General features: G+C 44.2%; 1 protein-coding gene across 5 annotated transcripts; it reads right to left on the reverse strand.

Annotated features, from left to right (window-relative positions):
• Positions 1 to 13,086: 13,086 nt before the first annotated feature.
• On the reverse strand, positions 13,087 to 208,284 carry GLI2 (GLI family zinc finger 2). 5 transcript variants are annotated; one of them, XM_054830594.1, is made up of 14 exons: positions 208,121 to 208,284; positions 157,211 to 157,373; positions 82,215 to 82,320; positions 55,027 to 55,229; positions 53,170 to 53,361; positions 42,506 to 42,707; positions 39,970 to 40,183; positions 38,233 to 38,346; positions 34,671 to 34,802; positions 30,880 to 31,029; positions 27,584 to 27,748; positions 22,836 to 23,117; positions 19,396 to 19,732; positions 13,087 to 18,333 (listed from the first exon to the last, which is right to left on the reverse strand). In XM_054830594.1, exons 2-14 carry the CDS (start codon positions 157,341 to 157,343, stop codon positions 15,977 to 15,979), a joined length of 4,587 nt encoding a protein of 1,528 aa, XP_054686569.1. In that variant the 5' UTR covers positions 157,344 to 157,373; positions 208,121 to 208,284; the 3' UTR covers positions 13,087 to 15,976. The 5 variants fall into 5 exon arrangements, with proteins under 5 accessions (XP_054686569.1, XP_054686568.1, XP_054686572.1 ...); XM_054830593.1 differs by having other exon boundaries at positions 82,215 to 82,323; XM_054830597.1 differs by lacking the exon at positions 53,170 to 53,361 and having other exon boundaries at positions 82,215 to 82,323.
• Positions 208,285 to 288,358: the final 80,074 nt, after the last annotated feature.

The raw sequence follows: 288,358 nt of genomic DNA on the forward strand, positions 1-288,358 counted from the left end.
CCCTGCATTCCCACAGGTCAAGGGCAGGGTGAATATTTGAAGGTGGATGTTTCCTAATGCGCAGTTGTTGGTAACCTAAAGCAGGTTTATGACAGAGCCAAGATCAAGCATTAATGCAATAGACTGGTAATTCAATCACTTTATAGAAGTTGATCTGTCCTTTTTATTACAATTATTGTCAGCCCGGGTGTTTCGTTCCATCACTGAAAATAAACATCATTTATCATACTTGTAAAGATTAGCCCCTGACAGCTCCAGCTCTGCTTTGCATAAATGTGTATTAATGTCGGCTCTGTCTGAAGTGGAGGGAGAAGTCTATATTTCACAAGAATGATTAGACAGTGTCACCACTGCTTTAAGTAATGTCTTATCATGACGGATAATCAAACTGTGAAAAAAACAACAAAAAAAAAGGCAATTTATTGCATATGCATTTTTTGCTTTATTGGGCTGAGAAATAGCAATAGTTTTGCTGCTGCAATACTGAGGTTTGTAATGTCCAGGCTCTGGGCTGGTGATGCTTCTCTGGGTTTCAGGAGATACGTGGCGTTGCAGCTTGTTGGCGGACCTGGGACTTTCACCTCCCTGCGAGGCTGCCTCAGTCTTCCCATCGAAGACCCAGCAGTCTACACCTTTGCCAGACTTTTAACGGTCTGCCTCAGGCTGAATTTGATTTGGAAAGTTTCAGCTAAAACGACGTCGTCATTTCTGAGAGGGAGATTAAGGGAAAATATGATGCCCAGGTTAAAATATTTTTACAGACATTTTCCAGAGAAGTTCTAGGGCTCCCGGACCTTGGAGCAAGACTTCAACAGTTGGCATGAGCCTACCCTCAGGTCAGGGTTGTGCTTTTGCTGCTCCCATCAAAATGCACCCACATTAATCACAGGGGTAAAAAATATCTGTTTGTCAGTGTGTACTTTAGAGATGTCAGAGCTCAGCAGCCAAACTCTGCATCGCCATGAGCTCAGTGAGTGCTCCAACCCCCACCCAAACGTGCATGTACCGTCTCCCCAGCTGGACTAAGCCTGCATCCCTGGGGTCTGGGGGTAAATAGGACTTTTCTTGCAATTCTGCTGGTGGCAGTGTGTTCAAGGTTTCAGCTGACAGCAGGGACTCTGTTTCAGGGGCTGTGTGTCTTTGCAGTCAGCATGGAGGCCATCTGCCCGGCATCCAGAAGGATGAAGAATAACTGAAGACATGAGCTGAAGTCTTGCTCTTTGCCAGCTGAGCCAGAGCAATATGCCGTGAATGTTCCCTTGTTTGCTGGACTGTGCATTCGCTGGGAGAGAAATGCACATGGACACCGATGTCCATCACACCCCGACTGTCAGCTACCTGCTCTGGTGCAGAGAGACAACTCTGCGACTTTCATGCAAGAACTTCAGAGCTGAAGGACAGTCCTTCTCATCAGTATCAGGTTTGGTATTGGGTCTAGTTTCACCAGTTTTAGAAATTGCAGAAATGAAACCAAACCCCATGTGCCATTTTTGGTGAGCTGGAGAAGTACAGTACTACACTGAAACCGTTTGTGATTTCTGGACACTGCATCTGGTTTTGTGAAAGCCCCAGGTTGTGGAGTAGGGGTGCCTGTGTGAGAGGATCTGCTTTCATTGTTACTGGGTTTTAAAAGTTATTTCCAATGGTTATGCCTTCGGGCGGGATGGGGGGGCGAGACGGGAACGGACGACAGAAAAAACACCCAACAACTTGGAGGCATGTGTCTTTAAAAGCAAATGTCAACTAAAACATTTGATTTATAATCTTATCATTTCTAAGCCAGCCACCTTATTTTGGAAGGCTTGTGATTGAGACCAGTGTTAATTGAAGATGACGCCCACTGTGGAGGTATCTCATTGACTCAGATCCTAAAGGAGCAATAATACATCAAATATCATATATGAAAATAAATAAACCTCTTCCCTGCATAACTAAGAGCTACTTCTGCTATTAAAACTACAGCATTAAAAGCACTGGAACTGTACTGAGTGCTTACATTGCTATTTTCTCCTTTTCTTTTTTGAATGTCAGTCCCAGTTTATTCCCTTGCAGGTTATAGGTACCACAAGTTTCACCTCCTCTGCTCTGGTTTGTTGCTGGTGGTGAGGCACAAAACATCGTGGTGCAACCTCCCCTTTGCCAAAGAACCTGAAACTGAAACTTCACTCTGGAATAAAATTGAAGAAAGCCAAAAAGCCAAGTGTCTGCCTCAAAGCAGCCTGAATGAAGGAGCCAGTTGTCAGTGGTGGAGGGCAGGAGTGGCTGAGAATGGCGTTGGGACCATTAGCCATCGAACCAATGCTGATTTTAGCCAGTGGTATTAGCAACTGGCACTTTTTGAAGTGCTAAAAGCTTTGGACACAGATTACCATGCGCATATTTCAATTTCCCTTAAATCCAGGGAGATTTCCTCTTAGAGCACTCCCTCTCTGTCTCTTTTTTTTTTTTTTTTTTTTTTTATTCAGCTAGATTGTGCTTGATGGGGACCGTTAACTGAATACAGCATATTATATATTACTTCAATAAATCACCGACAGCTGAAGCATTCAATATCATGCAGAGCAGTAATCAGGGGAAGTCTTAATCACACTTTAAATGGTTTGGATTTATGCTCTGCTTTCCACGGGCTCCTGTCACTGCTGGAAAGGCGCGGAGGCATGGCTCCGTGGTGGCCCGCCAGGACCTGGTCCAGCCCGGTGCCAGGGGCTGGGAGCACAGCCAGGGCGCAGGGTTTGTGCCAGGGGTGCAGTGCTCGGAGATACTTGTACCTATGCAACGGCCTCTTTAGACTGCCTGAGGATTTTGGGGTAAAAAGGCGTCACTCTGGCAGTGTAAACAGCTGTTCTTATTGCGTCGATGTTGCACAGATGTGTGGCAAGTCCTGGCTTTGTTTTGACTGAAAAAATGTATTTTAACATAGAATTTTGTTTTTAAAGAAATCAACAGATAAGAGCAAACCCAGCTGCTGTAATCCTTGTTTTTTGCTGCTCTGACCTTTTGCATTTGGTCTGGGAGATTAAAAACGCCTCCTGGATTTTTGTTGGGGAGTGGGAGAAGCGGAGAGGGAGGGCTGACTTAAAAAAAAAAACCCCAAACAAACCACAAGAACCTTAAATACAATTTTTAAACAAATTGATTTATGATTGATGATCTGACCTACCAAGACTTCCCATGAAAGTAAAACTTTCCAGGCAGGGGCCACGGGCGCGAGGTGCGTGTGGGTCTCGCAGAGGCGGGTGCCAAGTGTCAGCCCACCAGCGGCCGCCGGCAGAGGATGGGAACCTTCCTCCCCAGCACCGTCACGCGCCCGACCTTCACCTTCCCCTTGCAATGATACGCAGATGTGCATGATGTCATCTCTCCCTGCCGCGGGGAGAAAAAGAGGAGAAATCGTAGCAGAAAACAATAGCCCTTTTTGGGGGGGGAGTTAACCGTTTTGGTTAACTCCACGCTCTGGAGCGCGGCAGCGCCCGGCGGCGCGGCCACCGGGCATCGCCACTTGCCGGGGACGTCTGGCAGGGCGGCGGGGAGGTTAACGGGCTCATTAACGGCATCTGGCTCGGAGAGCCCTGCGCGGGCTGCGGCCGGCTCTTCCAGCTCAGAAATACTTTGCGGGCCCCTTCAGCTGGAGAGCACGAGCCTCCCTCCCCGCGTTAAAAGTAGCCACACCGCCTGCGCCATAAATTACTGCTCTGGCAGTGGAAATTTGAACAGGACCCAAGCGGAGCTGACATGCAGCAGCTGAGACCGTTAAACAATAGTCCTACACAGAGGAAACTCTCCCATAATGGTGGATTTAAGTTCCAAGGAGCTTTGGTGTCTGACTGTTGGGTTCGTCCCCTCCACCCCGCCCCGTTTTGTTTTTCATTCAATTCCATGTTGTTCGTGTCTCTTAATAGGGCATCTTTCATTATCATTATCCCTAATAGTGGTTTATTGTATTAGTTACAGTTAATTTAAATGTTACCAAAGCATTGAAAACAGATTGCAGATGTTTTGAAACAGATGTTACTTTAATGTTAAAACAAAATCATGAATATTTATGGATCATTATTGCCTGGGTTGAATTAAACTCTTTAAATAGTAATGTATGGGCTTAACATCTTTTGGAGGAAATGCTCCAAAAAAAAGGTGAATGGAAAACCACTGTCATATAAAGATGTGTAAATCATTTATTCTGGCTATACTGAGTTTTCCTTTATGAACAGTCAGAATTTATTACTGTTATATTACAAAACCAGGTACTGTACTTGTTCTATAACTGCAGTTAACCTAAGACAAATTTTTTAGCTCAGAAACACCTTTCCTGCTCTTTATTTCTTAGAGAAGGGGCCCACCAGCTCCCTGCAAGCAAAGCTAAAGCCATAGGAATATTTTGAGGTGGAGTCATCAGTAGTAAAGCAAAATAAGGTGAAGATGATTGGTGTCAGTCTTTCCTACAGAAACACAGAGGGTTTGTAAATGTCACAGGGGGCTGTCTCTGTTTGAGTCATATTTCTTTATGGAGATGAAGTTAGTCTTTAAGGCATCAGCTCAAAATGGCCTTTCATTCATTACAAAGTTATTTAGTTACGGGTAGGTAACTCTAAATGACATTTCTACATCTTGCACTTTATTAGTTGATCCTAGCTGCTAAATGACATGGAGAGATCAGCAGACTATGGCAGGAGAGTTCAGCGTGTTTTGGCCAATTTTGAATGGGGTCCAACCTTTTGGAGTTGAAAATTTGCTGCTGAGATTAAGAGCTTGTGCACCTCCCTCTAGGAGAGCTTGGTGGGGGGAGAACAGACCAAAGAAGAAACAAGAAAGTAAGAAAAGATGGTGAAAAATTAAAAATAAGACAACTATAAACACAAGGATGATTCCCTGCTCCCCAAAGAGACAATCTGGTGCCTTAGATGAGTTGTCTCCTGTTTAGGAGAGGAACAGCCCGACCATTGGCTCGTCAGCACTGACTCCATGGATGGGCTGGGATGGAAACACTGGTGGCAAGGGGACAGGCTGCCATGCAGCCACCACTCACCTTACTGCACTTAGCTCATGTCCACTGGGAAGATGTGCTCTAACCTGCAGCATTGAGCCTTTCTCTTTTGGTTTTTTTTTTCTCCTCCAAATTTACTAATTTGGAGGAGAGCCTGAGTCCTCCTGAAGCTGGCAAAGCTCCTTGTCTACAGGCACAAAACCCCAGAGCAGATGGGCACACATTTTGGCTAACCGCAGTGGCAGTTGTTGAGCATTAGGGTCTGTAATCTCATCCAGGAACATCTGAACAGCCACCTTCGTGCCTCCCTGGGCCGAGGGGAGCAAGCATCACCCACACTGCCTGGGCTGATGTCGCTCGCTGCCACCACAGTGCGCAGCAGGGTTTTGCCACAAGGACTCAGGACCTGCATTTTCAGGAAAGGACAGCAGTAACTGTGCTTTCGGCTCCTACAGTGTGATCTAGGTATAGGGGTCACAGGAAAAGTGCTGAAAAGCTGCACACTGCATTTTGCTACTGATCCGAGCGGTGGCATATAGCTGCCACGGCTGCTGGGTTACTTTGCTGGCTGAGGCATGGCCAGGTTGCTGGGCTTGGTTGCATTGAGGTCTGTGGGGCTCTACCAACTGACTGCGTTGAGGCACCTGGCCACAGAGCCCTCGCACCAAGTCTCATGGAAATGTTACAATTTGTTTCGGTTTCCAGAAATCAGCCAAAAACGTTTTCTATTGCAATCTCAGCTCTTGATTTTAAAAGCTGTACTGAGAAATGGCATACAACCAACTGAAGAGATGTTCCTTCAACAGCTTGGATTTGAACTTCCATCACTTTCATGTCCCGAGGATCACGGAAAGCCTGGTACAGTACATTACATTCAGTAGACTGCCAGAAAGAGAGTTCATTTAGTTTGATGACAGATTAATACTGATTCACAAATTAATTTTGTCTCTTTGTATATCAAGGGTGTCCGCAACTTATTTAATTTGTAATAAATATAATTATAGAAATGAATGAGCTATCAAGATTTTTAAAGTATGATCCATCAATGTTGGCATGACTTGTAATCCTGGTCATTATAAATAAAATGGGTCTTTTGCAATATGGAATGCAATTTTCCCTGTAGTTTGTCTCATTATTTTCTGACATGTGGGTTAATATTAAATTACAATGCCTTAATTTTCAAATCAGGGCTCAATTTGTAAATAAGAGGTTAATAAATAACCCTTCCAGCTGGAGGCCTTATTGTAACTTCATTAAAATAAACTTTTAAATGAGATATTTGCTTCTTGGTTGAAGCAACGATGGTACTAGCATTGTCTCATCGTGTACATTGCAAAACAACAAAAGCAGCTCGCACGGCTGCCAGAAAACCCTATGCAAAGAGTCGTTGTACCTCCAATATTTTCATACGGTCTTTCAGATGTCCCACATAACTGGGTTTTACCCTGACTTGTTCCATCTCCTGCTCCCTGACATATGGAGCACACACTGAGCTGTCCTTCATTGTATGTCACCTTGAGCACACTGTGAAGGCTGCAGGAGGTTGGAGCTTGCTGTCACGTGTTGCGCTGTGCGTCTTAGTGGTCTGTCAGCTGTCCGTCCGGCCTTGGTGATACAGCTTGTCATTTCTGAGTCACTGCCCTCAGATCTAGTCCTTCTTCTTGGTCTACTTTCTGCTACACTTCATGCGATGGTCATGAGTGTGTCTCCCATCACGACTTTCAGTGAAAAAATAAAAAAGTCTTTTCTTGATAGGTGCCACACTGTTGTTCACAGAAATTTCATGTTCTGAGCTGTAGGGCTGGATTTCCTCAGTTCGCACAGATGGAAGGAAAGCTCTGACTTCTCCACTGAAGGCACCTCCAACTGGCATTGTTTGGGCCTGAACCTAAATTAAGTCGGTTTGGGCTTTTCCCGTTCCTGGTTGGCCAGCTTGGACAAAGGCTATTTCCCTTGTAGCTGAAAGGAAAGCAATGTTATATGCAATTTTATATAAAAAAACCCCAAAGCCAAAACACCACCTCCAAGATACAGTAGGACAACTCAAAAAACCCCAACCTGCTCTTCAATGAAGCAGCAGGTTGCTCTACGAGACAAAAGTTAAACTAAGGCAGCTTTTAAGAACAAATAGTCATTTGAAACAGCAAATTTTCAAGCCTGAGCACTGGAGAAACCATTTTCAAGAGAGACCAGCACGTGCATGTCACTTTGACCAGATCAGCCCCACATCTCTCAACGCTGGTCCCTAACGAGCAGCCTCGCTCCTGCATCGCAGCCGGGAGTTGCAAATATCGGCAGCGACTGCCCTGCCGGGCCCGTGAAAGCAGCCCACACCACTGGCAGTGGCACTGGTCCACCAGTACACCCATCCTTGTACTCACCTTCGTCCTTCATAATGCTGTTAAAATACGGTCTTTCCACATTTCAGCTGTTTTCCCATCCTTCACACAGCCAAAGCACTCTCCTTGGGTCCTCACATGCGACAGGACAGTCCTGTGATAATATAGCTAATGAGACAAATTATGCTGCCTCACTTGCTCTATTTATGTTAGAGGAAAATCTTTGTTTTTTGGCATGATACCTAGTTTGTTTCATTTGAGGATTTCTTTTTTTCTGAGTAGTTTTCATTCAATCTAATAGAGAGCACTGATGTGTGTACACAAGAGCCAGTTCACAAGTGCAACCCCCTGATGGTTCTGCAGTTATTTTTATTCAAGAAACAGCACTGTCTTTTTTTAGTAGTAGTAAAGGTGTTTGAAATATCTTAAAATAAATAAACCTCTCCTCCATCCATGGGGTTTATTCTGAGGAGAGAAAAAATCCCCTTTGTTCACCGGTTGTGCTCCCCAATGAACCATCTCTGAGCCCTGCCGAATCTGCTGAAACATCTGTGGACCAGCGCTTTGCCTGAAGTACCTTGTGTCAGCACTGAAATGAGGGCTGGGAAAGATGTTTTACCTTAGCTAATCTAATTGCAACACAGTACAATACTTTGCATTTTAAACAACACTAGCAATGTGGATTTTCCTGTTGTAAGGAGGGATGATGCTAATCTAAAAGGCCCTCGGCCCCTGACTTGATTCTACACCTTCATCTTTTGTGAGATCTGCTCAAGCCCAACTTCTCACAAGTGGAAGAACTTCGTTGGAAGAGCAGGGGTGGAAAACAGCTCCTTGTGGGCCCCTTGGAGACATGACTTCTTCTGGTACTGATTCACCCTTGATGAAGCCAGCCCAGCTCTCTGCATACTAATTTTTTTTTTTAAACGTATATGACAGTTAAAATATTAATGAAAAATGTACTGATAATATTTTAGCTGAAAATCCTTTTGATGTCACTTTTAGAAGACTACTTGGGAAGTCATGTCTCAGCCCCATGCTCTTCTAAATTCAGAATTTAGATTTGGAAGGTTTTTAGGCTAAACTTGTTAATGCATTATTAATATGTGTCGAATTTTGGGAAGGCTTTTTGAATGGGATCAGATTTTAAATTTCCCTTCTAATTTGGGCAATTACAGACCATTTTTTTTTGGAAGTGTTCAGTGGCCAAAAAGCTGGCTCTCATCTCTAAGAAAAGCCTTCTCAACTATTTTGGTGCCATTGGTGCTTTCAACATCTGGACCACTGCTGATCTGTTCAAAATGCTCCCAAGTACTTCCAGTTAGTGATGGAAATGCTGGGATCTATTTTTTTTTTTTTTCCAATTAAGTAGAAACCTCCACCTGGCTCAGCCCCAGTTTCTATTCCCTGAAAACATTCTTCATATTCACTGACAAATCTCCTGACATTGCTAAGACAAGCGATCATTTCCTGAGAGCTCCTCAAGCAAGGTGAGACCTGTTCAGTTCTTAGATGGCTGCTAACGAGGGAAATTCACTGGCCTGCAGGAAGCGATTAGGATCACCATCTGGAGCACCTTCCTCAGTCGGTGCTGGTGTTACATGGGTGCAGCCTCTTGGACTGCAGAGCAAAACCCGTTTTCTCACCCCTCCTTAAGATCTACCAGATACGGTAATGCCGCCCACTTTCTGTGTGCCTGGAGTGATGTTTAATCCTCTGTGCATTTCATGCAGCGCTATCGAATTCACTTATCGTCATTATTGATGAGTGACACGGAGGTTAAATGATTCGCACCAAGACATTTTGTTCAAAAAAAAAAAAAAAAATTAACACATCGCTTTGCAGTCAGTTGAGACACTTTGTTCAGATGCCAGTCAGATGGGTAAGTGCAGCAGGCAGGTACCTTCTCAGAGGGCTGCTTTGCCAGCTGGGAAATGGGGCCAATAAAGGCACCTGGAGATTACCAGGTTTTTGCTATACAATAACAATAGGCAGAAAGGGAGAAGCAGGTTTGTTTTCTGCAGCTTGCCTGAGCCGCAGAGGCTGGGAGCGCCTTTGCTCCGAGGTCTGCAGCCAAGGGCGGGATGCTGGCATTGCCAAAGGGTGGGGCAGCCCACCTACAGACTCGGGGCCTCGTGCTGCTTCGCCTTTCCAAGCTCGCTGCGAGTCAGTCCCAGATGTGTTCCTTGGTCGCTGTCACTGCCACGGTCGTTTCCACCCGAGCGGGTGGCTGAAGCCCTCCAAACGCCCCAGAGCCGCTGTGCCACGGGTCACACTGCCTTTTTGGGTGATGGCTGCTTGCATGACTGGTCAACCGAGTAGTGGGCAAAAGAGGTAACAGAGCTAAAGCGGGTGCTTTTGTTCCCAAAAGCCCTGTGTGTGAAACTCTACAGATCTAAAACCTGTCTTCAAAAATAGATCTCTCTTACACCCACAAATGGGCATAAACTTCACTTCTTCGTTTTGCTTTTGTCATGGCTGGTAAGTCCTCACGGCCCCCAAAATTTTACAGGTGGGTGACACACTGAGAGACACAAAGACATGAAGAAAATTTGTCCAGACTTTTTCTTCCTTCCCTGTTGCTCTCCTCATTTCATTTGATCTATTTTAACCACTACCGCTGCAGTGTAGCACGAACCTTGGTGCTTTGCCCAACATCCAGCTGTGAAATGTGTGCTCTTCTTCTGCATGATTCCCTCTGCAGGTGTCAGGAAAGCTGTTCCTCATGCTCCTGAGTCAAAAAATGCAACCGTCTGTCCGTCAAACCCTGGCAAAGAGGATGTTTGTATAGGCAGAGCACTCTGGGGCCCTTCCCAAAGAGGAACAGAAAAGGCAGGGAGAGAGGGGGTATTTGTGAAGGTTGTCTTTATCTGTAGACTTTCTGTAAATGGAGAGAAAGTGAGAAAGAGAGAGAAAGGGAGAAAGGGAAAGGGAAAGAGCGGCTCCTTTAGAAGGCATTCAGAACATCACACCAAGCTTCTGCTTTGACTCCTTCCTTAAACATCCTTTCTGTATGGTGACTAGCCTGGGCTGTACTGAATAAGAGTTAAGACTAGCCAGAGCAACCTAGACCAAAGATTTACGTAGCACCTTGCTTCCCGGTGCAGAAGCTGCCTTTCAGGGTGTGCTGCCACGCCTGCTGCTCCTTGCCGATACCACCCTACAAATGATGGTAAAGGCGTGATGGCAAAATAGCCTCTGATGGACAGATGTTAACAGCCACAGAGTTTGCTTTTCGGTAAGCCATTGATACTTAGAGACTTCCAGCAAGTGCACTGTAGTTGAGTGCAGCAGCTCTTTCAAAGTTGACAGCAGGCAGGCCACCGTGCCCCCTACATATCTGCCTGACAGGCCAGTGCAGGGAAAATGGAAATAGGGAGGGGAGGGGACCTGTGTAATGAATCAGACGTGCTAGTGCAATTGGTGGAAGCTACAGTAGTCACAAACCTTCGGCATTTGTGAAAGCATCACTTTGTTCTTTTTTAATTTTATTTTTATTTTTACAGCAAACATATTTAATATAGCCATTTCAAATTTTACATGAAGCATAAATCATGGAGAAATAAGTATATTGGCCACAACATAGGTTGTTTTGTAGCTTCTAAATTTCTTAAGTGTTAGGTCATTTTACTTACAAGTTAAATAGCTGTCTGCAAGAGACCCTGGTTGGTCATAAATTGTCCTTCCAATAATATAAAACACACCATTTATTTACAACACGTATGCTCTTCCAAGTAGATCCAACAGCTCGTAAAGAACAAGAGCTCCTATGTCATCCCTACTGAGACCACTGCAATAAAGAGCCGTTGGAATGACTCCGTACTCAGTAAGTGCAATCAGGTCCAGCAGCAGTAGCTTTTATGGACTTTTTCTCCCCTCCAGGAAAACCTGAGATATTAGTGCAATATTAAAGAGCTGTGATGGTTTTACCCGGAGTGGGATCTTACTCCTCCTATGTCCCCACTGGTTTTGGGAGTGGAGTGAGGTAACACTCACCGAAGAGGGTCAGAATCAGCCTTGTTAGGACGGTTCGTTTTCATCAGGGATATGATTGATTAAAAAGAAGGTTAATTGAATATTATGAAACTGCCACAGTAGTATAAACTCCAAGCTCTGCCTTATAAACAACATTTGTTGCAGAAGGTTATTGCCTGCTTACAATTGGAGCAATGAGCCATTCGATCCCTGTTTGTTCCAGGATGGCTAAGCAGTAAAAATGCACATGCTGGTACATGACCTTGGGTGGGCTCCCAGGAAATGTTAGCCCAGTTTAAGTAATAAATATGTTCTTACACAGATGCCCTGATCGAACTCTAAAGTGAAATACCAGCTAAAAGCGGCATTTGATCTAGATTAGAAACCCACTTTAAGTGTTTGAGGTAGAAAAGCAGCAGAAGCTGATCTGAGTCTCCAAAGCCTTTTGTCAATAGAAAAGCACTGAACAATTTCCTTTTAATAATATTACTGCATTTTTTTTTTAACGTGATTTCTGTAGTTCTTGGACAGTACAGAGGGGTGTGATATTTATCCAATGGATTTGCGGACTAACAGGATCATTAACACATTAATCAGCATCTTGTTCACTGGCTCAACCTCAGACTGTGCTGAGAGTGACTAGATTGGTGCAAGAGATTCACAGGAGCGTGGGATTCATCTCACGCTACCATAGTAGGTATCTAATCTAAGCTGGCTACATGGTGTCTCTCTGTAATCAATGAGGAGAGTGACAGATATCTTCCAGAGGAAATTCCACCCTGTCCTACGTGTCTAAAACAGGAAAGATTAACTCTGTCTTGGGATATGCCAATCTCTTGCCACAGACTATGAGGGAACCCAGATAGTAGGGTGAGGATTTGTCCCAAACTTACCTGATTCTATCAATCAACTCAGCAGGGATCCTGTGTGGAGGAAAATGAGGACATCCCCTTCAGTTGCTTCTGCATGATGCTGCTGGTTCATTTGCACCAAGCGCCATGGCTGATTCACTGGCCAGCTGCTTGGCTCAATAGCTGACTTTATTCCAAACTCATCACTGTGCCCATAAGGATCACCTATGAACAGCTTCCCCACCCTCCCTTAAAGCTCTAGCCCTGTCCACAGCAATCCACCTCTACAAATCAAGTTGAAAATCAGTCTCTTGAGTGGCTGAACTAACTCTTGCTGCAGTGAAATGAAATGTTTCTCATCAATGGGCTGTACCACCCTCTAACTGGATCACGACCGATGTATCTGCTGCTCATCCTATCGTTGCTTCCCATCAGGTACATTTCTCCTTTCTTCAAACTCAATATTCAACTAGTCACTGTCATGGCCCATCACAGCTCTGCTGATCTGTCCTATTTCTGTCTCCTTTTGGACACTGACAAAGATGGTCAACAAGACATTTTGCCGTGAATTGTCCGATTCCAAATATGTCCAGCCCTCACTTTCAGCCCTTCTCCTGTGCTGCTCCTGCTGCACTGTCATCCTCCTTCACCTCTGTCAACAGGCCAATGAAAGCCACCCGGGCAGCATGGCTGTGCTTGCAGCAGCACCCTGGCCTCGCTGTCTCTCTTTCTGCCACCTCCATCCCATCGTTGACTGGAAGCTCTTCAAGGCAAGACCACTGCACATCCAGCAGTGACTCACACACCAGGCCCATCCAGCTCCTCATCAGCTCTTCCTAAGGACCACCAGAGTCCAGCTGACTGTGTTGATGTGGCAATGACAGACTGAGACCAACCACCATTACCAATAAAAAGCAATAACAACAGGCACAAGAAATTACGAAAAAAATTACTTTTTAATGTACAAAACGTTTATATACAGGTTCAGCATGTTACCTCCGTTCTTATGATGTAGAAAACAGCTAAAAATGTTCTTAAGATATAAATTTGACAGAACAATTCACCTACAGTACTTTTAGTAATGATGTCTTCTATACATAATATATACAGTGCTGGAATGGTTATTATAATACTTTTTCAGTAAATGAAGGAAGACCACCACTGGAAAGTCTGAGAAATCTCAAGTCATTGGAGATTTGGTTTTGCTTTTGTATCTGATTTTTGCTACTGAAGATATCTGTGAAGAGGGACTCAGTAGCCACCGTCGCCCTACACAGCTGTTGAAAAAAATCAGATTAGCAGTTGAAGGACACACGAAAGCCCGATCCATCTCAGCACAAGGGATGCCCAGTTGTACTCCAAGCGTCCAGGACAACATACAACGTCCTAAAATATGTACTGCCCTCTTTTCATAAATGCAAAGGCAAGGGCAAGGTCAGTAACTGCAGGAGAATATATACAGCGGACTATAAAACAATCCCTTTAAACACAACTTTCACAGGAGACACAAATAAACAGCCAGGCACCTTGCTTTGCTTTCCTGTCCTCATGCACCCTGGACATCAGCAGGAGACGTCCAGTGAAGACAGGAGATCCTCAGTGAAGAGCATCCTGTGCACATCCTCTGCATCTGGGGTGAGGATGGGCGAGATTGCAGGAGGCTGAGCGGCACCTCCCTGCACCAGCCGTACCCAGGGCTACCTGGCAGCAGGGCTGTCCCAACCCACCGCTGCCAAGCACAGCTGCTGGAATATCTGGTAGCCCAAAGTTTGCCTAAAGGTAACATGTGGCATTTTCATGCCAGCCCCTGGTCACGCTGGGAACAGTGAGCCTGACATCAGTTTGTGCAAAAGGAAAGCAGGGGCACCACAAAGCGCCTTTATAGAGCTGCCCCTCTACCGTGCAGGGCAGAGACGCAAGTGAGAACATCACATCGATATGGGGGGGAGAGGGGAGAGATGGGAAGGAGAGAGTGAAGCTCTGAAGAAGCTTGTCTGGTCAAACTGTGAGAACCTGGGGCAGATGTCACACTCGTCCCCTGCCCTTCAGCATACTGGGTACAAAGTGTCTGATGCTATGAGAGCAGGATGGGGAGAGCTGTCCTTATCCAACGCAGTCAGAAGTTAAGCAAGGCCTCCTGCCCAAGTATGTGCACCCCACCACTTCTACGCTTTTGTCTAGTGACAGTAAAAATAAATAATGCAACTACGATTGACTTCAGTGCCAGGTGGGACTGGTCTGGAAACAGCTGATTGTTATTACAAGCAGTTATATTTTGGTGGAGGATTTGGCTTTGGGAGGCCCTGCTCCTCCCATCTCATCCCCAAGGATATTTCCAAGAGATTCTCACTGACCAAGCTACTATTTTGACTCACATACCTGGTTTGAGACTATCCAGATGTTTGCCTATGCCGTAGACTGCAGGTGCAGCGCTGAACTGAACCAGGCTGGGTACAAAGAGTAGCTATATACTGTAGCACAAAGCACTAGCCAAACTAACACCCTGGGTTGTCCACGGTGTATTTTCTGGATACAGCAGCTCTTTTCATGCTGACCAAAGCTGTGGGACATGTTAATGCAGCACTGGGTACATGCCAACAAGTCTCCTTGCAGGTTAGGGTGTATTAGCTCATGCTTGGCCTCACATCAGTGCAGCCGCACGCCTGTTGTGTGCACGGAGCTCAGGCAGAGCCCCGCATGGAGTATATTACACAGACGAACCCTGGCCAGATAAACCAGCTCCCAGAATGCTGCCACAGTACAGACCAGGCTGAAACGATCATAAAAGTCTCTCCATCACCATCACTTTTGTATGTAAGCACCTTAGCATGGAAAACCCAACCGAAAGCGAAGTCGTTGCAAAGCCGCACAGGGATATGGTAATGCGCGCTTCAGAAACCTGACATTAAAGATGCATGCGGGGCCCCTGCAGAAAGTCATTGCGCTCAGAGGGCACAAAGTTATGTGTGTGTGTCAGTCTGCACGCCGGAGCCTTCCTGCCACGGGGGATTATTTCCCAGTGATTGCTGTTCCCAGGCCTCTGCTCCACTCTGCACATGATATAAACCACGTTGTAAACACATCTGATCAAAGTGTGCATTCATCTTTTATGTGTCTCATCAATGTGTCTTTCCAATGTTTTCTCAGAAACACCGCTATGTTTTTATAAATGTACATTTTATATACGCTTCTGGCAATACACTATATTTGATTTTTAAAGGAAGAGAGGCCTTGGCTACTTAACACGAAAGCATGGTAAGGCACTTTGCTGAGAAGCCGTTTGGAATCAACGCTCTTTGCAAGGTACAAAGGTACTTACGGTATAAAACAATACTGCTGGCAGAGGGCTTGTTTGGAGACGTAACTGTACCCTACTCTCATCAGAGCAGAATACATAGTATGGCTTTTGTTCTGATCAAAACCGCATCCTCCCGTTTCTTTCTGGGGTGGGTTGAAAATGGAATTTTTTTGTGAATGTAACTAACAGAAAATGATGGGGAGTGCTATTTACAGGGCTGCTGGGGAGGGAGGGTTTTATCTCTAACCACGCTCATGCAGTCTCCTAGCTTGGTGGTGATACTGTTCAGTGCTCTGGGAAACCAAGCCAAAAAATACTAGAGGTGCACCCTCATGGTGCTGAACTGCCTGGATATAGTTTACATAATTCTGTACAGAGACTTTTTTAAAATTTTCATTTTGAATCCCTTTAATGTATTTAATACTTATAAAAAAAATCTACTCTATTGAAACATATTGTTTTTGAAAAGCACATTCATAAAACTGCTTCATGCAGAGCCCCTTGGATAGCGCTAAGGCCTTGTGCTTTACTGTTATGACATCATGTTTAGAAATTTACTCTCTTCCGCCAGCGTGGTTAGCATGGAGCTCATATCGCCTATTGCCATATTGCTTATTCCCGCGGGTATGGTGGGCAGTGTCAGAGAGTTTCGTGGAGTTGTCAGGCGAGAGGAGTTCTGGGAGAGGTTCTGCAGGATGCTGGGGCTCAGGGTTCCTGACATCAGGCTTGAATGGTCCCCATCATCCATGATGGCATCAAAATCTATCTGCGGCGGCTCAAGACCTTGCGAGTCCACTGTGCTGGACACCTGGTTCGCACCCGGGGAAGGCAGAGCGGCCGGCTTGCTGTTCAGCGCACACTGCTGCTGTCTGACCCGGCAGTCCGCATGATTATCAAAGCTGCTGTTCTGTTCGTACATGTGGATTTGACCGTAATAGTACATCAAATTATTTTCCCTCGTGCCATCCGCACACTGCTGGGCCGGTGCTGGCAACATGTCGCTGGTTCTTTTATGCGTGGCCTCTGCTGCCTCCTGGCCCGGGCTGATGGTGTTTGTAGGGTGAGGAGTTCTCATGTAGCCCAGCTGCTGGACAGTGCGGAGGCCTCGGGGTCTGCTGGCTGGGCTCGGCTCGGGTGGAGGACGAGGCTGGACCATGCCAGCTGGATATGCCTGTGCGGCTGAGCCCATCATGCTCTGCTGAGGCTCAAAGCTGGGCTGGTTGGAGGTCATGATGGGCTGATGAAAGGCCTCCTGACCCATGGGGAAGTTCAGGTGGGTCGGCTGAGATGAGTAGTTCTGCTGACTTGGTTCATGCATGACTTGGCCCAGCATTGCGCGCTCACTGTTGCTGCCGACCATTAAAGAAGGGTCGGTCACCATGTCCATTTGCTGAGGGTGAAGGTGCGGTCCAGACTTTGCTGCTATGTTGCTACAAGAAGGAGAGATCTGATTTGGGTTGCCACTGATCGCACTGGGGCTCAGCATGTGATGAGGTTGGTTATACCCTGTGTGCAAGCCCAGATCGGGGTTCATACTGGGGCCTAGGCTCATTGGCTGCTGCCGCAGCTGCATACAGTTTAGCCTCTGCCCATCCATGCCCACATTTCTTTGCATAAAGCTCTGCTGTGTTACGTTCATGCTGTTCTCTGGCAGTTGCATCTGCTGCTGGTTGTAGTTCTGGTACTGACCAAAGTTCTGCTTCTGCTGGACCACCGCTAAGTTCCCTTGTGAAAACTGCTGCTTTGACTGATTGGACATTATATCAACCGTACCCGAGCTGACTTCGTTCCACTGGACAGGCATGTTATTTTTATTCATGTCTGAGGAAGCATCAAAGCTCATGGGACACTCTGCCATCATGGGTCCCAAGTGGCTCATACTTGCCTCAGCCACTGCCATCCTACGCTGGCCGGGCAAGGCTGGAGGCTGCAGCTTCCCGCTTCCCTGGAAACCCTGCATCTCGTTGCTGTACCCCATGGAAGTGCTCTCAGCCGCCATCCCATTGCTCTGGGATTTGATGTACTGTACCACGTCGTCTGGCAGCATAATGTCATCGTCTCCAACGGGTGCCTCTGCCTCCCCAGACATGGCTTCCATGGCGATGTTTTCGCTGATGCTTAGCGGCCGGGGTGAGTAGGTGTGCCGGGGGAGGCTTCCATCTGAGCGCCCGTAATTCTGGAGGCCGAAATTCCTCCTGTCTGTGGGGTGTGGAGGATGGAAGGGGTTCATGCTGTTGGTGCTGTTGAAGCGGTGAACTCGCGGGAGGGCCTGGGGGTCGCCGGCAGGTCTCCTCACCGGGTCACTCGCCCGCCTCGTGCAGTTGCCCGGCACCTCATGGGGAAACGCTGCAGCTGATGGGTAGCCATAGGTGTTACCATCACTGCAACGCCTGGGGCCCGGTGGGAGTCGGATGGAGGGCAAGGTGGGGTCTGGTCCATCCATAAGTGATATCCTGTTCTTCAGGGTCATCCTTTCCATATTCGGCAGGGGAGTCGGAGGAGGGCCCCCTGTGGCAGCAGCATACTTGGCTTTCAGCCTGTAGTGCTGAGCTGGCGTGAGGTTCAGCAGACCCGGCATCCCGCTGCACTGGCTCGCCTCGCTCGACCGACGGGAGGCGTCCGTCGAAATTGGGTCATAGGAGTCGGCAGAGCTTGTGTTATTGGGACGGTGCCCGAGCTGCGAAGCCTCACTGGAACGGCGGCTGGAGAAGTACGGGGAGATCCCTGATGATCTGCGGCTGACGGTGTAGGCGGAGCTGATGGTGCTTGTTGTACTATCACGGCGCTCGTTGAGTTGGTTCAGCATCGTAACCTCATTGACAGACAGCTCCATTATTCTGGGATTAGGCAGCACAGCAGAAGAACCACCACTATTTTCTAGAATAGAGCCTGAGAGAAAAGTTGTAGGGAAGGAAAAGGTTTAGTTAGCTGAGAAATTCCACTTGGTAGTGGTTTTGGTGCCTGAATACAGACACACAAAGTCACCCCCAAATATTTTACAGGAATGATAGTGAATTTCATTTGCTGTCAGTGAATTCAAAGCTTCATCTCCAGCTCTGTGTCCATGCACAAAGAGCAAGAACACTGGGGAGAGAAGACAAGAAGTCCTTATTGCAGAGTCGTTGCAATGTGCACCCCACTGATGCTCAGCTGCTGAGGAAGTGCCTCCACATGGGCTTCTCTTAGCAGGAAAAAAGTAGGACTGGTGTGAACAGTGCCACGGGGACAGCATATAGCTACAATCACAGCTGCTCACTGGGACAGATGCACAGCAGCCAGGGATAGGAGGCTGAGAGCCCAAAAGTTGACACTCAAAGGCTCTTCCCAGAGTAAACCAAGAAGCTCCAATACATTAAGCCCTGAGGTTTACTACAACCCGGGCCCTATGACCTGGGACATCTTGGCAAAGTTAGAGGAGCACCGAAGGGATCATAAAGATGCTTTTATCAGGAATCCCCAGCCAGCGGGAAACTAGCATATGAAGCTGTAGGCAATAGCCACGAGCTCTTCAAGTGACAAAAGGCCTGTCAGAGCAAGATCAGGGACAGAGGGCTTGTCTGGATTACTGCTGTGCTCCAGCAGTCTCCCAGGAGGCACATTAGCTCTTGGGGACCTGTTACTGCTAGAACAAACCCAAGCAGTCTTGCAGCTGCCACTGTGGCAGTGAGGACAGCCGTGGCTGGGTCCTGGGCAAGCCCAGAATCAAGAAGGACACCAACACCTCTGCCTCCCCTCATAGCTCTGCAGCGCTGAGCATCTGCGTTTCTGTTGCACATCACCAGATGGCTGTGTTTACACCCAAGCTCTCCATTTTACCTGACATCTCTATCCAGCAAGGGCTGACTCAGAGGCAGTAAGATATGATCCTCCTCCAGGGCAGACTCTTGGTTATGAAACCAGAGTCAAACTCTGGAGGGTTCCTACAGGACATGGCCCAGGCCCAGGGCTTACCGTTTCCAGAGATGGGAGGCAGCTTGGTGTTTCTGGCTTGTGGAGCTGGGCTCACCCATGAGCAGGAATCTTTAACTGTCTTGAGTTTCTCTTTCTTGAGCTGTTCAAGTCGTTGCATCGTCGTCATGTGTTTCCTTAGCTGCAGGCTGACTGTCGAATTACCAGATGAGACCGTTGAGTCCACAACAGGAGCGTTGTCATCCAACGCCGTCAGATCTCCCAGACTTCCCCCGCTGTGCATGTTCATTTCTACTCCACTGTCATTGTTGTTGGTGCTGCCAAGGGGTGACGGCTCACTGCTGCATGACGACTGGCCACCAGGACTGGACTGACACATCTTGGGGAAGGAAAAGAGGAGGAGTTGGGCAGGTGGAAACACGGATGGGAAGAAACCAGGAGCCCCACATCCCCAGCAGGCTCCACATGTTTGGCCCTATCCCAGGCTCTCCCCTCTCTTCCCTGGTGCAGGATCTCAGCTCTACCAGAGGGCAGGGGCACCTTCCTTGGGGGATGAGGGCAGGGCAGCACCCCACAGCTGGAAAAACTATGGTGGGTTCAACTGGAGGATGAAGAGAAACCAAATGCTGTTCCTCCAAAAGATTAAGGACAGATGCTTCTCGAAGAAAAGCAGCATATTACCTGATTGTGCAAGGTATATTGCAGCAAGCACTGGCTTATCTAACATAGGATCAAGGCCTAAGTATTTCAGACACAACATATTTCTGTCTTTAAAATACTCTAACGTATAATTAGGTTAGCTGACAAACTGCCCCGCCAGATAAAAACCTGGTTCACTGTTTGCGAACTCCCACTTGCAGATAAGGCAGATAAGAACCATAAATATTTATTTTATTTACATTAGGAATTGCATTTCACATTGAGCAGTTTATTTGCAGCAGACACTAAATGGTCTGAACTTGCGCTGAGGTAGCTGTTGCTGCTACCAGGCAGGATGCCACTCCACTCGAGGCCCATGCTCCAGCAAGAAATGGGAGTGCTGAAAAGGCAACGTACTTTGCCCCAGGCCAACGTGGGAGTGCAGGGTGATGCAGTGGTTTACTTTGCTCCTTAGCAGCCCTCGTGGGCAGGGCTGACTGGCTCTGAATGGCCTCATAGCCCTGCAGTTGGGATGATAGAGATTGCAATCCCAGGATTTAACGGCAAGTTGTGATGCTGGAAGAAAGGCGCTAAAGGGAATCCTCGGGCACTGTGTCCTCCCCCTTTCTGCACTCAAGCAAATATCCCCTGTCCCTCCCCATCGTTCCAATGCTTCCGTCTCCACCCCACAGGGGTTGGCTGGAGACAGGAGGTCTGCAGAAGACCGTGCTTTATACAGCTATTTTAATACAAAGGATTTCTTTGCTCACCTTAGTACCGACTGTCCTTAGGAAGGTAGAGCAAGGAAAGGTAAGTGGGAATAAAGAACAGGTTGTTAGGACAAAGACAGCATTAACAGAAAGGACCATGTTAGTAAAAGGAGGAAGAGGGGAGTGCAGAATACAACACAAATTGCCAGCATCACCCTCTCTTCTGTACCCTGTCTTCCCTGCGTTCCCTTTTTGGGGGCCCAGATAGGAGAGACTTCCCACCCATCTCCATGGGTTTGGGATGACACCCAAAGATCAAAACAAGGGGCCTCAGAATGATGGGAACCAGTGAAGCATCTGACCCCTGCCACCACCCTGACCTTAACCAGGAAACAGGAGTTGGACATGGGCCCATCAGGTCAGATGCCGCCTGTTAGACATGCACAAGTGAAGTACGCAGCACTGGACGGGGAGAGCAGAGAGGAACATCCAACCCATGGCCCTGCCGCCAGCGAGACGGCTTGGCTGCAACCCTGGGAGAGCACAGCCCTAGGAAAACAACCCCACACCTTTGGGAGAAGTGGGGTGGGGAGCTTTGATTGTGTCCGTGTTTTCATAGGAAAAAAAAAAAAACACATGGAGAAAGAGTATTGGACAGAGGTCATTCTGTCCAGTGGTTCTCACACTCACTTTTTGTAACCCAATACAGAACCTCATCACAGTAAAACTGTTCCTTTAGTCAATTAGAGACACTTTGGATGTGAAAATACTCAATTCCTTCCTAACCGAAACATGCTGCTCATTAGTAATTTGTCCAACAACACATCCCTTAACCTTTTTCAGAAAATCTTTGTAGCTCCAGGGCATGTTGTTCATAGGAATAACAATCTTTTATTCTGGATTCAAATCAAGAAAATATATATTTTGGAGCTCAAAGTCCTTTCAGCTCTAGTGAGAAGTCTGGGGACTATGTGAATACCCTTCTTTGCAGGTCAAGGTCTTCTCTGCTGCATCCATCCCATACCCTGCCCCTCTCTGAGATGATGCAACAGACCAGAAATTTGGGTATGAAGGTGAAGAGAAACATCAAAAGTCAAAAATGACCCATATGTTGTAATGCTCCATCTCCTCCACCAGCAGTGGTATGCTGAGGAGCAGGTGGGCTCCCTGCATGGGGTGGGAGAGGCTTGAATGTGTTTGGACCCCTCTCCATACACACCTTGTTAGCATCATCGGCCACACTACTGCCTACTGTGGAGCTACTGTAACGGCCAGAAGGCTGATAAATGGTCTTTGCTTCAGCTGGTGGCCACTCATGGGGCTGTAAAGCATGATCACAGGATGACTGCAAACCCATTCGCTGTGCTCCCATGTTTATTCCTGGTTTCACTCCCCTGCCCCATTGTCCCACTACAATTTCCTGTGGCATCTGGGGGTCATGTATTGAACTCGTGTACTCCTGAGCAATCTGCTCTATCTGACCTTGCTTGAGCAGGGAGGTTGGACTAGATGATCTCAAGAGGTCCCTGCCAACCCCAGAGATTCTGTGCTTCTGTGTATGGTGAACAGGACCAATAAATTGGACTTGCTTTAAGATACCCAACAAAAATAAAACAACTACTTTTATCCCCACTGGATTCATCAGGCAGCCTACAACAGAGTTGTGCCAGTAAAACTTCTGTACAGCAGCAGCCTGGAATGAAAAACAGTGAATGGTGCATGGAGGAGGAGAAAAGGGACTGCTTAAGCCAGGACTTCTGCTCCAAGAAGCATTCATCAATCTGTGCCCTATGGTCATTGCTCGGTTTAAATTGGTGAGGTAGGTGAAGCTCATTTGACCACAACACTCTGAGTTTTACCCACGTTCACAGCACAGGGAGGCCAAGCTCAACAGTGGGCATCACGTGGCCCCCATGACTACTAGGGCGGGAATTTGTGATGCTGGGTAGGAAGGTGCAAAATGTACTGGACTGTGCCCTGACCTGCAGTTTCATCTCTGGGCTTGAACTCTAGGGTGTTGGCAGGTGAAGGGCAACTGCCCGGAGAGGTAAATGGCATGCAAATGCTTCACGCCCCCATTGCGTCGGAGAAATTAGGGGCCACGTCATTTCTGCCAAGAGCAACTGCTCTTACCACAGAATTCTCCGTTTTTATCGTTTTGACTTGTAAGCAATCCTCCATGCTCCTCGTGGTGCTGTTGGCCTCAGGGCTCTCCTCTGAAACCTTGCTGCTCTGCTTGGCGCTTGCCTCATTGTCCCCATTTTCCTTGAGTGGCGGTGGCCTCGGGTGAACATCGTTGCGCTGCTTCTTCGTGACGTGAGCATCAGGCCCGTGCACCGTCTTGACGTGTTTCCTGAGGGAACTAGGGTCTGTGTACCGCTTCGTGCAGCCAGGGATTTTACAGACGTAGGGTTTCTGTCAATACAAGCAAATCTTGGGTTATATTTAGAACAAGCCCAAATATTCCAGGTACAGTATATGGGCCAAGAAAATACAATGAACATAGTGGCTGGCAGCAGCAAAATGTGGAGCATCTGCTCCACAGGATACTGTGAGACCAAGATCTCTAAGATGTGATATATGGGCTGCTGCTGATCCACACAGATCCGGCCAGTCATTCAATGTTGGCTAAACTCCTTGTTTTCAGTTTCTGGATTAAAAGACAACTAAGAATTCATGAAATACTTTCCTAATATTACTTTTCCATGTATGTATTTGCTCGGGTGGCCACAGGAATGTTTCCTGATTATGGATGGGAGGGAGGTGATGTAGGGGACTGGCCATAACAAATTCTCTCTGCTAAGGTGGGGTCTACACTGAGAAAATGTCTGAGACCTTCTGGTTGATGGAATTCCAGTGAAACCAAGCCAGACTGGATTCACCCTACCCAATCTATCTCACCACTCCAGCACCTGTCACCTCGAAATCTGTTATTGTGCAAAACAAACCACAGGCATGCAATGTTTTTTTCAGACGATAGCACTCTAGTCCTGAATTCATGAATCATTGATTGCCACAGGAAAACAAGGCTGAAGCCATACTTCTGAAAAGAGAAGTCAGCAATCAGATACTTTTCTTCTTTTAACTTTTTTTGTATTGAGTTTCCAATTCCAAAGTGTATTAGAGCTGCAGTTGTTTGAGCTGGTGCTGCTGCGCTGGAAGCTCTGAATTCATCACAAGTTCCGCTTTCAGCCTCACAGCTACTCTAAGTATTTTTCTGCCAACGCACTGGAATAGATCCATGAAAAAAACCAGATAGATGTTTGAAGGCTACCCAAAATGACCATTCCTATTCTTTTTTTTTATCTGTTTCGTAATTTTGTCCAGAAGCTTAAGTGAAAAAATACAAAGGAGCATATATTCTTTGCAGAAAGCAGCATCATCACATGAAAAACACTGAAAGTCTGTTTTTTATTCAAAAGCATGCTTCCTGACTGATCTTGGCACATCACTTGAACAAACTAAATCCTCGTAACACACCACTGAGGGTAAATATTTAATATATTTTAAAGCTGGGTAAACCAAGGCACAAAAAGTAAAATAGTTTGTTTATAAATCTCATGCAACCTTTTGGATGAGGCATTATAGAAATATTATTGCTTCTATTAAAACCTATTCTAAAGAACAGAACCCCCACCACACATGCTAAAAACCCTTACATAAAACAGTTCAAAGATTTTTTACAAAGACCCTTCAGGCCCAATAGTTCTGATTTTTCAGACACTAGTAATCAGGGTAACATCATCACTGTTGCTTGGAGGCAGACACCCCATCTAACGAGGTACAACCATCCTCTTCATCACGCCATACCTCCTGCAACTGAACTGTGCACAACTGCTGTTTTGTTGGCATGCCTTCATATACCCCCCGGGTCACCCTGATCCTGATATCTAATGCAGTGTATGCCCTGGTGAAGCCAACAGTTTAGATATCTCAGATGCCGCCCTCCTACTCCCATACATATTCAGCATGATACTCCTTAGAGTGGGAGAAATGGAGAAGTCCCCAGGCACTCAGCAGAACTGAATTTCTGCATTTTACCCTTGTTTAGCTTGAATTGGAGAAAATGCCACTCCGAGCCTTTGGCTGGCTGTGAACTCATGCCACTCTTGTACATGCACTGGAGAGTGGTCACAGGATGAAAGCTTTTTTCCCGGGAGTAACTTTGAAGGTATCCCCTGAAGGGATTCAAATAATCACTGAAAGTTTAAAATGAAATAGTGCACATGACATTTCAACAATCAAACAGAATCCAGTGTGGTAATATATCCCCAGCCTTGAACTTCAGCATGTTTGGACCATACACCTACGTCCTGTCACACAATGATGGAGACAAACACAGGGAACCTGGAAGTCCCTCCTTAGAGGAGACATGGGTGACTAACTCTGAAACTGCGGTGTATCCCAAGTAAACACTGCAAGCAGAGGAAAATATTTAGTAGGTATCTAGGAACCACAATAGAGTTACCAATATGGGAAATATTCATAGCCACAAACTCCTGCTTTGCATCCATGTGGTTTTGTGAGCCAAGGTCTCAGTGCAGTTTGCTAACCTACTGGTCATGGCCACAGCTGGTTGCAGGACCCTCACCTGGGCCTGCTGCCCAATGCAGTGAGCTTTGCCATGAGGGATGTCATCTGTTGCAAAGGATCATGTTATATGTTCCTCAAAAAGACTATGTCAAATATATGGCCCAGAGAGCTATTATATGCAACCTACAGATCTCCCACAAGTCTTGGGGTATGCCTGTGTTGCATTAAGAAGGGTTTAATAACAGTTCAGGAGTGAGCATCATCACAAAATGTAAGATCTTACAGTGCCATGTAGTTCCCATGGTAAGGCTCAGCTGGTCTGGTACAAATCCTCCACTAGTGGCTATGCTGTTTCTGTCCCTGAGAAGGCTTTGGCATCCTCCAGGGGAAGCAACAGCAGAGGATAAAATCCCTATCTGTTATCCGAGTCTTTAATTCATCTTGTTGGATGCAGCCTGTGCCAAGCGTCAGCATATTAGATCAGGGTCCACCATAGACAAGGAGTTGGATGCTCCTGCCCTACAGCCTCACCTTCTCGCACAATGGGACCCCAAAGGAGCAGACCTTCAAGTGTGTCCAAGCTCTGCTCAGATGAAGTGGAGAGTCATCCCAGATCCAGTGCAGCTCCTGATCTGGGTCACTTAGGAAACTGAACCCATCAAAGAAATGACATTTAATAATACAGACAAAGCCAAAATTCCACATGTAGGAACATGGGACACCAGCTGGCCCACAGAAGGGAAAAATCTGGCCTGCCTAGGAAGGAACCTGGAAAAGCTCTAGGGATCCAAGCTCAAGTGATCTACAGGCAGAAAGTAGCTCACATACTGCTTCAGTGTGCACAAACTGGGCAGAGTGAGTCTGTACTCAGCACTGAAAGTTGTACCAGCAGTTGTGATCCATCCACATCAGAATCCTTAGGGATGGAAGAGAGATGAAAAATTGATTTAAGGACAGGAAAAAATGCTGCAGTAATGGGAATCTTCAGTGGCTCAATTGTCTTATTTAGCTTATGAGAAAGAAGATAGAGAGTGACTTAACACTGTAATGTTATGAGGTGGAAATAGCAACAATGAAAGGGACACTGGATCCAGCACTGGAGGAAGGCAGAGAAGCATTCAGGGCTGGAAAACAAGCAATTTCTAGTAACCGAAATGTGAGATTAAATTGCGACTGCCTACCTTTCAGGGAAAGAAGTTTTAACAAAGAGCAAATGATCTTTTAGTCAAACACCAGTTACTGGGAAAGCAGGCTGCTGAGCAGACGAGAGGTTGCATGTTCCCTCCTGGCCTCAAGGCTGGTGTAGCCTTAAACCAACCCCAAACTACCCAGTGCCAATATGGATATGGGTTAATTTTAACCTGTGTCCTGCTGGGGAAGTGGCTCACTGGTGAAGGACAAGCCTGATGTTTGGGTTCATACCCAAACCAATTTAAACAACACTGGGATCCAGGTCATTAATCGGGTCCATCTCAGCATCACACAGCACGGAAGGGCATCCTAGCCTTTGAGTCCTTAGTCTGACTCCAACAGAATCTCTGAAACCTACAGAGTTTTGGTTATTGCTGGCTGATACTATGCCAGAGACAGAAATACTCCAAACACGCCCTTTGTAGACACAGCATCACTTTAAAAAGCTGTCATCCGTGGCAATTGTGTTCCATTCTCCAATAGTCTATATTTAACTGTTGCAAATTAGGCTACAGACTGAATTCTTCATGGCTGCAAACACTATTAGAACTTTGGAGTGTTGTTTTTTCTTCCTCTGTCAGCTAATTAGTGGTAATATAAATTTCAATCGTCGGCCGTGGTTGATTGCAACAGACCATCACATGCATTACAATAAAGGCAATTTCCTCTGCTTCCCAACTACTAATAGTGGATCTTAATTAGCCAAGGTTAACAAAGCATTGCATTGTGCTCTATCATTGTACATCAAACGATGGAGGGAGTATTATTTCCAGAGCGTCAGGATCCAGAGTAGCTGTTATACTACTGCAAGTCTGCTCCACAGTAATATTAAACACCACATGCACAACTGTACAATCCTATTTGTGCTATTAAAAATTATAAATTTGGAAAATGCTTGCTTTAATTTCCAAAGCCGATTAAAAAGTTTGCATACTTTAACATCTGTTTATGATTTCAAACATGGCTTTCATAAATATAAAGCTAATGTGGTTTGGCTCTCCAGCAAAATAAATCCCATTAAAAAATAAGAAAAACCTCTCATTACAGTAGGTTTCTTTTTACATGAGTCCAGCGTGTAAAGTGTATGTTTATTGTCAGCAAAATTAAAAAAAAAAAAAAAAAAATCCTCCGTTGAGCTGCGGTGAGCCCAGGCTTACCTCATTGGAATGCGTTCTGTTCTGGTGCTTGGCTCTGTCCGAGGCATTGGAAAAGGCTTTATTGCAGCCTTCGTGTTCACAGACATAGGGTTTTTCTCCAGTGTGGGACCTCAGGTGTGTCTTTAAGTTCTCCAGGCGGGAATAGGCTTTGGAGCAACCCTCAAACTAAAATAAAAAAACACAAGAAGAGTGATTAATTAACCAGAAAAATTCACGTTTCCCCCTGCCTGAACCCTTCTCATCTGTTTCTCATTCTTCCTTTTTTTCTTCCCTTTAAAGGGCTTGTGTTTTACGGAACAACATCCACTTTGTTGGGAGAATTCGCTTCCCTAGGCATGCTGAGAGTTTCAGCAGTGACTCATATTTAAGGTGCTGCTCCTTGTCGGGTACACACCTGACATTTCAACAAGAGACTCTTTTTTCCAGGGGGGCTGAACACCCCTCCGCTCCGCACAGGGCTCTCTTAGCCCCTCCTGCCATCCCTCTGCAGCTAACCCACTCAGAAACAGAGGCCCTCTCCTTCCTACCCAGAGAACTGATGGCTTCTTGACAGTTTGACCAGCCTTGCAACTTCGCTAGCACCAGTGCTGGAAAGGCCAGACCGTTCTCTAACACACAAGCAGAAATCTAGCAAGCTTTGAAGTTTCCCAAATTACAGCTTGGGTCTACTCTCGGAGGATGCTGTGGTCAGGCCGTCTGACATTACCAGTTTTAAAAACAAGACTCTCAATCTTGAAGACAGATGGATTTTTGGATGACCAAACAGGCCAGAAACCTTCCTCCTGGAAGGAAACCAGCTGCCCACACAACGAGAAGGAGCAGCTTGGTAGACATGGTGAGGCTTTGGGTAATGTAAGTCCCGCCTCCCTCCACTCTGGCTGGGCTGGAGGCTTCTCCCTGCACCTGCCCTGTCTGCAGCATGGGAGGATTTCACCTCAAACCAAGAAGGCTGCCTTAAATGCTCTTTGATGAAACGAGTGGGAACTTACAAGCACTGGAAGAGGTTTTAAGAAATGCAAGGCTCCCTTCCAAATTCTAGCTAAATGCTGCACTTGCTGTTCAGCTGGGAGTGTTGAAAAGCCCATGCTGTACTTCCTACGCACTTTAAATTTCAACAAGCAGCCCCTCCTGTTGTAAAGTATGCAAGCCACAAGGTGTTGAATTTTAGTCAGATCATTTAAACATGTCTACAAGTTCAGTCCAGATGTGACAGGACTTCACATTGCTATGTTTGAGTCTTGACCAGTGAAGAAACTGGTGTCATATCAGAACAGGTCATGTCACAGCTCAGCGTCTGATTTCCCCATGGGCAGCTGAGTGGTCCTACGTGTCCAGAGATCCGGCCCTTTTGGGCAGAGGCCAAAGGCAGCTGCATGCAATAGCAACGGTACCTGTCTCCTTGTGTTCCACGGGCCCGGGACTGACCTGCACTGCTAAGGAGTGAGGCAAACATGCAACCCATGAAACCCATGAAGCACGGAGGCACAGGCTGATCCCGTATAACTTTGTTGTGCTGGAAAATAAGTAGGGTTACTTAGGGTTCCCTTTAAGGTCTGGAATGGGGGTGGTGGATGTAAGGCAAACTTGCTCTGCCCCCTTAAGATACCCAGATCTCTTCAAGGACAGTAGGAGCATCCTTCAAGAGCTCATTCCTTCTGCAGCTTTGCTGGGGTGGGATGAATCCAGTTCCCCTTCTTCAGACAACTTTCATTAGCCCATTTGGCCCATAGAACATGCCGTAGCCTTGAAGTAGCACAGTATATCCCTTTCTTCTCTTGCCCTGTGCAAACAGTCCTTTACAACTCAAGTTGCTTACGGTTACTGAAATACACCATTCCACTTGCTAGAAAACAAAGGAAACTCAGCACAAGACAACTCATGTGCCCATTCTGGTTTTGTGGGATATTGACACAAAAAATGCAGTTAGTATGACCAAAAGTACTGAGGCTCCATTTTGAAGTCAGAGCTTCTCAGCAAAGCAGCCTGTGCATGTTCAAAGCAGTTGTTCCCACTCTTATGCGTGGATTTGATCATGTCAGTGGGAGTTCTCGCTGTCATCTGTTGAAATAACCCTTGACCAAATCCCAGGCTGCTATTGGGCTCATCTGTAACTTTATGTACACCACAAACTTCTTGTCTGAAAAAAAATTGCGCTTTGAAAACATCACTGCCAGACTTGGACAAGGAATGCTTTGCCAAAGAAGGGCACTGTCTGCAGAGCTGCCGTGTATCCCAGGCAATTGGGAACCGGTGAAGCTCCAGTTCAGGGAGAGCTGCTGTGACATATCACGCATGGAGGGACTGCAGTCCTCCAGCAGGCAGAGGATGACTTGAGACTCAAAATCACACAGCCTTGCCATTGCTCCAGTGCGACACAACCGAGGCTTGAAAGAGGCAGGACCGAGCAGCTTTTTCCTGCTCCATTACAGCACTGAAGAGGATGCAGTCCCTGCTGCTTTTTGTCTTTGGAGTCTCTCTACCTGCAAGGGCAGGGCTAGCCTTTCCCTTGCTGCTCGCTTTGTAGCACACTGACAATCAATACGCTTTGATACTTTTAAGGAAGATTGGTAAAGTGCTAGAACTGGGCAAAGTGCTTTAGAAGATTAAAACAAAGGACATGGCCCCATGCCCCAGGGAGCTTATGTTCTAAATTAAATGAACACAGGGCTGGAAGATTGATAAAGGAGTTATACAGCAAGCAAATCATACATATCCTAATATTTGTAAGCAGGAGCTGGGGCAGAGCCAGGGAGGGAGCAGGGCTGGAAGTGACTAATGGAGCAGAAGAGGAGGAAGATATGGGAGGAGGGCTCAGACATCTGCCGAGCAGAAAGACAGACTCATCACCGAGACTCTGGGGAGAGAAACAGTGTAATGCTGACAGCAGAGGAGGTATGAAAAACTGGCAGGAGGAGAAGGCAGGAAGGAAGGCATCCTTCTTGGATATAAGCAACTAAACTGGCTGTTTTTCCACCTATGTTTACTTGTCCTGAGTCACTCTGGATCTCTGTGGTAGAGCTGTACTCAGTTTCCCCAAGGAAATGCAGTTTTGCTCACTAACACCTTGACCACCCTCCTCCTTGACCATGTGCCCTGTCCCCAGGGTGTAACCTGCAATATATAACCTATAACCCAGTCACAGAGAGCCGGACTGGCCCTGAGCTGGGTGCCAACGGGAACCCTGGGAGAGCCCTGCTTGAAGTCGTGCCTCTATCTGCACACACATTTGTGTTACCGCCAAAGTCCAAGGCCCTGCTTGCCAAGCCGAGACGCACCGTGCGCCCCTGCCAGCTCACCGTGCACTTGTGTGGCTTCTCTCCGGTGTGTCTTCGCATGTGCACCACCAGCATGTACTGAGCCTTGAAGGGCTTCTGCTCCCGCGTGCAGTCCTGCCAGCGGCAGACAAACTCCTTCTTCTCCCCATGGATATGATCGTTGTTGATATGCTGGTAGGAGAGAAGGGAGAAGCAGGTCACTCCTGGAAGAGCTGATGCCAGCAAAGCACACACAGTCCTCCGAAAGCCAGCTGTTCCCTCCCAGTGCTTGTGGTCAGGCATTGCACCTGGGTCCCAGGTGCAGAGATAACACCAGGGACACAGGACCCAGCTCTGTGGTCTCATGTGTCCTGCAGGAGAAGGCGCGCAGCACCCAGCACACCGGGCGTTGGGTCCAAAGCAGCTATAAATGGGATGTTTGCAAAAGCAATGGGGACCCACGGGGGTGAGGAGCCTTCCCAGTGTCTCTCAGGCTGCCTTATGCCACCACTGGGGAGGATGACAAAGTCATTTTTGTCTCTGCTGAACCCTCCTGTGCTGCATTTACGCAGCTGGGAACCCTCTCCTGGAGTGCTGCTGAAGGATGGAGGAGAGGAGGAGACAAGCCTTGGTTGGTCTCAATGATCTTAAAGGTCTTTTTCCAACCTCAATGATTCTATGATTCTAAGCCTGCTTGCGCACCAGCCCATACGCTGGCCCTAAGACATCCACCTGCTGTCCAGCGCTGGCGGCTGGCAGGAAATGACAGCATCCATGAGCTATGCGCCAAGGAAAGCTCAGCGGCCTCAATTACTGCTAATTACTCGGGTTTATGAAACCTTGTGCTGGGGTGTTGAAAAGCCAGACCGAGAACAGTGCCTTCATCCACCCTGGGAGGAAGATGAGGGTCGCTTTTTCCCAGCCCAGGGCAGATGAAGCCCTGCCGAAAATAAACAGAGCCGGAGACCAGCCCATCAGCAGCACTGTTCCTGCGGTGGCCTTGTCTCTCTGAATGGGGTCTCACTGCCAAAAATAATGCCTGTCCTCGCTCCTGTGTTTTCAGCAGACATTCACTGACAGGAAATCCTAAAATAAACCACTTTGGGCTTGGGTTTTGTTATTTTTTTTTGCATTGAGACTATTTTCCAGCCCCCGCCTTCGTCCCCCCGGCCAAGGCCAGGCACACATGTTGTGGCTCGGGATGAGACTTTCTCGGGGTGGTGAGGCAGCACAAGGACACAAAAATGCATTAAAACAGAATCACTGACCTTCACGGTCCCAGCTGAATCTAGACCCAGTGTTTTGGGTGCCATGGCCCAATCCTGGGGGCAGGGACCTGCTGCTTGGGGCACCAGGACTACCCAGGGCTAGGATGAGGTGCGTGGTACCTCAGCTGGTTCCTCGGGCGCCACAGGTAAACATTGAGAGCCAAAGCTGCGTGCCAGGAGTGTCGAGGGAGGCTGGGTTTGGGAGATGTTTCATATGTGTTTGGAGCTCAGCTGCCCACGGTTCTGGTTTTATAACATGGCAGCAGTGTGAGATTTTAGCCTCAGATGGTGGAAATCTGGTGAATCCCCGAGGACACCCAAGGACACGCAAAACCACGTCCAGACTAGACCGGGAAGATACGTCTCCTGCCTCTGTTTGTGTGGGAGTCTGACTTGCAACCAAGACTATGCACGGCAGTGCGCAGGCTCACCCGTTTGGTCCAGCTTGGGCCAGAGGAAGACATATTTATGGGAAGGGGACTGTAGCCCTTGCTTCAGGCTTATTAATTCATTGTTTGGGCAACATCTGCTTCCCATCACACAGTGAAGGAGCAGTTGCACAACTCACCACACTTCAGTCGTAGGTCCACAGCCCCCACCTGGCTGGAGGCTTTGCTTGGGCTTCTCTCAAATTGAGTGTAACCTTTGAGGCTGGGAGCAGCAGTGGTGCTTGGAAAAATATGTTCTCACTCCTGCTGCTCCCCGTTGACATGGACTTCTCCCACAAGCACATTGCCCACTGTGTATGGAGAACAGACCCTGCACCGCCCAGGTACTTTAGTCTGCACACAAACTAGAGTTTTTCCATGCATGGTGGGATGCCATCTTCTCAGAAGTTGGCCCACGACATCTGTATTTCATTTGCATGTGTATTTTGGGCATCTCAAATCCACAACCCCATGTTGCTAGTAATCATAGTACAGAAGCCTCTGTCTTTATAACCTTCCAAATTTAGGAAAATCTTGGGACATTCCGTCAAATATTTTTCTTTGGGTTTTCTCTGGAAATAAATTGTGCTGAGCTGCCTAGACTTGCCCTGCATTTTGCTCTGGGCAGAGTTAAAGAGTTTTTCTTGCGTCTGAGAGGGAAACACACAAATACTGCTGGACAAATGTGAGCCCAGCCCATCTGACAGGGCTGCTGTGGTTTAACCCCAGAAAGGCAACGTCCCATGGCATGCAATGTGCAACCCATTAAGCACCTTATCACTCATTTGGCCCTGAAAACCACTTCCAAATCTGTCTGTACTCAAGGACTTGTTGCACCTGAACCACTGACTTCTGGCAGAAGCAGGCATGTACTAGTCTTAGATGGAGGAAGAGCACATGCCCAAAATTATCATTTAGAGTGTGGTCCCTCCAGGCTGAGATAATGTTTGTGTGCAGAGCTTGGGGAAACAGACACTGACACCTACTTGGTGGCATCTAAACATGACTAAAATGAAGATATATAAAAAGGGGTTAGAGCAGATATGAGCCCTCAGGAAAAGGGCTACATGTGAGTTGCACATGAGTGGTCCCTGGCAGGCTTGGAGCCTGGCCGAGGCAAGCAGCAAAAGGCTGAAGGGAAAGGAGAAGATAGCAGGTCCTGTTGCAAAATTTGCTCAATCCAACATTTTGCTGCAAGCAGGAGGGTTTCTGGGGCTGGTGAATTCCCAGCAGCTCTGGGCTGGCTTCAAACAAATGGGACTCGCATCACAGACCCAAAATGAGGACTGGGAGGGTGCTGGGCTGGGGACAGGATGTGGCTCAGACACAGATCATGTCTGATTTCATAGGCACTCATTCCAAGTTTGAGAGATTTGTTGACCCCAGAAGCCAAAGGAAACCAAACTGTGGATTCCCAGGTGAAGCAAAACACACAAAAGGTTCTTGGAATTAATTAGAACTGAAAATCTGATTAATGACTTGGTTTGGGGATCCTTCAGAGAGCAGTTTTGACACCGGTTTAGGGACATCACTGTGATTACGGAAGCCCTATTTCCCAATTTTTAAAAAATCAACCCACTTTCTCTATTTCGGGCCCTGATGGAGACACTGGAGCATGTCTCAAAACTCCAGAAGTGCTCTATTTTTGTGGAAGGGATGAGCTGAGCAGGTCAACAGCCCCTAAGTGATATGGCTCCACAGCACCATAAAAGGCTTTTGTGGCCTGGACAAGGACTGAGGACAGTATGGACCTGGCCCATAGCTGGTGTAGGTGTGTGGGGAGGCTCAGTGAATATGGCCAGGGAAGAGGGAAAGGCTCAGCCCCCTTCCCCATTTTTTGATCAGGTCCTCTGCACGGAGCCTTCTGTCACTGGGTCATGCACGAGGGAGACTGAAACTGCAGCCTCAGCAGCTGAGAAGAGAGCAACATCAAATAATCTATGAGAGGCTTCCTGCAGCTAAACTCCTTGGGGAGCAGTGACCTGCTTTGGCAGTGTTTATACATCGTATCTCTGATTTGCACCTTTAGTAGCTCCCAGAGTGAGCTCTGGCTGTACAGCAGCTAGTGATAAAAAATGAGGACAAGTGCACAGAAACCCAAATTTATCGCTGGGGTTTCCTCCCAACCATTACTCACATGGACGAGCTGCTCTTGAGTGTCATATTCCTTTGTGCACCCTTCCCAGTGACAGTTCGTCTCATAAATAACCTCAGGCTCCTGTTTACATTCATCCTTATCTAGATCTTCTTTCAGGTCTGTCAGATGCTCCTGCAACACACAACGGTGCATTGTATAAGGTGAACTTCTTTCATCTGAATTCCTTCGTCACTCATAGATTACAGGGCAGGTATCAACTGATCACAAAACTCTGCTCATTATGGCAACATAACATCCTTGATTACTGTGAAATGAGTTACAGAGTTTTGGTAGAAATGGATCAGAGTTAATGACAAGACATGAAACACCCCGAAGCCATGGTCACAGCGGTGCCTGGCTCCAGCCAGGTCGTGGGCAGTCCCAGGAAAGGCTGGAGAAAGGAAAAGGCTGGCTTTTCACCTTTGGTTGTGTTCTTTGCTGGACCAAAACTTCTGATCTGGGGGTAGTGGGGGAATATGAGCATGACAAAACCACAGAGCAGTCAGAGCCTAGTGGTTACCACGCTTACCCATGGGTTGAGGAGGGGGGTTCCATTTTTCTGCATCTTTCAATAGATGAGAAAATTATACCCAATCCTTATGTAAAGATTTACGCCTGCAGGGTGCTCCACAGGGACAAAGTGGTGAGCCCTCAAAGCACTCCTCTGAGACAGGGAAATTTGGGAAGCTTGAGCAAGACCCAGCGATGAATGGTTTGCAGAGCAGAGCTCCAGGGGCTCTGGACTCATAAATGAGTTACTTTAATGCTGGGCACACTGTGAGCCCTCTCCTTAACTTCTCTGTCTAGCCAGCTCTGCAGTGTTAAATGAAGCACAGAAGATTTTCTTATAGCTGCCGTGAGGATTAAAGCATCAGCACCTACACAATAGCGTAATATACAACATAATTAGTACAATTCAGAGCTAAGGACAACTGTTGGCTCTGCGTGTGTCAGACACTTGCAGTACAGACAAGGCAATCAGCAGTCAATAGTGGCTTGGGAATTTAGCAATACAAAACCCTGCAGATTTTGACATTCCCATTCCTCCCAATTACTCCTACTGCCCAGCACAGAGCATCCCGCCTCCAGGGCAGCTTCAGACAGGAGAGTCTGGGGTGACTGACCACATCAGATGCCGTTCCTCATGATCTGATGCTCCAGTTGGCCCCGTAAGTGTGTAGACACAGCCAGACCCGTCTCAAACTGCCTCTGACTTGCCCAAAACCTATCTGGCTGCCATCTCCTTCCCCACCAACACCTTCCCAACGCCTACTGAGGGGCTGCAATGATTAATGACTTAATGGCATTATATGGCTTGGAAAGTGAGATGTACTGTACATAAGTTCAACAATTTTCATTAACTGGCTCATGACATACATGCCAGCTGTGACTTTTCAATTCAAAACTTTAGATATGGAGAGGAAGAGATCTGTTTTAATTAGCTCTTAATTTAAAAAAAAAAAAAATTGTAAGGTGGCTCTTGGGAGAGGAGACTCGTAATTTACAGAAAGACTTCTGGAGATTCAAACTATATCAGAGCCCAGAGCAACAGTCTGAGAAAGTTCAAATAGCAGCTTCTTTTTCCTGCAACTCCTATTTGGTTGAGCTGTGAACATTATTTTTGTTGAAACGTTTCTCTCCATGCAAAATGTTTTCTCTGGAAAAGTAAAATTTTCTAATAAATCTTATTTTGCCAAAATTTTTATACTTTCTGTTGGAAAAATGGAATTGAAACCATTTTAATTTGTTCAAGAGGATTGACTTGTTTCATTTCTGGCTAGTTCAATTTTAATCTGAATCTGTACTGGAGCTATTGTGGTATCGTAAGAGCACAGTAACTCAGGTCTCTCATGCCTGGTGCTCCACTGTGTCTCACAAATCTTGTCTGGATGCATTTTTTACAGCACAAGCCATCATGGGAGATACTGTCTCGCCAAGGATTTTAAACACCCAAACCACAACTCACATGAGGCGTTTCCAGTACAGCATTTCCAAAACAAAACACACACATGCATGCTTTTTTTGGGATGGCTGAGCTTCATACTCTGCAAAAAATGTATCAGTCAATAATTAACTGACCATAACTCAACTTTTCAGCACAGTCTCCTGCAGAACAGGAATCTCCAAATTTAACAAGTTGCTGTCGCTCAGACCAACTGAAGAGGAGACACCCACTACGTTCAGTCTTATAACCTGTTCTCCTTGCCAAGAATGGGCTGTCTCTTACAAGGTACTTTCCAGTAATTTCCCAGTCAACACTGAAACACTGCAAGACGTGAAGTCTACATTCCCCTTGGGGTATTACTTCACAGATCTCCTCATTAGGAACTATTAGACGACCAGTGTGCATTTTCCTTCTCTTAATTTCAGCTTGCCATTCTAATCAAGCCTCCTTGCACCACTTTAAATCATTCTCCCCCTTCTTTCAGTGCTTATTTCACATAACGCTGAGTGGATGAAACCCTGGGGCAGGGCTGAGCCAGGCTGATGCTACCCAAACACTCCCTGCTGTTGGGCACACACCTCAGATTGGAGCAGAGAAAGGAGGATGACAGTCATCGAGCAAGCAGCTGTCTGTCCCACAGCTCTTCTGCTACAGATGCTCTGAGAAAGCTGGTGATGGCTTTCAAATCTTTCTTCATTTGCCACAAGAAATAAACACATGGACCTACTAGCCTGGGTGGTGCCCAGATTGTTTTTTTGAGGCATGTGCTTTTGCAGCAGCGTGTAGATGCACTCCTAAACTCAAAGCTCCAGAGATATGCCTCTTTGCCCTAATCGTGCTGACTACAGCATGTTTATCTTTCCCTGATATGCTATCTTCATCAATTTTACCAGCCCCCTGATGACTGCACACGTTGCTGTCCCCATGCATCATGCTGAGACCTGCTCCTGAACTAGGGCAGAAGGAGAAATTTGTCATCAACTCTTCCATTCAGTTGACAATAACACAGCCTAATATTTCATGAAAATGAAGTGCCCGGAGCACTTCTGATAGTTTACAGTTGTGATAAAGGATGGTCAGATGGATACTGTCAGCCATTAAACAGTTTGCAATCACAGAGCTCTGGAAAGAAAGTAAAGGCCTTTGGGCCCTTCTTGGTGTCAAATGTTGTGTCACCAGTGTAAAGGATGTTTCTAGGAGCAATTCCTTGCTGAATCAAGAATTCGTCCTTTTTTTTTCAAGCTTTCTACCTACATGCAAGATTCCCTCGTAATCTATGTTTGCTCTGAGACACCAATGCTGCTTGCTTTGCAGCACAGAAAACTCAGACAGCATTTTTAAAGTTATCACGCTTGAAATATTCCTTGCCTCCTTTTCTATCCAAGCACAGCAACAGCAAGCTGAGTCCCAAGCACCTATCGAATGCTTCACTCAGTCGCTGCAGCTCTGCCCTGTACCTTGCTGGGTTTCCTGCTGCAAGAGACACCTGCCTGCCTGGCAGACTTTGATGCCTTGCTCCCAGCTGCAGCAAAAGGTGCCAAGAGTATCATTCTCAAGGACAAGACCCAGCAGCTTGCTGCCTTGGCCCCACAACACATCTCGCACCAAGAAGGTTACCTGTGTGGTTGGGGACGCTGGGGGCAAGCCCTCGACTTCAGTCTTGACTTTGCTGCGCTTGTTAATTACTGGATTGACTGTGCTGCTCACGGCCGACTCGCTGTTCTGCTTGCTCTAGGGAAGAAAACCAGGTGAGATATGGCACTGGGGTTTGGGATGGAAGACTGACTGCAGCCCACCTCTTCATTAAAAGTTAACTAAAAAATCAGTCAAGGTTGAACTTTAGGAGTGGCCAGGGACAACGGGGTATCAGCCTGCTGACCTGGGTTTCACATGAAAAGTACATGAAAGCTCTGCAAAGCAGAGATGGAAGAAAGGGAAGAGTCAAGGACAGTGTCAGCTTCTGCAGGCTCACCAGTGAGCTTGGCCTTGCTGCTGCTGCTCCGTTTCAGAGTGATCCAGTCCCTGTCAAAGCCATCAAAACCTTATGCAACCCCCACCCAAGCCACAAATTTATTTCTCAATGCAATGAAATGATTTGTTGAGAAAATGAATTCCTGGGGGGAGCGGGGGGCTCTGGTTACATGCGAGGGCTCTGGCGTGCTGGGTGAATGAAAGGCTATGTGTATATTTTGCTAAGCTCTTAAAAAATGAGAATAACTTTAGGAGAAAAAAACATGCCATTGTATGTGCATAAAATTGGAACACTAACATTTTAAATACACTCTTGCTAATTGCTCAAGATTGGTCCTGCAAGTTATTAAACAGAGGCATAAGTCCTGCCAGCCACATTATTTTGGTAGCCAGTTTGTGAGAAGAAAACAAAACCAATCAATCAAATAACCTTCAATAACAAACAGAGTTTGCAGTGCAGCAGCCATGAGAAACCCTAAAACAATAAACTACTCTGAAAAGTTCAGTATGATACAACTAAAACAACAATTTGAAATGGGTGTGAAATGAGGTGAAATAAGTCTTTGGGGAGAAAATCAACTGCAATTTAAACTTCCAAGGAATGAAAATGGGAAGGAAAAATTATTAAAAATGTGCTAGACATATTCACTAAACCTGTGCCTGTGGAGGGCTTGTGCACACATGCATGCACCTGTGTGAACTCACAGGTATTTGCAAGGATGCATTTGAGGTGTGGGATTTCATACACATCATGGCATTCCTAATTTTCAAAATCTGGCCCCTGGTTTGGCAACTCTTAACAGTAAAAATCAACAGCAAGGATATCCTGAGAGAGAAAGCTACTGAAAAAGAAGGAACAATAAGTAAAACTGCTAGAGGTCCTAGGTAGGATGCATTTATTTGTTAAAGAGGAAAGCAATAAGAAGTTTTAAGACTATTGGCATGGTTCACATCAGTAAAAAAAGGAAGGGGGGATTAGTGAAGGAACTGATGAAGCTTGGTTCACAGTGCTTGGGTGCTTATCTGGCAAAGCACTCCAGCATGTGCTGAGTTCCCTCTGTTTCAATAGCATATACGATGTGTTCAAGGAGATTTGCTGCCTGAGATGACCCTACATATCATGTTCAATGCTTTGATGGATCAAAGCCTTTGGTTCCTGCATGGGTAGGTACATTTGTGTGCAAGGGTGCAAAATTCGTCTGTGACCAGTCCAGAAATGCTTTGCCAGGAGGAAGAAAAAGCAACATAAAGGGTGAGCATGAGTAAAAAGAGAGTGGGTAAAACTCCCACAGCCACTATGAAGAGTAGCACTCATCCCATGGAGAACGTGCCTCCATTTCCCCATGTACCATGTGTGGCGAGGGCCAGGATGGCCATCCCTACCTGGCTGGAGTCAGAGATGCAGTTGCTGTTGCTGCTGATCTGTGCTGGCGGGGGGTTAACGGAGATGACCGCCATGTGCTGCCGTGGGGGGAAGGTCGGGGATGGCTGGATCAGGGGAGGAGTGTGTCCAAAGGCTGAGCTCAGGCCCCTCTGCTGGGTCAGGATCTGCTGGTACGTCACAGGGTTAATGGGGTGGGGGAAGCTGAACGCCGGGCTGCAGCAATAGGAGGAGGAAAAATTATGAGGAGTTATTTTAAACAATATTTATCACATTGGCTAGTGACTGATTCAAGTTTGGCTTCCTGGAGACTCCAGGAGACAGGCTGCAATGCCTCAGCTAGACGCCTTCAATGCCATGATAAGCCTGACAGCCTGCTTTACTGCAAAGACAGGATTTGTCTTGTGTGTGCCTCAGCAAACTTGTGAATCATTTCGACCCACGTATGAGATTGATTGTAATTTCTTTGCTTCCTATGTTTAAAAAACAGCCAAAGCCCTTGGCAGGGAGTGCAGGAGAGGACGGGACTTGGATGCATCTGGCTTTGCAGCCCCCAAGGCTCCTGGGTTTTCCCAGGCTGACCTATTCTGCAGACTCGCAACCTTGGGGTTATGCTACCCTGGATATAAAAAACCAGCATCACCTGGCTCACCTGGCACAGATCACAGCGGGGATGAATAACTATCCATTTAACATAGTCCAAAACCATGCAATCTACTCTGCATTCAAGTGAGGGGAGTGCTGGCTCAGGGGACTGCTGAAGTATGTCACCCTTCATATGTAGGTCACTGGTTCAGCTCCAATCTAGGTCAGTGGTGACCAGAAACACCACTGGTCCTGGCTGCTTGGGTGATAACTGGAGGCAACAGGTCCCAGCCAGGATGCAGCAGTCGACAGCATTAAAAACAAAGTGCTGCTTCTGGAAACAAGGGGTTCGCTCCCAGGGGTGAGTCCCCTTGGCAGGAACGGGGAAGCACAGGAGCTGCTCTGCTCCCGGTACTCTAGGCAGGTGATGCACAAACCATAGACTCTAAGCCCCAAAACTGATTATTTGACACCTTTAAAAGATGGCTGTCTTGAACCTTTACACTCACAGTATTTTCTCTCACATCACTAAAACTGCCCACGGTGTGAGTGCTCAGAGAACGGGGCCATAATTAGCAAAACGCTTCATTTCCAATTTTGCTTTTAGAGAAAATACTTATTGCTGGTGACCATACAATTAGTATTTCTGTTCCAAACCAGTTAATGACAACTTGACCAAAAGAATAAGGGCAAAAATCACTACAGTGTAAAAGAGCTCGGGGAGTTCAATATGTGCTGCAGCAAATGAGGTGTGATGGCAGGCTGCTGCACAGCTTTGTTATGTTACAGCAAAGTCCAAAAATGACTTTCTGAAGCGCTACTAGGATCTGGGTCTGATAGGGTGAGAACGGATTTCATTTCTGCCACCAAGACATTGTTAAAATGATAACAAAAAAGTCTTTTTGTCCCAAATTGCTGACAGTTATCCCGTTAAATATGTAACCCATTTAACAATTCCTGACATTTAAGATACACCTTTAGAACACCACGAAGAGTGTCAAATTCAGTATTATTACTTGATTATTCCCTCGGAGGCCAACAACTGACCATTAGGTAGGACTCTGCACTCTACAGATTTGTTGAAAATACCAGATGCTACCCTGAAAAGCTTAAAATCCGAGTATAAGATGAGATGCTACAGGTATACCCAGTTAATGACAACCGGTGAAAAGACTAGAAGAATATGATTACCAAACAAGGAGTTGCAATTTGTTTAAGTTAGCATTATGTTTGATTTTACAGTCAATTTCTAAATGATGCTGCTGGATAAAGTAACTGATAAAACTAATGTTACAGTTACTAATGGCAATGTCTCTGTTTTCCCTGCAAGTTTTAGGAGAGCATGATCTTTATAAACCCTTGCTTTGCAACATCAGTGTTAATTAGATCTAACATTTTTAACAGTTAAGTAATAAAAAGAATAATAACATTGTGAAACTTGGGTGAAGCAATCACGACAGGAATTGACAACTGTGAGCTGCCTAGTGTAAGTGCTTTTTAATTAACATTTGAGCAAAACTTAGATTTGTTTAAAATATGTTTTTAGAATTAGGCTCTTCAATCCACCCAGGCAACTTGTTTTTTTAAAGAATGTGGACCAATAATATTTTGGGGCAATCTCTTAAATCGGAGGGTTTCTTAACCAGTCCAACTGCTCACAATGAACATTTTGTTAGACGAATTTATTCTCTGTTTCTACTTGCATGATCATACTGTAATTACTGGAAACTTGGTAACCAATAACCCCAATTCAGCAACCCCCCCACCCCACGTATGCCACGAAGTACCATTCCACGTGCAAAACCAGATGGGGACTTTGATTTAATACGCTACACAGTCCCCGTGTACTAAAGCAGAGGTTGCGAGGAAGGGAAGGTCTCCCTCACTGGAGGGTCACCGCTTCTTTCGGGGGGGTGGTTACGCAGCTGAACGGAGCCGGTCTCAGAGCTTTACCTGATTGTCCCAGCAGATAAATGGCCATAGGAGCCACTTGCAGCTGAACTGCTTCTGGAGTTGTTGATATATGCCACGAGAGAGTTTGGGGAGGTCCTGATCATTGTCTGGAGGTCAATGCTGGCGTCAGACAGCGGGGAGATAGACAGGGCTCGTTTTCGGCTTAATCTCGGAGTCACCCGTGGGCTTGAAAACCGGGACACTGTAGGAAAGATAGACTTTGTCAGACAAAACCAGCAGGCTGCTCCCTTCCTGCGGGACTGGGAGGCGCTGAGACCTGCTGCACTCGTGACTGCTGTGGGATGTTCAGGAGCTGGGAGCAGTGCAGGGACCAGCTACACGTTGATGGGAGGTTTCCTCTCTGCTGGGCACTGAATGACAGGGGTCAGGCAGCACCGCAAATGCTCGCTTGCTTCGCCCTCCTCCTCGGAAAAACAGAAGCCTGTCCATCACCCCCTTTCATCGGCACTAAATTAACTTAAAATTAAAAGGGAAAATGCCCTACAAGGTTTCTGTGAGCGCAGCTGCCCCCGCTGACTCAGTGGCAGGAGCAGTGGGGCCAGAAGAGCCGCACATCAGAGCTGGGGCGACCCTTGGAAATGGTGTGTGTGCTTGTGTGTGGAGGGAGCGGAAACCAAACGAGCACAAGCACAGTGCTGACCATCCAATTAACGAAGGAGGCGAGGCTCCAGGAGCCCCGAAAGTAAATTAAGAGTTTTAAGAAAACCAACTTGGCAGCTCAGGCACAAAGTTCAAGCTCTCCCCCTCCAAGGGGACCTGCCAGCGCCTGGACCCTATTAGCAATTGTCAATCATTCAGGCATGAAGTCATTTCCAGCCCTGCCAGTCCCGTTTGTGGATCTGCAATACAAGGCAAGTTACTACTGTACAAATTCAGCCTCCCCCAGCGTTTCGGCACTGCTAACTGGAACGAATGACTCAGTCCAGACGAAACTCTGCCCAGGCCTGAGCCACCTGCAAATCTCCGAGGTGGCATGGATGGAGGCTGGGGATGGGCCATATCGCAACATTCCCCAATACCAGGGTACCGGATCCAAAGCCTGGTCAAGCCCTAGTCCTGCCTGGAATGGCTCACCCCTCCACAGCAATGAGAGAAGTGTTCAGGTAAGGAGCTGCCTATTTAAAAAGAAAAAAAAAAAGATTTATAAGGACAAAATATGCCACTTGGCCATGGGGTCTGGCTGTTAATCCTCATCATCCACCCAGGGATGCTCCAGCTCCTTCCCTCAATGAGTGCAGCACTGTATTACTACCTGGCTTTTCCAGCAGTGGTCTCCCCAGAAAGCTTGCTGTGGGTATATCTTATTAAACACTGTGAATAAAACGGTAACTTGCCCAGACAGACAATATGAGCTATTTTCCTCTACTTGGCTGGAGGGACTGATTTTGGTTGCGTATCACCAAATACAAGCCTGGAACTATGCAAGAGGATAAACTTTCTGTCCTGATGACAGTGCTGGTATGTGAGCGGGTGAATGGGATGTACAAGGAGGTAAAATATATCCTGACAGCGTGACCAAATAGTTCCTCGATTGATGTTGACTCGCAAAAGTTTGTGTCAACATTTCCCTGAGACGAGTGGCTGGGTTGCAGTCTCCCAGTCTCCACATGACTCACCCGAGTACCTAAGTGGCTCTGTCATTTCCATGTCTGGGTGCTGTGTAATCAATGGGGTTTAGTACCATCATCCCCTTATTACCCACAATGTCCCTCGTTGCACAAGATAAATGACTTGCCCAAGGTCCCACTGGAAGTCCAAGGCTAAGTTGGTACTTGAACCAAGCACTCTTGTGCCTTTTGTCCTATACCTAAGAAGCGTCAAGAATTGCTAGGTGCAATACTGACAATATTTGGAATTTCTCCTAAAAATCAGGTGGTTGTACATCTGCTGCTGAACATATTCTTCTTATAGTATTTTGTATAACCACATTTTGCAGCCCCACAGGGCAGGGACAAGCTTGAAAACATGACTTAAGGATCAGGTAGTAAACAGAAAGAACACACAGGTCTGTAAAATTCACCTCCTGAATGTTAAAGCTGTCCCATGATTTGGAGGGACTAGACTCAAACTTTCCTAATGCTTGCGGCTGGCAGTTTCCAGCCCTGTTCTGCCGTGGTGAGTGGCGCTTCCCTCGGGAGGTGGAAAAGGAGCAGCCGGTTTGCAGAGGCACTGTGCATGCAAAACCAAAATGAGCAAACCAGCTCCCCTCAGCAAAGACTGGCCTTGCCTGAAGGCTGGAGTAGAGCATTCCCAAACTTCACACTTGGTTCATGAAATTTGGGCCCTGCCAGAGCCTTGGACTGAGCAACATGAGGTTTGTGTGGGTCTAGATCATAATGGTCAAAACTGTGCTCTGTCTACAACATATTAATGTGTTGATTTGAACTAATTAAACTTTTTTTTTCGCTTTTTCTTTTTTTTCTTCTGACTATATGGCATTGTGATTCAATACATGGTCCATGACCTGGGAAGACCTGGGTGCTGTTCCCAGTCCTCCCCAGACAGATCTCCTTGAGCAAGGTGCTGCTTCTTTCTGTGTCCCTGTTTCCCAGTGCCATCTATTTAGATGAGCTCCATTAGACGGGGTTTGAGTTTTATTCTGCATGTATTGCACCCAGTGCAATGGAGCTCCATCTCAGCTGAGCTGTCAGTGCTTCTGTCCTACAAATAATACGCAACTTTCCAGATATAGATATTGTTTTCTGCATTTGCATTCCCACAGTCTCCTCCTCCTCTAACAGAAGGAAGCAGGCCAGATTTGACAGTCATATTTATCTCTGTTACTCCCACACCTCAAGGGAGATCTGTTTATTAATGTGCCACTTCCCTTGATAAATTACTAAATAGAAAGAAAAGCCTTGTACTCATTTCTCGCTGTTCCTTCCCATGATTTATGTCCACAGTGCTGGTTCAGCCATTGGTCGCCATTAATTTGCAAAGGGAAGAAGTCCTGATGTCCAACAGAAACCTGGGTTTTCGCAGTGCATCCAACGCGGGCACCCCTCCCCACTGCACACAGGTACGTCATTTTTTCCCCGTGTAAATCTCTGCTGGAAGCTGTCAGATTCACAAGCTGGCTTGGGACTTCTCCAGCCTAAACCCAGTAATACACATTGCGTTACTGTCCACTCTAATTTAGATCTCGCGAGTACCGTGGGCTATCTGAAATGTCTGATAGCCGATCCAATAGGTTGGGCTGATGCTTTACACAAAAGACTCTTAGGTCTCGGGCTTCCAGGGGAAGCTGTGCCCTAAAATCCTGCTATGGATGAACAATTCCTCTCTTCTCAATGACAGCCTGCCCAAGGTGCCCGGGAAGGAATGCGTCTGGGAAATGGAAAAGGAGTTTAACCACATGAAGAAGTGCTCACTAGTGCATTTAGGAAGAGGGAATCTTTTCAAAATTATTATTCAAAAGCAGATTAGCAGCACTGGGATCACTCTTAATAATAAAATTGGCCCAACCTAGTCCCCCGATCTGAGGACACTGAGCATGAATGCTGAACGATAGCAGGCAGCAGCAAAGATAAGCTGTATACGTAGGCAGGGTGTTCAGCACGGCCTGACTGACAGCCACTTGAATACGTAAGCAAAATCCCCTGTTGCCTGAGGCCCAGTGATGTTTCAAAGGAAAAAACCACACACAACTACTTCAGCAGTGACTGTGCCCAGAGAAGTAAATGATGGTGGGATCCATTTTTCAGACACAGAGCCGGAGAGCCTCGGGAGGATTTATCACTAGCACTCCCCCTCTCATCTCCCCTTCAAAAATGCTGACTTATCAAAATGAACAGGGTTAGTTTTAAGACTTTTTTGATTGGAAAATATGTTAGGGGAAGAGTTTCTAAACTGTTAGACTACCCCTTTCAACACTCTTGAAAGAAAAAAAATTGGTATTTTTATGTGGTTGTTCTAAAAGATGTTTTGTTGACAAACATGAAGTCAACATGGGTTAAAATGAATTTGAAAAGGTCACAAATTGAAATAATTTTAAAATTAATTCCACTCTTCTACCAGAGTTTCAATTTTAAAAATTAATTTCTCTGTGCCTCTCTACCTCAGATGGACACCTTTTTTACCTTCAGTTTCTTTCCCTTGAATACTTCTGAGAAATGGGAAAACTCTTTCTCACCCAGATCCAGAAAGAAGTGATGGGCCAAAGCCCACAAGCAAAACAAGAAACAGGACAACTGGATGAGGTACTCCGTGTCATTGCCTCCTCTGGTGTTCAATAATATTTCCAGCCAAGTACATTTACAGCATGTCCAGGATGGGTGTTCTTTGGTGGTGGCTCTTCCCATATCAATTTGCTCTGCAAAATTCATATTTATAGGATAAATATGAATTTAAAAGCTGATCTAGAGGCATACCTATTTAAGCTATCTCATCTTTATTTTCAAACTAATTCTTTCCCACTTGGAAAACCTGCTATGCTTATGTGCCCGGTTTTTGGACATACTAACAGCTTGGGTTTTATTTATGTGGTATATATTAAAAGAATCAGCTCTGAATAGAAGAAACTTGATATTTTTTTGGTTTTGTTTTTGCAAAAGCTAAACATACCTGCTTAGAATTCAAAACTCTTTCAGATTTCAAGCAACAACAAAAATATCCTTTGGCTTGAAGAAAGACAGGAAATTTTAAGCCAAAAGACTGTCCCCATCTCCTTACAATCTCAGAATTAGGAGGAGATTAAAATGGAGACATGAAGTGGTGAACGGAAGGGTGCAGTAAAAGTTGAGCCCAAAGCTCTGGGCATTGGTGATAGTGGATGGCAGTTCATGAAGGTCAATAAAAAATTTACCATAGGTGTTTGCCCCCTGCTCCTTCTTCTTACAGAAAGTCAATTCCAGAAACGTTTTATGGTGTTTTAACTGGAGCACACCGGCCCTTCCATACCATTTCATACACAGACCTAGATACACTGGCAGTCACAGGCTCAGCTCTACATGGTAGAGAATTAGTATAACCCACATATTTTAAAAAACATTTTAAAACTGCCTGGAATAACTTTTCAATAGAAAAAGCTTGACTTTACAGCTACATTATCTTTGCAGGGTAAATGTAAATGCCACAGCTCACAACTGAAAGCCATTTCTCTCCTGGAGGGGTTTAAATATCCCATTTCTAAACTAGCAAGAATTCAAGGCTGAATTTTTAAGTGACACTGGCCACGTCTGCCAAATGTCCCAGCCCGGTCCTTCAACCAGCCTAGAACTGGGAGGAAAGTCCAAATTTCTTGGTAAAAAGGTAGAAGTTTCCTCAGCAGTTTCCTACAGGTTCACATCCACGGGTTGCTCAGAAACTGGGATTTTCTTCCCCAATTTAGATTTATCCACAACAGGCCAGCGATGAGCCAGATGCTCAGCCTCTCATTTTCACTTGTGTCAGCTCGTGGTCTGACTCCCGCGGCTGCTCCCTGCGCTGCTGTGCTAGATCAGGATCAGACCCGCGGGGCTCGTGTGGGAGGCGGGAACAGAGGTTCCTGCTCCGACCACTCGCCGTGGCTGCGGTCCATCAGAGGGACATTAGAAGAGATGGTTTTCCTGGAGGGAGGTTTCAGAGCTACATACTGCATTAGAAATAGTGGCAGCAAAGCCCTCCTGAAAAGAAACGCCAGGCACTCAGTGGGAGTTCCTTCAGGGCAAGGAAATCTCAGGCATCTCTTTACGGACAAGCGACTGCACAGGGACATGGGGGGAATCTGCTTCCAAATGGCTGATCCCGTAAGGCACGTGGGCTGGTCCCCCCTCCTCACCGAGCCACGGCCGGAGCCACGGCTTCCCCTGCATCCCATGGCCAAGCCTCGGGATAAATACAGCGTTATCAAAATGGTCCCTCTTCCTGGCTGCTCATCAAGAAAACTCCACCAACGCACACAGAAATATCCCCCTCCTCCCATCATCAGATTAAAACCAAGGACAGCAAAAAACCACAGGATGATCCCTTAATCAATAACCAACTGCAATAAACTACAAACACTCTTTGCATAACCAGTTCCTTATTCCCCTCTCCTCTTTTGCAGCGGCAACACACAGCTTACTTAGACTGCAGCAGATGCTGGACATTTGTTCTGGCACCAGATGCTGTCCTGGGACCTTTCTTTCTTCCCTACCCGGCCCGATCAGCTTTGCAGTTCAAGGAATACTAATGCTTCCCTCAAATCCTCGCTGAAAGACAAGGCTGCATTCTTCTACTCCCAATCCACAAGGTAACTGTTAAGAGGACCCAACTTGCATATGTAAATTGAATTCTTTAGAAACCAGAGTGCAGCGGATTCCAGACAGAGTGCTTATGGGATGCTCTGGGACTTCTCCTCTCTTCTGCACATATTTTTCTGGGGAGGAAAACAGCATTGCTGGCTAGAAATGGGTGGGAAATCGTTTCCCATTCTCTGAACCTTTTCTGAGATTTCAGCAAGTTTCCATTCTGTGCTGGGACAAAGAAAACAACAACAACAAAAAAAGATCTTTCAGAGTTTTTAAGGAAGAGACTACAGGGCGCGCCGTCTGCCCAGAGTAGCCAACAGCTGGCTCTTTTGGGGAAGTCATCTGCATATCCAGCCTGCAAATCCAGAGCTGCTGGTCCCTCAAGCCCCAGACAAGGCACTTCTTTCCTAGGATGCCGTGAAGCTGGGCTCTCTCTGTCCACCCTGATGGAGCAGTTGCTTGGCATAAACCTGCTGGAGGAGAGTCCTGAGCTCACCTCTCACAGACACATGCCTGCTGACTGCAGTAACCACTGGGCTGTGCTGCCAGCCCTGCTCCTTACCCCAATGGCTATTAAATCATTTACTTGAAGTAAAAAGATTCCAACAACACTGGCTGAGAGAAGCCAGTGAAGCTGAATCACTGTTTGACTTGGGGGAATAAAGTCCTGCTTGATGATTTGCCCACATTCCAGGCAACTGCGCCAGCCGCTAGCAGGTTGGCTCTCCTGGGCTGAACAAAGCCTTTTCCCAGTTAAACTGCTGGTCATGATCAAGACACTCGTGACTGGCATGCACCAGGCAGCAAGAGACAGGGCAGGGATCCCCCCTCTAGCTCCACAACTGGATGAAATGCCCTGACAGCACTGCAGGGTCATCCCTGCTGTTGGTAACTGTAAGGTTGCACAAACACATCTATGCAGCCCTCCTGACCTGAGTGACCACCTCTGTGCAGCGCCGCTTGGATGTAAGTTGAATTCAAGACCTTTTTCCCCCAACCCCTGACTCAGTATGGACAACCCACTCACACTTTCGACACTGTGCAAATAGAAATGATGGATTTAAAGGTGATCTCTGCTTCCCACCCTGGCCATGAGAGTCCTCATTCTGAAGACTGGGGTCTTGTTCCCCGAGCTGCCACTGCTCTGATCACTGCTCATATGATCTCCTTTCTCTTTGGGGTTTCCAGTGATGAAACAGCTTTGCTTTGTACAGTACTTTGAGATCTTCTGATGTACAGGGCTATAACAGTACAAGCATTGAGTCAGTCTGGATACGCTCCTTTTGGGAGCAAACGGTACCTCCTGAAGGGCTGATGGTAATCACAGGAACCCTTGTGCTTAGGAAAAAAAAAATGTTGGATGCACTAAACATGCTCAGAAAGTTGTAGTCATCTCCAGGCTCATCTGTGCTCCCCACAAGTCTTTACTGCCCCAGTGATGCTCTTGTGTAACCACTCTGTCACCTGGAATAATCCACCACATGGCATCCACTTCTAGAATAGAAATGCAAAAGATTGTTTTGATCTGGTGAATAGATCCTGTAAATTAGTCTCAAAAGTGTCCCACCACCAATCTTATGACATTGGAAAGCAATTAACTTTTGATTTGAAAGTGTAGGCTTTCCAGAAAATGGATTTAAGCCTGGATTCAAACTCCACTCTTGGATTTAGAGTCCCTGTTTGAATGACAGAATGTAACAGGACAGCTAACTGAAGGGTTATTTGGTCTCCACTGGCACTGGTCTGAAGACCCCAGCAGTCTGGTGCATAAAACTTATATTTGGTCTATTTTAGTGGTTTAACTACTTCTAGCTGCACAGTGAAAACCGTGCTAAAGAGATGCAGCTCTGGGGCACCATGGCTCAGTCACCACTGAAACACTCAGCAGACCTGACACAATGTCGGTTCCAACAAGCTCCAGCCGACATTGATGCCCTAGACCCTAGACACCTGGTGGGATGAAAAAACACTAACAAACACGGAGGCATCAAGAAATTCTCCAAGAAATGCAATTACAGCAACCAGAAGGGCCCAGGTATGTGTCTGTGGAAGAACTACCATACCCAGTGTCTAGGGCTCCCATGGACCTGCAGATATTTGGAGGTGATGTGACACTGCATAGGCCAGTTTTAATCTATGCTTATCTGCTTCTTTTTCTTTTGCAGGTGCCAGTGTTATCACAGATGTGTGATGGTGCTGCATGTGGTTTGACAGCAGCTACCTGCATTTTCAGCAAACTAATTCTTGTAAAGTTCTTATGTTCTGGGGCTCTCTGGGAAGAAAAGGGCTCTCTCAATAAAAGATGCTGTGAGGTGGTGACTCATTGAGGTTTTATGCATGCTACTGATATTCTTGTCTCAGAAAAGCACCATAAGAGGATGCTTTATTAAATTAACTGTTCAACTATTTACTTAGTCCCTGCTGATTTAAATTTTTGAAATAACTTTCTAAAAAGAGAGGGAGAGTGGTTCCTCAGCCAGTGTTTCAGAGCCATCCATTTTAGCCTCCGCCTTGATAATGCACAATTCTCTATTCTCTCCAGCTGGTGGATAAACCCGAACGTGTAGACCAGAGACTGGCTGCTGCTCCTTTTTAGATTTTTAAAAAGTAGCCTTCTGGTGTCTCATGTCATATCCTCATGACGTTTGAAAGTTTCATCTCACTCAGAGCATGTGAAGGCCCAGAAAAGGCTTTCCAGGTACTCATCAACAAAGCTTTACCAAAAGATCAAAATAAATGCTCAGCGAGTTCTGGCTTTCCAGTGAATAATGGTTATGAGCTCGGCTGCATGAAACCAGGACCTTTGATATGTGATTTACTCTAGAGCTGTTTTCAGGAGAAGGCAAGCAGCAAGAGAATCTTCTGCCACAGGGAATATCTCAGATGACTTCAGATAAAGACTAATCTTCAGCAAACCAGAGGATGAGTATCTTGGTGTGCCAGGAGTCAGTCTGTGCTAGCATGAAAACAGTTGTGTTTGCTTCCCTTACTGGCTGTTTATCTGGCACTTCAGTGAGGCACCGCTGGTCAGAGATGGACTAATAAGGCGGCAAGGAGGAAGGAGTCTTGTTCACGAGCCCGAGGAGAAATTGGCAGGGCTGGTTTGCACCCATCTGCTATAACCACAAACATTAACCCTTTGGATGGAAGACAGAGCAGTCTTACTGACCAGCTGCTTTGTAGCAGAGAAGCTCAGAATATATTTTGGGTGTTAAAGGCAGGATGGTACCAAGGAGCATGTGCTCTCCTTTTCAGACTAGGATCCAGGTTCCTGATCAATCTAGGAACTGGCAGCAGAAAATGACTATTCAGGTAAAACTTCCGCAGCAGCTGCAGACGAGAAATTGTTTTTTCATTAGAAATATCTATAAGCCCCTATCACTGAACAGCCAGAGCAGCTTTTATCATTCTAAACCAGTCACTTTATGAAGCAGCAAGACTGCAAAGTCTTTCATCTTAAAAGCTCGACAACAGAAACTTTGAAGCGGTAATGAAATGATGCAGATCTCCACTCCAAAAATTATAATGGTCCACAGGCAAATCTGAAGGCAGCCCAGGAAACAGGAGCCGGTATCTGAAAGTCGAGCCGAGACTTCTCTTTCTTGCAGCAGAAATAATCCCCAAACGTCCCTCTGTAATATCTGCGCAACTCCAGTTCTTACAAGACGTGGCATGAAGTGAAAGGAAAGAAATTTCTAACGGCTCTAAAAATCACTTGGACCTCAGATACGTTTCCACACAGATTTTACCCATCTCACCAGGGCAGCGCTCAGGCCACGGGAGTGACTCAGCACTGCAGCACCTAACATGATTTTATTTCTTCTTCATTTAGCCAGGAGCCAGAACTCTCTGGGCTTATAATGCCTGATACTAGCATAAATACCACATTCCTGCAATTTTTTTCTCCCGCAAAGTACTAACATATCGTCTCCACCGTGGCTCCCCGTTAACATATTTTTTCTCCTTGGGGACCTGAGAGGTCCCAACCAAGATGAGGAGTCCATCGTGCCAAGCATGGCTATGCATGGAAACGGCCAGCCTTTGTCCCAGACACCAAATAGGCTAAATTCAGGGGCAGACAGGGTGGGATGGGGAGCTGGAGCTGGAGCTTGTCCACAGGGACAGTATGGTCACCCGTGCCCAAGACAGCAGGACGGCAGCAACGCCCTGTCTGCTGGACCAGCCCATCCCCTACCCATGCCGCAGCCATGCCATCCCCCCCCAAAGAGGCCGCAACGTATGTATTTCAAATTATGTATCTGTTATATGTATATATGGAACAAGGCGACCTTTTAAGCCAAAAATTATAGTTCAGCACCGGTGGGTTTTGGCAGGGCAGAGGGACCATCTACAGCAACCTCCACCTGGAGGATAGCCCCATCCATCTGTCCCAAAATTTCAGCTGTGCCACGGAGGACCCCGACCACTACTCACCATCGACGGGGCTGAGGTAATCGTGGAGATGGGCTGTGCTGGCTGCTCCCCCACTCTGCATCAGGAGGTCCCCATAGGGGTTTGGGTGGCCGGCCATCAGCGTCATTTGGTGGTAGTAGTCGGCGGGGTTGGCTCCTGGTGGTGGCGGGGGCAGCCCAAAGAGACCTCGCTCCTTCAGGTGCTCGTGAGCCACTGCCGGAGCCGCGGGCGAGGAGAAAAACATGGGGAGAAGGTTCCCACCGCAACGTTAGACCTCGGCGCTGACGTTGGCGTCCCCGTCTCCCCCCCGCGCCCCCCGTCAGCCCCGGCCGCACGGCTCTGCGTAGGGCTCTCGTGACGTGTGCTTGGGCGTGCTTCTGCGGACAAAAGAAGCTAAGCTGGGGCCTCTGCATTCCTCCATTTCCGCAAATTTATAAACAATCTCTCGTTCCCCCTTCTAATAATCCTCCCGTTCGGACGCAGCCGGCACCCCAGGGAGGGGGGAGAGGGCCCAGCCCGCCGGCAGCAGTAACCCTGTCAGCATTAACATCCCTGCCTATTAGGAAGGAAAGACAAATGCAGCCCAGTTCCCGATAGCAGTGCGAGGAAATTAAAGCCAAGGTCTAATGCATAGAGCTAGGTTTAGTGTCTGGCAGCATAAAACCATTTTGGCTGCCAAAGCCAATTACGCTCACTTTCTCCCAGCTGTAATTTTTCAAACCTGCCTCCCCACCCGCTTGCCCCATTAACTTATTTACCACAGCCTTACAAAAAAAAAAAAAAAGGAAAAGAAAAAGAGAAAGAAAAGCAACCCAAAACACAATGTCTTTTTCTCATAGCAAATAATGAAACTGGCTTTGGAAGGGGAGGATGAGGCAGAACACACGCATGTCAGCCATCAGACCTCTCCGTGGCGGGTGGCTGGGAGTTCGGATGACGTTTTAGGGGAGGGAAGAAGACGCATGCATCTCCCCATCACCCTAGCAATGTTTTTTTTAGCCACAGAAGATGGTTTTACGCTGCCAGACACTAAGTTGGGGGCCTTGTGGCTCTCTGGTCCACTTTGCTTTGTGGCAGGGAAGGGCCCTTTGCCCCTGCAGCATCTCGGGAGCCAAGAGATGCTGGGAACTACCAAGCGTGCAGAGACTGGGTCCCCAGACCCCGGCTGCTCCCTGGGCACTGAGCCAGCTGCCTGCAGTTGTGTAATGAAGCACTTCTAATGAAGTCAGTCATGACTTGCACCTCCCCAAATGAAAGCAGTCGTGGATTTTCCCCTTTCCCTGTTTGGCCGTTTTTGTCCCTGGCTCCCCAACACCGGGGTCTGCCGGGACTTGGAGAGCATCAACACCCAGTGCCAGCTCACTGCACATCCTTGCCTTCTCCCAAAAGCTGCTGCGGGGCAGTTCAGGAGTAAGGAGGAAGAAAGTATGGCCTCTCTCCTTCACATGGGAGCCATCGTGCACCGAGACACAAAGCCAACAGGGGATAACCCAGCCGACATTGACTCATCTCTGCAACATCAGTCCCAGCCAGGCCAGGCAGCCAGAGCGACTGTGACCCTCTTTGGGGGAAGCAGGGCTCCCGGTAGAGACATAAGCTTGTAAGAGAGCCGAGAACGCTGCAGAAAGGAACGTACTTTAAGCAAAATATTTATAATATGATCCAGCGGTAATAGCTATTCTCACGCTCTGCTTTCTCAGCGCAATGATGCAAAACAAATGTGTAGTTAAAGGGGGGAAAAAAAAAGAAAAAGAGACAGCTCTACCACTTCAGAGAGCAGCTGCGGAGCCTTTGCAGCTGTAAATCCCCGTGTTTTAGGGAATTTCAGTGCTGGTGAGCTACAAAAATCACTGCAATACCAGTAGCACAGCGTCTTACCGTCGGCGGGGCTGAGGCCCCTGGCAGCGGAGATGACGGAGAGCGTGGGGCTGCCGTGGACAGAGCGGAGGTAGTGCTCCATGTGGGGTGCCACGTAGGGGTGCGGCGGGCTGAAGGGTGACTCGCCGGGCCCGGCTGGGTGCGGAGACAGGCGGATGAGGGAGATGTCAGAGATGACGGGGCTGCCGCTCAGGGGAGGAGGCCTGGGAAGGAAACAGAGACACGCTGTCACTCACAGCCACCCGCGGTGGGCACGGCCGCCTGACACTCTTCTGCCTCCCACCCCACTGCCTTCACCCGCAGGGGAGGAGTTTGAGCACATGGTGGGAAAAGCCTCCCTTCTTGGCATACGTGGAGCCTGAAGCCCATGCAAGCTTCCTGCGGACCTGCACCCGCATTGCACTGAGCATATATTGGTGGAAGGTGGCTCACCCCAGCTGGGCTGCTGTGGAAAGAGGCATGAGCTGCTTCAGGCAGTGCCTGCGCTTGCAGGTTGCGTGGAGCATACCCCGTGCCACAGATTTCACCCCATCTCCTTGCACGGGGAGGCTGGCTACAAGAAGACATTGGAGGCAAACCTGGGACTGGCAAGCTCCTCACTGCCCCTGGGTATCCAGACACCTAGTGCTGCCGTGTGCAGACAAAGCCCCAGACAGGGCTGCCTGTGAACGGATGTAAATGGTGCAAGGAGATCTTGAGGTGAGCCATGCTTTGCTCGGCCCAGCACGCGTGGCTCAGCCAGCGCCGGTGGAGCAGCCCTCCCCGCCTGCGTCCATCACAGCTTGCACAAACCTCCTTGACAGGTCAGCGGTACGGTTCAGAGGGCAAAAGTTCATGAGAGGTTTTATTGCATGCTTTCTGGGGGCCACCTCTGTTAAATCCCTCAGATCTTCCTCAGGCCAAGTGTTACCTGAGAAAGAAGTCAATAAATGCTGAGGGATTCAGCAGGTAACAGAAAAAAAAGTCATAGACATGTTTCAGCACTTGAGCAGTATTTGCAGGGTGAGCAAGGATGGAAGAGAAAGTGCACGGACATCTCCCAAACACGTCTCCCACTGTACCCTCCAGCCTCTCAGACAAACCATAAAGGGTGCAAGGAGGGGAGAAAAAGTTACACGCCCTGACCTGAGAAGCAGAAAATCTGAGCTAGACTCCAAAAGAGGCAGAGCTGTCATTAGGAAAAATGAAAGAGAAAAATCTGCTTTGCATTAGCTGTCTCTGTACTCACAGGCTGCTGGAGGAGGAGCTGGTGTGGAGACACAGGTCACAGCAGGGACAGTGTTCATCCCTGGCTGGGTGCTCTGGCAAAGCTGAGGGAGATGGATGTGCACCCCATGGGGCAGCACCCCGGGCAGGGGAGACCACAGGCATTTGGGATTTCGGGGGTCAGGGATCTGGGACGTGGGCTGAGCTAAGGGACGGTATTACAAAGGTCCTTCCCTAAGAATATCCAAACATGCCATTAGTGAGTGCATGTAAGATCTGTCTCTCCATGCATAGGCAACCACAAACACGAGGGTCTGAGCAGTTTAGACATGCCACCTGCACCTCAGGATCTCGGTCCCACCCTGCCTTATCAACAGTTCAGGTGCATTTTAATTTATTTGTAATACTTACATATCAACAAAACCACACAGAAATGTAATATAAGCTTTGCAGACTTATTCAGCAGTTTACGAGCATGTTTGTCTTTGTTTGATCTTCTGCGTGTTTCTCTGTCTTTCTGATAAATTAGTAAACCTTGTGGCTTTTTGAACACTTTCTGCTGATGGGTAGTAAATTAAATGCCTTTTAAAATATTTATAGTTCAAAGTACTTTCCTGTAGCAATACACTCTGTGGCTCACCGGTGTGAAATACAAGGCAGTGAAAAACCTATCAGATATAAAGGACTTGCAGAGATGCACAGCCACTGACACACGCGCGCTCATTGGACCCAGACCAGGGTTTCACTAGAGGAACACCCACCAGCATCGAGCCTGTTTTCTTTTACGGCGCTGAAAGACAAACTTATGATGGCATGGCTATTTCAGACCTCATAACCTCCCCACCTGCATCGCCATGGCTTTTCGTTACCACAATTATGGGGCGACCAAAGTCTCTCTCCGAGTCACTCTCCGGTGCCTCTTGCCATGACATCAGCCTCATCGGAGGCAAGCTTGGGAAAGCTGCAGCCGAGGCCGCCGGGGCTGGTTTCTGTCGAGGCTGCTAATAAAGGCGGCCAAGCACGGAGCCGACCAATTTATTTCTACCGGGGAGGAGGGAGAAGTGAATCAAAGTCTCTGTTCCAGATTTAGTTTCAATTCATTTCTAATAATCTCCACCGCCTCATCTGGAAAAAATGAAAGAGGATTAAAAAAAATGATGTCATTAAGAAAACATCTGACTAATTTTTCTTCTGACGAAGACTTAATATAAGTGAGGGGGGATGTAAATTAAAAGCAGCCCCAATCTTCCCTGGGCCACAGAGCCTGCCTTAATACATAAGCCATGAAAGAAGTTTTCTTACATATACAATAAGTTCCCTCTTTCATCAGTACTCACAGCTTCTCCCAAAAGGGTTGTGAACTTCTTTGATGCAGGCTTGAAACTATGTATTACCAGGTTTACGAGCCTTCGGAGCCTCCGCTGATCAAACTGTGAGGCCAACATCTAAAATGTGTATAACAATATGAAGGGTTTGCTGTTCATTTTCTCTGTGCTAAATTGGGCAGAAATACTGGAGTCCCTCAGAACAGGGAAACTCCACCCTGGCCAAAAAGGTAACACTGGGAAAAAGATCAAGAATTCACCCAAAATGCATGCAGCTGGAGACCCGGGCGGTGTTTCAACACGAGGCTGAGCGCGTGCGCAAAGACCGGGCTGGAGAGCAGGCTTCTCCTTACGGCTCTGCTTCAAGCCTCTCCTTGCCGCATCTCTCCATCTGCGGGCTAGGACAGCCATACCGCCGGCCAGGTCCGGCTCCTGTAAGCCGTCCCAGGCAGGGATCACGTCTCACCGTTGGACACCTGCACTTCTAGTAAAGCACCATCCCACGTTACAACACGTCCCAAAATAACGTGGTTTCCAGTAGCTGCCTACCAGGAATGGCTCACTCGGCTGGAGGGATCCTCTGCTCCTAACTCCCCAAAAGTTTGATTTTTCCCCTTTTTTCCCAGTTTCGCCACTGGCATTACTTCTTATCTAATCCCCAAGCCCCAGACTGTGCCATCACATCAGCAATCTGGAAATACACAACGAGAGGCAGCCACAGCCTCACAGGTCTGCTCCTAGATTGGCCAAGGGACAGCAACTAGCTGCTGCTTTTTAGAGGCAGTGGTTTAAATGGGGGAGACATGAAGCGATGCTGGGGGAATGTTCTGCCCCCATGCCCAGCTCACCTCCCAGGCAAGCGGGACTCCCCATCCCCATGCTCCAAACCCCACAATCTCCAGCTTGCTGCGGTGAACCAGCCTGTGCAATGGTGCCACGGTGCCAGAGCTGGGATTCTCGGTGTGTCTGTAGAGCTCCCTGCCCAGACCTCTACTGTCCATACATCATCCCCTGCTCCCTTCCTGGATCCCACAGATGGCATGAGGAAAAACCTGCAGCACCTGGGGAAGAGCTCCCGGATCTGCCGAAGCCAACACTGTAAAAATCTCGCTGTCTGCAGCGAGACGAGGGATTTCACCTGACCACGTATATTTCTGAAGAAACCGGGATTCTGATTTTCAAATAGGCTAAGGGAATTGGGTGTCCAAACGCCATTAGATTTAACGGGAGCCAGAGGCCTGTTTTCCCTGTGGCTCCGGCGAGAAGCCCAGGCTCTATAATTAATGCTCAGGACTTGTAGAGCAATTTGCATCTCTGACAAAGCACGGGAGCCCGGATTCCTTTCCTCCCCCACTCAGGAGAAGGTCTCCCTTCCCTGGTCTCTAACAGAGGGACACACATTACCTGACACCATCTAAGGGCTGCGGGGGTCTCATGGTGATGCCGGGGGCACGCACGCTGCTGAAGGCTTTACAGAGCAGGTCTTTACTGGTGCGGTGGATAAACGTCCTTGGAGAGCAGAAATCCTACCACTATCTACGTGGCCCCAGCTGTCTGCAGAGCAAGGCTATGGGGCAGTGGGTACACACAGCAGCAGAGGAGCACGACCAGCACAAGGAGATCTACCAGCATCTGAGATGTAACACACTGCCAGTGGGACACTAAGAGATTTTTGGTGGTTTCCCAGGGGCTGGTCACTCCTTGACTGTTCTTCATTGGGGAAGAGAGATCTGCTTAATTTTCCTGCTGCCTGGGTTCTGCTGAAAGGAGTGCTGGCTTGTCCAAAGCTCCACAGTCTCGTCCCAAAGACTGGGGGAAGGAGCTGGTAGTTTTCCTTTGGAAAGCAAGGCAAAAAATTCAGCTCATGGTTTTCAGTGGGGTGGACCACAGCGTCCCTCCGTGTGCCTTGGAGCCTGGCAGGCACTTGCCACCGATGCCGCTGCTCACAGGAGGTGTGCATGTGCTGTGCTCAGTGCATCGCAGCTGGACACAGCACTGAGAAAGGATCCTCATGGTCCCATGGCAGAGGAGCAGCAGCATCTCTGAGGAGCTGGCTGGGATCCTGGGAAGGGAAACCCCTCAGGGACTGGCAAAACCAGTGCTGGCTGCTATGAACAGGGCCTTGGGGTGACTTTTTCTCATTCAGCTCTCTCCCTGCGGTCATGCACCAGCAATCCCAAAATCCTGTGTGGTGGACATGCGGCACCAATCTCCCCACTGCTGCTTGCAGGTTTGGAGCTTCTGCAAGGGGAACCCAGCAATGAATGTGACAGTTAAAGAAGTTGTGCATTTCTGAAATAATCTCCATCAGTTAAATAAAACCCAGAAAAATGAGGACAATTAACCAGCACTAATGTCCCATGACTAGTCTAAATTAATACTTACGTGCCAAATATATTCATTCAGCAGAAAACAAAGGGCTGAATACTTTTCCATATGCTTAATGGAATATGGACACTTGCAGGCAATTGTTTGGCTGTACAATAAAAAAAACACAACTGCATAGCTGCTACACAGAGATGGAAACTAGGAACAGAGCTGCTCATGGGGAGGGGTATCATAGCCTGGTAGAGTTTTGCTATAAGAAAAAAGCTTTTAAAGCCAACAATCCCCTTTAAACCCCACAAAAAATTCCTTGCTTTTGTTTTAAATAAAACTTCCTGGCCTGGTTTTTGCAAGTCCTGTGTACCCAGAACACCACCCAAAGTCTGCACGAGATGGAGGAGAGCCATACAGATGCCCGAAAAAGGGACTGCACTCGTGGCAGACGCTCTACATATGGGATGCCAGAGCTGTATCCAGCAGGAAACCTAAAATGCCCCAGGATTCATGCTAAACGATTCAGTCTAAACAGCTCTCGCCAGTCCCTCAACTTCACCTCTGTTTATTTCTGATTTAAAGTCCCTTACAACAGGAAGGGCAAGAGGTCGCGACACTTGTCCAGTACCCTCTGAATTAAACCCCACAAGGTCCCTCAAACCAAGGTACCTATCAGAGGTCAAACCTGGGCCACAACTATCGAATTCACATGGCATTTGATCGTTCACAAAGCTTTCCCCCCTTCCCATTTCCTTGGCTGGGAGAGCGGAGGATGCGCCAGGAGGAACGGCATGGAGCTGCCTTGCAGCCGCCTCTCCTCCCCAGCCACTGCCAGGGAGTGCGGGGCAATCCCAGTAATGACAGGGAATCGCTCACGCTTCCCAGCTCTCCCGGCACTGCAACAAGTTGATAATTATCCAGTAAAGTGACCCAATGCTCAAATATAGGGCTATCAACTTGAAGATGCCAGCTTATGTACCCTTCTAGGAAGAGACTGGGAGGGGGACCCAAGAGACATCACTGCTAATTCCCAGCCATCCCCTGCCAGGATGCTCAGCACAACTAATTTTATTTCTTTTTCCTGTATTTTCTCAGCTCTAAAATGGAGTTAATAATATCTTCTTTCTTTTTCCATACCCACAAAGATGAATATTATAGAAAATCAGAGCTACCTTTGCTAATTCAGCAGTTAATGCACTCACTTATAAGAAGCTGTGAAACGGACAAAAATTGCTAAAGCTTGTCTGCAGATATTTAATGGGCATGCTTCGAGCAGTTCCCGTTTTGTCCTTTCCCCTCAAAAATGGCTTTGAGGCATGGAAAGCATGAAAAATAAAAAAGATATTTTAACAGTGAGGGCAAGTTCCCATTAGATGGGTTTATGGAGGGAAGTGGTAAATTCAGTGCTGCTGCAAGACTTTATGGCAAAACTAGATGTTTTTCTAAAAGATGGGCTTTAAGTGTACTGCAAGGTTTGGAGTTTTAATAGTAGGAAAGAGTAATTTCTCCCACTGTAGAAATTAAAGGGGGGAATCCTATGGCCAGTGTTGCAGATGTCAGATGACATAACTGCGGTAATTCCTTCAGGCCTTAACAGACACAAATCTCTGAATATAAAATCCCTTATTTGTGGATTTGTGGTTCGGGCACTGCTTTGAGAAGGATTTAAGTAGACACTATGAAAAATCCCACCATGCATCCATTGACAATGGTAGTTGTCTAAATACCTTTAAAAATCATGCCTTAAAGTCTAATCTTGTACCACTGAAGTCAAAGGAAACTCTGCCACTGATGCCAGGAGCAACAAGAACAGCCTCCAACTCATCGATTCCTCTGTTTTCCATCTGCACCATGGAAATAGTATCGTAATCTAAGGTGGGTGCCATTTCTTAGCAGAATTTTTTTTCCATCCCTTGGGAAAACATATTCAAGACTTAAAGCAGCTTCTAGTGTATGAGGTCAATTTAATATATTTGCTCCAGGTGAGAAAAAGGATTTTTTTGTTTCCAAATTAAAAAAAAGCTAAACATCTTTCATTTTTCCTTTCAAAAGACCATTCCATTTTCAAACATATCTGACTTCAATCCTAAGTTTAAAATATCTAAACCCAAGAACAAATGGAACAAAAGATTTAATTTCACCCAATACAAGAGTATTATTATTTTTTATCAATGAAATCAAAAGTATTTTGGTTTAGAGCTTGAAACTTCTTTTTTCCATCTAAGATCCACCAGAAGTTAACAACATTGGCAGCATCATTTGGAAGAAGAGAATCTGTGAGCCTAAATACAGGAATAGGCCTTCAAGTCAGAAACTTTCCTAACTACATGTGGTTTCTTACTGCATTTATGCCACGTTTACCACAATGCAGATCTCATTTTGGCTGACACTTGTAGGCACAACTGCAACACAATAACAACAACAATATCAATATTTGCTTTTAAAATGGAAGAAAAATGCAAATTTTTAACAAGTAAGGTTGCCCTCCATTATACAACACACAAAGAAGCAAGACATCAAAGGTAGAAATTAGAGTTGATACGGGACCTTCAAACCCAAATCAAATTAGTGTCTTGAGGAGAGATCTTTGATTTAAGCTTAATAGTGGTGATTTTTTCTTGGGTTGTTTTATACTTAATCAGCCACGCAGCCCACTGTGCAGACATATGTTCCCAAAGCACATCAAAGCAAGTAAACATTCTGTTTCAGATCCTAATATCCTTTTTTATCCAATTATCTTACTTACATGATCTTTTAATTTAAGTTCTGAAAGCCCACCTTTTCACACAAGCTTTTCTTTAGCGATGGCGGTAGAAGGATGACCAGCTCAGTTCTTGTGAGATACCCGCCAAAAAAACCCCACAACGAATAAATCAAAGCGCAGCAGATGAGTCTCTAAGATAGTTTCTTGAGAGATTAATGATGAAAGCCTTCAGAGAAGCAGCATATTTTAAGAAGGGGAACTTCAAGGAAGGAAGCGGAGGGGGAGAGAGGGAAGGAGAGTGAGAGAAAAGGCATGAAAGAAAGCATGGATAAAAGTGCAAGAGCCAATGAAAGCGGTTGAGCAACAGACCAAAGGAGCAACGCAAACCTGGAGGCATGTGAACTTCAGGTTGAAACCACCAGACATGAGAACTTGTAGTGTAGTACTTGACCGGTAGTCACAAAATTTGAGAGCTGGGGTGTCGAAATGCTGCGGGCTCAGGGCAGGGTGGGGATGAGGGATGGGCAGCGACATTGCAGATGGAGGTGGGGGGGCGAGCAAGGTGGGAAGCAGTGGGGAATGAGGTGGGAAAGGCGTGGACACAGACCAGATCCTGGTAGAGCTGAGTAGGAAGCTGAGGGAGATCTGAGAGGATTCTGCACTGGTGAGGTCATGTGGGAAATGGGTGTTGGAAAGATGTGTCGGATGCGACACAGCCGTTTCCCTGCATCCGATTGATTTCCCTTGGGACACATGTTGAGGATATTAGCACTTTTGAGCGAGTACTTTGCTTGTAGCTGTGAAGGCACTGGGCTTGGGAAAACAAATGGGAAGTGTATGTGTGTGGGGAGGAAATCTGAATTTTTGATCCCTGCCTACTGTCTTCTTGCCACGCTACGTTTGGGTGGGGGCTTTTCACCCTTAAAAGAAAATAACGTTCAAGTGCTACAGAGAGGTTTAACATTTAAAAGACTATTCCTACAGTACTTCTGAAAAGTCCCTTTCCACGTTATGCCAGCACTAACCCAATGTGGAGAGGGTAAGTCAGTGGCAGCAACGCCACAGCTGTGGAGCTCATGGAAGAGTAGGGCAAACCATAGAAAATGCTTGTTCATTCATTACACTTTAAATCTGCCTTGGCTCTATACCTGTCATATCCCAGAAAAGCGAAAAAGGACCATTCCTCTTCATCATGACTGTAATACAATCAACTGGCTGCAGCATTACTCTAACCAACGTTAACTAACAGAGTCTATGTCTGACATCTATAATTTCATGTTAACAAATTAGGTAGACTCCTGCATTTCCTGGTACCTTGAATGCCCAAGAAGCTCATAACTTTTCTTTATATGCAAAATGTCAGGGAAAGGGCAAACAATGTTATGCCAGAAGACCATAGCCAAATCACTTGGTTGGAATGTGTTGTAAATCATGGGGTGAATGGAAAATGAATCTTTGTTCCAGTACAGCGACTTCCAGCTTTAATGTTGCTGCTAATATGCTCCTTTTCTATTGGGAATGCCCTCTTCCCATAATCCAAGGTCCTTAAATCCTATAACTAAGCAAGACACCATGGAAAGGAAACCTACACCCAACTAACTATAAAAAGCCTGAAATGTCCTACTTCTCTTTTCTGGAGTACAGGGGAAACCTATCACGTTCAGGCTTTAGAAAGATGTTGTGCTTGCTCTGCGCGGCAGTAAGCCGTTGTAACCAACTGGAAGCAACCAGAAAACCACGGGGAATAAAAAGAAATGGGAACAGGTACAGCACAGATCTCTACAAAGCCAGACACAGCAGTCAGAGGAGCTCTGTGTGTCGAGGTGACTGTGATAGCCACACAGAAACACATCTCACTCACGCACGCACGCACACCCCAGACACGCTGCTGGCGTGCTGCCTGCGTACCTGCCTCTGGTGCATCACAGCACAAAGAAGTAAAAGATACGCATTCCTATAATAGCAAAGCTTTTGGTCGGGGCTCCCTGGGTTTTCTGCAGGAATTAATTTTACTGGCATTTGACACATTTTAAACAGCAACAGCACTCACAGTAACCTCCAAAGGGAAATATTCCTGAACAATATATAATAAATACATTGATTTCTAATAATAACCATCTGCCCTAAATCTTCTTGCTGACAGGTTTAGTTGGACCAAAGGCCCTTTTCACGTCTACTTCATGACAGTTCCCATCACTACATAAAGACTTTGAAGTGCCCTAACGTGCAGTAAAATGCGAGATAACCTACCAAACTGTCAATATTTCTTCACTTCTAAAAGGAAATGCTAATGGCACTCAAAGAGCTCAAGATGTAATGTAAGATCTGATCCAGCAGGCTGGCTGATCTAACCTTCCTTTCCTTTGCTACGAGTATGCTGAAAAGCAAGCAATTATATGGTGAAGAGCAGAACTAGGTAAAAGTTTTTCACTGATATGACTGCAGGAAGAAAAGCCTTTTTATTCCAAACAAGCTTTCTCTTGGAAATGTCTGGAGTTTTCTGTATAAAATAAGACAATCAACAATAAGTTAGCTATTCCATTTGAACTTCCATTCTTTAATTTTGTCTTTTCTATCACTTTTTTTTTTTTTTGCATCATTAGAAAGAAAATGAACCGGAATGAAACATGCATGTTTTTAAAATCTGGACAACATTCAGCTGGGAGTTAATTTTCTGTAGGGAAAGGATGAACACAAATAATTCAGAGAAAGCTGAATGTCTCTACAATTGACTGTGATAAACAACCGGTGTTTCTCTACCAGCTCTAGCCTGCAGCATAAGACTCAGAGAGGCTCTATAGCAGGAGAAACTAAATGCAATAAATGGAAGCCCAGTCCTCTGGTAAAACCCCAGTACTGCTTGCTGAACTGCACAACTCCAACAGACTTCAAAGGAACCAGAATGCTCCCCTCCACCCCCCAAATCATCAGTTCCTGGATGAGGTGTTTTATATCTTGTCATCCACGTATCACCTGAGAAGCCTTCCTTCCAAACCCCTTTTGCTCCCAGATCCATTGGTGTCCTTTTCTACAGCTGCTCTCCTGTTTTTCCAGTTTTCCAATGACACAGAAAAATATAACATATTTATCAAGGAAGGAATAGGGGTCTGATGTTCCCCAGCTGTTTACTGCTGAAAGTTTACACCGGTGCTCTTCAACCTGTGGTTTGCAAAACCCGTGGGAATCACAAAAAACTCCTTCAGGTGCTATGAAAGATAGGAAAAAACCCCTGCAAGCCTCTTGTTATTTGGGCTAAATTCACCATACCATGTTTGACAACCCTGCTGAAAAGTTTTTAGGAAGGCCACAGACCGTAATAGCTTTTAAACCCCTCATTGACCCTATGCTTCCCAAAATCAATAACAATCACATATGAGACATTCTCAGAGTAATGACCAACCACTGCCCCAACCCAGCCAACACCCACCAACATCAGCTAGTGCCAGAGCACACACATGTGATTTAGGCATCTCTGCTACACCGGTGCAGAGGTAACCCCGTCTCCCATGTCAGCAGCGCCGTATACCTATGGTGACACCTCCCTCCCACCACCATGCCAAGGGAGACCTGTGGGCCTCATCTTTCATTCCCTTATCTCACGCAGCTATTCCTTATGCAGACACATTTCTGTATACAAATCCCATTATACTTGACCCTCGGTTCACCCTGTTTCCATTACAACGCTGTAGACTCAACCAGACTTGCTCCAGTGCCAACTCTGTGCTGTCATTCCTTGCGCAGAGTGGTAATAAAGAAATCACTGTTTTAAGCTGACAAAGAACAGATTTCTTACTAAGTAAACACTGATGTTTTGGTAGGGAAATTAAGTTATAAAATTGTGTCTACAAAGGGAGACCATACAGATGGAGTTTGTTAAGAGACAGCAATACAGTCAACAGTGGTTAATTCAATTGCCTGCTACTTATCAGATTTTTTTTAAAAAGGCTTATCCAGCTGTTGTAAATGCAAATGCAGAAAAACGTTTCAAAGAGTCATCGTCGTCTTAGCTGGAGCGTGATGCACACAGGCACGTGGCCTTTCGAGGCTGAAGAGCCCACCCTTGCACATCTGCCGTGCTTGTGTCGGGGTCCAGCAGGTCTGGCACTCGCCAGCCTGGCAGGAGAGGACAGCTGAGCACAGCACAGCTCGTCACCGTACCACCACCCTCAAGTGACCTCTGTCCTCACGGCTGCGCCATGGCCTCGCTTCCCCTGGCCACCGCTCTTGCCTGCTTTTCTGCCTGCATGGTGCCCCACACCAATTTTAGATGTCCCAAACCTTCCTTCGGCTCAGGTAAAAGCAGGTCACTAAGCTTAGCTGGGTAAAGCTAGGAAATTCAGTATCTCCAGTCCTCATCTGAGCCTTAAATGACCCCGACCCAACCTTAGATGTCCCTTCTAATTCCCAAAAGCAGCAGGTTGATGTCAAGTCGCTGAAGCCATTTCTCTCCTAAACACAGCAATGGCAAAGGCACAGCCACCCTGTACCCTCCCCTTTCCAGGGAATCACAGCTGGGCTTGGGGTGCTGCCTGAAAAATGGGGGAGCGTTTACAGCATCAGTGCTGGCAAAGGCCTCCAGACACCCTCCTCATGCTAACAGTTCTGGTGACAGTCCATACTGCTGGACCGGGAGCAGAAGCAGGAGGTTCCTCATCACTCCACAAACCTCAAAAAACACCCTTTTTGCATCTCACCAAACACCAGCCTGTGGTCCAGTTATGGCATCTAAATGAAAAGAGGGATGAGACCTCCATCCCCCTTTCTACTCACTCTGCCAAGCCCTCCAACCATGCACAGCAAAGGAAGAGGTGGCTGCTGTATTTGCATGGCCAACTGCAGGTGCTCAACTCACCCGCTATAGCCATCGCCTTCCACGCCACCAGCCAAAGTCTGTCTGAGATGATACCCTAGGTAGTCTGAATATAACCCCAATGAAAGCAGGTATGTTTGGGGACACTTTAAAATGACCAGTTGTGGTTGGGGGTTTTTTGTTTGGTTGGTTGGGTTTTTTTAATTTTATCAGGAACGATAGAGAAAATGATTTATTACTTGCATAGGATAAAGTTCACTATGGGATTCAGTGTGTAGCATGATGTAAAGTCTCAGGCAAGCCAAAAGGTGTTAACATTGTGTGCCCTTTAAATGATGCACTTAGTAAAACAAGATGTGCTTAGGTTGGAACTACATAAATACACTCATTTTATTAATATAAGGTAAAAATCTAAAAAAGAGATATTGCTGAGTAATTAAGTCACCAAGTATTGGTTCTATTTAAAATTCAAGAGAAGGGATATTAAACATACTCAAATTTTAATGAAAACATTTGCAGTGGCTTTAATAATTCAGCACAAAATTTTATTTAAACATTTCTCTCCAGTTTTGGAGAAGGCAAACACAGGACCATTGTATGATGGTCTGGGGATGAGAAAACAGAACTGCTCAGGTGCAGTGGATTGTGTTACCTCTTTAGACAACACAGTGACAAACAAACCAACCCTGGAAATCAAAGTTATGCTGAAATCCCAGCAGCGAGGTTTTCCACGTGGTAGCAGCTTTTGAAAGCCCCATCAGTCATCTTTTTGCACCTTAAGTATCTTAAGTCGATTTCAGTGGGGTGTAAGCCCCTCCATGCATTCTTTGTGGGAGCAGGCTGCTGATGGGATTTTGATGTCTAAATACTTCTGGCTCGGAGTTTACTTTGAAAATAGGACTTTAGGTCCTGCACTTTGCATGTTTGGGGTTCTTTTTTAGTTGTATCTGCTGCTTGATATGTTAAAATAAGCAAAGGACATAACAGGTGAAAATAAAGTGGATTTTAAAAATCTTTTACAGTTTAAATAATCTATAGTGTTATTAATAACCAAGGAAATTCAACTATCTAGAACTGAACTTCTAATATTAACAATTCCCTTTATGCACGTCACATTACAGTGCAAGTTTTAAAGCTGTTCATAATGTAATGGCAAAATAATTACTCTTACCCAGCACTGCAGTACACATTTGGTACTCATGAATGCTGTAAGGATTAATACAACCATTCACGCCTGCTATAAAAGAGCTTCTACCCAATAAAAAAGGGAACAAGAACGCACAGGTCATTTTCTAAGCTCAGTCATAGAGTATCTGAGGGACAGAGCAAGTGCAAGAAGAGTTGTAAGGACCTATGGGTAGGAGATAAACTTTTAATTACACAAGTCCCACTTGAAAGCTCTCATTCTGCTGTTCAACGAAGCAGGACAAAAGTCTGACCAGCCAAAAAGGAACAACAAATGCAGTTCATGCTATTGTACCCATGGATTTTTACTGGCATATCTGTCAAGCTTTTGTGACACTCCCAATGATGCCAGATTCCCTGGCTGCACCATCTCTATCTTCTACCTTTAGCCTTCAAGAACAGCTTCTAAAAGTCTCCAGTTTCATTTTAATTGAAGATTTGCTCCTGGACTCCAGAGGCTCTTTCATTTGAAACTCAAATGCAATCAGGGGGAGTGCAGACCACAATGCATTCAAGGAGATTATCTTTCAGCCTAGCTTTCACCCACTGAGGATGATAACAGGAGGAGGAGATTAGATTGAGACCTTGCACTGGTAAGTAAGGAAGACTGCACACACACAACACACGTATACACAAATTCTTATTGCACTGGAAGTTCATAGATCGTAGCAATTTTGCTGGTGAACGTGTGAACCACAAAATTGCCCAGCCTGGGAGAAAAGCCACCAATGAACACAGAGCTGGTAGGGTTGGGTTTATGAAAGGCAAAGCAATGAAATCAATCACAGCAACCAGAGACTGGATAAAGGCCAGTTTGGCAATGTAGTCATAAACCAAATGAAGGGACAGGAAACCACTGCATCTAGTGCAAGATTTTGGGAGGAAGCACGATCTGCTCTTCAGCACAAGGCACCTCGAGGAATTTTCTGTCCCTCAGTTTGTGCCATTTACTCAGAGTCACCCAGGGAAAGGTCACTCACCCAATATGCTGCACCATCGTGACATACCTGAAACAATGTGACATCTGCACACAAACCAAGCCCAAGAAGTCTCTGGTCACCATCCGTCCTTATCAGAAACCATCATATAATTCACCAGAAATGCAAACCCTGCTCTGCAGAGATTAAGTGTGGAGAAATCAGGCTGATAGGATACTGAGGTCCATCAGCACATCAGGACCTGAAGGGAAAGAAGCTACAGCTCACAGTGCTCCTACCTTCTTCACATTTGGCAGAAACCAGCTCTTAAAAAACCAAACAAACAAACAACCCTTTGAAGAGTTTCTTATTCTTGCGGTAACACTCATCTCGGCACTGACAGGATTCAAACCAGATGCGGTCGAGGGAAGTCTGGAGTCATACCAGCTTTAGATCTCACATGCCAAGAGAGGTCAAGACCTAGCCAAGCCTTGAATAGATGACTTGCAAAGAAAAACCCAGGACACGGAGGAAGTGGTATTGGTGGGAGAGTGCCTTTCCCTCTGACTCATTAGGCAACACTGTGTGATGGTGCTCTGGTGAGGAATATGGACCGGCCGTCATTCCTGTCTGCTAAAGCCCAGAAGTCCAGTGTATTTGTCCTCGGTAAAGGTCCTCTGGGACTTTAAAAAGACATGGGTTGTAAAATATCTAACCTGGCTCAACTCCATTTTAGTCTCTTACATTCTGGTCAACTCATTGCTGTCTGCCCTCAGGGAGGGTTTGAACTTTCCTGACCTAACCTGAAAATTGGTTTGGTTATGTGTGCGTGTGTGTACAATTTCTTTTGCAAAGATGGCTAGACATTTACTTGGAGTTTGGAAGTCTTCCATTTTTACAAGTGAATAAAGTGGTTTGGGGTCTTCTGACACTGATTTCACTATGATAATTTCTCTGTTTAGAGACTTCTACTGGAAATAATATGCAAACAGGTAATAACTAAGTGTATTGGATAAAACTTTGCAGATACCTCACTTTTTATCAGTTCCTGGCATTACTTCTTACAGAGAAACAGTTGGCCTGGAGAACTAGGAAAAAAGGGAAAAAGCTAGAAATAACTTTTATATGATTTCTCCCTTGGGAACTGACTGCAAAATCCTTCCCACTGGTCTACAGATAATAGAGTTATTCACCCTGACCTGGTCCCTACCATATTCTAACTCTCATGCTATCTCCTGACCCCCCACAAGATGTCATCACAGAATGGGTGCCTTGATCAGGGTAAAACAGCAGCAAAGACCTCATTTCGGTTCCTTCCAAAGAACTGAAAAACTCATTGGCTCCTTGAGGGTCTTTTCAAACAAGCAGGACCACCACACTGTCTGACCTGAGCAGTGATCAGTTACTTGAAGCAGCACCTCAAACACTGTCAATTCCTTGAAAACTTGCTCTTTCTAGGACGCAAACACCAGGACATTTTGTCCGCATGGTACCATTGCAGCTAGGCTCCTCCGAGTTGGCCTGTTTGACAGCAGTTCTGGGATCTCTGTGATGGTGCTGGACCCACAGCAACGCTATGCGGAAGTAACCACAGAGCTCTAGTCCCTCTTCATTAGGCATTGACTTCTACTTTGCCAAAATATCTAAAGGAACATAACTGAAGTAAAGCCCTTCACGAGAATACCAGCAAATAATCCATTACCGTTACAGGTCTGAAGTCAACTGCCAAGTCCATATTGGCACCAGAAAAATCTCTAATATAAACTAATTTTACAGCAGGAATACACAAGTGGGATTTGGTAAAGATTTCTATTTTATGGCATCTTCAGAAGAACGCCTCTCTCCAGGACAGTATGTGAATATGCATTTAAGTTCCTCTAAAGTCAATGGACCTAAGCAGGCATTTCTAGTTAAGCATATACTTGGGTGTTTTTCTGAATAGGGAGAGACTTAAAAACAGTTCTGTAGCCTAGATCACTTTCTGTATGTCCCTCTGCCTCATCAGCTCATAATTTCTTTTCAAATATCTTCTACAGATATCTCTTCTCCTTCTTTGCTAATCCCCATTAGATTGATCTTCCTTTCATTTGCTGATTTGATGACTGAATGCGTTAATTCCTTCACCACTCTATCTTTCTACACCCTGCTTTTTTGTCATCTACAATGCAGTTTTCTCCTGTAAAATACCGTACTGCACTTGAGTTGGGATGAAAGACAGCATATGAAATCAAGTGTTTTATCTCACAGTGAAGACAAATAGTCTCAAGCAAGAATATGCATGTAAGAACATCGCCCTAATGCAGCTGTAAGCTTGAAACTTTCCTATTTTTAATGTATTAACCACACTCTGGTAGTCTTTCCTCTACCAGTGGTAATTTGGGATGTGTGGTTACTCTGTGGGATCTTAAGAAGCTTTCAGATGAAGCATTCAATCAGCAGGTACCACGTCCTGAAGCTGGTTTGCAAATCACAAGCCAGTTAAGTAGCTCCAGAACCGAGCTAGGAAAGCCTCTCATGAAGGGGCAAAAAGAGGAATAAGACAAATTCTTCTCCAGGATGCTTTTACAGAATCGAAAGGAAAATATTTCAAAGGCCCTTATAGGATTTAGGAACGCACATTTATTTCTCAAAGCGACTTAAACTCAAAAAGCTCAGTGTGACTGCATTTCATACAGTCTGGACATATTCTTTCAGGCATGGTTGACTGCACCCAGGTGCTGTCATAAGTGACCTGGGTACATGTGTGCGAGGTAGGGAGAGGTGTAAGAGGGAGATAAAATGAGTTGTGGCAGGAAGAAATACCTCTGCTGTGAGGAGGCTCCACCTGTACCAAAGAAACATTGAAACACCGCTGCACTCGTAGAAAGGGCAGGAGATGGTGGTGGAGCCTAACTCTCACATTTTATCTAATAGCAGGCGCTCAGCAGAGGAGAGATCACGGTACAGGTCCTGCTGCTGCCCAAGGGGTGGAAAAGGATGGCTCCTACCTCCCAGGATCCCGCCATGTTTTAAGCATCAGTTTTAAAAAAATCATCTAAAGGCTCACAATCTCCTGGTTTCACTATCACCACGATCAATTATATCAAAACCCAAACCCTGTACATGCCAATAAAGTGAGTACAGGGAATGCAGTAAACTTGCTCTTGAAGTGGAGTCTGGCCAACTGATGTCAACTAAGCCTTGAATGTGTTTTTTCCATAGCACATCCTCCCATGAGATCTGCTATGAGCATGCTCCTACAACAGAGGAGACAGCGCAGAAAACATCCCCATCGGTCCTACGGGAGCTGTATGACCTGGATGTGTACGCTGGACTCAAAGCACACACAAGCCACCTCATTAACATGTTTGTGTTTCTTAATTCCATTTCAGTCATCTTCTTAATTTTTAGGTACTTAACTCCTTTACTAGGGCTGGCTTTGGGGTCCTGAGTTTCAATGAAGGCTGGGGGAGTTAGACATTAACTAGGATCCAGCATGTTTGAAAATCCCACTGTGCATTTGCATCACCAGCTCTTCACAAGCCAGCCCTAAGGGTCGACACTATTTTGAAACCCACAACACCCATTTTCAAAATAATATTATTAGCCAGACCCAATACAGTGGGATTTATGATCTGAAATCATACAGGCACTTTTTAAAATTTGACCCTTGAGTAATGCTCTAAACTTTAGCTCTGTTAGTTGTCTATTTAATATCAACAGTGAAACATAAAAGAACAGGCATGAAAAGCCTCCAAGGCAGAAAATTTTTGTAAAATCACAAATTCTCAATATGGTCTGGCACACGGGAGAAAAATGTACATACGTGGTTTAGTGTCAAAGCCAGGGATCTAGAAAGCCCGCTTAAACGCACGCGTTCCCGCAGGAGCGCTCTGCAGATCTGAGATTTGCCAGAGTAACAGCACCCAGTTCTGCCCTTTGGTTTGTGCAGATGTGTGTGCACGGCATTAGCTGCAGGCAGGGTATCCGGATCCGCAGTTCTGCCAAGTAGGGTCCTTTTTTTATTAGTATTATTTTTTTTTTCCTTTCCCCCCAGCCATCTGGGTGGTCCGAGAATCAGACCCGAAATACCTAGGATCCCTTGAACCACATGTTCTAATCCCAGCAGAGTTGACTCAGTCCTTCATCCTTCCAGGGTAAATTGACTTCTCTGCTCTTTATTGCGTGGGGGGAACTTTTGGATGAGATTTTAAAATTTCCGCTCTGTATGGACATTAAAAATCCTACATTTTTCTTCCAGTATCACAAGCCAGCATTCCTGCCATTAGTTTTTATCTCTCAGCACCTTGTGTTATTTGTTTCCCATGGCCGCTGGTAGCTGGGAACCCAGATTAACCAGCACCTGAAAAGTGATGTGCCGCAGGCTTCATTTCACAAGCCAATGGGATGGATGGGTTTTGTCCATTTATCTCCACACACACTGGAAGGATTTCAGAGAAACTACAGTGAAAATGAGGAGGCTGAGCAGATTGATATTTGAGTATATGCTGCAGGCTGCAGCCTGGCCAGTTCATTAGTGCAGGGAGGAAGGATATGACAACATGCAGCAAGTATCTGGAGGGACGTGTTACACAAGGAGGTGTGCTAGGAGCAGAACAGTGAAATTTAGGGAGAGGAAAAAAAGGAGGGTAGACTAGGAAAGTGAACTGCATGGAGGGCTTTTTATACTGAGAAAGGATCTGCTACAGGATAGCGTATAAGTTCAACCAGGAGATAAAGGGGGAACCCGCACACCCTGTGCTGTACAGGAGAAAGGGCTACACAGGAGCAAAACACCGCAACAGGTCTCATCATCTCTGGTCCTCAAGACTGTAAGAAGCTGGTGAGAGGTGAAACACCATCTAGAGAGGGGATTTATTTAGGATTAAGAAAAAAGAAGAGGCCAGGAGGGGCAGTGCTCCACATTTAGCCAAGAGAAAACTTGAGAAACAAATTCATAACACTGGAGTTTAAAAGGGCAGGAGATTGGCACTGAACATTTATCCATTTTCACAGGATGCTGAAAGCAATGGAGAATGGGCAATGCCATTGAGATAGCTTCTGAATGACCCGCACACTCTGTTTAGAAACTCTTTAGAAAGCAGCAGGAGAATAGAGTTCAAATAAATTTCTCCTAAAGCACAAGCTTAACAGCGGATAAGGTGGAAGCATGAAGTCACTTTTAATCTACTATAAAGTGAGGTAAGCAAAGGGATTATCACTTAAGACTTGCTGACATGAAGCTCTGAGAATGACATTTAAAAGCAATGGTGGATTACAGAGTGACATCATATTAAACGAACACATGCCAGAGGTTTACATAAAAGACCTCAGAGATCAGGCTCTTGTTCTCAATACTAAAACCTCCTAGCTGTTTTTACACTTCTGGCAGTGATTAGGCTAAATTAGAGCTGCAGTTTTTCATTCAGTAAGTTGTGGTGTCACAGCACCAGCAACTCGGTGGCCCAGATCTTTACTAAGTGCTAATGGGCACGACTCCATCTGAGCTCACTAAGGCCACTCACTCCAGTGCGATGCCGCCGGCATTCAGCAACTGAAGATCCAACCCAAATATTTCTAAATCCAATCTGTGTCTTACCACATAGTTTAGTGACTCTGAAACCATGCGCCTTCAGGTCCCTATGGACTTCAGTTTTGAGTTTTTCAAAATATTCTGAAGGCTATTCAACTAAACATACCTGATGAAACTGTCCTCAATTTAAGGAACAGCACAGATGTGCAAATCTCTTTCATAATGGAAAATGCTTGAAAATTGCTAACAACATCCAAAAGAGAAAGCTGTGGGTTTTGCGTTTGTTTGGTTGGGGTTTTTTAACGTAGAATAGTTTATCAGATTGGAAAAACCTACAGAAACATTCGAGCCCTGATGAGTGTTTTGGATTATGTCTGCCCCATTTTCAGAAGACTTGATCAGCCTGTCCTCCTGCCGAGGCCAGATGATGTTACACATGTACCGTCTCAGTCTCTGCACAGGTAGGTAGCGCTGTGTACTTCTCCCCTGCAGCCTCAAAACTGGCCACAGGCCCCTTCTGGGGAGCAGGACGAGTCACAGACCACCTGACTTTTCTTAGCTCTTGAAACATCACGAGGGTGAGTATTACTGTAACAGCATTTTAGAGATGGGAAAACTAAAGCACAGATGGAATTAAAGTAAATTTTTCAGCTCCCAAAACAGGATAGCAGCAGCCCAGTATTTAATCTGTGGTCTCCTGGAGATGGATCAAGCGACCATCAAGTATTAATCCTGGTAGTTTTACAGTGAGATCGGTATTGATAGTCCCCCAAATCACCTCCTCTAGGTTACCAAAGAGCCACCTAAAAGCAACGCACTCCTGCTAATTACAGACCAGGGAGAGGTTTGAACCAGCCTTCTGGAGGGGACCATTGCAAACTCACACATTCTTATTTTCTTAAATAAATAAAAGAAGCATGTGGGAAAGAAGGGGACCGAATAAATTGGATGTGGGAGCCCCCAAACCTGTTTCCCAAAAGAGCAATGTATCTATTTGGTGAAAGTCGTAAAACTTTGCAAAACACATAAGAAGGCCTCTCTGAGCAGCTGTTTGCTTTGACTCCGGAGGGAGCTCGCTCTATCTCCAAAGCAGCACAGTACCATCAATCACGACCTGCCAAAGATTTTCTACTCCGGTAGCAAAGTAAATATGAAAACACACACGTTTTATTGGCGTGTACGTTCTGTGGCTGAACGAAGTGGCGTCCTTGCTGCAGGAACGACCATTACCTGGGGTCCCATCCTAAACCGCCTGACGGGATGAAAGCTGCAGCCTCATGGGAGCCGTGTCCCGCGGAGGTTAACCGAAGGCACTTTATGCACGCCCGATAATGCACAAAGGCAGCTCCACGAGCGTGCGATGCAACCAGCTCCCCTCCGCCATCGGCTGCGGTCATGAATCCCCCTGGGTGGAGGGGATGACCGAGAGGCCCCGGCCGAAAACGGAGAGCACTGACAGGGAAGCTCGGCTGAAGCGCGGTCAGGGCCAGGGGCGCACTCGGAAACTTTCACTGCAAAACTCTAACAACCTGCAAAGCTCTAACAACCCTTCACTGGGAGTGTTGGAAGTGAGACTTTTCAAGCGATTTCTATCCGGCAAAATTGAGGGGGTTTTTGTGTGTGTTTTTAAAAAATAGGAACAGCAAAAGGCACATCTGCAACAATACCAAATTCACCTCTAAAGAAAGAGACACTGGTGTTTCTCAAAGCACAGTTATAAGATGATGATGATTATTTTTTGTATGGCTGAACAACATATTTTCCCTTAACCCCACTTGGCCTCTCTTGGCTGAATCTCACAGAAACAACAAAGGAAAGAGCAAACCAGCCTGAAACAGATATCCAACACGGAAAATCTTGGGTTCAACATTACATTTGGCAAATTTGTAAACACTTGAGACTTAGCCTTTTTATGATAAAAAGTTTAACAGTCACCTTGCCCGCCTGTGAATTACCCTGCCTAAACAGCTCGGGAACATTGGAACTGGTCCTGAAAAGGTATTCTGTAATTTTTAACATAGTAAAAAGAAAACAAACTTCAACGAGGAGGGGTAATAGGATCAGATAAAGAAAAAAAGTGTAGGCTGAATATCAGGGAAAATCTGTAATATATTAAGATCTCAGGGAAATGGAGGAAGATCCATGATTAAACCAGATAAAATACTTACCAGAGGGAAATTAAGGGCAACTCCACATTATCATGGAGATGGAGTCTTCCCTATGTTTAGGTCTTTGGGGCAATTCAGTCCTCCTGAAAAGCGTGGAATTTGTAACTATCAGCGCAGGTTTGGTTTTGGTTTTTTTTTACTATTTTTATGTGTGGACAGAAGAACAACAACAATATTTTGCTAATAAATAATGTCAGAACTGCATCCTGAAACACCACCAGAATGTCGGTAGAAAAACAAGGCTGCTTTTGTTTGTTACACTGCGTAATGCCTGGTGGGTTTTAACCACAGTTTAGGAGCTACTGTTAAAAAGCTTCTTGCTGAGTCAAGCCTAGGCATGCTGTTTACAAGGGTTAGCCCTGAAGGCTCTTGCATTGGCAGGGACTTTTAAGCTGAGCTAAGGAGTTTTTAGTTATTTTTGTTGTGCTTTAAAAAAAAAAAAAAAGTTGAGAGTAGCTAAGCACACCTAAAAGTGGGGAGTGGAAGGGAGCTATCGGTAATCACCTGCCGTCTCTGCCAGCAGCTTTCCTCTGTAGCCAAGGACTCGATCTTGCAAAGCTGATGCTGAGTCCCCTTAGTTTAAAGCAGAGGGAGTTATTGCAGAGACCAGGCCCCAGTGGAGTAAGCTTTTGTGAAGCAGCTCACTAAAATATGAAATATCCCCTTTGTTAGAAAAGGACCTTCTCTAACTTACGATGTGAGTTTGGTTCAGCTTTGAACCTTCTGAAAAACCCTGGCTGACGAGTTTTGCTCCGGTAATGCTGATCTACGTTCTGCCTACAACCAATGGCGCAGAGTGAAATTCTGACAAATCGATAAAAGCTGCATGCAGGAAATGCATATAACACTCACCGTTGCTCTTCCACAGAGCCTGGGCTATCCTGTGCTGTGGGAGAGGTGAGGATCCCAGGGAAAAAAACAGTATACGGCTGTGTAATTTAGTGCATTATGTATATGTACAATATATATTACATATATGTAATTAATGCATTTAATACAAAATGAGTCAGAATCCACAAATTTATTTTCCTGTCATTTCTTAGGTTTTGATTGCTGTATTTTGCAACCTTAATATTAAACAATGTTGCTTTGTGGAAGTGGTACCTCATAAAATTTATACATACCAATACAATTTCCTTTATTCATTCTGCTCTAACCCTACAGTCCTGGAAGAGACTTCATCCCATACTCAGTTTTACTCCATTCTGCATCACATCCTTTCTAAGTGTCCACTGGGCTCCAGTCCTGCCTTTTCCCCCATCCTCCATATAACCACAAGCTCACAAGTATCAGAATCCAGGACGATGCCTTGAATCCACAATATTCCTGTTGGTTTTCACTGTAGAGAGCTCAAAGATCATCTGAATGAGATACACTTTATTTTTCTAGACTAGCCAAGCAGGCACCATGATTCTGCCAAATTGTTCTTAAAGCCAAAAAAAGATGTCCAAAAAGGAAAGAGTAGTGTTATCATCAAATAAGTAAAATCAACGGAGGTTGCACAGAAAAGTGAGTTGTCCTAATGACTGGAGAAACACTATTTTACCCCCCCCAAAAAATAAACCTCTGGAAGTATATTTCAAGGCAATACCAACATGACCTGCTTCTGGACAACAAATAAATTCTCAGTGATTTGGAAGAAGACTCTAGCCCTGAAAATTATTCGTCATGCTGTTTAACAAGGAAATGACTGATAAAGACTGACAACAGTGAGCAGAAACGCAGCAAATCTTTCAGGCTCCCGTGTAGGCATGTGGATCTTTTATTACTTGAGTTTTCCATATTCCCAAGAATTTTCTCAAGAAAAGGGTCCCACAGGTGGTCCTGCTCAAGACAGCCTTGCAGATGAATTCCTTCCAGTTAGGGTAAAACAATGTATGCTCTCATTAGGCCAAATGCAAACAGTGATGAAGGGGAATGCACTGCCATGTCGCATCGAGCAATCAGGAAACAAACCTTTGAAATAATGCACCAGGCAGATAATAAGACCCCATAGTTAGCAGCAAATGAGACTACACTTAATTTGCTGTGCAATGTTCATGTAATTAGACAAATTTGGTACCGGCAAGACAGCAGACAGCTAGAATATGGGCTTGATGAATTGGGGGCTCTCTGTCAGGCACTGATCAGATTAATCATAAAGCCAAAACTCAGTGACACAATTTTTCTTCCAAACATTTACCATAATTTTCCAGAGTGAAAATATACCTTTTTTTTTTTTTTGAGTTATTTACTTTAAACAGAAGGATGGATTTCTGCACCACAAGGACGGAGTTCCAATTTCTAGAGGCTTGACCGTGCCCGCAGAATCCACCCAGACTACTGAACAAGAGATGCGCAACCTCTATGCATGCTCTAGCCCAGCTCCACCACCATGTTCTGGGTGATTTCATGTTGGACATCCTCCAGCGAGGAGGGTGAGCACCATGTTATAATCTCCAGAGCAGAGATGGGAGGAGAAAAGAGGAAGGAAAAAGAGAAGTAGAACAAAAAGTAGAGGAAAGTGCAGGAGATGAGGTTAAGATGTTTGCAGATAAAATTGCAGGAGAAAAAATGGTTGAGAGACGAACTCCACAGCTGGTGAGAATTTTCCAAGTGTGGTTGTGCCATAGTCCAGGGCACTTGGAAAAGAGCCAAACAGAAGTGGCATTCCCTTGACACAAAAAATCCCCACAGACAAGAAGTACTTTGCTGCTCAGCTTTGGTGCTTCACCAGCCACTGAGGCAACCTTCAGAGCAATGCCCAGGTAGTAAGACTGATGTCATCAAATGTTTCAAGGAAAACTATGTTTTCTCTTCTAAGACCAACAACCAAATTTTCTCTCCAGTACCTCACAAGTTGTTTTTGTGAGAGGCGCTGTGGGGAACATGAAGGATCCCAAAGAAGAAAGGCAATAGGTATTTACCAACAACTCTACCCAAATACTAAGCAGGACACTCTTGGTCCCCTGACAGACAAATGTGGTCACTGCTAATACAGTGGATTATTAATACTGGCGCAGATGAACTGAAACCTGATCTGTCAGCATTGTACATTTGGCCAGGCTTGATCAGTTGGACAACCCCAATATGACAAATAAAATATATATTGTAATATATATATGATACGTAATAAAATATATAAAAATATAAATAATACATAAAATAAAATATGATAAATAAAATATAATAAGCTCAATAGCTTCTGTCACTGGGCATTACGGTTCACAGGTACATGGCACCAGCTGGCGAGATCTCAGTTGCCTTCTGGAGAAGACCCTGCTCGCCTTCCGGAGAAGACCCTGCTCCATGACCCCACTGAAGAAGCTGCCGCAGAGGCAGCGCGCCCTATCCCGCCCGCGAGGAGTGAAGGGGAGCACGCAAATAACCTGGTGCCAAACATCTGAGCATCCTCTCTTCTAACCACTGTTTTGAATATTACCCCTTTCAGAAGTCAGTATGTGCTTTATTAGCCAGAGCTCTGGCTTATTAACTATCTCCCAGTACATTTTTTTTTATTAATCTGTCTTTCTTTTTTTCTACAATTTTTGCATGTATTTTCACGCAAGACCGGAACTATTTCATTCAGTGCCCCCAGCCCCCCAGTTCCCATGTTAGCAACTTGCTCTGTCTTTTCCCCTTTGCACGCAGCGTGGAAGGAGCTGCTCTGCCCCTTTAAACATCCAGTCAAACTGACTGCCAGCCAAAAAGACAACGACTTGTCTTCTGGTAGGATCTAGGGGAATGCCCTATCATTTTTTCCCGCAGCATTTTGGAAGTGGAATAAAGCCCTGGTAGCTGTGGGACTCCACAGATCTGGCTGCCGCCGTCTGCGCTGCTTGCCCCCCGGGGGCTGTTCCCCCGCTCACACCTCTCCAGAAAAAGCACAGTTCTACAAACAGTCCCTGCAAAGCCAGGTGAGCGCTGACCCCCGACAGACAGCAAGGCTGCAGCATGGCTACGGAGTCAACAGAGGGATCAAATGAGAGTTTTTTAAGTGATGACCCCTATTTGTTCTTCCCTTGCACTTCCTGAAAAACGTTCCCAGCCTTTACGGGTTCCCCTACACCGAGTGCCCTGGGACCTGTTCCTCAGCTGACAGCTGAGCCCTGTGTTACGGCCGGGAGTTAAGGGATTTCGGGGTGGCTGTGGGACCACCAACCCCATCAGGCTGCTCCTCATCTCCCACGGGGATGGTGTGTTTCAGGGATGAAGAGAAACTCTCCTATCCACACAGTCACTACAGCCTTTGCTCACATCTCTGCTGGCTCCTTTTTCCGTGCCCTGGTCGAAGCTTACAGGAGGTGAACCTGGATCTCTCTGTAAACATGTCCTCCAAGGCATCAAGGACTATTGAGCTGTCATGTCCTGGATGAGGAGATCGACTGAGATCCCCCTTCCCAGAGTACAGCCCCCGAATGGTGCCTGTGCTCGCTGGCCAGCCATCAGCTGCCCTAAGGAGGGTGACTCTCACAAGGAGGTCACCACTGAGACCCAGGGTCCTGCCCCTCCAGAGCAGACATGGACACCCGCGTGAAGTCCTGCCTCTTTGCCGCATTTTAGAAAACATCACCCAGCCTGTCTAGGTCATCGTCCGGTGAAATCGAAGTGCATTACAGTATTCCTGGCAGCCTTTCCCCGCCGTCCCCCCAAACAATGGGCAGGGAGGAATGGTACGCGAGGTCTCCAAATGGAGGGAGCAGCACTGGGTCTTCACCAAGATGGTGCCAGAAACGACCCAGGCGCAGTGTGACATGAGAAACACCACAGGCGCAAAAACACAAGTCAAGCCTGTCCCCGGGACCTCAGCCGGATAACGACACAGAAGCCCTGCACTCCCATCCAGCTGCTATACGGCACTTCTATAGGTTTAATGGAGCTGTAGAGCACTCCTGCCAGGCAGGTCAGGATTGCCACTGGACGGGGACAGCGGGGCAGGGGGTGGCCAGCGGGGCCAGCCTGCCAGGAGGGCAGCGAGTCCCTGGGACCTTAGCAGCGGGATTCAGCGTACCGCGGGTAGCCAACATTTTAGCAAGGCATGGGAGCGGAGGTGCGAGACTTACCCGTGGATAGCGTGGATAGAGTGAGGTTCGTAATGGTATCGTCCTTCCTGGTGGCGCATGTCAATTGGCAAAGGAGCGTGGAAGGCCGGAAAAATGTGCTGCGGCACTGCTGAGGGGAATAGAAGAAGAAAAAAAAAAGGGACTTCAAAAACTTTTCCTTTCCTTTTAAAACAATTTCAAAGGCACTAAATCTCCATGAATTTCAGAGCAAGAGCAGTGCAAGACAAGGGGTCTTCATGATATCAGCGCTATCATACACCAGAGAAGTGGAATGAATAAATAATCAAAGTCATGCGGAGAAATCCTACATCTTCGACATAAAAGATCTCCAACAGGGTTTTTGACAAAGACAAGCAGCTAAGCGCTCTTTGAACTTGAGGAGATTATAGGAAGCACCAAGGAAAACTAGACTTGCAACGCAAATCAGACTCAACAGAGCCTGGCGGGATCCAGACCTGCGTCGTCCCTCATGCCTGGAGTGGCAGCAAACACCTTTCCTGAAGGTCTGTACATACAGGTTGGAAATATTTACCTAAAAATGTAACAGCGAGAGCAGCACTAATGCAGACCATCTAGGCAGTCAGAAGAGGCTCAAAAGTGCCTACTGCCAGGTTCTGAAAGAGGAGCCCAAATTGCTCTCACTTGTAATCACTTGAGGCCCTATTTTTTATTCATTTGAGAAGCTTGTTTCATCTTTGATGGAAAGATAAAGTGGTCTCAAAAGGCAGAGAACACCTACATTGACTTATTAAATCTACAGGTTTTAATATTTATTATTGACCCCAAAAGTTAACGGTGAGAATATTTGAGTGAGTAGAGCTGATGGAAAATTCATTAGGTTATTTCTCCACACCACCCCGACAATGCTGCCTGGGCCTTTCCTGCTAAAATTACAGAAGCTAAAGAAATACAATTAGCAGAGCCTCGATAACGATACCATACAATCACCCTCTAATAGGGCTCATCGCATCTGTAATGATGCTGCTTTCTAGATTTGTACCAGCAATCGGCTTAAAGATAAAAGGCTCATCTTGCTCTGCCTTTACAAACAGTCAGAAGTTCCTCATTAAAGATTACTTAATATTGTCACAGGTCTTCCCATTCCCTCTGCGGCTTCTTGGCCTTTCTGTCTAACTGATGACTAAAAGCAAAACAACACCAAACTCCTAACTGAACATTTCAAAACCCAGTCTGCACTAAGTATTTCACTGTGACTTGCCTCCGCGACAGGTAGCATCTCTCTGTAGAGTGGAGAAGCACCATCCAAAACCAAAGTGTCAAAGCTTGGGCCAAGTCTCTCGCTGATGCTCAGCAAACTCCAGTAAACGCCAGACTGTTTTCTATGAAAGACTTAAAAATTCAGCCTTTCGCATCTGTGACTCCAGCTGCAACAGAGCTACGCCGACTCCGTCCGGTGAGGCTGTGCTCCTTTTGGGTCCGTCGCGCAAAGCCTGCATGAAATCCCCGTATATGTCTTTCCTGGCATATCAGCAAGAGGATCTGAGGCTCCTACTCCCATTGCAACGCACAATCCCCAAGCACAGCGCGGCACAGGCACGTCAGCCGGGCTGCCGGGAGAGGTGAGAGACTACACAAAAACAACCTTCCTGCCAACTCTGCTGAAAGGCATTAAGCTAAGGTAGTCGGGGTGGAAAGTATTTAAGGCTCCACAGCAGACTCGCTCTCCGTGCTCCAGTGAAGGGCTGGCACCGCACACAACCTGATACACTGGGAGCATTTTAGCAGCTCGCCTAATGTCAGGACACAGTAGGGTAACTGTTAACCGCCTTCCCCCCTTCTGCTCCCCTCCCCTCCTCTCCCAAAAGCAGCTCGGGGAGAGAATAAACTTGCATCCTTTAGGATTTGCTTTGGCAGGAAGAAGATTCACCCTTCAACCATCCTGGGTAGGGATGATCTGTTACATAAGGACACTTGTAAGGAGTCTTCATTTTAAGAGGCAGCCAGTGTTTTTCCAGGTCAGAAACGCAGCAGAGTTCAGCCGTCACGCCCCGTGCCCTGCTCACGCAGCACCATACAGCCTCTGGTCTCCACAAACCACGCTCAGCCCAAACCACTGCCAGAGCTGGCAGGCACCAAGATCAGCGGCCCTCCTCCCTGGGGACACTGCTACAGCCACGACCCACGGCTGCCCTAGGGACCAGAGTGGGGCAAGGAGGTTTTATATCACCACGCACCAAGCACAGTCACAAAATCAACTATCCCTGCACAGACATCTGATGCCAGACAACACAAACATCTCTTCCAGCCTGAGCCCCTACGCTGGGCTTCCTGCAGTGCTCACCCCATATTTATGCCACACAAAGAAACCCAACTCTTCCGTGGTCCTGAGGCCAACCTAAACAGCCCAGCCAGCACCCCGTAGGTGAAATTTTGCAATCTCCCAAAACAGGGTGGCCACCCTGCCTGTAACGGGCAGGTCCAGGGCTGGGTGAGCCCCCAAACTGCACAGAAGTGCGAGTTGACGTGGGCCGAAACTGTGCTGGGCATCGTGGTAATGTTTTAATAGTATGGAGAGTCATATACTAATCCTTGGGCCCATTCCCTGGACCAGTTTAATTCACTAATAATGATGAAATCATTAAGAACAACAGGTCAATCTGAATCTCTTAAAACCCAGGCCAGTTATGTTTTATTTTGTAACTGTGAATTTCTAAATGATTGATTGCTGAGGTAATATTGGAAAATTTGTGCTAAAAGAGTCTTTCCCTGTCACTCAGGAGAGCTGGGGAAAAGAAAACACAGGGTGTTTGCTGCCTGGCCTCCTTTCCTAGCTATCTGTTGGTTTAAAAATGACATCTGAAGAGAATTTCTCTCTCCTCACACCTCTGATTATTAATGGGAGAAAAATTTCCGTGAACTTCCTCCCTCCCACTGGCACCACTGGTTTGGTTTTAGCATTTCAAACTATTTGGGCCGTGGGAGGGTCAGCAATGCCCCTGCCTCAGGTGCCTGTTTCACGGTGCCACTATCATTTCCAACCCTGCCACGTCCTCTGTGCTTTGCTGCTGCTGAGGGCAAGGGGAAGGGTTGTTTTTTGGTGATGTCCCTTTGTAACATCCCATTTCAGGGCTCCCCCTCTGCTCCCGTGCCTGGGAGCACCAGCCAAGCCTACGGGCTCCGGTGGCTGGTGCTGTTCCGTTTTATTCTCTTCCAGGTGCCTGGTCAGAAATAATGAATGGTTTTATAGGCAATCAACTACCAATTCATAAACGTCAACCCAGCTCTGCTTCGTGTTCCCACCCCTCCCAAAGAGGACAGCGAGCTGGCAGCAGGACAGCAACACATGCCGTTAACAAAGATGGATGTTTTACACATACGAGTTAAAAAGACAATTATATTCAATTACTTCAAGTAAGTCATGGTGATGTATTCCTGAATAGCCATGGGAAGGGCAATATGATGATTAGGGCAATGAATTTGCCAACTTTAATCTAATCAAGGCAATCTTTTGTTTAGCATTATCTGCTTTGCGGTGGCAGAGGATTTACCAAACCCAAGCGATCTTTGCAGATTTAACCCCAAACCTGCCCAATTAGTGCTAACGATGATTGTTTTACACAGAAGAAGGAAGATTTTAGCAGGAGGCCTGGGGAAAGCTTGGAAAAAGTTGGGCCACACCAAGCCGTGTGGTACGATACGCTGGGGCGCGAAGGCACGACATGGCACCTCCAAAAGTCCCCTACCACTAGAACAACAGATAAACATTTTCTCTGGCTCCCACGGAAGGAAGAGAAAACCAAAGAACAAATCAAGGCAGCACCCAAGGGGTAGGGACAATGGGAAAACAGGGTGTTTCCTACAGAAATAACATGGCTCTTCAATAAGCCTGTGGCACGCAGCTCCCGGCATGAAGCACGGCAGCAGAGCAGCAAGGCGCAATGGGACGGCCCCACCTTCCACCCAGCCGCTGCTCGTGCAGGAATGCGTCTGCTCCGCCGCGCCGTTTGATAAGGGGAAAGACGCTGCTACCTGTCCCCACTTGTCGGAGCTGATTTTCTGGCCAAGGTTTATGAGCAAGACATGGACCTCCCACTGCTATATTCTCATCCTTGTCTATTCAAAGGCCAGCCAACCCTCTGGCTTCAAAGAGAAAAGATATGAAGCAGAAACGCAGGTTTAAAGGGGATGTCCCTTTGCCGAAAATCCCAGGAATCAGGGAGGGAGGCATCAGAAACAGGCATTTTTTGAGGATGATGCAGGCTTTTGATTATCTCCGCAGATAAACCTGTGCTTCAAGAGAAACGCAGACTGCACGCATGGGTTTGTATAGTGAGCAAAGGAGCCGCCGTTTTGACATCATTCACAGCAGCACTTCTGTTTGAGCCCAAAAAGGAGAATTAGTAAGGGTCAAATAAGCTTTTTCTATTCCAGATACTTCAGCCTACACACGTGATCGCTTAAAGAAAGGAAAAAAAAAAGCAGTGGAAGAAAAGAAATCAGACCCCACGCCACTCAATTGGGTTTCAAATGCAGTTCACTTTGACAAAAATAACTCTGAAAGCCCTTCCCCTTCCAAGAGGCTCAAACTAGTGGGAAGAAGTGGAAACAGGCAGTGGCCCCCAACGACAGGAATGGGCACAGATGGAAAAAGCCCAAACTGCTGCACTTGCAATCATGTTCCCAAACCGGCACGCACTTAAAGGAAGTCTATTCCCACTTGCAACTGGGGTGCTGCAGCAAGACTAACTGGGAAGACACCTGAAGAAGCCCCACACACATCCTTTGTACCCTCCAATATGCACAAGGCTCCCATCACTTTATCTAAAGCACATGCGTGCTGCACAGGCCACCAGGTGAGCTAAAAAAATGTGGTTTTCCTACAGATGTCCAACAGTCTCCTGTGGGAACAAGCACTCCTGGCTGTGAGCAGGCTCCCTTGCCACCAGAAATAGAGCACAACCATTTTGTGATCAACGGGGAAAGTCATTTGTTGAGAAAAAAAGTAAAAGCTTGCTGTCTGGATAATGCAGTACGTGTAATGCTTTCTCCAACAAATTCACAAAAAAATCCATAAAAAATTAACATTTTATAAAAGAGGAAAAACAAATGCTGACTTCTTGAGATCCCTTTTGGCTTGATTTCCTATGGTTTTAATGATGCATGGGTCACAGCTTTCATAAAGGGATCACAAGCTACCTTGCAAAGACTAACAAAGCTTTACCTCTCCTTAGGAAGAGAAGCAAACATGCCTCTGAAACACGGCTCTTTTTTTACTCAAAGGGGGCTGAAACGGGGTAATGTAAAATAACTTGCCCAAATCTACGCAGTCAAACAAGTGCCGCTTCCCCAGCAAACCTCAATCGCAGCAAGCAGAAACTGCAGCTTTATCTTGAAAAGCCTTCGGAGCCCCGGGGGATTGGATTGATTTGGATTAGTGGGAGAAAAACTTCTCCAGACAACAGCTCACGCAGTCCTGTCACTGCAGTGTCATTAGCAGCTGTGCACAAGCAGCTGACACAGAACAAACATGGGAAGGTGATGTCCCAGAAGGTGCTGGTTAATGTCCACGAGTGCTTTCGCAGCAGTGGCGCTGTGCTGTCACGGGCCGCATCCCTGTTACTGGAGGTGGTGGGACGCTGCCTGGTGCGACGCGGCAGCTTGCAACAGTTTCTGCTTTTTTTTTTTTTTCCCCCCAGGTCCAGCTTCTTTGAAAAGGATAATAGGAAAATAAGTGCTGCCTACATTAGACGTCACATGGAAACCTCTAAGACATGAGAGGAGGCACTTGCTAGCTTTCCCTGTCTCCAGAGCAAAAGCCCTTCTCACTGTCACATCTTCTCCTGGATGTCCAAATCTCACTCTCTTCTCAAGGGCAAGGTTAAAGACACAACAAACACGAAGTGTCCTTCACTCAGTCATCACCTAGAGAAGCCCACAGCATCAAGCAAGAATTAAATTGGAGGCAGCACTCATTTCTTGTTAGGCTTTTTAAAGTCCCAATTTTACTTATCCACAGCGTACATTTTAAAGGAACATGTTCTGGCATCCAACAACCATGGTGGCAAACGTCAGGTTTGCTTTGAAACAGCAAAGAGGGTCTCATGCTTTTCTCCCCAGCCTCCTGGCAGTGATTTTCCTCACATTAGAGCTTGCCTGGGCTCGGTGGGCTCCAGAGCATCCCCGGACAGTCAGGCATGCTCGGCGTGCGAGCAGGGGAGGCAAACTGGCCCCGGGCGACTGAGTGTGTGTGTGGCTACTTGACTCCCTTTGATAGTCCCTCCTGGGTGTTTCAGTGTTGTATTTGGATGGCCGCCCCTCCAGCAAAGTGCTGCGGGGCTGTAGGTGTCGGCAAGGGAGATGTTTTTGTGTTTGTGTGACGTCCCCAGAATAATGATCTCGCTGTTTAAGTGAGTTGAGCGAATGAATGAGCACAAGAAAAACATCTTCGCTGAAAGCGCAGCCAAAGTTAATGCACCATTAATAATGGCCCGGGTGAATTATTGGAAGAGATAATAGGCCCGGGGTCAGGGAAGGTCTGAGACAAAGAACAGGGAAAATTGGGTCACAGAAACATGACAGAGCAGATCACGCTGGTGTGCCTCTGGGATTCTCCTCGGATGAAGTCATGTACCACCATGCAGAATATTAAGGGCTTTGCTGGGAAAGCCATTCCCAGAACCACCGCTCAGATCGATACAGGGAGCAGGGGGGGCAGGCACAGAAGCCTACAGTAGCCTCCTCTTAGCCCCCCACGAGCCCTCGTTCGAGAGCTTCACTTTAATGTTGTTTAGATACTTTGCAAAATACACCAACTACACACCTACCTCGAAAAGGGATAATTATGTGGTTGCTAATTACACCGATCTGCATATTTTCTAAGCAGAGAGAGGTGTCTGGGGGAGCATCTGCCATTCCTGAACGGCAGCACTGTGCACTTCACAAAAAGCCATCTCAGGTGCTTCAGCAGCCTCTGCTTTTCTGTCTCCAAAATTGCAGTGGACCGGCCATGAAGCCACAATCTCCACCTCCTGCCCTGCCAGCTGCCTGACTTCACGACACTAAATTACTGACTAACCTCGCTTTGTCAGAATTTCCCCTCTTTAAAATGGAGATAATAATACCTCCCTACCTCAGAGGTTTGGTTAATGTTTATACAGCACTTTAAAAATGATGTGGTAATTAAGTGCTCAGTATTATTATATCAACGTGTATAATAATTCCAGCAGACAGCACTATAAACAGGGCTGCACCAGGCGTGCTTTTCTTTTGTTTGGCTTGTTAGCATTTGGTTTGGTTTTCATACAGCATACTTCAATTATTATTTGTTAATTATTACGTTGTTTTATTACCTGCTCAGTGGCTTTGACAAAAATAAAAAAGGAACTACACAGGTAAAAGAATAGTAAATATTCATTCTGGCCTGCTACGAACATTATAGCAAGGATAAATGGGAGGCAGGCTCCCACCAGCTCGCCTACGGGAGACCCCTCTCCCGCCCCGAGTATTACAGACCATTTTGAAACAGATCCAGGCAGTTGTTTCTATCCAGAGGGACGCAGAACCAGCTTTCTCTTCTTCTAATATACATAATGAAGAAAGATAGTGGTAGCCCTGATTTACAAAACTTTTTTTTTTTCAGACAACATGTGTCAGGATGCTGGAGAAGACAACGTGCTTAGTTTAACTGTGGGTCAGGTGCAACAAGCCAAGCTTCCAATTCAGGTAAGTGATAAAGAGCACACAACTAACTTCTGTTGGAGAAATGGCTCAGGTAATCGTAAATACCATCCAGAAGCACTGGAAGGAGAAGGGGTCTTGCTGGAATGCAGGTATGTGAAGGGTAAACAAGAAATAATAAAAAATACGTTGCCCTTCAGCTATAAAATCACCAAACAAAGCCTCAAAACAAGCATCATTGTACTGACATCATAAAGCATCTGCAGGACAGTCAGCGTGACTTTACACTCAGAGAAACCGAGGTGCAGTGAGGAGCAGAGGACACTGCCAAGGCTTGCCTCTTCTCAAGCAGTACTGCTGGAGCCCCCTGCACGCACCCCACCACCGCGGAAAGACCCGGAGCCGTTTGCTTCCCTGCCAGCCAGCAGCAAGACTGCGTGGCCCTGTGGAGACACAGACTTCGGATGCCCATATGGATGCGGTGCTCACTTTACACAGAATAAAGCCCATTCCTGGGTTTTCCTGCATAATAAAAGCCGTGATAAAAGCTGTAAGACACAGCAAACCTCTCCATCACACACTGCAAATGCAAGGCTGCCTCTCTCCAGCATCCCAGAGGAAACCTCCTTGGGACCCATCACAACAACCATCCATCCTCCTGGAGACGGCCCAGATCTTCTTACAAAGTTTATTCTACTGCTTCAGCTCAGGTGGGAGAACAAAGAAAAAGACTTTTGAAGATGCTGAGGGCTGCCATTACACAGCCCCCACCTAGGACAAGGGCACTGCTGGCACACGGCAGGCAGAAATGTCCTGGTGGCCACGCAGCCAGGGAACATGTTTCAGCCCAGCCACCATTTTTGCATTCAGCATCGCTGCTGAGCTGCAGGCTGCGTCCAAAACCAGGGCAGGCAGGCAGGCATCTGTGGAGCGAGCTGGCTCTTGCAGCTGGGACCGGGGCAAGATTAGATCAGCGAGCTCCCCCTGCGGCCCCGTGGCCAACTTGAGGCAAGACCAAAGGAATTTGCCCATAAATTTCCTCCCTACCCCAAGAAGGAGGTGGTGTGCTTAAATGAACTCAGACCCTAATGGAAGTAGGATATTCCTGTTCATCTCGATGTTTAACCCGTCCTTGAAGCTCCTGGCAGCTCTCTTCAGCTCGCTCCCCTGCACTGCCTAACCTTTGTTAAGGCCATTAAACCTGTCAGTCTTTTCCTGGGCAAAAGAGCTGGAACAATTACAGTGAGGCTGAAAATGGCCTTTTCCCTCTACATGGAAAATTTAGATTAAAGATGTAAGAGTTCATTGACATTTTCTACAAGAACATAGAATTGTCGTTAAGAAATCAAACCCTGAAATACCTTAGCTGCTACCTACCATCTCCGAAACGCTGCATGAGGGTCTTTCTGCCTTGGCCACCAAAGGGCTGGGGACAGCCATCTTGGTGGGGACAGCCCAGCTGCTGCCAGCAGGGACGTGAGGATGCCAGAAAACCATGCAGCGCAGTCCCATGCAGGAGCTGGCTTTGCAGCACGCTTCAGGTGTGACCAAAAATGGGGCACTTTGCTTGTTGGTGAGAAAACAGTAATTTTCTGAAGCCTGTGGACAACACACACGGAAAGTTCTGGCTTTGCTCTTGTAAAAGAGGTTGTGCCCAAATCTTTCAGAAACTTCAAAATGGTGTTGGGAGGATGAATGTATTCATGTCTATAGAAGTATTTTCAGCCATTCAGGTGGGCATCTGCGAATAAAGGTGATGCATTATTTAGTATTCTACAAGAATTCCTGGGGTCTTCAGGTTACTGATACGTGGTAGCCTTCAAGGGACAAATCATTATTTTTTTATATCTTTGGGAAGGGTAAATAACATGAAAGCAGAGCTCTCCTGCAGCCAGAGGGAACCCCACGAGCACAAGGAAGTCCTGCAGCAGGGTGCCTGAACACCGAAGCTCTGATGGCTTTCCAAAGAGCAATAATTAGAAAAGTCTCTTGATCAGCCTTGCTGCCACCAGCCGTCACCTTCAGTCCTAAATAGCCTGAGTTCAGGGAAGGTTTAAGGCAGAACAGCAGAACAGTTTTCCGTCAGAAAACATTTTCCAGGAACCTGCAGCTGCTGTCAAAAGCAGCACAGAAGAGATCAAGATGGTTTATGATCTATTATATTTTAGACTACAAGAAGAACGTAGAAGTGATGAACTTGAAATGCCTTGACTTTATTACAACAATAGCTGCCAACATGGGAAGTTTCTGAAGGAGATTGCTGAGAATTTTTGCTTCCTGGGAAATTAAAAAAAAAAAAAATTTGCCTTTTTCTGCTAAGTAAGCATTGGATTCAAAATGAAATTTGAAACATCAGCAGCGTGATGGCACGTGGCAACCCGCTCCACTCACACGCCGCTGCTGGAGAAGTCGCCCAGGTTTCGGTCTCTGAGCCGAGGGCTGCTGTCCAGACAATGTCCCCTCTGCTTCAGTAGCCAGAAGCATCCCAGCCTTATCACTAGACCCTATGCTGGCACGGCGAGCCTGCTGAAATGTAAGCCATCAAGGCTGGGATGGAGGTGGACAACAGGATGCAAATCCCATCTGGGATGTGCCAGTCCATCACACCTGATCAGGAGTTTCTACCTCCACGCTGAGGATTTCCAGAGTGAGACCTTCCCACTGGTGCCAGCTTCTTATTTGATGGACAAGGAGCTGTGACTACCGAACAGCAGAAAACAAACCCAAAAGGCCTGATGCAGCTTATTAATTCCACAGGTCTTGAGCTGCAAATGTTGAGAGTCTTCAAAATCACTTAATTGCCAGGCTGTCAGGCCAAGATGTATTTCGAGGACGCTGCCAATCTGACAGTTATTAACAAACAAAGAGGCCACAAGCCCCGACTGCACCGAGATCCTTGTAACTTCTACTCATGTGCCGCCTCCCAACAGGAAGTACTTAATAAGAATAATAATATCCCGAAAGGCCAACCTACGGCAGTGCAATTAAAAGGCTTTTCTGTCTCACTTTGAGGGGGGAAAAAAAATGAGGGGGAAATTAAAATCAGACAGGAAATTCCACTAGAACAAGCTGGCTTATGTCCTAATAACACAGGATTGTGCCAACTCCTCCAGAAAGTAGAGAAGGGAAAGGAAAAAAAAAGGGGAGGGGGGAGAAAAAGAAAAGAAAAAAAGAGAAAGAGAAAAGCAGCCCTCTAAACTGACTCAGATCTGAGGCTACATTGTGGTTCAGCTGTGGCTGCAATTCTAAAGGGAGAAAGGCAGCACAAGCGAATAAAAGGCAGTTTGCTTTTCAAGCAAGTTGCTGTTATATAATGTAACTCTTGTATGAAAGCGCGGTCACCGCCGCTTTGTCGAGAAAAGACACAGCCCGGTAAGCTCGAAGGGCCAGATGGATCTTGGGGCTTGTTCTCCCAACAGCTGCTGCCAGAGAATGGAAAGAAGAAAAAGAACAACAACAACAACAAAAAAAAATCCCAACCAGCGAGGAAGAAATCCCGGCGCGCGAGGGGCAGGCAGGGAGGTGGAAGCAGAGCAGATGGTGGTTCAGCTTGTGCCTGCCTGGACGGGCAGTAGGAGAAAAATCAGTATGTCAAAAAGATCTATGCAAACTTTCGGATCCCTCCAGGAAGACACGTTCATGGAAGAAAAAATGCCTACAGGCTTAAGGGGAGAAGTTTTCTCCAACTTGTTATCATTCTGCTTCCTGGGAAGCCAGTAGCATCCTGGATTCAGCAACTGCCTGCACCTCCAGCTGATGCAGCAATTTCCAAAAAAAAAAAAACCAACCCAGGCCAAGAGGATTTGCCATTGACTGATCTGGGACCACGCCAATGAATGGCAAACTCTTTCATTCCCCCGTGTATTTCACATTAAAGCTCATTTCACAGTGGGAGCCATGTCGCTTGAAGCGGCTGGTGAAAAGGGACTGTGAGAACCTCAGCCGACCACTGAGTGCCTGGAGTATTCCCCAATATCACCTGCCTTTCTCCCGCCGTCCTCAATACCCGGCTGTGACAGACCCCCCCAAGTCCTCAAGATTTTGCTTTTTCTGGGTACCCCAAAGAAAAGAAATACATTTAATGCACGTGCAAATGAGGTCCTGCCAGTGGTCCTGCCTCCTGCAGCAGGGACCCTGGGGAGCAGAGAACCAGAGCACGAGTCCACAGGCAGCTGAACGTGCTGCTCCATGTGGCTCAGCTGCTCCTGGAGCTTGATTTTACATCTGAGTAAACTTTTCCTTGGCTCTCAAAAGTGCAACTGCTTCAGATCGCCTACAATACAAGGCTAAATTGTAATTTGCCGTTAGATAGAGGAATTATGGGAGAAGGCACTAATTGGCATTTATGACCAGGAGGCAGCAGGAGCACCAGAGGACACTGATGCCCTCGGTTGAATCCAACACAACCAAGCCAAGGATCTCCGCTGGTGAGATGTGGAGGGATGGGCAAGTTCAGCAGCCTCAGACTAGAGACAATGAGACTGCTTAAACACCAAAGGGCAAAACTAGTGAATGAAAAAGAAGGGAGAGCCCATCAGCTGTCACACGGTGCTCTCTGCATGACACTTCTCATCTGGTAGCAAGTCTAGCGGAGCCCTGACCGTGCGCCTTCCACTCATGCAAATAAAAGCTTATAGAGGAGCATCATCCCAAGCTGCATCCCTAGGAACAGGTCTACAGATGGGGATGTCTTTTAGCATTCAAATCGACCCTGCCTCACACCCCCAGCCACGCATTCACACCCCTCCCCGGAGGTGGCACTGGCACTCATGCAATCACACACCGAGCCAGCTCAGGGAGTTCATCCAGTTGAAAACTAATCACCTAAAATTTTATTGCATGGGGCTTTGGCTGGATTGACTCCCTGAACCAGTTTACCATGAGATCGCTGGTACACAAAAGAGCAAAAAAGGCCCTCAGGCTGCGGTGCAGCAACCACTTCCAGCCCAGGCTGCCACCAAAAGCAGAAGTCCTGACCTCCCTCGGCCCCCCATCCTCATGTTGCGCCACTCTCCATTATGGTAGCCAGGCTGGTTTTGTGTGGCTGCAGGGCTGGCTGGACTGAGGAGTGCATCCCACTGGAGGATAACTTTCCCCTTCCCAAGGGCAGGTGCTCAGCTGGGTGAGCTTCATGCTCACAGCCCAGCTTCTCAGGTGCTGTTCCTGGGGTGCATGACTGCTTCTAGCATTGGCCAAACTATGCGTATGAAGCAGCTGGGGCTGACCGTCCTTTACAATCTAAATACATTTCCCCAAATCCATCAGGTAGTGCACCAGGAGCTATCGGCACAAGGAGTCGGCACAACTTGCAGGAGCTGGAAAGGTGCCTTGCAGAAGAAAAACTCCCAAGCAGATGCTCAAATCCTATGAAAGCACAGGTGCCAGTGCCAACAAGAAAGGGCACGCCAGCCCGCCCTGAGCACAGACCTACCTGAACGGTCTCCCCCGCCGCAGGGCTACCTGCTGCCATCACGGGGACATCCATACCCCCTCGTGCTACAAAGACTTTCTCAATCTTTCAGGACAAGGCTGCGCTTCAAATGCAGCGCTGGCATTTCTAGCCTCTCCAATCCAAACCACAGGAGCGAGTTTGCTTTCTTTATGCATATGCTCCTCCAGGCACTAAAACAAACTGAAATCAAACTGTTCCTATAGGCAATGGCTTGAAAAATTTCCCCTCCGTATGAAAGGTCTGTTTATATTATTTGTAAAATTGAACAAATCGAGTCTGGAAAAACCCCATACAGAGTCTGCTGTGTGTTTTGACCAAACTTCTTTCTGGAAATGGAAGCAAAGATATCTGCTTTCTACTAGAGTCATGATAAAATTGCAGGGCTGGGTGATTTTTTCTTGCACTTATACCCAGGTGATAAGCATCTCGGTAGCCTTCAAAGAAGAATTTTGGGAGCTTTCATGCTTCAGGACATCAGTCCCCAAAGCACTCCTAGTCCATAAAGACTAAGAGGATACTGCACAAGCTGGCTTTTAACCAAGCATAAGGCAGCCTGCTGCTCTTAACTAAGCAGAAGGTCTGACGAGGAAAGGGGTGAGGAAGTTATCTGTTTTACCCAGCTGTGGTTTCGGTGCAGGCTAATAACTCCCATGTATCATCCTGCCGTGGTATGAAAATTTTCCGCCTGGTGTTAAAAATGGTCCCAGTGCAGTTTGCAGTGGATTCTCCGGGCAGCTCATGCAAAGTGTTGGTTGTTAGCATGCTGCTTGTGTAATGAGGGTGCTTAAGACTGTAAGGGGTCTCTGGAAGGTCCTGAAGAGTGATTGCAGTTCAGGAGACTCACCCACCTGGCAACATGCTGATTTATGGCCTGCTCGGTTAATAGCCCTGCTTAACACAGGAGTTTGTCGAGATTAAGTAATTGCCTGAAACAAAAAGTTTATTATCTTTAAGTCTCTGCTGATGAATGACTGGGTGTTGGAAGAATCATGTGAAAGATCATCTGTGATTCCCTCCCACTTTAAGGGAAAAAAAAAAGAAAAATAATAAGGTTTTAAAAGACAAGTTTTTCTAGAAGGAGTTTGAAAGCTCACAACGAACACTGAAACACAGTTGCAGACAGTTACAAGCAGGAGGTTTCACATATCGGGTAAATAATAAATAGCTCAAGTAATAACACAGTTCTGTGATGCATTTTCCCCCAAGAACAGCAAGATATTTTGTAAACATTAATTAATACCACCCCTTGAGAGATAACTGATCCTGTCACACAATAATGAGATTAGGAATAAATCAAGATGGAAAGCCTGCTTCGTTTCCATACATCACATAGTGGCCTTTCCCATCCTAGAAAAATCTGGAAATTTTCCAGCCTAGAAAACACTGCAGATAACTGTAAAGCTAAAAGATGCCGCATGCTAAATTCTTCTACAATTATTACTCATCTCTATTTCCAGATGCTTCAGCAAGGTTAATCAGCTTGATTAAGGTCACACACTTATGCTTCCTCATGAAACCAAGATCCAAAGTGCACCAGAGCACAAGGCTTTGCGACTCGCCTCGGTCCACCCGCACCCCGAGACAAGACACCTGCCTGCTGAGCATCCCTTGCAGTGGGGCTCGTGCTAGGAGACGACACGATGCAAAGCTCTCCTCCTTTGTCCCGTTTCCTCTTCGCCCTCGAATTTGCTCAGAGTTGGCACATGAGCACAAGAGTGTGGACGTGAGGGAAACAGGACTGACAAGAAACCCCCGTCTCTATTGCAACCGCTAAGTAACATTCCCACAGCCCCAGATGTCAAACCCACTGTCCCTCCTCACATCACTTTGAGGCCTTCCTGCAATAAAATGGGACTTGGCTCCAGCTTTTCCTAGCGCTTCTCATATTACCTTTTAATCCAAATACATATGGTTCAGGGAACAATGACAGACTTGCATGAAAGGATGTACACCAAGAGAATGCAAACCCTGGAAAAAAAAGGATGAGATCTGCAAGACTCCCTCAGCCCCAAACATGTGCGCCCCCCCCGCCCCCCGCAACTCCCCAGCATATTAATCAAAAGCCCGATGAGATTCCTTTTGAAATCCCCCAAAAGATTTCCACAGACTTCAGTGGTGTTTGGATCAGGCTGCAAACTCAGAATAAATCATAAACTGGCTACATCTGCCAAGTTTATATCTTTCTTTTCCAGGTTTCAGAACAAATCCATTTTACTGCTGGGAAAAAGCAGAATGAAATAACTGACAAGAGTTCAAATATCCTGTATCACTCCCCATATTAATTCAGCCAGTCAATCTATCCCATAACTTTGGGAAGTGAAGCAGATTACTTTGGCCAGATCAAAGCACAAAAACTGTGCTGTTTCATTTATGTGCATTTTATTATTTAAGACAACCTGTGCAAACTCCTTTCTCTCGGGTTAAAACTGACAACTTGGGGGACTAAAGCACAGTCTTAACCTAAGCTAAAACAAACCAAATGACATCTGCATTGAGACAATCTAATGATCACCCCTCTCCCCCCCAACAATTTTGAAGAGGCGCTCTCATTAAAACTATCTAAATTTCAAGAATGCACGGAAAGAAAGGACTTCAAAATGTGGCACCAGTCAAAAGAGTTTTGTGACAGCCAGAGTATTTTTAATGTCACAAGGGACTCTGAAACGGGTCCCGTAACCTCATGTTTTGCATAAATTAGGGTGGTTTTATTAATTTGTGGCTAATGCATTGCCTTTTTTTTTTTTTAACTCTACCACTGAGAGCAAATTCCCCACATGTAAAAGACCACGTTTAACTCCCAAGTTGGGTGATTCTGCAGCATGTCCCCTATTAGCATCCGTCCTCAGCGAGCAGAAAAAGGAGCTGTTCCCCCTCTCTCAGTTCAGGCCCTTGCTGATGTATGCTGATAGCTTCAAGCTAACTTGAGAGATTGGCAAGGCGGGGAGCCTCCTATGGCAAACAGCTTCAGATATCATTTAGGGGGTTATTCATTCCTTCACCATCTGCTGAAAGCAATGTTAACGCTGGCTTGGAGCTGGAAAGCCACTGCATAACAGATATAGCATCATATTGGACTTTTCTCTCATTTTCACTGTTGGTCTGGCATAAAATCAACCATTGCAATGCAGCAACACCTGCAGAGCAGCACAAGACAGGAAAAACAGCCAGACATCCTGGTAGGAGAGGCTTGGGGAAGACCCTTGGATTTGCTTTGACCCACTGCTTGGGTCTCATTGTGCCATTTCAGGATGGGATCTACACAACCGCTCGTGTACTGGGCCCCCAAACTAGGGCAGCAGCAGAAATGGGCGTATTAACTTCTTCAGAAATGCAGTGCTGGCAGATCAAAACATCTGTGAACACTGTGTTTTACTGACAACACGCTTCTAACTTTGAAACAGGTACTGCTATCAGGCTATTAGTACAAGCACTTTACTTTGAAGTATGTACAGTAATCCTTGCAATTTTACTCCTGGCTCTGGTATTCATTTGGCTCTGGTTACTTCTATAATTTATCTTCCCTCTGCAAAATTCAGACTGTAATATGCCCATCCAGAGTGGTAGGGGTATAAGCACTCTCATTCTGTGCTCCCCTTTTATCACACATGATATTTTCAATAAGAAACTTTAAAGGGGGAAAAAAAAAAGGTTTTCAATCCTGGTGATGTTAGATCTCAGTTTTTCCCACGAGAAAATCACTTAGCACTTCTCTGACTTCAGGTGACTCATTGCTGTTACCCTGCTGAGGCTCCCATACTCCCTTTGCGATGCTTAACCCAGGCACGTAACTCGCCCTGGTGCGGTAGGCGTGCTGGCATTTGCTAATAGGCTTCCTGGGCTGTCACCTGGATGTGATGGGTGAGACAAAAGATTATGCGATGATTTCTGTTTACAGAGCAGTTATGATAAGCTGACATTTGCCTCTAGCTGTTGGGTTTGATAACTCAAATATGACCTACATGAGTGCCAGTGACACTCTTGCTGAGAGTCATTTTAGAGGAACTTTACCACATACCCTCCTGAAAAATTACAAGTGAATTTCTAATGCGTGTGAATGAGGTCGTATTGACAGCTGAGGAAACTGCAGTGCCTTAATCTCCACACTCACATCATCACATGTCACATCACCCACGCCACCTTGCTGGCAGCGGTTGATGCTCTCATGGAGGCTCACGTTCCTGCACCCCGGTCCGAGGATGATTTCCTTTGCCTGGCCCCACAACAGCAGGTATCGGTATAAAGTGGACATGTTCCTAGGGCAGGGCATCCACTGCTGGGAAGTGCCATCGGCATCCCCAGCTGAGCAGCAGAGCTCCAGCGGCAGATTCCTTTGAACATCTGAATGAGCATTTTCCCATTACCAACCCCGATTTCACAACTCTTCACTCATAGGCAAACACACCTGTGTGTGCTTAAAAGGAGAAGGGAGCTCGATCAGGGACCAGAGAGACAAAGAAGCCACGTTGCAAGGAGTGTGACTGTGTTCCTCAAGGACCGAGAGTGCCAGGTAGGCACCAGCACCTCAAAACATCGCTGGGGCTGCTGAGGAAGAGGAAGGAAAGAAAGGGCCTGGACGAACTCATGCCAGCACGGTGCTGGTTGTGAAAGCCATGACTGGCTGAGCAGATGACACATCTAGCCACCCTGGTGGGTTCACAGGACCCTATCACATTTCTCCAGGAATCAGCTGGTACCACCGATCCTGCCATGTTCACTTACTAAAAGATGGGGGAGAAGAAGAGGGGGAAGAAAAAGAGCAGGGGGCAGCTCAGATGTGAAGGAAGTGGAAGACAGGCTATTGCAGATACCTTTCTAAATTATTAATTGAACTACAATGGCCACAAATGACTATGGCTATGTTTAATTATTCACACACTTCCCTATGAGATTTTCAGTTATTCGGCTGGCCAGCAAACGAGTTTGTGGCCACGATTTTCCTGATTACTGGGTTTTCTCCATTTCTCAGGATGCATTCTTCTCTTAGTTTCCCTTGATTTTGTCTCATCTAGTATCAACACAAGCCACATCCATAGCCCAAAAGAGTTGCCAAACACAGCTTTGCCAGTACATATAAGTGCTAATTATTATTACTAAACTGTTGTGACCATGGCTCCCAGCTGAGACAGGACCTCTGTAGTATAATCTAATTCACAGGCACCCCTGTCACCTCTCCTGGCAAACACCGTGGGGTTGACATACCACTGAGAAATGCAGGCAGACTGGTTAATACACTTTCCTCTGACTCAAATGACTATGTGATCATATGAAAGAAATCTGTTAATAGCGGGGCAAATAAGGGACATTAATTGCTTCGTTGTCAAACAATGCTTTGTTGTCAAATCAACATTCACATTCAACTACATGATGTTGCTTTTATCAGCATCCGGTCCCAAGAAAACCTTAATTTATTAGTTGTAAGTCCAGTTTTGCTACACTTACTTATGTCTGGTAATACCGTAGTTTGCAAGCAGTTCCACTGCATTAACGGAGCTCCAGCTGGGGCTGGATGGCAGATTTGGGCTTTGCAAAACTGCTCTCAATTCAGGAAAGTGACAGTGGCATCCTTGTGTCCACCACAGCACAGTTATCCCTCTCTTTTCATAGCCTGGACTTTTAAGTGACGTAACGCAAGCGCCCCAGCCAGGTCATGCACAGGCGTCAGAAAGGCAGGGCCAGGTCTCCATCCGCCCGCGTCACGCACGTCACCCATGTTCCAGCTCTCCAGCCAGGGTTTTCCAGGAGGAAAGGGCAGTTCTGCTGCCCACACCGAGATACCCGAGACTGGACCCTGTGTGTCTGGGAGTATATGTGTGCCGCCAAGAGGGCAGAAGAACAGGGAGATGATCTGCATTGGGAAACATCAGGACTGCTCCCTCAGCATGCGAAGTAAAGTTCTGCGACTTTGACTCCCAGTGGAAACAAAAAGCCCGTTTTTATCACCTCACCTCATCCTGGGTCTACAGAGAAGTGAAAGGCAAACACAGCGACTGCTAATATCTTTAGCCACATTTATGGAAACCTTTTGACACCAAGGCTATTTTTATTAGCTAAGTGCACTATGCCTGTATCAGAATGCAAGTTTTATTGCTTACAGTTCAGCCTTGCAAAAAGCCTTTTCCAATCACTGTCTGTGGCAATGATAAGCCTTAACGACACTGGGAGAGGTTACGGTACCTCCTAGCACAGCCTGGCACTTAGAGCAGCTACAGACATCCCACGCATTGCTAACCTCCACTCCTCTGCAGAGTTCTCCATGCACCAGCGCTGCGTTTTCAAACACCCGGCTTGGCCAGGTAGTTGAAAGTGTACACGGAAAACAGGAATGAAACGCAGGTCTACGGTTTTGTTTGGCTTTCCAAACCAGCACAATTTTACAGCAGGTTTTACTACTTAGAAGGAGGCAGTACATTTGGTGTCCTCCTTCTACCCCCCACCTCCTGACGGGCAGAAGCAACACCCAGCAATACCCAAGGACCTCCAAGCAGCCCCACCAGGTCAGACAAGGCTCATGGTGTGCCATCTCCTGCAATGGCCATATCCCAGAGAAGACCCCAAGGCCAGAAGACACGTGCCATAATACTCCAGAGTATTCCACCCAAGCAACTTCTCACCTCAGGTCCTGGGGCAGAGATGTGCCTTTGTATTTAATAACCTTTGAGAGGTTTCCCTTCCAAGCTGTGCCTCAGTTTCCCCAGTAGAGAAATAGAGAAAAAGTTGCCCTTAGTTTTACAAAAATATTTTAGCAACTATAACAATGCTTGCAAATGGTTTCAAAAAGGGTATGTAAACCCCTTAATTTTAAAATTTTCTTTTAATTACACAGGATTCCCTACCTGCCTATTTTTTTTTCCTGGAACTGCTGTCTCTTTCAAACCAGTAAACTGCATCCCAAGTGAATAACAGTAGTTTAGAGTGATACAATCTTAGTGCGTAACACCCTCAGTGCATCGCATGCCACACCAATGTTGAGAAACCAGGGACTTGAACAGATGCAGTCAGACCGCTCGCAGTGGGAGTTCAGAAACAAATAATTCAACCTTTCATCACTCTCTAATCCCAGGAAAGATATCAAGGTTAAACTACTAAGAAAAATACAGGGAGTGTTAAGCAACATGGATTTCAATTTGGAAAGGCTTAATTAGCCTGCTAACTGTGGTCACCCATTTCAAGAATTTGAACTTACTGTAATTTCTCCCTTTACAAGATGCACGACCCAAGTGGGTGCATTCGCCATCTGCAGCCGCGGCATGGGTTTGGTGTCAGCCGCTCGCTCTATAATTGGCCCTTTATTGTGAGTTACCACGAAAGGCTCCAGGCAGTCCCCACAGACCTTGCCCTTGATCTGGGTTAAGATACTTTGACCCGTGATCCTTTATAATAAATGATATCCCCCCAGTTAAAGAATGCTGCCTTCAACAATATGGGCCTGCCCTCAGGAAGTGGGAAAGGAATTTTCCTGTAAAGGCAGATTAAGGAAATTCCACGCAAATTTCATGCGTTTTGAATAATCTTCTGAACCGTGACAAACCAGCTTCCCCTTGCAGGGATCCTGCTCCAAATCATTGCAGTCTGAAGACAAATTTAGCTGTCGCTTTCTTGGCAGCAAAGCGTGCTGTTTTTCTTGGACTTGGCACTCTGGGCTGAGCATGGTGCTCGGTGTGGCTCATCCCTCAGGCTCATCTGTCCAGCCCTGGCACTGCCTGGGCACTGCTACACTCATGCGCAAGGATGGTTGTAGTTTAAAGCTTACACGCAACCCAATATCACCCATTGAGTTGGGATGAGCTCCTGTGCAGGGATAAAAGAGGATTGATACTCCAAGCATACTCCCCATGCTTGGCCCAGCAGGTAAAGATGCAGCAGTAAAACCATCCCTCCTGGTACTGGCTTTCTTCCTCTGTTTTTGGTAGCCAGTGCTATTTTGGGTCGGGGACGGGTTCGTGCTCAGCAGCTGCATGACCTGCACTGGTGGTGCCTGGCTGGGAGGAAGCCACTCACCGTCTGTCCTCTACCAGGCACCCTCCTCTGGGGCAGCTCTGAACATCCTGCTTTCAATATTTTCCTTTTGCTTCATTTCTGGCCTCTCTGACATCTCCCTAAACACAATGACGATGAGTGTCCCATTTTTCCACCTCTGGGCCCCTCTCCAGCTCCTTTCTTCAGGAATTCCCAGCTCTGAGAGTGTCTGCACTTGCCAGTCCCCCCATCGAAACCTTTCTCCATCTCTTAGGCACATCACCACTGCTCTTGGGCACGGCTCCACCACCCTCAGGCACCCCAAAGCATTCCCCCTCCCAGATGTGCACCATCCCTCCCAACACCTTCCCCTGTGGGTCAAGGCTGCACCTCCCCCAGCACTTCTGAGGCTCACGCCCTGGGTTTTGAACCTTCAGCCAAAGTCCTCACCAAGGCATGGTCATCTCACATCCTTCTGCTAACCAGGGTCAAACCAGGAAGCGGCAAAGGAACGTCATCAACTTTAAAAATTTTAGTTTCCTAAAGAAAATGGTGCATTTAAAGGGGCATAGTTGTGTTAGCTGGACACAAGCATTTTTTCCCTGAGTAGTGTGTGGTGCTAGGGAATCCCATGGGACCATAAGAATTTTAAAGCATTACATATTTTTTAATAGATATATATGTAATACAAAATATAAAAATTTTCACTATTCCTCCATCAGCTTATATCAAAATATTTTCCTGTGCCTCATGAAAACATCAGATGAGGAAACTTTTAGTTAAAAAGAAAAAAAAAAAAGTCTTAGGAGTCTTTTACATGCAGCAATGTTAATGAGATTTTGGCCACAAGGAGCGAAGGCATAGGAGAACAGTGTTTTAGTGTATATGTCAGCCCTCGTGTATGCTTTCAGTAGAGGAAGCAAATAAAATATTTTACCGGGCTCCTGAAATGGTATGATGTTAGGACAAACTCCTGCACAGCTTTACTTACTGGAAAATAAAAAAATGCAAGCAATTATCAATTGTTATGACTAAACTAGGTGATATTCAAAAGTAATGCTGTGTTCCTAGCAATCAACATCACAATAAAGAACAGAGGCACAGCTGTTCTGAAAAGGATGGCACTTCCTCACTGCGAGTAAATCATTTATGATTTTGAGATCTTCTCTTAAATGAAAAAGTTTTGAAAAAACGTGTTGCAGTTAACAGCAAAGCAACCAACAGCACACTAGCAGCCTGACGTAAAGTCTATTGAAATCAATGGGAGTCCTTCCGCCGACTTCATCGGGGTTTGGATCAAATCCTCCAGGAGAATAAGCTATTCTGCAATATCCATTATTACGGACCGCTTTGTCCTGGTAATTAGATGCCGGGTGAGCACAGCGCGATTGTTTAAGGCACTGATCATTCACCCATGGAGACCCGTGTTCAGAGCCCGGGTAGGTCGAACTCAAAGAGGGGCTGCAGATTCCCACTGGCGCCCGCCGGCGTTCCCAGCCCCGCCGCCGCCAGGTAGACGGGACGGGCAAAGGCGAGAGAAGGCAGAGGTCGGGCTGAGCTGGTAGAGATGTGCCGAGCGCCTGCCCAAATATCCCTGGCTCTCCTCCATTTTCCCCATGAACCGTCACGCACGCAAAATATTTTCAGGGGAAAAGCAGATAGCCAGCAGGTCGTGGGTCTGCACAAAGCACCTCTGTACGGTCCCAGGCATTTCGCGCAGCGCGCTGAGCGTCATCAGTGTTACTGACTACGCAGGGAACACGTCTCTGTGTTTGCATCTTGTTTCTAAAGTAAAACATACTGCTCCTTGGAGGATATGTCTGAGGGAGGGACTGCAAGTCCCCTGCAACCAAAATACAAACAGAAAGGGCAAGCCATGCAGAAAGGACTCCCACCATGAAGTTATATATTTGGCTCACTATGAATACAGGACTACATACCATTAGCAGCCTACAGAAAAGACAGTATAGCCTGAATTCTCAGAGGAGACCAACAATCACCAGTACGTAACCAGAGGGGTCCATTTTCTAAGATGTGTCCTCCACCTATCGGCAAAAAAATCCAAAACCAAACCAAAACACACCCCAAAAAACCAAACAACCCAAGAACCCCAAAGGTACCCTATCTTAGCTGGTAGGAACCCACCAAAAACCAAGCAGCATCCAGCCACTCAGTCCTTTCCAAACTCACAGATAGGAGCTGTTTATCTTGCAATAAGGCAACAATGAGGCAACAATCACAATACTTTGAACTTTGTAGGTCTCTACATAAAGGGTCTCCCTATAAAGACAATGCAGAAAAAAAGAGGAAAGATGAGGAGGTCAGATTGGGTGGTCCAGCTCTCCTGCTGGAGAGAGGCTTTTTCTCTCCTTTAACTGTTGAGGAGACCTGTGGAGACCCGTTTCCTACTTCAGGCATGTAAAAGCAAGGAGCCTCGGGTCTGGCAGACTGAGCTCTGCTCCTGTGACGAGGCTCAATGCAGACAGTGAGCAGATCTACGCCTGTCGGTTTGCAAAAGAACAACCAAAGGAGGTTCAGCAAGCTGTGGCTGAGATGAAGACAGTTCACAGTCTCTTCCCATACAAGACCTGCAAGCCACCAAATAACACTGAGGAGACGCAGGCTAAGACGATAAAAGATGTTCCCTTGCGCAGTGCAAAGCTAAGCTGTGGCACTCCTTGCTGTGGGATGGTGCTTGCACTAGACAGATATGCCATTTCATAAAATGACTGCAAGTTCATGGAAGAAAAATCCAGCAATGCCACCTGCAATTCAGACAGTCCTTGAACTGGAAAATTTGCAAGGTTGTGAGAATGCTGCTGGGAAGCGGTGCAGTGTGCTTGCTCCCTTCTTGCACACCTGCCCTACCGTTGGGTGCTTGCCCCTGTCTGAAGATGGACCCAGGGGTAGACAGACCTTGACCTCAACCTAAGCTGTGGCCGCTGCTCTTGGTCTGGGAGCTGGCTCTTTGGCACCAGCAGCAAGAGGCTCTGCTTCCATCCTTGATCCTTGGCAAAGCTGATGGTCTCAGAAGCGCCCCCGGCTCAGACGTAAAGCAGTTATCATGCACCATGCTCCAGCTATAGCACCTGGTTATCTCTGCTGTGGCTGGGCCTCGAAAGCCTGGGATACGAAGTCTGGCCTCCACCGCTCCCTGTCTCAGATGTCACAGGATTTACAAAGAGACGGTAGAAGCAGCCTACAAGAATAATTAAATCAACTGAATTAACTGAATGTGTTTGGATGAGCTTTGGTCACGTCAGCGTGAAAATCCCCCCGCCAGCAGCAGACTAGCACAGATCTGACGGGGGGAAACGTGGAGGCTGGTGTCGAGCGGCGCTGCGGAAGTGAGCCCCGTGCAGCCGAAAATGCGGCCTTCCTCCCTACGCCACTCCGACATCTTAGAGATCTGCAAAAGCTATTTGCAGTGAGAGGCTTTCTTGTAAAACATAAATGAATACCAGCTGCCCAGGCAGACTCAGAGTGCAGCCTCCCTCCCTGGACGGGCTGCGATCCCCGGGGAAGCCAGCCGGGCCGGCGGGACGTGCGTTGTCTGATCGTCCGTCTGGGGGAGACATGCGGGGAGCGGCGGTGAAAAGGCAGCAGTGTTTTCCTCCCGAGGTGTCAGTTGGTAAGCAAACTAAGTGCTTTTTGCCCTCAGAGGAGAAAAAAAAATAGGTAGCTTTTTATCATCCCTGATTTTTTAAAAATACACCTCTTTTTAACCTGAAAACAAATCCCATTTTATTTTACCCAAGAAGGAAGGCTGAGTCTCCCTCACTGGCCCAGAGATCCACCTCGGATGTGCCCGTCCATCGCTCCTCTTCAAGCACAAGCGCATTCCTGCCCCGATGCCGGGCTCCGGCAGGGTCTGCCTCTGCATATCCCAGGGCTCCCACTGGCTTGCTGTGCCCCGTCCTTTTTTTTTTTTTTTAAATTTACCTTGGAAATAATATTTCCTGGCAACATATTAATGCCCTTTTCAATGCTCAAAAGAAAATCCAAATAGCAGCACAGACCAGAAGCCAACTGCCTGAGCAATGAGAGCGGAACCTGCTTTGTACCTGAATATTTATAACTTGCTAATACTGTAATTAATATTTAGTTTGAGTTTACCTATGTGTTTTATCTGTTTAAATACTGACTTGGCCTTCAGCACTATAAAACATCAGGGACTCTGGTCAGTGCTTCACTCTTTTTGCACTGACACAACAGACCTGACTTTGATTTGTGGTTTTTTTCACTGCGTATGGACAAATACAAACACACAAGAGACAACACTGTTCGCTCCTGCTGCTCTTCAAGACTTTCACAATTACAGTACGGAGGGACACCAGGCTTTCCCAGCTTCCAACTGGGAATGAACAAGGTCCATCCACGTCAAGGACAGCACCCCAGACCCCAGCAGCTCCGGACACTGGGGTGACGCGGCCACGCAAGTGCATCGTGGTGACGCTGCAAGGGCAATGCTGAGGTGCTGGTTTTAAGAATTTGCCTGCTGGGAGTTTTAACCTCCAAAAGTATTTGCAGGTGCAAACAGCAGCACGGAGCCCTCTACCACCCATGTCGTGACAGAGCTGGATCCTGACAGCACCTGAAAGGTGGGTAGGAAGTGGGGCAGGACTGGGGCAGCTCTGAATGGTTGGCTGGGATCACCAGCCACAAGCTAACCCGAGCGAGTGTTGCTCTGGGCAGAGCATGGCAGTGTGTAGCTTGGAGCTGCTTACGATCCCAAGGTGCAGCTGACAGCGGAGCCGGCAGCCCCGGGGGAGGCAGGAGGCAGGCAGCGAGTGCCCAGCTGGGACGGCAGGTTGCAAGCCCCAGAGGAGCTGCAGGGCTGGGAGCCACTTCCATCCCCTTGTGGCAGAGACCCCTGCAACTCGTCTCACTTGTGCCCTCAAACCATGGTGAACTTGAGGCATCAGGAATGCTAATCGCTGCTCAGCTGAACATTTCCCTGTAATAACCTTTAATGACTCTGTAATTACTCTTTAAACCATTGACTTTGCAATCATTTTTTAATTCCCCTTTGCCACATCTCTCCCTGTGCTACCAAGCTGGAAGGTTGAACTGTAAGTGAATATTAGCCCGCTAAGGCAAGGGTTGTACCATTACAACCACACTTAATGCAGGGGCTTTGAAAGAGTTGGGAGGGCAGGGGGAGGGGAGAGAGGAAACAAAAAGCACAGCAAGATTTTCCCCAAATTGGTTTCCCTCAAAACAAAGCCCTACCACTTTGCTAAGCTGCTTTAGGGAACATTTGGAAAAAGCAAGGATCCCTCAGCGACTTGCTCCGCTAACTCTTCAAATAGAGAGACTCCCGCGCTGCAAGCACTGACTTTCAGCTGAAACAAATATTAGAAACTATATAGTGATAATTCAGGGAGAAGGCAAGTCCCTCAGTGAATGAACCCGACTGAATCTGCCCCGTTGGAAACCAGTATTTCACTGGAGAGAGGATACAGAAGCAGTAAAAGAAACTTGAGTGTCCAAGACTCAGCATGAAGCCAGCACAAAGCAGGCAGGGACGGGCAGTTTCTTTTCAAGCCTTCGCCCCCAGGAACAATGGCCCTATTGCAACCACCCTTTGCTTTTCTTCCCGTGATTAACATGCAGCCCATGGAGGAAGAATGGGAATTTATTCTGCAGTTGAGATTCCAGAGGTGCTATCGGGTCAGGTGGCTAATCGTTAAATCAAGCTGCTGTCATCTTCATTCAGGTCCTGTCACCCGGGGCCACGTTATTACTTGGGTTTATGCAAAATAAACAGCTTTGCTAAACATTCCTCTAAAAGAGGGTCAAATAAAGAAGGGAAGGAGGAGATACACCACCGGCATCAAGTAGATCCCACGTTCCCTCCTACCCCCGCTCCCGCTCTGTCCTGGACTGATTAGATGGGGATAGGGGAAGGAAGGGTTTCTTCGAGTTTTTAGGCTTTTGTTTTTATCAGCAGGCCATTTTTCTCTTTTCTAATTCCACTCAAGGCTCCTTAGTGAGTACTGTTAACTTATTCTTGTCTGGGTCTGGCTAATTCAGTTTCTTTCTTGAACTACATAGACTTACAATTCTGCATTTTCTATAGGTGAACTCAGCCATAAGAAATCTCTTATAACTCCTCCATAAAAGACAATCTCTCAGAGGTTTCCTTCAAGACACATATAGAGATGCTTAACACAAGGCACTCAGAAGGAATGTTAATTGTGGTAGTGCGCACACACATTTTTGGATCAATGGGTTATTCGGAAATCCTGGGCTTGCTGCTCCAACAGGTAGCTGAGAAGAGAAGGTCTGCTGAAGTGTTCCCAGGCACCTACGGGCCAAGGTCCTTGTGAGGGAGCCAATTGCTGACTAGTATGTTGTGTCAGAGGCAAAACAGGGTGGGATTTTGCAGCAAGAAGAGAAACGGTGTCTCCTGCCTCCCTCACATCACTTTACTTCCAGTTTGGTTTCAAAGACCCTGTTTTCAAGGATATCCAGCTGCATGGATCCAAATACTGGCTCGTCCCAGTCCCTCCCACCACAGAGCACCACAGTCAAGGACTCTTTGCAGAGACCGTCCCAGTGCCACGCTCATGTGATGCAAAGGACTGGCCATCCTGCATGGCAGCCTGACGTCCCAAAACCGGCCAGACACAATGTATGACTCTGATTGCCAGACAGGAGAAATACAGTCCTAGGTACAGGAGCAGAACGATACCCATTTAAAGCAAGGCTGTCTGCTGTTCCAGTTTCTCCAGACTGGCAGCAATAAAAAAAATTAAAAATAAAAAAAACCTCAAACAAAACAAACAAACAAAAATCCCTCTGTCATGATTAACGTTCATCTGCTTTGAAAAAAACTTTTTAAAATATGTTTTTGTTCTCTGTGGCTTGTCGATCCCAGGCAAAAAGTCAAAACTGGGATTAAAACCGAAAGGCTGTAGCCAGGAGACTGTCACTTCTGGTTTCTCTTCCCTCAAGGATTAAAAAGTTACTTTCAATTAATGTTGTTTCAAGATGTCAAGCCTGGCGCGGCTGCCCCAAAGGCTGGTGAGTAAGGTGAGCACGCTGAGGCTCTCCCCACACCTCTCACAATCTGCCTTTTGTGGCACACGCTCCCCCCGCCCCGAACCGGCATACATCAGCCATCCCCGGGGCGCGATGCTGCCCGTGAAGCCGGGGCAGCGATGCCCACGTGCACCCGTGGCGGGTCTGGCTTGGGCGGGTAAACGCAGGTAAACTCCAGCTTTGAAATGGACTCGCTCGGCCCCAGGCTCCCGAGCACAAGTTGAGCTCCGGCATCTATTGCAAAAATATTTTCACTGCCTGAGCTCCCTGGGGGGAGATATTGATCCTTCCCGAGCACTGAAAGCCTGTTTCATGTATGAAGATATCCCCTCCTAGCCCAAACATCAAAACATCTAAGCGTGAGTCCAGCTTTGCAGAATTATGCCGGGTTATTCCTGGACTGTACACAAATTGGATGCTAAACACACACCGGGGTGTATGACTAACACATGTCGCTTCCTTCCTGCATGCTCTGGCAGGGAGTTCAATTGAAACAGGACTGTCTGAAAAATCCTGCCCCGAAAGGTCAGACACAGAGAGTGTCTCGGTCCTTCTGGAGTTTCACAGAGAATCTGGTATGAGGGAAAATTACGGCAAGCAAAAACTGAAGCAGAAATTTGACCACAGCCCTGACCTCTGATTGAAAATGCCTCATTGCTAGTTCAACCACAGGCAGACAGACATGATTTAATCCAACTTTTTCACTCCTCTTGCTGCATGGAGCTCGCTCGCTCTTTTGCTGCTCCTCGGGGGTATAAAACATTTTTTATCCACCCACGATAGCCAAGGTACATACGCCACAACCACCAACTATGAATTTATTCAAGGTGTGCTTAGAACTTGGCAGGCCTAATAAAATGCGAAACAGTTTAAGATGCCCTGGAACATTTTTAAATCACATGTCCGAGGAATCATATATCTGTATAGGCATTTGGGGAAGGGGACGACGCCAAATGTGCTGGGGAGCTCCCTAAACAAAGACTCGAGTGAAGTAGAAAGACCGGGACGAGGCTCCCCACTCCCCAAAAGGACAATGAGACCCAAATCTTGAATTGCACTTTCTGCCGCTAAGCAAAAACTCAGTGCATCGAGGATGGAGAGGTCCTGCTGCCCGTTCTGCAGGCAGCCTGCCCACAGCCATGGAAGGAGCTGGGAGCTCTGCCCTGCCACAGCCGGGCCAGCACCTCCCCGACATGCAGGGCCACGGGGTGTTGAGTGGAACGCAAAAACCCTGGCGTGTCTGAGCCCAGATGCCTTCATCCCTCCTCTAAGGCACACAAAGAGCACTGCTAGTGCTTCACAGATAAAAACGTGAATAATCTGGTCACCTTTCACCTTTGCATAACCTTCCCGGCTCAGAGATCGACAGCGAGAGCTGTCGGAGCAGCCAATTTCCCATCCTCCGCCGGCGGGAAGCAAAAGGTCTGAATCTCACCAAGTGCTCAGGAGAGGCAGGAATTAAAGTCAGACAGTGAGAGGAAGGCTGAGAGGTACCAGTGTGAGATTCAGGTGGCCCAAGAACAGAAGAGATTTGAGTTCTCTGTGAATAAAGGCCAGTGCAAAGTTTTTGCCATTAAAAACTTTCGCAATATTACATTTTTGCTCTATTTTGCAGGGCTTGTAGATCAATGGGAATAAGCTGTATAAATTGTCTCCCATATAAGCCCGTCCATTTGCAAGCAACTGACAGTAAGCAGTCAGAAAGCAAATGATTACAATTAAAGCAAGCAAGCAAGCATACACCTTCATTGTTCTGAGACAGGTGGCACAAGAGAACTTACCTCTGTGCATAGTATGGAAAGAAATGTTCACCAGCTTGGGATCATCTCACTCCACTGAACAGGAGGATTGGAGCCATGTGACCACGGTTAAAAAAAAAAAACAGGATAGAGAGAGGAGAAAAAAAAAGAAACAAGAGAGAGAGAGCACGCACGATCCCATTCATCTATAGATTGTTGAGGTCGACATAATGAGTTCTGCAAACTGGACCAAGCAGCTCTGCAAGGCATTATTGCTAGTAAATAAATCACTTAGCAGGAGAAGAAAATGCATGTATAAATCTTCTGTGCTGGTAGCAGACATGTTTCACTAGCAGCTACCTCCTGAATAACATGCCAAGAAAGCCAATAGAGAGAGTTTGTGAATGCATGTCCAAAGCTTCTTAGCAAACTGTCATATTGATCTAGCACAGCCTAAGGAAGCCTAAGAAGACTCAAGGAGTTCGGGCAAATGCTTGTATTAGTGTTCCCTTCCTCTTAAGAGTTTGCTGAGACGGCACTTCAGTGTTTCCCAAGTAGTGCACCTCCGACCCTGGCAATCCATCAAGTGAATGCAAATTGCGGACCAGACAAAACCAGGCAAACAGCAATGCTGCTTAATAATAATGTACTCCCAAAGAGAAGGACTTCCTCTACAATGATTGCTGTGTACACATTTAAACTAAACACCCAAACTTCTTATTAGCCTCATCATGATTTGTGTTTTTGTTCCCTTTGAAATGCTCCAAAGTAAATGGTACAAGTTTACTCAAGGCTAACCTCAAACAGTAGGCTTTCTGAACTGTGCAAACGAACAAAAGTTGGGCTATATATAGATGGCCCACGTTTATTATAAGTCTCTTTTGAAAACCAACACCCAGCAAAGTAGAGCTAAGGAGCATGTTTAAAAAGAAAATAATCTTGGTAATCACCACTCTCTTCGCATTTGGCCTGACTGGCCCTAATTTGGTGGGGATTGTCCAGGACAAAGCCATGGGGCAGCTTCCCTAAAGGTCCATCTCCAGCCATGTAATTAGTGGGAGTCAGCTCAAGTCAGAGGAGTTTTTTCTTCTGATCTGTACAAGGTGTTTCTGCTGCCAATATTGTTTCTCAGAGCATTTCACACTTGAGGGAATTAAAAAAAAGAAGAAAAAAAGAAAAAGAGCTCTGGAGTGCTTATTTATTCATTGCATGTTAAACACTGAAAGTGGTCCCAAGAGCATGGGGTATCCCAAAATATCACAGATCCAGGGCTGGCCTTCTGTGAAAGCACTTTTGATGCAGCTCTTAAGAAATGTGGTTATCACAGAGTGTTTGTTTTAAATTCCTGTTAATGGATCGGGCAGACCTACATTGAGAAACTCACTAAAGTATATTTAACACTGTTAATTTAGCTCAAGAATTAATGACTATATTCTAATGAGCTTTCCATGCGTTGCTTTTCATTTGGATTTGCAAAATCCCTTCTGTTCAATGGAAGTTTTCCTATCTGTTGTAACGGGAACATTCCCAAAGTATCTGAGTGCTTAGGTTTGGCTTGACTTGGACTATCGCTACTGCATTTTTTAGCTTAGAAAAGAAAAACATTGCCACACACATGCTCAGATTTGTCACGGGTTCACGGGAAATGTGAATACACAGAAGGAGAACAGAGCGTGTGCTGGCTGACACAGACTGGCAGTAGTGCCCCTTGTTGGAGGGGATCAAAATCACTTTTCCATGGAGTCGGGCCAAACCCACCTATGAGTCATTGCCTTCAAAGACCCATTGCAAAATGTCTGTAGAAGTCCTCTGAGGCTACTGAGGCTGGAGGTTGCAATAGCAAGTTGCCTCTTGCAAAAAAACCCACACATACTCCCAAAATGCATTAAAAATCAATCAGTAGATCAATTAATGAGCAAACAAACAGAGTCTGGTTTCACTCCCCATATTCTCAGCCATTTGGAGCTTGTTCTGGAGCACTTTGGAAATCTTCAGTGATGAGCACTGATACTACAGTACATTCAGTTGCCTGTAAAGTGGTGCCTGCTGGCACCTAAACACATGAACATACAAAAACATCGACTCCGATACAGAGCAAGAGTAACACACTGCAGCCCCACCACTGTCTGTGGTGTTAGACAAAAACACAGCGATGTACTGCACTGATGCCTGTGTTTAAGGACAGCCTAGGTATGATTGCCCCATCCTGATCACTTGGTCACACAAACTCACTGTAAGCATCACTGGAGCCAGACATCATAACATTACTGCAGGAGTACTGCCAGAGCCAAGAAAAAAACCAGAAATTTGGCTTCGTAAGACGATTAGAGCTGATTCCTAAGCAGCTGGGCCAAAAGCATCAGAGCTAATTATGAAATAACAGGACTTTGCCCAAGCAGATCCTGATGGTGGGTTTCAACATCATTTCTGCTCGTCTTTCCATCACGAATAGTGAAATCGGCAACTGATTGGTGATTTTGAGAAACAAACATTAGGCCAGGAATAAACTACGACCAGACTGGCCATCATCCCTGAAGCACACAACAGAGCAGAAGAAGGAACAGCAATGGCCTTGCAATTGGCCCATACTTCTGTCAACCCCAACGTCACGGAGCTTCCTTGGGATGCGGCCACCAGTCTGGTCTGTTCCGGAAACCACCCCAGCACATGAGCTGGACCTGTGCTAGTGAGCACATTATTATATTCTGAGTGGGAATGGGCCAGCATTTTTCTGGCCTTGACTTAATGGGTGTAAATGTGTTTACATGTCACTGCTGCTGCTAATGTGTCTGAATACCACAGTTCCCAAGCAGGAAGCCATTGATGACTGGGTGTGTGCAAAATATAAAATAGCCTGTTTATGGCACACCACTCAGTATTACTAGGAGCACAGCATCCAAATTGTCTGGGAGAGTGCCTTTGAGGCAAGCCACACTCCAAATCTGTACCTTCTTCAGAGCAGGTTGAAAAGGGTGTAACAGAGCCTCACCACACTCATGGAAATATTTTAAGAGCATTTTAAGAGATTTTGAAATTCCAATTTGAGACTCTGTCTGTACTGTTTTCAGACAGCTAGTGTCTCATGCTATTGAAACATTCAGCATACCTGTTTCAGGCCAGACAGCCTACAATCACAGACTCATAGAATGGTTTGTGTTGGAAGAGACCTTTAAATATCATCTAATCCAACACCCTTGCCATAGGCAGGGACATCTTTCACTAGATCAGGTTGCTCAAAGCCCTGTCCAACCTGACTTTGAACACTTCCAACAATGGGGCATCCACAACTTCTCCGGGAAACCATGTCAAGGTCCCTCTGGATGGCATCCCATCGCTCAGGTGTGTCAACCACACCACTTAGCTTGGTGTTGTCTGCAAACTTGCTAAGGGTGCGCTCAATCCCACTATGTCATTGATGAACATCCTCCAAGTAGGGACCCTTGAGGTACACCACTCAAGGGTAATAATAATAACAGGTCTGTTCATTTTGTTGATGTTCTTCACCGAAAAGCCTCTATTGCAGAACTGCCACGGGCATCCATCAATGCCCCATCCTGGAACAGTCATTTTGGACTGGGAGGTATCCAATAAACTGGTACTTCATTTTCAGTTCTCTTTTTGACTGAAGTAGTCACAGAACCACCAAAGCAGCTCAAAACTGAGTCTCTAACATGGCTATTGAACAAATTCCCTTTTTGTTCTCATTCCAGGATCCAAAGGTGATGCTGGCTCATGGACTGTACTTATTATTTCTTCACTTTATTAAGAGCTGAGATAGCAGGGATACCTGTATCTGATGCAAGCTCATGCCTCCTTCAGAAGCCACAGTTGACAGTGCTCATGGACCATGCAGGACCCACCACAGTAGCTCATGTGGTGAAGGTGGAAAGTGCAGGTTTGATCAAAACAGGGACAAAGGCCAAGGATGTGATTTGCATTTGAGAGTTTGTCCCTGCTTACCTTGGGCCCCTTGGAAAAGCTCTGTCTGAACAATTAAACATTCTGTACTTGAAGAGACTTCACAAGTCTTCTGTGAGGGAGATTAAAATGTTTGCACAAATTACAAATTTAATTCCATCTCTTCTCACATCTCGAAGTTTTAATTTTTGCAAACACTCTAACACATGGCTGCGCTTAAGACTCACACAAATTAGATCTACAATACAAATTACAGTGCATTCTTTAAGAGTTAGTCTCTTCTTCAATACAAACAAACTAGCTGTTCTGTAACTAAGAGACAATCTCCTCCTTTTTCTCTCTCCCTTTTGTTTTGTTTTAGGTCGCTGCCTAGAAGTAATGCCTGTGCAGAACTACCACAACATTTTCCTATACATCAGAGAAACCAAAGTCATAAACTGAATTCAAACCAAGGAAATAAACAAACAAAAAAGAACCACCAAAGGGAAATGAAACAACATTAATATTATTATTTTTTTATTTGGGTTTCAGAAGAGGCACTGAGTTTGGGAAGGACAGGACCTTAGCATGGCATACTGAACTTAGTAAAAGAAGCTGGGGCATGAGAGCTAAGACCGTGCAACAGGGCCATAACAACCCAGGGAAGAGTAAAAAGTCCTTCTGCTGAGTGATTTACCTGTCCGCATGGGCATTTCCACACCAGCACCAAGCTGCAGCACCTTCCAGGTCTGAGCCACCAACTGACCCCACATGGGTGCACACAGACATAAGCGAAACCATAGCCAAATTAATATCCTCACTGCTACCAATTATGATCATATTTACTAAGATGTTTCTTCAGTTGACCCCAAGGGAACCACCACTGTACTCGATGCTTTGCCATTTCTGCAGTGGGTCCCACTGAGCAGAACCTGGACTGGGCAGTCCCCTTTCTGGGTGCTTTGCTGGGGCTTTGGGGGCTGAAGGTACCTGGCCACCAACAGTGGCTTTGCTATAAGCAACAGAGGCCATCTGGCTTCCCGGGCTCCCCAGGGAAATGCCTGAGAGTGAGGGCAATGGCATGGTCACTTAACAAGCAAAGATGAGTTGGGCGGCTGCTCCAAAGGACCCACCTTCCCCAAAACTCTGCACTCTAATTCTGGAGCAAGAGGTGGTGAATAAAACTGCGGTGTTCAGCACTGGAGATTTGCCCCAAAGACTACTGAAACCCTTAGCGGTGCAAGAAATGGGATGGGGTCTTTGGAAACTCAGCTAATGCAAAAGTTCCGTTTATATTATGACTATATGAACAATGACCGAGCATCAGGAGTTACAGCTGAGTAAGGATTTCTGGGCTTGTCCCAGAGCTGCTAATCACTATAGAAAAAAATCCCACTTCATGTATGCAAATTGTAGCTTACAAGAGCACATAACTCTCATTATACCTTTCAACACACACGCTGTGTATTTCTGCCAGCACCTGATGCTATGTTAAAGTGCATTCGGTTGCAAACTATCACTCTCTGGACCCCTACTACATAGCACGAATAGGCAAAGCATGTAATTAGGGTCAAATTTCTATCTGATGGCCACTGAAAATATTTTGTTTGTTTTGGAAGGGGGGCTGGGGGGGAAGAGTTCAGTTCAAAAACAATGTTTATTTTGAGCAGCCTGGGCGGAACTGCAAAGCATTTCAAGAGTAAAGAATATTTTCTTTGTTAAAATCTTTAAGCAAGCCTCGTAGCAGTGAACTGATGATAGGGTAACATTCCTCATTGCTAATTATAAGCAATGTATTAAATTTCATTCAATAGTAAAGTAGCATAGAAACACAATGAAAAAGCTACTGCACAGCTAAAATACCCCAAGTTGTTAATGAAAAGTAGCTGAAATAACATACTGGTTTGGCCAAATCTGTGAACATAAAAGATGCATTCATATCAGTGGCGCATGGAAAAAAAAAAAGATGACGACAATACTATTTCTGTGGAATACTAAACGATTAAAGGCAATAAAGATTTCTGTACAGCTGGGAGAAACTTCTCATGCTCTCAGTTCCTACAAAGCGTACCGCATGAGCTCTGATAAAGAGTGTCTATACAAGGAAAAAAAAGTCCCTGACAGCAGATTCTCCTAAGAACGTATATACACGAACTCTTGTGATCAGAAAGCCCCTAAATATACATCACTAGTTCAGCTAAATCAAACAACTGGCTCAATCTCTGGGCTAAAAGTTACCTTTATTGTCATTTAAAAAGCACAGCAATTTGTAACGAGAAAATACTGATCTCTGAGAGGTGAATGCAAACAAAGATTAAGAGGCAGCCCTGGCCTCTGGAAACCCAGGAGCTCAGGGGGATGTTTGGGGGATACGTTTTTCAGAGCAAAGTACAAAGACACTGCCGCTCATCTCACCCACAAATCGGTCTCTGAATAAATGTTGCTGGGTTGTCTCGGAGGCATGCTGATTTCTAGCTACTGCTTAACGGGACTACTTGTTACTACTCAACAGGAATACTTATAACACAGTTTTACCCCTTGAGACTTGAACTATTGAAGTTTAGATAGATTTCAAGATTTAGTTTTTCATGTTCTTTGTCCTTAGTATGCCACTCCAGATTGGTACCCGTAATCCATTGATACAGTAGTCACTAACATGCAAATAAAATTATTTCTGCCAAACTGAGACAGCTTTCTGGATGATTGTATATTAATAATAAAAAGTTGCATTCATGTGCAGCAATAGGACTGTACTCCACAATTGCTTAAAACTCTCAAATTCTCAGTAAGAAAATTCTTTTTCTTCTTTTTGTCTGATGGAGAAATAGCAATAATGTTTTTTCCTCTCCAAATTCATCTGAAAGGTCTTTCCAGCTTGCCTTGGTAACTGGGAACCCAATCCAAATTGTTCCCAATGCTCCTGTAGATCTAATATCACGTTGCACGTAGGTCCTAGTCCAATGCTCACTGAAGTCAACAGCTATAAACCAATATACTAACAGCTTTCCAAGGCACTGCTAAAGCATCTAAGCACAAAGCTGTATCCTGTGGCCAAATGAGGAGCTAAATTTAGGACTCCCAGCACTTCCCAGTCATTCTGTTCTCATCACCAAGCAACTCCAGATCTTATATAGGAAAACTGTAAAAAGCGACCCCTTTTTGTAATAAGGAAGGGCAAAGATGCCACTGCAGCAGAGCAGGAATATCAGGAACAGCGAGGAACTGGCACGCAGGGAGTGGCTGCAGCAAAGCGCCAGGGTGGGCACTGCCAAGCATCGGCTGATCATGCTCAGCAGGAAAGCACAGGTGAAATGAGGGGGTTCCACAGCGCAAGAGGAGCAGACTGCTTGTATGGCCCGTCCCACGCAGACCAAAGGCTAGCAAGAATCTCCCATGCTGGAGATCACAACCTGGTCCAGCTGCAGCAGCAGCCCAGGCTGTCCCACCATACCTTCAGCATCCCTGGTTCCTCTCACCAAACATAACCATCCTGACTCTTCAATGTGAACCGCTATGAGCATGCAACCCTGGTGTTATTTTCCAGCACTGCCATACCTTCTCAGTCTGTCAGCTACACCAGCTGCAGTCCACTCCCAGCAAAGAGGGAACAAAAGTATTGATATAACCCCATCAGAAGTGGATGTGCATTAATTGTAAAGTGATAGCTACTTTACTGGAGCTTGGATTAGCGAGGTTACAACATGCCTAATTACACAGTGAGCTCCAGCATGTGTAAACATGGCTCCCAAAAGTTTAATGCCAGATTTTCTTAGTCTCTTACATGAATTTGGGATGTTTTTTCCTCTGCAGCTGCCAAAATGCTAGCTGTTGACAAACTAGTCGAAATGCTACCAAAGCATCTTTCATGAGCTGACTGCGTACATCTGAACAGATACATACCTCATTAATGTGCTATATTTCAAGCTAGAGAAAACAATGCATGTCAAGAGACTATAAACCACAAGTACAAATGATCCAGGTCACCTATGATGAATACAACCAGTGTTACATGAAACATGACACCTGGGCTCCCTCTCCTTGGAAAAAAAAAAAAAAAAAAAAAGGAAAAGTAGAACAGAAGAGATGCAGGAGGAGTTCCACCTTCTTATCTGTTCCTTTTTCCTGAAAGCTGATGGAGTCAAGGAGACTTTTCAGAATTTTTTTCCTTACAGTTTTGTACACAGGATGCTTCCCCTCCTACCAGACACCACCTGTCCTGCAGGAACATCAAAAGAAACAGAGTTTGAATCCAGATTAGCCTCTAAATCCAGGATTAGGCTGATGGCTAAAATAGAGAAATGGGCTCGATTTGGGAAGCAGATGATCTGAGCAAGGGTCTCTTGCCTAGTTGTCCAGTTTTGCATTCTTGTGAGATGAAATTATGTGAAAAGAGATTTTTCTGGTGAGAGTCTGGTTTCCCCCACACCAGAAACTCACTAGCTTGACCTGGGGCAGAGCTCCCTCCTCTCCTTCCCCAACACAGCGACCCCAGCTTTGGTGAGTTGCTGAAACCAAAACATTTGACTAATGCTGCCGACTTAAAGTTCAGTGGTTAATTTAAGCCCCTTGTTGAAGCAGAGGTCGGGTAGGATTCAGTTCTGTGTGCTTTGCTTGATTTGGTACACTTTTCTGAATAAAGGAGCAATTTATAATTTCGATAAGTTTCCAGCCTATAAGTACATCCAGAAAGGTGCAAGTGAAAAAACCCCCAGTTCATAAATTACTATTATAGAAGGAATATACGACAAGCAATGCTCTCTGTATATTCATTAGCCCATGCCTACTTTGGAAACTAAATCTTGAGAGATTTTATAATTCATGCCTTCATGCTCATCAAAACCTTTTTTATAGCAATCACTTTTGTGACAGATTCCCCCCTCCCTTCATTTGAAGTAAGCAGAGTTATGGAACAGTCACACTACAAAAATACCTGCAAAGTAGCAGCTGCCCAGGAAAAGGCCTAGATATAATATGACTGCTGATTTTTGAACTGCTATGCATGCTGTGTATGCCTGGAAACATAACAAATGTGCACGGCTTGGCTTGTAGCACCTAATTTGCAATAATATTGAAGTCCCCCACAATAACTCATTTACTCTTATAATAAATATATAAAAAAAGACAAATTGCTACATTGAACATGCATTTTCTTCACTGCAAGTAGCTGCTACCCCAGGGAGAAAGCCCTGTGCTGCTAACTAATAGTAAATCCTTTGGAAAATCATGTGTCATAATGATGGACAACCAGGGAAAGGGTATTAAATAGATTTAGAGGTTAGATACTCTAACAAGAACAAAAGAGGCCTTTTGCAAGCGAGTACCAATCAGAGCTGGCTCATTGGTATGATTAGCACCAAGTCCAAAGAAAGTTTCCATTACGAGACAAGACAGGAGGGAGAATTTAACCCAAAACCTTTCTAGGAAGATCAGTTTGGGATAGGTCAAGTCCCCAAAAGATCACGTAACTTTTTGGTTCTCAGGAGACTTTAGGAGACATCACGGTCTCTTCAAACTACATTTAGGCAGGGGTGATTTTCCTCCATCTTTTCTTTCATCTATTGGCATATCATTACCCAAAGCACATCTGAGCCAGAATGTATTATGATTATATGATCCCAACAAAAAAATATGGATGGTCTGAAAACAGATCTGATGGACAGAAAAGAGGAAAGGTGCATTATCTAGAAGCTGTGGGGATACAAGATAACAACATTACTTTGCTTCACCTTTAGAAAACTACTCATATGCATAAATTTATCCACCAGGGTAATTTTTTGGCAGGAGTGAGATCTAAATACCAGTCTTCTGTGGAATTGTACAAAAGGGAATGATCATGGCCAGATCTAAACTTCAGATCCAGCCAGGATTTTGGCCTGAAAGGATTTCCACCAGCACTTTCTAATTAGATTTCACACACTGGGGGGTGTGGGAGCCTTAATTCATCATAAATGTCTCGAGTTTATTTCATACAGAAGCAAGGAACAGCCCAATCTTGACAGGAACAAAGGGAGACAATCTTTTAATTTGTATTTTTGTGGACTCCCCGGTATCTTTAATATCTGCAGAACACCCAGCTGTTCCCTGACTGGCTCCAAGTTTCTTCCTCCAGAACATTTTCTATTGTTTCTGATACATCAGCCCATAGTGATTTATCGCTATTTTGCGATCATTATCAGTTTACTATTTTAACCAATACACCATAAATCAAGAAGAAGAATGTTAGGTGGGACTTCATAGTGTAGCTTTCATTCATTACCTGCAAAGATTATAGCCATTTCATAAAAACCAATATCAGAGAAAGAAGCTTATTGGCAAGGACCAGTGAAATTCATTTCATGCTTCAAAAGTTTGTGATTGGTCTGGTAAGAAAAAACTCTCAATTGTTGGAAATAATTTTTTCTTTTAAACCAGCAAACGCCCAAGACTGAGCTATGTCAATTGTATGCTGCACTTTCTACTCAAATACAATGGAGACTATTCCATATCTGTCCTTGTAAAACCCACTGTGCTTACTATTCATGAACTGCTGGAGAGAGATACATAAAACGCAGGTCTCCAATACATTACGCTTGATGCTCCAGAGAGCTGTGGCACTCTGAAACCAGACTCCGGCAAAGTCAGCTGAACGCTTGGCGTGATGCTTCACGCTCACATGGAGGATAGTCATAAGGGGAATGACATAAGGACTATCCTATTTGGAAGTCGACTCAAGATCAAAACCAAAAACCTCCCCCACGTGATTTTGTGGAGAAAACTGAATGAACTGGGCCAAATTCACTTCATTGGAATTTGTCATTCCTGGATGTCTGCTGTCCTGCTTAGTTCTGGGCTTCTCTCTACACTGCTGAGAAACTTCTCTGGCTAGTCCAAGCCTACTTTTAGGTACCTCCTCTCTCCGCTCATTTCTGACTGGATCTCAGAACACAATGAGTGTTATAAATCACTGTCCAGTGTCCTGACATAATGGCCTGTTAGCAATGTCTACTCTCTACCTCGTGTCTACCTTGTTTGTCCCGGTCAGAAGACTCTTTTCTAGTTTTTTTTTAATTTTCCATGAGTTCTACTGCTTGGATAAATCTATCTTTAGTAATCACAGGGTCTTGAAATCTAGCAGTTATCCTCTCAGTCATCTCTGTTGGAGAAGTATCAGTGGGACTGTGAGTCCCACCAGGGAACTATCGGGGTGCTCTGTTCGACTGACAGCAACCTCCCTCCCTCCTGCACTGTGCCCAGGAAGCAGTGGGCTCAGCTGGAAGGAGGAGCACTGGCCCAGGACTGTTCCTCATACATGGTGTGTACAACACTGCTTCGCTTTGGGGAGGAAGGCAGGGTAGCTGTGTGGACCTGAGCAGTGCAGTTAAACTGGCCTGCAGGGCCAGAGAATATGTACTGACCTGATTTCTTCACCTCTATAAATGCAACCAGAGAGAGTAAAGATAGGGTTCATCTTTCGTATGTGTAACTTTTTGTTAGTTCCCCTGCGCCTGTGGAAAGAGTCTTCCAAAAGCCATTTTCCCAACCATTTCACAAGTCGTCCTTCAGATGAGATGAAGAACCCTGTGGATGTGCATCTCCAATTATGCCAGTGGCTTAACCGGTTTAGCATAGACCATGTATCGTGCTTTAGGTCGGGTCAAATTAACACGTCATATCAAGTGACATAACTAACTGTCAGATGACTAACCCAGCAGGACAGATGGTGGAGGTGGCTGGGACTGAGCCTTGGCCTTCCAAAATCCAGAGCTGAGCTCCTGCCCGGACTAGCGTTCTTCTCCCAGAAGAAGGAGCCTAGGTCCACAGCTGCATTTGTGTGTGGAAAGGCCCAGGAGGAGCTTGGTCTCTTGGTGGACATTTCACAGCATGAGCAGAAGGTCAGGGAGCAGGAGACCTGCTCCCCAGCCCAACCCCGAATGCCATCTGACTCTGAGCCCCTCTGCAAGGGGGTCTCCCTCGCTCCCTTGCAGTACAGATGTACTGGGAGGTCTCATTAGTTGCATGTCGAGGAAGCGCTTGGAGAACTGACACGCACAACTTTTAAAGTTCCCTTCCTATTTTCTTCTTTTCCAAAGAGAATAGACTCAGCCGCCTCCTCCTTAGCCTCCTCTCCGCATCCAGACTCTCAGGAGTGTGCATCAAACTTGGTTTGCACAGAAAGCACAAACAAACACTGCTAATTTACACTTTAAGAGGCAGAAGAGAAACCTTTCCCTTCGACTTACCATTTGTTACTCAAATGCCTTTCACCCTGTCACAGTTACTGGGAGAAAGCTGCTGAACTGGAGCCGTAGAGCTCCTGCACAAGGCTTCTTGAAGTCGCGTATGGACTGAACATCAAGTGGACGGCTGTGCACAAAGGTGTGGTTATCATGAATCATTTATTACCCCAGCTAAAGCTTTAGGAACAACATTCACTAATGTAAAAGATAACTTGACTCTGGGAATACTGCTGTCACGCTGGCTGCATATTTTACAAGGGGAAAAGATTCCTTTAGGTCTGTTTGTTGCATTAACCCTTTCAAGCCTGCACTTTTACTGCAAGGACAGTTTGATCTTTTATTTTTCTTGCAAGCAGAGAATAACAAACAGCACCCCGAGTTTTTATTTAAGTTTCTACATAGTACACCCAACCATTTGAAAAGACTTGGAGGCCTGAAAAAATGTTGGAAAAGCAAGCTCTCACCGAAGACAGGAGCAGCATATCTTTATTTCAGTGTGTACCCAGTTGTGCAGCTACCTTTAAAACATTTAAACCACACTGCACGATTATAAATAACAATACTGGAAAACAGCATGTTCTGTCCTCTGCAGATCACCAGAACATAACCTCAGCCAGAATTTATCTAAGGGCAAGTGTAAATGCAAAGCAGGAAAAATTTCCCTTATTCAACAAGATCTATTAAATTAACGATTCTCTAAGACACTCAAGAATATTTCCTTAATCGCTCCCAGTGGTGGTTTGATGCAGAGAAGAAACTTGTGCACCAGTCAGTGCACCAGCATGGCACAGGGGTACATACCACACCTTCCCAGTGGGAGACCACTGCCAAACGCACAGAATTTACGCTTTTCTGTGTACAAAGAGCAGCCAGATAACTCCAATCTGAATGACCTTCGCTTTAGATTTAGAACACAAGAGACAACTCCAACTGCATGTCTCTCTCTGACAGTCTGCGCCGAGATTAATGCTGAATGGTTACCTATCTCTGTAAAGTGCAAAGAGCTTACAAATTTAAACACATAATAAAAACAATGCACAGGCAAGCTAAATGATGTCCATTCTGCCTCTAGCTGCAACTTGGTGACTCTCCAAAAGGCCAGATTATTGTCACAGATGCTTCCAAAAGCTGGGATATTTACTTGCACTTCCTTGGCCCATAGAAATAGCACAAAAAGTGTGAGAGAGGGGCCCCTCTCGCAGCTTTTCAGGGCTTCTTCTAGCGATAGGCAGAAACACAGAAGCACCAAAAATAGAATTCATTAAATTCATGCAAGAAGAGCCTGGGCTGGGCTTTTTAAACTGGCTTAAATACTCTTTAACCTGGGCTTAAATACTCTTTCAGTATTTAATCCTGTTTTCTAACATTCAACAGCTCTTACCATCCAAATTCCTCCCGCCCCCGAGGAAGCATCTCGCTGGAGGCACGTGTGGTCAGCGAGGGAGAGGCATGCTGCGGGCATACCGCCGGTGCCGCCAGAGCCGGGAGCTGCTGGCGAGGGGGCAGTGGCCACAGCGGATAACGCTGCCTCTGCCCGCACCCACCAAGAGGGGGTTCCTGTCGTGGCACGGTTGGGGGATCCTCAAAGTGTCAGTGTCCGCTTCTGCTTGAAGATATTAGGTTCGCCATGGGCAAGAAGGTGACCTGCCCTCAACCTCCCCAGTACTTGACACACCCCCTTCTGAACACAAACAGGTTTTTCTGACCACATGACTTTTTATAAATATATATATTAATTTTTTTTACATATATATGTGTGTATCTATATATACACATATCATACATATGTATGATTCATGCCACCAGCATGTAAGGAAGGACTGAAAGACACACAGGTGTTTGCTTCTGTTGGCGAGAACATGATTTTCTCCACCACACCAATCTCCCTCCTCAAACAGAAACTTTGGAAATCTTTTTCTCAGCCACCAACCTGCCAGTCAGCCAGACCCTAAGGGACAGTCCCCTAGAAACCTCTCTGCAGTGCCTAATTGTTGAGCATCATTTCTACTTGTCATACGGTGAAACCCACGGGCTTGGGCAGTGGGAAGCTGGAGCTGCACGCTAACTCAGCTGCCCCGAAGCACACTGGCAAGCAACACTGGAAAGCCAGTTTGCTTACGACTAAGCAGGAGAAGACCCACGGTGGAGGTACTTCTTCATTGGCAGAGTCCCTCCCCTCCCCCTGCAGCCACACCGAGCTCATTCCACACATCTATAATGAATCAGGCTTCAACTCATTAATAAAAAATGACAAGCCATCGTCTCATTGAATCTTCTACACTGGAATGGCATGCAGATAAAACCCCCAACTCTCTCTCCTCAATTCCTCTGTGGCCCAGCAGCTAATGAGACTACGAGATGGACAGGACAAAGTGAGCTGCAATTGCACAGAACTTAACTTGCAAGAAAAGGGGAAATAACCTTTTCATTACAGTCATGAGACTTTAATTTTAATGTCTTTTCTTTTTCTTTCTTTTTTTTTTTTTTCTCTCTATACTAACAAAAAGGTAGGATCAGAGGCCTTGGTGAGGCCACCACCCAGGTCATTGAGTTGTAGGACTGTCACGAGACACAAAGGAGTTGAGCTTTGCCATAGTAATGAGCTGTTCAGTGCTTCAGAGCCCAAGCAAACACGATTCAGAAGTGCAAGATCTGTAGGTGTTAGCAAAAATCAAATACTAGGTAGTTAAGATAAAATAAACAACCAAATGAGATTCGCAGACACCAAACTCTCCCCGGGGAGTTTGCTGGTCACTGTGAGTCACAGACATTCAAATCATGCATCCTAACCTCCTTTCCATCTCCCGCATCTCTGACCCACTGCTACAATGCTCACAAAGCCACGAATCAAGCGTTCTGTTTCCAAGCAAGATGAGAAGTAATAAAGAGGGATCAACAAAAGGAAATGGTAAAAACAAATTGCATTGTCTACTTGATATTAATAACTGCATCCAGCCACATCCTTATTTAATAATCTTGAGTTATACAGTGGTGGAAATACAAATTACAGATCACAATTGCATATATACAGCACCAACTTTATTCTGTATAGCATCCTTCATAGTAACTACAGCCCAAAACGTTTTACACAATTAGAGGGATAAATAACAACAGAGAGGGAGAGAGGAGGAAAGCACCAGTCCCGCAGCACTGGGAAGGGAAAGCTTCCAGCTGAGACGTGGAAGGGGACAGGAGACAAACGGGGAAGGTCAGCGGTCTGATCAGCAACGGGGGTACACAGGAGGTGACCCATGGAGACAGCATGGGCAGCCGGGGAATGCCACAAAGGCGATGTGATACGTCCCTGCATCAACCCCCCATTTCTAACGCCTGACCCTGAGCTGCTGCTTTCCCCTTCTGTCTAACTTTGTTTTTAATCCCGTTAATTCGCACATGATGGAGACCTCTGTTACAGTGCTGTAGGTCTGTGGTTCAAACCCCACGGGTGGTTGCAAAGGAAACAGAAATATTCTTGGGCATAGTGGAATTGGGGTTTTGTATTAAGAAAACAAAGAAATTTCACTTTGTAAAATGAGGAAAAAAAATGTTTTGTCTTCCTAGACAAATGAGACGATCGATTCAAGAGCTCCAAAAGAAATGCAAAAGTTTGGGCTGCTCAGACTATCTTGCATATATTAATACAGACTTTAATTACAAAATCAAACATCATTTTTGTCCCCAGAGCCTTTGTCTCAACCTTAAGGGAATAGCTTCAGACTAGGGCAGACATCTGAGAAAGTAAATAAGGAAAGACAGTCATTAGAATGATACAGGCAGGAGGTGCAGTGCCGCACAAGCCATCAGAAGTAAAATATAGCCAAGTACTGGTGGGCGGCTGGGATTTTTAGCTCTAGGGTGATATATAACATTAGATCATAGTTATTTGTAATGTGATAGTGCTATCTGAAGCTCCAGTAAAAACCATCTCTGCCCCACTCTTTGCATGCAATGTGAGGAGATGACCCTGGTCCAAAGAGTCTGTATTCTCAGCAGATGATAAAATAAAACCAGGGGACAGGGTGGAGTAAAATCATGATAATGCTGAGATAATCAGAAATGGCGCTAAAAAGCTACAGTTAAAACATGCCAGCTGCTCCCTCATTCCCAAGACCCTGGATATGAGCTTAGCGACGCTACTGCTTGTTCGGTCCAGGCCAAATATATGGATGATTCAACAGGAAGGCCAGAAACTGTCAGCATCCCAAACATCTTCGGCCAGCCCACCCCTACAGTGGGAATAATGAAGTCAGTTTTACAAACAAAAGTTGTGCATCTGCCAGTTCTGATTGCAGATTGCACATTCCTGCACCACAACCAGACAACGGAAAAAAAAGAGCATCATGTTGTCCTGGGGTCAAGTAGTCTTTTCTCTCTTTCCCTTGTGTGCTGTAGACAGAGTGAAATTATATTTGCTTTCTGGAAAATATTTATTTGTTTGAATACAAAAAACAAAAAAGCCCAGACCCTTCACATTTAAATAAAAAAATTGCTAAGAATTAAGATCATGTCTTCAGGGGATTTTTTTTTTTTTTGACTGTGAAGACTTATGTTTTTTGAGTGTGCAAAAATGCTGAGTTGACAGTGTGAACTGCCCAAGAAACTCCCTGTGGAATTCTCCCTCCCAATAAATAAAACAATTTAAGGAGTATGAGCTTTCCCACAAAGCAGAAGGATGTCTTCAAAACAGAGAGGTTAGGCACTTAAAATGCATGCCAAATTACAATCCCATTTTAATTTTACACATACACACACCAGGGTGTCCTTGCACAGACATTTAAAAAACAGGGGCCATAAACCAGTATTGTACACCACACACGGGCCAGCCTGGCTTCTACATAGCTTTACTAGTTTTTTCTTCATCTGCAATTACTATTTGCAGCCAAAGTGATATCAGTAAATAAATGTCCCCTGAATTATGCGTTAATGAACAACTACCCTTGGGCAAGCAGCTGTGGATGAGTTCCTAACCTCAGAGCCCAGGACCAGCACGCGCCTCCCCAAACCCAGGGGATGAACCAAGGTTTAACGTCAAAGAGATGGATATTGGTGTCCAGGACCCAAATCACACAGGCTACCTAGGTTACAAGCAACTCCCATTAAAAATAGATTACATATGCTCTTTTGTATATAAAAATACACTGACTTTTGGCTGAAATAAGTTATGTCCACAGAATTGCAAATCCACTGCAGCTATAGGTGGTTTAAGTTTTGGGGCGCTCTGCAACGTAAGGAAACGTCACTCCCATTGCACAGAGATGAAAATAGGAACACAAAGGGAGGGAGTTTCTGAAGCACTATGTGCTAATTTAACTTGCACTTCGTTTCTTTCCTCCCCTCAGTGTTACTCAGGACTTTTACTGTCATTTTTTTCAAATAGCAAAAGAGTTGAGCCACTGCCATGTGCTTTAAGAAAATCCCAGCCCTAATGACTTGTTCAAAACAACTGGATTACTTTGTGACAGACCATACCTCTGGAGTCCTAGTCCAGTGCTCAAATAAATAAATAAGCAAACAAACAAACAAACAGACTCACTTTTCTCTAAGCCTGAGTGGTTTGTGCCGTTCCTGCAGCTGAGCGGGGCAGTGCAGGAAGCCCATGCCGCTGCGAGCACGGGGATGCAGGCAGGGCTGCTCCACCACCGCTGGAGCACAACGTCCATCCCCAGGAGCTGTGCTCTACCCCACACGTACCAACGATGAGGTTGAAGAGCCACTCACATGCAGATGACACCAGGAGCGATGGCTGCACCGAAGCCTGTGATGGGGAAAGGACCACACAAAGCCAAGGGAGAAAGGAGGAACCACGGATCAGCCGGGGAGGACCTTCTCTGGGATTGCTCATCTCCACCGAGCTCTGCTCCCCTGTGCCAGCAGAGGTAGGAGCGATGTCCAGGGGATGCCGCAGAGCTCGGCAGTGTCCAACGCCACCATCAAACGCAGCATCGAGGTTTCTGGGGAGCACTGAAATGGCACGCAGCTCACTGCCTGGCCCCGTCGGGGCTGGAGCTCAGAGAAGCCCAGCAGAGGCTGTAAGTAGCTGAAATACCGTCCATCCGGCTGCCCGGGCTTACTGGCTTGGAGTTGTTTATCACTTTTGCTTTGACAATTACAAATGACGGCACACATCAAAGAAGCGCCAAAAGTTGCATGAGGATTGGGGAGGCACAGAAGGAACCCTTCCACGCATGGGGCAGCAGTCCTGCAGTGTGGCAGACGTGCAGCGGAGAAAGGAGAGAAGTGTGTCCACAGCCAACTAATCTTTTTCAGGCAAGTTCCCCCCCACCTCAAATCTTCCACTAGTGACACAAGGAGGGGGGTAGGTGGGGGAAGCAAGCAAAAAACCAGAGCTGCATTTTGTACACAGACTTCCCAGGTTTCAGCCTCTCAGACTCGCTTATTTTACAAAATCAAGTTATCTGAATCTTAATGTGTTGTACAGCAGGAATTCAAAGCCCCTTCTTTACCCACTAAACTTGATCTGAGGCTCAACTTGACAATGTTGATAAATACGTTGCGCTGCATTATTCATGCCCCTTCCCTCGCCTTCCTCCTGCCCTTGCCTGGCAAGCGGCAGCCGCCGCTGGTGCAAAGTTGTGAGCAGGGAGCAGAGAGACTTGCCCTGTATAAATACCTGCAATAAATAAAAGATAAACAAGATACGCCGCGCGGTGACATCTGCCGCTTCTCCTCCTCCTCCTCGTGCTGGGCTCTCAGCACGGCAGCCACTCGAGGGGGGGTCTGGGGAAGGGGCTTGCAGGCTCTGCAGCTGGAAGCCACCATGCTGGGGGTTTGGCTGCAGCTGTATTAAATAAACCACTTGGATAAGGATAGAAAACACTCCAGTGCTAAAAACATCTGAGAGCTGAAGTTCTGCTGATGAGCGTCAGGAGATCAGTGGTTTACAATGTGAGCAACATTCCTTCAGCTACTCATCATCATCGTAATCATCATTATAAATCTTGGCAACCAGCAAAAAACATCCATTGTTTCTACCCCTCATTTTTTTCCCCTCCAGATCTGCAGACTTAGTGACGAGGATATTTTGTTGTGGTTGAATCCTCAGTGGTTTATCCAGGCTACGTAGGGGACCACCTCTGATGAAGACACTTTGCTGCAGCAGTACAATATGAGCAATCATGCTTAGTGGCCAAATAGGGATAACCAGCAACTTTGGTTTCTTCTCATCCACACTGTCAAAGGGGCTGAAACTCAAGAGTTTCCAGGTTCTTCCTCTGATACCACAACCTTAACCTCTCTGAGCTTCAGTTTGCTCATTTGTACACCACCACCAGCATGCCCCAAACAGGGTTTGTGTGGTTTCAGTAAAGCTTCTGTACTCAGCTGTGCAGAAATACTATCTCATCTAAGGCCTTTCCACTACAACATACACCTTGCTCCATCAGGCAAAGCCATTAAGTCCCAAAGAAAATTAGAATCAAGTCACATGTACACTTTCCCTGCATCTAGTCAGGGACCCACAGAGATTTCAGGCTACTTAAAGAAGAATAAAGCATGAAACAGTATCTATTCACACACACAGTTTCTGCAGGGAGAAACGTTAGTAATGGTGAGCAGTACTGTCCTGCCACAACCGAGTCATCACAACGTCTGACCCTTGAGTCTGCGAAGCTGAGATGATGCCACGTTACTGGTAAATAAGGCAACATCCCAAGAGTCACACAGAAAATACATGCTGTGCTGGCAGGTCGCAACGCTCGGGATACTTTCAGACTTGCGGAGCAGTTATGGGAAAGGCCTACAAAAGCAAAGGTATCTCTGAAAGCTGCAGCAAAGCAGAACCCTTAGTGCAATCTAGGAAGCAGCAAAAGCCTCGAGAACAGCACTGTCCCACCGAAAGGACATTCCGATGTTCACTTCCCCCAAATCATACATTGCTGCTGCACAACGGTTTGGAAGAAGCCAAAGGAAAAGGACTCCAGGAGTGACAGGACATCCCTGTAGTGACTTTCAACAGCTTAAAGATTCCCTCTACCATGTCTGTTATGTTCTTGTAACTAATACTCCATGCAGCTGCCAGTTTGATCCTTATTAAAACGAACTGTGTGTGTTCATTTCTCGTAGGAACACTGGTGTCTGAATTCTGGGAACCAACTGAGATTTGGGAGGCTCTGTGGCTTGGGGCAAAGAGCTTTTTTTCTTTTTTTTTTTAAAGAGCTTTGCCAAGTCAGGACTGTGAATGGTTTTCCCCACTTATAGCCTCCAGACCTTTATTATGCTTGGGCTGCAACATATACCCAGCTCCACCTCTGCCAGACCAAAGCTGCTACTTTGCCTCTGAGTCACAGCAGGCAGAAATGCGTATCCTCTGCTCCATACCTGGCCTGGGATAAACTTTCCTTCAGTTCAGAGGCTCGTGATAGGCAAAGGAGGAGATACAAGACTTCTGAAGCCAGGCAGAGCAGCTGGTCTGCTTGCTCCGTACGCTCTCTGGTGTGCACTGTGGTCCCAGAGCACTGCAAACCATGAAATTGGGGATGTCCTGGGCTAATGGCCCGCTGTCTGCACCACTGATGGCTGTTTGCTCTCCAACCCCTTGGTGCAAATGCACTGCTTTCATCCTTTGCTAAGATGGGCTGCGCATTGGTATGGATAGCTGCGAGGCAGCCAGGGTGAGCTGCCTTTGGTTCAGGTAGCAAGCTAAAGCGTGGTAGTTTGGCCTCAGAACAGGCTAATTCTGCACAGGTCTGGAGAGGGTTTTGCAATCTGGGCTGCCAAGGTTCAGCTGCTGCTGCTATCTGAACAACAGGTTTAAAAGCTAAACTCAGGGAAATGGGTTACCTGGTGGTTGCTGTGACATTAGATTTTTCCTTTCGGCTCATGTTCTTCTGGCCCAGTTTTTGCCTGAAGCTCTGGTTTCTCTAGTCATAAAGTGTAGTTGGAGCTGTGGTATCTGTCACCCACAGTGGGTGCCAGAGCCCTCGCCGGGACGGCGCAAGCGGAAGGGATGTGTCTGTACTGCGGAGCCCTGACCGAGACTTGCTTCATTCCAGCGGTGCTGGGATCTCTGGGTGCTTGGCTCCAGGCCATCCCCTTATTAAATACAATTACAAACGGGTGCTTTTACCACCAGATGAAGTTTGTACTTGTTAGATCAGGAAAAAAAATATACTTATTGGAATACATTTCTCCTGATCTGACATGTACGAACATTATCCATGCACCCAAACACACGCACTCATACATATATTAGCCTACAGTAGATACTGCCTTCCCCAATGTTCAGACCCTGAAACCTGAGGATTTCCTCCTCAAGTCATGTTTTACTTGGTCTAACAAACCGTGGAGATAATCAGTTGCAATAAATACATCCTGCAGAGCCTGGAGAAGGGAAGGTGACACATTCAAGTATCAGGTATTTGTCAATATACTCCTCAGAGCTGGCTGTGAAACCAGCAGCATGTGTCATCCCTAAGGCACTTCTGGCCAGCCTTGGATGCTCTTCTCTCTGCAAAACATCATCCCATACTGCGAACACTCCTGCTAAATCAATACAGGTATTCAGAGAGTAATTAGTCAGTGCAAGGGGATCTGAGTGTCCTCCTTTATAAACACTAGCTAATTAATTTTCATGGTGTCCCTACGGAGACAGGCAAATATGATGACCATTATCTAAAATATATTACAAGTACATTACTATTATTAAACCTAGAGCCCGAAAAAGAATGGGAAAAGCCCCACCAAGGAGATATACATCAACATTAGACTACCCCTACAGTTTAAATATTCAGCTAACAAAATTCACAGACGAACATTTACTTTACTGGTGCCAAAAATAACCTTAAACTCTGTACCAGAAATTCTCACACTCTGTTAATGTACATTAATTTTCTTTGCAGTCCTTGGCATCCTTCTGTCCTTCCCCTCCCCTTGAGCACTTCTTGTGGAAGGGGACTGGTAGCATACTGGAACACCCCTTGAAATACTTTGAAAGCCTGTTGTGGTGCTTACCAGGCTCCCTCTATGCAATGTAAAAGCCACATAAAACAGAGCAGCAGTACCTCTGCGGCAAGGCTTGGCATATCTCTGTGTATTGAATCAACATAATTATTTAGAATCCATCTCCCCCCATGTAATTTCTTTATCCTGCTATTGTGTTGCAAAGAATGGAAACCATGAAGAGCTGATCATCCACGCACCCTCCTCTCCTGAGTTGTTTTTTTGAAGTTAAAAAATTTCTGGTGGTGACAGAGGCAGTTTGAAAATTGGAAACTGTGAGCCTTGGAAAAAGCACAGTCAGAAGCAAAGGCGGCTGTTCAAATGCCACACTGTCTAAAGCTCAACTGGAAATCGAGACGGTCAGCCGTAATGCACCACTCACTACCTCTTGCAACCGTAAGAGGTTTTAACGTGTGGCTCCTCAGAGGAACCCTTTGCCATAAGAAATGTGTGAACAAGAATTCAGGAAAAGTCATAAAAGACTTGAGCATCTGTATGGATAACAACATTGACAAACAATAAATAACGAAGTTAAAGGATGAGCTTGTGAAGGAGAGAGAAGTTTAAATACTCCACTGCCTCTGAGGCAAGGTCTTGTGCATCTCTTTTCTTAGGGACGTAGCTCAGTATAGCAGGTTGAACTGCTGAACCATAATTTCCTAAGCCTTAGAAGAACGCGGAAAATGAGGAAATTACATCCTGTGAAAAGTGAGGAGTTTTATCATGGGGAGAAGCCTATGAGGAAATCACTGTTCAAAACACTAAATAAAAGCAGAGATCTCACACTGGCAACTGTAAAAGCGCCTTCACAGCCTCCAATCATTCTCTCATAATCAGTGAACAGAGGACTGACTCTTATCAAAACAAATTTGTTATTCGTTAAGAAATGTACCTGAATAGAATAATTGGCAAGTTGCAAGTTTGTAATTACAACAAAAATCTCCTCTGGGGCAAATCAACTGGATTTTTCATAGTACAAATACCGTACGTGTGTAAATGTCAACCATCTAGGTATATTCTGTGTATCAAGAGCCATGTACATACATGGTGAACTCTTTGCAAGACAAGTTTCTATGCAGCCATTTAATGCAAATGGTTACTATGCAATCTCCCAGGGAAATCAAATGAATATAATAAAAATAGTTTCACATGTGCATAATATGGCATACAGATGCTCCTTATACAACATAAAGAGCTGTTACAGTATAACTCATCTACGATGATAATCGCTTCTTTCTTAAGGTCTGGAACCCCGAGCAGAAGTGCACATGTAATTGCACGCCCGCTTTTGCATATGCAACTGCTGTCGCTGCAAGCATATATTAAGTATGTATATTGCTACATAAAAACCTAGTCATTTATAGACGTGAATTTCTCTCAAACTCTTTCCAGCTTCTCCTTGACTATCTGACTGGACTTCTGGCTTGGTACTAACAGAGGTCCCTTTTATTCTCTCAATTTATTTACTGCATTCCCAGTACGTAAGGAGGAAACACCCATACTTAACTGCAAGCAACTCTACAAAATTGCAAATGTGAAGAGCAAAATCAGCCATAACCTTATAGCATTTATTTTTCACATTGACATCCCCAATCAACCCAACTCTTGTGCTCAAACTCAACTGTAAGCACATGTTTAAATATCACTGAACTCAGATGATACAGATCAGGGGGAGGCTTTACCCCCCATCTCTGCGCTGCCTGGGCTGCGCTGGCATTGCAGCCGTGAGAGGTGCTGGGCACCAGGAACGGGGCTACGGTCGTCTCTTCCAGTTAGCCCACAAACAAGGAAGCTCCAGTTTCAATTCAAATGTGTGGTGTCAAACTGTCTGGGCAGCCTCCAAGGGATGAAATGGGGCAATCTTTGGAAAAAATGGGGCTGGTAAAGAAGAAAACAAACCCAACCTCGAGGAACCCTACGAACGGCCGAAACGTTTGCCCATGACAAACTGATGAAACATTCTGCCCCCATTTTAAGGCTGAAATAGACTTTCAGACTGGTTCTTCTTCTGGCTTGTTAGCTCCTCTTAGTCCTAACAGGAGACATCAACTATGCCTACAGCATGGAGCGGGACAGGCGGTCAGCACGCACACACAGCTTTAACAAAATATTGATGGTGTCCCCCCCCCAAAAAAAAAGCAGAATCCATCCCTCTATCATTGGCATAGTGCAGAAGGCATGTAGAATACTGCATATTTAATGGCACTTTTAAAAACCACCTATTGGATGTGCTGTCTAAAAAAGAAAGGAGAAGAACAAAGCTGCCCATGCCTTTTATGTAATGGAATGCCGAGGAATGGTGTTAAACAAAATTTGCTGATACATCCTTGCCAAAACTGCAATAATGATAAATCCACTGTAAAGGATAAAAGGTTTATTTGCAGGGGAGAAACGAAGGGATCTGTGCTCCAAATTCCACTGGAAGCTTTTGAAATCCCACCCTTAAATAGCACAGTCAGGTGCCAAACTTCACGAATCTGCTAGTAACCACTTGCAAAACTACCTGAGAATCAAACCAGCAACGTTTTGCTACCCATGGGTATTGATTGTAACCATATGCAATTAACACAAATAAGAAGAATAAGAAAAACAAAGATTACATGAATTTTTAGTTATTCTTTTCTCACCCCCCTCCCTTCACCAGTGTTGTAGGAACATAAAGACCTCAAAACTTTCTAATGTTTGTTTTCAGGAAGTTTCTGCAAGGTCAGGATGTCCTTCCAGCATTCACCACGTCTGAAATCTCATGGAAGCAGGTTCCCTTGATGATTTTTTTCTAACAACTATATTGGTAGATGGACTTGTGAGTCCTTGGTTTTCTTCATGGATTTGCCAAAATAAGCTTTAACAAAGAGCAGCTTTTCTGCTTCCCCCTTTTATTTATGTGCAGAACATGAATACTTCTCTACCTCAAAGGACTTGATTTTCTAAATCACTTTGAAATCCTCAAAAGCTACTATAAAACCAGTTATCTTGACTGAGATCGGGACAGGAAAAAGGGTATAGAAGGAACCCTACCGTGTGAGTTTGATAGGACCATGTGTGTGACCTCCATAGTCCTGCACGGGATTTAGTGTCTCAGGGCATCAGTCTCAAAGAAGTCAGCGTGGCTGCCTGTCAGCAGCACTAAATTGTCTGGTTTTGATTTTTTTTTTAAAGTAACAATAGAAAGTGAAAAAAATTAATCACAGCAAAACAATCAGATTAAAAATCATTTGCAACTACAGAAATAATATTTTAACAACTGGGGAATAAGGGAAACCCACTTTGTAGCTTAACCGGATCAGTTCCATCTGTTATTTTAAGGGGTGAAGCCTGAACTGAGAAATCTGTGTCACACAGAGGCCGGCAGGTTTGTGAACTCTATCGGGAGCTGCTTAACAGTTGGTCTTAATCGTTTTCCAAGGCACAAATCCGAGATCAAGATGAATCTGTTTCCCACATTGTTTCCTCCCAACAGGGTTGGATTTCAGATTTGCCTGGATTAGAGTAAAGCCACCGGAATTCCCCACCTGGACATTAAGAAGGTTGGCGGCCTTGATTTCAAAGGCAAGTGGTATGCAGTAATTCCAGCCTGGCCCCATGGGACTACAACTTTCATTTCTAATCAGTGAATTGTCTTTGCTTTGTGCAAAACATTTTTTTTTAAGAGAAGAAGGGAGATTTTATTACATCTTCCCCTTTATTCTATCATTTTCTTTCTGAGCCGACATATTTTTAGCCTAAATACTAATGAATTAAAAGCAGAATCATTAGTTCACCTTTTCCAGAGAAATTAATAACAGGCTTGAGATTTTTAAATCCCATACTGTTCTTCTGCCTCACCCTGAATTTGCTCATATGTTACTTTTTCACATAATTGGCTTGGACTCGGTGTCTGTGCTGAGCTGTGCTGTAGTCTCACTACATGTTGCAATGGCAGTGACCAGGACCTGAACCATCTGCACCTCTATCCTACAAGTGCATTTACCCAAAGGTACAGACCTGTTTCAGCTCAAGAGTTGGAGAGGAAGAAGGTCTGAGCTTCTCAAAAGCCTCCTTGGCTAAAGGGAAGAATTGGGTCCCTTCCGTGGGTTTTCTCAGCTCGCTCACAGGGGTCCTGGTACCATTCCCCTCACACCCTGCTCTACCCTCCTGAAGTCCTGTACACAGACAGATGCACCGGCCAAAAAACAAACAAACAAACAAAAAAGCTAAAAAAAGAAAAAAGTGAGCAGGAAAACATCATTTTTCCTGTGCAGTCTGTGCTGGGTTGGGGAATGGGTTTTAGCTGCAGGAGGAGTCCTTCTGCTGGTATAAACTGTACTCTCCACTGGAGTAGTTTGTTGACGCAGATGAGGCTGGAGAGACCTCTCTGAGATAACACAAATGCCAAGCTCTGACTAACAGGAGATTTTCTTTCAGCAGTCCTCCCACGAGAGAAGGGGGGGTTGCACCAAACCAACAGTACCAAAATTGTGCTTCTGCCACCACCTACAGGGACCAGCAGGACCCCCTGATGTGAGTGTGTCCCATGGGAGATGAGGACATGGTCTGGAAGGGTCTTAGTGTTTGTCTTGGCAAACTCCAGCCCATCTCAATGTTTTATCTGTTGAGTTCCAGCTTCCATTAGCTCCCCAAGAGGGTTTATCCTGCCAAAGATTTTCCTGTTCCCTGTTCCAGGCAGTCAGGTTCAACTCATTTTAATAGACTTCATAGGAAGAGCTTTGATTTTGACCCCTGTGAAGAAGTACTTCTGATGAGAGAAACAGAAACAAAGGCAACAACAGCATTTGCATCACCCGCGTGGCTGGGAGGAGTATTCAAACATTATCGACTTGAATCTGGAGGACTGAGATGGTTACACAAGTCATCTCAAATTAGCCTGGATAGCCCAGATAAAAGCTTTTCATTCCCTTCTGCCAAAAGGCAGGTGCCGCTGCCTTACTGACAGGCAAAGGGAGCATGGCTTGGGATGGCTGATGGAGTTACCTCTTACAGCTGCCCCTGCTTTGCCTTGAATCAGGTTATCCATTATCAATCCACTCCTGGGGCTCAGCAATTTACAACAGGCATTTAAGCCATCACCCGTCTCCATCTGCCCTAACCATCACTCTCTCAAGTGCAGCACTTGAGGACGCTGATGACAGACAAACTGCTCCAGCAGTTGCACAGCGGTGCAAAGCGAGCAACCAGCCATGGCCCGCTCATCTTCTGCCCCAAGCCACCCCACCAGAGCTTTCATTTACCTTAACCATTGGGAAGGGCAGAGAGAGAAAAAGTTTAAAAACATGGGCGATTCCTCCACATCTTCTCTCCATTTGCGATGTTACAATGTAAGGTTGGCCTCTTGCAGGGCAAGAAGCAATTCCCGAAACTATCATGAGAAAACGGCTATTTCCCTTGCTTGGCTGCAATATAGCAGTCCTGTTTCATATCAATGGGGGCAATGAGACCTTAAACAAAATGCAGGACTGGATATTGTTACATACCAGTGGAATATTGCAATTTGAAGAAAATCTCACATTCACAGAAAAGAAAAAATAAAAGAACCACCACGTCCCTGGATTTAGAACAATAACCCAAAACAAAAGCCACCGACCCCTCTTCCAGACAAGTTGGGGGTTCGCCTCACCAGACACAACCCTATGTGAAGTGCCACACAACAGGATAGTGAACCAAAGTGCTAAATATACAATCAAAATCATTTCACAATCAATAAAAAAATTCTTTACAACCTCCACATGATGATGTTTGAAGGCTTTGTAAGAACACATTTTTATCTATCTGACAGCATGTGTTTTCAATACAGACATATTTGGGCCTGCACATTGCTATTTTAGTGCTAACATTTACAACTTATTTGCTGAAGGCAGTTTTTAAAGACATTTTGTCAGCGGCCAAGTCCAGCTCCCATTGAAGTTAACTGGAAGACTCCCACTGACCTCAATAGGAAACGGCTCAGACAGTCAGGGCTGGATTCAAGGCTAAAACTCACTGAAATGCCACAAGTTGAGGACGCAGCTCTTAAAGCAAAATGGGTAAGCCCAGGAGAACACCACTATAAGAAATAACTGGGGGATATCCATTAATAAATATATTAGGATGTGGTGCCATGTAATTTCTTCCCTGGCTGTGCCAGTGTAACAGATTTCCACCCCGTGCCGCAGCTTACCACCAGCTTTTGCCCATGTTATGCTTTGTGGGGCTGTGCACTACTGCTTGTGCTCACTGAACCTGAATGTGAAAAAAAATTAAAAGCAATAAAAAAAATGCAGAGAAGGAAGGTTGTTGTCAGCAATCCAGAGTGATCTTGCTGAAATTACAAGAATTATTCAGACTCTGAAAGTCAAGCATAGACAAAATCACCTGGAGAGTCCCAGCTTTACTCTCCTTTCATATAATTATTTTCCCCTAGTTCACCACAACTAAGAAAACTTTGTTTAATAGCTTCCAATATTGCTACTGTAACTGTACTTCCTTCATTTGTCTGGAGAAAGAGCTTGAAAAAATTCCTTGCAGACAGCTTTTTTTCCTCTTTTTCTTGTTATAAAGTCTACACATGCTACAAGGGCACAAGGGATGGAAAAAGTATTTAATTAGTATTTCCAGAAATATCCTCGCCTAACCCATAATGAGGTCATGCCAGATCATAATCCTCCTCAAATACAAGAGACAAAGTGATTTCCTTTCATACAACATCCTTTTTTGGGTGCAGCATCGACAGCTTTTCTGTGGTTTCAAAGGAAAAATAAAATCGAGTCTGTCTGAGCGGGGGAAGTCCAGAAACGCCTAATACATCTTCCTGTGAGATGAATTCTTCAGTGAAGACATGGGTGAGATTTAATACAACCAAGAAGCTTTCTTTTAAAGGAAATAGAAGGGAAAAAGCCCAACAAACCAAAACCACAGCTCCAATCTCCATGAGCCCAACTGAAGTCCTTTGAACTGTCTGCTCAAATAGTATTTCTCCTAAATTGTGCAGGGGTGTGGCTGGGCTACCCACCTCTATTTGCCGTTCCTCCCACCTGCAGGAACCTAACCTGACTCCTGGGTGGACCCTGGAAAACACGGAGTGCTGCAGATACCACCAGCCTAGTGGCCCAGCAGTCAGCCAGATCAGCGCTGGTGTTGGCAGGGCTTGGCTTGCACCAAAGAGGTAATGGCAGCAGATACAGAGGTCCTGAGACCAACCTCTTTTGCAAGGTCACCCCTTCTCCCTTAGTGTTTCCAGCAGCTGGAGCACTGCTGGGTTTTGAAGACTCTCCAAAAAAAGAGACCGTCCCTCGTGTGGTCCCTCCTGGGTATGGGGTAGGGAGGAGCAGAGGCCCTGAAGCTCAGGAAACACTGAGGCCACGTAGCTGTTCTCCTTACAACACACTTCACGGGCTTTCATTTATTTCTCCCTGCAATAAGCCCAATAGCTTGTACACAGCAAAAATACTAACTTGGAGAAAAGCTTCCAATCTCATCTTGATGAGGACATCAAGAGGTTGAAACCTCACCAGTTCCCATAGTGGCTTACCCCAATAATTATTCAACTCTACTGCTACTTTCAAGCAGGGAGCAAAGCTCGGGTGGATGCCCGGTTAGGCTTGCAGCTGGCAATGGTTCATCAGCTTTTCCCCACTGGAATAAGGGGCCAGAGAGTACAAACCATTTCCTCTCCTTTAATACCTTAGAATTGAAATAAATCAAAAAGAGGACATTATGTGCTGTATTTGCCCTCTTCTGCAAACACAACCATGTGTTATTTCACTATAGAAATCACCAGGCAAAGCTGATTTACTGACCAGTCGCAGAAAGCCAGTGGTTCTCCACTCCTCCCTCCCATCCCCCAAAGTTTATTGTTGGGTTCTTGGAACATCAAGTACAGACTGTGAAATAATTTAATGGTGGGGGGGATTTTTCACCCTCCTTCTCTATCCCAATATGACTAAATTTATTGATTTTGGATTGCTGTAAATTATAATGTAATTATCCTGCTGCACAAGCAGCTTCCCATTCCAGAAATTAAAAAGCAATTCAGGTAAATGATCTTTAGCTATCATGGTGCATCCCTGCAGAACTCATTAAGTTGGGGGATTAGACAGCACACCAAAACTCTTACAGGGCGGGTGACATTGAAAACTATCATGCCTGAAAGTACAGAACTTCCTTGGGAAGATACCAGGGGCAAAGCTGCTGGTGTGGCATATTTTTTTTTTTATTTCCTGACAACTTTGAAATGCCATCAAATTGCACATCTCCCAGGATTTCTAATGCTCATTTATGGACCCCTCTTTAAAAATAAACACCCTTCCTTTGAGACAAGAATGCCATTAAGTGGGAAAATTTAAGAGATGGACAACATCACACCACCATCCATAGAATCTCATTATTTGATCCTCTTGGATCTCAGGTGGAAAAGCAGCTCATGCAAGCTGGAGTCAGCAAGTACTTTCTGAGGTGGGAAACAGCCAAGTGGCACTGAAGAAAGCTCATACCAGATTTCTAGCCAGCTAAGGTTAATTTTCCAGCTTTCCCTAAAGAAAGCTCTATCTGGTGGGATCTCTAAAAGATTAATCACTGACTGATTGTAGTCACAGAAGATCTTGCTGTACATACCAGTACAATCGTTCTCAATCCCTCTGTCTTGCCCAAAGATTAAGTTTTGCCTCCCTGAAGTTGCCCGCTCCCAATTCAATCAGTTAAGGCATTTTCCACTTGCTGTCGTATGCTGTTGTTAGGCTGCAAAGCGGCCATCATCAGGCTTCACACCGAAGGAGGCTACAGTCTTGGCAGATGAAAGGATACGTGCGCGCGTAGTTTGCACATCATTAAGTTCGTAAAATGCTTTGAGGATGAAATGTGCTACATAAATATAACAGGTTATTAAATTTCTTGGTGCCATTTCCTTCATCTAAGTCCGCAGTGGTCTTCGATGGATGGTGCCTAAACCTGCTACTGCTGCTAGCTTCCCAGTTTTGGGTTGGTTTTTTTTTTTTTTTTTCTTTTTTGCCCTTGCCCCAGGAGATGTGATGTTTCTCCCGCAGCCAATGAGTCTTTCACACCTTCTGGCTGGCCCTGCACAGCTGCTGCGCAGACGCGGGGCGTCCCTCAGCTCTTGGGCTGCACGTGTGCAGCTGCTCCGCTCGCTTCCTGTGAAAGTGGTGGCTGCTGGACTTGAAAGATCCCTCTTGCTCCCACCACTCTCCCTAATACAGCCCTTAATTAATACTGAAGGCAGCTACCATTTCCGAGCAGGACAGTGCAGATCCTCAGGATATTAGCCAAACCCCACAGAGATTTATAAACTTGTCAGTGTGGCCAGGGTACTCGGAAAAGAAGCCAAAACCTTCAGTTTAAAAATCTCCTACGCCATCATAAATTTCAACTTTATCTGCAAGTTCTTCTCATTGTGGAAGTGCACTAGTTCTGTTATTTCACTTCTAGTAAGTACCATGTCCTAATTTGGACATTTTTGCAGCATTCAGCTAAATTCTGAAGATACATGACATACCCCAGTAGTCTTTTCTCCCATTAAAAACAATCTATTAAATCAGAGTCTTGTGAAAGCGCAAATCATAATATCTGGACCCTGTTTCTAGCAGAGGGCTCAGCAATCCCTCTCCCCGTCTTGCCATCACGCGGTGCCACGATTACACAAGGTGCTGCGGCAAGAGCATGGGACATCAGTGCAAATCTCCGTTCTTTTTTGGGACGCATGCATACTTTTCAAATTTCCTAAAAGGAGAGATTATTTGGTTTTGGCCAAGCATCTGAAACCACTCGCAGGCCACACACAAGTTACCGAGTAAGCAGACGACATCCTCTTCTCAAACCCTCATGGACACAAACAGATTTTGAAAACATGTACTTCAACCACCTCAGCAAATTGTTTCCCCGGTATGCTGGTGCTGGGAGCCCAGCGGCTGCCCTCCCTCCTCCTCCCGCCCTGCTCACTGCTTACAGCAACGAGGACGTTAGTGCTGGGCTGAACCCGCTCCAGTTCTTTTATATAGATTTAGACCATATAATTTGATCGTGACCACAGGCAGTTTTATTGCCCTGATTTATATGGAGCCTTGCAGGGGTTATTATTTTTTTTTTCCCTTCCCTTTTTTTTGGTAAGAAAGCAAGATTCATAGAAGTCCCTTCCCCGCTCCAGCCTGAGGACAAGCTGTGGGACCTCCAGGGCTTCCCACAAGGGCTGCGGCAGGCCTGGATGCCACCATCCCTCTCCCCTCGCCGTGGTCTCAGAGGGGTACACGCACACTGCAGGACCTGGCTGGAGCTTTTCCTCCAGCACAAACCCTCCCCATGGCCCTCACTGTGTCACAGCACGGGGCTTGTCCTGCCTGAGAGGATGGTCCAAGTGATGTGTCTGGGGCAAGTGATGTTGCTGCTCCCCTTACCCACCAGTGTGATAACCTGATGGAAACCTCAGCATCTCTCCCTCTCTTGCCAGCTAACCTTCCTGAAAATCTCTCGGGAAAGTCAGCAAAGGGCTTCTTTGACCAAGCCATCACTTTTACAATCCAAATAGCAGGCGATGAAAATCCAGGCAGCTCTGCCATGGAGCTAAGGGAGATGTGGCTGTTGGGCCAGGCACGTTGCTACCAGCCATCTACATTCCCAGGGCACACTAAACCTGGGATCTGTATTAGTATTCTCCAGCAGGCATCTGGCAGATATTAAATACCAGCCTCCCCGGAGAACTTGTTACCTCCTCATGCTTGACTGGGTGAATATAAGCAAGAGCCATGCTTGTATCTGCTACCTGAAGAGGCTAGATGAAGCCTATCTGAAACATGCCAATACCCCGTATCTGTCATTACCATACCAATTTCCTGAATGAAAATCCTGTCTGTCTTTCATTTAATCTGTCCTCTGTCTCATTATGTGACCAGAACATGCTGTACTAACTACAAAGACAGGTCAGTATGTGACTCAAAACCTAATTTATCTTACTTACCTAAAGGATTACTGCCTGGATGAGCATCGTGTTTTGGAATAACAATAACAAAGTCCACCAACAGTCCTGCCCTGTCATTGGCATGTGGAGAGCTAATTTTGCACTGGGCCATGGGCTTAGAGAAAAGGTTCATCAGAAATCCAGTTGTCTCAACTTGGTAACTTCATCTTCACAACAAACATGGACTTTTTTCTAGCTTCTCTACCTTTTGTCTTTTTCTGCACCCAGACAGTTCCTTCTTATGTTTCCATGACCATGTAACTCTTCTGCTCAAATTCTTCACGACTTTTCTCTTTGCTATCAAGTTCTCTTGAGAACCCACAAAATGGTGTCTTTTGGCTCAAACCCTGTTACAGTCTTGCTCCTCACATCTCTGGATAACAGGACTTCCGATCCCTCTACACAACTCAACCTTCCTCCCACACCTCTGGCCCAGGCTACCTCTGTTGCTCTGTAAATCATCTTATCTGAGTGTAAGACTTTTGACCATAATCCACCATGGTCACCATAAAGGACTCTAAACTTCTGTCTACTGGCACCTTGTGTCTTACCCTATCTAGTAATAATTTTGCAAAACTTTGAAGCAGAAGTCACATCCTCCCTAGTTATGGGTTCACACAGCACTGTTCAAATACTGCTGACACCACCTTTTGCCTCACTTAGGAGCGTAACAATTGTATAGAAAAAGTATTTCAAAATTACCTGCAGAACCGTTACCAGAAAACTCACAAATGACATGAGCCACCACCCACTTCATGTGCACCCAGAGGCAGATCAGGAATGCTGGGCTTGCACATTTGCACCCTTTGTGAGCACCTGGAGAAACGTCATCCCTCCTTTGTGGTATCTACAACCATGGCATTCAAGGGCCAATTCCCTCTTCTGTTCTTGTGCCTTCATCAGCTGACATACCCTTCAAATTCCTACTGTGTCTAAGCATGGTTCAGGCCACCAGCCCCGTACCTCACAAAACACGAGGTTAAGTGAACCAAATTCAGGAGGACACTTCTATTCTGCCCTCAGAACTTAAATACTGGAAGGTTTTGAAGTTGGAAAACAATAGTTTTTCATTTGGGTCACAGAAAGGAAGAATAAACTAAAACCATCTTTACAAGAGACATTGCAGATACGGGCAGTGAGGAAAGGCCCTTTGGGCTGATACTTAGAGAAGCTCATTTCTATCCCTGCTCAAGTGCTACAGAGGTTAAAGACCTGCTACAACCTGCCATAAAAGGCAAAACCCACATTAATAGGAAATGTGTTCCCCTCCCCCATACCAAATGTATTTTTTATGAGTAAACATTTCTGTATTAAGACTTACTGTCTTCAAAGATCCCTTTTATGTCCCAAAGGTAACCATTTAAGTGATCTTATAACAGCCGTTACTTATCTTTACAATGGGCAATGCACATGAACTCAGTGTCTCAGACTTCCATTTTGCTATATATTTTTTAGTAACCACATATAAATCCAGCCTGTTTCAAGTGTCAGTGACTCTATGTGGCCAAAAGATAGCCTTGGATCTTATTTCAGCTGCTAAGACATTGTTTTGAGTGAAATTAAAAGAAGCACAGAGATTTTCAAAACTCTTCTTCCCAACCCTTTTAGCTTGCTTACAGAAGTGATACAGCATGCACAGAGCTCAGAAAAAGAAATGCAATGTTTTCCACATATTCAGCCATCTCATATCTATTTTAAGAGTCACTGCTCCAGCATTTGAAATACAGGACCGTGCAGTAAAGATGTTTTAAGGATGTCTTTGTAACAGCACACGAAGGTTCCTACAGAGTTTTCTGAAGGAAAAAAATTGCGCCATAGTATTGCCAGTTCCTCTGCAGCTGATTACAGTATTAGAGTGTGCACGTGCAGAGAAGGCTAACAGGAAAGAAAGCTGAAACAAAGGTTTTCTCTAAAGCTGTCATCCCTTGTCAGTGATTTTCTTCTCCTTCCATCACCTGGTCCCCAGAACAACACCTTTCCTAAGAGTATAATTACAAAGAACTTTGCAAAAACCACTGTCTATTTCTTGGGTCAGGGTGAAACCCTGAAGCTCTGCATGGTTTTTGTAAATTCATCCAGGTTTGTCCAAAAACTCTGTCCAGGTACTTGAACTTCAGCAAGTTTGATGAACCTCACCCGTAGATTATGTACATAGGAAACCCTCTTAAACTGGGAAAATTCATTTTCTCTTGTTTCAGCACAAAAGATTTACACAGCTATTAACAACATGATGTTCTCCAACTGAGTGTGCCAGGTAAGATCACCTGAAAAACTTTCTTACTCCAGAGCACAGCGTGACCCCTTGGAAAACAGTCAATCTCTATGCATCCCCAAACAGTCCTTCCACTATAGATATTGAAAATACCTTCGCTATAAGAACTTAACCTTACCTTCTCTAACCCTGCAAATCTGTTTTATTGGCCCCTTTTGACAGCAGCAGGTTGACACCTCAGACATATGAACAAGGTCACCCTTGTAACGCAGCGCCCAGGGGCAGCAGCACCCTCTTGCAGGCGGTGGGGAGGGGGGAACGGCAACCTCTATACGGTCTGACCCGTTAAGTGCTTCAGTATGACCAATGCCATAAACATGCTAACCAGATGCTGATGGATGGGCCTCGAGGCCCAAAGAACAACACAAGATCATTATATAAATGGAGGAGAGAAGGAAAGTCAAGCAGCTTTCCCAAAATCATGAAGGAAGTTTGGGGCTGGATCAGGAACTGAAACTAATTTTCTCCAGGCTCAGTTCTGTGCCCTCACCGTAGGGAGCCACCAAAAAATTGGGTATCTTCTCACAAGCAGCCTCTGGGAGTCGGGTCAGCTTCCCGCAACACATAATAATTCCTCTCGTTAAAATGGGACGTGCAAACCAATGCCTAAAGTCCTCACCTTTGAGCTTCTCTGTTTTTACTTTAAAGTGTGGCTGTAAATGCCTCAGAAAGCACATCACTAGCTCTACCTGTGAACTGATATGAACAAGGTTTAGCTTAAGCTCAAGCCTCACGAAGAAGGCACTTGCATGCATTCACACAGGACACTGATTTTCACACCAGCCAGCATGCAGAAGAGGATGCTGCTTAGCTCCCCCCATCAATGCTGGCCCACCCCACAAAGAACAGCCATAAACCAAGGTGACCCCCAGATAGAAAAACAGAGCAGAGAAAGATCGTTTTCCCCCCTCACAAACAGAGGAAAAAAAAAAAAAAAAGGAAAAAAATCACTTGGGTAAAATCTAAACATTTCTCTACACTTTGGACCCAGGGTCAGGAGTGCTGAGCACTTACCAGGCTAGTCTCAGAGCATCTTGTTAGGTGCAGAAGTATCTCCATTTTCTTTAAACGATTAAACTATTGTTGAAGCAACACACATGGGGCCATGGGCTTACAGGAAGATACCTCCTCTATTGGATGGTTTTCAGGAATGCTCAGACACCAATCATTTATATCAATACAAATGAAGTCATCAAAACATCTACTTTAACTGTTTACTTAAGGATGCATCTGTTGCAAGCTGCGTTTTGTTTGAAAATCTGTCAGAGTCAGGAGCTGATCCATGTAAGAGAAGAGAACAGCTTTCTGGCCAAAATGGCACCATTCAATCCCTGCAAATGTTGCCGTATTTTAAAAATCAGATATTAGCAGCAGTAAATATAAATATTTTGCTTGCAATACTCCTGTTCTTATTTACAATTTACTTACAATTGGAAGCATTTTCAATGAAATAGTCTTAAAAATATCTGGGATTCCAGAAGGAAAGAGGTATGAAAAAAGAAAAAGAGAAAAACCCCATGGAGCTCTCTAACAAACTGCAGAAAAGGCAAAATTTATTTCAGACAAGTTTGTGTGAAATCTTTTTCATTTGTGTTCTTGTAGGATTGTACTCAATGTTTGGGGGTTTTTAAATTTATTTTCATTTTGGATTCAGTCAACCTATAAGCTCAAACTTTTGCTCAATTATTTTCAGCAAGGTTTGCCTGATTTCAACCCAACACCGCTATGGGAGTCACAGAACACCCAGCGTAGGTCACTTCCAAACACATGTAAACTCACGAGTTTAACATAATCCTAAACCAGTTAGCATGAAGAGACTATAGCCACTTAATTCCTTCAAGAGGAAGGAACACCACCTATGAACTTCCAAAGTCACAGAGATAACCAATTCTTGACATCTCTCTGAAACCACTGAGCCCATTACAGCTACTTTGACCTCGGAAAATCCTCTGTCCACAGAATGGGACCAATGACATCTCCCTGTTTTACCAAGATCTTAATGTGTGGAGAGAAGCACAAGAGGCTGAAGTATTTGGGCACTATTACCCTACCAAGGTAAGAGAACCCCCCAGAATCCACCAGACAGCACAATTCATGTTCTCTAATTAAAAAATTAATAATTCTTTAATTATCTTTAATAAATGTTCTCTAATTAAAAAAATAATAAAAATATAATGCATCAGAACGGGCTGTGTCCTCCCAGGCCTCTGCACCTTGTTCATCGCCACATAAAACCATGAAAATAGACCTTCTAGTCTCATGGGGGGCAGTTTAGGGAGGAGACATGCAATGCCAACTCCTCCTTTCACTCTGAGGTGTATGGATGTCTTCTCAAGGCCACGCAGAAATTCTTTAGGACGTGCTGGTAATACAAGCCCCGTTTCTTGGTGCTGGTATTGGATGCACAGCATTTCTAAGAACATTTTTCTCTGCCACTCATCTGACCCTGGGAGCAGTCCCACTGCTCCGCACAGGCAGCCGTGGAATGCTCTGCCAAACCCTATCAATTATTTAGCGTCAAAAGGAAGACTTAATCTGTGTGATAAAAGAATGGATTTTATCTAAGGCTTGTTCCCCTTAAAGTGATTTACACAACTGGCCTCTCTAGTTGCTTCCCTTAACATAATTATTTACTTTTGCATTAATAGCTTTCCTCCACTTGGGTTATTTTTAGGAGCCTTTTGTAGCCTTTACAGTTTACTAGGATTTTTCCTTGTCTTTTTAGTGGGGATTTTAAATTGCCCATCTCTCTGAACAGGCTGTTAAAACACTAGTTTTGTCAATGCTGGTGTAAAGCGGGAGCAGGTCTGGGAAGCGGCTTCACCGGCTGTGTTGACACTTGGGTGTTGAGTTTGCCTCCATCTGGAGGAGCCGTGGGGTGAGATTTCAGTTCAGAGCTGGCAGTCAGGGCTCTCAGACTGCTCATCAGGCTACGGACTGATGAACACAAATGAAGGGCTTTAAAGAATTAATCTAGTCCCACCTTGGTTCCTTGCTTTAACCCCACTCTGCAATTTTGGCTAAGTCAAGAAGACTGGGATTTGTCCACCTAACATTAGCCACCTCAAATCAGGCATGAAGCCCCAAAGGGAACAAAGCAGACATCTCCACAACGTGATTTACTCCACCCTAATGCAAAGGGATACCAAACGAGACACCTAACATTTAGGCAGCCAACCTCAGACAAAACAAGTCTCATTCCTTGTCCCCCATGATCATGACAGGCTCAAATGCCATGGTTAATGGATGGTGTTGGGAAAACTAATTTACAAAACCTGTGCAAATTCTCAGACGCTCAGGCGAAAAGCTGCCAAAGATACTAAAAATTCAGACTATGGGGATATGGGGACATGCTGGCAGTACAGACAGTCCAAGAAAGCATCATGATAAATATAATCCGTTATCACCACCTTGACTATAAATGACCAACCCACAAATAGGTAAGTTCAGCATCAGTTAAAAAGGTTATATTTAGGTATGGTCTGAGAGGCACTTTACTGAAGTCTAAACTGGATCCATGGAAAAGAAGATACATCAGTATTTGCCAGAATAAGCTTTTGGAGCTTACAAAATAATAGAAAAGTGGAAGCTGTTATTATTACAACTATTATTAATGATAATAATAGCACACTTAGAAAATACAAAGGTCTTTCAGGTGGTACTTAATGGTGGGGATCATCAGCGCCTGAACCAGCCTGTGAAGAATATCTTTTTTCATTTTAAACCCCGAAAAGCTTTTCAAGTTGGTGTGCAATCCTGCAATGTGGTTAGGGATGAGATTAAATTAGTCTGTCTTCAAAGTACCTCGGCCTCTGTAATGGGCTGAAATAGTAGGAACTTTTGGTATGACAGTTTGGGAGAACTATATACAGTTAGTGAATGCTGGTTGATTTTATGAATTATAGAATCATTTAGGTTGGAAAAGACCCTTAAGACCATCAGGTCCAACTGTAAAGTTGCTGCATTATCAAATGCTTTGGTGATAACGGACTCTAGCATCTCCTGTAAGGGCTATGCAAGTGAACCACAAAGTCTGTAAACATTAATGGTTATGCACTCTGAGGTTGCACCTTTGCCCACAGGGCTGGCTACCACACAGAGAAACCCAGTACAGGGGCTCAGGAAAGGGGCTTCCCCCATGAGGAAAAACCCCTAAGTGTCCAAGAAGTCGGACTCCAATCACTTGATTAAGCAAAGGGTTACCTGACAAAGATGTATTGCTGACTGTTTCGAAGAAGAGACTAGAGAGACTCAGCATAGCAAGCCATGGATAGAGGAGAAAGGGCAGGCAGAAGAAAAGATGTGCCTTTCTGGCAATCTTAACTACTAAAATTCTGTCACATGCAGCTGACGAAATAAACCTGCTGCTCCCAGAGTGCGCTCCACCATGCCCGCATACCAGATACTGCTCACTGAACATAGAAATGGTGCGGCATGCCTTTAACTTCATCCGTCTCTACAGGGATCCTTGTAAACTATCCCAAAGAGCAGGTGTCAGGCGACCAGCATGACTCAAAGCTGGCAGCTAGTCACAAGCCTTGATATCCCGGGACTGAGGAACAGCCTCAGCATTGCACCAGTCTGCGCATCTGAGACATCTGGCTGCCCAAAGGGACACAAGTGAGTACACGAGAGAGACCTGTAGGCAATCTGGCCAGCCAGAAGGGCCATGGTAGCAAAGAAATCCATTTTAAGACCCAACAGAATTACTTCTGTTTAAAACCGACGGAAATGTTCAGGGAAGAAATAAGACTCTTGATTGCTATCGCTCTTAACGGCAGTGTTGCACTGAAGCCCTACCCAAGGTGGGGGCCACTGAGCTATATGCAGTAGACACACGATAGAGACAGTGGCTGTCAGGAGAATTTCACAGTCTAAATTATGGGATTTTCCCATCATTCAGTTTTAACCACTTGCCCCCTTCCCTCCTGGAGCCAACCCAGGCTTTTCTGTTAACTGCGTATCTCAACCTTTTAAGTTGTATACAGCAAAGCAATACAGGGCAGGGAAGCTAAGAACGTGCTTGTACTGGTTATATTCCTTTTCCTGGAAAATGTGAACTACTGAATGAAAAACATTCTTTGGAGAAGATCCCTGCCCCATTGGGGCTGTTCTCCTTCTGATTTGTCTGAGTCTCAGGCCACACAAACTATATATTTTTTCAGTGTGCTGAGGTCTGCTGGGATGCTGGCATTTCCTCCTCCTCATTTACATGGTCTTCCCATAATCCAGCACTGAGACAAGCTGAACTGCACAAGGATTCCCTGCCAACGCCACTTGGGGCTTGCTTACAGAAGACCTCTGGAGAGCGATGGGAGGTGCTCCCTGCCCTTCTCCTCTGCCTATGAAAGGGCTGAGTGTGCTACTTCTGCAGCACTGAGCGTTCCCGCCAGCCCATAAATCAAGTGACCAAGCTCCATCCCAATCTCTGATCTGCTGCAGAAAAGCCCCACACTCTGCCCTTACAGCACACGCAGGGCGAAGAGCTGTATTTCATCAACTGAAACCTTAATATCAGAGGAGCGTCGTTACCTCCTAGAAAAAAAGTGTAGCCAGAGCCTTACTGGTTCTGCAGCTTGGTTTCCCCATGTTTACACCAAATGACTTGTTGAACTTCATTATATACAAAGTATTTCCATAGATCAGAGGCAGGGAGACCTGTGCAGCTAACATAAAATAAATTACCACCTCGTGATAAATGGTTCTATTAGCAATCCAGATTGTTAAACTCAGATACAACAGGATGAAGGGAGCACTGCCCCATTCATTCTCCCTGCGGCAGATACCGAGTTGTAAATAGGTTATTTTGTGTGTAAATAACACATTAAAACTCAGCATTAGCCGTGTCTTTTGATAGAGAGGAAATTGTTCCAAATAAATAATCTCGGACAGGAATGTAAAATAAGCCAGATTTAATAGTGCATGCCTGCTGCAGCCGTGTTAAACATGACTAAAATGATAAACCCCAGAATATACTAATAGTAAACTATGCTCTGACATCAAAGTAATGAGGCTGTATTTTTACCCAGCTTTAGAAATGCTAAAATTAGTCTTGACAGAGCCAGACATCAGAAAAATGTTTCAAACATAAACACCATCAATTTGGGAACTTGGTGTTTGTGTCATGTGGAGGGTGGGGTGGAGAGGGAAAGGTGCATTCTGGGCCTTGTTAAAGTCAGGCAGTTAGCATTTAGGAGAATTTGTATTTAATTTTTATTACAAGATGAGAAACCCATCTTCCTAAATATCTCTGCCTTTGAAAGAGTGGCCCATTTAAATTTCTCCTCCAGCCACGTGCCTGGGCTTCCTTGTGCTGCTGATACGGGGGATGTTGCAGTGCTAACCTGGAGGACACAACCCAGTCTCACGTGATGCTCTGCTCCCAAGTCTCCTACCCTATGCCGCAACGTGCACTTCTGCGCTCAGCAAAAGGGTTTTCTAAACATGAAGTGTTATGGGTTGCCCTTCCAGAAGTGGAAGCACTGAAAATGAGAGGCTTTTCTGCAGATCTGACTTGTCTATAGCTCCTATGTGCTGTGATTAAAACCAGTTTCCATCTCTGTCACACAAACACATGTGCACCTACTGAAACAAGAAAGAGGAGCTTTCACTCCTTGGCCAGCATGATTTATGGAAAAATAGAAAATTAGGAGAGACTTCTCTGATGTCATTTCTGTGAGGCCAATTTCTGAACATCTGATCAATGAATTACTATAAAAAAAATGTCACAGAAGATCTCTAAAATGGCAGCTATAGTAGACTAAAGACATGAGATGGAGATTGTTAGTACAAAAGGACTCTTCTCCACTGACAACATCAACAATACCGATCTCTTTTCCTACAGCCATAGTTTAATTTATTCAAGGCTGGAAATATTTGGGACAAATATCCAAAGCGAGGGAACTAGAAATGGAGACTGGACATATTAGTACCTTATCATAATACAGTCTAAATAATAATATAATAAAATAGCTATTCTTCAATTGTTTAATATTCAGTTTATTGCTTCAATTACCTTAATTATAAATAAAACCTTATGAATCTATTCATTTCTACAAGGGAAAAAGAAAACCTTATGATCTGAGAAACATGCTATGCTGGCACTCCATCTGTGTGACTCCGTAGAATAAAGGAAAAGAAATGTGTTGCAAATTACGTTTGTGTGGCTCTGGAGAGCAGCTTGGTGATCTGCAGCACTAGCTGAGCCTTGCTGCCACTTTCTCACATGCTAGTACAAAGAGTAAAACCTCTACAATAAATAAAATCAAGAGTTTGTCTTGGATGAGAATAAAGACTTGTTCGTATGGCCCCAAAGCAGGGTGGGGAGCTCAGAGGCCCTCCCTCCCTTTAAAGCTGTTCCCCTCCTCAAGCTGAACATCGTAATTAACCTCCATGCTTCGTTTGCTTTCTTCTGTAAGAATATGAGCATAAATATGTACATTTCTGGCCTGTTATGAGTAATTACACTAGTTTAGTGAAGCAAATATGTTCTATTAGCATGAATACCACGTAAGTACAGTCTTATCACTACCCAGCCTTTTTGTTATCATCTGCTAAATCACACCTTGCAATTAACTGATGTTATAAGACGACTTTGTATTAATTTTTGTGCTTATAAGCACTGCACTGCTCCCTTTCAGGAGCATGTATTATGTCAAGCCAGGATTCAAAGGAAAGCCCTCTGAACAACAAGAGCACGTGCATCACCTGCAGAGTCCCGGGGCTGGCATCTGATCGCACCCTACTTCACTGCTAGCCATTTTAGGACATTTATGAGCACTTCTTTTCACAGCATGACATAGATTTCGCTCTTTACATCTCATTACACAATGCTTTCATCATGATTCTCCTGACATCTTCAAACAATCCTCCACGTCTCCACTTCCACTTAATAAAAGGAGAAATATTGAGCCTGTAAATCATTCTTTCCAAAGGTGAGAGCACGCTGCTAACGGGACATATAATACTGGGTACTTAAAATCCAGTCAAGGCTCTGGGGGTGCCAAATGGGCCATGGACACTCCACCTCAGGGGCATCCTCATTTCCATCGCATCTTTGGAAATGCTGTGACTGCTTCCTCAGTGGAGTCACTCCCAAGGCAAATGCCGAGCGGAGAGAAGGTGTTTATTCATAACGGCACATCTGTGGGTTTTGAATTTTAACACATTTGGACTTTGTTGGTGCCAATCAGCCCTTTGGATCTGCTAGAGATGATGCCTCAAAAGGGCTGCCCCCGTGGTCCCTACAGCCTGTGCTTCTTCAACAGGGACCAAAATCTGCTGGGGGCTCGCAAATTTCTGCACGTTGCTGCCTCGGCTTCTCCTCTATTTCTGCCACCTGGCAAGCCTTCCTTTCTGCCACTTTGTGTAGTGCTCACAAGAAAGGTGGCTCAGACCCATTCAGCAGCATGAAATTGCGTTACCTTCCAAACAACTCTGTGTAAAAGATTTTCTAGTTGTTTTTAAGAAAAACTTTCCTTTGGCTAAGAAAAGCTAACAAAGCTTATCAAACACAGTAACTAATCTGATAGATTATAATCTAGCAGCTGCTACCTTATTCTGTACATCTGAACCTTCCCGGGTCCATGTGGAAATGAAAACTGAGTAACAAAGGTGTTGAAAAGGAAGGATAGATAAAGCAGATTTAAGCAATTTGGGCTGTGAACTATCTTCAAAACTCAGCCAACAGAAAACACAAGCTCTCCAGCCAAGCTGTGTAAGAAATGGAGGAGCCCACAGAGGAGTTGTGCTGCTCTCCTGGGGTGATGAGAAACCACCCTGCAGTGAAGGAAGGGGAGGGGAAGGGTTCATTTTGAGGTAGGCTCTGGCTAGCAATAAGGTATATTTTAAAGAATGAAAAAAATGCTGCCTGCAAAGTTTACACAGCTGGGATGTCTCTTGTCACATCTGAACTGGCGCAGCCCCTTCTAAGTTTGTCTCCTTACGCCCTGTCCAGAAAGGACGCCCAGTCCCCAGCACAGGCAGCGTGGTGCCTCCCCGGTGGGCATGGCCTTGCCCACAGCTGGAGCCACCATGAAGGGCCCTGGCACCAGTTTGGAGATCCACCAGCACATATGTGCCGGAGAGGGACGTGTTTTCTGGGGCTGTATTCTGCCTGCCTTAGGTGGCAAGAGGAGGCAGGAGCAATGTGTCCATACATCCCCCTCCACACCGGTGTGGCACCTACCAAAACCGACCCCATATCCGCAGGTGTCCACGAGAGCTTCCCAATTGACTTCAACACCAGCAGGAACAAAACCTTGCCAAAACCACTGACAGAAAAAGAAATCAGGACCTGAGCTATTTCTGACATTAACAGGAACAGCGCAAGTAGGGGCGTTTCTTTGTGAACCTTCTTGCGTTGGGGCTGGACAATCCCAAATTCCTCCCTAACCGTGAAATCCCAGCAGCAATGACTGAAAACGGTGCAGTCTGTTTAGGTCATTAGGAGGATCACAGCCGGCGCGACACCCCCCTCCCTGACCGTGACAACAAGGTGCTCCCCAGCCCCAGCCAGCCTCGCCAGCCACATTTTAACTCCTCCCTGGAAGAGCGGCAGGCACTGTGCTGCCTACGCCATGCAGCACCCGTCAGCTGGTGGCAAGCAGTGATGGGATGCCTCAACTCTCTGACGGCCACCTCTCACCACCCATCCTCTCCCTCACCCCAGCCCAGTTCGCTGGGAGCTGCGGTGACTCGTCACGGTGCAGTGACGTTTGGACGTCACACAGCGACACAGCTTCCCGCTCCTGTGACCTCTGATGGCCGAGAACCCCAATAAACTCAGCATGTTCACAGGAGGACAGATGCTACCGTACTTATTAAATTCTTACAGTCTAATGAAAAACACCCCTGCTGCTTTCAAATTGTGGAAAACATAAAGTACCTCCTTGTGCCACTGCTGCTCCTGTAGCTGCTAAAGGAGTGGGTTTCTTCCCCGTCTCCGTAAAGCCATTCCCCTCCAGAACTGCACCTTTCCCTTCTTTTTTTCCACCAGCAGTTGAAGCAGAGGTTTCCATCTTAGACGTGCATCTTCCAGCTCAGCAACCCTACAGGACATAAAACAAAACCAGATTCTGGTCACCACTCACAAAACGGGCAAAATCAGCTCCACAAGGAAGTGACCAATGGTTTGGCAGAGCTCAAAAGTCAATAGTGAGCAGCAAAGATTTCCTGGGTTTCTAACTCTAGCAACACAGCCAGTACAGCAGCCCCAGGCAAAAAGGGCACAAGCCTACAAAAGGATGGGTATTCTCACATCCCACTGGCTTCAGGCAGTTGAAGACCTAAAAGGATCAGGACCAAAATAGATTTTTTCCCCCACTTAAACTTGGGCTACAGGTCCAAAGGGCTTTCCAGGATTAAAAGACAAATGAGAGACAAAAATTTAGGATCTATAACACCAATTTGTCCATCCTATACATGACCTAGCTCATCATAATAAAAAGCTGAGTCAGCTAAAAACTTCCAATAAAAGTCCAGATAAAAATACATTTAAGGTGTTTTGGTTTTTTTTTCCCTTTTCCCCAGTTGGTGCTTATTCTGTGCACTGGTTCTGAACCAGTGCCCTGACCAGAACATTTCAACAGTGCTTACGGATAAACCACAGCAGGTCTGCCAGTGCCCGTCCAGCTCTCACTGGTGAAGACTAACATCCACCAACTCCTCTCTCTCCCAAGCAAGTTCTTATATCCTGACCAGTCGCATCTGAAAATCAGCTACAGCTTTACCCCCATTACAAATGGTCGAATAAGCACCAGTGAAAGCTCCACAAACCAAAAAGATACCAAAGCACAAATAACCTGTTTTTTTTAAACTTAGGTCCATGAAAAATAACAACTCCTGAACTTTGTTGTTGTTTGTTCTGCACAATTCAAACTTGACTGGTCTCCCAAAAGCAAACATAGGGGTATCCCAAATTTAATGCAAAAATAGGGCTCCTCTTAGATGAGGAGGCATGCTTCATTTCTGACTGCAAATACTTTTGTTCACCCCGTTTTAACTTGTTTTATTTCAAATGTCTCCATGTGACTCCTGTTTTCACAAAACCCACAGAGATACCTGGCACTACCAGCCCTAGGCTGGTCTTGGGAAAACCCACTGCTAATTCCTCCTTTCCTTCCTAATTTTAATGCAGATCTGCAATTTTTCACATGCAAATTTTCAGATGCAAATTTTTCAGCTCCTGAGATATTCTGGAGCACACTGGCTGTTTACCTTACTGGAATTAATAGGATCAGCCAAAAAATGTCTGGGAAACTAGAAAACCTTTTTGTGCGTGCAGGTAGTTTTGCTGTCATTGTGCCAGCTCAAAATTCCCTCCCTTCGCTCTGGAGGATTAACTGACTCCTGAACATTTTGGATTAAAAAATTAACTCTCCTAAAAACTCTAGAGCACACAAAGATTTCGGGAACTCCCATGTACCATCTGTAACTTTTACCCTTTAGTTGTTCATGACCCTGGGGTAAGCACTTCATTTTGTGACGGGCTTTTTCCCCCTCGCTATTTTGCTGGTTTTCAAGTAGTTTTTGTGCTGTAACTCCACATCAGACAAGCAGGGAAGTGAAGACCCTCTGTCCCCGCTACACGATGAGGTCCATGGCTCAGCGTAGCCGGCACGTGGCCCGAGACTCCCTCTCACCCGCTGTTGGAGGCCCTCCACATGGCACCATTGTTTGAGACAGGCTGTCCTAAACCACCTCCTCCTCTGAGCTACTTTAAAATTTTCCTATAAATATAAAGCCATCCTTGCTGGCACCCCAGAGCAACCTGGCATATGGTGGATGTGGTCTTCCAGCATTGTCACCGCTGCCTGGGCTCCATCAGGATGGTGGCCCACCAAGCAACTGTGTGCTGCAGCCTCAGCAGCTTATCCTGGGAGCCTCCAGGCACAGCTGGCATTAATGGGACAACTAAGTGATGGATCTTCGGTCATGATTTGCAGCTGTAAACAGCAAAGCTTGCATTGGAAATGACAGGACCCACAATTACAGGCTTTACTGATGACACAAGGCTCCAGTGAATACTGAGGTGGCCCCTCGAGGTCCTGCCCCGGCATGTGCTGGGCTTGATGGCAAACATGGGATGGGCTTCGGGGGGGCCAGGACTTTACAGCGGTTTAATCCAGAAATCAGGTTGGGTTACAGACCGCGTATGAAATAAATACGCTCCAACTGGAGGAGTATTTGACCTAGGTCTGACAGCCTAGGCTTCTGTTCATTAAGCAAATAAACTTCAGAGGCTATATTACTAGCCCCCCCACCTGTTTCTTCTTAGTCCCTCCTTTCAAGGCTTTGCACTTTTGTTTGAAACCAGACGCTCGCCCTCGCACCGTCCCAGCCTCCTCCCTCCGCAGTCACCCTGACCCTCAGGGCAGCCTCAGGCTGAGGGACCTCCCTTGGGGCCTGCAGAGCACAGCAGCCAGGGAGGGAAGGAAGAAACTAGTGATAGAAATTGTTATCCTGTGAAACATGCAGGTTAGAGCCTTGCTTTTTTTCCAGAGAAGTGCCTGAAATGAGATCTCTAAATCTCTGTCACGGACACCTCAGTTGGGACCCAGTTTTTCAGATGTGTCATTTATCCAACCGGAATTTGACAAGAGAGCAGGCCCGTATTTGAAAGTCTGGCCTTTGTAGCTCTATGTTCTTTTTTCAGATGAATTATGAATTAAAAACAAAATAAAACAAAAAAAAAATCAAGTGTTTCTAATAAATGGTTGTATTAAACAGGTAAATCCTTCTCAAATACTGGATTAGGAAAAAAAAAAAAGAATGCAACTACTCTAATATTACAGGAATTAGGGTAATAAGCCTATAATTATTTTTCCTTTGTAAAGGTGCTTGGGGCAGAGCAGGCTGGATGCAAGGCTCCAAGCTTTTCCTCAAGTCAGCAGCAATTAAAAGTTATTCTCCTTCCACAGTCACCCACAACCAGAGATGAGCATCCCAGCCCAGGAGGATGCTTGTGTCCTCCTCGGCTGGATCCTGCCCTGCTCAGCACCTCTACCCACAGACCGGGACGGAGACCAGGGAGCAAAGGAGCACCAACGCTGATTTCGTACCCCATCTCCTGAGGTTTCACAGACCTGCTGTGCTTTGGTGCAGTGTGTGACCAGGACACAGCGCTGGGGCTCTGGAGATTTAGGTTCCCATCTTGGCTCTGCTACAGTCTCCTCTGTGTCCCTGGGCAAAAAGCTTAACCTCTCTCGCAGCCAGTTTCCAGAGCTGTAAAATAGGAAATAGTACTTTGCCCTATTTGCAAAGTGCTTTGAGATCCTTGGAGGCACAAGGCTATGGAAGTATTTTTATTACCAGTATAAGAAGACATATTGATGGAGGCAGTCAATCCACACCATCCAAGAGCACAACATTCATTTTTTAAGCAATACATACTTTGCTTTCTGTTCAATGCTAAACTTTTTCCGCTGCTCTGTGCCACACAGAATTTATAAATTCAATGACAGATTAATCTTAGCAGCAAGCCATTTGGCATGAAAAAGGGTTTCACAGGGAGCCTGCTTTTTCCTGTAAAGAGCATGCATTTAAGAGTGACTATACGGAGAAAGACCCTGTGCACTTATTCAAGCACAAGTCTCTGCCCTCCATCATTACTCAGAATTAGAAACCCAGAATGGATTACTCAGATTGTTCCTAAGGTTTGTAGCTTTCTCTGCAGGAGGAGGGTTGGGTAATTGATTTTGACACTAATACCAGCACTATTCATATGCCCTGTAATATAATTCTGCCGCGACACTAAAAAGGCAGCCATCTGAGATCTGAACAAGGAAAGTGCTATATGATTTGCCCTAGACAACCCCAGCTATTTTAACAGCTGTGTTGTATATTAAAAGGGAGAAATCCCAACAGAATTAAAAACAACAAAGTCACATTTGCCTTTGAGGGAAAACAAGAAGCCGTAAACTTTCCTAATAAAACAATCCCTCCCGCTAAGTGCTCGAGGAATGGTCGAAAGTGCTGTCGCAAAGCGCCTGTCTCCTTTGGAGGGCATCAGTCTGAGTGGGACTTCCAGCAAACTTGGGATTAAACAGATACTCATCAGCCATAACCCCCATGCACCCTTTTCTTGAAAAGATGTTATTTCCTGCTTCAGGATTTTTCTTTCATCAGGAACCCCCCTTCTCCTCCCCTAGACAGAGCAGAAAACATAGATTTCTGCACCCCAAGATTTTCTGTGAAACTTGAATCACCAATTTTGGCCACCTCTCCTCAAAGACTAAGTAGCAGTGTGGGAGTGAGCCTCTCTGGCAGAGGTGACACAGGTCCAATCCTCCAGAAGCCACTGCAGTCACTGAATGCCACCTTCATACCTGGCATCCCCGCGGGGCAGCAGGAAGGGATTCCCAAAGGAGGTCTCCAGCAGCCATTCTGCTTCTGTCAATATTTTGTGCTTTCTCAGACCAATGCCCATCCTATCCTTCATTTTAAGTGCATCTCTACTGGAGCCCCTCACGCATGGCGACATGATGGAGGCATACTGGTTGCTGACACCAGCACCACCTCCACCACAGCAGGGCCAGGATGAAGCCCCACTGCTGCCAGCTCCTGGCATGACCAACAGGAGCTGGGATAACCAAGGGAAGCCTTGGCACAGCTCTCACCAGGTTTTGTCCTCACATACCCACAGGGAGATACTTTATCAATTCTGCCATATTGCCCCCCACATAGGTGCAATACCACATTTTGGTAGCTTTTCCTGGCATGCTGTTTTAGTCAAGATAAACAAAGAAATACTCCAACCATCTCTTCTTTTGCAGTGGACTGTGTCATACAGCTAAAGCCTTCTGAGTGTGAAATTCAGTGTGAGCCAACTGTTTTGAACATTGGCTTAATACAGTGGCTGCTCTGATCCTTTTCAGTCTCCCAGGGTTTGAGCCAAATTATGTTCTCAATTACACGGAAGTAGCAGCAGTTAACCCGGTGAAGTCATAGGCTCTATACCACAGCAAAACTTGACCCTTCTATTTTCTTTTATATCAGCAACAGCTTCAAATTACTAAAGAAAGTTTTTTCTGTACACATGCCGCTACTAAATATTGGACCTATCCAAATACACTGTCTGTTGCTGAAGGACCTACAGGTGTTTACAGAATATCAATCTCAGGTAAAAGCAGCATAAATATCAATTCAAAACTAATCACTTTTGGGGTCCTCCTGACATGCTTTCCCATCTTGACATTTTTTAGGAATGGTCTGCTTGGACCAATCCTACAGGGTTGATTACACATGGAAATTAGAGCTGTATGCCGGGCTGTGCGTGTGTAGAGCAGTAGCTGCCTGTCTGGAGGCCCCTGCTGCCCCTTCCAAGCTTGAGATAGCTTCTGTGGTGGGTCCGTACCAGCTTCTGGAAGATGTTATGGGGAGGGAGAGGACAGGAAGCAGAGATGACCCCATGGTGACAGAAGTGGTGGTAGGAGGGCACAGAGCTCAGGGCTTCTTCCATTTTTCTACCTCCTTCCCCAACTCCTGCTTAGAGGAGAGCAACACCGAGCTGCTGAAGGGAGGGAGGAGGGAGCTGTGCTGGCTTTCAGCAAAGAGGATAGAAAGACACACGAGTTCTGCCCACCCACCCCCAAATGCAGGGCTGAAATTGCTAAGAAAGCTGGGCATTTATTAGGGTTCAACAAACAGTTCCAGCCCATGGCAAAAGCTGCATCACTCAAAAAAATGAGGGGGGGGGGGGAGAGAAGAAAAAAAAAAAAAAAAAAAAAAAAGAGACAAAAAAACCCAGGAGAGCTGGCAACACTGCAATAGTTATACAGGTTCTGGAATGTACAAAGGCTGAAATCAGAGACTTAGCATCTCTTTTGAACTTCAAAAACAACAAGTCTCTTCAAATCACTCTGTTAATTGGCTTTAAATTAGAGTTCTAAGTTTAATGAACAAATCTTTCGCGTACGGCATGAAACGGATATGCTTCTAGATTAACTTCCTGATCAACACCATCTGCTATTTCCATATGGCAATAGCAAACCAAAAGCATGAGGAAGAAGCCACTGTTGCCTTAATACGAGGGGTCAAAGTGCACCCAGGACTGCCTGGTGCTTGGCAGCATTTCTCTGTAATGTGATAACTTCAGAACATCACCTCCAACCAGCTTTAGAAGATCTGGGAATATTCCAGGTGCCAATGGGCACAACTCTGCCCAGGGAGGTAAAAAAAGAAGGGAAAGCATGGAAGAATGCATGATGGGAAGGAGGCATGAGGGAAGGACAGATGTTTGTGAGGATGATTGGTTGGATGTGGAAAGACCAGGGGGTTCCTGAAATGGGAGAAGAGCCTGGAAGACAGAGAAGAAATAAGGGAAAAGGATGACTTTAGAGACTAGCATAGGTAAGACATTACTGAAGAATATGAGTGAATGGAAGCACAGGCATAAGGCAGGCAATAGCAAATCCTGTGGAGAGAGAAAAGAGCAGCACGGAAAGGAGAAAGAAAGAGGCTGCAGGCAGACCTGGTACCATGAGAGATGGGAGCTATATAGTTGCGCTGTGGCAGGGGAGGGCACGGCATGACATCTAGCATCGCAGGGAGGCATGGCACAGAGACAGAAGACATTCAGGAAACTTGTAAGGAAGTAAAATGGAGAAATGCAAGGGTCTAGAGTCTCTGATGGAAGAAATATCCCCTGCAAACACTCCGAGGAATGCAACTCTCCAGCATGTTCTATCACCCTTTGTAGATAGAGTACCTAGACACAAGGATGCAATTCACTGCTTCATGTGGTGCCAGACACGTGAAGAGAAGCAACGTCAGATACAACTCAGAAAGAGTCACAAGCACTGTCTCTCCTTACATTGACCACAGTGGCCTTCTACTTATATCAAACAAGGCCAGTGGACTTAGTAGTGATCAGAAATTATCACCATCTCAAACATCTACAAGTATTCAGCAACCTGCTCCAGAACTAGCGTGCACCAGCTGGATGCTCCTTGGAGACCTTCCCAGCAGAGACCAGACACTAATGGGCCCTGGAGAGCAAGGGTGCAATGCTGGTGTCTGCACAGGGGTACCCAGCACCCTGGGACCCCTTGTCCTGGGCAAGGCTGACAGATGGGACACAGGACCTACGGGAAACAGGCATCCTTCAGGAATGTCAACCAGAGGCCAGGCTATCTTAGGACACTCTATGACACCAGATGACAACACTGAGGCCACTGGAAATATAAATGGGTTTTCCCTTTCTAAAGCCATTTACTTTCTGGGTTGTGGTTATTGGAAAGGAGATGATATTGAATAAAGGAACTCACATTTCACCCGTTCTTTAGGTTTAGCCTGCTGTTCATATTTTTCACAAACACTAATGTCACTTTAATGTTGCTGCTTCCTTACAAATAAGGCCAATTTATAAAATACCAAATAAATTTGAATCGTTTGCCCACTTCAAGTATATTTTCAAGTTGCCAGCCTTAGAGCCTTGAACAGAAATTATCTTTCAGATGCTGGGTTATAAACAATTACAATACATCATCAAAACATATAAGCAAACATAAAAGCTCAGAGGCAGACAGATTCGGCATTGGTTCATGCTGAGACATGCAGGCTGGGGTACATGACTTTCCCTCCTCTCTCTCAGAAGTTATCTTTGTTTCTTACTTTGGAAGAACTGAGAAGATGGAGGAGTGGGGGCTGGAGGGAAGAGCCTTTTGTGGTGGAACAGGAAAACAAAGTCATGCTTGTACTTTTACAAAGCCAATCCTACATGTCTTATCATGAGAAAATTTTTACTATGCGAATTCCAACATGCAAAAAACCGTCAAGATAATAGAGACTCCTGCGTTCAGACTCCGTGTTAACATGCTGCAAAAATATGGAAGGATGCCACCAGGTAAACAAAAAATGCTCACAAGTGATGCATCACCATTATAACTGGTCCATGAATCTTCACTTGGCTTTTTTTGTTTGTTTGGGTTTGTTTTTGTTTTAAGGAGAGAGAACTTTGGCAAAAGAGTTATCTAAGTTTATTTTTTTTATGTAAATCCAAATAAGTTTTTAACTTCCTGTTATAGAATTTTCTGGTTTTTTTCCAAAGAGGAAAGAAAAAAAGACAAATATTACCTGTATGTGTTCACATGTATCTAATGAAAAAGTATTGTTTTCATTTTAGGAAACCTCTTCACAACAGGATAGAAAAAGAAAAAAAAATAAAGAAACCCAAAAAACCCCTTCATCAAGTCTTCGTGCTCCAACAAGAGCAGAAACTGTTAATAACTAACGTCAGATAAAACATCTGTGGCGCTTGGCAGATACACCAGGGTGGATAACAACTGAACACAGACTGTATTAAGACCAGGGTGGAGGACCAGCAGTTAAACTGTTTACAACAAAATTAGACTGTAATTCCAAATCAGTAATAATTAACCTATTGATTTTTCAGCAGGTTTATGAGTAAAAGTTATTAAGAAAGTAAATTGTGCGTACTACAAGTGGAGCAGAAATGCTGTTTCTGAACAGAGATGTTCATGCAGGTTCCACGGGGCAGGTGAGGGTGGACAGATTTGGATAGGGGGAAAAGAGCTGCCTTGAAATGAGATTTGAGAGAGCTTTTGAGAAGGTGGAAGTGAATGCTTTGCTGGCTGGTGGTGACTGAAGGAGAATCCTCACAGGGTTTCACTTCCGTGCTGCAGTAGTTTGGGCACTTTCAACTCTCATGAATGAAACCCCAAATACAAACCACATGCAGTGAAGTTTAATGGGTTTGCTTTATGTAGGGGTGGGATGAGTAATGTTGTCTTGTAGTGACTAGTCCATCCAGATGACATTGAACAGGCTCCAAAGCTTGGATAAGAAAATCCTCATTTGTCTCAAGGAAGGAAAACCTTTATTTTCAGCAATGAAAGATAAAGGACTGCATCCTTGCAAAAATCCTTGTAGCAACTGGGTTCTTGCAGAACATGTTTCATTACAAAGTTTTGGTTTATTTTTAAACATTCCAGTTCACTTCATCAGCCTATTGAATCCTCCCTCTGGAGGCACACGTGTAAGTATGTAGAAGAGAGAAGCCTGGGAAGGAAACAAGAATGTAATTAAAAACAAAAAAGCAACACTTCAATTGGCTCGTTTTCCTCTGCTGAACACATACACCACACAAGCTGCTATTCCACACTGGGTAGAAACACATATTGTCCTTATAAGACTACAGTTGCCAGCTGAAGGCAGGACACAGACCACATAAAATGGTTGGCAGTTCATAAACCGGAGAATGGAGAAAAATTCCTCCAGATGGGAATGGGAGAAGAGTTTCTGACAGGATCATAGAGTATTTGGGGTTGGAAGGGACCTGTGGAGGTCATTGGGTCCAGCCTCATGCTCACAAGTAACAGGGAGTGAATCACTGGCATTTGCAAGTCCCAAAACTGTTGAAATATCTGACAGTTGATGTAGTAGGAGAGGACAGAGCTATGTGGGACATACCCATGAAGCACAACGCAGCCTACTCTGCAAGGACACCAAGCACACCAGCAGAGAAAGAGTCAAGAATGACCAAGAGTCCTTGCAAGGAACTTTATGTGAGGGAGAATGAAATTAATATTCTGAACAGTGCTTATTTCTGTGAGCTGTGACTCAAGTTACAGGGCTATATATGATTCTAAAAATTAATGGTTAAGTAAGCAGTGCAAGGCAGAGCTCCTCAGTTTTCAGCAGCGCAGGTCTTCTACAGAGAAAAGAGACTGTGCGACGTGGCTGGCTGTCATTTCAGTGGAAGGGAATAAGTCTTTCAGGAGACAGGCTAAAGTATTCAGGAGGGTATTTAGCTAATGACAAAAGACAAGGGTGAAAATGAGCACTCATTTAGCCAGAAATCAAGACGTCAAGATTAAAATTAATCAAGGTACCAAGGGACTCAAAGAGAAGAGATTCCTTAATTGTGTAGACTCTAACGCTGTGAACCTGAGTAATAAACAAGAAATGGAATAGCTCATTTAATACACAAATTAGTCCTGACCAGTATTACTGAATCTGGTGGAAACATTCATATGATTGGAGAGCTACAATCATTTTGCGTATCAGTGACTGCAAACAAATACAATTGTGAAGTTTGTCAGTGACAAATGACTGCAGACACAGTAAATAAAGATGATTGCTTTGTACCAGTGACCTGCTCTCTATCCGTAGATGGGCTAGATACAAAGATTATGTATTTTAAAGCAACTACATACAAGGCCTCACATCTGGAAAACAATTAAAATGAAGGCTGTGTTTTGAGAAACACTGACTAGAGACAACTTGAAGTTTATGGTGGGCAAACAGTGGCTGACAAGCTCTATGGAGGTTGCCGGTATCCAAACAACTAAAGCAAAATGTGTTTGTCTAAGCAGACTTTGGGAGGTTATAAAGCCTCTCTGTCTAACCCTGGATTGACTGTTAATGGAATGCTACACCCAGCTGTGGTGTCCGCAATTCAAGTGGAAAGAAGAAAATTGCAAAGGCTCCAGTGCTATCCATGAGAAACATGAGAGAGCTCAAAAGAGAGGTCCTTGCAGGATGACTTGGTCAGTAATACTAATACATGTATAATCAACAAAAATTTGATAAGAGATGTTTTTTGACCCAGAGGTAACAGACTTTACAAGAATCTATGGCTAAACCAATTACAGTTACCTAATACCAATTACAAAGACTAAGAGCTAGAAGTTAAACTAGAGAAATTCAGATTAGAAACAAGGCTCCCAGTTTCAACAGAGAAGAGCACTGGATTGAGGCTGGTGACAGACACGCTAGCACTGCAGAGCTGACATTTTGTTCAGCTATTTTTCCAAAAGATCTGCTGTAGTCTAGGACTCATCACTGGACATGGATGATTTTAAGTACAGGAAAGTCCTCTGATGGTGTTATAGAAAAAGTCAGACTAGATCAGCATCTTGATCCTCTGCGATCTTACGCAACTATACATCAGTGTGTTATAAACGGTTGATTTACCATACCTTCACAGATCAAAACATCTGCATTTATAATGATGGAATCTTACCATGCCGGCCTCTGCTGATAAGCAAAACTAACTTCTACCTTCCAACTTCTCTATTTTTTTCTTTTGTGATAAGGACTTAGTAAGACTCAAGTAATAAACATCTCCCAGAACACTGATAAACTCTGAGGTGTTTATGTCCTGCCAATGGCAATGTTGCCGACTATACATTCCTTTACTATGCAGTTATGTCTACCGCACTACAAGTATTTTGATGACTGAGACAGATATAAAACTGTTCACCAACGGAGTATCATGCAATTTTTACTTGGTAGCTTACAAGGACTGACTAGGTTTCTTGGTCTGGCAAGTAGCTGCCATCATCAAAAAGGAAAGAAATAACATTGTAGTTTAATTCATTCTCTTATAAAAGTTACGAAAAAACCCCCTCCCTTCTCAACACCAGCAGTGGTGTCTCCACAGCCTACAGAAGACTGGAAACAGGAGGAGGTCCGATCCTCTGCTGCCCTGCAGTATGTTTCACATACTAAACGAGCGAGGCTCACAGGTCAGCACATCTCATGTTCACAAAACTTACTGGAACAAAACCCAGGCTAGTAGTAAACCTTTAGCAAATGTCAGCAGGTTGCTATGGCTCAGAGGAATGGTTTAGGAACCACGTTGTGTGCATGCAACCGGGCAGTTGAACCAAGTGAAGCAAAAGAACTGTGTTTGGTGGTAACCAGGCCAGGGGCTGAGCACTGGAAACTGTATTCACTCTTGCTGGGTGCCCACAGCTATTCAGAGGCTATACCAGACTTTGGGGCACAGTGACTGCTGTGGCCACTAGTCAATGCACCAAAAAAAAAAAAAAGTTTTTTACTATTTCATTACATAAGACTCAAATAATTAAGTCTAGTCTGAGAAGACCCTGTAAATACTTCCTCCTTGTTTGCTTTTGTTCCTTGATACTATCTAATTTAAAACAAAATGCAAAGGATTAATATAAATCCTTCAGGAGAGAAGCCTTTAAGAGGAGCATGCGTATACACACACGCATATATATAGCTTTTTAGTACTGCTAGTAACAGTTACTACTTATTTACCTTGTAGTTATTGTACATTATTTCTGTTGTATATTAATTCGTATAATTATATTCTATCTCTGTATCTTTTTTTTTTTGCACACAAGGTTGTTGAGTTCTTCCCAGAGAAAACAGTCAAAACAAGATAAGGCTTTTACCTCCCGTCTACCACTTCTTCTCTGCTCCTAGAGTTTCATCTGCTCTTCTCTAATTGCCTCACTCCTCCACAACTCTCTTCTAAACTATGTCACAGCCACTTTTCTTACTCTCCTTGCCTTTTCTCTCTTTTTTTCTGCTCCTTCTCCTCACAAACCCTGGTCTGCCTCTCTCTGAAAACAAAATCCCACTTGTGCCTGTAACTCTCCATCTTCCTCCTCATTCACAGCTAAGCTGTATCCAATCTTCTGTATCCAGTTGCCTCTGGGATTTCTCTCTACTAAACCTTTCCTACATTTTACTCACAGATCGACCTAGTTCAGACCCAATTCCCTCCAACCACACAGAAACCTCAGTCTGCCTCTCAAACATCGTCTCACAGCAGGCTGGCCATGGTTAGAAGGTGGCAAAGGATGCCAAATGCTGTAGAAGTGGAGATCATCTTGTTTGTTACTCAAGTCTGAAACCTGGGGTGGTCCTCAGGTTCCTCCAACCTCACTGTAAGATTTTGCCTCTGGGCCACCTCTGACTCCGGCTTCTTCCTTCAGCACAATGTCTCAGAGCTTGGCGCTTCCTTGAGCTTCCTGCCACTCACCTACACATCTAAACTCAAAACACCAGCCTCTAAGCCATTCATTTTCATTTACAGCAAGTTCCTTTACATTGTCTCTAATGAGTACAAAGCTGATTTCACAGCCATTCAGAATGTGGGAGCAAAGAGCATTTTCCTAGCTTGTCACTTTGTTCCTGTCACTTTGCTTTACATCCTTTGATGGCATGCTCTTTTGTTTTGCCTCAACCATTGTCTCCTCTTTCAAAGCCCTTCAAAGCCTACCACACTGTGCTTTCAATCTCATTGGCTTCAGGGAGACTTCAGTAAATGCGTATGCACTTTCTTCAATCAGGGCCTAAATATGTGTTCTTTGAGTCGGTTTGGTCATACAGACCAGAAATATGCGTCCACTCCCAGTCTCATTCATAACTAGTTTTCACCAACGAAACTGTTGACTTGGACTGCCTTCTGCTCTATTACAGGTCTCCAAGTTGAGAATCAGATCCACTCGGAAAAATCAGGATCCATTGTTCTGATTTTAGGAGAAATACTAGGGTTCTTCAGTTAACTGTCTCTGCACTGTATTTTTCCTCAAGTAAGGGAATAATCATTTGTGTAACTCATTTATCATAACTCACTTGTCCCTCTCAAAGAAAGAGCATATTTCTTCTATCTCCTTGCTCTCTGCATAACACACAGTGTCAGGGCATCTCAACATTCAAAATTATACACTAGAAATACTGAAACACCTCTTCAAGTATTCATCCTAATTGCTGTCATAACCTAGCACTTGAATGAAAAGCAAGTTAGGTGTTTCTCTACTGAAGAAATTAAACGTTATCTCCCATCTCTACAGTCATCCATTTGAGCCCAAACTTTCATAGAACTGAAGGCACAGGGATAGAGGACATGTCACCAGCTATAGATGTCCACACAATTTCTTGTCTTTAAGCCGTGTCCACAGTTACCCAACAGTTGGTACCACTTTGTCCCTTTGGGCTTTTCCCAGCCTTTCATGCATTACAAGCGAGACAGCTCAACACACTTTCTATTTTGGAGCCAGTATCTCCACTGCAAACTCAGATTTTCACAGATTTATTGCTAACTTATAAAATGTTTACTAGAAAAACAGTTAGAAAAAAAAATGTATCTTTTGAAAACAAAAAATGTTGGCCATCCCCAAATCATTAGTGGCATACTGAAAAAACATTAGATGTCTTCCCTTAGCACTCTTGTAACCGAAGATCAGACTTCATTCACGTGGAAAATATCCAGGCAAATGCCTTCAGAGAAACAGACCTGAAACATGCATAGGGTATGCTTTTCATCACTGCACCCCACTGAGATTTTTAAAGCAGAGGACTAGTAGCTGTGAACATTCATTAATGTTTAATTAAGCCTTCCCTTTTGCTGGCCAGTGCAATGATGCAAAACAGACCCAAAGCCACGTGGCTCCTGCCTTGTCTTTTGGGTGGGACCTGGACACGACCACTCATACCGTGAGCCTTGGAGAACACTCTTCCAGCTTTTACCAGACCTGCGGCCTTTCGGGTTACAGCCCTACAGCTACACAAGTGCACTGGCAGCTAAAGGCAGATTGCAGGGCCATGAGAATCAGCAATCAAAGGAATGAACCGTCAGGAGCTCCAGCACCATATGCAAATCACAGTGCGTGCGAGACCTCAAAGCAAACAACATCATGTGTAAATAACTGCAGGGAAAACACACAGAGGAAGAGGTCTATTTGTTAGAGGAATAAATGATTCCTGTCTCATCAGGTGCAATGGAGCAGCCCTCAGCTCCCAGCACAGGCCCACCGGGGAGAAAGGGGGCTGCACACACTGTTGTCCCACCCCGCTGTTCTACCAAGACATGGTGTCCTTGCCAAGAATCGTGACTGTATTACCGATAAGCGCAAAAATCTGTATATAATTAACTGCAGTACCTGCTTAGGAGGAGAGTAGAATAAGCAACAACCTACTGAGAGAAGAGAGAAAATAAAGGTGCAAAAAGTTTCCATCACTTCTAAAAACCCCCAGATGCAGTTTCCTGAAGTACCTAACCCTGCCACTTGGCAACAGTGCACAAGAAACCAAATAGACACCAAAATAGAACTAGTTATAGCCCAGCCTGTTTTGCTGTTGTCAAAGTTGAGGGGAAAATAAAGTGAAGTAACAATGAAAAGAGGTTTTTTTAATTTTTTGCTTTCATGAAAGTACATGAGGATAGACAGATGACCAGTCAGATAGCCTTTCATTCAAATCCACCCTAACACACAGTGAAATGAACTTTTTTGCTATATATTCACCATAAAAGGAACCAAAATGACTAGCTTCACGAAGACACCAAAATTTATGTGAGGTGAATAGAATATGATAGTCCCATATATACAAGAAGAGACTTTCACTATACACCCATTTAACGCATTTAATCAAATTTCCTTTGGCCGAGACACTCTGATTGCCCTGTTGATCAGCCCTCTAGACCCACACCACTTAACCTGCTCCGATCACAGCAGCACACGGCACAATTGCTTATCCTGCCATCCTTGGAATATTTCTCTGTTGTGCTTTCTTGGAAGGGGGTTGCACCATCCAACTAATTCTGCTCTACACTATCAGTACTAAACCCCAGTGTCCTTAATAAATGCAAACACACACTTTTCCAGAGCACTGTTCCCACAGCAGCTTAACTTTGCACTGATACATGATAGTGACAACCAGAAAGGTGCAGAGGTTTCTAAAGAGCTACTCTATGCTAGCAGACAAAGTATGCACAACCAGGTACTTGCAGTCACTTTTCTCATCTAGTTTAGACTTTTTTTGGTCTCAGGTCCTCAGAGGGATCAAGAAGCCTTACCTGTCCCTCCCTCCCACATTTATTTCTCTGACCCACAAAATCCCTCCACTGTAGCTTCCAGCTTTAACTTTCACCTTAGGCAGGATCCTTGCTGAGAAGGGCGGGGGGGCGGGAAGCCTTCTGATTCTCCAGTCCTTCCTAAAGCTTGCAGATCTGCCAGCAAATCCCTGAGTCTGATGCATCTCACCTTTGATAGCCGGCTCCTTTGTTCTGCAGAAGGAGCATCACTGTTGTACACCCCCACAGGAGAAGCTGGAAAAATTCCGCTCACAGCTGTCCCAAGAAGTTTCTACCTGTTTGGTGAACATTTGAAGTTCGGTGGTTGACGATTTGCTTCTCTGCAAACACTAAGTCATGCCATGATGCAGCAATTACGTATTCTCCTACAGACAGACTCCCCAAATTGTCACAGCACTGCCTAAGGTCTGTCACACCGCAACAGACAAATGTTCCCACTCATCTGACACCCTGTCTGACAGCAGCCAGTGATGGATTCTTCAGACTAAAATACAAAAAGGTCATTTTCATTGCCTGGTATTAGAGCAAGGTAGCAGAGGGCAAGGAATCCGGCAAGCTGGGGCAGCAGATGATCTCTTTCTGTTATACAAGGTGAAGTGAGAAACTGGGGAGGAATCTCTGTCCCAAGGCATGAGCTTGTTTGTTCATAGGCGGAAAGTATTAGAGATCCTCAGATCAAAGATGATACAGAAGCACAAATTATTATCATTAGGGCTTCTCTAGATTTGAATGCTGTTACCAGAAACACTATTACTTTTTCATAGAAACATCTCAATCTTTCTTGCAACTTGCAGAGCTACATGCTATTTTACTAAATGCACCATAAACACACTTTCACTTCTCAAGTTAATCACAATTGCCTTACAGGAGATTAACACCATAAAGCACTTTCACAGCTGACGTGTCTTTAAAAAAAAAAATCCCAGAGTTAAACTTGTATAAATAATGTAAGTGACATGGAATATAATTATTAAATGTTGTCATTTTGGAAGAAAATTAATTAGCAATAGCTGTAGCTGTCTTGTGTCTATTTAAGCAGTGTGCATCTCAATTAAAATTTAATTGCAACAGATTCAGTCACAGCAGGGAAAAGTGATGGAAATGAAAAGCAGCCTGATCCTATATTGGAGTCTACAAGAGAAAGCGTAGTAGAAACCAGAGGGGAAGGGGAGGAGAGAGGCAGGAAGGTAAGAAAGCAAATTCAGAGAACCATGCTGCTGCGCAGTCAGGGTGCTGAGCTCCAGTGGGTGCTGTTTGTTCACAAAGCAGCTGACTGGTGTCAGACACCAGCACAAACAAAAGCAATAGTTCTTCCAACAGCAGCTGGTTTTGCTTCATATCACAGTAGATGTGCTCACATACCCACCGTGGTATGAGAGACAGCATCATTCCCCACGTTCCTGTGCCCTTTGCTTTCACTGACTCCTCAAAGTCATCCTGGAGAACCCCTAAAATCCTGAGCAGGACCAAAAGGGGCCTTCCTTAAGGAACAACTGGAAAGATCTTGAAGACAAAGTCCTTCTGAAACTCAGAAGTCACTAGAGTTACAAAGATTTATTTTGAAGAAGAATAATCCCCTCCAGGTGACTTTGAGAAGCAGCTGGGGTCCTATATGGCTTTGGATATCTTCCCTAACAGAGCCAAAGTGTGACTCGAGTATTGTCATCATTCACGTGTGGAGGATCTTGGATGTCTGTGACAAGATGTTTCAAAGAAATTATACAGCCAGGAGGAGTTAGGAACCTAACCCATCTCTGCACATACAAGGTGTTCCAGAGCGTCCCTAAGAACTACAGCAGCCAATTCACTGCACTCTTTTGAAAATACTGACCTATGTCTTAACTATAGTATTGAAAACACAGCTTTTCTTCCATCATTCATTTCTCAAGATTCAAATTATCTACAACCTGCTTACTTGAATGAATAATTCACATCTCAGACAAAAAGGGGGGAAAAAAATCAAGTATTGCTGTAGGTATGTAGGATGCAAATTACATTGAAAAGAAAAAAAAAAGGTGCAGAATCCTGAGTTCATTTATGACAAGCAAATAAAACAGGAACCAAAAATGAAATGTTCTGCCCTTAAAACTTGGACTAATTAGAAAATACTTGCTGAATATAACATCATTGAACTACATATATATTCTTGAAATACTTCTGTTAGGACTTATTCAGCTTCCAAATGAGACGAATATATTCTCTCCAAATTCCCAGGGCACATTCTTGTCAACCTGAAAATCAAGTTATATTGTTTCTGACTGACATCATAATTATAATGTAAATTTACAGTACTTGATCATTTTGTTGATGATGCTAAAGTCATAGCAGAACTCAACTTCTTCTCCTACCAGTACGCGGCTCTGCCCAGTCATAAAAAAATGTTGCTTTCTGCTGTCAAAAATAAGGATAGCAACCTGAAATGGTATGTTCATATTAAGTACAGAGATGGCGATGACGATAACAATAGTAGTAATAATAACAGTACTGTCACAGTTTTATAATGCTACTAACGTATAGGTATGATATAGCCATGATGAAATCAAGACATTTCATTAAAAAAAGTACAAGTCTGATCTGGTTTTAGCTTGAACACAGCCAATCTAACTGCTGTTTGGTTATCACAGGTTTAGATTAAACATGAAAATAGGTGTGCACGCATGATTTAGTATAAGAGTCCACAGTTATAACTCTGATGGAGCCGAACCCTCCCTGGTTTGGGTATACACAGGTTACGGGCCTCAGATTAGAACAGAATCAGAGAGTCGTTATAGCTTGGGAGGCTGGGGCTGGACGTTCAGAGAAGTGTTTTCTCTAGGAGGGCCATGCGGTGTTGGAACAGGCCACTCCAAGACGCTCCGGCATCTCCACTCTTGGAGGTTTCAAGACTCTGTTAGACAAGCCATGGCTAGCTTGATCTGATGACAGTCCCCACTGGGGCTGGAGGCTCAACTAGAGCCCCCCCGAAATTTCTAGGATTCTGTGATTCTACACATGTGGAGCTGAGAAATCTCAACACTCTGGAAGATCATTGAGTTAACTAAGGACCCGCTGCTGCTGCTTGAAATGTTCAACGTCAACCAGTTTCAGGTTGCCTATTCCAAAGGCCACTGTCACCAAATTAAAGGGAAGCTGCCACGCTTACCACCACATATTTTTGTTAAAAACAATCTCAGCTACCCATGAAGTAATGCGAGAGAACCTGCAAAGGTGCAACTGATGATAAACAAGCTGAAACATGAATTCCAAATATTACTTCCTTCTTTAAAAAGAAAACAAAAACCCCCAAAATATTTCACTGGAGAAATGTTTAACTTTCCAACAAGAAAGCAACTTCTCTCCTTCTAAATAACAATCCAAATCTGGAAAAAACCCCACAGCCTAATTTACAAAAGTCTGCAATATTTTTTTTTTAAAAGGTTATCAGATGTTTTCTATCTCAGCATAACTAAAGCCCAAAGAAGACACAGCCTGTTCACTGGAACATACCCTGATCTCACAGTTCTAACGCATAAAGCACGTGCCTCTCTGTGTACAGCACTCGTATACAATTTTATGTAAGCTTCCTGAATATTTTCAAATACACTGAATAGCAGGGTGTAATTTTTTAAATCCCTGTTCAGTTTTCTGCATATTAATATATAATTACATGCAGGCTTTCCTCTGTCTATTTTTGTCTGCTACTAAGTGGGACTTGAGGCAATTCTTGTTTCAAACGTTTTTCAGCTCACTGTAAAGCTAAACGCGTATAAACTTCAGATCCTGAATCAGACCGCTGAGCGTACCTTTCATCACGTTGCATTATTTGGTCTTCATTTAGCTGTCACAAAACCATTTCCTTTCGTCTACAGATTAATTACAGCCTGGTGAGGTTTCAGCACAAATACCTTTGCCCATTGGAGCCTCTGCAAAGACACAGTGATTCATGCAGTATCTATGCCTCTGGAAGGGAAAATAAAGCTGAGGCAGGACATGCAAGCTGTGAGTGGATCCGATATCAAAAGAGCTGGAGCCTCCAGTGAACACCCTGCCATACCAACACAAATAAGTTTCTGCACGACTTGTGCAAGAGCCACAGCTAAACACGAACCACCGCTTTAGTTTGGCGCTAAGCTGATTTAGCTACACCATTCATTCATCTAGGACTAAAGATGACAAGGCAGGAAGCGTCACTCAGTAATGAATTATATGTGACACAAAAAAGCCACAGGTGTGGTTTGAGAGACTATGCGTGCAGCCGCTGCAGCCCTGGATTCCAGTTAATTGCTGTAAGTAACTATGGAAAATGGACAGTGGGAAACTCCGTAGAAATGCGGACAGCAAAGCAGTCCAAGAACACATTCCCACTTGTTCAAAGCAGCGAGATACACCATTTAAACATGTGTCAACTGTATCTGATGACGACCATGTCAGTATGTTAGGTCTGGATGGTTAAATACAAAGGGCTCGATTCTTCGCGGTGCCAGAGCCGTGCTGTCAGCGAGCTGGCCGCTGCTGCCTGCCTCACAGCTGCCTGCCCGCCGCAGGCAGAGCTTTCTCTCCCGCCGCTCGCGCCTCACGCGCTGACGCAGTCTGGCAGCGCGGCGCGGAGCAGCCCCTGCCTTCCCCCTGCTCCCACGGGCACCCACGTCTGCAGAGTCTCCTCTGCCGGCCTGGGGTGGAGGGGGGTGCCCTGAAGCATGGTCAGCCCTCTGCTTTCTGCCGCTTTCTTATTTGGAGCACCCTGGAAAGTTCCTCTCTTTTTAAAGCGCCGGGGATTGGAAAAAGAGAAACAAATAACAGGACTTTTACATATTAAAATCCCAGGTACACATGCTACGTAAGCCAGAGCTTCTAATACCTAAAATGCGACAGAGCAAGTCCTGACTTCTGGTCGGGTCTGGACACCACTCTTCTGTGGCCTTGACAAAGTCAGCTCTGCCACAAACTCCCGGCAAAACCATCCCCACAGTCCTCTCCTGCCAACTTCTTCCCATTGCGCAAGCGGAGCTGTTTTACCAGCTGCTATGGGTGTGCATAAGGCCACTTGTGTGGCCCATTTCGGAAATAAGGGCTAAGCGAGAGATCACGGGTCTAGTTGAACTCATCCCTACAATCACTGAGAGCTAAATATATCAGTGATGTTGATGTTTGCTCCCCTTTTCTCTTTAAGAGCAAAATATCCTTACTCTGGTGGCAAGTCAGCTCAGCCTCCATTCCTACCACATGTGAAACCTCTCAGAGTTCTGACTTCAAGACAAAAATTTCTGTGCAAGAGCCCTCAACATGAATCCATCCTTACCCCACACTGACACCGCTAGCTATTCTCTAAACGACAGTATATTAGATCCCCTGAAAAACCTCATATGCATGTGCTCAGACACACAGAGCACAGAGATATCAAGACCAATGTTTGCTGCTTTCTCAGTGATATTCTGAGTATTTTTTTTTCCACCTTTTGGTGGAGAGGAGCTTTGTTCTTTGGTGTCAACCTATTTTCCCCCCAAGAGAGGTCCATCCGCTGTGTGGGGACCCTGTGGCTCTCGGGCAGGTACCCAGCAAGCTCCACCTAGCCACCAGGGACAATCCCAGCAGCATTCTGGCCTCAAAACCGTGCAGAACAGCTAGTCCTTTCCAGTGTGATGTCCTTGCCAACAATAATCAACTGGTGTTTTGGAGAAGTCACCAAAAGAGAGGGTTTTTTGTCTGCCTTTAAATGGTATTAAATATTTGCAGCCCTCTTCAGTAACAAAGGACACAAAGGGGCGGGGGGGGGGGAGGGAGGGAGGAAGGGGGAGGTCCCACTTCTTTAGTTGTTTTTGCTGAATTTGGAAAGGTTCCTGGATCAAAGCTCAAAAAGCTGAAAGTTTATGGAAGGCACATTAGCAATGCTTAGTGAGGGAAAATTAGTGAACCGTGTAAGAAAGACAACCGACCCAATCCAGAGGATGCAATCAACAGACAAACTTCAGGAAGAACAATTCACCAGGAGGAAGTGTGCTGGGAGCCTTCAGACAATTCAATGGGAGCCACCCCAAACTCAAACCCAAGGCAGGTCACTGCGCGCAAAAGCACCAACAAGAGGAGATATATTTTAATTCATTAGATTGTATTTTAGAAGAAATGGAGCCTCTAGGGAAGCCATTATTCTCATATAGATGTACTCCTGTGAAACAGAAGAAAAAATACCTAGACTCCCTGATGCGAGAGGTCAAACAATTACAATTTCCTTAATTTCATATCCAGTTGGGAAATTAAACAACAGAACTATGAAAGCTTTACACTTCATTTTGAGGAAAGTAGCAATTTAAATTAATTTTTTTAATGTTATAAGAATTGATGAGTGAGTAGAGGAGGGGGCTTCTCCCCAGTGACCTTCCCCACCACCCTTTTTAAACAATCGTGCTCATTCAATGGAAAAATAAATAAATAAATCAGGGGAACATGCAGTCTTTCATGAAAGACCAATTCCTTTGCAGACAAAGCACTAAGTGCTGCTTCTAATGAAGCTGTTTTATTTCATTAATAGTCTTCTCCGCATGACTCAGTGAGCTTTGCCCACAAAGTCCTTCTTGATGTTGGGAGTTTTAGTCTCTGGAAAGAAGCAGCATCCTTTCCTGATGCTACAACATATAGGAACAACCTATAGGAATGACAAGAGAACTGTGGTCCATCTAGCCTTGGGCTATACTTCTTCCAGGGCAGCTCCTGTGGAAGCATTTTGCCTCCTCCACAACCCCATGAGCTTAATCATGGTTATGCTTTTCTGGTTCCTACAAAGTCAGAAAAATGTTCAAGGGTTTTGTTTGTAAAGAACTTGCTCAAGGTCCTGCCTTTAGACATGGCTCCTTCTAAATCTGGAGCAAGGTAGATTCCCATAACACAGGATGGACGTGGAAGAGAGTGATTTGCAGGGAACACCAAAGAAGTCTACATGGTTCCTGCACTGGCTGCAGTCACAGCATTCCACTAAACACTCTCATCAGAAAGGGGCTGCAGTGTGGAGTCACACGTGCTGCTCTCTCAGTGCTACCCAGCACACCATACGTACGAAGCTTGGTGGCAGCAGCCAGACAGCAAAAGCTACAGCCAGAGCGAAAGCTACAGGGCAAAACCAAAAACCCCACATTAGCACTTGCACAGAGACAGTGAAAACGAAAATAGAGTCTTCACATACAGCTGGTCATAGGGGATAAAGATGAGAAAACGAATTTAAAACCTTTTTTAGCGTTTCACTGGGGGAAAAATATGAATAAGACGGGTGGGGTGTTTTTTGGCCAGAATTAACCTGTGGAACATCTGCTACCAGGGTTCAATGGGTACTGTTATCCTGAGGCTCAAGAGATTATTTTTTAAAACTTTACGCCTAAAACCAGCAAGGCAACAGAAATTGCATTAGAGCTGCAAACTCTGGCACCCACATGTGACTTTGCAGACATTAAAGATTTTCTAATAAAGACGAGACCATTTGCAAGACAGATGATTCCAGTTTACTGGCAAGCCTGTTGGGAGGCATGACTGAACCACAGCTAAAAGCACGCAGGGAGCAGCTCGCAAGCAGACTAGACCAGGACGGTCAGTCTGTGTCCCTGGATGCTAGTGCAAAGGGTAGGGAGAAAAGTCACCCAGCTGTAAGCACTAAAACCCAAAGTAGTTTGCATCCTGATGCTGATGCCCTACAGTCCCCCACCTACAGTTACGGGGACATAGAAACGTCCAGTCAGAAGAGGAAAAAACATCAGCCTGACATTTGCAGGCTGCAAAACTTTTGGTGTACATCTGCTCAGACCAGCCCCTGGGGACCAGCTCTCCTCCTGGAGCTGCTCGAGAGATTCAGCTCCAGCTGCAGCATAATCCCAGCCACTGATAAGCAGCAGCATTATACTACAGAAGCAAGACTAAGTGCAGATGATGTAGAGTGAAACCACTGCAAGACCAACTGATTAAAAATAAAATGAAATAAGTCTGAGACACTGTTATTTAGGCTGTGTAGTAGCTGACAGAGAGGATTACCTCCAGTGGTCCGGGAGATCAATCAATGAATTTTTTTGCTGTACTTGCCTGCACACATTATCTTCAAATTTATGCCCCACCGGCCATCACAAACGCAGACTGTCCCAGCAACCAGTGCGGCAGCTTACACCAAACAGCCTGGGATACTCTGATCCCATCTTCCCTCCTATTCTCTGGCACTCACATTAATTTCAGTGTAAATCTGTTCAGGGAACTGATCCAGCCAAAAACATGATTCTTGGAAGAAAGGCAGGGAGAGAGGGGGGAAAAAAAAAAAACCCACCCCCCCAAAAAAAAAAAAAAGGATCAGTTTTCAGCATCTGAATGTGTATATTGTGGGACCACTTGAATGCCAGAGGGGTAAAGATGGAAACAGGACTGAAACAGCTGGATCAGTTTAAGTTGCCTTTGACCAACACCTTGCAGAGGAAAAAATCCTAAATATGTCCTCTCACACGAGCAGCAGAGGCTGGGGAATCCTGGTGCAAGTGAAGGGGCCAGAAAAACCCATGAACATGCCTCCACAAGGCACCTGGGACAACCCTGCAGCCTCTCAAAGGTTGGAATGTGCACTGGGGGACTCGTGACAGTTTTCAGACAGGGCATGTGAGCTCTGAGTCCCCTCCTGACAGCATCCCTGAGAAACTGCCATTGACCAAGAGCATCCCCAAGTGCAGTGAGTCTGAAAGTCCTCTGCCTCCCAGGACAGGCCACCAGGCAGCAGCTGGAGAACAGCAGAGTCAGCAGGAAACGTGCAAAGCCCTAACTACTCTGCATTAACCTCTCCTCATGAGCTTTATTATAACTATTTTTAAACCCCTAACCACTGGTTTTAACAAAAACTACAAACCAGGTAGTGGGATTTTCACACAGAGCTGTGCTCAGGGAATTCACGGGGCCCGTAAGGCACTCCTCCTCAATAGCTGCTCCTTTGGAGACCTTCTCTCCCTCAGCCCAACACCCCACCCGCTTGATTTCAGGCTGTAGTGCTGGAAGTTCCAAAGGAAACTTCTGGTCTTCAAGCGTCACAAAATTTAAGTTTTTGTTTAAAATGCAAAGTACCCTAATCCAAAAGACTACAGCTTCTGGTGGGGGCAGTTGAGGTTCTGGATTGTTTTTACACCCCATTGATAGAAATCCATGTCACCTAAATGCATCTCCTAAACATGTCATGCCACACAAGCAGCAAAGTCTAACGACTAAACTACTAAATATCTACCTCTTTCTGTAGTCACTTTAAAGTATCATCTCCCTCCAACTACCATGACACATGGACGTGAGGGCCCTGCAAGGTTGAGCCTCACCATTTTTACTCTTGACCACACCCTATATCAACAAATAAGTTTTACAGAGCTTTGGTTCTTCACCTGTGAAATGAGGAAATCTGTGCTTACTCATCTTTGTCAGTATTCTTTTGTTCATGTTTTGTAAATATTCTTAAAGAACATTTATCCCACTAAGGAGCACCGTGCAAAGTATTTAAAAAGTTCCTGCAAAGTACACTGCGTAGGATCCGTAAAACAACACTGCTTTTATCTCTCTCTCTCTCTCTCTCTGCACTCTGCTCCATCATAACAATGATGATGTTTAGGGCATCAAAACAGATTTTTTGGTGGGTAAAAGAACAACAGCCAGTGGTTAAATGTATATGGAAGCGGAGTAATCAAAGCGGAGGAAATAGATCAGTGGTTTCTCAAGTAAATCTCAAAGTTTCCCAAATGAAACATTCTTGAAAACTGATATTCTCACCCCACTAAATCATTGTTCATGACTGGAAATCCTGCTTCCAGAAAAACATTTGGCGCCCCTTTTTGTGCAGTGAGGTATGTAAAGAATAAGAATCCTGCAGCCCGGAGTTTTTATTGTGGTTTCTAAAAAGCTGCACTGCTGGAAAAACTCAATGGAAAGAGCAGTTTTCTGTGGACGGTAAAGAATTATTTTTTCCACACGCACACGCGGAGGGTTTTGCTGCAGACTGCGAGTGCAACGGCCGGGGAGGAGCAGCTTTCCCCTCGGACAGCAGGCAGGGTGTGAGTGTGGAGCCAGTCACTCACCCACACGCCGCTCTATTTCCTGGATTTAGTGAGTGGTCTTTGTTGGAGCTGAAAGGCTGCAGCTGGGGTGGAGGATACAAGTTCACCAGGGGTTATTCAGCTCCAGACAGTCTTCAAAAAAGCACAAGTAAGTCAGAGCAAACTTTCTTAATTTTTTTTTTTTTTTTGCACCTTCCCCAACCAATGAACTTCTGAACTCTGTTATTGTGAGTCAAGATATGACAGGACAGTACAGGACTGCTAATTTGCACTTCGCTGATCTGCACAGCCCATAATTCACACAAACACACACAGAGCAAACCAGTTTCTCCGTACTCCTCAGCAAAGATTTAATAGTGGAGCGTATGGCCGAGGTCTCCTATTACTTAGACAGTTAGGTTTTCCAAAACACACAACAGTACGTCTACTATATCTGGAAACAACTAATACTTTAAAGTGCCCTGTATGCATCAAGCCCAGAAGACAAAAAAACCACGAACAAAACCAAAACCCCGCATTAGGTGATGTATTATCCCTTCTTTTTGATTATGTACATTTGCTTCAACACTAATGAGTGGAACTCAATCGTTCTTACAGCTGTGAGTGAATTCACACAGGGCCAACTTTCATAAAGGGGAAAGCTCTAAAATACCAAGGTCGCAAAGCAGAAAGGGAATTACTGAGACATTTCTGGTTTATTGACTACCTGCTGACAACTGCTTGGGCACCTCCATTTAGCTCCTATCCAAACAGTGACCTTCCGAGCAGCTTCCCCAGATGAGCCCTGCTCCAGCAAGACTCCAAATCTTAATGGCTTTACACTACCTTATTAGCAATATGCTACACATCGCACATGCACCAACACACGTATAATGGAGATCAGGAGCCTCCTGTCACAAGAGGCTTCCAATGGAAAGCATTGGGTTGTCTACACTGGAAGTGTCTGCAGCTGTGCATCGATTCGAGCTAACCACTGGTGGGGTGGGGCAGAAAACTGCCTAATTTCTCACCAGCTGTCCACGCAGACAGTCGAAGCCTCCACCTTCTGCCGTTCCCAGGCAGTCCCACCTCAGGGGCTGCCTTCTGCAGCTGGGAGCCCAGATGCCCATCCCAGGATGCTGGCAGGAGCAGAAAGCTTGTGAGCTCTGTGAGTCCAAGCTCTACATGAAGCTTAGGGAGGCTTTAAGACCCTGCTCTGGGAGTCAGAGTAGACAGCTGCTCTTTTTCATTTTGGAATAATCAGCTAAAAACAGTTCTTTTTTTTTTTTTTTGCTTCCAGAGAGGAAAAAAAGAAAAAAAAAAGAGAAGTATGGAATTTCCTTTCCGTGAGACACTTTTAAGAGCTTTCTTGGGAAACGATGAATTTCCCCCAAATATTTCCCCCAAAAGCAGATATATCAGCTAGCACCAGCTCCAATTATATGGCAATTCCTTTCTTGTCAGACAACCAACTTTGAGATCCATCTTATCCTTGGGCAAGTCCCTTTACAACCTTTTTGCTCCCCTTAGCCAAACACACAAGCTTCCAAAGACTGAGGAATCCCGCATGTGAACTGCCTGGAGAGAAGGTGGTGATTCATAACACAAGGGAAATGTGTGATAAAGCAGAGTAGCTTATCCCAGCTGTTGAAAGGGATGTATAGAAATCCATGAAGCACTAAAATCCAGGTTTCCATTTTCTTCGGATATTCAAAGGGAGAGATGAAATCTTTGCATCCTGCCAAATTGTAGCTCAACTGGAATGTTTGCTGTTGTTTTGACAAACTGCAGCTTACTAGAGAAAACTTAATTTTCACATCATAAAGTTTCCTTAAGCTGACTTCAGGCTTCATACTTGCAAAACCTCAGCTAGAAAAATGTTATTCAAAACCAAGAAAGTTTAGGGACACCAGCACAATTCTGTGTCTGAACCACATCTCCAAAGTCTAAAGCCTGGTTCAGCAGCTCTCAGTCACCCCAAGCAGCACTTATACATATGGTCAACCCACGTCCCGTGTTGCTTTTCACTGCATGTTAAATATATATGATTAAGTCCTTCTGACTCAACACAGACCAGAGTTTAAGATCCCGTTTGATCGATACCAGCAGTTCTCTCCTCCTCTCCCCACTCACATACACCCCCCCGCCACAACAGCTATCAGGATTTATGGATGTAAACCATAACAAAGGAAGACCAATTCAGGGGACCAGCACTGGCTGGTTGCTAATTATTTCAGCTTCATTTCTACATTTCCAAGAGAGTTTTAGCCTAGTGAACGTCCCCAGCCTGGCAGCTTGGAAGTGATTTGCAGACACGTCTGTGCTGTGAAGGAAGCACGTTCAACACCTCCAGGCTGGGGCTGTCCCGTGGGGCATGACCTCATCAGTGAGTTGCCAGGACATTGCTAATCCTGCCTTATCACTCGCCTATCTGATGATAACTTAGAGGTGCTGGAGCTGCAGGTCACAACATGATACAGACTGATGGAGCCCAGCTCCAGCACTGCCCTTTCCTCCTGGCCCTCACGAGAGACACTGAGGACACAGCTCAGAGTCATGGCCGTTCAGTTTCCTGTCTTGTCAGAGAAAAATGACAAGGAATCATTCATCCAGGGTGGACGTACTGCAAAGACAGCTGATTTTTCTGGACATCCCAATAAATCCTGGGAAATTTGTTCTGCATTAGAATACAGTATCCTGCAATGCTGGCAGGTGGCCGAGACCTTAAGTGATGTGTACGTCCAGGTTCTGCAGGACATGGTGGGACACAGGTGGGGACCATCACTCACCAAGAATCTGACCTCAAAGGAAACTCAGTGCACACAGCGCTGTGAAGCAGTGGTCCAATTCCCAGGACAGGGAACCACAGGTCCCCATTCCCATCACCATTATCAGCTGTCAACTGCCCATCTGTGATCCAGCTTCTTAACACGTTCATCTGGCGTACAACGCTCAGGCATTTTTTTTAAAGCACTTTGAGATGCCTGGGCAGAAAGTACTTGTGTGGGTATCGATGGGCAAAGCAAACAGCCCTTAATTATCACAACCTTCAGTCACTACTGATCTGGATTTGCTATGTAACAAGAATGCAACAAGGGAAAAACTTCCATTACCTACAGCTGGCGCTACCTCTTTTTTTTTTAATAAATGTGCAAAGTGAGTGAATTATGTACGTCCAAGGGTGAGCTAGTTCATCTATAGCCCGTGGCAGCTAACAATAAATAAAATATCAACTTTTGCCATGGAAAATAACTATAAAAGAAGCCGATACAATTTTTTTCCTGGGAAAACAGAACTCAAAAGTGACTGAAAGCCACGTTAGCACCCAACAAAACAGAAAGCAATAACAAACTGTAACAAGTCAGAGCACTTCCTACTCTAACAGGTAAATAAAATAAACTTTTGTTGACACAATGCACCTTATGACAGAATAACTCCTCCATTGCTTATTTATTCCTTCTGAAACCCCAAGCTTGGCCTCTGATGGATCTTGCGGAGAGACATTTTATTTATACGTAAACAAAAATAGGTAGTTACTATATGCTGCGAGTATAGAAGGCCTAAATCCACTCTCATGGAGTGCTTAAATTCAAAATCAGAGGTAGCACACAGTTTTTACGCAGAGTTGCAGGAACACTGAACTGTAGCACATCAGCAGCACTGGAGTGCCGAAGCCATTAGTTGAATCCAGGGAATTTCTCTTATTGGAAGTTTACATCTGTGCAGACCAAACTAAAGAGCTTTCTTTGAAAGTTGGAAGAGATTTCACCGAAAACTAAATGAACATTATAAACATTTACTCTCAGAGGCCCTCAGTGCTGGGCTGAGGAGCAGGACTTGCAGGAGATAAAGGCAGGGCACTAGTATGGGAGTAATGGAGGATAAAAGCCCAGAAAAATACACAAGGCAGCAGAGAAACTGTGCAACCCTCCAGTACAATTAGCTAAAACCTCTCCAGCTTTTAAATGCTGCTAAAGAAAATGAATAATCTATTTTGAGTCAAAATAATCTGATTCCATAGTGTGGCTTTCATACACACACATTTCTGTGTTTTCCCACACTGTAGAAAAAGAAGAAGAAAGGTGCGTTCCTTGCACTCGGGCTGACTCCCTCAATTTGGGCTGCTCCTCGCATCCTGCCAGGAGGTGGTTTTGGGTGCTGGTCTGTATTTTTGAGGAGCAGTCAGTGAAACATCTGTTTCAGAGTAGAGAGCGGGAAAGGCCGTGCACATCTGAAACTCTTTTGCAGTTGCTATGGGGAAATGCAAGAAGATAAACTACTGCTTTATAAATCAAACATCCACACAAGTCCAACACCCTTAGCAAATTAATCCTTTCACTGCACAAGCTGGCTCAAGATTTTTCATTGCCCTCAACAGATAAGGAGGGAGGGCAACTTTTTTTCTTTCTTATACCAATAAAAAGCATACTTACCACACCATATAGTCTGCCACGCTGCACGGGTTGGCTCTGGTAAACTGGGCTTCTGGGAGCTGAATTTCTGCAGCTCCTGATGGGACTTCATGGCTCCCACCCATCCCCCTGGCCCTTCAGCTGCAGGTTATCAACCCAGACCAACAAGGTGGAAATACTCCAAGTGCTCCGTGTCATAATCCAGCCCTGCTGTGAAGGATTAGCTCTAAAATACCAGCCTGGGTACTGGGTGGTACAGACACACCTGCAAGGGGGCAGAGGAAGGACAGGAAGCTGCAGGCACACATTGACACTTTGCAAGAATGGTCCAAAACCTCCATCACCAAAGAAAGTGGCCTGGACTGCTATGGTGACCTAAACTTGCTACAGCTTATTCTGAGGTGCCCTTTCCCACAAGCCTTTCTTCATGACCCCCAAACACTTCCCTTGGTGTGCTCCAGGCCATGGCTTTGCAAAGACATACTTCACTAACGGGGGTCAGAGGAGTTTGCAATAGCATTTACAAGAAACCTGACCACGTTTGCCCCATCCTCTTCAAGAGGAGTGCATGGCTGGAAAGGCTGCCTTGTAAATGGGTAGCGCCCAAGAGTATCATGAATCAAACTCCAGAAAAAAAACCAAGAAACAATGATGTCTCCTACAAATGCTATTAGTGACCTGCAGTTGCATAATTAAAATTCCTTTTTAAAGTGGCCTCAGAAATAAGGTAGGGAGAATAAGTGATACTCCTGCACAGTAGTGAAACCAAACAATTTTTAAAAAATAATTCTAGAGTCATATTGACATAAATGATTTATTTCTGCTGAATGAAAACCACTTAGATTAAGGTGGCAAACTTGAGGTGGCTTAGTGGTTATGCTGCTCTCCTGAGACAAGGGGGCCTGAGCACACATCCACCCTTGATCTGGATATGAAAAGTGGTTCAAAGCAAAGCTCTCCAATCCAGAAGTGGGCTCTCACCACAGCCCTCAGTGACGGGAAGGGCTGCAATGAAGACACAATTGTTTTGACATTTCCCCGCATACAAAATTCCCTATGAAAAGCATTCACCAAATTAATCCAGTTCTGAGGAGACCAAAACTGCATTTTTCAGCAAAGAAAATATTCATTCCCATCCAGAGGAGAATGAAGCCCCTTCAGCGGTTCTTTCTTCCCCTAGACTGAGAGGAGATATGATTCAGAAATCTCCCGGAAGCATACAGACACAGACCTCTTCAGGGACAGCACGAGCAATGCAAAACACATTTAAGAACAATTATAAAAGACACTTTCAGCTCTTGTCTCATTTATGCTCCGAGCATGCCAATACTTTAAAGTTTTCTGTCCTCCCTCTCTTCAACAGAATAGCTGAGTTGCCAGTGTATGCTAAGTGCTACAGCTGCATTTGTTTCTCTAATTACATGAATCTGCCATCTTCCCCATGCCGAAGATAAACTACCGTTTTAGTTGAGATGCTCTAACTTGATTTACACAGCTAGTTTACCTAATTTTCTAATTTAGCCCTTCAAGATAAGGAAAAGCAAAATGCATTCAAGAGAGTCACTCTTAAGCATGAAGAGTAGAGAAATGAACCTTGCCTCAGTTACTGTGGAGGACATTTTAAAATGACAGACAATGCAGTGTGTTCTGCCAGTAGGAAAGTGATCCTTTGACCTTAGTTTGCATTTCAAGTGAAGTGAAAAGCAGGAGAAGAAATGGGAGTTTCTAAAGAAAAAGTTAAGGTACAGTATTGTAGATTTATAAAAGACCATAGACCATGTGCATCAATGGGATCTTGTTTGTCCTGATTTCTTTGAAGCAAAGTGGGAGATTTCTTGGTTTTTACACAGAGCTGCAGTGTAACTTTGATGTCTATTCCAGAGGACTAATCCCCAAACGGTAATACTACAACGCCCAGATAGGGAGAAACGCGGGAGGTAACAGGAGGTCCTGATCAAAGAGAGGACATTACTGATCCAGCCGGACTTTCCATGCCAGTGGGGCTGTCTGAGCTGAGCTGCGGCTCGAGGGGCTGCTCAGACCTCTGCCCTCTCTTCACCACCGCGATACCACGAGCTGCTACATCACACCCAGGTGCGGTGCACATGTTGAAGGGCATGGCAGTTCTGTTGTACGGTTTGCATGCCTCCGCATCAAATACATAAAAAACAAAAGGCACAATTTGAAACTGTCCCTAATAAAGACTCTGGAAATCTCTGGCTTCTCAATAAACAGGGTTGTGCCCTAAGTAGTGAGCAATAGGACTACTGCTGGAAGAGCATCCCATGGCCTAATACATCACACTGTCAAAAAGCTTCTCCCATTATTCAACTGAAATTTGCCTTCTCTTAAATTTCATCCCATTACTTCTAGTTACACCCCATTGTACCACTCTAAATAATTCTTCATAGCCTTGGTGTTTACACCCTTCAGATATTTGTAGATTTATATCTCAACCACCCCATTTGTCATCCTTTAGCCAAGTTATCCATATTCAGCTCTTTCGGTCTTCTCTCATAAGTCAATCCCTCAAGCTCTCTTGTTACTTTTTTTTTTTTCTCCTGAACTCTCTCCAATTTGTCAATCTCTGTTGTAATGGAGTGAAGCAGACCTGAATGCATTACACTTCCTGTGGTTACCAGTGCTACGTCCTCGGTCCCAGCTGCCTCCTCACTGCAGGAGGAGCATCCAAACCCTCTTTGGGTCTCTTTAGGTTACCAAAAGCAGCAAATTTGCAGGCTCTTCATACTCAGCCATTGATTCCCAAGTACTCTGATATCCCAGTAAGTGCTTCTTCCTAGATGTCTACTCCTCTGTTTTCCCCCCACATAATCTAGGTGATTTTCTTACTTGAATCCCGTTTTGAAGCGCTGGGTTTCTGCTTGCATGCTCTCCACAACTCACCCGGTAACTTCACCAAATGCCGAGTCCACCCACCACATTGCTCCCAGCATCAGGGGTTTATACCTCCATCCAGGAGACCATGCTGGAGCACTCCCTCACCATCGTTTCCACTTGCCTACCAGGTGCCATCACAGAGCATTTCTATGCACCACCTCTTCCATCAGAGACTTTCAACCCACCATGAAAGGGAAGAACACACCAGGGTCTTCCCACCTATGCAGTGACTGGGGTTATGTATCTCTGTGTCAAGCCGAGTACTTTGCTTTTAAAAACAGCTTGGATGGTCACAGAAAATGCAGCGCCCCACGGAATCCCAGTGCAAAATGAAGCATAAACAGACAACATTCCTCCAACACCTGCATCTTCATAAAGCCAGCGCTGTTCTTCCCCATCCTGTGAACACATCCTGCTGCACAGTTCCTCCAACAAAATCGTCTGGACAAATAAGAGGAGGACTGCTGAAAATAGCTGACGGGGGAGGGGGTAAAACCACAACTGAACCGGCTCTCAGCTGTGCAAGCACAAGCCTCGCAGCAGGACAAAGGCCCTGGAGAATAACCCTGGGCAGCAGAGCTCGGCGCCGAGGCAGGCACCAAAACCCCCCCGCCCAGTGACAAGGGCAGACCCCTCGGAGGGAGGTGAGCAAAGGCACAGATGGCTTCAAAGAGAAGAGCTGCCCTCCAGCTTTCCTGGGTAGCACACACTCCTGGCTGCTACCTGGAAGGAGACTGTGGCCACTGAGCGCTTCTCCAGACCGTGGTCTGATCTATCTGCACATCCCCAGTTTGAGAAGATATCCCGTAAATCTTCAGTTCAGGCTTACAGCAGATGGGCACTCACTTATCTTCCACACATTCGCTCTGTCTCATATTAACACCATGTCTTCACCACATGACTTTTGAAGAACAAAGCTATTTTGCATACCTATTAAAAATAGTCATTTCCCCCCTAATTTTAACTTCTGTTCAGCATCTAAAGTCATCAAGTCACAGTGCTGAAGACAACCATCTAATAGGAACTTAGACACACTCTATTATAGGCATGAATGATTCATTCTGCTATTAAGATAAAGATTACGTATGCACTCACGTTATTATAAGCCCAGCTCTGTACAGAAAACAACAAAGCACAAGTCTTCGAAAACTGTGGCAGACACTTAGGTACTGAAGCCATGTCAGAGATGCGTTCAAAGCCGGGTGGGACTGATCAGCTCCAGCTCAAGGCGCCTCTCCCTACAGCAGAAAGTATGGTGGGGAAGGACAAAAGCTGACCCCTCAGGGAACAGCTAAAAAAAGCATCCAAAAACACACAGCAAGCTCTGGCAAGAAGTTTGCATTTGCCATCACTTAAATTAACAGCAAAGGAATCCCCAGGAGGGAGGAAATTTGGACTCTGTCCAACATGCAAGTGTGCTGCGTGAGGAACTGTGGAGGGGGGAAGGAGCCACACACAAGCATTGTGGATTCAGAGGAAGCCAACACATCCATCTTCAGCAATCCTGAACCCTTACAAAGGGCAGGAGCTTGGAGCTTGGCTGGATTTGACTCGGGAGAGTTTATTGCAGGTGACCTCAAACAGAATTGCCACTGTCAGTCATCACTTTGCCATGAACTATCTTCAGAAAACAAAGGGCTTTATACGTTCAAAGAAACGAAAAAGGTTATCTTAAAGTGTCTCAAAAGTTTATGAAAACTGAAATAATCTAAAATATTGCAGTTGGCAATATAACTAACGGAACATTGGGAATAGTTCCCTTGCTATCTTACCCACTGGAGTTGCTATCAAATTCCTACACAATGTGCAGGTCACGGTGACTTCCAGAAGACTCAAATTCCCAGTCAGCATCTACTTAGCTTATGACAGAAAGGATAGCTGCTTTACTCTTCCATACGACCTAATGATGTATTCTGAATTAATTCCTTCTAAAACACCTAAACAGATGGGTTTTTCCCCCCCCAAAACTCATTACTAAGTTAAGAAGTAATTCAGCCATTTAAATTTAACTTAAGCTAGTAAATCTAATAACATCTTTCTAAAAGCAATAAAATGTTCAGACCTTAATCCTTTTAATTCACTGTTTATCCCCTTGGCACCTAGACTATTTTTATTCTAGTCACTTTTGCCATAATAAAATGTTAATAAAAGAACACAAGTTGTCTGACAGGTTGTAGAACTAATGAAGACTAGTTTCCTACAGGTTTGGTGTCTTATGTCCCTTCTTTCCCCAACGGCGTTTACCCCAGCTGCCAGCGGGTTGTCCGGGAGCCTGTCTCTTTGGGACTCCTCCATGTCCCTTAGCTACACGTGAGCCAAGAGGCAGCACATGCTGTGGCTGGCTGTGAGCTAAATGTGCTTTTGACTAGCTCGCAGGTCTAGCAGAGCAGAGAGCTGCTAACTTCACATTCCAGCCCTCTCCCCTATAGAACACTGGCTCTTCCACTGAAGATCAATGAATTTACGGCAAAGACCTCCCTTTAAAAAGCAGACTGTAAAAGGTCTATGAACTTCCCACATAAGAATGCAATAGTTCTTCTGCCCAAGCTAAAAGAGGGTGGATTTAGATTAGATGTTAGAAAGAAATTCTTTGCTGTTAGAGTGGTGAGGCACTGGAACAGGTTGCCCAGAGAGGTTGTGGAGGCCCCATCCCTGGAAGTGTTCAAGGCCAGGTTGGATGAGGCTTTGGGCTACCTGGTCTAGTGGAGGGTGTCCCTGCCCACGGCAGGGGGGCTGGAACTACATGATCTTTGAGGTCCCTTCCAATCCAAACCATTCTATGATCCTAAGATAATCCACACAGGCATCACTACCAACCAGAGCCATAACACGTGTCCCACAAATGCCCTGCAAGATAAGGCGACCTTTGGAGACCACAGGAAAGGCGCTCTCAGATAAGGAAAGGGCAGCGAAAGCATTGCTTTCTGAGAAGCCCCATGGGACATAACCAAACTTACAACCATCTCTTTCATGAGTCAAGGCAATTGGGTTCAGGCAGCTTCTCATGTGCCACCATGACAACATTACAAAGGAAAGGTGCGTCACAGCAATGCAAGTCCCAAACCTGATGGAGATTTCTAGTTTATAGTAGCTATCTTGAATGGTCCCTGAATACTTGTATGCAGACAAGGCATGCTGCAGAACATGCGTATCACTTGTCTATGGAGGGCTGCAGGGTAAGAGGCTCTTCTGCTCTAGCACAAGCTCTGGATGGTTTCAAGGCGTAGCTCCATGCCTAGAACATTAGCAGAAACAGGTGACAGGGGTCTGCATGAGAGGGAAGGAATAACGCGTGAGGCTGGAACCTGATCTTGGTCATGCTTGATCTTACAAAGCAGACATCACTCACGAGCTTTTTATTATGAATCTGTGTTATAAAGAGCAGCCATGCTCCCTTGATGAGGGTGCCAGAGCTGCAACATTTACTGGTATTTCCAAGGGACTAAGTCAAGCTACCCTCTTGCATATGCCTATCATGTGAAAACTCTTGGATACCCATTCTCCTGCCCCTAGAAAGACACGTTAGATAATGATTCAGGGCTTCATGCCTCTGGTGTTGCAAACACGCTCCAAATGGCCCCACGCAACACCCTTACCCACAGCAGTCCAGGGCAGCAGGGAGGGGAGAGTGACCTGCAGCATGCACCTCAGAGTCTCTTCAGGGAGCAGAAATGTTTGGGAAACTGCACCTCTGGGATTTCTCCAGAAGACAAGACAGAGCCAGCACTGCTAATGACTCCAGAGAGCTCAGAACCATCCTGTGAGATGCTAAAGGTGGGTTAGCATTAACAGCAGCTGCACTGACTCCTCATCCAACTCTGCTGCCAGATGTAGGTGATCAGTCCATATGAGCAGCAGAGTTTTCTACTCCAGCTCCTCATCTCAAAACCCTATCTCTGAGGACCACGGGTGCTTGGGAATTGTACCCTCCACCTTCATCTGCAAGCCCTCCTGAGGAAGGAAGGCTGCCTTTGGATGGCAGCAGACAGGAATCTTCTCTTGAGATCCCTTCAAATTGTCCATAAAGGTAAGCAGTGCCACCTGACTGCACATTTGGAAAACTGTATGCTGCCGGAGGCTAAAATGCTTCCTTAGATACATCTTTTATGCACTAGAAGAAAAACTGACCTAGCTCCAAATATGGCCCAAATTTCCCCCTACCTTGTCTCAGTGAGCAGCACTAGCCTAAGATCAAGCAGTGTTAAAGCCTTGCTGCAATCAATGCAACGGTCCTGAACAGAAAAAAAAAAATCACTTAAAAATTAACAAGTTGTTTTCTGAGTAGAGGCATCATTATGCTTGCTCTCTTGTGGTTTTCTTTTGCCTTTTTACCCTGATGCCCCGTGGTCCCACTCCACTGTGGCCCAATCTGCTCCCTGTTCTCCAGCAGCTTCCCCTGTGATACCCCTGGTGGGAGATGAGGATCTTTCTCTTCCTCCCCATAGAAATACGCTAAATATTTCAGCCGCACAGGACACAGCACTTACTCTCCCTTAGGCTGGTGGGTCCAGCACAGGCACTTGCCATGTCCCACCAGTATTTCTGACGCTACAACACAGCTGGTTGCTGAGCCCAGTTTGCGCACTGCATGTCCCCAGTAAACATGAGGAACTGGTGAGGAAGGAGGTCCCAGTCACAGCAGGACTTGTCAGACTGATCCGTCAGAGACACGGCCTGGTGGAAACCCTGCACTCACATGGGACGGTGCCAGGTTTTTTTCTGAACACTGTACACCTCATCATTCAAGCATCGCATTCATAATTACACCTAAATGTGAAACACAAACTTTTTATTATTGTCTGGTTTTCATAGAAAACCAATAAATCATTCATTTCTACTGGAGAGACAACTCCAAGCCCAACACCCAAGACACAGGCTGGGATCCAGCATTTCAACACGGATTCAAATCTAAGCTTTTGAGTAGAATAAGTATGCAGATCCATCCAGTCCCCAGTACAGCCAGTATGGTTGCAAACTGGGACATCAGTTGGCACACCCAGCACCTGAAGTCCCAGGCGGGAGCAACACCTGCAATAATAAGGTACAGAAAACAGCTGGATGCAGGAGCTGGCATAAATCCTACTCATGGAAAAATAGAAGGAATCAAATGAAATATGATGAATTTTCAGCAGAGCTCTAGAGCGTACCTACGGCTAGCACACACAGGTACGCATGTGTAATCCCTCGTACCAGCTGCTCTGGTCTTCCCAGCCCTCACCATCTATCCTTTATTTTAATATAACTCCCCAACAGTTTCTTGCCTATCAGAGATGTGATCTGAAGTCCTACTCCTGTACCAAATCAAACACTCTTTTCTTCAGAAACCCAAGCAGCAGGCTTTCCCAAGCCACATTTTTGGTGGGGGTTTTTTGTGCGGTGAACTTAACAGAGATGTCGAGCAAAAGCACTGGCTGCCTCCTGCCCCTGCAGAAATCAGGAGCAGACCTCCTGCGGAAAGCGGCCCCAAGGAGCGGCTCTAACGCGAAGCAGCCTTTACCACCCGTAGCAGCCGCAGCGCCGTTACCACCTCTTCTTCTGCCACATCTATCCTGGCACTGCAGACCAGGAGGAGGAGCGGCATCCCTTTGCTGCATGTCGTGCGGCCAGAGTGACGCCCCAGTATCCGATGGGCGGCCAGACTCTGACCTCACGTCTGTACATGATTTGGCCATCAATGGGAAAGTTCTGCGTCGCTGCGGGTTGAGGGGACAGGCAAGGGGGTAGTTCAAAGAACATTTTAGAGGCAAATCCCCTGGGAGCTGCTCTCGCCATGGGGAAGGACCCAAGAGATCTGGATTAATTTGCCTGTTTGCTTTCAGTTTACTTCTTGCAACCTCACAGCAAACCGCTTAACCTTGTAGGCAATAAAGCAAGATGCCAGCATTTTCAGTTCATAGTATTCACACTATGCTCTAATCTAGTTTGCATGTCCGGTCCTGTCATTAGCTGGAGGAAACATTAATCCAAGACAGTAGAAAAGAAGGAGTAAAAAATTGTTTCTGGAAACACAATGATTCTAATGGCAAACGTTCATTATCTAGACCCACAGCTGAGTTAAACTGAAACATATTCCTTGCAAAAAAAAGTTTTAACCATATGTTTAGTCATTTGTGAGCTCTTGATCCTAACACACAACATAAGCTGTAATCTCAGTGTCAAAAGTGCCTGATTTAAAGCATGAGAGGCAGAGTTACATGAAGTCAAGTTAAAATCACTTCTGCAAGTTCACGGGCAGAGACCTTCGCCTGGAGTGACAGGTATGGGGGAACACATCCCAGGGTCTGCGCAGGAGGGGAGGAAGAGGAAAAGTTTCTTTCATTAAAAGTTTTTTCTGTGAGATTGGCTAGGGAGAAGATGATATAGCTGGGGGGAGGACTGAGACAGCTAAAGAATAACACATGGTATGCTTTCAAAACATACAGCAACATGTGACATTCGTCTGCAAGTCTGGCGCTGAGGAGCCTGTGGTCTGGCAGCAGTGAGAATTTCTGCTTTTTATTTCTTAAATCATTGCAGGCATTTGAACTAAACCCCCCACCTAACAGTCTGAAAGGAAGAACATAAAATCAGATTTTACGTACCGTACTCTCAGTCAGCCATTGTTCTCAGCGGATTTTTATCCTCCAACTCAATTCCCACATCATTAAAGTGATGCTGTCTCTTTAAAACACAACGCGGTGCCGTGCCAAAGCCTGCAATAAGAATCACTGGCACCAAAACAGTCAAAGCACAGAGCTTAATTCTCTACTTAATAAGACAATTAAAGAAGAGTATTTGGATACAGCAGTCTGCAAGTACCAACACAGAGCACTGATGTCTCCAAAGGCATGTTGATCTGAAGGCTTTATCAGAAAGCATCTGTCGCAACCAGATGCCATCAACACCTGAGAAAAGTGGGAAATAAAGTGGGTTAATGTGGCTGCGATACACACGAAGGTTTGCACTGCCCAAGTCCCTATTTATGAGCATTTTAGAGGGTGCATGGTAAAGTGCCTTGATGCAAAAGTGCACATATGCTAAAATAAACTAAAATACACGTACACAGCTGCCTTTGTTAAAAACAACAAAAAAAACCCCCAAAAACCCACCCCCAAACTTGTGGAAATAACCCAAATTACAATGGAATTAAAAGTGCTGTGTGTTTGGTATCTTCACTGCCGTAGTCATAGGAAGGCTTGTGGGAAGGCTGTTTTTAAACACTGTGCTTTGACGGATGCCTTAATATACATGGATGAATCGAGGTACACAGACGAACACAGGCACGACTGATTGCTCATATGGAGTCTCCTGACCATTTCTGCCTTTAAGTTTCCAATCAAATAATTCTCAGATGTCATCTCCTAGCAGGCTTCCTCCTGCAGAGCTGAACCAAAGCTAGAGAAAAAGATAACGGCAACGATATAAGAACTAATTAGTCATTTGATTAGCTGGCAAGAAGACAGGGTGCTGCAGTTCTGTGACCTAAAAATGCCACCAATGACCTTAAAACTCCATCTCAAGGGTGTCCGGAAATCTGTAACCTCCAGGGAGAGAGGGAGAAACAGGTGATGCCTAAACTCCATTAGCTCACATGAGATGTTGAAATAGCGTAGACGTTAAGTCGAGGAGAGGTGTGACATTTGAAGCAATCAGCCAGCAAAAGAGGACCTGCAGCGCTGCACTTTGTTTGAACTGCTGCACCAACAAACGGCTCCCGGTCCAGCCTACCCAGGAGGTTTGTGGGGATGCGGGATTTAGTGCACCCAAAGGCACGCCATTTGGAGCGCGAGAAGCACAGACCTCATCCTGGCAACTAACAACACGTAGCAAGAGGGGGTAAAAAAAAAAACAACAAAAAAAATCAACTGCCCCCTCGTCGTTACAGGAGGCCTGCAGACATCCAGCCCGCCCCAGGGTGGCAGCCCCTCAGCCACACCACGACAGGGGAAGAGAGCAGCTGAGGAAAGGAGGGAAAAGCCACTTTGAAGAGGACGTCCTGAGAGGTTGCCTTCTTCACCTGCACCGGAGGGTCCTACGCTGCACTGAGAAGATTTGCTGCTGGTACACCCCGTGAACGTGCTGGTTATTCCACATGCAGTGATAGGAGGGAGAACTGGGGTAAAGCCAGAAGTCCCCTTAGGCTGTGAAAATATGCACCTTCAACAGCAAAGGAGGAAAACATCAAAATGACCAGGGCAAGGCATCCCAAATTATTTTGTGGCCCTTTCCTTCATCCTGACAGCTGGAGCACGTCATCATCAGATTGCACGCACACTCAACGCACTAAAATTTCCAGACTAAGCTGAGGCAGTGCCTCCCCGGCAAACCGTCAAGCAGTGTGGAGGTGCCTGAGGTGACCTGAAACAAGCCAGCCCAGAACAGGCAGCAGAGAGCAACGCTGGCTCACTGTCAGTGAGTTCCTCCCCCCAAGAAAGCCCTGCTCATCTCCCACCATCGACAGCTTGGATGGCATCTGGCTCTTGAGTATCTCTACCCCGAGAAGAGATTAAAGGAAACAAACATCTTGGGAAAGATCCCCCTGCCATCTGCACCACTGGAAATGCCCTGTGGAAAGCAAAGGAGGAGGATCCCTCACCTTGCATGATCCTGGGAGAATGGTGCAACCTCCAGCGGCTGCTGGCGCTGCCCCGTTTCATCCCCGTCCCCTCCATGCAGATCCAGACCTGCCTTTCGACGCCCACCTCCCCCTGTGTGCTTTGTCCCAGAGGGATGAATTCACCTCCAGCACCAGTGAATTTCTCAGAATAAGTCCAATGCATAGCTTAAATTTTAGCAAGCCCTGCCAGAGACCTTGGACTAAAATGCAGAAGTAAGAACTTTTTCTTGACTAGAGATGAAAAGTGCTGCAGCAGGGTCAGTCATTAGATGCAGGCTTTGCTGAGACGATGCGACCCCAATATGTGCAGCGATTTCGCACCCTTTACATTAAAATAACTGGGGAAAAGACCCCAACAACACACACAATAAATCAAAGGCAAAAAAAATCAGCCATGAACAAGATTGAGTAACACAGGTACTATGCTCAGCTCTGTATTCTTACAGTTCAGAGAAGAGAAGAGCAAAGTTAGGAATACAGTTGCTGCAGTTTTCAAAGAAATCAAAAATTTCCAAATCTGACTTATTGTGAATTGGAACAAACCCTCAAAATGGTGAAATTCTCTGCAAAAGGAATTTTAAAACAATCACTTGGAGCCAACTGGAAAATCAATTGTATTGCTACTGTATTTCCTACAATGGAATTACGTTTTAAAATTGTAAATAGAAACTTATTTCAACACAACACTTGCATTTAATTGTAAAAAAAAAAGAATTTTTAACAGTCAGAAAAATTCCTCATCTCCTTTTTCTGCCACTTTTTGACAAAACTGATCCGATTTTGCAAGAGGTTTTAGCGTTGATGATGCCAGATATTGGAATATGACTCCATCAAGGAGCCCTAGTCAGGAAATACCAAAGTTGTGGTTGCCAAAGCAACATAATTAACTTGATCACGGTACATACACTGTGCACCACTTCCCAAATGGCCCTTTAACACTCAGCTAAATCCTTGGCTTGAATGGCGCATCGGCATGAATTTCTCCTCTGAGTTCTTCGAGAACACACACAGCAAAAGAAGAAGTTGTCAAAATTACTAAAAGCCAAGTACCACTCTGCTCCCTGGCCAATGGTCCCCTTGAAGAGGTCAAGGACCAATTCTTGAGCCTACTCCCACGACTAATGGCTGTAGCAATCATGGAAACACATGGTCCTGTTGCGTGGAGCAAATGCACTTTGTAAAGCTTCGGTTTAATCCATCTACGTTACCAAATTTAAGTGGTTTGGTTCTTTTGTGGCATAATCAGTAAAATTCTTACTACCTGGGCAGGGAGGCCCAGATGTTGATGCTAAACCTTGACCCTGGGGCCACAAACTTCAAAACCTGAATATGCTGTCACTAACTCAATGTGTACAATGTATCAAAAATAAGCTTCTGTCTGTTCATTTGGAGAAAAAAAAAAAAGTAAGAAAAAGAAAAAATTGAGTGATGGGCTTTCAGCCTGTCATCAGACCACAGTGACCTCAATTTTTTGAGAAATAAAGTCAAAATCTATTCTTATCATCAGAGATTCAAGATGTATTTATGTGTCAAACTTTCTCCCCCTTGTCCTTAGCCTTTGGGAAGCATACTAAAAATGATATCAAAGCCTGAAAACCCTGCGATCACATTCGCATTCACCTTTGACCCAGGACGCCTATAGCTCTCACCGGCTCCTTCGTTCGTCCTCACTGTACGGCGAAGACGGCAGGTCTGGGAGCAGCTCGCAGCAAGCTGTTCGGGATGACATAAAGGCCACTTTGCATAGCAAAACTGCGCCGCTCTGCTCAATTTTTAAAGGCCAAAAAACTTTACGTTGGCAGTTTTCTGCTTCTTTGTATCCTTGAAGGATGTTTTACCAGCATCTTCCTCTCCTTACACACAAATATTTGATTATTCTCTTTGAAATGTCTCTGTAACATCTACAGGAATAAGATGCCGAATGCAAACACTGATTGATTCTTTCTTAGCCATCAAATGTGCTTACACAGCAACTACACACAGCAAATGCACACAAATCTCACATTTCACGTTTAAAAATATGAACATGCTGTGGGTTTTTTTTTACTCAAACATAATGAATGAGCTTAAATATTAGAACTTGAAATTATTAAGTAAATCATGGCACCTGTAAAGCTTCTATTTGCATAACATTAATTCACGATGGCATGTAAAACAAATTCATCACTCTCACTATATTGTAGTCTGATTTATGTTGGAATTGGAAAAAATAAAAATCACGAGCACAAAATTATGTTGACAAGATGTACGTGCTCTTCGAAGCCCAAGATTTTTTTTTTTTTCTGAAGCATCAAAACAACTAAATTATGGGAAAGAGGGCTGGGAGAAAGCATCTTTAAAAATGAATAACACACTAGCGTCACACATACACACTCTCCAGTTATTAATGTCAAGCATGGTGAAGATACTCTAGAAAATCATTACCATTCATAGCCACTAACAGCCATTAAATTTCAATCAATTCAACTTAACACAAGTGTACTTCAGTAGCCCTTACAGTTCCTTACAGAGGTGGCTCAGAAAGTCCTGTCTGACTTATTGCATTGTCCGCTGCACAAAGAGGCATTGCTGAGGACTGCTCTGAAAAGGAGCTATCTTGGTGTTGGGAACTGATGCTCTTTTAACACCGTCGCAATCAACAGATGGAAGGCAGGATAAAAGGGGCTCTAACAAGACGGCACAGGTCAGTATAGAGGGGAGCAACACACTAATTTTAGCTAGGGATGCTGCTTTCAAGCTGAAAAAAATATTAGTGGGATGTTTTCAAGGGTTTTTCAATAAATTTTAGTAACTGAATCAAACTACTTAACACAGTGCAAGACAACTTCCAGGTGATCCACTTGCTCCAAGAGAGTATAATGACTAAATATATAGGACATTTAAAGAAAAGAAAAAAAGGATTTAAATTCCAGAGACTGGATATCTAAATCTCCCAGTGATGAATATAAGCCACAGTGCTGTGATATTACAGCATCTCCTACTCAGCTGAATTGCATTTGTAACACTGGAAGTTTTTTCCACTGGTACTGCAGGAATTAAGCTGTGCAGCTGACCATCCCTTCCAGATCCTGGGGAGGACCAGGCGGTCGCCCGCCGGGGGGTACTTGGCGCCTCATGGCAGGGGTGAGGGACTGTGACCACAGGGTGCCCATCACCAAGGGGCTGGACCCATGCTGGCTTCTGCTGAGCATCCCAGAGAAAGCATGTTTCTCTGGAGAGATTTCATCAGTTTCATTTAAATAAATTATCTACAGTAAAATCCCACATTTCACAAGGGACAGAAGACTTTTTATTACTTCAAAAACCAACCAAACAAAAACCAAACCCCACCACCCCAAAACCTCCAGCCTAGATTTTCCCAGCAGCATTCATTCTGCTGGGCACAAAGTCCTTTCTCTAGATTTAGAGGCAGTTTAAGATTGCAGGTGTGTATTCCTACGGAACAGACAGTCACTCAGCGCACAGAAAAACAGATGCAGTCACAGATGTGCCATCACTGTAGCTGAAATTACAAGCTCAAGTACGGATGCCCTTTTGTGGCTTTTAGCTCAGCCCTTAAAAGTATTGGCATTGATGGTATTACTCGTTATGAGAGTATTTGGGACTATTCTACTGAACTCTACGGTTTTCCTTCCCCTGGGATTTGCACCTTAGCATTTAACATAGAGTAGCGGTGAAGTTCTTTGGAATCAAGAAACACCCAAGAAATCTCTCAGGCAGATATGTGCTCCATTTTAACTCATTTCCCTACACTTACAAGCTGCACTAAATGAAATGAAATTAATGTTAAAAAGGGCCTTTATTGAAAAATCTTCCAGTGACAGGATCAAAAAGTGCCAGAGTTCAAGTAAATCGTTCCATGGAAAATGTTAGCAAAGCTTAATCATACTGGAAGCCACATTTAATTACAGCTTTTTAAGTCCATCTGGGAAAAAAAGAAGAGACTTAAATATGTCACCTGAGATGATCTAGATACTGAAACTATTTGTAAGTTAACAAAAGCATTTGCATCACAAAGCGCTCTGGGGCAGCACCATGGCAAAGCAGATGTGTAATGAACAAGGATCATAGCACCAAAACAATCAGGATTGTAAATAACTACTACTAATCTGCAATCATTTAAATTTGGGTTTAATTGCTAGGCAGCAAATACATTTCATTCTTGAAGAGGTAAATGCTCTGCGGAATACCCGCTTTAAGGTATTTAGTGGCAGAAGCCCCACAGTCAAGACTCTGAGTGTCAGGAGGGCAGAAAAGGAGAGACAAGCAGCAGGGCTGGATCTGCCATGAGATAACGACATTAAACAAACTTTTCCCTGGAAGAGAATTAATAACGCAGCCATCCCCACTGTATGTACTGTAAGTGCTGCAGGAGTGACACAATGACGCACACGGGAGGCAAGAGGGTAGCGACTATAGAACAAAATTCAATCTAGTGCTAATGAATAAAAAGTTCCTTTTATTTCTCTGTTGTTTTTGGTTCATTAAATTTTCCACAGATTTGCAGAGAAGAAAACGTGATCAATAAACCTTGACAAAAGTGAACATGTGAAAAAGGCGAGAGAAAGGCACAGGAAGATAAAAGTGATATCCCGATCACAGATTTCAGAGGCAGATGACCAGAGCTTTGGGCTGCTGAATAATCTGAATAGACCATCATTTCTTTACAGCCTTTTACTTTCTTTTCCCTGACTGTTGGAACTCTTCATTCAATACAATAGTAAATGCACTAAAACTTTTTTTCTTATGCTAATGGTTGAATTCGGGCGCTCACAGTTAAAACACACTTCCCACCAACTTGTTTTCTTTAAAAAAAAAAAACCAACCCTATTCAAGTTAAACTAAAATGTCAAAGACAGCTTAAGGCTTACTCTCACCATTCCTCAAAATTAATGGTTTTCTCCCCAGCAGATAAAAAAAAGACTTGAATAAGGAGAAAGCTGCTAAACTCTTTTCATATGAAAAAGAACACTTAGAAAGTAAAAAGAAATACATCCAGTACAAAGATCCTGGTACCTACAGTTCTAATTTGTATTGTTCCCTCTTGGAATATTTATAATTGCAGAAAAGTGATAGCCAATCGCAAATAATTGTGAAACGATGAGAAGAGATTCACCAGTGACTAATGTATTTGGGCAGCCATGCCCATGACAGTACCAGAAAGGCTTCCACTCACTACAACGGGGGCCCAAAGGAGCCTATTTTCAAATGTTTTCTAATTTGGGTGTCCACTTCCAGGCACCAAGGCCTCTTTTTCAGTAGTACTGAATATTCACATATCCCAATCGATTTTTACGGCTCTGAACTTTGAATTACAGGACAACAACTTTCCTATTCCCTTCGTGCAGCACATTTCACCTTTTGTGTATTTGGTTTTGTTTACAAGAAGTTAAAGGGTATGGGGTGCGGTTTTACAGTAGACAAGTGTGAACGAAGAAAAATTCTGTGGTCTCTGGACTATACGCATCTAACATGTATTCACTCCCAACTGGAAGTGGCCTGCAGAAAATCAGACCTGATTAGCCAGTATTTCCATTCCAGTAACTTGTTCACCAGGGAAACCAGCAATTTTCCCTCTTCAACTATCAAGATTACTGTGCAAGATCCAATTCTCATTACTTGTACACCAAATACCGGTTAATTTCTAGAAGACGCACATATATAGGATCTGCTGTATATGTGGGTGAAGAATTGTATTACATGCATACACATATATGTGTGTACATATACGCAGAGATGCACTGGCACGCATGTATTATTTACCTTCGAACACAATGCCTTCTTGCCGTCATTCATACTAGGATTCATTCTTTGCTATTACTTTATTTAGCGCGGTTTTAATTAATTCCCAATTGTTGTTTTGGTTTTCTTTAAAGAGGCCCTGGGAACAGAGCTGAAGCAAACCCTAAATACCTCTTAATGCTTTGTGGCAAGTTGTCCAAATGCGCAACTGTTTAAAATATTTACCCAGGTATATAAGGGGGTTGTGCAGCTCTTGAACAATGGCCTGGAATCTTTCCCATCAGTAAAAAAGCAGACAAAAAGCAGAGACTGCTTAACCTCAATGCCTCAGCAGCAAGTGAGAAGTGCAAATATCGCATTTCTATAAAGCCCTGGAAGCTTCATAGAAATGGAGTGGCAACTAATTAGTTTGATGCTATAGTCACATCTAATGTTCCTAAGTACCTTCTTTGAAAAAAACTCGCTGCCTTGAAATCCTTGGCCAGATTATTAAGTGGAGGCTTTGTGATGGAGCAATAGATAGGTGTTTGCTGCACAAATACATACAGATTTTGGCGACTGCTTACTGAATCCACTGCCTTCGCTAATCTGCACTGGAAACTTCACCATGAACAGAGCACTTCTCAGAGTACAAAAGCATGAAGTATCTGTGTACCTTTCAGACTACAGGGCAAACAACTGGCTTACAGTAGGCCACCAAAAACAGGGGGAGGCAGTTAACCAAGTGTCCTCCGTACTTACAGGCAGAGAATGAGGATAATGCTATTGGTATCAGGTCAGATGCTCTACCGTACCCTTAAACAAAAAGGATGGGGCCAGAGGACTGGAAAACTCATTAGAAAAAGTCAAACTCTCTAAATAGAAATAAAGTATCAGGATCATGAAAAACGTATCTTCAAGTTATACAACGCTGTAGTGATCACATAACCTTTCCCCTATACAGCTGATCACATAGTCCTGGAGCCTGTACAGCTTCTATAGAAATGTGCCACTGAAAGGGAAGTTGTGGTATAAGCCTTCAAGATCATTAGAATCACAGAAACCATAGTCAAAAATGGTTCTTTGCCATAGAAGTTTAAACTGGTTTTCAAAACAATGCCAAAAAACCCGGTCATTATATATATGCCGCAAAAAGGCTGTCTTTTCTCAATGTGACTTCAGTGTTCAGTGTGACATTAGGGATTGCAGGCTGCTGTGTATTGGATATCTGAGGTCAAGTTCTGTTTTCTTTTATACAAGTATAAACTGGAATAGCTTCAATGAAATTACACTAGATTTATCCTGGCATATGCATCTAGTTCAACTTCTTCTATAGCTCTAATTTTTCTCTAAATGAATGACCTAACGCAAACAGTATTTGTCCATCTGTATACATCCCCTTTGACACACTGAAAAAAAGACATTGAAAGGAAGTTGGAAGCAGTCCTCGAGATCTGTTTTTCTTTGAAGAACAGCAGTTGCATTTCTGGGCACTTCAAAGTCACATACTTTAAGCAATAACAACATTCAAGATCAAGTGAATCTTACCTCACCTTGCTTTAAAGATTAGCTTTTTCACAAACATAGACCAGAGACTTGGATATACACAAACCCATAGATTAACAGTTCATCTTCAGTGGATCAGGCGCTTTTCAGTGCTACAGATAGGTCATGTTTTCAATCAAATGACAAATTTCCAAGAGTTGTTTACAGTGGAAAAGCCATAATGGATTTCATTCACTTCTTAAAAGTTGTCAGTTTTGCAATAACGTTCAATATGACATTTTTATTGCAATTCAAAGTTTGACAGGTGTCAACGTTTCCTGAAGTTCCAGCCAAAACACAAATTACCATATCCGCCCATCAGAAAAGTTGAACCAAACCAATTCACCAACTGTAGTTGCTGTATGCAGCAATTACCATGCATTGCAAACATCCTAGGAGCATGAACAATTATTTAGCAGGATCCTCTTTTTCCAGGTGAATGTAGTTTCTTTTCTAGTGAAGTTAAATGAATTAGGTTTAGAACTAAAAAAAAACCCAAAACCTTTTTCTTAATTTTTTTTTTTTTAAGGCAAGGTAGCTAGAACAAACAGATCAAATCAGCAAGTCTTATAACAAATCAGTCTATTGCACTTCTGTATATTTTGAATTTCATGGCTTATTTACTTTACTTTTTTGGCACCAAGTCCACAGTGCATGCCAATACAATATTTGTTTAAATGCTGTTTTATGCAGCATGCTACTCAAACGTTTACTTTCAAATTCTTGTACATCCCAAGAGTCTCAGTTGCAAAAAAATAAAATAAAAAACTGAAGGCGATTGGCAGGGGGTGGATGAAGTTTTACAACTAGTCCCTTTATCTGTGGCTGTAAAAATATAAACACGATATGCCAATAAAATGCTAATTTCTATATGCACAAAGGCAGGCATACAGGTTTCCAGTACCTGGAGCTGTATGAAACACGAGGGCATCTATAGGAAGGCACAAGTTTTGCTGTCTCAGCCCGCGGTGACCCCCAGAACTGGATATTTTCTCACTCACACACATGTACCGGGAGGCCAAGCCGGGCCCCGGCACCGACCCTGGCTCACCCGGGAGCGCTCGTCCCGGCGCCGCGGAGGGACCACGGCTTTGCGCGCACCGCGCCCGCGGCGGAGGCGCGGCCCCATCCCGGGAAGTTTTGAAGCTCAGGCTCCAGGTTAGCAAAATAAATAAATATATACACATACATATATAAAAATCCCGTAACGGTCGGAAAAGCGGGCAGCAGAGCCCGCGGCAGGACCACTGAGAAACCATCCTAAGCCCCCGCGCTAGGAAAGTCAGGTTTCCCAGGAAATGATGGCAATCACTTGAGGCAGAAAAGGCATCTAGATGAGCCCATCTCCCTCCCCGCCTCCCTGATTGTTTTAAAGCCACCGAGTCCGGGGGAAAAACTCTCAACTCCCTAAGTCCTTAATAGGATTGGAGTCCGGGTCTCTCCAAGCCGCTCCTCATCACACAGGGATCAAGTTGCAGCAGGGAATTTTTTAAATTCCTCAGCAAATATACTTGTCGAAAGATTGCCTCTCCCGGAGGGGGGGCGGGTTGACAAGGAGGAGAGGGGGGCAACTTAATTTTTATTTTTTTTTTTTTTTTTTAAATAAAGGCAAACTCATTGCTGGCTTTGGGAAGCTCGGCTTTCCTCGGGGACCCGGGGCAAGGCGGTCCCGGCAGCGGCCCCGGGTTGGGACTGTCACCGCAGCCCCCGGGAAAAACAATGGCCGTGGAGGCACTGCCCAAAGCCCGGTCCCGGCGGGGTCTGGGCCGGGGGGGGAATGGCACACACCGGACACACACACGCGCGGCCGCATCCACCCCGCTCACCTGCGGGACGGGACACACGGGACGGGACACCCCTCCCCCCCCGGGCACCCGCTGCGAGCGGAGCCCCTCACAAAATCTCCCCCCCCCCCCCAACCCACCCCGGCACAGGGCACCTCCGACAAAAGCGGGAGAAGAAGGGGGGGGAGGGGGGGCGGCGGAATAAAAAGCACAATGAAAAAAACCACAATAAGCATCAACTTTACCCAAAAAGCGGAGCAGCAAGTTTTCAGCAGGCGAGCGGTTGCTGCGGAGCAGAGCTGCTCCTCCGGACCCCCATCATAAACTTGGGGGAGGGGGGCGTGGGAGGGACTTTCCCTCCGTCCTTCCCTTTTGTGCCGCTCCCCCCCCGCTCCGCTCTTCGCCAAAAGCTGCCGCGAATCCCGGCGGCGGCGCGGCGCTCTCCCCGGTTGCTGCCGCGGAGCAGCTCCGCGGAGGCGGGCGGGGAGGGAGGGAGGGATGGAGGGCGGGCGGGCTGGGGAGGGCCGGGGGCACTTTGGAGAGGTGCGGGGCGCTGCGGCTGCCGGGCGGCTCCTGTTGCCCATCAGCCCGGGCCGGCGGCGGGACACGGCGCGTACACACATATGCATACTTTTATATATATATATATACACACGCGCACACATACTGAAGTTGAGCAGCCTGCAGGGAAGACGCTGGAGCGCTTTCAAGCCCCGACACAAGCAGCAAACTGGCTGCAGGGTCTGTTTTCTCTTTCCCCACCCGTTCCACCCCCCCGTTAAAAAAAAAAGGGGGGGGGGAATCAAAACCTTCCCATCCTTTCGGCGCGGGAGCAGCGGACCGCTCCGGATCCTCTCTCTCCTCGATCACCCCCTCCCCTCGGCGAACCGCACCATTTTGGGTGCGGGGCTTTCTCTTAGCCGGGGTGGGATCCACTCCCCCACCCCGGCCACCCGGTGCCGCTCCGGAGCGGGGCCGCCGGCAGCCCCCCCTCACCCCACTCCCCGCTCAGCTGCAGGGCATCTATAACAAAACCACAAAAATCCCCCTTCTTCGGGGAAAGTAGCCCCCCTCCTTGCCCAAACAACAAAAGTTTGGCCTTGTGCAGATTCACTCGCGCAGAGGCGGGGATGGAGCTGGGGGATGGTTTTCCTCCAACTTTAGTGTGTTGGGTTTTTTTGGTTTGGCTTGGTTTTTTTCCCCGGGAGTTTGAGATACTTTTCAGGCCCCTGCCCCGCCGGGGTTGGAGCCAGCAAAGCTCCGCAGAGCGTTTCCGCAGCTGCGGCCAGCCCAAATATTAAAGGTTAAACGGGGCTGGGACCCGGCAAACGGGCGGCTTTAGCCTTCAGAAACATCTTCGGTGGGAGAAGCGTTCATTAAAGATTGTTCCCTACACGCGGTAACTAACCTCACCGGAGCATGATACTCTATTTTAATCCTCGTGGTTTAGGACCGAGGCTACCAGGAGACGAAAAAGAAAGTCCAAAAAGTGCCCCGCTCCCACCCTGAATATCTTCACTTTTGCACCGATCTGGTGCATTAACAGTAATACCGATGAGAAATGCAGCAGTTTTAACTTGGGCTTTAGCCAGAGTGGGCTTGTTACTTGATTTGTTTTGATTTCTTTAGCTATGGAATTTATCAAAAGTTTAAAACACAACCAGATGCTGCTGGGGAGGGTCACCGCGCTGTACCCAAGCGCAAGCTGAAACTCACCGCATCATCAGGGTATCTGACTCCGGCAGGATTATGGCCAGTACCATGGCAACCGCATGCCACATCAGCCCCCAGCTTCACTTTCAGTCCCCTGGGCAGAGTTAACATTTGCCAGCGGATTTGCCCGACACGCAGCCCAGGTCCGGGCAAGTGGAAAATGAGCTTTATGCCACTCAGAAACCTTCCTCTTCTAGCCTGTGCAAAGCAACCTGGCTGGACCCCAGGCTCAATACTACAATTTGAATCCTGAAAACCCACTACCAATTTCAGCGCCTTCTGCCTGAAAGTTTGCACATTTTTTTTTTTTTTTGGATGGCATTAGAAGGCTGATGTTTGAGGGTGACCACCTGGGTCCCCATGCACCCCCAAATCCCATTTATTCCATTCAGATAGCTTGGGAAGGACTGCGAGGCAACAGGTTATTTTGCCAACGACCAATATTGCAATTTTTTTTTTTTTTTTGGTCAAAGACTCCATTTGCATGCACCCACTATCTCTCCCAAAGAAATTCCGTCCTCTCCTCATGGTACGCATACAGTCTGTGCTGGCACAGCAGTGCAAGCTTACCCCATGCAGGTGGATAATTTTGTGCTGAGAGGAGTTTCACTGCACCTACTACTGAAGAGCACCTCACAATGGAGAGGGGGGCTTTGGTTACCAAAAGTAGGAACAAATCAAGTTTTTGATCTCCGGAAAACAAAGCCCACTTGTATTCCCAGGTTACTTTACTGAGGAAAGATGATCTGGCAGCTTGGGGAGTGGGTTAGAATAAGACATTTTTGGATGGACCAAAAAGAGAAGCTGGCAAAATTGAACATTGGATATCTTCTAAATTGTTAATATGCATAGTTACAAACACATGTACAACCAGACTGTTGGCCAAGAACATTTTTAAAATCAAAAAAGGAAGAATTAAAGGATTAAGAGCGGTTATGTAGTTAAGAAGGACAGTTTTCCTTTCTAGAATTCATACATGTCGCTCCTTTAGAATATGGCAATTTTTAAGCCTGAACGGAAACTCCTCCTTTTTGTCAGAAGGATGATGGCTGGCAACGGCTGGAGTTTTCTGAGAACTTTGAGTTGGCTTTTACATTATCTGACTGCCGTAGCTCATCCATCCTTCCCTCTCCTGCTCTGCTCATTGAACTGCCCTCTCTTAATCTTCCATAGGTGTCCAAGATTAAATAGACGACAGAATGACTGACATTTGGTATACATAAAAGAACCAAAATATGAACAAGGGGTCAAAGTGCAGCTCTTCCCTCTGGTCTTCCCTCCTGCTCTTGTACAACTTGAGGGGGATGAAACCAAGTAGGGATATAAAGATATATGACAATGTACACTTACTATACCTTGCTGTAGCATGAGTGTGTGGATATAGAGGATACAATCAAAAATGATCTGGACTAAGGGAAGAGGGTTTTTTAATCACAATTTTAAAAAATGCTCTTACAATGAGAAAAGACTGACATACCACCAGGTCCAGGATTGCTAATCTGGGATCTGTCCCACTTCTGTTAGGTCAATGGAACAAATCTGATTAACCACAGAGGAAGTTAGACTAGCCTCAAAAGGCACAAACGTGGCTTTTAAAATGTTTGATATAGTTCTGAAAGAGGACTGTAATTTTTCATTAAAGAAGATATTTAAAGAAAATTGTTGAAAAACCAATGGGAGATGTTCCATTCTGTTCATGGCTATAGGATTTATTTCTATAAATCTTCATATATCCTCATGATAAATTAAAAGGCCCATTTGAGTATTCCAAAGGATACTTACATGTAGAAGCTACCAGAAAAAATTCACATTTAAATATGCTTCTCTTTTAGAATGAAGAAAATAATTACATGTGGGATGATCATGAGGAGATAGAGGCCTAAAATCATGTTTCATGCAACTCATATCTTTATGATGTCTGATTTAAGTCCAAGTGGGAAGTAGTACATGATGGGTTCTGCCCTGATTTAAACAGCTGTACCAGCTCTGGGGTCAATGAAGTTGCACCAATTCTGAATGCACCCTGTGTCTATAGAATATAATTAATCACAATGATATTTAATAAATTAACAATGTCGTGTGCAATGCTGGCTCAGAATTTGCTAGGAGAATGGCACAGATTTTTTTGGCACAATACATTCCCTTCTTTCTTTAAAGTAGTCCTGTTACCTAGGGGAAATTGTAACTGTGGGTAGACAATGAGGCAATACTCATCGGGATGATATGCAGCTCTGATTCCTATCTGCCTCCATGTATGTGTTGCCTCTTGCTTAAAGCTTCAGTGCTAAGTTCCTTGAGGCAGGTGCCATCTTCCTGCATTCCACATTTTGATAAAGCCTTATTTTATTTTTCCTCTCTCCAAAGTATATCCAAAGTGTAACTTTAATGCTAATTTCCTGATAGCTGCTTCCCCCCCCGCCACTGGAAAGATCCATTCTTGCCAGGTTTAATCTATATTGGATCATGAATATTGAGCTAATGCCATAAACTTTTCTAAGGTTTTTCTGTGATTACGAGAGGATACCAGGTGGTACTTTTATTTACTGCAAAACTGGTCTGGAAGCTTGCCTTTCATTTCAGAAAGTGTGTAAGGTCTTATTCAACTTTAAACACAAAGTGAAATGTTCTGCTAAGACAGGACCTTATTCACTGGAATTACTGTTCATAAAATGATAAGTAAACCACTTGAACATGCATTCACCATGAACTAGGAATATACATGCCATCCATTACCTGTCTCGGCAGAAGGACAGAAGCTTCTTCAAAACGTGCAGATCCTGTCATGTCTGCAGAGTTTTCAAGAACTGTCACGCTTGCGGCTGCTCTTGCCAGGCCGGGCTGTTCTCGAAGGGTGAGAGGTCCCTTCTCCCACTCAGATCTGAAACAGAAAGCACATTTTGCTCTAAGAGTAGGAACTCTGAGTTCCTGCGCCTAAACTGCAGAAAGTTTAACATGAAAAGCTCTCGGTCTATGCCTCTCACAGTGTTTCCAGTTGGAGAAAAGAAGCAGTACATCGTGCTTACATGGGGAAAGGAAAATAAATGGCACTGCAGAAGCATTGCTCTTTGGCATAGATGTGAAAACAAAATGCGCAGCTTCTGAGGGACGGTCTTTTCTCATGATCCTTTGCAGTTTCTCATTGTTTATTCCTCTTCTACTTGTTCCTCTAACTGCAGCCCCCTCTGCCAGCTAGGGAATGGGCCACAGGGCTCTGCCAACCTGGGGGCTTGAGAAAGGAGATGAGCAGCACTGACCTCACAGGGCTCCTTCTGGACTTCATCTGTCCCCAGCAAAATGCTTGAATTGATGAGGAGACAGAGAACAATTTTCTTGCCCAGGGCTGATTGGGTTACTCAAAGTGTGTTGTCTCCTTAGAGGGAGGAGAGGAGAGCAGGGGGTGGGATGCATAAAATAGTAACTGGGGAACCTGTATGTGGCATTGTGTGAAGACCTGCAAACAACTGGAGTTGGCAAAGTACAGAAAGCAAAACTTGACTGTTGATATGAAGTTAATGAGATTTGTTGGAAGCTATATTTATATTTCATGAGGGAAAACTAAGGAGAACTTTTCATTCACTCCAGGAAGAGAAAATTTGTTGGGTTTTGCAGAAAAAACAGAAATCCCTGTCAGTACAAAATGTATAATCTGGTTCTTTACACATTATACTACATTGCATATACACACTGTGTATCGCTGTACATGTACTGAAGAATAATTTGCACTGATTTGCCCTGATGTTAGACTGCTGAAACATTATCTACAATGGCCAGTGATTCTAATAAAAGTTTGCACTTTCCCCCAGCCAAAAAAACTTTATCCATTTAACCATTACGGTTCCATAAGTATTAATTAGGATATCTAACGCTTATCTCATCCAAGTCCAGATAAAGAGTCCCTGATAAAGCTGTGAAGGAAATCTCAATTCCTAGACCCAAATTCAGGGTGCTAGATAGTGCTGTCTCAAGAAGGAATCCTTTGTCAGAGCTCAGTCTTCTTTCCACTGCCCAGACTTTCAGGGTATATAGTGTTGGAAACCATCTCACCTTATTTGCTTTTGTAAGTCCCTAAGTCTTTTGGAGGAATTACAAATCTTCTAGATTACATCTCAGCAAAAGCATGGACTCTTGCACTAGTCCTAGTTTTAGGAGGCTGTAAAGGAATAAAAAGATTAGAAATGAGAATATGACCACATCATCTACATCTCGGAGTTCTTGTGTATTGATGGCCCCTTTCTCAAGATAACACCTCCAAGGGCTGCAGAATGACAGCCAAAGTTATATAAATGCTAAGAGTTTTGGAAAGGACTCCTAATTTTCAGTAATCCAATTTTCAGAGGTAACCTACCTTCTTTGAAAATCAGGTGCCTGTAAGTTATCTCGAGTCAGGCATCCAAAATACCCATCCTTTACTGTAAATCTTGATTAACATCTCATGACGATTAGTGAAAAATGTGGACACGGGTGTATGAAACTGTTGGCTGAACAGTATGAGGTGTCTGAAAACTCTATCAAGCCAAGGTGAATGTCCATTAAATTTGTTGAATAAATGAGTGACATCAACACCTGGAATCAGGAGGACCCCAAATCCCTAAATAATAGCCCTCCTAGGTACTGCCCACAGAGGTCCAGCCTGGTTTTGCTGAAGAGACAAGTAATGTTTGCAATCATACCTAATATATTTCAAATTGGTTATATTGTTTATAGATTGCTTATGTCAAAACTGGTGAATTCTCCAGTGTGCTTTAGGATTTACACATTCTAGTTCTTTGCAAGGTTTGTTCTTATTTGTTGCTACCAGCAAAAATATATCTCTTGGCCCCAATTCACAGTGGAACAATGTTAGGTCATTATTCCTTGAATTGTTAGGCTGTAAAGAAGCAATTTCTCACTAACCTGTGACACAGGAAATTGTGATTCTGATGTCAGGTCATTTCTGGAGTTCCTTTTACAACAATCTGTTTTTCTGTCAGCAAATGACATTTATGTATTATTTCCAGAAAGTGTAGGCTTCAGTATTTTTGTATGTATACATTCAATATTTCTCTTCTGCTTCTTATTCTGCATAGCCTGGAGTTTTAATATATGATTCAACTGATAAATAAATATATTTTGATTGATAGTGCACATACCTGGTAGCTGAAACAAGTGCTACTTTAAAGTGCTTCTCAGAACAGTTGAGTTTCCTGCTTTTGTCTTCACTGAAATTTCTTTTATGAAGCATTGCTATGAATGATTAATGCACAGATACTCCTTTTCTCGAGATTCTCTGCTGAACTTAATGTGTTGCTCAATGCTCCTTATGAAGGGAACACAACCCAAACTGCCACCGCAGCAAGATTTTATACCCTGTTTAATAGGGTTTGGTGTTAGGAACCACGATCACTAGTTGGGTTCAGAACAACTTCTTCTGATAAGAAAACAGATATGTTTTACCAATATACTGCAGCCTAATGCAGTTATTTTATTCTGTTCATTTGAAATTGGGTAACATGTAAAACATTTGACAGATGACAGTGTGCATATGTTTTACCAATAAAGATGCATATTGACTACACAAGAAGTGGTTTACTGGCAGAATATGTTTTACATATACTTAGGGAACTGATGCTATAAAGTTACACATCCACAGAGACAAAAGTTATTTCCATTGAAATGCACGGCAACGAACCTTTCTACGAAGCAAAACAAAACCACTTCTCTCTTTCCTTTGTTATTGTTTTTTAGGATAATATGTATGGATAGGTAGCTCTATAACACTAATATAATTCCTTTCTTCCAGAAAGATCCCAAACATTTCCAAAATAGAGCCTAAATCCTGCTGGCCTTACACACAAGAGATGATCTGTGCATGTCTCATGGGCTAAGCAGAAGGGATATAGTCCTCAGTGGTAGACAATATACTAGATCTTGTAGCCATACACAAGATAAATTTGCAACTTCTATACATTAGAATCACATTGAGGACCACTGCAATATAATTGTCTTTGGCTTAAGTGCAGTAGCTATTTAATAATCCAAGACAATTTAGATCTGTTAATATATTTATAGAACAATAGCATCAGCAGAAGGTGACTAGCAAGGACCACGTGAAGTTTCACCAAAAGTCTGAAAGGCGTTTCTGCCACCTTCTAACCATTCTCTCATTTCAATTCATTGTTGCCAGTGCATGGATTCAAGGTGAGTTTTCCAAAATAGAATGAAAATTACAGCATTTACACTAATAAACAAACCAAGATTGAATAAATTCCATCCCTAGAGACTTCCAAAATTTGGAGTGGACAAATCCTAGTAGAGAGATTATGTTAATAGTATGTAGCTTATTAATCCTTGATTTCCTCAGAATCAGCAGTCACAAAATTGTTTAGCATAAAACATGAAAAACACCTATGATATTATGTTGATATAAAAATACGGGATACATCTGGTTCTGTGGTAATATGACCTATTAATAGGCCAATTAATCTTCTAGCATCACTGCAAAATTCTCAATTCCAGCTGGCAGAGCCAATATGACGTAGCCAAAATACTAACTGTAACATGGTGAGAACGACAGAAAATGTGGGCATTGTGCTGCACGTCTAACCTAGGAGGGTATTGCTCTAGGTTTCCTATGCATCGATGCTGAGGGAGGGATGTGTGCATGGGTCATGTCAGAGCACGTAAGTCAGGCTGTTGCTGTGAATCCCTCTACGGGGAAGCTGTGCTTTCCCCCAGCCACCCAGGCAGCCCCAAGGGGAGCTGAGCTTCCCCAAGCCAGGTACTTACGGTGTGAACACCTCCTTACTGACCATGCAGATTGTAATCAATGCAAAGAACAGCATTCCTCTCTGCAAAGATCATCTCAAGATGCTGACAAACACTGATTACAGCCCGGTAGTCCTGACATTAATAAATTCCAAATATCAGAAAGAATACTGTTCAAAGTCCTTCTGTCATTTGGCCACAGCACCCCTAAGCAGCAGTGTGGTCCCCCCCAGAACAGGGCTGGTAACTCACAGGATGCTGGTGCAGCCCAACAGTTTGCCCCATCCTCAGACTTTTCTCAACACATCTCCCACAACTTGTCCGCAAAACGTGCAATATTCTGATATGAACATACTTAACCCAGTAAACATTTTCTTACGCCACTAAATTACATTTTCCCTTTCTGACCACACAAGAATAAATCGTGGTAAAAATAATCAGGTATACCCTGAAGGATTGCGCTTGTCCAGCCTTTTTCTCGGCTTTCAGAGAACATCACAGTTACTGTCTGAAGTGTACGCCACCTTTGAAGACCGTGACAAGAAGAGAGTGAGTCTACAGAGTATTACAACGCTTTCCATCAGCTTGCGTTGGGTCCCTGACCCTCCTGGGGGTGTTATGCACAGCCCACCTCTGCGTTTCTTTCCAAATGCTGCTCTCTGGCCAATGCCCATTTTCTCCAGCTTTTCTAAAGACTTGACTGCCCAGGACAAAGTTATTTAATCAGGTTCTGGATGAGTCCAGAGAAAAACCCAAAGCAAACACAGAAAAAGAAAAAGGGTAGAGCTGATGTAACGTGAGACAGTGTATACCCTGTAGTCAAAAGGTAGAAAGCACAAACTGTATTGTAGGAGAATAACTCAATCAAGGAGTGACGCAGGCAGAACCACAAGAAAGCCCACAACAAACAAAACCTGCAGTTCAGAAGACCACAGCAAGCCCTGGGTCTTGCATGGGTACAGTCCCTGAGGAAATGGGCCATCCTAGCTACAGTGCTTCCCTGGGAGCAAAGAGCTCCAGCCACAAGTGTGGTTCAGGGCATTGCACAATTTGCAACTGAGCTGCTGAGCTGTGGTCTCCTTACCACCACCACCTTTGAAGAGCGTTGTTGTGAGCTGCAAAACACTCAGCTTCCATGAAATGACTTGGGATAACTGAGCAGAAGGTACTACAGAGGCTCAGAGCTTTGGTGTTTAATTTGCTCTGGTGATTGTCACTGGAATTACTGGACAGTAGGAAAGGGGGTCACATGCTTCTAGTGCAGCATCAACAATGCAATCACAGAAATTAAAGTCAAAGAGCAGCCTCAAACAACTCTAATTAACACTGGTAACAGTTCAGCAAGGGGAACTCAGCCTCATGAAGTGCAGCCAGCAAGTGAACTGGTTTAGTGACATTCAGGAGCTCTGCATCATGCTGTGGGGACTTCTGCTGCAGAACATCTGGAGGAAGAGCTGGGAATGAAATATGTATTTTTTTAAAAATACATTTCCCTAGATTTGAATTAGCAATCACATTTCTTTGACCACTTCAGTCTCCAGAAAGGATACTCTAATTTTTGTTCCTACAGAAAAGGTTTGTAAGATCTTTTGGGAACAAAGTGGTCAGAGTCCCCACGTTGCACTCTGTCTGAAGGATGTCCAAGCAAACGTTGCCTTCTCATGTCATGCTGGAGCATCGTCTCAATGCTGAACCAGTGGGAGGACTGCCATCAGCTGAGTCACCAAGACCGCTTCCTGCAGCTCCTCTGTGGTCCTTGAGGTATCCAACCCCAGAACAGCACTGACCTTGTCTGACCTCGGAGGACTTTTGAGAGCCCAGCGCAAAGAGATTTGAGTGTGGGCTATTATCTGAGGGGCTCCTTCATGCGTGCTAAGCTACACGGTTTCACTGCAATGGGTAAAAATTTGTGAAGAAAAGGAAGCACAGTAGATAACTCCCTGGTATGTAAATCACACATGTGAAGATGATTTTACAGCACCCAGCACAGACACACTTAAGCAGCAGCTCAGTTGCGGTGCAGTGCACGGGAAGAGTACAAAACCCACAAGAGTCAGATCTGATGGAGTGAGCTATGGGGATGCTCCCAGACAAGCAGTAAGAAAATCCTCTGAAGCTTTCCATCCTGTGTTCTCTGTATATACCACATCTGCTCCAGAACAACGAAAGACTATTTTAGGCACATTTTATGGAGTTTTAAAAAATGTTATTGGGACTATATTTTGTATCCCTTTGCCAGTAAAGCCAGATGACTGCACCATGGGCTAGATCTCCAGATGGTTTAAATCATTGGTCTTGCTCTAATTTGCTCCAGCAAAGGATCTGGCCCCACGAGTCTAACTACACAAGGTAGATGGAGTTATAAAGAAAGTGCCAAATGAGCTAAAATAGCTTTTCTAAAAATAAATGCCACAACAGGACTTCCAATGCTACACATACGTATTAGGTCTGTCAAAGAAGTGTTGCCAATCCCAAGCATTCAAAAATCATGAGTTGGGCATGAGGTTGGCTTTAAAAAAACCCACAACATTAAAAAGAAACAAGCAAACAGTAATATCTATGTACTTCTTTTGGTTTGCATTCTTGGTTTTTTGGAGTCATCAGGACAAACCCTAGTCATGTTTTAAAGCTTTTTCCATTTTTTTTTCTTCTTTCCTTCCCCTTCCCCTGGAAGCAGCAGGGCTAGAAATTTGCTGCTAAGAAAAGAATGTTAAAATAAAAAAAAAAAAAAAAGAGAGAGAGAGAAAGATTCTCATGTAATTGCTTGACTCCAGAAACTAAGCTTTTAAGAAGAATATCATGAGACTCATGATAAAATCATGAGAGCTGGCAACACTATTAGTGAGCTGGAAATGATATAAAGCTCCCACTTCTGCCATCTATGAAGTATTGGACTTTTAGTCACAAGCTTTTTATGCACAGAAAACCTGTCACTGCCATATAACTGGTCTTTTCATTGCCACAGGTCTTCAGATTTCCATTAGATCAATTCAGATAAGTTTCTAGGGATCTTCTGTTTGTGTGTAGTCAAAACAATATTTGGCACCAAAAGACTCTTGCAGCAAATTACAGATGGACACAAATGGGAACGGGCTTGAAGCAGGCGGGGAGCCTGAAGGAATGGCTATGCCTGGGGAAGATGAAATATTTCCACACCGCTGTATTTGCTGGACTTGTACAGCTCTCTAAAGAGCCAAACCCTCCCTGAGAGATGGATCTGTAAATCCACCTTATACATTGACAAACTGGTAGGATCCCAGGGCAGGAAAAGAACAAACCAACCCAGAGAATTGCTTTGGCAGCCTGACATCCACAAAAGTGCACAGACAAGATGACCACGTAACAGGGGTAAGGAAGCTCCCAGCAGCATGGGGCAGCAGGATTGTCCCGATTATTATGTCCAATCAGTGCTAATCCACCATGACAGGAGTCATTCAAATTAGATGCGTGAAGAAGCGAGATCACCACCTTCCAGGACATGGTGAGCACCGGACATCATTTACAAAAAAAAGAGGCTGGGTGACCTTTGTGTGCCTGATGCTGCCACAGTCCAACAGGTCAGTCCAGCTGTAACAGGCTCTAATTACCACTGCAAGACACCAAGGTCCTTACCTAGGTCGCAGGAGAGTGGGAGATCGCTCCGTGCCTTTGAAAACCTATTAAGAAGCATTGATCCTCCCAAATGAAAGTTTGAAAGACTTGCACTAGATTTAGGAAAACAGATACAGATAGGTGTGAGTACATCACACCTCTCTGGGGCTGTTAAAAGGCCCCCATTGCTGAGGCAACGGCACATGATAAAGCTGACACTTCCAGAAGTGTAATTTGTTATTTGCCTTTGTATGCAAAGCTCACACATATTCCTTCAGAAGTGAAATTTCAGGTGCCAGTGGCTGCTTCACGACTAATGGAGCTCGAATCCCCATCACTGTTTGAGCTGGGCATGTGAAATCTTCTGTGCTGTGGTTTTAGATGGAGAGACCCTGACGCTTAAGCAGCTAATCTACTTCCTTAGCACGGGCTGCGGAGCCAGGAGAGCACTACGGCAAACTTAGTTATGGGCAGGGGAGAAATCCATGGGACTGACACTGATCTCTTACACCAAAGTAAAGCAGGAAAAAAAAATAATCAATTGAACTCAGTGAATGACACTAGCACAAGCTCACCCCTAGAAGAATTTCCTAAGGTTATAAATAACAAATTCCAGAGGAGAAAACCTGGACCCAGCTGAATGGTCCTGCGACTCAAGGCCATCTTTCAAGGAGTCTGTAACAATTTATGGGTTGGAGTGGAACGGGAAAAATCTGGTCGCTATAGTGGATTTTGCTTTGAATTTTGAACCCAGAACTGGAACCTGGAGAGCCTCACACAAGTATAGGAGCATCAGGACTGCAGAATTTATTGCTGGGAATTTTTGAAGACCTGAACCCGCTCTAGTGAAGGGAGGTGATGCTGGAGTACTCTGCAGTACACAACCAGGAGAGCTATCAGCTCCAAGAAAGTAGTTTCAATTCCCTTCGGGTTCAGAGAGGAAAGAAATTGTGCTGTAGTGCTGGACTATTTGAGATGCCCTGTGTCCAGAGAGCCACAGCACACATCTCCTAGATCTGTACAGGAGTGATGTGGCCAGCACACTCCTTTCTGAAGTGCCCCAAGTAGCTGTGCAGGTACTAAGGAGCTGCACAGCACATACATCTGATGCTCTCAGGAACCATGCATCCTGCTGCATATGTAGTGATGTATAGCAAGCTCTGTAAATAAGCAAACGAACTTGTTGAATTTAAAACAAATTGGTGAAGAGTGCATCACCATATCTATTCTGGTTTTAATGTTTTCTTTGTACGTGAAACGGTTCAACTACAAACCTGGCAACTAGACGATGCTCATTAAAGGACCAGAACGGGGATTTTAATTATGACAATCTGCCATCTAGTGGAAAAGTGAAAATCGCACCTCAACCAGGCACTGAAAGTGCAAAAAAATAAAATTTCTCAAAACCTGGAAGGAGTGGAATGAGCAACTTTAGAAAGGGGCGACACACACAGGCAAGGCTCTCCATGAATAAATAACCTTAGGCTGGCATTTTAGTCTCCAAAGGGCAGTGTATTTGGCCAGAAATGTATACCATATATGTATAATAAGTATTTATACTATGCATGGTGCACATAACGTTACTTGTGGGTGTGTGCAATTGTATGTTTACAATACAAGTAGCCAGAAGTATATTAAAAGTCATCATATCCCATCCCATCGATGTGATAACTGAGGATGGCCTAAGTTATCTTCTAGCTACCTAACAACAAAATTTCACCCAGCTAAGGGAGACTGCACATGATTTCAGAGCAGTCCTGAGGTGTACAGACAGAGCCGGATTTCCCCATAGGCATCTGTATCGTTCTGCTGTCAGCGGCCAAGCAATGCTGACCTGTGCTTTCAGAGACCTGGGCACATGTTGCTAACGTCTTTCCTACTAGTGAACTATCTCCATCACTTCCACACACCCTCTCCCTACCTTATTTTGGTATGCAGAAATGGCAGGGACCTGGTGTACAGCATGTTGGTGATTAGCATCCTGGGGATCATATGACCAATTTGAAGCACAGGAAATCTGATTCTCAGAATACCCCTCAAAATAACAACTTTACTGGGTGGGAGACATCACAGTAGCTGTGGGAAGATATTATTTTTGGAGGGAGTAGCAAGGACAATCTGTAAGGGTCAGCACTTTTCAAGAAGCATGCAACTTTCTCTTTACAGTAAATGTATTCATGGAAGTTTAATGGTAAACCTGTCTGAAAGCAGAGGACCATCATGTGCAGTTCTAACATCTTTGGAAATCAGCTTGCAGCTGCTGCTGGCTGGCTGCTTGCTTTGCCTGATGCTGGAAAAAACAGAGGTACCACCAAATCATTCCTCAAGTCTCTTACACATGATCCAGGTAATTCCCTCCACTGTGGCCAGGGTTATTCAGCAGGGAGCCTACATGTCAGTGCCTGGCTTAGGTCTAGACAGAACTGGTTAGTTTGTTTGCTGCTATTGGTTTTATACAGATGTGCAAGTCCATGCCATGGGAAGATGTTTCTTTAATGACTGGATCTTGTTTGCTTGTTCTCTACAGGACACGAAGACTTTTTTTATAGTATGAAGTTTCAGTCATTAGTTTACGCAAAAGTGTAATTGTTCTAAGTCCAACTCTGCCATCTCGTGGTAGCTTTTAAAAGGTACTGTTTAACCTTTACTATTTCCTGGCAATGACTATGTATACTGGATATAAAAGATTTTTGCTAAAGACCCATAAGGTATAATATTTATGGTAAAGACACTCTTCTGCACTGCTAGGAATACCTCCATCCTTCAGTGAGGTAGGTTAAAAAGCGAATTACGTCTGTAGCTGTTTGCTTTTACATATTGTCTCGGATAATGAAAGGTTGACATTTGTTTCGCATTTGTGAGGAGCTGGCTTGTAGTTAGGTTCACTTCCCAGTTCTCACGCAATAGCTCCATGCTTCAGTGTTTGGATTATAAACAGGGGAGCATTTAAACTCAGGCAATTTCTTTTCCTCCTCACTGAGGTCTAGATAGGAGCCAAGTTTTGAACAAAGCAGTTCAGTCAATTATATGCAAAAATTATTATAAAGCGAAGAACCATTTAAACTTTTTGGAAAACAGATATTTGCACAGTGCCAAGAGGAAACACAAAGTGCTATCCTCGCTGAAACCAGTGACCTAGCCTGCCTCCCGCACTGGGACCAAATACTTCAGAAGGAGGATTGAGAAACCCAGCTTTCAAAGAATGACTCACCCTGGTCTTTTCTTCCCTCCCTGTACAGCCAGCAGTTGGCAAGCTATGGAAAACAAACACCTTGTTTTCACCGTGACGATGCAGTCGCTCTGAGTGTAGCAACATGAACTTCTCTTCACCCTGTCTCACCATTCAGATCTCAAGTGACCACCTTTTGAAATAAAATCTTGACTTAGTATCTGAAAAAGCCTCGGTCTGGTCTCACCTGCACCTGAAAAAGGATTGAAGTGTTGGTGCTCTGCGCATCAAACAAAAACCCTGTACAGCAGTGGGGAGCTGAACTCCAGACACAGACCTGAACGTTGCCATGCCATATTGAGCTCAGGTGAGTCTCCAGTCACCAGGTCCCCCATATCCAGGGTGGTTCAAGAGACCACCACCTTGTCAACCTTCACTTTCATCCTCACTGTCTAATGCTCAGATATCACTAATCCACAACTGCTTGCCCCATCTGACTTCCTTCTGCTGACACCTTCAATGTTGCTGTGCACATCCTTTTCAGATGTAGCGAGGCACTTGGATTTGAAGCTTTGGTTTAAAGCCACATCAAATTATCCCAACCTTTTGAATATGCAAACACAGATCAAAAGTTTTAGTGCAAACCTTCCCATTCCTTTCTTTCACCTTTCCCTTCCTCTACTACCGTAATTTATGCATCTAGAACTGCAAAGTCATGAGCAAAGCAGTAGAAAATAAAAGGAGTCACCAAGGGTTTGCAAATAGTGCCTTACATCCAGCCAACCTCGTCACCTACCTCCCGGTCACATCAAATTGTGATCTTTGTCCTTCCGGTTTCCTACCTGCTGCAGCGATTTGTCTCCTGTGGCACCTTGGAGGAGACCAAACTTGGCAGCTGAAGAAGCCAGATGTCAGGGTCTACAAAGAAAGTTTTCAGCAGTGGCAGCTGCTTGTCAGATCACATTCCCCCAAAGGCTTACGTTTGGCTCTGACAGTGTATCTGTTGGTGGCCGCGACTGGTCTTCATGAGAGTCATGTGTGGGATCAGCTTCCAGTGGGAAACTCAGGTTTCATCTCCTGAAAGGTAGTCTCCACTGATTTGCAGCTCTGGGAAAATGCTCTCTCTCCTTATTCTCATATTCTCAGAAATAAATTCAGTATAAAAATGAATTATCAAGAAAGGCTATTTTCCATAATTTGTAAAGAATTTCCCTCTTAAAAGGAGAATGAAAACCCTTTTATTTGTGTTCTATTTAATGGTAATTCCCATGATAACAAATACGTACATTCTTATTCAGAAAAGTTTTTATCCATGGATAGAAATTGGCTTTAGGATATTTATGGTGAATATTGATCTTCATTTGAGGGAGCAGAAACTGAGTCAAGAAACTGAGACAGATCCTTTTGAACCTGAACACTTCATAAGCACTTAAAAGAGTCTTTGGTTATGAGATTACCTTGTAATCATAATGATCAAGCGAGGCTTCAGAATAACACGTTAGAAAAGTCAGCATATACCCACAGATTGAAAAGATTTGAGACAATCTCTGTCACAAAGTAAACATCTGTGTCATTAAATGAGACTTCACCTTGAACTGTGAGCCAGGCAAACACCGTGTTTGTCTTCAAGTACTCGTCCCCCTTTTCCTCTGGGCAGGTCTGACAGACGAAGGCATTTGCTACTGCTGCTGGCACCACTCTTGTCGCTTGGGTACTGGCTTGGTGGCTGGTCACAAACCTGGGATGCAGGATTTTGGCTGCTGTTGCCTGTAAAGGGAGGATAACACACTCACAACGAGGGCACAGTATATCGAATATGATGAACTCCTTGACCACAGCGGTGTTAAGGACCTTGTAAACACCCAGTTTGACAGCTCTTAAGAACAGCAAACGACATGGATTGAGAGGAACATTAACCCTATTCCCGTTTTCGGAGGGAAGGATGCCAGGTCCCTCTCCCGATCCCCGTGGCTGTCCCACCTGAAGGGAGCACCGTTACCAGCCCAAGCAGTTCCTCAGGAGCTGGATGCTCCAGTGCGCTCCCGAGCGTCAGTAGTTTGGCCTTCAGTCATACCCTCTCCCTCTCCTTGTTCCTTTGGACAGTGAATTACACCAACAATGTGTGATGTAAAGATATTTCTTTTCAGATTTTAACTTCACTGTCCTTTAATTTTATGAAGTGTTCATCCGTAGGATTTTCTGAGGATACAAGGCACAAGCACACCCTGATGAATTTCCATTTGCTTAGGTCAGACCTTTCTTCTTCTCCTGGGAAGTTTTAACTTTTCTTTCTGCTTCTCTCTGTCCTTGTCATATTTTTTTGATTTTTTTGTCAGATGCCACTGCTGACTGAAAACACTGCTGCTGCTGAATGCGAGGCAGCATACAGACTCTTAATAAGGATCCTGTAGGTCAACCCAACATACATGCAAATATTACTAACGTTTAATCTGAATAATTGTGCTAGATTAAAAGAGGTTTCACAATTTCTATGGCTACTTAAGGAGCCAACATCTAACATATGTCAGGAGCTGCCTAGTCATTTTTCAGTCGCCTAATAGCATAACTTTATGTACAACCAGAAGCTCTTTCTTTCTCACATTTAAACATCCTTCTCCTGCCTTCCCTGCACACAAAGTTTTCTGGAGCAGTCTCAGTCAAGTTAGCTGTGACGATGCAAACTGTGCTGTACAGAGACATCTCTTATATGTATTAATTTTACAGCAGCCGTGAACAGCAGCTTCAGGGATCTCCACGAAAGCTTTACAAGCAGGTTATTGCAATGCCATTAAAAGAGAGACATGAACTACTGAGAAGTCCTGCCATGCAAAGAGGGCTTTCAGAGGTGCACAGCTGCCTGCTCGTGATGTCAATCACAGGAGCTGCGGGGTGTGAGCTGGGGGCTATCCTCTAGTGCCAGGCTCCTGGCGCGGACGCCACAAGAATCTCTGCTTTTGGGAAGCAGTAATATAACATCAGCATTGCAAAACCTGCAGGACCTCCTCCCCGCACCTTTCAGGGGTGCTGTCTTACTGCTGTTGGTATTTGCTACGGGATCAAACGAGACTTATTGTGCCATAGCACTTGGAGATAGTTAAGGAATCCAGCTGATACCTCCAGGCCAAGGAGATGCTCAGCCATGGTTTCTGTCCTACCTCCAAAGCCAGTGAGCTGAATTGCTCGTTAACAGGTCTGTTCTCTTTAGATCAGTGCTGCTATCATCATGACACATAGTTACAATTTTTCTTTTTATGTCAGGGCATCAGTAGAGAATTGTAGAGTTGTTCCTACCCGTGTTGCATTTTTGCTACAGTTAGCTCTGGTGATGCTAACAGAGGTCCAGGCAGGGAGAGCAGGCCAGGCAGTAGATGGCACCAATGTACAGCAGTTACAGTGTGCGCAAAAGCAGTCACAAGGCCAAAAAAAAAAAAAAAATCCTCACACTGCTGTCCCTGCTTCCAGCCCTTCTGTTTGACCTCATCTGAGCTCAAAACCCTCTTTGCTAATGATCATTTCCCCACAGTAAAACCCACATCCCCCCTGCGCCCTCAGGTGTAACCACAATCACACCTCCCTGCGATCAAAGTTTTTCTTTTTTCTTCTTGAATTTACTATTGGAAAAAATCAGCACAAGGGATAAGAACTGAGATGTCCTCACCTCTCTGCTTCATGCCTGGAGCAGATCACTAACAGCCTGTACCCCTGTCTTCCCAACTGCTAAATCTGGTGCATAGCAAGGGTATCCATGCGCACACACAATTTCTAGCTGACAACCAGATTTGGATGCAGAGAGGACTTCTTTGGGAGGAGTGCTGGTGGGTTCCCCCCTTCTCTGTTCGCTGGACAATAATCTGCTTCCCAGGAGCCATCGGTGAGTTTTCTCTACCAGAGATTTCTAGCTATCACACGGACCTTGGATATCAGCAGAACTGTCTCTTTCTTGCTCTTATCCTGCAATATATTACAGTCTCAGTTTCACACCTTTTACTACTGCTCTTAAGTTTCTTACAATATTTTATGGCCCGTGATGTGAATTTCTATGAAGGAGAAAGAAGCACATATAGACCCTTAAAACCTTGATATATGTCCCACAGTTGCCTACAACTGTCAAGGTCTGTCACAATCCAATTGCTCGTTCAGTCCTAATTTCTTAGTGCACCAGATATTGCCTTGCACTTTGCTCACCTGTCCTCATGACTTGCCTTTAGATCTCCTGGAGGGTGAGGAACTCTTGTCTTCATGGCTTTGTTTACAAAGGGGAGCACAAGGCAATAGTGCCACATTCCATGGCGTTCTCTTAAATAGCTTCTGAATGACTACAACAGTGCCATTCACTGCCTTTACTTCCCCTTCTATAATCTGCCAAGTTCAGATCCAAGATGCCAAAAGTAGCTAAGCATGTCCCAACTCTGTAAAGCCCATGTTAGACAGAATGTTTGTACTGTTTAACAAATAAATGTACAAGGCGGTTTCACCTGACACCTACAGAGACAGAAAGAGCAACACCTCTAGAGTTGCAAGAGGCTTTTCTGGCTACCATATATTTTAAAGTAGCTCAAAGCATTATTTCTATAGAACAGATAATTTTTGTGAAACTTTAAAATAGTGATTGAAAAAACCCAGGAGAACCTGGCAAAGCTGTCACTGTCCTCCTACAGCTTTTAGCCAGCTCTTCTTTTTGATAAACTCATTATTGGTTCTATATAATTCTCATATTCCCAGCAATTTTTCCGTTTGGTCTGCCCCCTTCTCTCCTCCTCTCCTTCCACTCACGAAGGAGTTGTTTTCAAGGAACTTTAAGCTTTACAAGTAAGTTTTAGTTACGTTGTTGTGTCCACTTGAGTTCATGAGAAGGTGAGTTCCCTTTGCTTAACTGAGTCAGAATAACCTTATGCTGAATAACATTAAGGTAATTGAGGGAAATCTCTGTCTCAGGAATACAAATGATAAAAGACTTCAAGTCCCGGTGGCATCTCCAGTAGTTCTGAAAATCCCTCTCCGTGGGGATTATGTATAGTCCAGTATACACTACAGAGAAATTCAGGAGACAGAGGCACTGATTTCTTTTCTGTCCTTGTCAGAATTGCTTACATCTCTGCATTCTCTTTTCTTCTTCTCCCCTTTCTTTCCTCGCTAGGGTGCAGGTATGACATCAGAAGTAAACAGTCATATATTTGCTCTGTGTAAATAAAATCACATATAGGTTCCTTTATCCCCAGTTCTAAGAACGATAAAGTAAAACGTTTGTGAAGAATTAAAACCCACTTTGTTCTCAAACAACCTTGAAACCTGAAGAAGGATTTCACATTGGCATGTAGTTTTACACCGACAGGCACATTTAGAACATTATGACTCATGTAAGTATTTCTGGGTCAGAGGAAACAGGGTTATTTACCTTTTTCTGAAGAACTACAGTCCTTCAAGAGGGAGGAAAACCAGAATTGGAACAATCTAGCTGGGTCATCAGGACCAGGTCTGTACAGTCCCTACCACCATATATGAATGGTTAGTAAGGAAAGAAATACATATTCTCCTTTTACCTTCCCCCCAGCCGTAGACCTCTCTAATCACAAAACAGCTCTCAACACCCATTTTAAACTTTCAGCATCAAAGATCAAAAGCTTCAGAAACTGGACCATGCAAGAGGACAGGAAGAGGATACACTAATGACACAGCCAGTTGGGGGAGGGGGGGGGTCACTATGACTCTTGGGCATTTGTGGGTGAAACTGTGTGGGTGACCTTAGACAAGTAATGTTGGTAACTGTTATTCAGCCAGTTAACATAGGTGGATACATTAGACAAGCTTTGGGACATACAGTCCTTGGGAAATGGACCATGCACCATGCAGCAAGAAAAGGGCAAAACTACAGGAAGCGGAGACACCGACCTTACCTGCTGTGGAAATACTCTTCCCTCAGCCCAAATCTGATGACTAATTTAAACCTGGCTGCGTGAGGAAAATGTAACAAACAGGTACGTTCTTCACAGCACTACAGTATCCACTCATGTCCTTCAGCACTGCGTATCCCTGGGAAGTCTCGCCCCCTCCGAATCATGCAGGTCCCAAAACAAAAACTTGCCTTCTTGCTGTGCTGAGCAGGATCTGACAGCCAGGGTGTAAGAGCGAGGGTCATCAGGACTTTGTGTCATTAGGACTTTCTGTACACCGGGGAGCTCTGCTGCAGATGAGCAGAGCGCCAGCAATGCTAGCACATTTAAAAAGACAGCAGACTCTTCTTTAGTCGACACTGGTGAAGTTACACTTCTTTTTAGATGTACAGCCCGGAGTGTCATGAGAATGCTGATCTATGGACGTCTGAGGTAAGAAAGGTACATACTTGAAGATGTCTAGAGGATATATATCTTAGTAATAAATGATATCCTGTGAATCACACATGTGCAAGGATGTACCCACCTGGGGTAATTACTCTCTATCATCCCCACTCAGCAGGCTTGAAGGGGCTACAATTGCTCTTTTAGAGAGTTAGAAGTGGTTTGAGTAGAGGATGCTAAAAGGCCTGAAAGATTGTGTTGGGCAGGGAACATCAGCTAGTTTAGCTTTGTCAGAGGAGGAGGAGGATGAAATAAAGGCAGGCAACTTCTATTCTGGCTCCTGCATATGCTCAGTAGCTAGACCTAGTTAGAAAAATCTCCTCTGACGTTCAAGGCTATATAGTCTATTTGTCAGCTGATCGGTTTCATGAGGACAGCCAAATCTGACAGTGATATATACAGCAGAGCAAGGAATATCCTCTATAGCCCAGCAGTGCCATGGCAGCTCATAGAGAACATGGGACTTATGGTGTTCTACCAAAATGGAAAAAAATACCTAAATTAGGATCTGTAATTGTGATAATTCTGTGCCACTAAGGTATCCTGGGGGATGGTGAGAGATGGATCTAAAGATGCTTATGGAAAACACCATCTAAAGAGTTGCTTTCCATAAGATTAAAAGAATAAAGCAGAGTGCTACAGCTCTTCCCATGAGAAGACCAGCAGCACTGGGAAGCCTAGCATGCTTGCTCTGTGCCACCGCAGTAAGATCTCCTAAAGATGATAGGACATCAATGTCCTGAAGATGATACATCATCAACATCCACGTTTGTAGGAAGGCAGCTAGGAAATACTGGATCAATTTTGTTTGTGTGCCCAGCAGTAAAGTGTCTGCTGTAATTGATATTGGAGTTAGAATTTGAGCCTTCCTAACAAAGCAGCAGAGCATCTAGTCCCCACTAGTTTTGTGTGCCTAACAAAAAAAAGTCTGAGTGAAGTCTCTTTAAAGGAGTTGGTGTGGAAGTGACATATTGGTGTGGAGGAGACACGAAGTCAGACCTGCCGTCCACCCGGACTCCTGGACCAAGCACATGGTGCATTGACTAAATTAGAACATAAGAATAGTCAGTAAGATCAGGGTTGGATCAGAGGTCCAAAATGATTCCCTATAGTAGTCCATTATGAGACTTGACATTTATTCTTCTATTTTACACAATTTAATTTATTTTAATTCATGCAATAGCCTTTCCTCTTCTCCAGCCATTACTCAGTTCCCACAAAATAGTTATAAAAAGCTTTTTAGACATGTAGGTAGTCTATATGAATTGTCTTTCCCTTATCCACATGCTTGCTGAACCCTTCAAAGAACCCCAGTAAATTGTGATGCATGAGCCAAAAAAGTTGATTTAGGTTCCCTGCCATACAATTCTCTGTCCATCAGACACTGGCCAGTTGCCTTATCCTGGCATGTCTGAAGCAAGACCTGATTTTATTCTTGATCCCCTTTGATAATGATTCTTAGGGTGTTGAATCTAAGTACTCTGTTGTCAGTATTACAAAGCAAGTCTTTGACTACCCCATGATCTATTCCTTCAACCATATCTCCAAGATATTTAAATTCCCAATAAATTTGCAGATGGTACTTTTTTCACTTCCTTTTCTGAGGCAAATAAGATACTTATACTCATCAGTTGTGGGCAGACAACTTGACATAAAAGGCAGGGTTCAAAGCCTGAAATTTTCTGCATTCTAATTGCAAAATTGCAACAAAAATAAAAGATCTTATCTGAGATAAATTGCTGTTACATAATTAACACTACTTACATGAAAATATGTTATGTTCTAAAAATGCTAGAGGGTAAAAAAAAAATACAACAACAATGATGAGATGAAGGAAAAAACCAGTGTACTCCAATTTTCAGGCACGAGTGGGAAGGAACTGCAGCATGCTGGGACAAAGATGTGTAGGACAAATATATCGCCTGCATGTGTACTGTTACCAAAATACTCACTGAAACACATGGGGCATAAACAACCCTATTTAGAATACAAGATTGCACACATAGTTAAAAAGCTGGGAAAATAACTTGAAAACCTAATGAGCATCAAATGGATACTGTGGAGGAAAATGCCAGAGAAATGGCAGGTGTGAAGGCTACGTAAGATCATCTTCGATGAACAAGTCAAGAGGGTTATGAGTACTTAAGATTTGTATCACTTCTTCAGATTATAGATGATAGCTCTTAACAGGAGGACGCTACTGACGAATTACATTGTCAAAATATTGTTGTTATATAGGCATGAAGGGTAAAATATGTTTAAACACACAGTTTTGGATATAGTGAGATATCTGTTCAGCTCAAAGGAAGAAGAGATGCAGATATTGCTTAAAAAGTAGGATCCTTTCTGCGATCAGAAATGTGCATGCTGGGATAAAACCATTCATGTGAGCTGTGGGCATGACGCTTCAAGAAAGATACAGAGTCTGAAGAGAATAAGCATGGAAGGTCATGGATTATAGACCTCTGACCAAGAAAGTAATGTGGACGTTACTGTATTTGGAAGAGGCTGGGGATACATAACGGTCTGCAAATATGCAACAAATTGCTTTACAAAGTCAAAATTTGTATTTAACTGCTCTAAAATTGTGGCAACGATTAGATTGATATCAGAGAAAACTTACTAACTGTAGGGGCAGGGAAACTGTAAGATCACCCAAGATGACTGGGGAATCCCCACAATGGGAACTTCTCTACAAGCATGTTAAAAAAAATATCTGTTGGGGGAAATTCAGGTGTAGTTGATCCTGTTCTGTACCAGTGGACCTCTCTAAGTCCCTCCAGCCCCATCAACGATGTCTCTATTTCTATGAAGTTATGTACAATGTTAGGTGTTTATGAAAAGATGATGATGACTTAAGTCACCATAATTTCTTTAGACCAAATCTGTGTATTATAAAGACTGATTAAAAAAAAAAAAAAGTTAAGACTTTAAAAACAGATTTTCCCCTGAAAAATAATTTTTTTCTACCAACACCCAAAAACCTTATCAAAATATTTCAAATGAAAACAAATATTATGATCGAAATAAAAAATGCTCCAATTTAGGAGTGTTTCCCTGGTAACCAGGGACACTGTCATTCTGTGGTCTTGTTTCTCCCGTTCTCCCCCGTGTGCCAGGCTTCTAGCTTGCCCAGCACTCCTGTGGCTGGGACTCCCGTTAGGGGCTACTTCCCCTTCTCCCAAAGGGTGGACCATGAAACGTCATGGTATGTGCACACCAAAGCAGATGCATAGCTTGAAGAGAATAGAACCTGCAACACAGCTTCAGTGAAGCCACATGGCAAAATACATAAAGAGAAATAGGTTTTGTACAAGTTAATTATTGGTTTTTTAAATGAACTTATTTGGGGTTTTTTTAAGGAAACAAATAGCTGCCCTTCATGCCCCACAGACAGCTTTGAGGACCAAAAAGCAATTTCTGATAAGCTCCAGATAGCAACCCTCATATCTCTAATGCATCACGGGGAATTATCTGATTCTGGTTTTATTGACTACTTTGGTCTCCCTCAGATGAAGGGATTGCTTTTGCCAACATTCATTGCAGCCATTGGAAGTGTCAATATTGCGACCCTCCCCTAAAGCAAGATTCAGCCTCAGCCAGGCCGTGCTCAGGGGCTCAGCACTGGGCTCAAAAAATTGAGAAAACAAAACACTGATAAAATACACGTACCTTCATCCCAATTCAATGGGAAGTCTATGGCTCCTTATTAACAATGTCTCTTCCAGATGAATGATCCGGCGGGACAGCAATTTCACTGTCCTGTGTTCACATTTCAGAAGGGGGCTCTAAAAGGAGCAGCTGGTCGACTTCATGGACTAGGCCAGCAATTCCAGCAGAGCCCAGAGGGGTATTTTAGGCAATATACTTCAACAACTTCACGTAGCGCTCAGGTGAACGGCAATGCCCCACCTAAATATTTGACCTGAAGTTGCCACTGAGCAGGCTCTCCAGGCTGACTTCTTTGATGGATCAATTTGGAATGTGTTAATGGCATTACTCAGCACAATAAATAAAATGCGACTCACCTTAACGTTTCTTGGAAGTAGTCATGGAGTTTATGACACCCAGTGGGAACAGCAAGAGAGGGTCATCTGGAAGGAACAGGGAAACATGCCGAGTGCTCGCAGGGGAAATTTCAAGAAACAGATGGAGAAAATATCAGAATTCTCAGTAGCCCCCAAGGAACAGATGAAAAACTTTTGGGTCAATAAGCCAGAGAGTGAAAGGCTCAGAAACCAGGTTTGTGGTCGGATTATCTAGTCCACGTACTGGGAAATGCTAACGATCCACTAGATCTTCTGGTCTTCATAGGTGCAAAACTTTGAAAACTTCTGAGGTGAAGCAGTAGGGAAGATATTTCTCATTTATGGGAAATCAAAAAATGATTTTTTAAGTGGAAAGGCAGGTTCTCTATCCACTGAAGAACCTCAGAAGGAATCAGAATTTTCCTTTTTTTTAATGATAAAGTCAGTAGGAGAGAGAGAATTTTCTAACCTGATCATCAGATCTGTTACTGAAGACTCAATTGGTGCAGAAACACAACACAATAACAATTTTAGATGGAAGTGCCATTTGTGGCTGTTAAATTACCCAAAGGATCTTTCACATGATCACTCTGGACTGAATAGCATGTGCGTACACATTCCAGTCATGGGTCCAAAACAAATTAGGAAGCTAATACACACCCTCCACCGGGATTTAATTGACCATTAGTTTCCTAGGTTCTGAAAAATCATGTCATTATATCTAACTTATTTCTACATTGCTTTTTACCCCCATAGGATCCTAGTGCTATATACATTTTAAAAAAATGCATCGTCCACCACAAAAATGCAATTGCCTTTTGAGGGTGAAAGCTTCTGCCCAGCAACACTCCACAACTGGTGTGGACATTTTTACTGAGGAATTGAAAAATACCATATCTCGCTACAATTACACAGAAGAATGTAGGTCAGACAAACATAATTACCAATTATAGAGTTTAGGTGAAGATGTGGCAGTAACAAGCTCACTGCTGGGAAACAGTATAGCTAGTTCTTAATAATAAATTTCCTTTAGACATCAGCCTCTCCCCAAAGATTCACACCAATAAAATGTAGCAGAAATATAACAAAATCCCTTCAAATGTCTAGAGGGAGTTTATCTTTTGGGAAGAAGAAGAAAAGATAAAAAATTGAAAGTAATTATAATTTCAGGGCTAACTGTAGCCATTCCAAAACAACACCTTTCATGAGGAAGTTCTTGGGATTTCAGCAGTGCAGACAGTGCCGCAACAGGCAGCTCAGCTTTGTGTTTGAGATGAACGACAACCCCTTAGGAGTGGGATACCTCTAATAACGCCAAACTGGTGGCTCGGTTCAGCATTGGCTTGGAAAGTGCCAGTACCGGACTCAAGCATGCAGCTTCTGCAGAAATAACCCCAAACGTTTTTGGCAGACCATCTCTACTTGTATACTCTTTGATCTCTGAAGCTGGTTAGCTGCGCTGTGGGGTAAGACCGAATTTGAAGATGGTAAGTCTAACGAAGAGCTGAGCTTTGTGTTTGCTTGCGAGCTGTTAACCTCCCTGTATGTGGAGCTGTTTGGAGCACAGGTCAGCAACACGTCGCTTGGCTGTTTTCCTTTGGGCATATGACTCTCCTCCTTCTGCATTCTGATCAGTGGTGAGCCAGCCCTAAATACCCATTAGTTGCAAAGCATACCCTTTATGTGGCAAAACCTCTGATTTTATGGTTTCTTGTATTCCTCATGAAACAGTTAATCATGTGACTCTCCGAGTCTGAAGATTTTGCAACTGTCACAAGGCTGCACCAGACAGGTACCTCGGTCAGGTATTTGGACTTTCTTTAAACTCCATAAAAATAACAAACAAGACGGTTGACCTCGTACTGTACGTGCATGAACACAGGATTTAAACAGATGCAGAAAAGATCAAGAATTTCAAATAGGCCCAGGAGAATGCCATTCTGCAGGAGTATATTAGGGTTCAGTGTAAAATCTCACCATAGGAAAAGAAATTAAATGAAATTAAAAAAAAAAAAGTGTAAAACCCAGGAGTACTAGTAAGAGGTTGAACACTCTACCCTAGTTCCTGCTTTCTGACACTAATCATAGATACAAAAAGATACATCCCTTTCACAGAGCAAATCACAATGCTCTCCTAATTCCAGCAGCTATAGCTTCATCCTCATTTGAAAGAAATAATAAAAAAGTAAGGCGTAGCAATCAAAGAGATACAGAAAGTCAACATACATGTGTCTAAGAAGGACGTCACCATAAGTTATTAAATTATTTTGGTTTTTATCATGCATCTTTCATTAACCATCTGTAAGTCCCAGTGGCTTTCAAGATCCCATGTTGATCTATAGAACAATATCCACTTGAAAGAACTACGGGCAATATTTTAGGGAGGGAGAAGGGAGGTACTGAAATACAGTTAGGAGTATGTCACTTGCACACTGTTATAAACAGCCATAGGTACTGTGATGGCTATACATTACCAAGATACTAGATTTTATTCCAAATAAGGAAAAATGTGCCGGAGATAGAGGTTTTATACGTCCATGAGATCCATTTCTAAAAATGATATGCCATGTTTCAAGTATGAGTTATGGGGCCAGATGCTGGAATCCAGGTGAAGAATTATAGGCTGCGTTTATAGGAGGTCAGGTTGGGTAACCACAACGGTCTGAAAAATTTATTAATCTCATTTGAAAGATGGAATGCAATCTTTAAGTTAATATAAATACACCATCTGCAGCAGTGAGTCCTGAGGAAGGCATCAGAATATGGAGCAACTTAGGCAGAGAGGAATGGACCAAATGTGAGATAAGGCCAGAGTGAAAAGCAAAGTCTGTTGTCTGTTATCCCCTGGAGAAGCCGAGGTTCAGGCCTGAATGCAGTGCAGAGATTCCCAGATCTCACTTGCGTTTCTGGCGAAATCTTAATAATCTCATTAATCCTGGGTGCAATGCAGTTCATGCAAATGAGAGTGAGGAAGTGATCTGATGACAATGTGCACTTACGCACTTACATAAGGAAAAGATATTGCATCCAACACGAACTACTTATTTTGCAACTCCTTCTGATTAACATAGAATGTATCAGTCATACAGCTGGCAAGTGACATTATCCTAAGAGCTTGTAATTAAAAGTGGACAAAATGAAGACAATTGTAGCTGGTGCTTCCCAATGGCTAATATCCTCCAGCTGAGCAAAATTATGAGAAAACAGTGAGTGGGAGGAAGAAATCAGAGAGGAAAACATGAATGAAAATCAGAAGTTCTTTCAGAATAGTCAGTCCATCAGCATCATCAAGGACAGACTGGCTAAGGCCCAGCTACTTCAGTGGTAAACCAAAAGTATTTGAAGGATTCAACAAATGGGAAAAACATAGCAACTGTCTGAAGGGCAGAGTTATGATGTAGAAGCAGCTGATATTGGAAAATAAAGAGATTGTGAAAAATCGGTCCATGGTGATGCTAAGCAGGACTTTTGGTGAGTGTTCGAATTGCATAGGTATACTGCTAGAGTAACACTGCAAACAGCAATACAAAAAGCAAGACTTGTTCGGTAAATGTTTCTGTTTAGTATTTTGGAAAGTAATAGCATGACGGCGTTTATATGAGACCAACGTTGAATAAATACTTTCCGGCCCATTAGGAAATAAGCAGGATGTTAAACATCATCTAGTAGAGATAAATATTTTTAAATCAGCAGGCCTGGATAAATCACACCCAGGGGTCCTAAAATACTTGACTGAGAAGAACTCTGGCTTGCTAATGTTAATTTTTAATAAATTTTAATATCAGAGGGATTCCAGGTGACTGGAAGCAGGGTAGTAGCCTGGAAAAAAGGGAAAGCAAGAGATACAGATAAAGAGAGAGGGAGGGAGAGAGGGAGAACAGGAAATCAAGTGCAATTAAAGGGGACTTATTGAGCAGTTAACCTCACATCAGTCCCAGGTAAAATAGTGGAAAAACTGAGACAGGACTGAACTGCTGAAACATGAAAGAACAAGATTTTAATTACTGCCAGTCAACATGGGTTTATGGAAAATAACTCCTCTCAAATAAAACTGGTTTCATGTTCTGCCTGCAAAAAAGCTAACTGCACAGATGTAGCAGGCTTTCTCAAGGCTTTAGACTTAGTGCATGACATACTTACTAGATAAACACTATATAACATCAAGAAAACTTATGTTAAACGGCTAAGACATGGCTATTTAGCATAACTCAAAACCCAGCTGCGTCAATCAGACCATCATCAAATAAGGATGCTTTACTGGCTTTCTGCAGGGCTTTGAAGTATACTCGGTGCTATTCAGCATTTTCACTGATGCTCTGCAAGGGAATATAAAGTCAGCATTGACAGACAGATGGCTGACATAAATATTAGCAGCCTGGTAAATAACAATGAGGAGAAAATACTCATGCAGAGAGTATTTTGGGTCATTTGTTAAAGGGAGCCCATTTGAACCAAATGCAGACAGCGCAAAGGTGATCTATAACGTAGAGAGCAAAATAAACCTGATAGGACCCCGGATCCTGCAAAAGATGTGGTTCTGGAGAACGACTTGGGGATTACAGTGGGCAAGTAAGGCAGCATAAAATTACTAATTCTAGAAAGACTAGAAAAAAGGCAAGTTGTTCCCATGATCCATACATCTACAAACAAGGGAGCAGTGATTTCAAGTGAGCAGTAACGAGATTTCACCTCCTCACAGTAGAACATCCCACAGAAGCCCGGAGTCCAGTTTTTACCAACCTCTATTAGCAACTTAAATGGCAACAGAGAACAAGCATTAGGCTGACCTGGTGAATGAAGGAGACACCTGACTGTGAGAGATCTAGAGAATCATCTACTGAGTTTACTAGGAAGAAAAAAAATTGAGTGATGTCTTGATTGCATTGCATAGTTATTTCCAGACAAGAACGTACTGGATACTAAAGGGTTCTTACATCTGGCAGAGAAAAAGCATAATGAGAACCGGTGACTGGAAGTTGAAATCAGAAATTCAAAACGGTCACAATTTTTCAAACAGTGACGGCGATTAACCACTGTGACAAACTTCTAAAGGAAATGATTGATTACCCATTTCCTGATGTATTCATATCAAAATGAGATGCTTTTCCAGAAAACATATCTTAGCCAAAATAAAAGCTATGCTTAATTCAAATGCAAAGTATTGGATAACAGCATGAAATATCAAAGTCTATGGCATACAGGAGAGAAAATATGATGACTGTGTGGTCCCCTCTGAGTGCAGAAGCTCTGGATGTCCACAGGAAAGGTACCTCCAATATGATATCACAATGCAAGCAAGTAGGGAAGAAAAGATTTCAAAACTGAACTGGAAAATAAGCTACAAATATTAAGGTGACTAATTAACCACAGGACATGCTGACAGTGCTACAGCTGTACATCTAGGCTAGATTTCTTTAAAAAAAATCCCAACCAAAACCTGAAGAAAACCAGAAGAAGGGACAGAGAAATAATCTTTTCTAGTTGTAAGCATCGCAGATTATCTGGAGAAGTTGTAAAGTCACCATCACTGGAGTTTTTAAAACGTGTTTACACAAATCTCTGTGAGGAACACTTTCAGTGTCATTGATTCTGCTTAGGGCAGGGACGGGACTAGATTACCTCCTGAGGTCATATCTACTGCTATCACTTCTTTTATATGATTCAACTAAGAGTCACGGGCATGATGCTAAACCAAGTGGGGAGGGATAGGTCTTCTGTTATGCAGAAGGTGTAACTGTATGAAAATTTGAATGTAACATTATGTGATGTTACAAACCTTGTGTCCTGGGCTGCATCAAGAGAGGTGTGACCAGCAGGTCGAGGGAGGTGATCCTGCCCCTCTACTCGGCTCTTGTGAGACCCCACCTGGAGTACTGCATCCAGCTCTGGGGGCCCCAGTACAGGAGAGACATGGAGCTGTTGGAGCGAGTCCAGAGGAGGGCCACAAAGCTGACTGGAGGGATGGAGCACCTCTCCTGTGAGGACAGGCTGAGAGAGTTGGGGTTGTTCAGCCTGGAGAAGAGAAGGCTCCAGGGAGATCTAATTGCGGCTTACCAGTACCTGAAGGGGGCCTACAGGAAAGATGGTGAGGGGCTGTTTATCAGGGAGTGTAGTGACAGGACAAGGAGTAATGGGTTTAAGCTGAAGGAGGGTCGATTTAGATTAGATGTTAGAAAGAAATTCTTTACTGTTAGAGTGGTGAGGCACTGGAACAGGTTGCCCAGAGAGGTTGCGGAGGCCCCATCCCTCGAAGTGTTTAAGACCAGGCTGGATGAGGCTTTGGGCAACGTGGTCTAGTGGAAGGTGTCCCTGCCCGCAGCAGGAGGGTTGGAACTAGATGATCTTTAAGGTCCCTTCCAACCCAAACCAGTCTATGGTTCTATGATTCTATGATTCCATATCTGAATTACTCTATTTAGAAGGTAAGCCTGCCTGCTTTTTTATTATTCTTCTTTGGATATGCTAGTGTCTGGGAAAGATCAGAAATTGAGGTTCTGGTTATCTAATACCTATCTCAGTACTTACCTGCCCTGAAGCCCTGTAACAGTTCAAGTGCTTTTTGAGAAATGGTGTTTTTCAGGCCATCTGAGGCCAAACTGGATCATGGTGAACTTGAAAAGCAGAAAATCAAAAGCACCACGCAAAGGTGGCAGGCGCTAACGTGTCCTCCCCAGCAGGGACGCATCTGAGTCAAGATGATTCACAACCAGGCTCGTACAAATAACTAATTTTTCAGTTTGCCAGGTGAACTTGAAGGGAGAAAAAACATTCACACTGTCCTGAAGTGAAGTTCATGTCTGTTTCTTGATGGAAAGAACTATGAAAAATAAAAAGAAGTTATTTTCATCAGTCTGACTAAACTGTTTCGTTTGATTTGAAATTGTTTTGTCTTTGTGGTCTGTTGCATATAAACATAAATTTATGGAAAATTTTCTTGAGAAGTCAACCCATAATGGAATTTTTGAGTGGTGAACAAATGATTCACCCCCCAAAATTTTTGTGGCTTTGTTCAGACCTTTCGATGCATTTCAGCTTCAACAGCTATGCTGCTGGATGCAGATAGTATCAAAATGCATCAGAGAGTCACGACCCTTCAAAAACCGGCCAGATATACCCTACAACGGAAAAGCCCAGAGATATTCAATGAAAGGAATTAATCTCTGGAAATTTCCCTAAAAAACATCACTCAGGTGGAGAAAGCTTTGTGCAGCCAGACCTTCTCCTTAAAACGACTGGACAAGACTAAAAGAAAATTGAAAGTCCTGCCTTTTTTCCTCCCTCTCTGATACTGTCCATTTAGTGGGAAATACTTTGTTTTCTGTCTCCCCTCCAATGTTGCAGCTACACAGCCACAAGCACCATGAACCTTATGAACCTTTCTCCAACTACTGGACAGAAAGCCTGGTGCCCAGAGGGACCTGAGTTGTAAGACCTCGTAGGGAAATTTCTCAGCCAAAACACGTAAAAGGAGATGTTATTTTTCATAGAGAAGAATCTATATCATTAGACTTGTTCACATAGTACTGCAAGACATGTTTTTCAAACATGTATATTGAAGGAAGGTAATACCCTAGTGAGCACCTACCAGTTCAGCTCAGCTTGGGATATAGCTGTGCAGAAAGAGTCCTCCCACCACAACCACATGGGACTTGATGGAAAGTTCAACACCTTCCCATGAAATACAAACAGCCTCTGAAAATGCAGCACAATCACAGCTGGCTGAAACTTCAGAAAAATAAAAAGAATGTTACAAAACTGCCAGAAAATGGAGAAGACTCATCCTCTGCAATAGGCATATCTTAGGCATGATAAGGGAACAGGTATTTAACAAAACGGTCAGAAACGCTTCATCAGTTCTTTTTGCTGCGTTTAGAAAACTCTAAATTTGTGATTTTTTTTTTTTCCAGAAACATGTTGGTGTCAAGGGAACTTACATCAAGAGCAGAACAGAATTTTTCATCCAGAGGCAGGAAGATTTAGCCTCATTTCAAGCAAATACTGTAACCAAAAGGCCTGAAAGTCCTTGTACTATCTTTTTCTGTTCTGGTGAATGATAATAATTTTAAAAAGTGGAGTAACTGAACACAGAGATGAAAGAGACTGATAGCCCAGATTTAAGATGCCCACCTTTAGTGAGCTCCATTTTAGTTTGAGTACAATTGCATTTGACCTGTGCTCAGTCAAAACTGCTAAATGGTTTGAGTCTGCAACAACCCCATACAGTAGCTATTTTGACTTATTACACTTTGACTTACTGTTTCTGAGGGCAAACACTGCACAACTTAACACTGCACCGGACTGGCCGCCTGACCATGTTAAAATACGGTGGTGCCGCAGACCCCAGCAGCCTGCGCGCTGTCAGGCAGCCCTTTCTCTCCATGTAGCACAGCGTTTAGAGGCTGTCTTTTGTTCAACTGCACGATAGGAACATTTTACAAACTGCCAAGTTCTATTCTTGAGATTAAATTTTTCCAGCTACCCCCTAGAATGGAGTCCCTACATTTGATAGGTGACTACATTTTCTTATCTACATTCTTTAAGTGATTTGCACTACGTTATTTGTCAGTTAGCTAAGTATCAGGCCAGCTTAGAAAGAAATAAAAAATATTTCCTAAGACAATGTATTCTCATGATGAAGTACATTGGATCGTACTCCTGAAAGACTTCACAGCTGAGTTTTGCTTCCCATTTGACTGCAAGTGCATTAACCAGACCCAGCTCCAGTTTTCAGTTTACTTTTGCAGAGCTCGTACTGGATTTACAATGCCAAGAAGAAAAAAAAAAAAAAGAAAGAAAAAGAAAAAAAGATAACACCTCCTTTCTGTGCCATGCAAACAGACCAACGTTGCCATACACTCCAGGTGCACATCCCGTGATGAATGAAGGTGCCATTTTTCCGGTCTCTTCCCTGCCTGTCGTGCTTTCAGAGCCACATTTAAGGGCTGCACCAGGAGGGGGCAGGAGAAAGCCATCCGTGCCTTCCCACGTAGGGAAACCCTGGCAAAAGCGATTGAAAACTTCCCCAAGCTCCAAGTTAGCTTCTGTGCTCCTGGCACGATCCGTCTTTTACACACATCAAATGATATGCGCGAGTATGGATTATTTGCAGGCAGAGATCCTGCAAATCCGGGTTTGTAATGCATCCCACGGTGTGAAGGCCAGGCTTTCTAAAAGCCTCCTGCGTTGGTCCAACTTCGCTTCCTCCCTAGTCAGTAGGAATTTTGACATTGAGATAAATGAGTTTTGGCTAATTTTCTCTTACAGTCCTTTGACGTAAAGACCGTCTCAGCCTTGGCATTTATGCAGCACCTCAAGTGATCCTTACCATGCTCTGTGTGATAATCAACAACAATAATTGTGCAGTGGATGAGATTGAATGTGGTCTTGTATAGCTCAAGGCAGGTTACATAAATGCTGATAAAGCACCTAGTGGTTATCTGAACAGAGCAGCCCTGATACACCTAAGAGTCACTTGCACATCATCTTCAACATGGCTGGGCAGCTCTCAAAAGTTGAAGGGTATGGACTACGTTTAGGTAAATCTCAGTCTTCAGAGAAAACAACTTCAGACACCTGTTTTTGCAGGGGGAAATTGAGAACCAGGGATGGTGAGGAAGACTCATGTGTGTTTCAAAACTTCCAGCTTCTGGGAGGGTCAGGGAAAAAAGTAAAAAAACCCAGTCTTCTCTTGTGGTATTTTGGCATTTCTGCTTTCAGTCAAAGCCAGAAACCAGAAATGTAAAGCCTTATGAGAATTAAATATGTAAGGAAAAAAATATCAACCAACCTTTGCTGAACAACAAAGAAGACTTGGCTTATGTTGGTTTCCAACTATGGGTGAAGGTTCAAGTCACTTCAAAAATACATTACTCATGAATGAGCTTTATTAAGAAACCGTGTGCTCCTATAACTCTTTCCATGTGAGGTTTTCAATTTATGGAATTAAGCAAAACAACCCTGGGAGGTAGATTAGTTCTAACATCCCCACATTACAGATGGGAAAACTGAACACTAAGCACATCTGTAGGAGAGCCAGAAATAATATTACCTAACTCTCATGTACTGCTTTTCAGCAGTAGATCTCACATCTTTACAATGGAGGAACCATTATCCTTATTTTATAAAAAGGCAAAGTGACTTGCTTAGGCTGGCCAATAGCCGAGCCAAGCAGAGCGAGAGGAGCCAGTTCTTCCCAGGCCTGGTAGTCCCAAGGCCTGATTTTACTAACTAAATGACCAAACCACGCTCTCTTTCTTTAATATTAAACAATTATGCAAATACAAAAAATTAAACATGAAGAAAATAAATCAGGATTGATTTTGCGAAGCTAAAAATCTGTTTTCTAATACTGACAAATTTCTCGATTGACTATATCTCATATCCCACTGACGTACTGCATCTTTGCCTTGCTAGTGAACATGGGAAAATAAGCAAAGGTCAAATCTTTTCACATTAATCATGTGGTATTACCTGACCACAGACAACATCAGCAGAAAAATTTAACATCAAAGAAGTCTGTTCTATGGTCCTTTTGATGTTGCAAACCCAAACACGGAGAAGATAGTTTGAATTTTCACAGAAGTAATGACACATGAACACAGAAGGGGTCATGATGTTGCTGTTTTAAAAAAAAAATAAATCCAGCAACCCTCTCCCCCCATATAAAACTTCCATCTCCTTTTGATAACCCTTTCCCTTCCTACAGGAAAAACAAACTCTTGAGCTCTTTTACTGTAAAGCTCTCTTGCATTGCACCCAATTGCTTTTTAGTAGGATCTCTTGTCCCAGAGCAGGTCCCTGCAGTGACCTGGGCACTCAACAGACAAATAAGAAAGATGGTCCTGGCCCTAGAGAGGTCTCCATCTAGATGCATGAAAGACACTGTTCTACCCCAAGAAATCCCCTTTACTTCCTCTGTGCAATCCCATTATTTTGAGCCCAGAACTAACAATCTAAGAGCAGGCAGCGTAGAGGCTTTTGAACTAGCAAGTACAACAAGGAGAGCTCATACGCATTTCAGAGAGGAAATATTATGGCTGAGAAACTCATAAAGGCAAGCTGAAGTTGCTGTTTTCAAGGTCGTTGCAGAGCTAGAAGAGTGACAGGTTAGAGGATGCTACCAAGGCCTAGCTGCATATATAATTCTGTATATTGGGAAGCACGGTGGTGCTTGTCTGCAGAAACATGAATGTAGAGCTAACACTTTAATATATTGTAATTACATAAAATATAGAGATTAATATCATTCCACATAAATTATAAATATCATCATATAAAGAGACTTCATGAGTCCCCAAAACAGGCTGAACTTAAACCAATCTTTAAAATCGTTTTGGTAGAGTTGCCAGTGGACAGATCTTCCTTCTCTAATTCAGTCAATCAAACATCCTTCCCAAAGGCTAACCCAAGTTAGAGCTGATATTACACAAGAGGGAAAGATAGAGAGTCATTTGCACATGACTTAAAATGAAATTCAAAGGGCAACAGAAACAAATCCCTGCTTTTATTTTATGCATTTCTTCATTTTTGTAAGATTAGCTTTTAGCACAGGTGGGCAAGAGAACCAAGTTCTTTTGCTCTGTGCTTTGCCCCAGCTCTCCTGTGTACATCTGATGAGTCACTTCTTGCTTGTGACATGTCTTCACCACCTGCAAAGTAGTCACACTTCTCTGGGGCCCAATGACTGGGGAGGGGGGCGGGATTTGGGGGGGTGTCCATTTGCAGACTCCTTTGAGATAACGAAGGAAATTCTGTAAACCTGTGTTGCTACTCCTCTGAATTTCAGATAAGAGATCCAATTTGAGAGATGTAGACGTTATTGCTGTTGCTATTTATCTACAGAAACCGACCTTTTACTGTGCCGAAAAGAGCCAGACTGCAGAAACCGATGAGGATCACACAGTGGATCTCCTCCACTCTGTTGTCAAGACTGATAAACCCGGATGACTTCGCGTGTGCCTGACTGCGTGGGTAGACAGAAAACAATTATTCCTTTTTCACTTGTGTCAATTCAAGAAAAAAGGACATTTTGAACAGCTAAGAGAGTTGCTGTAATAACAATATTTTACTTCTTTAACCAATCCTCAGATTTAACAGATTTATATCTTAATGTCAGCACCAACCATCCATTCAAGGACCAGAAAAATGCTTTTATGTGAAAGTGCTATTACTTTCCCTTAAGTACGGATGTGAAAATGAAAACCCAGAGGTATTTGAAGATTCTTCTCTGACCTGGGAACAGCACTGAGTTCTCAAATTTTCCCGTGCTCTTCCCTAGTCCCAGCATTGTATATATGCCCAGATTAAAGCTACCTAAACCAGTGTCAGCTGAGAAAAAAGGCTTTTGGATCAGTGCCATGCTGTACTACAGCTAGGGAACCACGCTGAGATCTCTACCAGGCTGACCATGGCAAAATTGTCCACAGACCCAACCTGGACCTCCCATGTTGCATAGCGTAGGTGCATCGCTTTCCTTTGAACAGTGTTATTCTGTAGGGTGCAGAGAAACACGCTCACGGATTAGCTGTCTCCGATGTGCAAAGCTGTGCTCTCATTTGGCTCTAAAACACCTCGCACTGGTAGTAAGCAGTGCCTACACACGAGGTGGAAAGTGCTGCAGTTCCCAGCAGTGTTAGGATCTCACAGATGCATTTGTTCCAGCTCTCAGGGTTAAGCCAAGTTTTACACGAGGGTTCAAGTGGAAAAGCCTGCAAAGAAAGCAGGGGACAGGGGAATTTGCCTTTCTCGGTACAGTAGGCTAGGGCTGACTGCTGAGATCATCAAGGAGCTTTATCCAGTATGTTCTGCTCTTGCAAGGGTCTAAAGTGTTGCTAAAACTCTTGATCCCTCTTGCTTTTTTCATTTGATTTTCCTTTCTTTTTAGTTGAGGGTTTTGAGCTTTTCTGTGAGGTTGTAACGATGCAATCGAGCTTGGGGAAGCATGGCCTGCAGCCCATGGGATGCTAGAGGCTGGAAGACCCAGAAACTGGATACCATGACCCAGATGGTCCTTTCCAGCCCTAAGTTCTTAGGCTTACAGTCACTGATAGCTGCAGGACAATCTCAAAACTAAAATATGGTCCCTTTTTATACTAACCAAAATGTAACCATAAAAGATATCTCTCTTGTTTAGTCATCTGGACTGCTGCCGGAGAAAAAATTAACAAGAGGTTTCCTTTAAGTCCACTGAGCAGAACCTTGCAACGTTCACATCCCTGAAGGTGATATGCTCTCATCTAACTAGAGCATCTGTTCATTTATTGTCCCCAGGAGTCATCACCTGGAATTGGGAACATCAGGGTTTTGCTTGAGCATTCAGCATTAAGTTGTTGGCAAATCTTCACCGTAACATTTTTTCTTATCTAATGATAATTTGATGTATGAGAAACCTGCCGAGTGAAAGCATGACTATTATGTGAGCAAACAATACAGCAGTATGTCCAGTATTATCTGTGAAATGTATTTCAATACCTGTGTGATTAATAATGGATTTGGAAGCACAGTGAAGTATAAATAATCCAAAGCAATATGCAAACTTCTGTGAAGGAAAGGGATTAATACTAAAACCAAATGAGGCCCTGGAAAACACAGCACTCAAAATAAATTGGCCAAAATGCAGGATCATCCCTCAATGTAATTAAATAATAACATAAAATTCACAGATCAACAACCCAGTGGTTTTCTCCAGTAAATATAAAACAAAGAAGATCATCAGCAGCCGAGTTGCTTCTTAATTTTACCAACCACTTCAATAGGAAAACCCTATAAGGGTTAGGAAAAAATTGCTGTTAAGGCTGGGCAGGCTTGCTCTGTTGCATAGCATTCCAGGGAGGGAGTGTGGAAGCAGAGGGAGCAATTCTCTTCTACATATTTTGATCCTTTTAGCATACATTAGGAAAAGAACAGTCTTTAAAAGAGGACATCATAGTTCGGCAGCCTTCTAAAGAGGACTTGAAAAGAAATTTGACCTAAGCACTTACTAGTGTAAGGCATTTACATAAACTTTGCTCCGTTGCACACTTCAGCTCCTCGGAAACCCTGTGATCTCTCTAGTCCAAAAGTCAGTCCCGAACATCCGTGCTAAGCAAAGTCTTCCTTCGCAGATAGATGTCCTCTGCTTTACAGGGTGAGGAAGGCTGATCTGTTCTGCTTCCGTCTACAGGACTGCGTGGCCCATTCGCTAAACAGTTTTCAAACACGTCATCTCCAAAGAAATCTTAAATACCGTGAATTGCCCGAGCACACAGAACTGCGGGCTGCTTGGAAATACAACTGACACTGAGAAAATGGTGCCAAAGACCAGAGGGGATGCTGGTCCCTTCCCTGATCATCAGCCAGTAAGATCTAGTGATTATTATTACCTATTGTTTTAATTTCCCTGGGTGATGTGAATTTGCTGGCTTTGCATGCTTGTCGTTTCCTTGATTCAACTCTTTTAACACACACGCTGAAATACAGGTATAAATTAAGTAGCTACAATTTAAAGTACAAGAAATTGGTGTGACAAACCAGCATGCTCACAAACTATTTTATTTTTTTTAAAACGACCCAAGAATTGCCTCAAGACAAATCTTCTTTCACCGAGTTAAATGTTATTCACTAAAGGAAAAAATACATACTACAAGAGTAAGTCCTTGAAAGGCAAACAACCTCCTAAACCCACAAACCCAAGCAAATCAAAAGACAACTTGTTCACAGAGATAAAGGGAAAAAACAGAGGGGAACGTTTTTAACAACGACTTTTTTCATTCTCTCTTTTTAATCTAGTATCAGTATCAAGGGCTGAATGGGGAGGGCCTTTGAACAGCACCTGCACGGGCCAGCAGTGAAGGTCACATACCAACCTACAAATCTCTCCCCCCTGGCACTGGAGAGACAGTGTTACATTCCTCCCTTTGTACTGACATGAAGCGGCTTCAAGTCCATGTCCAAGTCTAAATAGTCATGAGCTGTAACCCAATCATAACTGGTGACTTCTGTACGCCAGCTGGCGGCGGAAACTGGAGACTGCGGGTCCCCAGCCCTGAGCGCCCTCCCTCAGCTCGGCTTTTTCCCTTCCCTACTAGCAGCGTCAGCTCCGATTCTCTCAGGCTGGCACCGGTTTGTTGGGAGACCTGTGCAATTAAGTGTTCAACAAAAAAAACCCAAAAAACCACAACTTCCAGCAACTTTGTTAAGGAGGGCTGTGGGCTGGAGTAGGGGAGTAGGTTCCTTTCACCAGGTTCAATTGCATGAGAGCCTTGGAAAACTTTCTGGCAGTTTGCTGCAAGGTTATTGAAGCAATCGCTGCATGCTTCAGTCCCTTCTCTTTTCTTTTTTAAGCAAAAGCTTAATGAAGGCAAGCAGGAGAAAGAACTTTCTGTCACCCTTGCTGACCTGTTTTGACTTTTATAAAGGAAAGTGATAGTGCGGTTGAAGGGTATTTTAACCATTGCTGCTGAGCCGCTCAGCAGAAAGCCGTACGTTTCTTCTAGAGCTTTAAATGACAGGCAAGGACATCCCCAGTAACATACAGGGGAGCTGCCCGGCACTTGTTCTACCACTATTATTCTGCAGTGGTACACAAAATGTCTGTCTTGTTTTCTTTTTCACTGTGCTGAGACTCACCACAGTAACTCCCTTTGTTAAGGGCTGTTGGAAATACCTCAGGTGAAAAATATATACTGTAGTAGTCTACCTAGCTTTTTAATTAGTGAATGATGTAATCTGGGGTAACAGATTGTATTCAGTTTAAAAATAAATGTCAAAGACGAAGGGATTAGTTCATATTAATATTTTGGAGGACTTTATAACCAAACAGAAATACACACACGAAGGGAACAGAAGGTTAATTGGCTCCAGCACGCTTGCAGTCCGTGCTGCCTTCCTCTGCTCAGGCTCTTTTCATAGGGGACTGCACAGAAGACGTGTGCCCTGGGAAAGGAAGAGGACCTGGAGCAAACCCTGAGGAAGCTGTGAAAGCTGTTGTGCAGGAGTGAGGGCATGGACTTATCCTGTATGTGTGAAGAGCAATAAGCCATCTTCAGAGAGGGCTGGCTGAAAGAGCTACACATGCTACGGACAGTCCGTGCTTAGCAAGATACCATTGTGGACCTGAAAACCTAAAAGCTGACCTTTAAGTGCTTGCCAGTATCTGGGAGATAACACTTATTCTTCTGACAGCCATTGCACCAACAACTTTTTACCTCAAGCAGACATTGTGCTCATACAATGGATCTCCTCGCCCCAAACACTGGTATGATGACGCTTATTATGGGGTTGACAGTCCCATTATAGAAACGCAGCCAGAGCTGCCAGTCTTTAAATGAGAGATGTTCTGTGCGCTGGACATGTGTGACAGGCGCTAATTCCAGCCCTGAGAGGACAACATGGTTAAACCTAGGAGCACCAGTGACTTCCATGGGTGCTTGTGTTTCTCCAGAGATGAGGCCATTCAGTTTGAGTAGGACCACTGGAGTTTCGCAAAACACCCACTCTTTCCAAGCAGCTGACTTGTGCTTGGAGCTGTACTGTTAAGTGGTGGTGTACAGAAATCCTAGAACATGTCAATTTAATCAGCAGTCCACAGCTAAAGCCCTCTTTAATCTCATTTATATATTAAAACACGTGTATTGGGTATTAAAATGATTGCAATCCAAATAGCAGGGCCTTCTTGCACCACAGAGGATGTTTAAGACCACTAAAGACCACTTAAACCTAACACAGTTTTTTGGAAGTGTTTAGATAGTCGCAGCACAGGAAACCATGGAGAAACCAAAGATCAGCAGAAAAGTTTAAAGACAGAATTGTACTTCCAGGCAAACCACCCACTTCCCAAACATCATGGAGGTACAAGGCATCTGCTGTTCAAAGTTTTCCATACACCCATCAGGATTAAATATACAGCCACACATAACGATAGAGCATCAAAAAACCAAGTACTTAGATTCCTCGCTGCATAAACTCCCAGTCAGCTAATGAGGAGCTCGCAAAATAGGCCAGAGCTGCTATTTTCAGATCTAGATGTGTTTTGCTTGGAAGGGTTTAATATATCAATAGGAAATGACACAAGTTTTTCCTTGTGATGTTCTTCATCCCAATAAACTACATACAAATATTCTATGTGCCAAGACTTCTTCAGACAAATTCTGGCTCATCAAAATCCCAAATCCTATCATTCAATTAATGTTACTCAAATTAGCCATTATGCAGTGGGTGAGGTGGCAAAGTACCTAACGTCATCATGACATAATATTGTCAAGCAGTGTTGTGACAACTTTTGCATTTTAGAAAAAAAGAGCTTAGCCAATCTTGCACTGATTGGATTGACAGCAGCTAATTATTGGGTAGTCAGATAAAATTTGAGTGTATCCAGATGAAATTGAAGTAGGAACAGTAGCTATTAAAAATAGCTTTAAAGACAGCAGCAACTTCCCAAGTTATTAAATAAGAAATAACAGTTATCTTCTGGATGTTATTGACAGTTGTCTTTATAATATCAACAACCATATCACATCATCAGAGCATAATGCTTCTCAATATTTCAGAAGATATAAATTAACCTTTCAAGAAAGGTTCATGACCCTAATTTCATTTTCTCCAAATAAATCCAATGCAATGTCCTCAGAGGAGATAATGAAGATCTACAGCTCACCTGAGGAATCATTTAAAAGCCCATTAATCATCTTTAAAATACATTGTGGTGACATGTATTACCAGAGTGTCCTTCTAAAGAACTGTATGTAAGATATTCCTGGCATGCAGTAGATTACACAATACTGCCATGAAACTTGATGTGTCTTTACTGGAAGATGTGGAAACTGGAATATCAGACTCAGGGGAATGAATCTTTGACTTGCAGTGTCCCAGGATAACAGTCAGGTGAAGCCAAACATACAAGGAGAACAGAACAGTTGAGATAAGGATGACTTAGGAAACAAGACATACAACATATGCATATGGTCCTGATGGGAGGAGAAATATTTGTTGTGAAATAACATGTACAAAGGCACATTTGAAAAATCATTACCTCGATCAATCTCTGTCTGTGCAAGGCAGCTCTCAGCTGCTTGAAAATTCCTGTCCATTGGGTCTAGAAAGGGGCCGCATCAAAAAAATTTAGCAATTGCACAAGTAAAGGAAATATTAAGCGTGGAACAAAAGCTTACTTCATTTCACCAAAACTGGACAAAATTAGTCAAGTGCAAAGCAAGTTTCTAAAGAGTAACAAATGACATGTATTTGAAATAATTCTAATTCTGTCAGTTAAAAATCTCTTTAAATTAATTGTTTGGGGTTAGAACTAGATGATCTTTAAGGTCTCTTCCAACCCAAACCGTTCTATAATTCTACCATACATCTGTAAATTATCCATTTCATCACTTTTCTTAAGTTTATAGTTACATACAAAATCAGTAGGGATAGTCTTGTTTTGAACTGAAGTTATGTTTCAGCACAAAACACAGCACTAAAATTATGTCCACTTACAGCATCATTTGCTGATAGTCCCTACATTTAAAAAATATTAGTAGCTGTTACTAAATGCCAGATGCTGTCAGAAGTGACGAAGATGTTTAAAATTTAGTCTTCGCCACTTCAGATATTATCTGATATTCATTTTCTCTGACAAATGCAGATATACATGAACTAACTACAGCAATCTTCCAGAACTGGAAATGGGTCTGCACTATATGATGATGACTAACAAGTTGATCATGATTAAAAGCAGAGTCCTGTAACTAAAGTTAGCCTTGAGCTTGACTGAGGGGCTGTGACTGTTCTAACTTTCAGTAAGTCATTCTAAATGCCAGTAAGATGAAAATCATAGAATCAATTACTTCCAAGCTGAGGTATTCATCAAATTACTGTATTTAGATGATTAGCTTCCTCTGTCCTTATCTGCCTTTTTATAGAAATTTCTTATCCCTCTGGAACTTCAGGAACTTTCTGTCCAAATTCAACATTTCCTGGTGAACACAATCACAGGTAACTACTCAGATCTGGTAGACTGTGGTCAATTAAACATCATTTCCCTCTGGTCTTCACGCATTTATGCTGCATGTGCAATTGATACCTGGTCTCTGACAAAAATGCAAGTGTGACTAGTAAGATATTGAACATAGGCTCATCAGGTGAACAGATTTGTAAGAGGAATGAACCTTAAAAGCGGAAAAAAAGGAAAGGAAGGAGTAGCCTATTAATATAAAAATTGATGAAGGAGGATGAGAAAATAACCAGACCTTCAGTTTTGGCCCAGAAAAGATGATCAGAGACTATAGGAGGAAATGCCTTGTGGGGTTAGAGGCAAAACCTTGAAGACTGAAACAGTCTTGAGTTTGCACTTCATTGAATCATGGTTTTATAGAAGTTAAATCTGGGGCTGTGCATTCAGGCCATTTCTTTGTGTCCATACAGACCGCCTGAACATAAGTAAACTACAAAATTAATAAGTTTCCATTTTGACATTGCCTTAACTCCAAAAATTTTTTTCAGCAGACCTGAATTATGTCTCATTTTCCCAGGTCCTACCAACAAACTACCTCCAGGCAGGAGTTATTCTTTCCTTCAGATAAAATATAAAACTATAGGAGCATAAGGCACAAAGTGGAAAAAAGATTACATTCATATAGAAAGAAAACCACACATGGGGATCAAGTAGGACTGATATAGACTGGACACTAACTTCTTTAAGGACTCTTATTCACTTACGTGTTTCTAGCTATCTCAGCAGTGTCACTTGCTGCTGCATACAAAGCAAATTCTCTGTTTGGTGAAATGCACCAGGGGTCCCACCTGAACCGGGGGTACCAGGACACAGAACCTCAGTGGAAAAAGGAAGCAGATCTCCGTGAAGAGATCCAAAAGCATAATTTAAAAATTGCCTAAGGAATGATACACTGTAAATGCCCATCACTGAGAAATGGGAAAGGTAACATTTTGCACCAGCGATAACAGATTCCCATAAAGATTTTGTAGTTTATCTAGGTATTGGCATGGTAGTATTACAGAGGTAGACAGAAATAACGTCTCAAAGGCAGAAGCCATGTCCAAAAGCTGGACATGCAACATCATAATGCAGATTTCCTGGTGTAATGAGCAAATATGACTCAAGCTGAGGCTGCTTGATTTTTTTTTTTTTCCCCAGAAGACCACAACTGACACTGAAGAAAAGCCAAATTTCAAAAGATGGAAGAAAATAATAACCAATTACTGTATATCAATTTGACAATCCAGAGCTTGCACTGAAAATAAATATTATTAAGTGAAGCATATGGTTTTACATGAAGAGATGACAAACTTTCTTTAGCTTCTTTGTTTGCAGGTGGAGGTTTGCTATAATTTTTCTAAGTAGCCAAAAAAGTAAAGACAAAATAACAAGTCCAGTTATTCAATAAGATAATGGAAATCCTGGTTTTTAAAAGCAAAGAGAAAACTGAGTAAGAAATAAATAATTTGCACAGAGAAAGCCACAGACTTACTGAGAGGTGAAACAAGAGCTAGAGCTGGTGCAGAGCAGCTCAAACCTCTAAACTTCCTCTTCGTGCTCTGCACAGTCGACTGTACAAGAACCAAACATCCTCCTATAATATCTATGTCAACTTTAAGAAGCTTAATTTATTCGGATATTCAGATACAGGTCAGACATCAATCAGCTCATTTCCTAGTTTCATTTTGATTATCAGTCAGTCAAAAATCAGTATTAGGGGCTCGCACTTTTACTGCCGGATAAGGCTCTGATGCACAACTGTGGAAGGAGCGGTCTGGGTCACAGGTCTGTGCCTTGCTATGGCTAACAGCCGTACCATATAATCCATTTTAAAAACTGTGCATTTCCAGCTCAAAATTAGTCAGGCTTTAATAAAAATAGGGGGAGAGAAGCTATAAGACTGTCACCGCTGTAATGGAGTCATCTTCTCATTTTCAACATACATTTGCCTATATCCACTTTTTTACTCATTCACTCTTAGCCAGCATCGTCCTTTAGCTTCGATTGTTCCTTCTGTCCCAGGTATGTGCCCACGATACATTTATGGAGAGAAATTTCTTAGTGAAACTAAAGCTAAGGGGGAATGTCAAGAAAGCCCAGCTTCATAACTTCCTCTTGTAATTCAGGCTCCTTTTCTCTCCCCATTCTGCACTGAGACATTTTGGTACCAGCAGCAGCAGAATTGTGGTGTGGTGCATGTGAGGAACTGGGGGACACTAGCTGGCTGGGGGAAGGACATCCAGCTCTATGTACTTCTTCCCTAACCCCCTCTTCTTTCCTTAGTCTTTTCGTTTCTATGGCTGAGAAGCAGTTGTAGTTTCGTATGCACATCAAACTTGGCTGACTTCTAGAAGCTCTTGATTTATTCCTACACCTTCTGAACTACAACACATAGATTTCTTTCAATAAAATTACTCTCAAGCTTTCTGTTTACCATGTAATTTCAGAAAGTATTACATTTCTTGTTGGCTCCAGAGCCCTTATGTATATTCGTCTTTTTCTGCTGGAAACAGAAGTTCCATATAGACATTACTGACAAATAATTTTTGCATGTCCTCTGTATTCAAATTCCTGGACTTTATTAATAATCTCCCTAAATTTAACAAAGTTTGTTTTTAAATACAAGCTAATGTTAGTGACAACTATTTGTGTTTACTCTTCTAGCTGATTTTAACTTGAGCAAGTCAGGATTTCCTAACCCAGTAATAATTTCTTATGCTACTTTCTTTCAAAAGCAGTACTTTCTTTGCTTATTGAAACAAAATCTGTAACAACATCAACTCGGGGTGGTTCATTGACCTTTGTGGTAGAAGTGTGTTCACTCTCCCATGTGGCAATATCTGGGATCTACCACTATGAATATTTGCATTTTTACCCAATGCCAGGAAATTACATTTTTCTCTAACAACACAGTTTTCAGGAGAGGGAGACCTATTGCTAAGAACAGCAGAACAGCACAGAAGACTATATACAATTCCACGAAGTTTCCAACCAGTTGGAGACTCAGCATCATCTTACCACCGTCCATGTGTTGACAGCACTGTCTTTCTTCCCAAAACCACTGGACATAGCTTATTCCTGCACACAGTGACTTCGAGCCTTTCCTGGCTACCCCAATGGAGGTGGAGGGGGCTAGTGGAGGCCCCTGTCCCTCTTGCTCTTACCCCATGCCATGGTGACCACCTGCAGCAGGTAATTCTCCTGAGGGTGTATTCCCATGCATGGCCTTTGTGAGTCAGATCACTCAGCCAGTAATATATGCTGGGTCATAACCCAACAATATATAAACCAAAACCATCGTCCTCCTCCCATTACCGGGTATCTGTCAGCTTGTACTAATTTGAGTCCTTATCTCTTGGAGGTTAATTGGAACTGGCAGCTGCCTCACGGTAATGGGACCTGTAAGAGCAGTCATGTCATCTGTGCCTCAGCCGTGCCGCAACCAAGGTGCGTCACGACCGTGCGCGCAAGGAAGGCATTGGGGGAAAGAAGAACAGAGGAAGCAGGCACGCCTTGGGGGAAGAGCTATGAAAGAAATTAAGTATTATTTCAGGGGTGGTTTAATCAAGAGATTAGCTTTGCTTTGTTAAATAATAAAGCTAAAAGTTTTTCTTTGCTGCACTCTGCTCCAAGTGCATCTGTTCTGTTGAGGTAGGGAAATTGTAGCAGATATCAGTTCAGCTCCTTATAACACCAGTTTGAGAGTGAAAAGTAAACAGAAGAGCTCTAGAGAAAAATATGACTATTTCATAAAATGTTCTCAGCTCAAAGCAAGAAGGTTAAAGTAACAGCACATCTAAAAGTCGGAACAGCAGAGTACTCTGTCTGCTGGCTAATGCTCAGCTTCATTTGGCTTCAGCTGCTCCCGTTGGAAAAGGAGGTGAAGGAGGGTGACCCCGCAGGCAGCTGTGATTTTCCCCGTGCAAGCCCACGTACACAGAGTCGCACGAACGCTGCGGCATCCAGGCGAGAGGTTTGCAGAACGGGGGCTGTGGGACACGGGGTGCGATGCCGGGAGCAGCCCTGTGCTCTGCCCTCGCGAAGGGGGCAGCGAGCACCAGCGCCCGGGGCTGTAACCCATGCACAGCTGTGAAACCCCTAAGAAGTCATGCATGGCAGAGAGCCTGTAGATTTAATGTAGCAAGGACCTAAATGAAATCCTGACTGAACACAGAAGACAGCTGATACAGTATACGTATAGATATAAATACGCTTATATCCGTATACAATGTTCTTATCCGGGGGGGTGGGGGTGGGGGGCTGTCTCTGAGAGCTGTAGCATGTATTCTAAAAATTTTGTGCAAGCCTAAAGGTTTCAAATAATCCAAATACCTCTTCTTTTTGTCCTTTTCCACAAAATTAGTACAGCCTCTAAACAAATCCACAAATCTAAACAGTAGAAAGCTCAATGTATGTTGCTTAAAATTTATAAATAATATCACCCAACCAGGTATGAGAAATGCACGTAGTAAATCATGTAACAAAGTGGGAAGTGACATTGGAAGTCACTCTTCCTTAAAAGTAGCCTTAGTGCCAACATTTTTCAAGATCATATTTAATCAGTGTATTGGTTTGCCAACACTTGGGGACAGGGATCATCTCTTTTTAGGTGTTTCAAGGAGCTTTAATTCAGTGGCATCACAATCTTGGACAGAGTTTTCAGTTGTTACCATAATGCAAATGCATAATAGCAGTGGTTAAAATAATGTCTTTTAGAAATAGCTTCAAATCTGTAACTCAGCTGAGGATGAATCACTCTCTACTGGATTTTGTATTCTTACTTGTTGTGAAGTTCACTGGCTGGCTGGGATTACAAAACAAATAAGAATTTTTATGGGGAAATACAGATGCAGCAGAGTTCGGCTTCTGAATGAATATCTCCAAAACTAGGAAATTAAACTAAAAACCAGAAGTTGAGAGGAGCCCAAGGGAAATAGGTGTCCAGCTGCCATTCATTTTCTGAATTCCCTCTGCTTAGGCTAGACTTTGAGAGAGACATTTTTATCTTTGCACGCTGGTGAGCAATAAACTTGGGGAACAAACTTCATGCTCTTATGTTTGGGGGAAAAATATGTATATATATTTTTTATATTTTTCTTGACAGAGACAAAAACTGAAGGAATAGCATTGGTATAAAAATTTCCTTTGTATTATAAGGATACTCCGTGTTTGAAAGACAGGAGATAAGACAGTCCTTGATCCTGGTAATTTTCATCATTTAGGCATAGGTGGGAAATATTTTAAAATCACACCTTCCAAGCATACAGATACATGAGTAAGTTTTATGGAATTTTCTGTTTCTGATGTTTGAGCCAGCATTAACAGAGCCTCATATTTTATAGGTTCACTATTTTTATTATATCAAGTGTCCCTTTCTCTCTAGTTCTTGCAGCACACTGCATAACTATGGAAGCGATTTCATCTTTTCAATGACAGAAACACTAAAATACAGATCCCTTAGGACAATCTTTATTTCTAAGATGGAAAGATGATATTCAAAGTCATGAGTGGTAGATGTCTACCTGCCACTGAGAACGGATGGACTCTGGGCATCTACTCCCTATTTGAGCTTTTGACTATCTCTTTTTTGTCAAGTTCATGACTTTTTAATTTCAAAACTATTGGACCTTTTTTCAGGATAGTCCTATCATTTGTCCATGATTAAGGAGTCTGCATATGCCTACTGTATCATGTCCAAAAGCTATCAAAGTTATGCTGCTGACCACTCAGTTAGGAGACAGAATCTGAGAGTTCAAGCTACCAGCTCCAGAGGAATAAAAACATATAAAAGACTGGTTTATAAACAACCTCGAATGGAGATAACCCTGTAATTCAGCAAGTGAACTACAAATAACAGAGAACAAATTTTGCACCAAAGAAGTACATGTGAAGTTTTTTGTTTTCTGGGTTTCTGGAAAAAATCCCCAACAAAATAAACTTAGTACTGAAAATATGTAAGTTAGAATTAAGAAGCACTGACAGGTAGCTGGTGTCTTAGGGCTGAATTTTAGGAAAAACAAGAGTCTCAATGTACCCGCAGATGAGAACCTCAGCATGAAATAAACTTAAATGCCAGAGGAAAATTGCACCGGATGGTGCTCTTTAAAAACAAAAAGCCTTTGATGTTAGTATCAATATTTTTGTTTGGTGGAATGATGGATCCTTGGTCTGTTTTCTTGGGCTTCTCGGTGTGCTATGAGTGCTACGGTGTTGCCCTAAATTTTAGCTAGATTTATTTCAGCACAAATTTCTGGCAAAGCATGTAAGCTACCTTAGCGTTACTTGTCTCTGGACATTAGCAGGCCCTTGCGTGATCACACAGAAACAGTCAAAACTGCCTAGCATTCCTAAGCAAGGGTGACCCACACAGCACCTCAGCCACCTCTGCTTCCTTCAGCTTGTGGGGACAGCACCGCTCTCCCTCCCACCAGGGCAGCAGGTGGCCCAGGTACAGCACTGCAGCAATTTGCTTCACGGCTGGAAGAAACTGTATGTCTAAGGTTTGCACAAGCGCAAGAAATTGCACCTAAATACAAGTCTTCTGGGCTCCTCAGCCTTCTGCTAACTAATCTTGAATTAGCTAATCAGAACAGGCATCTCGAGCCCCATTCCCTCCAAAGACCAGCAAACAGAATAAATGCCAATAAAAAGATTTCAGGATTTTAGCTTCTCTGTGAGATTACAGCAGAAAGCAAAATCAGTGTCACCTGTGAAGCAATATTTTGGAGACTAAAAAAAGTAGACAAGTAGAAAATGTGATTGTTATACAATTATATCTACCAGACCAATAAAGCCACTTGCTGGTCAACATCTGTATTCTCAGTCATAATTCAATGAAGCCAAGTGCAATTAAATATTCAATATCACTTAGCTTTTATACAGTACTTTTCATCAGTGCTATTCATCAGCACCTAGCAGTTTATTAAAAAAAAAAAAAAAAAGGAAAAAAAAGTGTTTCATTATCACATTTTAACAGGTAAAATGATAACTGAGACAAAAGAGAGAAAGTGACTTGCTGAAGGTCATTCAACAGGCACAAGGCAGACCTGGGAATAGATGACAAGTCTCATGCATCCCCATCCAACGTTCTCGCCATCAGATAGTGCAGTCCTTCACAGTAACTCACTGTTCGTCTGCTCTTTCAGCAGCCTGCCGCAAATTACATTCCTCACTCTAGATAACTGTGTCCTTATATACTGGAGGAGATAAATACTGATGGTGTGTGGAAAACCTAGAAGGTTTCCTCTACAATGAAAGTGGCTAAGAAATAACACTCAATCTTAAGCTACCAGCAGGCAAAATAAATGTCCTTCCCTCCCTCATTTATTAGAGGCTGAATAAGGTCACAAAATAAGTTACCACAAATGACTTTGATTTCTGTCTTCTCATGTCAAGGCCTGAACTTAAAATCAGCACTACGGCAAGGCAAGCAATGAGGTGGACAAGAGATGCCTCAGAAAACCCTCATGTGGACTGCCATACCTTTCCAAGTATTCAAAAACAACACAACATTAGGCAGAAACTGGATTTCTTTGTTTTTTCCAGCCAGATGCATGTGGAAGTTAATTTTTTGACATGTCCATGGGCATGATTTAGCAGGTGTTGAAATAAAAGTTACCATTTCCTGCTCCTTAAGGGTTCTTAGAATTAGGCTTCCAGCCATAGGCTTATCTAAAATCCGTGGAATCCAATTAAAACTGTACTGAAGTCTAGACTGAATTATCTTTTCGTGAACTATTGGTAGCATGAATTAGAAGTTTGCATTGAGCTTCCATTGAATGCATCTATTACTAGTGAAGTGAATTAAATTCCATCTTCATGAAGTAACATCTAATGGACGTGCACGCAATACAACTGAAAGCTGATTGCTGTGTTTGTCAGATTTTTCAGCTGTCAATTGGCAACTAGTCCTGCACTGGATTTCCTTTCCTTAATGTCTGAAAATCCATATTCATGGTAGATCTTCTAACACAGACACTATGAGCATTTCAGTTTTTCTAGCCAACACTGAGGTTATTTGCTGAAGAACTAAAGGGAGGTAAGAGCCATCCTCACAGTCCATATAGATATCTAATTCACACAACAGAGACATCTCCAAAATTTAGGCATTCTCTTGCATTCTGGATACTCTATCCTAGTCCTTCATTCCCGTAGATGCAGGCTTGAAATAAAATGAGGTATGGTTCATTCTACTGTACTGTCTTCAAGAACTGGTAATTTGTCTTCTCCATCACACGCTACAATGGTCAACTGTTTCTATCACTGTACGTGTTGCAGTATTCCCAAATGAAGGCACTAATACAACAGGTTGCTGACGGTCAGCAACTGTTTAGGTGCTAGGGGAAGTTCTGCTTGCACAATTCAACAGCTGGCACCCTTTGACGGTTGGACTTGATGATCTTAGAGGTCTTTTCCAACCTTAAAGATTCTACGATTCTATGATTCTTCACTGAATGACCCCTGGGAAGGGATAATGCACTGCCAGATTTCAATATGTAATGGAAAAATCATATCCTTGATCACTTAAATTCATTGAAGAGTCTGTAGTTTTTATTGCAAAGGTCTAGCTACACCTCAGCAGAAAAAAGTTCCACACTTTAATTCCCCTGAATGCATTAGTGGAGCAATTATTTTTCACTTTGCTAAAAAGCAATCAGTGCTGTCATATACTATTCTTTCACCCCTTCATCTAAGATAGAACCTCCAAAATAAACAAAGTAGTAAACAAAGCAATTTCTTCATGAAATAAAAGTATTGGTTTGTAAGAGATGCGGCCAGTAAAAAAGTTGTTTTTCATGAGCTTTTCATCCAGAAGTCCCAAGATAGTTCAATTTTACGAGATCCTCCAGAGAGTGGAGGTGTTGTTGTAATCATCTTACGGATCCTGGAAGGTAGTCGTAAAAAGTTCATTTTTCTTGCTAAACTTTTTACAAGCACTGTCAGTATTGGAAATGGAGTACAAGAGAGCTGCCTCTTCTGTCCTTGTTACAGAATTACTCCTAGCACAGTAGCACGTGTAGCAACATTTCCATGTTACTTTTATTTAAAAATGGGATCAGTCTTATTTCCAGACTCCTACCACTGTTTAATCTCTATGCCATATTGCTATGCTATTGCTGATTTAAAAGTAAAATAAAATTAAAAAATAGCGCTGACAGAGATATAGAGCTGAAGGTCAAAGAGCAAAAGCAAATATGGTAATGATAAAATTATTATAATAAAATGTGATAAAAGCCAACATCCAGGACTTTTCAAAGGTACCTCATTCTCAGGATTAGAGTCTCTTCAATAACCTTCCTCTTCAGCCATATCAAATCAATCTGATTACTTCCAACAAAGTTATATAAAACATATTACAACATAAAGCATCTCTCATCAGGCAGGGAGACACAGCAGGAATCATACGAAGCCAAGCTATTTCTACTCCTGAAGCTTTCTGTGTATTAAACAACTGCCTGTGCCTAATTCCGTAGGGAGGAGGAATTGATTTTAATAATAATAATAATATTTTCCAAATTACCCCAATTACTTAAAAAGACAAAATCTGTCATTTCTGAATTATGAGCACACGGGATGTTTCTCAGTGAAGTCCTAAAAATAGTCCACCTTTTAGACTATAACATTTAGAATTCCAGATTTAAACATGGGATGTTACTCACGGAAGTCCTAGAAACAGTCCATCTTTTAGACTACAACATTGAGAATTCCAGTTTTAAACATTAGAGAACATCAGTCATAGGACTACTCACTATTATTTTTCACAGATGAACGTTGTTCACCTGTTTTCCAAGCCAAAATATTACAGGGAAGGAAAAGTACATCCCCCACTGCTGCCTGAATCTATGCGGTGTCTGCAGCAGTAGTTCTGGAGGCAGCATTTCAGAACACAGAAGTGAAGCTGATGATCAGAGGAGCATGAAAGATACACTTATTCACTTGACTGACATTTATGAAATGCATAGCACCACTTAGCGTACCACCAGCATCCCAGATGTAGACATTTGCACATGGACACGGCAGTGAACAGCACATGCCTATCTGGTACGTTCTCTCTTAACCTCACTAAACAAACAGTTCAAAAGCAATACTATCCAAAAATAATGACTAGCGTTGACATGAAACCACCGAGATACTAATCAAATAGATTAAAATAATATCTTTTTATAAATGGGCATACAGTGATTGCAATTAAAATATACACCTAGAATAGAAAATAAAGCCATTAGCTGAAAAGGGATGCATTAAGATATCTACCTGTTCTAAAGGTACTTGACCAATAGCCGACTTCTTTTACACTTAAACAATATCGTTCCTACACGGACAACCCAGCACTCAGCAAGGACAGGTTTTGGCTCTTGCACTTTGTGGGAGGGTTTGGGTTAGGTTTTTTCCTAGGCTTGGAGGAGAGCAGGTGAGGGCCAGTGAAGATGAAGGGGCGTGTTTTTTCTCCATTTGAAGGGTTTCTGGTTTGCCATTTGTGTTTTAAGGGACATTTATCAAGGAGTACTAGAATGTATATCCTTTGGATTTGGATGGGGTAGCTATAGGTAACAACAGGTCACCTACCTGACTGTTGGTGGAGTTTTTGTTCATTTTATCACAGGCGCCACTGCTATTAACAGACAGACACAGTGTGTGCACATGCTTAATCTGTGGTTATGAATCTAGTCTGGTTCAAAGTCAAGGCAGATTTTGGTTACATATAATGTCTCGTAGGGAGAAGTATTGAAAACAAGCAGGTGAAAGACCAGCTGTGGAAGGAAAAAGCAATAATCCACCTCCATTAAAATTTTCTAAACTCTCATTAAAATCTTTTTGAGAAAGATATCTGGCAACAACTTATTTATAATATTACATTAGTGTCATTTTCATCTTCTTTCAGAAAATACAACAAATCATTCCCATAAATAAAAGAGAAAGATGAATGACAGGATCTTATTACGGAAGGACCCACTGACACTGTAATTAGCAACCCAAAGATTATGCTTAGGGCAGATGAATCCCCTAAACTGTGAGCAGTATTTTTACCTCCTCCTATCAGGAAAGGAAAAGTTTAGGTCAGCTGAGGGAAATCAAGGAAGCAGAGAAAAAGACAATTATACCTCCTTTTCTCCTCCTCTAAAGACAACCTGGATGTTCCCGAGCTGGGTGTTGGTCTCAGCATATGCCGGGAGGTGTGTGTGCCCATGCACCATGCGATGCCATGGGGATGGCGAATGCCCCTCTTCCCCAACAATTACCCTCTGTTAATATTTGATATACAGCCAAAGCTCTTCCATGAAGAAAATGAGCGAACCACCTATGAAAAAACAAGCTGCTTTTCAAGAACATCCATCGCGGGAAGGGGATGATTCTCTTGTCCTCAAACAACCCTGTTCCTAAGGCCCCTGGGCTGCCTCTGAATTCCAGACAAACCTGTATTGGGGATTCGCTATATGGTGCGATCTGTTTTGTCAGACTCATTCACTCACTCCTTTCTCTCTCCTGCACCAGCACAGGGTGCCTGACTATGAAACAAGAAACGACTAAACTGACCCATATTGCTGTTGTGACACTAGTAAACTACACATATTAATACCACGGCATCTAGCATGGCACTAATAGTTGGATTATTAGTGGCTGAACAAGCAGGCTTAGGCAGCCTTTATTAGGCTAATGAACAGATTTTTCCAACCAATGTCCCTAATCACCGTGCCTGCCTGCAGTAAAACTGCATGAATAACTGTTAAACCAGATACAATTAAGGTCCTCACTGGGATTAGAGCTACGGAGCGGCTGTTCCCAGGCACCTAGATCCCTGTTTCTTAATTCTGGTTAATAGGAGACCTTCTGCCTGCTTTCTGCCTTAAGCCAGTAAAGGAGAAGGCAGGGGGAAGGCGGGGGGGGGGAGAAAACCCTTTGCAGAATATCAGATCCTCTCTCCTAACCTTTCCTGGATGAATAGAGACGGATTGTGAATCGTGCAAACCTAACATCTTCTAGAACAATGAGGCCCTTCAGTGATAACAATAGTACTAATCATAATAGTAGGCAGCTCCAGCCCCTTTCTATCATGTGCAAACAGTTGGGGCAGAATATGAAATTGCTTTAGAAATAGATACTGACTTTTTCCCCCCCCTCTCCCTTTCACTTGCCTACTAAGAATAGCCTAATTTATTCATGCTTTTATTTGGCAACAGAAACTAGGCTGACCTGCCTCCCTTTTTATTCACACAGATAAAAGGGCTTTGGCAAAAAGGCAGAGGACACTCTCTGCATTTAAAGGTGTCTAGTGTTGCTCTCCAAAGGAATGACAGAATGGTTAGTGCTTCTTTCATTGGTCCTCCTCTGCTCTCTGGCCTTCATCTCTTTTCTCTCCGACTTTCTTTGGGGCTGTTCATGCCATAAAACTAGGTTAAATCTGGGGCGGAGGGGAGGGGAGAGAGTAAAAGAAACTCAAGTGCCTTCAGCATCTCGTTCAGAATAGTGTGGCACTGTGCAGCTACAGAGGTCCTATGTGTAACTCGCAGTCTTGGAGCTCCGGGAAGAGAGCATGATTTAGAGATTTTGTTGAGAGTGTGTGTGTTTGGCGTGGGGGAAAGAGGGGGGGCTGAAAAAGGGCTTGCATTAACCCTTCTTTTATCTCCCTGTAACGAGAGCTGCTACTCAGAAAACGTGAGTCATACAAGAAACACCTTGCATACCAAAACCAATCCATATGAGACGGCCTCGCTGTATACATCTCGCTTACGTCCTCAGCTGTGTACTCACGACAGAGCCCTCCTGAGGAGCACTGGCAGCAGAGCTGCTACGCTGAAGACAGATAACAGCAAAGTTAATTGCTAAGTCCAAACACAGGGATCTTTCAAGCTGGACAAAACCCCTGTGTATCCAAACACAGCTTCAGTGCCTGCCTGCGCATCCACTCGGGTGAGCAAAGAGCGGGGTTATCTGTCGCTGGATAGGGGTAAGAGGGCTTACGTCTGGGTGAGTAAAGTTCAGCTGCTCCCTACTTGATTAGTAAAACCTCAGTCTAAATAATAATTTTTTAAAACCTATCAGAAGTGGCCAGTCATGTGTTTTGGCATTCCTGCCGGTGCTGCAAAAAAGCAGTGGCACTGCCCGATTGTCGTGCCAGGGCGCAAGTCTGCACAAGATAGTCACAACCATGGTCACCCATGAAGTCAGGTGGTCTCCAGGCTACTACGGCCTCACCTTCCCCACACATTTCTTTCCGTGGTGATTTTAGAAGTTTTTCAGGTGGTTTTCCCCATGGTTGCTGCTATATCCGAGGTTCCCTTTTCTCTTGAGTTTATCTAATTAAATGCAATATCTTTGTCTAAAAGTTGATCTAGAAAGTCACATGAAGAGGAGGCAAACTAATAGGCTATGTCTGAAAAAACAAACACTGGGGATGTTGATGCGCAAGACCAGATCTGGATTTTAACAATATCTCCTGCACTTTTAAAATCAACCACACCTACCACAGATTGATACTTGCCCTGCTCAACATCCAACTCCTGGTTTATAGTTCTAATTTATCATGCAAGTGACTGATTTTGTTCCTTCTGCACCTTTTGGACTACCCCATTTTCTCAGCTATGCCTAAATAAATATGAATTCAGCAGATATATTATGGCTTACTTCACTGTAACTGAGAGCAGAATGTGACTTGTCTTCTTCTCAGATGCATTATTAAGGAACCTAGTGAGAGCACAGATTTTCCTGCTATGTTATCACATGATAAGGTCGAGTTGATCTGCAAAGTGAAACCTTTCAGAATTTTATTTGGCAGTTTGCTTTAAAACATCAAGTGGTAAATGGTTTCTGCTCTGTTTCAGTTCTCATGAACACAGTTCTTTTACGACTGAACCCTTCAACAGGTTAGCAAACATTGTCTCTCTGCCAAGACATGCCATTTCTTTTTTTGTAGAATACTTCTTTTCTTCATTCCTCTGCCAACCCTTTTCTCTTCTCCACACACTGCTTTCAGATTGCCAAGACATGATCGTGTGCTTTAAAGTTGATTTTGGAATTACTTGGCATATCTTCTTAGCTTTCATCTATTATTCTATCTGGAAACACAATAGAAAGCTTTGACTTTCGAGAATTTTTTTTTAAGCACCTCTTTTGAGAACTTACCAGAGTGCTAGCTACCACTGATTTTCTGTAAGAAACTAGACCATCAGAATTAATATTATTTTCTATATACAGTTGAGAAAGGTTGAAACTTCAAAGCTAAAATCCAGATTCATCCTCCCTGCAAAGCTCAGGTATTGGCATCTTCTAATCAAGCTGAAAAATGAGATGTAAGAGGGAAGTCTTGTGCAAGAGTACATACCTTAATCCACTCCAGTACTGTCCAAAAAGAATTCCCTAGCGCATAGATACCATTTAAACATATAGAATGCACCAGACTGGGCAACCAGAGCGTTGTGTCCTTAAGATATCTATTAGTAGGATTAAAGCCACAAATAGTAGCTGTGGTCATCTCATCTGTCATTCTGTTGCACTGATAACAAAACATCACTGTCACTTCTCTCCCTGATCAAAAGATCTTTCTGAGTCCTCAACTCATTCTGTTAACTCTGTCCTAAATGCTGTTTCTATTTTTTCCACACACTCTGTGAAGTTGAGCCTCAGTAACCCAGGAGTTGCCTCCTTATCTCCCTACTCCTTACACAGTCAATAATCATACTTATCATTTTAAGAGTCAGCATCTATTTGGTAACCCAGAATTACCTGGGTTTCTGTCATTACCCCGATCCCGTTTTCATGTCATTGCATTCATGAAAATGGTCTCCACCTTTTAAGTGTGACCTATACTTTCTGTTCACAGATGTAGGATTTTGCATTTCGCCGCATTATTTCAGAGTGCTTATTTCTGCTACCATTTTGTGTGTCCCTTAACTCTTCAGAGTGAAAACCTTTTGGCAGTCACTCTACCTGGCTATGTGTTGGTGTGGTGTCTAACACAACAGACCTGGTAGTTCTTGAATGAACTTCACTGGCCTTCTCTTCTCCACATACAATTCACATAGCTGTCTTATGTTGGAATGCTTCTTCAATGTCTTTTAGTATTCAGATGCAAAAATATCACATGAGCCACCACATGTCTGTTTACTGCCTCCCTCCTATTGCCTTGAGTTCAGCATAAAACTATGTTCATTTACACAACCTGTTGTCGGACATGCATACTTAAAGGTTAACCTGGCCACACAGCACAAAATCGTGAGCTGGCTTGCCAAGATTTCCCACTCCTACTCTTCATAACCGGTTTCAGAAGCATCTGCAGAAGTCAAACACACCTTTTCTGTCAATAGAGCACAGGATGGCCAAACTGAGGACAATCTTAGAGCTGCATACATACGATGTATTTATAGACCAAAGATCAATAAATGTTTCAGATGTACCTATATCTATATAGCTGGGAATTATAAGACACAACCCAAAATAGATGTGTTATCTTCAACCAATTCTTGCCATAAACACTGGCATCCAACCTATCCTATGGAGAAATGACCCTCAAATAAGTTTTCATGGGGTGTCAGATGCAATCTATCAGCCAGAACAGTTTAGGCTTCCCTGCGTAGATGAGGATCCCAGGATTTTAGAGTGAGAATCTGTTTTAATGCTCTTTGACCCTCTTCCCATGGGCTGTTGTTATAGGTTTGGTGGGATCCATGAAGGGCCCAATGCATGACAACAGAACAGTAAAAGCTCTGCAGGTTCAATAACTATTCCTAGCAGTAGGGAGTCTATACTTTCTCAAAAATAGTTCAGAAAAATCACCCCCAGAGTACAATATGGAGAGAACTAACCTACTCGAAACATACAAAAAATATCTAAGTAAAATGTGACTCTGTTAATTTTCCCCAGAAGAAATATATAAATCACTTGCTACCACCTGTTGTCTTCTGCCATTTGAAAGACAGTGGATTTTAAATTAATCTGCGCGAGTTTTTCAAAATTCCTTAGTATTTCATCCCTCAAACATTTAATTGCTTCTGACTGCCTTCAGGAGTTGCACTGGAAGAAAAGCCGTTGTGCAAGACAGCTGGGATATCTCAAGCGGTTCCAACTTTTCCCAGTTAATTCTATAGCCTGAAAGCAAGCCAAGATCTTGGATTAACACTAGAAGGGCGAGGATTGTGGCTTCAGAGTTTGTTACAAACAAAAGCACATTGTCAGTGTATAGCATCAAATGGTGCTTCAATGAACCAACCTTGATACCCTGACTACTTGAGTGAAAGCATGCAGTGATTGCCATTTATTTCAGGGCATCAGCAAACTCTGATGTTGTTGCAAGCACATAGGGAGCCAAGGCATTTGCAGTTTAGCAAAAACCCAAACAAATGCATCCCCCAGCCCCCAAAAAATAAAATTAAAAAAACCCCAAAACCCCAACCCAAACAAATTCCCCATAGTGTCAATAAAACCAAACAAAATAAAACCAAACAAAATGTTTGCCTTGCATGGGTTACCTTTCAGGACCTTGCATGTAGGACCATAATTAAACTCATGGATATTTTAGTCAAATTAAGGAATTATGTTTTATAAGCTTGATGTATATCTCACTGTATATTATGCTTATCTCAGACTGCAATAATCATTCCCCCAGCTGCTTTTTGCTTAAGATGGCAAGTTAGCAGTCTACCTACTTTTTCCCTGACTCCCAGAAGTCTTAACAATGTGTAAATTCAATGCGGGCCATATGCAGTTTATTTAACCTCTCCAGGTGTTCTGGGAAAGGACTTTTAGCCTGTTGCTGATCTAATTTCATCTTCTGTCCTCACCTTTTCCTTAAAACCACAGCAAAACTAATAACTTAGCCTCAAAGCAAGCCTTCAAAGCAGCTTGTCAATTTTCCTTAAAGAAAAACTGAAGAGATCAACTTCCTTTTTTTTTTTCTTTTTGTATAAACAACTTGAAATGGGGATCTAAAATGAGCATGGTATTAAATTTCTGTTTTATTTCATGCTCAAAGTGCATGGAGCGTTTTATGGTAATGAATGCACAGTCAGAGATTAGGAGTACATCAGCTGAGGAGCTGAACACAGCTCCCATGAGGATAGGGAAAAAAAAGAATAATCAGCCTATGAATACAGCCTTTATTACGATATTACAGTTCTAGACCATCTAATTTATGGCTTGAGTAGAAAGATTTATGTACTATTAGTTCCAGATTTCATTAGACTTATGCACAGTTATGATAAGGATGTGTGCATCTCTGGAAGTTTGTCAAAAAGTCTATGAAAATTCTGCGTAGTGAATTCCCCTGGTTGCAAACCACATGTCTGACACGACGGCTTCTCAGGCAGACCATGTTCTTCTCCCGGTTTGTACTTAGAAAGCAAACTCAGCAGGTAAAGCTGTTTTTTTACTCTGTCTGTATAAACCCCAGCACAGTGGGATTCCTATAAATTGGGATTTTAGAGTGTTAGGATAATGCAGATAATAAAATCAAAACAATAACAGTATGAAACAACGCATGAAAACCAATTCAGTGCTCTGCAACATATCCAGCTTGCGAGAAACCTGACCCAAGTAAAATCTGCCCTTTGCTCTACAACTTCCCCTGTAAAGTCTTGAAAACACATTATTTCAGAGATGGGACTCTCAAAAAACCCCTCTTTTTTTTAGTCTGCATTGTGTAGGATGGTTTCTTTACTTGAGAACACAGAGAATTTTATTATCCACCTTCAGGGGCTGGCCTCAAGGCCAAGAACCCGTGGCCCTCAACATCCCGTGTGAGGTCCTCAGATCAAATATTTTTGAGGTAAGTACCAGAAGATTTTCTTGTCACATGCCTTAGCGTTCCCTGCAATTCTGAGGTTGTTTCTGTGTGATCTTCTTTCTAGATCAGCCCATTTATATTAATTTTACATTCCTGGGAGATTTCCCAAATCTGGGCAGCCATGCCATGTATTTAATCCTCTACTGAAGACATACAACCCAACTGCATCACAGACATTGACAGAAGTATCAGGGAGGAGACATGGCAGATACTGTTATATCTCCAGACATGAGCGGTTTTAGCTGCAGTTGTTTTTAGCCAAGAGGGAAGGAGCATAGCCTACAGGAGGAAGGAGTCTGGAGGAGTTGGCTTGCTCCTGGCTTGACTCGTAGGTAGATAAATAACTGTATACACAGGATATAACTAGTAATCAGGTCGTGAATCTCTGCATATAGTTATTTTTATAAGCAGCCAACCACATTTGGCAAGCCTGACGCCGTCTTATGCTATTAGCTGGCAAATAGTATACAAAGTCTTTCAGTCCAGCAAGACCAACGGCAAACAGGAGATCACAGTTGACAGGAAGACAATAAAAACATCACTGAACACAGAACAAAGAAGGGACTTGGGACTACAGGAGAGCCCTGTATAAGCACAGAAGGAAGAATTCAGTCCATGACTGAGCAGATCATGGGTATTAAAAATATGAAAGTTAAGGAAATTGTTTTAAAATTAATACTTTGATTTCCTGCTAGCTTGAAACACAAACAGGAAAAGTAATAAGATCCAATTATCTAAAATAATTGGTGAATAGAGAACAAATGCATTTGATAAATACTGATAGTGGAGAATACCATTTCAGGTCTAGGAATCAGCAAAGGAAATCCATGCTTGTAATGCGTTGCTCAGAGCCTTAGTACCCCTGTCTACCTTTAGAGACATGACAGGTTCACTGAACACGGACGAGATCATTCAGGGAATGAATAATTCAAACAATTCTAACACAAAGGACTGACCACTGAGAGAAACAGCTGAAACCCAACTACAAGTACTTCTGAACAGAAAGCACTGAGTTGCTGAAAACACACATCAAAACTAGAAGAACTGATAGTGAAGAACAAGTATACCAGAGGCTGGAGCAAAAGGAATCCAGAAGGTGAGACAGACATAAACTTGTCAAAAACATAGACACCATGCCACGGAGAGCAAGATGAAAGATAACAGTTAAGCACACTCCATGTACCCTAAAAGAAGTACTCAAAAAAAAAATCCATGAAAAGAGTTTAGCCTGGCACCGTAACAAGAGAAGTACAGAAAAGCCATTGCAGGACACCAGGGTAGGCAATCAGTACTTTGCAGCAGAGAAGGCGAGGACTCAAGGCTCCTGCAAGAGAGTCCAGCTCGGTCCAGCTCTCAAAACTACCCAGAGCGACCCCAAACATGGGAGCCGCTGACAGAGCAGGGGTAGAGGCCAGGACAGGGCTGGAGAAAAGGGGAAGAGAAAGATCACACCGCAGCGAGAGCAGGAGCAGGGTCTCGACTGCTGGGAACCACTGGCCTCGCAAGGAGCTGTTCTTCCCACCCCTGGGCACGCTGCATGGGGACCCCCCAGCCAGTTCCCAAACTCGGAGGTAGAAGGACATAGGACATGTCCCATGAGGCACCAAGGAAAAGCCCTGGCTTTATACACAGCGCACTGGCTATCATTCTGGATAGGTTTATTGACATCAGATCTATCGAGGAACAAGCAGCTGAGTTTTACAAGCACTGTTATCCAGCACAAAATGAAAGAGCGAGCGGGGACATTGGCAATAGCCAGACTTCGAGCAATCAGTCACCCTCATTCCTTTTCCTGAGGAGCGATTTTCCTTATCTGTATCTGTGAGCTAGATCATAACATTACACCAGGTCCCACCAGAGTTTGTTTTATTGTGATGGAAAACAAGCAACAGATCCACGGCCCTCCAAGAGACACCCTGGTACCAGTCGCTCAACCCACCGCGGTGTTATAAAACAATAACCACCTGCTTTGCTAACACACAGACATCTGAGCCGCAAGCAATTTGTATGAAGCATTTTAAGATACCAAGAAAAGAGCAAAAAGGAAAGATGAGAAACAATAGCATACTGTTAACTTTTGGGTCACTTAACACAACTCCCAGTAATTTACTTGTCTCTATGTGTCAAGTTTAAAATTGGGAAAAAAAAAAAAAAAAAGAAAAAATCATCATATCTCCTTGTATACATCCCAGCAAACTGTACCAGGATACTTCAAGTTTGTCTCTGTTGGCTTCTGTTATGTTGACTTCCACTACAGGACGAGTGAACACACTGAGGAATAGAGCCATAATTCTGCTCCAAAATCTAATGCCAGCTGGAAACAGTGAAATTATGACATTGGACTTGTCAGTGAGAATGTCAACAGCAGTAGCATGTAAAGGTTTTATGAAATACTTTTTTTGCAGTCCACCAGATCCTGTAAAAGTGCTCAGAGGTTGCCTGTTAGGGTCTGATCGAAATCTTTTTAAATTAGTAAAAGTCTAATAATGGGCTTTAATGATCTCTGAATCAGAATCTTTAATGATAAACATGCCTGGAATAGCAATTTTTACATCCCTTAAAAGTAAATATTTTGGTTTAAACCCCTCTTCTTCACAAACAAGCCAGGAAATAGGCTGCAACTGCCTACCTCTTGGACAGATTCCTTTTGATTTTCCTTGTGCATTACGAGTAAATAATATAACCAGTAATCCGTAACCATGGTTGAGGTAAAATCTGGGGTAAACTGACATTATTCACATTGGCCATTATTTGAGGAAGAAACTGGTTACAGGTTGGCATACAGGTTGCACAAGAGTATTTCATGGTGTTGGTTTTGTAGTAACAGTATTTAAGAGCCTGCCAGAGAATTAGTAAAAGTAACTATGTTTACTAAGAGTAATGCTAACTAAGCAGCTCCAGACAAGGCCTCCAATGCTTTACAAACCTTTGCACTCTGCCAGAAGAATGTGGGAAAAGAGTTAATCAATAAAAGACAAAATAGCAGCATTACCTCATTGTGATGAAAATTCCCATAGCCTAAACAGTGATCCAAAAGGAGAAAACTGAACCAGTGACTCCTGCGATAGGAGTAAACCTTTGGTAATATCAAATGCTTCATTCTAGTTAGAGAAATACTTGGCTCCCAGTAAAGTAGCAATCTCTGGTTTTATCCCACAAAATGAAGATAGAGATAAAAAGCAAACACAGAAATTAATTGTTTTTAAAATAGAGCATGATATCTTTAGGCCAGACTATGCCTCACAAAATATTTGTACGTAGCTGATTACAGAGAAGGATCCGTCATAATTCTGGCCTCTATGCACTGCCATACACCAAGGCAATACATGCCTGTTACTAAATAGCTAAGAAATCACGTAACAGTACGTCAATGTATTAGCCACAAAGTATATCTGTAGGTATGAAAGAAGAAATGGTTTTAAGAAAGAAAGAAGAAATCACTTTAAAGCTATGTTCCCTTTCTGGGATGAGGCTCTTTGTCTGAATCACTCCCTGGTCTAGAAAACTCAGCACGCACCAGGGGAACTTCTCACAAGTTTCTCAGTTCCCTTTAACATAGCCCAGACATATGTCAGCTGTGCAGATAGCGAGGTATAGACACTGTCATTTGAAGTTCAGTTTTCCAGGAAGATCACGCACGATATATTTTGTTCCCCACAGCCATGCCTACTTTGCACAGCACCATTAAGATTTGGTCCTTCCAACCATCAAAAAATGTCAGGAGGAATAAAAACAGTCAACAAAAGCTTTAGGCAGGTAGAAACCGCCGCACAAAAGTCCTCATTTTTTAACTAAAACTGAACTTCTCAAACTTTCTATACGCAAATTAGGGTTCGATTCAGACTTTAGGCAAATGCAAACAACAGCCCCAGACCGGACATCTCCGTGCACAATGCTCATCCACTTACAGCAGCTTGATCATTTGAGTGTGCTACAGCTCGCCTGTCGTTCGCTTCATGCTGCTTTTGGAGCTGTTTTTTCCATTTGTTTGTGTTGAAGGCTGCATTTGTTTTCTTTCCTTGTACTGAAAAAACTGGAGTACTGTTGACAGTAAAATTATTAGGCCCTTTACCCTAAAGTTGTCAACCAGTCTTGGCTGTTAACAGATCTAACAATTAGGTAATTAAAAGTATGATTGACAGGCAAACAGCGAAAGAAACCAAACCTGTTATTGCACCCCTTCAGAGCAACAAATAAACCCTCTGTACGTTTTCAGTATTCACTGGCTTCAACAGGCCTAATTATCCCTGGTTGATGAGTATGTGCATAGCATTCAGAAAGTGTAAGGTTTTCATGTCACTTTTTTTTTTTTTTTTTTTACTTTTTTTGAGCTAGAAACCTTTTTCTGATACGTGTGTGTGTTTTGAATATAATGCTAAAATACTGGATGTCACCCCGACTGCTGGAAATAAGCCAACATATAATAATATCCTATCAGGAATGCTTAGGAAAAATAAATCACTCCAGATCCTTGGAGTCAGGATGCAACTGCTATTCCCCTGTCAGAAGCAGGCAAGCGCATATGTTTAGTGCTGCACTTTAAGGTATGCAGAGCTGGTCTCCCGTACGGGACCAGCCTATATGACTGCCGGTAACAGAGCTGTCACCGTGCGTTTCCCATTTTCTGCAGTGTGTGGTTCTGCACCCCACTGTGTACCTCCTCGGTGGCCACTGATTTGATATGACATATTCTGAGATGCAAAACACCTGATGATGTATTTAAAATAAAACCAAAAACTTGCTGCTCTTTTCCAAATTAGATATCTAGAGAAAATTCTGCACTGTATGGGATCCTTTAATTTTTTTATTCTCTCCTTTTCAGATCACATTCTCTGCCTTTCTCACACACAGACCAGGCAATAAATCTGTGTGTGCTTCGTTTTTGGTGGGCATCATTCAAAGGCTGATTTGTTAGGTGTAATTACATTCACAGCAGTTTGAAAGAATTGAGCTAAGCCGCCTTCAGCTGCGAGCCTTGGTTTACAGTGCACCCTATTAATATGCAACTGGGCAGACAGATGAAATGCCCTCAACAGGTCTTAGATGTCTTTAGCATCTTAGTCCACTAACTTTGTAAACATTGGTTAGCTCTGGGAGCAGGGACTGCTGTGCCGCGCAAGCAATCCCGCTCTGGGGGAAGGGGAATTGATGCTCAGGATCCATCCGAGAGCCCAAAAGCCACCTGAACGACTTCAGGGACTTGTCAGATGTTTACCCTTTCCTGTGGCTAATGGCGTGAGCTTGCAACCGCCTCTTCTGGCCAAGCAGAACTCACCACACACAACCAGGCTGAGAGAGGAGGGGAGAAAAAAACCTCTGAAAAACTACCCCAGCAACCTCACTCAGCAGGGCCAGGACCTGTAGATCTTCAGACTAAATAACATCAGAGCAGGTGACTACACATGGGGGTTTTTTTAGAATAATAATCAAGACAGATGACAATACAGCTCCGCTGCTGTCTCTCTCCTCCCACTGCATTTCCTCCTCTTCCCACACACTATCGTATCTCTTTCATGTCCTATTCAAAGCAACATTTCAAACCAAGAGCCGGAGTTAGAAATGGTTGGTTGGAAGTAGACTGTTCTCTCAAGCAGGATACAAAAATGGAGATGGTGAAACCTGCTATACAGGAGGGTTTTTTTTCACACGTGTATTTTATAACAAACTTGGCCAACCCTGTCGACACGGATGAGATGCAGAAGCACTGTTAATGCAATACCTTCAATCTCTTAGCTTTGCTACTTCCTAATTAATGAAAAAAAACACTTCACAGGCTATCCAGAGCCGTGATAACCTCACTGCTGAGGCTGACACACAGACCAAGCAAATGAGGAGGCTGCCCCAGAGCAGCAGAATTGCTCACCCCCATTTTCTGATGGATTTGATCCATAGATAGCAGAACCTATTCCCACACTCAACCCTTCCTCCCCTCCTGCATGTCCTTGCGCCTCCACCTTGCTGCAAAACACCTCTGTGTCCCACCACCAGCTTCAAATACCACATCACCTCCCGTGGGAGCTGGACAAGGGGAAGCACACACCGCAGTAAATACGGAGCTGTGCACACGTGGTCTGCTGCAGACCCCTCACGTCTTTGAGACATTCCTCTTGCCTTGTGTCAAACATGGATGAAAACGGTTCGTAAGTTACTAAGGATAAGGACAGGCCGGGTGTGCAGTCATATCCCTGCCTTTTCCTCATGCATCCAAGTTAAAAAAAAAAAAACCAACAATAAAATATATATACCTTACTTGACATTTGAGGAGGAAAGAGTGGTTTTTAAATGACAAAACTACAAATACATTGAAAATGTCAAAGGTTAATTACAGGGAATTAGTGGCCCAAAAGCTACGTGGAAGCAGATTTATATCTGTACAGCAGAAAGAACGGCTTAGTTATCATGGCAGGGTTTGACCTAAGGGGACTTAAAACCAAAAAAAACCCCTTAAAGATCAAGTCTCTGGTTCTCTGTAACATTTAAGGATGAGAAAATTTCCTAAGTAACAAGCTATTTTTATACCATCTATTTTAAACCTCTCTATTCATGAGATGATTCTTCTTTTATTCATGCTCCTTAAATCTATTATACAGACCATACTTGCTGAGCTACTACATTTTAAGACCATACAAACTGTAAATATTGGTTTGTATTAAAGACAGGTCTGAGTCACAGGATTTAGCGTTTGCATCCAGCTCAAACTTTTCCAGGTTCATAGATGTTTTGATTCAGGCCCACTTAAAGGCCTCAATTCTGCAAGATGCAAAGTGCTTTCAGCTCCCACCGAAGTCCAAGGCAGTTGAAAACCCTCTGTACTTTGAAGGGTTGGGAACATAATTTAAAAATCCCTGTAAAGAAAAAAAAACAAAAAACAAAAAACCCCAAAAAACAACACTCTCTTCAATGATCCATTATTTAAGGGGCATGAATTTAATTACTTACTGTAACTAAGCTCAAGAAAGTTAGTCTTCTCACTTGGAAGGATACCAAATTTCCACGTCTGCGTATAGGCACAATCACATACAGTGTGACCTTAACAAGATTTATGGCGTGGTTTATTAATTCTCTAAATTGGTTCCATAAATCTACACTAGCTCGCACTATTTAGCTGAGTAAACGGTCTTTGATCTCTGCAGAAAGAAGAAACATACAAATCAGATTTCTTTCATAAAGGTACTGGGCCAAACTCTGCCCTCGAAGGCAGCTCCTCATCCGTCTCCTGGCAGCAGGAATGCACAGCAGAATTTGGGCTGCCACGGGCAAATCACATCCTCAGTTAAAACAGTTTGGATTTCTTGGCGATGGGCATTTTGTCTGTGCAGTGCTGCTCATTTTGCAGTAATTAATAATTCCTGGGGAATTTGGAAGATTTTTTTCACATGGGGAAAAAGTTAACTTTGCCTCATTTTGTTTACAGAAAGCTGTTACAAGATAACACTGCCTACAAACATTTCACTTACTTTAGAACAACATCGTCATTTTAACAAAGATAATTTTAGTCAACATCTAGTCTGTAGGTTTAAGCAATGGACCGGCTAGTCCTGCTCCGCAGTAGACCAGGCTCAGCTCTCTGGACTTGCACAGCTCTGCTCTGTAATACTCTGCGTATTATCTCACGGGGAGTTTTCACACCGCCGTTTTTCTTCTCACCTACAGAAAGCCATACTGGGACTAGATGTGGCTTCATTCCGGCAACTTGCTAAGATAGTTAACGTTGCTGCTGCCGCCCTTTAAAGCGAGATAAATCACAAGCAGTTCCACTATGTTTCTAGAAAATTTCAACCACAAAAGTCAGTCGTTCTTTCAGAGCATGTGAGACACAGTGAACTCAAGAAACGGGTATCACTCTCAGATATCTCAAGTTTGTTTCACGTTGGTCAGGAAAAGGAGGACAAATTAAGAGGGTATATTACTTTAATTTGCATTTTGAAATTTTACATCAACAGCCAAATTAAGCCATGATGTGTTATTAAATAACATGTTTGCAAACTTATAAACCCCCAAAATGATTCCACTGAGTTAAAACCAGAATTTGATATGACACATCTTTTGCATTTTCACCACACCGAGCTTAGAAAGCAGCATCATGTTTACTACCATGTCTGGGGAAAACTGAACAAATGCTATTGCTCTGCAGTTCAGACTTGTCCTCCTTTATGTTTTTAACCTCCTCATAAAATTCAGATTTGAGGTTTGGTTAGTTTCATTTTTAGTCTCAGTCCAAAAGCATTTTCAAATAGAAACTGAATTACCCCATAGGCTTATGAGTATATTAATGTAATTCTTTCCTGTACTTTCTAGTTTAGCTTTGAGATGCCACGGCTCAGTCTTTTGTGTTGAAAACACAAAGCACAAAAAACCCAACCTGGTCTGTCTCCTTTTTAAATATCAAGGGGGCAAGTGGATTCTTATCAAACTGGATGTGAACAATTAATTGTAATAGTTGTCTTATTCTTTAATTTATTTTTTTTTAAATACACAGAATTTCCTTCTTTAACTTCTGCCGTCTAGCCCAGTGCACAAGATGCAGCATTTGCCTCCTGGAGTGTGCGCTTCACACAGGTGGAATTTTCTGCAGACACCATCTGGAGCTAGAAGATTGAGGACAAAGTAAGGGGGAGAGTTTTGCTCAAGTCTCTGTCAAGTATGCTGAAAACAGGGGAGATGAACATGCAAGGAATAGATTTAGAAAATATCTAAAAAAAAATCAGTTACACTAGAAGACGACTTGTCTCTGGGAGGCTGATCACACATATACTGCTTCTGATGACTCCTGAGCAAGAATTCATAAACTCTAAATGGACTCCTAAAGTTTACTGAAAAAAAAATGAAGACTGCAACACATCTCTCTCATGGTGGGAGTCAGATCTGAAGACTTTACCAGGCTATAAAAGGTTAAGCGAGGGCACCAAATATACTGCAAGTAATGCTTTACCAATCTCTGGGGCTGGAACACATTATACCGAAGCTGCAGAAGTGCTGAAGGAAAAAAGTTTTTGATAGCAAGATCCACGCAAGCTGGCGTCTCACAAGCTGTACGGGAGCCAAAGGTCCGGGATCCGTTATTTAAGAGGATACTGACTCCCTCTTTGTCCTATTCATAAAAAAACCCCAACACTCTAGAAGAATTCCTGATACCATGATAACACATTCTTTTCTTTCTTTGATCAGCACCTTATCTAGAGCTGAAATCATCCTTGTTTTTCTCCCCTGGACTCACTCCAATGAAACCACTTCTTTCTTCAAAGGTAGTGCCCCAACCTGAACACAATATGCAGCTGAGGTTGCATTAACACAAAATGCAGTAAAAAGTGTCCTTCATGTGTTTAAGTTGTATACTTGCTAAAGTAAATTTTGTTCACTATTAAAACAAGAACCAACACATATTTCTTGAGACTTCTCCATGTACCATTATTTCTAAAAGTCTCTGAATCAGACAGTTCCTTTAACTACAGACACTCCAAATCAAAAACGCAGCTTTACTCTCTATAAATGAAATTTGCCATATCTATTAAAATTTTATTCCTGTGAGCATTAGAGTTGTTCCCCATCTACATTTTCCTTTTCATCTATTGACAGTAAATTTCATCTGCCACTCTAGCATGCTGTCACTCACTCCTGTGAGATTCTTCTGCAACTCTTTATGCCTAAGTTTTGATTTCATTACCCAGAATAATTTTATATCACCAAATGCTCTCATTATTCAATCTAATATCTAAGTTCATTTATGAATATGTTGAACAGCATAGATACCAGCTGGATACTACTAAATTCCTTTTATCGTGCAAGCTGACCGTTATTCCCACTTATTTTTCCCCCATCTTTCAGCTAGTTATTAACCCTTAAAAGGATTATCTCTCTTGTTTTATGATAGCTGTTTCTTTACAAGCCATCAAGCAGAAGTTGTTTGGAAAACATTCTGGAAATTCAAAATACCCCCTTATCAGCTCCATTGTAGAGGTTTTCATTTGTCTATATTTAATTCCTTTAAAAAAAAACCTTCCAACAAATCTGTGAAATAAAATCCCTCTATAAATGCCACCCTGGCTTTTCACAATAACTCATATTTATCCATATTTCTACTTTATTTTTAGCATGAGTTTTCCCCGATGCAGAGGTCAGACTCACTCCTGCACAGACACTCAACAATTGCTTTCTTTTTCTTGGGCCAGGGCAGGGGATCCTTTATTACCATATTATTGACTTATATTCCATTTTTCATCCATAAGTACAACATTTTTTCTGTAAAACTGCTGTCTAACTATGTTCCCCAGCCTGTATTTGGGTAGATGCTTGTTACACCTCTGAGGTTTTTGGCTGGTTTCTCACTGCTTGGGATCTGACAAGACAAGGAGCAAATTTAGCTGAAAAAAATTATTTCAGAGGGGACCCTTTCACCCACCCAATCCCTTCCCAACCCATCGTTAGTGACACCTGATAATGGAAGTAGGAACATGTCCTTATTTATCAGTCCCCTCCGGCAATTAGTTGGGTCTGCTCTCTTTCTGGTATGCTGTGTAGGAACAGGCTGTATATTTGTGTTGCATAAAGATAGTTTAGGCGTATCGATGTTTTTGCGTTGATGGGACACGGGGAAGGTGATGAGTGCCTGTTTGTGTATCTGAGCAGGGTGTGGGTTTTCGCTGGATGATTAAAACCCAAAGTATGTTTTGGTGAGATAGATTATTTGGAGAATGCACAGCAATGAAAACCACAAGAGGGAAGAAGGCAAAAAATGACTTGATTCTAATACTCAGCAGTATGTGAAAGGTTAGGGAAGAAGACAGTCAAAATGTAATTTCAGACCCTGATCCAAATCCCACTGAAGTCAATGAAAAATTCCTTTTGGCTTCAATGAGCTCTGAACTAGATCGTTAATAACTGTCATTCTGAGATTGCACTTAAACATCAATGTGTTTTAAATTTAACAAAAAAAAAAAAAAAAAAAGACAAGGCAGTATGTGAATTGCAGAATTTGATTAATATATGGAAAAATCAATTTATTGTGTCCAATCTCACTTCCTTTGGAGTCAGTGAGAACTTTGCCATTGATTTCAGCTGTGGAAAAACCTCCCCACTTCCTAGACGGAGATTTCCATGTGAATCTCCAACAAGGAAATGCTCATTGACGAGCCTCGCAATCTAATCCATGGCAGCTTTAGCAGAACACAAGGACATCCCTAGAGAGCAGGATGAAGTCAGATCAGAGCTGTAAGACGAACCAAGGCCACGTAAAGCCTTGCTTAAGTCAACATAAGGATATTAAAGTTGAGATTTTGCCACGGCTTTTCCATTTCAGTGGGAACTTGATGCAAAGAGGGTTGAGAGAGAGTTGAAGCAGGGAGACCCGGTGATGCAGGGTTACGTAATAATCCAGCCTGCTAATCACAAAAGCATGGATAAGCATTTCAGCCTATATTGCACAGGCAAGCATCTAATCTTGGAGATGCTTTCTGGTAAGGTGTTTTTTCCATCCTTCCTCTTCCTTTTTTTTTTTTGGTTTCTTTTTTTTTTTTTTTTTTTTTTAAGCCTTTCACACAGCCTAAGGTGAGAGGAAATAAAAGTATCCCCCCTGCAGATAAACCGCAGTAGTCAGGATAATGATTACAAAGCATCATCAGTCTTTGGGCACGACCTGAGCACCACCGAGGCTTAGCAGGGTATTTTTCATCTGCCCCTTCCTTCCTTCCCTCCCACCCTGGACTGTCACTGCAGAAATACAGGGGGGCAGGTAAGCAGAGAGGGTGTTTCTGATTCTTAGACAAGACACAAGATAAAATGGACAGGTCAGTGCTGTTGGGTCAAAACCAAAAGAAAAGGAGAAAAGAATCCCTGAGAAGAGGATTAAGCAGGAGTCCCCCAAATCCCTTTGCTTGTTCCTAGAAAGAAAAAGAAACCAACTGAGCTTGCAATTGCCTTTCCCAGCCGGGAGATAGGGACTTTCCAAATTCTTCATCTGTCATCAGCCAGGGATGGAAAACCCTTGTCATCGTCCCAGGGAAAAGAAGAGAGTAAACATTTGTCAGGGAGATGCTCTGCATCTCATTTATTAAGCACTTGAAGTGCAAACAATTATAGGTCAGGCCCTGCTATACGTTATTTGTTGTCCCATTATAAAGTTACTATAAGGTAATATTTCAAAGGTTTTGTTTACAGGCAAACCGTAACCAGGCTACATAAACTCCCAAACCCAGGGTCAGTATACTTATTTAATAAACTTTGGTGATACGCATCTTTTATTCCTAAAGGACAGCAGTGAAAAAAACTGGCAAGGGTTGAGAGTGCACTGAATGCTGTATGGAAATCTGTAAGGCAGTTTAAATAGATGATTACAAAAACATTTATCCGTCATTTTCACAAGTGCAGTAATCAAACAAACCACACATATCTGTCCCATAAGGGCGCTGACAACAATTCTTCGGGACAGTTGGGGTCCTACAAGATCTTACCTATAACCACGATGTGAGTGCTGCTCAGAAGGGTTTTAATGTGCTATGGGGAAAGGAAATGAATTCATCTGTGGGAGATGAGAAGGTGACCGGCTCAGCAGGACAAAAGAAATTCAGTGTGCAGTTGGAGAAGCGCACGTTTCAAACTCTCTCTGCCCCAGCTGAGTAATTTAAAGTACATTTCAAGGAGCAAGAAAAGGAGGAGAAGGCAATCCCTCCCAAACGCGAGCAGTGCCAGGTTTTTTTGCAGCAGGATTATAGGGAATGCCCAGGGGACACTAAGGGAGCATGTCGGGCACCTGACCACAACAGTGAGCCCCTCCTAAGGGCTGAGGGATGCTGGAGAGCTCGGCGGGGAGCAGACTTCGGTGCCACGGGGCTGACACAACCCGGCACCTCCCGGGAGCAGCAACGGGATGCAGAAAGGACAGGCTCAGACTGGTGCTGTGCGCTGAGATCCAGGCACCTTTGCCTCTCCTGAATCCAGATATAGATGTATTCACAGAAAAGCAATTTACCCTGCTCATACATAGCTGGAGCCTATGGGAAAACGGAAACCTCACTAGATATCTCATCTGTAATGTTCTCTTGATCTTGCAAGAGGGATTAAATAGCTGTAAAATAGGCCAGCAGATTGAATATATCTTTCCATTATCAAACAGCTTTGCATTGGGTATAGTCTTCAAAACCATGGAGAAGAAAAGGAGGTTGTCTTATGTTTAAGGCTTTGCTTATTCTTCAGAAAACTGAAAGTCAGAGAGGAAATAATATTAAAAAAAAAAAAAAATAGCCCCAAACTGAACATTGCCCTTTTCACCACAATAAGATTGTCCCAGGGGTCAAAGGAAAACAAGGTGTTTGTCATTTTGGAGGTATCAACAAGTTTTTGTCAGACTGCATATATGTTTATTAAACCACACTTGGATTCTTCAGTGCACAATTTACTTGGCAAGTAATGCTTTCAAAATACATAGACTTCTGAAATTATTGTACAAGACTCTTCCAGAGAGGCTAAAACGCTTCACTGCTTCTAAAAATACACGACGGCATAGCAATCTGAGGCACAGTTGCCACAGGTATCAGAAATACCTGCAAAGGGAAGATTTCAAGCATGAAATATGCTAAAACGCACTTCTCTACTTAAATGACTGCAAAAAGACTATGAGATATGGTAATTTATTGTAAGTTCTCCAGCACCATCATGTCTGAGCACCTCTCAATCTTTCATGTACTAACCTTAGAAATTTGCCTGAGGTGAGGTCGTATTCCTATTTCTGCTCTAGCAATGATCAGTGTTGAACAGATGAAAACCCAGGAATAAGAAAAAGCCCTGGATTCAGAAAGGCAATTAATTTCCTGACTGCCATTGTGTCACCTCCTTTCCGGTTGAAGTCTTTTATACATCTTGACCTCAGTGTCTTGGTCAAGTTCACCTTCAGATCAACTTTTCCTTTCATGTAAAATTGAATATGCCAATATGGGAGAATAAAAGGATGTGGAGAGGATTGAAAAGAATAAAGCAAAATGCTCTTACAAACACTAAATATTACCCATAATTAAGGAATAGTTAATTTCAGAAAGTTGTATATAAAATTAGGAGATTAGTGGGGGGGTTACTATGCTTTCCAAACAATAAGGTTGTTCATATAGTTTATGTAACCAAATAGATGTCTGGGAATTCTCACTTTATCACAAAACTCAGTTAAGTAGTGCAAGAAAACTCAGGAGGACACCCATATATTCCCTGTGAAAATGCAGCTAAAAGTTAGCAGCACCTCCATCGAGGTTGCTTACTATAAGGGCAAAATCTGGCTTTGAAAAACTCACTGTCTTGATGTGATTTCAAAGGCTGGTGTCACCAGTGCAGCAGTCTGTGGTTTGGGCCTGACTATTTGTTATATGAATACATCGCTCTATCCCAAGTGAGGAAAAAATAAAATCACAGCTCCTACATATGCAATGGGAAGGAGCTTTCTGCTCCCCTCTGCCTGGAAATCGCACAGCAGCAGAGTGACACAGGAGAAAGTGGCATCTCCCACTTACACTGCTACTCCTCGGCAATAAATAATTTACGCTCAGTGATCCATTGAAATCAGATCTTAATTAAGTGCAATATAGTTGAACTTATTGATCTGTAGACGTATTTGATCTGTACAGACACTTATTTGATACTTATTGATCTGTACAGATCAAATCCTTATTGATCTGTAGACATTACCTCTTTGCAAGGGGCTTAGTCTAAATTAAATCAATTACCACATTAGATGCTTAGAACTTCTCTTTTAGATTGGTGGGTGCTCTCCTGGCTTCAGAAACCTGCTGCTAAAAATATTCAACTACAGAGGTTGTCCAAATTTATAAATAACATGGCTGGGGCAACTGTTCTCCTAATGACTTCACGCTAAGCAGACTTGCAAAGCCTGACACAGCAAGAAAGGGGTCCTTCAGGTCACACAGGCTGCAAGAGAAGGATTTTGGAAAGTCTTGAGGTTTCACTACAATCTAAAGTGTCTCATCCTACAGTCACACAGCTGGTGACAGTCACACATCTCCAGTGCAGAAACATCCATCAGCCCATGTCTGCAATACATTGACCGCGCTGAACAAGTTCACAAAGGTTGTCCAAAGTTTCTTCCAAGTAACTCCTAAGTCAACGCAGTTGGCAAGCAGAGGTTGCTAGAGACAGTTGCTCTGCCTTGACTTTCACAGAAATAAAAGGGGAAAAAAATAAATTTGTTGGGGGAATTTTAGAAATCATGAGATTTAATCATATTAAGAGGAAGAGCATACTACATACATGAACATTTAGTCCTTCAAAGAGGCAAGTTCCAATTTTCTATTCCTATTGGAAATCTTTATTGTATAGTGTTTGGGTGCAAATACGTATCTAGGAAATAAAATAATAGAATTAAAAATAGTTTGCTAGTAGTATGAGAACTACTAATTCTTTCTAGAAATTCCTGTTTTTTTTAATTTAAGCTGAATTAAAATTTTTGTACCTCGGGAAACTTCATTTCAAAGTGATACGTTTCATTATGTTCAAGGGATTTTGTAAACGTGAACAAAATCCAAATGCATCAAAATTTGATTGAATCTCTTAGATTCAGTGAGGATATTCTATGACATAAAATATGTCTTACAGAGAAGTTCAACATAAAACAGGAAACTTTTTGTTCATTCTATTAAATTGTAAGATTTATTTCCCTTAAAGGGTTTAATTACTTCCTGTCCACTGGTCTGTTCCAGTGTATTTGCAGAAGCTGATGTCACCTGGACCTTTGTACAAATTTACTTTTCAGCTTAGTGAGGTTACTCATTATAAATAGTTTAAAGCAAGTTCTAAATAAGCTATTCGTTACCACTACTAACACCAAGAAGAAAAGAAGAGAGCAAGAAGGATACCAAGCCAAACCAATAGCAAAAACCTTCACAGTTCTGGTTTTCTGGCCGAATACCATCTGCAGCAGCACAATTCAAATATTTAAATTATGTCAGCAATTAAGCCTATTGTACTTAAGATATTTCAGATAGTCCTAAAAGTCTGAATAATTTCCAGTGGGAAACACTGATTTGGTTGACTTTGATGCATTTTTTTTTCTTAAGTAAGCAAGAAGGATGGTTTAAAACATGCTTACTCCGCCTCAGTACTGGAGAACTAAAGAGCCCGCATTTCTCTCTGATTTTTATCATCTCAGCAGTATCACTCATTCACAATTTGTTTAACGAACACCTACTTGCAGAAGTTAAAACTGAAAATCCACTACATATGTAATAACTTTACCAGCACGTTAAAGGCAGTAAAAATCACGAAAGCTCAAAAAAACCTAGTGTGTCCTATGATTTTCCTACTTGTGGCTCTGTACCTGCGTCACAGATGCACGTGGTCCATGTCCCTGAGCTTCGCGGAGGTGAGCAGCTCCACGCCAGTCCTCGCGACAGAGCCCTCAGCGTGCCGGTCTGCAGTGCCTTCCCTTAGAGGATTTCCGCAGCCCGTCTACGCTGATGAGCAGTTTTATTTAACTTGAATGCATGACACTAGGGCTCCTTGTAGCACCATGCGTTTCTCTTTGCTTACCTTAATGGCTACTGAAGGTGTCAAGATAATAAAAAGCCACTATATGTCTATTGTTAAACTCCTGCTTTATTTAACATTATTCTTTTCAGTACTCTGTCCCTTTGGGCAGAAATTCCAGGCTTGCATTTTCCACAAAAGACAGGTTCATTTTAAAATACCTTAAAAGAGAAGAAAATGCCAATAACCTGACACAGAAACAATACTCAACATTTTTTTACTTACTACATAACACACCATGAAAGCCTATTGCAGATGTTTGCCAAAATTTCATCATAAGATTAGGATTCATTGCTTTATAAAATGAAGTAATGGTAAATAAGGTGCATTCGTAACTTTTTATTTGCTCTCCCTGATTAATGTCATAGAAAAATCCCAAGGAAATAGATATATATTTTCCACACTGAAGTACAGTCAAGGCTTGCATGTATTATCCATACCAGCGGTGAAGAAATCCAACAAACTTGAGTGGCATAGGTCAAAAAATTCTCTTATATTTTGTAAAACTAAATGAAGTCACCAGAGCAGTGCCATTAAAAGCAACCAAGACATGGAGTCATTTAAATGGTTTCCCCTAGATGGCTAGGTTAAGCTCTGTTAAAATTAATCCTTTTTCATGCTGGCAGGTGTAACAAAGAAAACCTTTTTGTATGGAGTGCAGAGAGGGTATTTTACCCTCTCAAAGGAAAGCTGCTTGATATTTCCATGGAGAAAACAGCACAAGTGATTAACAATTTAGATTTCCCATTCCTAAGCTTTGTTTATATAAATATATGGGGGATCATTTCTGAATCTGTAAGAGGATTTTCTACAGTCCGATGTAAAGAACTTAAAACTGCCATAAGTGAGATGTTAAAAAAAAAAATAAACAGATTGCCTTGATAAATGCCAGTTAATGCAGACTGAGCTCCACTGTAGTAACACACTGAGCAGCTGACATTTAGAAGAAACCTGACTAGAGTGCTCGCTCCCTGGGTAGTTTTTTTCTTCTCTAAAATAATCTCAAGTCTGCGTATGGTGCCCACAAGAGAGGACCTCAGTAGTGATGCTCAGCCCTTCCTGACTCACAATTATGACCTGCTTCAGGATGGCCTTTTACACACACACACCCCCCCCCCCCGCAGAAAACGGGTGCCTTCTTGAGCTAGGTCCAATGATGACCATGTCATTGCTGGGACAGAAGGGAGCTCGGAGATCAGACCTTTGACATAAACATGGAGATCAACATTAGCTTTACTCTCTTCCACTTCCCTGCTGACTTTCATCTCTCTCCTGAGCAGGATTAATCCCTCCTCAGAAGTTTTTCCCAACTAGTTTCCTTTCCCCCACAGTGATTTCCATGCAGACTGAACCCACCTTCCTTAGAGAAACAGCGCTGGGTTTTTTCCCAAATGCAGAAACAACTGAAAATAGCAAGCAAAAATAGTTTCCATCCTCATGCTGCTTTCCAGCTCCCTGGGGCTTTTACCCTCAGCACAGAAGAGAGGATCGATACGCTTTGTCCTCCAGCTCTCCCCTTGCAAGAGCTGCTGCACTGACCTGCTTCTTGCCTGGTCTTCACAGGTCTCGGTGGCAGCTCTCCAGCCAGTTTCAAAGAGCAGGACCACAGTCTCTGGCTGTCAAAAGCACTGCCCCCGTTTACGGA

This window comes from Grus americana, chromosome 6 (assembly GCF_028858705.1).
Source record: "Grus americana isolate bGruAme1 chromosome 6, bGruAme1.mat, whole genome shotgun sequence".
NCBI lineage: Eukaryota > Metazoa > Chordata > Aves > Gruiformes > Gruidae > Grus > Grus americana.

What these genes read in the sequence shown, in the direction of transcription:
- GLI2 (XM_054830593.1), bottom strand. Translation starts at nt 157,343, where the DNA reads ATGGAAACCTCTGCTTCAACTGCTGGTGGAAAAAAAGAAGGGAAAGGT. An exon ending in TTACCTCAGCCCCGTCGATG is followed by an intron (nt 42,708 to 53,169) that starts GTGAGTAGTGGT and finishes TCTTTCCTACAG; the next exon opens with TGTCCCGGTTTTCAAGCCCA. An exon ending in ACAGAACGCATTCCAATGAG is followed by an intron (nt 23,118 to 27,583) that starts GTAAGCCTGGGC and finishes TTGTATTGACAG; the next exon opens with AAACCCTACGTCTGTAAAAT.